This window comes from Eumetopias jubatus, unplaced genomic scaffold (assembly GCF_037043125.1).
Source record: "Eumetopias jubatus isolate StellerSeaLion01/CBP00866 unplaced genomic scaffold, mEumJub1_p1.0 scaffold_4, whole genome shotgun sequence".
Lineage (NCBI taxonomy): Eukaryota > Metazoa > Chordata > Mammalia > Carnivora > Otariidae > Eumetopias > Eumetopias jubatus.
In genome coordinates this window covers 78,619,430-78,905,213 of record NW_028274810.1, presented here as the reverse complement: position 1 = coordinate 78,905,213, position 285,784 = coordinate 78,619,430, and the positions used below count along the sequence as shown (strand labels likewise).

The 285,784-nt window shown below is 53.3% G+C and overlaps 1 protein-coding gene across 1 annotated transcript; it reads right to left on the bottom strand.

The window, feature by feature from the left end:
* Nucleotides 1-58,371: 58,371 nt before the first annotated feature.
* Nucleotides 58,372-271,939, bottom strand: GRIK3 (glutamate ionotropic receptor kainate type subunit 3). Its single transcript, XM_028113913.1, has 16 exons — nucleotides 271,825-271,939; nucleotides 142,485-142,661; nucleotides 131,999-132,256; nucleotides 125,021-125,202; nucleotides 122,408-122,461; nucleotides 113,275-113,448; nucleotides 112,531-112,674; nucleotides 107,261-107,368; nucleotides 103,947-104,060; nucleotides 95,913-96,116; nucleotides 80,643-80,866; nucleotides 75,082-75,200; nucleotides 72,396-72,613; nucleotides 62,153-62,375; nucleotides 61,392-61,642; nucleotides 58,372-58,566 (listed from the first exon to the last, which is right to left on the bottom strand). Exons 1-16 carry the CDS (start codon nucleotides 271,937-271,939, stop codon nucleotides 58,372-58,374), a joined length of 2,760 nt encoding a protein of 919 aa, XP_027969714.1.
* Between the last annotated feature and the right edge of the window lie 13,845 nt (nucleotides 271,940-285,784).

Genomic DNA, 285,784 nt, shown 5'->3' with positions numbered 1-285,784 from the left:
AGGGAGGGAGACAGGCAGAGGGGGGCCTTTCAGGACTCGTGACGCATAATGCAATCAGATGACATTTAAATATTCATAAAAAAGAATGCAGATGTGAGTGTGAGACGGGTGGGCCAGTGTGGGAGGGAGGGAAAGAAAGAGATTGGGAACCACAGGCCACATTTTCCAGAGTGAGAAAGGGCATTTGGGATCATTTAGTTTGACCTTTAACTGTGGCAGGAATTTCTTTCTGGCATCCTGACTGGTGAGGCGGGTGCCCTTAGCACCACGGACAGGGAGCTTACTCTGTCCTAAAGCAAGGTCCTCCATCTTGGGGCAACAATCCTTGCTGCAGGGAATTTGGCTGGAGAGTGGATGAGGTCTGGCTTCCTGAGGAGCCAGGGTGGGAGTGGGGTGGAAGGAAATCAACACCAGTTTGGGGATCAGGAGACCTGGGTTCTTGATCCAGCCTGGATGCTCCTGGCTGTGCGACCTGAAGGAAGTCACTCCACCTCTCTGAGCCTTAGTGCCTCATCTGTGAGGCATGGACACTTTCCTTACGAGGAGTCCAAGGGGGTTAATGAGCTGTTGCCTTGGCTGGCGGGGCCAGGACCCTCAGCCGGGTTGGGGGTTCTCTGGACTCCCTCTCGAGGAGGGGTGGGGAGAGACCGCCAAGGTCTGAGGTTCATTGGGCATCTGGGGTTCATCTTTGGAGGTGACCGGGTGGTGGCCAGCTTCAGTGATTGTTATGGAGGAGGCTCGGTGGGGGACAAGGTCAGGACTCAGTCATGTCCAGCTGCTTAAGGCTGGACCGGATGTCTTCGGGGTGGCAGGGTGGAGCAGACCCCGCCGCGCAGAGTGGAAGAGATGGGATAAAACCAGGAGCCAACGAATGTAGTTCTACTTCTCGTCTGGCTTTGTGGTCTTGGGCAAAAGTCCTAACTTTTCTGACCCTTAGTTTCTTTATCTGAAAATTGTAGAAAACAAATAGCCAGAGCCTCCTGGGGACGTTCTAAAGATTAGGGAGGCAGGGTCTCTCGAAATACCAGGTGGGTGGGGGTATAGGGGCTCCCAAGAGCCATGTGGGGCCATGAGAGTCTGAGGAGGAGGTCAGCAGGCCGTTGGCTTGACCAGACTCAGCCTTATGCCTCTGAACCTGGGGCAGCAGAACCTATCCCATGCCTTCACAACCCGGGGCGGGTTAGGACATGGAAGGCGTAGTCTCGCTTCCCGCCCGCTGTGGGCATGCCCACGACAGGCCCCCGCTGGGATTCTTGGCTTAGACTTCCTGACTGACAGGGAGCTCACTGCCTCCGGCTGTCGCCCAGGGCATTGCCAGAGGCTCTGCTGGGAATTCTCCCTCAGCTAGACTGAGTTTTTCTCTGCGGCCCCATCAGCCCCCTGGCCCCAGACAGGCTTGGGAAAGTCTAGGAGGCTTCTTACCCTTGGGGCTGCAGCAAGAGGAGGTCAGAGCCGCAAAGAGCTGGCTTGAAGGAAGGGTCGCGACGGGGCCGCGACTGGCCCTCCCCGCCCTGCTGGGGGGGGGGGCTTTCTCGTCTGTGTCCCGCCCCATCCTCGCCCCACCCCCACCTCAGACGTGGGACTCTTCCTCTTGCCATTCCGTCAACTTCCCCTGTGCCCTTGACTCTGTCCCTCCCACTCCTCCCCTGGGGCCTTTCCCAGTTGAGTGACTCCTCTCTCGGATGTCATAACCTCTGCCTCCACGCTGCCTTTCCCCCTGTAGCCTGTGACTCTCCAAACCTACGGAAGGCTCTTCCATTGTAAAAACAAGCCAATGAAGAGGCAAAGAGTGACAGCCCTCCTGAGCCCCAGTGGCTCCTGTGGCTTTGATCCGTCCTTTTTGCTTTGAAACCAAGTTTCCCCAGCAGCTTCTACTCCCCATCCTCACTTCCTCATCTCCCATGACTGCAGTCGGTCTTCTGCTCCCACAAAGACCTTTCCGAGGTCACCGGTGGCATCCATGATGCTAGGCCCTCTGGACACCCCTCAGTCCTTACCTTGGCTCCTGTCCTGCCTCTGTTGGCTCTGGTTTTCTGCCCCCACGTGGCCCCAGGAGGCTCTTTGGTATTCATGTCTGCCAGGGGTCGGCACCTGGCCTTCTTTTCTTTCTACTCCTACACGGTCGGGTCAGTCCACCCATTGGGTGACCATGCTTGCCATCTGCTTCCCAAGGACTCCTGAATCTCTACCACCAGCCTGGGCCTCCCTCCCAAGCACCAGACCTGCATATCCAACTGCCCGATGGCCAGCTCTATCTGGACGCCCTTCACGCTCACCACATCCAACATGGAGTTTGTCATCTTCCTCCCCAGGGCTCTCTGCATCAGGGAACGTCAACTCTACCAACCCAGGCGCCCAAGCCAGAAACCTGTGGCCCTTCCCCATTGACTCCTTACCTCTCCTACTCTCCTACTTCCATTCAATTGCTGGGTCCTGCCAGCTCTACTTCCCAAATATCTCTCTAACCTGCCTTCCTTTCTGTTTGGAAGGAATATCTCCTGCTTAGATCATTCACACAGCCCCCTACCGGTGTCCCAACCTCTAGTCCCCAGATGCCAGCAACACGGGCAGTGCTCTGCCCCAGGGAGGAGAGGAAGCGGGTGCAGACGTCACTGACGCAGGGCTCTTGAACCTGGGACAGATCAGGAGTTCTGTTTCCCTGTGACTCGGGGCCTGGCTTCGGGGAGAAGGGATATGTGCACACGTGGGCATGCGTGTGTGTATATCATGCGCCTGCCTGGGTGTGCGCTTGCATACGTGTGCATGTGCGCACTGTGTGTGCACTGCCTGTGTGTGTGTGCACGCTGGAGAGGGTGTGATCCAGGAAGGGCTCCCATCCCCACTGTCCCTAGAGATGTTTCCCAAGAGCCTGTCTCTTGCCAGTCACCCGCCCACACGGGAGAACAAAGCTCTTTCCAGCTGACTGCTGCCCATGTTTGCCGAGACAAGAGTTGTACATCTCAATTTTTATCACATGAAAATGAAATAAAGAACGCTGGACTAGCTCCCGAAGAAACAATACTGCAGGGAGAGACAACTCCTTTGCTGCCGAGTCCCCCGCTCCCCTCTGCACCTCCCGGAAGAGCTGTCCCTGCTGAGATGTCAATACTCTTCTCTCTTTGGGGCCTTCAAAGAGGGTGTCATGGCTCTTACATTTAAAAACACAAGGAGAGTTAACTGCACCACAGCGGCGAGAGATGCGGTTCCAGAACCTGCTGCATGGTTGCTGCCAGCTGGTGCAGCTCGCCTCCGCAGTCCCGCCTTGATGTGACTGCCTTCACTAGGCGAGATGCTTTCCTTCTCAATTAGGAAAAATCCACAGCTCCGTGCCCCACATGGTATGGGGGCAGTGCTGCAATTAGCCCTGGGGGAGCGGGAACAGAGGCCACACAAGAGATACCTCTCTTGGCCGGGGTTTCAGCCCCAGCCTGGCCTGGACCAACAGGCTGGCTTCCCTTCGGGTCCTTCCCTCCTGCTTTCCCTTCCTCTGTCCCTCCCCACTGGTTCACACAATAAACGTGAACTTGAGTCTCTTCATGCTCCATGCCAGGCCCCTGGGTAGATCTGAGGACACAGAGGAATAAGATGTGACTTATCGTCCCCCCACAATAAGACTACAGCCCATGAGTCAGGAGGAGCAGGAGAAGAGAAGGAAGAGAGGAATAAGATGTGTATGGTCCCCTCCCTGGGGGGCCCCAGAGCTACTCAAAGACACTGATGGGAAAATAGGTAAGCCCAGATGCCAGCTAGCCTCTTTCTGTTCCTTAAGATCAGATTGATTCAAACCCTCGTTCCACAGCCTGGATGTCCAAAGCCTCCCAAGATTCCTGCACGTTCCTGGAGGCTTTCTCCCGTGTAGTGTGGTCAGGAGCACAGACTGGGGGCAGACCACCCAGATTCAAGTCCAGCTCACCCCCTGCTAGAGCGATCCACAGTACTCAGCAGCTCTGTGCCTCGGTTTCCACATCCCTAGAAGGCAGCCCGCTGTGGTACCTACTTCATGTAGTCAGCAGTTAGGGCAGAGCCTGGCACATCGTGAGCCCCAGGAAAGATTAGCTCTTTAGTCTTATTGTCATTTCTAGCTCTGAGCTCCTGCTTGCATTGAATTAATTCAGTTTGTGCATCTTTTCACCCCCCCTGCTGGTTCTGTCAGTTCTACCCTAAGTCTGTGCTCAATTCTTTTCTTGATGGACCTCAATCCTTTTCTTTCTGTTCCGTTAAAAAAAAAAAATCAGCCTCACCCCTAAAACAAAGCATGGCTGGGCACACAAAGTCCCTGTGGGTAGCAGACATTTCCAAAGGAAAGCGAGAAGGGACTTACAGATTACAAGGCCAGCAGTGTAAAAGACCATCTTTGATATTTCCATTCCTATAAGCCCCTCAGTGTTTCCACCACCTGAGCGTCAGCCTCCTGCTACATTGTTTTATTATTTTCCCCTTTGCTCCCCTCCGTCTCTCTCCTACCTCCAAATTCCCACTTATTTCCCATGCAGAGCAGTTTAACTAGCTCTTTTGGCTCCTTGTCTCTTGTCAAATCATACCCTCAGGATGTTACCTCCCCCCAAGTGCCATATCAAGGTATTTTCTTATACAAAGACGCTCGCTTCCCTAAAAGGAATTCTGCTGTCGGATGTTGTATCACTCAGGATCTAGCCAGGAAAAGAGGAGCCCCGGTAAACCTGTAGGACAGGAAGGATTTAATGCAGGGCGTTGGTGCCACAGAGAATGGAAAGGTAGAGACGGCAAATAGCACCGGCGCATAATACGCTGAAAGACATTCATGCAGGAGAGAGCCCCTGTCCCAGTCCCCCGCGGGTCCAGAGTTTGGGCCCGCACCCCTGCATGAATGGGGTCTGGGGCGAGGGCAAGCTTCCGGGATCATCAAGCAAAAGAGTAACAAAAGCAGGGGTGCCATCATGGACATGGGAACAGCCCTGGGGAGGCTGGAGGCAGGCCGACCTTCAGGAGGCTGCGGTCGACAGTCCAGGCAAAGAAAACCATCAGCACACCCCAGTTTGCTTCCCGGCCTCTCTGCTGGCCGGCACACAGCAACACACCCATCCCACCAAGGATGAGATCTGCGTGAGGCACTGGCCCATCTTTTTACAGATGGGGAAATCGAGGCCAGTGGACAGAGGCTTGCCCCCAGTCACAGAGCAAGAGGGGACCAATGCTGGGGGTCCTGCAGCCCAGCCGAGGGTTCTCCCCTGCGTCCCTCCCCAGACCTGCGTGCTAACTACAGCACATGAGTCAGGAGGAGCAGGAGAAGAGAAGAGGACGCAAAGGTGAACAGAACCTTCAGATTCCGCTCCGAGGGAGACAGCAGAAACTAATGAGATCTCTGCAGGATGTGCTGGGAGAGGCCTTTGAATGGCTGCAAGGGAAGGGACCACTGAGCAGTCAAGGACACACACAGCCTACTTCTGGGAGGGAGGGGTGAGAGGCAATTAGCAGCGGTGGGGAAGCGGCCGCCAGCCCACTCTCCAAACAGACCTGACACAAGGCCCTTGCTCTCCGCCTTTTGACCTCAACCAATCTCATAAACGCACAGCTTGTGAGAATGAAAGGCTGTCGTTTGGAGAGGGAACGTCTGGTCCTTCTTGGGTCAGGTGGGACCAATCTGGTCTCATTTAAAAGAGACAGAGATGGACTCTGGGCAAGTTAAGCGGCAGGACCTTGAGGTTCTCTCAGACTCAAGTGGGGACCCAAGGCCTGGCCTCAGACACAGAGAGGAACTAGGGGGGTGGTGGGCCAGGCCGAAGGGAGTGTGTGCTCCAGCCCAGACAGGGTCGGGGTGGGCCGCCGGGGCCCAGGCCACCCTCCGACAGTCCCCTCTCCCATGGCGTCCCACACGGGAGGGTGGGCAGAAGTCTTATGCCTGTGGTCTGGCTGCACTGGGGTCAGAAGAAAGAAAAAGTCATCTTCATGGCTCAAGAGCCATTACCAGGAATTTTCTTCCTGAGAAAACAGTGTGGGAGAGGGGCCCTCGCCTTGCTCCCTGCACCCCAAATCCAGGTGATATTAGGAACTGGGTCTTAGGTAATCAACACCCCACAAATACTCATTGTGGCTCTTACTTAGAAGGCCCACAGAGGAGAGGCACCTGCCCACCACTACTACTGACCTAGTGTCGCAGCCCTGCTAATGGCTTAATGAGAAGTCTCCCTTCCAAGGGTCTGTGAGAGGGCAGGGGTTGGCTGAGGACCGGTTTTGGATGAGCTGCCTTCCGTCCTTGAGCACAGAGGGGCTGTCGTGTTCCACGGCAGGGCCTCCCTTCCCCCTCTTCTCCGGGTCTACCTGGAAGAAGTCCTTTCTGCATGGGGCTGGGTGGCATGACTTTGAAGTGGACCCTTGGGGGCCTCTGGCAGGCTAGGGCTTGTGGCAGCAGGGGCCCAGCTGTGGAAGGAGGTGGCCGACCCAATGTCTGGACCGGGCAGAGAGGAGAGGCGGGAGGGAGCTGGGGGGCGCTGCCTGGGGCTCCTTGGCCCTGCCCTGGTTCCCTGCCCCCCACCCCTCCCCCAGTGCCCTGGTCCCGTCCTGGAGCCGCCCTCCTCCCTCCCACCTTCCCGCTCTCTCTCTTCCCCCAGGGGCGCAGGGTTTCATTTAAGCTGCAGCAATATCGGCTCAGGCAATCATCTCTCCCCGTCCTCTTTCCTCCGGCAGCTTGTCGCTGTTCACTCTGTAGCCAGGACATATTTAAAAGAGAGAAACTTTAAATTAAGTTTGGGAGAGTTTAAATGAAAGAAAACAAACCCTCACTATTATCACAGGTAAGAAAAAAGCTTCTGGCTCCTGGTGGAGATTTGCAGGCTTTCCTTCATCTTGGAGCTAGGAAGAAAATCATGAAGTTTTTTTCCTTTACCTTCACCCCCTGCTACCCCCACCCCCTGCCACCCAAATGCCAGGTTAATTGAATAGGAAGCCCGTCTATCTCAAAGTGGCCGAAGACTGGCCCAGCTCAGGAGGACAGGGTTCAGAGGCTCTGCAGGGTGAGAGGGAGGGGGATTCTTTCATTTCAGCAGCCTAAGCCTCTCCTTGTGGGGAAGGGAGATGCTTGCAAGGAAGGAAGGAAAGAAGGAGGCAAGCCCAACAACCGCCTGTAGGCTACCTGGGCCTTGGAGAGGAGGGAGGGTCCTGACCGTGACCCCCTGGGTAACGATCTCCTGGGACTAGCCCAGCTCTAATGGGTCCCCACCCTGTGCTCAGCCCTGTCCAGGGTGCTGCAGAGGGAGCATGAAAGAAGGGGATAGGTTGTATGGATCAATCCACTTCTGCCTGTACCCACTGCCTTCCCCCTTCCCGGGGTGGGGGCAGGGGGCACTGGGATGGAGGGCAAAGGCATTTATCAGCTGGGGAATGGAGCTTGACCATGCCAAAAATAGAACTTCACGTCTTCCACTGAGCTACTCCTCTGTCCCTTCCTCCGTTGGTTCTAGGCTCTTGGGAGCACAGATCTCTTGGACTCATCTCGGACGGGCATCTGTAGAGCATCCAATGTGGTGAGGTGAGCCTGGGGCCACCTCCTACTCAGGTACCGCGTCTCCCGGGAGAGCATGAGGTGGGTGGCCAGGCTGGTTCTGCTCCAGGCATTGGGACAACTGCTTATTCTCCTCTTCTTTCCTTGTCTCTTTTCCTGTCTGTGGTGAGATTTAGGGGGCAGGAATTTGGGGTGTGAATGGGGCAAAACGTGCCAAACACGCTGTTGGACCTGCTCGCTGTTGTCAGCCTGGGAGGAGGACTGAGCCCCCTGAATTCCTTGTGGTCCACCTGGGCCTTCAGACAGCAGGCGGGGTTTGGGGCTAAAGCTTTAGTACTTAGGGAAGTGCCTCTGCACCCCCTCTTGCCTACCCTATGGCGGCAGCTGGCTGCTCGGGGTTTAGAGGTTGTGTCCCTGCAATCTGTCTGAAACATTAACTCCCCTAACGCAAGCACTTACAATGGGCCACCCTCAGGACTATGAGCTTCACTGACATTGTCTCTCTCTTTTTTATTGAGGTAAGATTTATGAAACATAAAACATGTGATGAGCATATCTTCCTATCCTTTTGTCTAATATTTGTCTGTTTTATTTTATTTTTAAGATTTTATTTATTTATTTGACAGAGAGAGAGACACAGCGAGAGAGGGAACACAAGCGGGGGGAGTGGGAGAGGGAGAAGCAGGCTTCCCACGGAGCAGGGAGCCCGACGCAGGGCTCGATCCCAGGACCCTGGGATCACGACCTGAGCCGAAGGCAGACACTTAACGACTGAGCCACCCAGGCACCCCTGTCTAGTTTTTTTAAAGATTGAGTTTTTAATTCATCTGAAATTTGGTTTTGTGCATGATATGAGGTAAGAATCTACATTTATTTATTTTCCGGATGGGGATCCAACGGACTCAACATCACTTACTTTTTCTTCACTTACTTAAATGACCACCTTTATCTTATACTAAATTCATATATGCATTTATTGAATTCCTACTCTTTGCCAGGCACTATTCTAGGCATTGAAGATACAGCAGTGGATGAGACAGACAAGAGAAAGCAGAAGAAAAGCATAAACAGTATGAAAATGCAAAATTCTATGATCAATTTTGACAACAAATACAACTGGATTAAATTTCCCTAATGTAAAACAAGAACTCTTGGTTTGGATCAAAAAATGTAAACTTATTTCTATTCTAGTCCAAGAATAGTCAAATAAACCAGAGAATTGAAGAGAAAGCCCAGACACAGATCCTAGCACTTAAAATTGGTGAAAAGGTGCCCTTTAGAATGTGCGGTAAAGAATGGATTAGTTACCACGTGACATTGGGGCAACTGGTTTACTATTTGGAAGGGAAAAATGTTAGATCCTCTGCCTCAGCGTCATCAAAATAAATTCTAGATGGACGAGTCGTTTAAACTATTAATTTTTAGAAGAATCAGAAGGAAATATGGGCGAATATCTATCTGATTTTGTAGTAGTGAGGAAGGTATTTCTGAGCACAGTATTTTGAAGAACACACAAAGGGAAAGAATGACAAATCTGAAAACATAAAAATCAAACCATAATGTAGATCAAAAGAAATCAAACAACAAACTAGGAAATAATATTTGTAACATATATGGTAGTTGAGATGAAGAACTCTTACAGATCAATAAGAAAATCCAAAACCCTATTAGAAAAACGAGCAAAGGACATAAAATCAGAAATCTACAATAGAAAACGACACATGGCCAGTAAATATATGAAAAATTTCAGCATCATTAACAATAAAAGAAACTCAAATTAAAACAATGAGACATATAGCTTGCTTGTCATCTTAGCCAAGCTTTTAAAAAATCGTAGTACTTCGGAATGGCAAAGGTTTGAAGGAAAGAAAATTCCTCTGTCCTATGGTGGAGTGTGAATTGTCACAACCCTTCGGTAAGGCAATTTATTTACATGGATCAAAGGCTTTAAAATGTCTAGACCCTTTGATAAAACAATTCCATTTATAACCATTTCTCCGAAGGAAATAATTAGTCATGTGCACAAAGATTTATTTCCAAGGAGGTTCCTGGCAGCATAGTACACAATAACAAAAGAATAAAAACAAACAGAAAATGGCAATAATTTACTTAGGATTCCCTACATTAGGGGATTTGTTGAATAAACTATGAGGGAATGTTATGAGGTCATCAAAAATCATGTTCCCAATCATATTTAGTTTTCAAGAAGGTGCCCAGGGTATAAAGTCAAGTGGAAATAAAGAGACTGCTGGACTGTATTGATTGTATGGGTGATAAATTTCTAAGTAAGTCGGCTCAATTACATGACCTGTCTCTGCTTCTACCCACCCCCTACTGTCTGCTGCTTCTGCTAGGTGCTCCTTGTCGCCCCAGCTCTGCCTTCCCTCTGGGGTCTCTGCCTTTCCCCAGGAGAACCTCAGCTTTCCTGGTCACGGTTCCTCTCGCAGGCACCCCTATCCTCCATGGGCTTCCAATATCTCCAGTCAGACCCACCATCAGTGCATTGGAATCACCCAGTACCAAAGCCTAGTCAAGACTGTCAAGTTCTAGAATCCCAACCAGAAAGAGTTAGATGAGAAGTTATTGGTTCACAAGCCATGGGAGGTTGAGAGATATATTCAGAATTCAGAAATGACCAGAGCCAGGAGTTTGACGTCCTCCAAAAGCTCCCACTCCATTTCTCACCTCTCCTTCTCTTGCTGCATTGGCTCTGTTGTCTCCTACTCAGACTGATCTCTCCCACAGGGTGGGAGAGGTTGTCACCAATAATTTTGAGGATCACATCTCATGGCTTTGCCTTCAGAGAAAGATTGACCCTTTTCCCTTAGTTCTGATTTGAAATTCTCAGAGAAGATGCCTGATTGGCAGGACCTGGGTCATGCCCTCTCCCATGTGGTGATAAGGTTCACTCCTGTGATTGACAGCTTCCCCTTGAACCACGTGGTTGGCGTAGGAGATGAAGCAGCTGCCCAGAAGAAGGGAAGGGAGCAGAGGGGTGGGCAGGCAGGTCAAACTCCTCTCTCTCAGTGGAATGCCAAAGGAGTATGTTAATGTCCCCAAGGTCTTAGGGGGGATTTTAGTCAAATTGCTCTTTTTATTTTTGCATAAGGTCCCTTTCTCCTTCCCAGGAACATAGACCAGAGGGTGGGGCCGTGGGAAAATCACTCTTCAGGCTGAGGCTCAGAACTCACACATTGTGACTTCCTCTCACCTACGTTGGCTGGAGCCACCCATTTTCCCAAGGCCAAAATCAACTGAGGGGAACATTATCAAATCACTTTTTATCACTTGTTTTAAACAGTCAACTTATAAAATGACAACCATATATTACTATACTCCTATTAGAATGACTAAAGCAAAAAAAAACAAAAAAAAAAAAACAACCAACCAAAACTGATGATACCAAGTGCTGGTGAGGATGCAGAGAAACTGGAACTCTCCTGTGTTGCCAATAGGAAAGCAAACTGATAGAGTACCTTTGGAAAACCATCCAACAGGTTTTTATAAAATTAAACATACACTGACCGTGTGGCCCAGCGAGCCTACCCACAGACATTCACCCAAGAGAAATGAAAACTTACCCTAAGCTAAAGAGGCCAGATTCAGAAGGCTACATACCATCTCGCTCCATTGTATAAGACACTCTACAAAAGGAAGGACTGTAGGGCCAGAGAACAGAGAATAGATTTTAAAAAATGATTGACAACAAAAGTGGTCCTTTCTAAAAACGTCTTTTGTTTCCTTTGCTGAATTGTTTTTGTAAGAAGCCTCTTCTCCTTAGCTTAGACCTGTCTGCCCACTGTTTTGAATTCAGGATATTGTTTAGCCTGTATTGCTTGGTGTTTCCCCTTTCTACTATTGAATGAAAAACATTTCTCTCTGAAGCTCGTGTTTAACCGTAATTAGGGAGGGTGGGTCCTCCTTGGTTCTACTCAGTCTACCTGGTAGCAATTCTTCTATCTGATTTCAAGCAAGGCCAGTCTGCATAACTGCTTTTCCAGGTAGTCAGGGCTGGGTTTGGCCCCGGCTGCACCTCTGCAGGCTTCTGGCACCAGGAACAGCGTCCAAGGGTACCTTGAGGTGCCAGGGCAACAGGCCCGAGACTCGGGGAATCCAGGTGTAAAAGATGACGGGTGGCATCTTTGGTGAGGCTTGAAAGAGAACACCAATGGGGAGAGGGACCCCAGGACAAAGGAGATTCAGGCTCCAGATGGCTAGGCTAGGCGACAACCAAGCCTGAAGAGGTTGCAGGCCTGAGTGGACTTGGCTGGGGATTTCAGACAGGGACAGTAAGTCTATCCCCTGGCCTTCCCCCAAAGAAAGACCAGGAATGTGGCAAAAGCAAGGCAAGAGGGTGTTATCCAGGCTTGCCAACACGTGGGCCCTCCACTCTGCCCAATTTCCTCTGTAACTGAAATCCTTCTTGCCTTCCCATGTGAGTCCCAGCCCAGATCCTCAGCAGGCAGAGGACGCACTCACAAGGAGCAGGTTGGTGGCTAAGAAGGCTGCATGATTCTGCAGAGATGTGCTCCCCAAGGCAGATGATGGGTTGGGCTGGGGCCCCTCCCTCCTTCCTCTTGTCCCTGAAATTACCTCTGGATAATCAGGGACTCTCTTCCACCCCACCTGCCCCCAGTCTGCTCTGCACGTGCAGGCAGCTTGCTGGTCTCCTTGGGCTGACCTTGGTTTGGAGGCTGCCATGGGGCAGTGGCAGCGTCAGGACCCAGGGCTAGAGTAGCACCTGCCACTCCAGTTATAGAGCTCCCCGCAACTTAGAGCCATGACACCCTTATCCCTGGACGCCTCTCACTTTCCTGGATCAAGCTTCCAGCTTGGCCTGGCTGGTGTGTGATCTTAGAAAAGTCCCTTCTCCTTGGCTCAGTGGTCCTCTGTCAACCATCCAGGATGGTGACTGGTCCTGGGAAGGGACATGAGAACTGGGGGTGGTGGGTCTCGAACCCGGGGAGGGTCACCTTTTTCTACTAGGTCTGGGCTGAGCTGAGCTGGCCTCTGCCTATGGAGGGAGGAGAAGCCAGGCAGAGAATGTTCACTGGGAGATTTTAGTCATGTATGTTGAGCCTGTGGATTCAGGGAAGCCACATCCAGTAGCGGCTGGTTGTAGGGGACTGCGTGTGGAGCTTCCCTTCTGTTATCCTTGGACCTTCTGCAGGACCTTGTTACACATCCCCGTCTGGTCTCAGATGTGTTGCCAGAAATGATGAAAGAGCCTCATCCCTGTTTGCGACAGAGTGGCAAGGGGAGGCTGGGCCCCTGTTTTCTCTGAAGCCCCCTTGGTGGTATGAGCCCGGGGGCAGGGGCGCAAGGGGGCTGGCACCCATAGCAGGGGTGACATGAGCGTGTGGCAGTTTGCAGAAGAGGCTTGAGGAAAGATGTTGGTGGGTGTGTGCTGGGGGACCATCCTGGGCAGCACGCTGGGGGCATTTTTGAGGTGGGGTAAGCTCTTGTGAGGGTAGGTGGTGGTGGTGGGCAGTCCAAGTATTGTCCTTTAAGAATTCCTGGGACTGTGACCTCCTTCTACAGTCCAGCTGAGGAGGTGGGGACATTCTGGCTGCAGGGGAAGGCAGTATGAAGTGGCTCCCTGAGTCTGGGGGTCAGGGGCACATTCAAGAGGGCTGCTGTCTGAGTGGATCTCAGAGGGCACATCAGTGAGCATCTTTGTTCAGAAACCTTTGTCTGTGTCTCAGACTATTTCTTCAGGACAAATTCCTAGAAGTGAAATTTCTGTGCCAAAACCCAGGGGCCCCAGTCAAAATTCTTTTGTCTGTAGTGACAGAAACCCCTTCAAGCTGATGTATCAAGACTGAACAAGTGTGGGCCAGGGGAGTAGTAACTCACCTGCAGTGGAGAAGCTCAGGGGCTAGACACGGCTTCCATCATGATGAGGCCTGGGACTCAGTCAGTGTCATCGGGGGCTCAGTCTCTCTCCCTTTGTCTCTAGCTCCGCTCTCTCCCAGCGCCCGCTCCTGGAATCCTGGGAACTCTAGCTCCGCTCTCTCCCAGCGCCCGCTCCTGGAATCCTGGGAACTCCTTCTCGTAACCCACCAGCTCAGCCATCGGCCCAAAAGAGAACATCTCTTTCCTCTTTGGTCCTCAAAAGTCCTGGGCTGAGTCTCACTGGACCGGCTGGTGTCCCTGAGTCAGACGCCAAAGGCGGGGAGATAACACAGGGCCTCCATTGGCCTTGGGTTACACAACTACTCCTGGAAGCTGGAGGTGTGGTTCACCCAAGCCAGTGGACCGAGAGTGAGGGCAGGGGGCTTCCCAAGGGAAGATCAGGATCCTAGTACCAAAAGATGCTGCATAGCAAGCCCCACGGATGTCCACTCCGAGCAGGGACATCCTGCTAGGATGTCCTATTTCTAACCCTCTCAGTGTTCCATCAAAACTTATTTTAAGCGATCACTTAGTAGCCGTGGAGACCTCACTGGAGCAGAGGACCAAGGAAGGCCAGAAACCCTCTAGAGAATCCTTTGTTACAGAAACCACTGCATGTCAGAGTGTGGCCAGGCTTTGTTCTAGGCCCAGGGGACCACTGCCTGCAGAGAGTGTCTATCTTGTGTGGGGGCAGATGGTCAGAGTCAGTGGGTCACAGTCCATGGGCACTTGGGCCTCGGGTGGCGGGGGGCAGGGTAAGATTGTGTACTGACTTCACGTGGACGTGCATGGCTGGAGGCTCCAGGGGCCGAAATAAAGGAAAAGAATGGGGAAGAATGGTCTTGCCAAGGGGCTTAGACTTGACCTTGGGCAATGGGAAGCCAGTCAGGACTCAGAGTGGGAGAGTGATTCGGGCAGATGTGTGTCTTTGTCTGCTCAGGCTGCCGGGACAAAAGCCACAGCCTGGCTATTTAAACAGCGAAGTATCTCACCGTTCTGGAGCCTAGGAAGTTCCAATTCAAGGTGTGGCTGATTTGGGTTCTGATGAGAGCCTTCTTCCGGGCCTGTGGACGGCTGACTTCTCACGGTGTCCTCACGTGGTCTCTCCTTGGTGTGTGCACACGGAGACAGAGTTTTCTCTCTCTCCCCCTTCTTGTGAGGCCCCTACTCCCATCACAAGGGCCCCACCCTCATCTACCCCTGGTTACATCCCAAGCACCCTGCCTCCAAACACCATCACAGTGGGGGGTGGGCTTTGACCTAGGAATTTTAGGGGGTGCAAGCATTCCGTCCCTAACAGGTGGTTTGGGCACGCATGGGGGGACTGATGACCTGTGGAAGGTGAAGAGTACTAGAGGGTCACCCCCCTGTCTTCTCCCATGTCTCCTCCTCCTGTGTCGGTCCAGTCCCCAACCCCCTCAATCTCCTACCCTCCCCCTTCTTCCCACTTCCATTTGTCTCCTTGGAGGATGGGGAGCTGCCTTCCCAGAAATCGAAGTTTATGGGGAAGTTTATCCTTGGCACGAGAGACATTCGCCTCACTCCAGAAAACCCCCGGTAAAATAAATCTAATTAAATCTGTTACTGTTCACAGAGACTAGTTTTGTGGGCAATTGACCTGTTTTATTTATTATGTAAACCATCACGAAACCCAAGCTCCATATTATTTATGCTAATGGAAGGGACTAGGTAATAAATCCCGCCTGAGGATGTGGGCAGACCAGATGGTGTGGTGGCACTTTGATGGCTCGTACCGGAGGAACCTGTGCCAGACGTCGCTCCCAACCCCGGGAGAAGGGCTGGGGGCTCTGGGAGGGGGCAGCATGGAGTCCTGGGGGCAGCCTCACTCTCAGCAAATTGCAAAGTGCTAATGAGAAGAGGGGGGCTTTCTGGGTCATCTCCCTCTCGGAGGAAACTCCAATCTGTGTTCTCTCCCTTGGGGAGACGGGAATAAAAATAGATGGTGCTCCTCCGGGGTGCCACATCCTAGGGCAGCCTCTGCCATCTCCACGGTCACGTTCGAGTTGCACAAGAACCCTGAGAAGTAGGTCTTATTTGTCCTATATCACAGGCAAGAAACGTGAAACTCAGTGTCGGAACCGAGGTTTGAACCCAATGTATTTGACTTGCAAGCCTCGGGTCTTACCAGGGAACGTGACCTTAGATAAAACAGATCCAGGAAGGAAGGAAAGGCATGAACCAAGAGGGACGAGAGGAAGAGAGGAGGAAGGCAAAGAGGGGAGGACCGGAGAAGGGGAGAAAGGAAAGATTGGAAAAGGGGCGGGGCAGATGGGAGGAGAGCAAAGGAAGGCAGGGAGATGGGGCTGAATCGGGGGGAGGAGAAGGACAAGGGACAAGGGGCAGGAGGATGGGGGAAGAGGCAGAGAGGTGTTTTCTTCTGCCTCAGAGTGCAAGCTGGCTCTAGATTTTCAGGGGAGATAGAGTTGGTTACATGAGGACAAGCGCAGGGACGGTGCACACGCAAGGGGGAACTGTTTCTCGTTGGGAGGGCAGCTGCCTTTTAGAGAAAAGAAAAGCAGGGAGCTTATTTACAGCTGAAGGCTGAGAGCATCAGCCCTTCAAAGAAAGGGAGAAGGGAACACAATTCAGGAGGCAGAGAGGAGAAGGAGCTGAGTTTCAAGGAGCCTTGCAAACAAGCAGAGCGGGCGACCGGCCCGTAGCTGCTCCTCCCCAACCTGCTGCAGGTTGCACCAGGCAGACGCATTGTTCCGTCTGCTGAAGGTCAGGTACAGATTCTTGTTTTCCTGGCTTGTTGCGGGTCAAGGGGCCAAAAGAGAGGAATTGAATCCGCAAAGTGGCTGGATTTATCTTCAAACAGTAAGGCACAATTAGAGCAATGCAGAGAGGAATAAAATCAGAGAAGGAAGACACTGGGGCTACCGTGGGGAGCGGTTTGGACTAGCCATGCGAACTTGAACAAGTTACTTCGTGTCTGTGAGCCTCCATTTTCTCAGGGTGCCCACCTCCAGTGTTGTTGGTGAGGACTGAACAGGGCGAGGTGCGTGCCAGCATGGTGCCCAGCACAGGGGAGGTGCCTCTGAGGTGGGGTCCAACTCTGCAGTGGGGCGTTGCACGCAGGGAGTTTAGTTGGGGCTCTGGGGAGGGCAGGGCACTGGACTGGGAGGAAGGAGCTGGGGAGTGATGCACTTGCACGCAAGGCCTTGGCTCACAGGGAGCTCTGCAGCTCGGATGGACCTGTGTCAAAGGGTGACCAACTGACCCAGTTTGCCCGGGATCTGCAGGGTTCCCAGGATACAGGACTCTCAGCGCTAAAACTGGAAAAGTCCTAGGTGAACTGGGACACAGTGGTCATCCTTTGGTGCCGAGTTGTCCTGCCTCTGTGGCACAGGGGCTGGACCTTTATATTTCAATGGACGTGGGTTGTCTCTAAGGAGGGGACTTAACCGTGGGCAAAGTGACTGTCTTTGACTGAGATCAATCCCTGGAGAGGCACTGGGCTGTGAGCCGTCAGTTCTCAAAACAGTCGGGGAATGAGTGTCTTGTCTGGGAGGATGGAATCTGAGCGGCTCACTGTAGTATCCACTGAGGTGGCTTGGTAAATGTGAATTTTCTCCTCGCTGCTCGTGATGGAGGTCAGAGTAGTTATAAAAAAAAAAAGGTTCTTAGGGCGCCTGGGTGGCTCAGTCAGTTAAGCATCTGCCTTCGGCTCAGGTCATGATCTCAGGGTGCTGGGATCAAGCCCCTCATCCGGCACCCTGCTTGGTGGAGAGCCTGCTTCTTCCTCTCCCTCTGTACCCCCCCTCAAGTAAATAAATACAAAATCTTTAAAAAAATTTATAAAAGGAATGTTCTCGAAGGCGTCACGACTGGTGTCAGCTGCTGCCATATTTTTTCTTTCTTTCTCTTTCTTTTAAAAGATCTATTTCTTCCAGATTGTCCAATTTGTTGGCATGTAATTTTTCATAATGTTCTTTTATAATCCTTTGTATTTCTCCTCCGTTTCTCATTTTATTTGACTTCCCTCTTTATCTCTCTCTTTCTCTCTGTCTTTTGATGACTCTAGCTAGAGGTTTATCATTTTGTTTCTCTTTTCAAAGAACCGGCTCCTGGTTTCATTGATCTGTTCTATTGTTTTTTAAGTCTCTATTTCATTGATTTCTGCTCTGATCATTATTATTTCCTTCCTTCTACTGGTTTTAGGCTTCCGTTGTTCTTCATTTTCCAGCTTCTTTAGGTGTACGATGGAGCTGTTTTAGATTTTTTGTTTGTTTGTTTCTTGAGGTAGGCCTATATGGCTATAATCTTCCCTCTTAGGACAGCTTTTGCTGCATCCCAAAGATTTTGGACGCTTGTGTTTTCATTTTCGTTTGTCTCCATGTATTTTACTTTTTTATTTCCTCTTTGATTTCTTGGTTGGCTCATTCACTGTTTAGTAGCATGTATTTAGCCTCCATGTATATGTGCTCTTTCAATGTTCTTCCCTTGTGACTGATTTCTAGTTTAATATTGCTGGGGTCACAGAAGACGCATGATAGGATTTCAGTCTTCTTGAATATATTGAGACTTGTTTTGTGGCCTAACGTGTGATCTACCGTGGAGAACGTTCCATGTGCACTTAAAGAATGAGTAGTCCACTGTTTGGGGATGGAATGTTCCGAATATATCTGTTATGTCTATCTGGTCCAATGTGTCATTCAAAGCCACTGTTTCCTTGTTAATTTTCTACCTGGACGATCTGTCCATCGATGTGGGTGGGGTAAGCCACTTCCATCTTTAAAAGCCCAGGAGGACTCCTCTAGACCTTGGTCTTGGCTTATTGGAAAGGCAGATCCTCTGGGGGTCTGCACCCCAGAGCCCCAGGGGGTTCCCATCACTGGGACATTCTCTTGGAAAGTCAACTTGGGGCAGTAGAATTAGCAGATTTCTGAGCAGGAGATCCTTTTGCTTTTCTCATGGTGATTATTTTTTCTATCCTCTAGTCTGGAGTCCCAGACCATCTTCAACTCAGCTCATTAAAAGAATTAAAAATAATAATAGTTGATATTAGTAGAGCCCTTTCTAGTGCCAGGCACTGTTCTAAGTGCTCTACATGTAGTAAATAATTTTATCCTCCCAGCCATCCCATGAGATAGATACAGTGATCCCTATTTACCAGTGCAGACCTTGTAGCCCAGAGAGGTTAAGAACTTGCTAAAGGTCACACAGCCAAGAGGCGGTAAAATGAGGATGCAGACGCAAGTAGTTTGCTTCCAGGATCTGTGCTCTTGTGCATCAAGCCATGACACCACTAGACTGAGGCTGCCAAATAAATTCAGACTGAGTCTGGTCCTGCTGGCAGCTCTATCCTGGCAACCTTTAATAAAATATTATTTTTAAAAATATAGGTGCAATTTGCCAGGTACTAATTCTGTATCAGACATCATGCTAATGGCTTCACCTTTATCCCCTCTTTAATTATATTCCCAAACCTATGATTCAGTTCTTATTATCCTCATTGTATACATGATTGTCACTCACCCAAGGTCACAAAACTGGTGGGGGCAGTTCTGGTTACTTACTTCTGGGTAAAAGACTCTCACAAAATTGGTGGCTTAAAGAACCACCTTCTTTTTGTTTTGTTCTATTTTTTTTTCTTTCTTTCTTTCTTTTTTTTTGTATCTGACCGTTTTGCGGGTGAGGCATTCAGCCAGCTGTCGGCTGGGTGATGCTTCGGCACCACCTGGCATTGTCTGGGTCCCTTGGTGGTATTCAGCTGATTGCTGGGCTAGGCTGGAGGGTCCACGGTGGTTTCTCATTCGTCTGGTATATCAGTGGGTTCTGCTGGACCCTACCCTAGGGAGTGAGTCTGTCCATCTCCAAAGCCCTGCACCCCCACATCTCTCCACCTTCCTTTATTTGCTTCTCTTTCCTTGGGATTCTCTCACTTCAGAATACTCAGCGACCAGCAAACGCTCCTCAGCCTCTAGGCCTGGGAGAGTGGCCTCCAGGAAAGTGTTGTTTGGCTGTCTGAGCCCGTCCCCATGACAGCCTCCTCTCCCTGCTGCCACGCCCCATGCGGGAAGAGCCAGCGTGGGTCAGCGTTGATGCTGGCTCGGGGAAACTCCACTCCAGTCAGGTCATGGTCAGCCCCCGGCTGCCTCAGGCTGAAGACCTGCAAGATCAGAGGGGCCTTCTCTGCAGCCTCGTCCCTCAGTACCCCTGCCTTGTCCTGTCTCTCTGGCTGCACTTATTTTTACCTGGGAGGCTGTAGGGTTTGGAGCTACTGTGACCATCTGGAAACCACGAGAGGCCTGGGAGGTGAGCTACTCAGGAGAAAGTCACGCTAAAGAGAGAGAGAGGTGTACAGAAAGGCAATGGAGAGGAAGAGAGAGGGGTGGAGAGGAAGACAGGGAGAGAGAAAACCTGGACAATTGTCTGAGACCTGGATCAAGTCATACCTCAAATTTTATCAGTCTTACCCCACTCCTCAGCCACACGAACCGATGTATTCTTTATATGTTTAAGCCAGTTTCTGCAGGGTCTCTGTCATTTGCAACGCAAGAGCCCCAGTGATGGTGGATTTGCAGAGACTCAGCCTAGATATTCAGGCCTGGGTAATGGTAATGCCTCTTTTGGGAAAGAGCATAGAACCCCACTATCTCGGCTGGAAAGCCCCAACTCTTCAGGGCCTAAATCAGGAACCTGAGGTCCAGAGAGGCAAGGTTGCACATAAAGGGAGTGAGGCCTCTGGACTTCAGTCCCGTGGTCCTTCTACCACTTGAGATGCCTCAGCAGGGAGGAGATTCCGGAGCTAGGGCTGTCTCTGAGGCCTCCAATGGTCAGCACAGAAGGCTGGAGGACCACAAGGCTGAGGTCCGATTAAGTGGGTGGACAGCACATTTTTCCTGTTTAGCCACACTGGCCCACTCAGTTTCTGGAATGTGCCATCGGATTTTGTACCAGAGCCTTTGCGCATGCTGTTCCATCTGCATGGAAACCTCTTTCTGCCCTCCCCCTCTTTGCTTTGCTATTCCTTTCTCATTTTTCAGACTTCAGTTTAAATATCACTTTCTCAGGGAAACCTTTTCTTATCTGCTTTTGTGGTTCAATAAATATTTATTGAGCCTCTAATAGATGCCAGCCACTTTTCTGGAGGCCAGTGGTGAATGAGACCAATTAGAGATGGGTGGGTGGGACACACAAAAACACACAGAGGCACACCACACACAGACACACAGACACACACACAAACAGATACACACAGACACACACACACACAAATTATGAAGGAAAATGAAACAAGATACAGGGTAATGAAAGTCTAGGGAAGGGGATGAGGAATTTCAGATTGCATGGTCAGAAAAACAACTCTCTGAGGTTACCTCTGGGCACAAACTTGAGTAAAATGAAGGAGCCATTCAGAAATCTAAGGGTGGAGTGTTCTAGGCAGAGCAAGGGGCCAGTGCGGGGTTGGGGATGCTGGCTTGAGGACCAGGGGGAGCCAGGGTGGGTGGAGTGGTAGGAGGTGAGGTCACAGGTATAGACAAGGGTGCAGGTCAGGGAGGGCCTTGGAGGTCTCAGTAGGGCCTTGGGATTCTATTTGGTTTTGCACTAAGAAGCCATTGAGGGCTTTTAAGCAGGGGGTGATATGATCTGATCCCCATCTTTGCAGGCTCCCTCTGGCTGCTGTGCGGATGATGGGCTGTGGGCGGCAGAGTGGGGGTGCAGGAGACTGGCAGGGGTCATGCCAGTGGTCTCGGCAGATAGGATGGCCTCTGGGGCTGGGATAATAGCTGTGTCAGCGGGGGCAGGGTTTGGATTCTGGATGCGATATCAAGGTAGAGCCAGCAGGATTTGCCAACAAACTGGATCGGGGCTGTGTGAAAAAAGCAGGCAATGGTTTTGGCCTGAGCAACTAGGTAGCTCTAACGGGATGTGGAAGACTTAGGGAGGCGGGTTTTTGGGGAAGCCCGAGAGTTGCAGTGAGGTTATATAAAACTCGGAATGCCTCTCGGGCCAATGGGGGGGTGCCCAGTAGGCAGCTGCATATATGAGTTTGCTGTTCAAGGACCAGGTTAGCTCTGGACATGAACATTGGGATGTCCTTGGTTTACAGAAGGCATCTAGGGCCATGTCCTTGGGTGAGGTGGCCAAGGGAGACAGGGTGGGGACAGGAGACGGAAGGTCCAAGGTCTGAGCCCCGGGACATACCAGCGCTGAAGTTCAGGACTAGCGGGGGGTGTATTAGTTTCTTGGGTGGCTTAAAACAATGGATACGTTCTCACAGGCACAAGTCTGAGGCCAGCGTGCCTGTAGAGCCGTGCTCCAGCCAGAGGGTCTCAGGAGAATTACTGCGTGCTGCCTCCGGCCTCTGGGGGCTCTGTCTTCATGCAGCCTTCCCTCCTTCTGCCCAGTGTGGCCTCTTCTGTCTCGCCTCAGGACACTTCCTGGATTTAGGGTCCACTGGATAATCCAGGACTATCTCATCTCGAGAACCTTAACTTCTTTCATCTATAAGGACCCTGTTTCCAAATAAGTTCACATTCACAGTTTCTGGGATGTGGACACATCTTTTTGGAGACCACCATTCGATCTATGCCAGGAGCACGGGCACGGGGCTGGGGGTGGCCAGATAGGGCAGATCAAGTGAGAGTGACTTCTGAGAAGCAAGCAGAGAAGACTCTGGGGGGGACAGGGGACTGACTACTGGGTCAGGATGAGGCCCCAGAACTGACCAGTAGATTTGGCCCCTGGAGGTCACCCAGGGCCCATCACATGCTTTCGAAGCGGCCTTCACTGTCCCTTCCTACCAGGCCTGAAACGACGGAGTTATTTGTAGATGCCTACCTCCCCTACGAGACCGAAACCCCCAAAGGGGCAGGAACCATGTGGATTCTCAGGGCCTAGTTCAGTGCCTGGCACAAGATAGAGGCTCTATAACATTTTTTAAAAAAGATTTTATTTATTGATTCATCAGAGAGAGAGAAGACAAGAAGGGAGAGTGGCAGGCTCCCCGCTGAGCAAGGAGCCCGATGCAGGTGTTGACCCCAGGACCCTGGGATCATGACCTGAGCTGAAAGCAGATGCTTAACCGACTGAGCCACGCAGGTGCCCCTCTATAGCATTTTTAATGGATTCCAGAGGAGGAGGCTGGGAAGGACTGCAGGCTGATATCCTGACTGAGAGCTGAATAGGCAAGGCCAGCCCACCATTTTGCACAACATCTGCCTGTTTTCATGTGATCTGACCTAAGGAACCTGCTCCCAGGGGGCCAAGAGTCAAGGATAACAGACCCTAAGGAATAGTCAAGGGACATCCAGGGTTCCCCAGGGACTCCAGACCTGGAGCAAGGCTAGGACCTCAAAGGTGTGAGCTGATGTGGAAACTACCCTGCCCTCCCTGCCTCCTCACAGGTGAGGGTATAGAGACAAACACAGTCTCACTGGGGCCCAGGGTGGGGGTGGGGTCCTGAGACAGAAGGGATGGAGGTGGGAGGAAGCTGGAGGGCTCCACAGAGGAAGATGTGCAAGCCAGGTCTGCGCTGGGAGCGGCGGGTGGGGGGGGGGGGGGCGTGGGTAGAAGCGCTCTGGGCTCTTCCTCTTTCTGGATGGAAATTCACCCTAAATCCTTCCCTCACACCTGGGGAGTGCTGCCCACCCTCTTCAGCCAGGGTGCCAAATGCTAATCCTGGTCTGGGCCTGGATAAGCTGCTGTTTAAATAGTCAGAGATTAGTTTTCAAATTGACAAATAAAGCCCATCTGGAGTGCTTGGAGCCGGCCCCTCCAGGGCCTGGCTGAGCAAACCCAGTTTAATTATCGTGCTGCTCAGCCGGCAGGGGCGGGGACAGATTGGGGCGGGGGTGGTAGCTTCTGCTACCTCAGCGGTCAGGCTAGTCCCTGTGCTGAGCCTGCGAGGGTCAAAGGGCAGGCACGGGGTGAGCAGAACTCCCTCTGCCCCTCCCGAGGAAGGATGGCCACGACATCCCTCTCCTGCGCATGGTGCATGGGCGGGTCGGACGCAGGGGGACCACCTGACCTGTCTTCCCTGCCTCCCACTTCTTTCCTTTTCATTTTAGTTAATTTTTTTATTAACATACAATGTATTATTTGTTTCAGGGGTACAGGTCTGTGATTCATCAGTCTTACACAATTCACAGCGCTCACCATAGCACCTACCCTCCCCAATGTCCATCACCCAGCCACCCCATCCCTCCCACCCCCCACCACTGCAGCAACCCTCAGTTTGTTTCCTGAGATTAAGAGTCTCTTATGGTTTGTCTCCCTCTCTGGTTTCGTCTTGTTTCATTTTTCCCTCCCTTCCCCTATGATCCTCTGTCTTGTTTCTCAAATTCCTCATATCAGTGAGATCATATAATACTTGTCTTTCTCTGATTGACTTATTTCACTTAGCATAATGCCCTCTAGTTCCATCCACATCGTTGCAAATGGCAAGATTTCATTTTTTTTGATGGCTGCATGATATTCCATTGTATATATACACCACATCTTCTTTATCCATTCATCTGTCGATGGACATCTCTGCCTCCCACATTCACCGGTACCCTAGCCGTGGCTCTCCACTCATCCGCTCACTCATCCCTGCATCTGTCAAAGGGGCACTGAGCACCTCCTGTTTGCCAGGCACCATTCTTGGCACAAAGGAGGCGAAGGCTCTGCAGTCTAGAGGTGGGCAACAGATACTGGCCAGATGATCACACAGACGAGTATTTAGTCACTGACGGTGAGATGCACTCCGAGAGAGGAGGTCGGTGTTGGGGCTTGATGTGGTTGGCAGGGGTGAGGGGAGGCTCCAGAGGAAATGGCACTTGAGCTGAAATTTGAAGGGCAACATGGAGTCAGCCAGGTGAGGGGGATGGGTGTGAGCTCACGCGTGTGTGCGTGCATGTGTGTGTGTGTGTGTGCGTGCATGTCAGTGGTACTCGGAGCAGAGGGAACGCCTAGCACCCAGGCCCTGAGGGAAGGGAGCGCAGCACCCTGGTATACCTGAAAGAAGGCCTCTGTGTCTGGGGATGGGGAGTGAGTCCAGCCAAGAGGTTGGGGGGCAGGCAGGAGGCAGGGCTGCCATCCCTGGCTCTGACCCAAAACACTGGGGAACGCTTGCAGGCTTCAGGCAGGTGCACGATGCTTAGATTTTAAAAAGATGGACGGGTGCCACGTGGCGATCACCCTTCCCTCTGCCAGGAACGCTGCCCCCAACCACTTGACTCCAGGTTGGGGAGAGCTCATTCAGAGGCAGCCGGGCTCTCCCCTGCCCTGGCCTCGCCCGCCCACCACCCACTGCCCACCGCCAACCGCAGAGGCTACTTGGCTGCTGCTTATTCCCACATCTACCGCTCCCTTTGCCCTTGGCCTGGCTTTGTAGGGCCCGCACCTGCACTACATAAATGAGGAACGAAGGAACGAACAGATGAAGTCTTGGGTCCTCAGGTTTGTCTGCTCTTGCTCTTTCCTTCCTTCCCTCACTGGCCCTGCACAGACATCTGTCCTCTCCCCCACCGTCTGCACACTGGGGGTGGCCTGGCAAACATTTACCAATGCTCTCTTCAGGGGAGGAAAAGAAGGCTGGGTCCGTGGCATTTGCTGATTTCCATCAACAGGCCTACCATGGCCAGCTTCACTGGAGGCAGGATCAGGAGGGATGCCCATATCCAAGCTCTGAAGCTGTCTGAGCCGCCTCCCTCCTGCTGCTGCCCCCGGCACAGGAGCCTGGCGCATGGTCTGCTCAGGGCTGAGCCTCAGGCTGATGTCTTCTGGGCCTAATGTTCACCTTGGCTCTTTTGACTCCCCCTGGTGAGACTAAGCCCTGTGCCCTGCTGTACCTCCTCCCTGCTCAGCTGGAGGTCGGGCTCCCCCCATTTCAGACCTGCATGTCCCCCAGGTGCAGGCTCATGCCCCTTTGACACCCTGAACTCGGACTCAGGGCTCTGTGTGGCTGGAAGGCTGGAATTTGGGGGACACAGGGGGCTGCCTTGTCCTCCTCCCAAGTTTGCTTCAAGTCCCACTGGGCAGGAAGGTGGTGGGGGCTGGCTGAGGGGCCTTTCCTCGGCAAACGGCCCCAGGCTGGGCCTGGATGCACACATGCCCAGGTGACCGGCGCGCTGACAGCCTGCAGGACACAGAGGGGAGGTGGCCCGTGAGCTGAGAAGGTGGCAGTTGGCACAACAAAAGTGGGGCCAGGCTGGGCGGAGGCCAGGGCTCCCTGACGGGTTTGCTTTCTGCCTGGTGATTACCCATTACCTCCCGTCAGTGCCTGATAAACCGTTATCATGGAATTATCCACCGCAGGCTCCGGCATCAGTATGAAATCCATTACTGTCCGTCAAGCCCTGTGGCTAATGGGAAAAACCCGGCAGCTGCCCGGTGCGCCAGGCGGGGCTTGGACAGATCCGTTATCTGTCTATTACTTCAGCAATCACACCTCGTAATGGAATCTTGGATGGGAAATGACAAGAAGTCCCAGGATGTGTCATTCTGAAGGGCGGCTGGTGGGTGGGGCTGCCTGGCTGGCTCTGGAGTGAGGAGTGTGACCGGGAGCTGACCCGAGGGGTCAGCCCTAAAGCCAGCCCCTGAGCTGGAAGGAAGCCCTTGAGACTGGGTGCACGTGCCCATTATGGAGATACAGAGCCAGCTAAACAGGGTGGATGGAAGGCTGGATGGACAGACGGACAGACAGATGGTGGGGTCCCAGGCTGAATCCCAATAGGCTGGAGTCTGCTTTGTTCTGTCCATACTAGCACCCTCTTCCTGGACTGGGGGCTGCCCTTGCCCATGCTCGAGGATCGACCTCTGTAGCAACTGGTGGGAGAGCGGCACTAGGGTAGCAGATGGTTTGAAGCCCAGCTCTGGCACTCTCCAGTAGCATGGCTTCAGGCAACTGACCACCGCTCTCTGCCTCAGTCTCCTAATCTATAAAATGGGGCCAATATTAAAGTAATAGCAGCTCACTGATATTCTGTGTCCCGGCTGGCCGGGGGTCATCCCTCCTCTTGTCCCTCCCTGTGTATGACAGCCAGTGATGGCAGCAGCATGTCCTTGTTAAGGGCACTGTCTTTGGAACCAGCCAGGGTTGAAGTCTGGCACCCTGCAACCTGACTGCGGGCCCAGCACTTCATTCGTCCACCCCTCCCGTGCCTCATCTGTGGAGTGGGGTTAATGGTAAGTACCTGGCAGCGTCGTAGAGGGGATTCCGAGAGACACCATCACTTCTGTGACCTCAGTTCCTCTTCTCCCCCTGGTCTCTTTGAGCCAGCCATCCTGGCCTCCCAAGTCTTCAAACACACCAAGTTCACTCCCACCTCAGGGCCTTTGCACTTGCTATTCCGTCTGCCTACAATGCCCTTCCCCAGTTCTCCTTCAGCCGATGCAGCTCTTCACGCTGTGTCACCATCTCTGTGAGGCTTTTCCCAGCCACCTGATCTAAAATAATCACCTCTCCCTGTGCCCATTCCCCATCCTGCCTCTCTACTTTGCTTTCCTTCCCAGCACCTGCCGCCACCTGACAGTCTATATATTTGTGCAAGCCGAACGTCTGCTCCCTCCCTCTAGAATGGAATCCACCCAGGGCAGGGAGTTTTGTCTCTGGTTTGTTGCTGTATCCGCAGCACCCGGGACAGCAGCTCCTTCCTAGGCACTCACTAAATGTAAATAGGAATGAATGAGGGATGGATACAAGCCCATAGCTCACAGGGAGATATTGGAACTGCCACCTTCTTGGTGACCCCTCTTTGTTCATGTATCTCCCCAATTTCCCCTCCCTCCTCCTGTCCCTTTTGTAGGCCACCAGCATCTCTCTCCTCCAGAATGGACTAGGACCTCCCTTCCTCTTCTTGCCCCCTAGGGTCCATCGTCTGCACAGCAGTTGGAGTGGATTTCTTAAAGTATGAATCAAGGTATATATTTTTCCCTGATTAAAAGCCTCCGGTGGATTCCCATTGTAACCAGAATCAATTCCAGTTCCTTCTAGGCTCTTCATGCTCCAGCCCTGGCAACCTCCCAAATCCTCTCTTTCCTTCTCGCTCAGGCACACTGTTCCATCTGTACCCTCTCCCTGGAATGCTCTTCCTCCAGATCCCTCCATGGCTGGCTTTTTCCCATCACCGGTTTCCTGTGCAGGGAGATATTCCCTGGACACGCAGTCCAATCCCTTTCTCATTTCCTTCAGGGACTTATGACTAATTGGACTTGTTTTTATTTATTTGCTTCTTAACATTGTCTCTCCCCCACCAAAATATAAGTGCCTCAGGAGGAGGGGCCAATTTATCTAGTTCTCTGCTGGAACCCCAGTGCTCAGTAAATATTGGGTTATGGGAAGAGAGAAAAAATGGAAGAAAGGAATTGAGGGAGGCAGGAAGAAAAGGGGGGGAATCTCCTGATGGCTTTGACATCTGACCCTCATGCTCCCGTCCTGCAAGTCCTGCTACCATCCTGGGGGCTCAGTGGCTGCACGGGCACACCCTCCTTGCTCAAAGTAGAGACAGTCATCACTGCTCCGCCCTGTCTCTGTCTACAACCTCCCAGTTTTTCAGTGTCCTTTGAAGTAACTCAGTGGAATTAGCTGTGTGATCCCAGAAAAGTCCCTCCCTCCCTCTGAGCCTCCTTTTCCTTACCTCTGAAATGGATTTACTGATCCCTGCCTTGCAGGGTCTCCGCAGCACTGAGATCCTGCCCCCAGCGAGGCTGCAGCCACGGGCTCTGCAGGTCCAAGGGGTGTGAGCCCGCAGGATGGCTCAGACCCCGCGGAGGAGGTCCAAAAGCACCTGAAGGAAAACGGAAGCCCAAGACTAGGCTGGGGCAGGGCCAGAAGTGCTATACGTGGATCGAGTGCCCACAGCAGTGGTTGGAGACTTGCACCGCGATTATCATCCCCACTTTACAGAGGAGGGAACCGAGACCCAGGAGGTTAAGGAACGGGGGTGTAGAGCTGTGGGGAGCTGAGATGGGAACCCAGGTGGCCCGGCCCCAGAGCCTGAATCCATAACCAGTTCCTGTTCATGTGGCACACGTGTGCACCCGGGGACACACACACGTGCACACCTAGACCCAAGCACTTGCTTGCACCTGCCCCAGTGGCAAGAATTCCTTTGGTCCTAACTCACCTTCCTTCTCCCTGTCCCCCGCAGCATCAGGCTGGGTGAATTCATAGCAGCAGAGCAGGCGCTGTGTGTAGGGAGAAATGGGGGAGCACCAAGCAGCCCACAGGCTCGGCCAGGCCCTGCGGAGACTCCCAAACCCAATTAGCAGTTTTATTAAGGACAATTGGATTAGACATGTCTGCAGCAAACGTTTGCTTGGCTTGAGCTGGGGGAGTTTATTCATTTTTCATTAATGTGTCTGCTCTCTGCTCCACTGTCAGTCCTTGAAGTGCTCGGCTGGCTGGCTGGACACCCGCCCCGGCGGCTGCCTCTCTCCTCTCACCTCACCTCACCCTCCTCTCCTGCTGCCTGCCCCTCCCTGCCCCTCTCCAGCTCCCCAGGACGGTGCCTCGCCTCTCTGTGCCCCTAACCAGCAGAGAGGGCCCCCGGCAGGTCTGGGGCTGGACCCAGGAGTGGGGGGCCTGAGGGACTGGACTCTGTCCACTGTCCCCAGCCCTCATCCCTTGAAGCAAAGAGGGGACTTCACATCCTTGGGCCCCTGCTCCCTGCAGGGACATAGGCTTTGCACATGACCACATCTCCTTTATTACTCCCTCTTCTGGGCTTTTGCACTTGCTGACCCTTCTACTTGGAAGCTTCTTCCCCAGCTCTTTGCACGGCCCCTTCTCACCTTCCAGGTCTAAGCTCCTATGTCCCCTCTTCAAAGAGACCCTCCCTGACAACCTGATCGCAAGTGACCTCCCTAAGTTATTCTCTAGACCATCACCCTGCTTTTTTTCCTTCACAGCTCTTATCCAAGTGGGGATTATGTTGTTTTGCATCTCTTGGGTAAGTAAATAATCCTCATGACGACCCTGCAATGTTCATTATTATCCCCACTTAACTGCTTGGGAAACAGAGGCACAGAGAGGTTAAGTAACTTTCCAAGGTCACAGAAAAGGTTGGTGGTGGAGCAGGGACTGAACCCAAGTTCAGTGAATGCAAAGATATTATTCCCGCCCTGCCATTCCTGGGAAGTCTCTTCTTAATGAATATAGGGTCCGGAGGAGACACTCCTGCATGCACAACCTCATTCCTGGGGTCCCTGATGGGTGACTGAGTAGGCAGCGGGTGAGTCTCCAGGCCCCCAGCCTGCCAACTGCAGGGGTCAGGCAGGCCATGGACCCTGGTCTGGGAGGGGCAGCCACGGGCCATGTGTCCTCTGAGCCCCAGCCCAGCAGGGCCAGAAGTCTTGACCACCTCTGGCAGCAGTATATTCCCTCCCGTTGCAGATATTAATTTGGGGGTTTATAGAAAAATCCATACAGTGTGAGTTATCCAGGGCAGCGGTCGCAGGGAGAGGCACAAAATCAATAGTGAGAGATTGTCTTATTTCACAGCTTCTGTAAACGGGGCTGGTGGGCCACTCAGGGGTAGGGGCAGGCGGGCGAAGGTCAGTGGGCTGCCCAGTCCCGCACCGCCGGAGCCTGTGGCTGCCAGCCCTGGGGGAGGCTCGTTTCAGCGCCTGCTGGGGCTGATTTGTATTCTCCCTCGGCACTGTCAAAGGGCTCGGTAAATATTTATTAACACTTCTCCACAGGCAAGAGCGCCTTCTTGGCTGCCAGCTCCTTGGGCACCAGACAGTGGCAGGGAAGCTCTGTACCACACCCGACAGCTTGCCTGTGTTAAACGGCAAGGGAGCCCCCAGGCGGGCCAGGAAATGAGGTCATCCCCCCGCCCAACCAGGGCTAAAGCAGAGACTTCGTCATTAGGGAAGGCTCATGAGGTATCCCAAAGGAGGGAACCTTGGGGCTGAGCCACCCCACCCTCCAGCTCCCTCCTCCTTGGCTCCCTCCCCTCTGTTGGCTGGGCCACTTGACTTCCTTTGAAGCTCAGTCCTGCTCTTGGCCACACCCTTCGCTGAGATCTGACGTTCTAGAGCAGCACTGTCCAATAGAAATAGAATATGAGCTACAAATGTCAGCCATGTATGTAGTTTAAAATCTTCTGGTAGCCCCATTACAAAAGGTAAAAAGAAACAGATAGAAATAAATTTAATAATATATTTTACTGAACTCCATGGATCCCGAATAGGAACATGTCACCAAATTAAAAATTATGAATGAGACATTTTAAATTCCCTTTGTCACAGGAGGTCTTTGAACGTAACCCCATTTCAAGTGCTCAAAAGTCACGTGTGGCCACCATGTTGGATGGCTCGGTTCTAGATAGCACTATCTGGGATTCATGTCTATGCCCAGCGCCAGCATAGAGCCAGGCCCAGAGTGGGTATCGGGGACTGACTGGATGGTGGTCATTAGTGTTGTCCATCAACTATTTCCAGTTCTGGGCATAGGACAGGACTATGCTTGGGTAGAGGTGATCACACAACTTGCTTTGGCCCATGAAGTTGGGCGGATATGGGAACTGTGATCTCCAGGCAGAAGCTTGAAGAGCGAACGTGCGATTCGCGATGCTCTCCTGTCCTCCACACAGTGACCACAATGCTCCAGATCGTGGCTGCTCTGCCACCCGGAACCTCAGAGTGAGAGGCCAAGGACCCAGATGACTTATAACCTACAGCATGAGCGAGAAGTAGACTTTTGTGGTGGGCCCCTGACACCCTGGGGTTGTTTGTTACTGCATCATGTCCTGGCCAATCCTCACTGGCATAGGTGGACGGTGGTACGGAAGACCTCATTCATCCATCGTCTAGCAACATTGCATGAGTGCTTCCTAAAGCCAACGGCCTGGGGAGGCCACAGAGGACGCAGCCAAGCGAGGACCCCGCCCTCCGCCCAGGGCCCCAGGCATTAAAGAAGAGCTTTCTCAGCTGTGTGTCTAACAAGACTTGAGAGGCATGATCTAAGAAGAATGTGAGGAGCGATGGGACACTTTACATGGGGAATCAGGGAGGCTCCTGGAGCTGGGCACTCGAGCGCGAGGGGGAAAGAAACAGATAAGGGGATCAGGGTGCAAGCACTTGGGTGGCTGTGGGAACAGCATGTGTGACCTGCCCCGAGGTCCCAGGGAGAACCCTACTCCCCTGCTAGGAAATGGAGAGGAAATGTCTACCCCAGGAAAGTAACCTTGTCCTTCCATCCGCCTGCCCCTCCCTCCCTGCTCGCCTCGAGCGAGCAGGAGGCACCCCTGTGTTTGGGAGCCTGAGCGTGCTCCCTTTGGCCCTTTCTCACAAAGGAATATAAGTCTGGACATGGAAAAAAGAGGATGTTATTTGTCCTTCCCTCAAACCTCGGTGGTGTGCTTGGCGAGGTGGCCCAGTGCTGGGGGGCGGGTCGTAGCGATGAAGGTAAAGGGGCAGACACGGCTGGGATTCTGCTAAGCCTCGTAACCATGGTGAGGGTCCTAAAACATGATCATATTTGTGCTTTCAAACGTCCTTTAGGAAGGAGAAGGGATTGGAGGCATCAGGAGTATAAGCCCAGAGAATAGCTGGGGGCCATGGCAGGTAGGCGTCCGGGCAAGAGAGCAGGGGAGGCCGCAGGGATGGGGAGGGGCAGCAGACCTGGGAGGGGTTTTAGGAGGCAGGATCAACAGGACTTGCTGATGGATGGGGTGTAAGGCGAGGGACAGAGAGGAGTCCCGAAAACACAGGTTCAATGCAGGGGCCTTGTCTCAATAGGCCACCCGGCTCTTCTATCTACACCGCCTTCTCTAAGTACTAAAGCTGGTGGTTTTGTCTCCATTTGTCTAATTCTGGTGGGAGGAGAAGGTTGTCATTTATCGGGCATTCTTAAGCCTCACTGGAGTCCAAAAAAGCATCCTGTTAAAAAATGTAAAAAGGAAATGGATATCTACGTTTTAACATCGGGGAGTTTTTGCAAAATACTTGGTTTCAGATCTAGTGCCCAGTGTCCCTGATGCTTCACATAAGATACCCCATGGAATGCCAAGGATACTTTATCACAATATGACAGGACACAATAAAGTGTCTGCGTGTGCTGAGGCCACACATGTCACACAGCTTGCCACTCACTCCCACACGACCTTGGACTAAGCATCTAAACGAAAGAGTGGGTTGTGGACTTGGAGTCACACAAACCTGGAGGTGGAGTGTGACTTCCCTATGTACTGTGTGATCTTAGAAAAATCACTCAATCTCTCTGAGCCTCAGTTTCCCTATCTATCAAATGAAAGTAACAAGAGTTCCTCCTCAGTGGGATCCCAGCATGCATCTCGTGGTGCTAGGCATGCCCCAGGATGGGTGGTGATCTTCACCGCTGGTACCAGGGGGGTCAGGTGGATGGAGGTAACCCAGAGACACGGGCTGAGGACAATTCTGGAAGCTCCAGAAATGGGCTTGTCTTCCCCTCCCCTATCCTTTCTCTTCCTTATCTGTTTAATATCCTTTCAAAAACCCACCCCACCACCCTTCACAGAAGCACGGAATATGTTCCAAAGAGAGTGATCAACCTCCAACTCAGTGTTCCGGGCTGATTTGGTCCCCACCTGTCTTGGCATTTTGACACCACCAGATCGAACCTCTATTTCATCGCGGAATTGTGGGTTTTTCTCATAAAGTGTTTACTGGGTATGTAAAATATAATCACAGCTTTATGAATATGAACTAGATTATTTTAATGATTGCAGGTAATTTAAAACTTAAGGGCAATCACATTTCCCAGCCATCTTCTGGTGCTTTAAAAGCGCGAGCGAGTGGTTCTGAGGAGCTGTGGTCTCGCACGCCTGCTCCTCGGCAGCATCCCTGCTCCAGCCCGGAGTTACAGTTATCTGATTATTGTAATTGATGACATTAGGAATAAGGAATGCACACGGAATAATACCGGCGCCTGTCATGCCAGAGTGGTTTTATTCATTGTCAGAGAAGTTCATAAAGTTGAAAGACGCATCCGCGTGGGGTAGGGCAGCACAAAGCAGGTTCCATCCTTTCTTAATTTGTAAATAAGATGATTAATTCCTGAAGCCCACTTCAACTGACAAGTGAAGTAAGCCCTGCACGGCCCCTCTCGCCTGCCTTGTAGCCCTCTGGGAGTTCCTGGCTGTCCCCCAGCATCTGCAGGAAGTCCGGGGCCCCTGCCTTTCCCTGTCCCAAGGCCCCCAGCTTCTGTATTCCTTGTCTTTGATGACCCTGTCACCCTCTCTCCCTTGGGGTTCCCCCTCCCCGGTTTGGCTGCAGTGCCAGCGCCTTTGGGGGCTGACTGCTAATAACAGACACAGGGATCTGGAAGCTCTAGAACCCCAGGCTGTCTTTTTTAGGGGGCAACCATAATCGCCATTGATATCTGCTGACCATTTTATAGTTAAATGAGTACCCATCCTTTATTGAATGTTGCACTGTGCTGGCCTGGTATTTAAGGGCACGTGGATCACTAGGTATAATGCTCCACCACCACCTCGTGTTGAAGATTTTATTGTTCCCATTGTACGGCCAAGGACACTGAGGCTCAGAGAGGCTAACTTACTCGCCTTAGAAAAGACACTTCAGTTGGTGGCAGTGACAAGATTCAAACCCAGCTTTCTCTGGCTCTTAGTTGCTCTAAGTAGCTTTTCCTTAGAGGGGTGAGGGAGGAGAGGAAGAGGGGGTGTGCATGCAGGAAGGTGGGGGTACAGGGCTATAGAAGAGTGGGGATTTGGAGGCACTCCTAACAGCTTATGGCTTTTCTGGGAACTGGGAGGCAGGTCCTTGGCTGAGCAAGAAAGGAGTTCGTTGAATGATGGATTAGAAATTTGCAGAGAGCCGAGGCATTTTAAAATAGGGGGTGGGGTGGGGGATGGTGGGAGAGTTTCTCGATCAGAAGCACGGAGAAGGAGTTAAGAGTGGAGGTGAGGGAGATGCCTAGGAAAGAGGGGAGAGGCCAGGCCACATGGCGGTGTGGTGGCCTGCAGCCATGTCAGGAGCTGAAGTGATGTAGAGGGGCTGGACTGCAGTGAGGAGACAAGGTGTCGGGCCATCTCGTGTTCCTCACCTTGAGAGTGGCAGGATCGAGAGTCACATGGGTCCAGCCCATTGACCCTAGGGGACCATAGCCAGGCTGCTCCCCACGCCTCCTCCATGATCCACTCCAAGCCACGTTCTGCAGGGTGACTGCAGACTCCCAGCTTGGGGGCACTGTTAAGGTGGGACGATTTTCCTCTCATTCCTGCTAATTTGCTGCTTCTGCTTAAGCTCGTAAAAAGTTTCCTAGCAAAACCATTCAGGCCTGAGTTCCTGCTGGAGCCTGCTGAGCTGCTGTAATTAAGCTTTGATTAGCCAGCTATAAATTCCCTTTCGGAAGCCAGCACTGCCCTTGGAGGGCCTCAGCCCAGCCATCAGTGCATGCATGCCCTAGAACTTGGGTCAAGTTGCCCAGCATCACTGGTCAGTGAGAAGGTGGCCGGGGATGGAGGCAGGGGGCGTTCTGCTGGGGCTGAGATGGGGACGTTCCGGGAAAAGACCCAGGCCTGCCGGGCGCCTCCCAGAAGTGGGACAGCGACACGCTGTGGGGTTCCAGGAGCCGAGGATGGCAACTCCAAACAAGAGGCCCCGGCCAAATATATTTTTCTACCATCACAAGCTTGTTGCAAAGTCGGTTTTATGGATGCACTAAACCTGCCTTTTAAATTATCATCAAGTGTAATAAAATGGCAGAAAATCGTCAATTTTCCTGAGAATGTGAGTAAAGTGAAAGTTAGTTACATGTCGGCGTGGGAGCCGTGGTCCAGCTGTGTCTATGATCGGAAATAAGCCCTGAAAGCTTTGTGGGAACAGCTGTTTTGGGAGAGAGCAGCCAGGCTTAGACTTTATTCTGCGAGGCGAGGAGGCGGAGAACCGAGATCCTGCGCGTCTGTACACTCACCGAGGCCAAAGAGGTGGGAATGGGGGAGGATCAGAATGTTCCTCCGCCAAGGTCCCCATTTCCCACCAACCCCAGCCCACCAACTTCCAGCTCAGAGCCAAGAAGGTCTAAGATAGTCTGTGTGATGGGGAACAGGCGGGGGTGGGGGGCTGCGTTCAGCAACTGGTTCCCAGACTCAACCAAACCAAACCAGACCAACCCCTGATGTGCAGCATTTGCCAAGTTCCACGGTATAAATACGCCCAATTTCAAAGCACCAATGTGACGCCACTGAACTCAGAATTGGGAAGAGACGCTCAGCCACACATCACTATATAGTATTTCTAGATTCGGTACATGCAAATAAGCTCAAGGTCATAGATAATGGTAAAGTAATGAAGATATGATGAGTTTTGAGCATTGATTACCTTTGTTCATAATATAGTTTATTTAGTTGTTAGTTTACATCGTTCAATTTTTAATAAGGGATGGGTTTAACAGCGGGCTTAAAAATTCATGCAAAATTATATATGTTAAGAAAAAAAAGAAGAAGAAGATAGCAGGAGGGGAAGAATGAAGGGGGGGAAATCGGAGGGGGAGACCAACCATGAGAGACGATGGACTCTGAAAAACAAACTGAGGGTTCTAGAGGGGAGGGGGGTGGGGGGATGGGTTAGCTTGGTGATGGGTATTAAAGAGGGCACGTTCTGCGTGGAGCACTGGGTGTTATGCACAAACAATGAATCATGGAACACTACATCCAAAACTAATGATGTAATGTATGGTGATTAACATAACAATAAAAAAATTTTAAAAATTCATGCAAAATTAAGTAGGAGCCCTCGGTGGCCTGAGCCCACTGCTGCATGCCGCAGGGGGCGGGTCTGGGAGCATCCTGCAGGATCACAAAGTCTCGAGACAGGGCCACTTCTGTCTTGGGTCTTGGTTTTGCTCACTGTTGGATCCCTGCCACCAAGCTCAGTGCTCAGCGCTCAATAAATGATTCTAGAATTTATGAATAACAGGTGGCAGGAAATGTTCCTTGCAATGCGTTTTGTGGTGGCAGGACTGATTCAAAGCCAAACAGCTCTTCTCTGCCGGGGACCCCACCAGCCATCCAATCTTCTACCCCTACATGCGCATCCTTGGCTGGGGTCGCCTCCCCTCAGGGCAGCTAATGCTGTGGCAAGAGAGTGGACTTTGGAGCCAGATCACCAGGGCTCAAGTCCTGGCCCCAGCTCCTCCCTGCTGTGTGACCTCGAGCAGGTTAACTTAATTTCCCCAAGGCACATCAGATAAACAGAAATAATCTCTTCTTCCTTCAACAAATATTTATGGAGCACCTACTAGGCATCAGACACTGCCATAAATGCTGCAGGCACCCAGAAGAACAGAGCAAAAGGAAAGACAGACACACATACGTAGCAACCATTCATGAAGCATCATAAATTGTGATCACCCTATGGAGAGAAAGGAAATGGTTTATGAGAGAATGATGGGGAGCATGATGTGGAGGTGGTCGGGGACCTCTAGTGAGGAAACACCACGCAGGATGCTAGGAGCTTGTCCAGTGACAAAGGAGTGGAAGAACATTCCAGGCAAGAGGGAGCCTCCAAGACGCAGGCGGGCCAGAGGGATTGGGAGGTCTACGTCCGTAATGCGGATGCCTGGCACAGAGTAGGAGCTCAGTAAGTGTGCCTTCCTTTCCCTCCTCCCCTCTTCTGATTCTCAGTGGGCCCGAGGGGACACGACGGCGATGGCCTGGGACGAGAGGCGCCAGGCCTGTGCGCTGGGCACCAGCTAGAAGGGCCAGGGAGGGAAGCTGAACCTCTGGGCACAGGACCCAGGGCCTGGATCTCCGCCACCTCTCCGGTGAGGGCGTCAGGCTTCGGACCCAGAGAGCACTGCCAGCTCACAGAGTCTGGGCAGGGATTTGAAGGTCGGATTTTGCAGTGGGCTGTTGTTGAGAGCATTCAGACGTCTGTGCAGTCTCCAGACCAAGAACACATTGTGCAACCTGTTTGCCTGTATTCTGTGGACCCCTCAAAACCAGCAACAGATCTCATTTCCTTCTGCTTTGGCCTGGAGCCAAGTTCCTTCTAGTAACTTATGGTTTGTATTTTCTATCCTGACTCTATGTTCTGAATTTGCCTGTTCTCATTTCTCCTTTCCTCAATGTTCATTTAATGTGTGTATTGTTTCAGGCTGTCTTGGATTCTTAACTTGAATGTGGTGGGAGAGATTGGGTAGGGAAGGAAGGACGGAAGGAAGGAAAGGAAGGAAGGAAGGAAGGAAGGAAGGAAGGAAGGAAGGAAGGAAGGAAGGAAGGAAGGAAGGAAGGGGAGGGAGAAGAGAAAGACAGAAAAAGACAGAGAGAGAGAGAGAGAGACAGAAAGAGGGAAAGATTGGACAGCGGAGACACACAGACCCTATATTGTGATGTTCAGGGGTCTTGAAGACACTGCGGGGTGTGGCAGTCAGTGCTGCCCCCATACCCACGGGACTGCCCCCGTGGCTGGCTCAGCATTCCTGGACCAGCAGCAGATTTTTTTTTTTTTTTAAGATTTTATTTATTTATTTGAGAGAGAGAGAGTGAGAGAGAGAGAGCACACAAGCAAGGAGAGGGGCAGAGGCAGAGAGAGAAGCAGGCTCCCCACTGAGCAGGGAGCCCGATGCGGGGCTCTATCCCAGGACCCTGGGATCATGACCTGAGCCGAAGGTGGACGCTTAACGACTGAGCCCCCCAGGTGCCCCCCAGCAGCAGACTCTTGAGCAGACGGGCCATTCCTGGTGCCAGGAGCGGGTGGGCAGCCTGGGCTGGGCGTGGGCGTGGAAACCTGTGGACCGAGCCCCTGCAGCCCCGTCCCCACCTGCCCTGTGCCCAGTGGCGTCCTTGAGACACCGTGGGCAGCAGCCAGCCCAGCAGCCTCGGCCCACTAAAGCAGTCGTTGGGCATAACAGGGCCCAGCCTGCTGTGGTGGCTGCCTGGTCCTGTTCTCACCTCCTAGGCTTCACCACCACCTCCTTGGGCCCTGTTCGAGCCCAAGTCCCGGCCTTGTGGTCCTGCACTGACCCCAACCCTGAGGACTGTGTCCTGGGCGCACCGTGCTCTCTCCTTCCTGAGGGATCTCATTTGCTAGAGATCGGTAAACCCTAAGGCTCTCAGCCAATCTCCTACCTCCTGTAGTAGGCGAATAATGGCTCCTCGGGGATGGCCATGTCCTAATCCCTGAACCTGTGGATGTTACCTTGTATGACCAAGCCAGCTCTGTAGATGCGATCGAGTTAAGGGTGTTGAGATAGGGACATTATCTTGGCTTATCTGGGTGGGCCCGAGGTACTCACGGTGGTCCTGGTAAGACAGAGGCCGGAGTCAGTCTCCGACAGAACGGGAGTGACGACAGAGCGAAGGGACACCAAGGAAGCATTGGAGGAAGCCCCGCTGCTAAAGACGGAGGAAGGGGACACAGGCTGAAGGACGTGAGTGGCCTCTGGAAGCTGGAGAAGACAAGGAAATGGCCTCCCCCCACAGAGCAACCAGAAGGAACCAGCCCTGCCGACACATTGACTTCAGCCCCGTGAAGCTCATGTCCGACTTCCGGCCTCCAGATCTATAAGAAAATGCAGTTGGTGTTTTAAAGACCCTAAGTTCGCTCTAGCAGGATTAGGAAACTCAGAGAACCCGAGACACACAACCCAGCGTCTCACCACTCCCTCTGGCCTTGAGCCCGACATGCCAAGCCTCACCTCCAACAGCCGGGCTCTAGGGGGCCCGTGTGAGCTCTCCCTTCTAGGTCCCTCCATCAGCTCTGCGGGCTCAAGAGTCACTTCTGACCTCTGATCCTCGAAGCTCCTCTCTGACGTTGTACCCCCCAAAACGCACCTCTGATCTCTACCTCCTGAGGTCCACTTCCAAACTCTGACTTGCCCCTACTCATGCCAACTTCTTCCCCCAATATCTGGTCCTCTCACATCCTGCGCTCAGCTGGGGCCTCCCAGCCTGACCTCCCCCAGGCGTCCCGTGGGCCAGCACTCGGCACAGCCTTATGGGTGAATGGCTCTCGACCCCTTCTCCAAGGGTAGAGCAAGAGGATGGGTGGCGCGGGTGGTGACTTCTGGTGACCTCTGCCTTCCCAGGCTCAGAATATGGCCCAGTACCTGCATCCACGTAACATGCAGCAAGTGGCCCGAGGGGGAAATGTTGGGCATTTTCACCCACCGGGAGAAAAGAAGTGGCTTATTTTGACTCTATAATGAATTCAACCAAGTGGTCAATAAGTATTGAACTGAATTGACCCGAATAATCTAATAATAACCAAAGCTACAGTATATTGAGGAACCAATAGGTCTGACGTGCCAGTTATAGTTTTCATCTAATTCCCATAGTAACCTCTGGGAGAAGTACTATTATTTCTCTCGTATTACAGGTGGGAAAATGAGGTTCAGAGAGGTCATGGGACTTGCCCAAGGACACACAGCTAGAAAATGGAAGAGCCAGGATTGGAACCACCCAGGGTGGTACAGTGCCCACGTTAACCCCACTCTTAACTATTTCCTCTCATCTGAGCCTCAGTTTCCGCAGCTGTAGAAAGGGGATAATGACAGTACCAACCTCATGGCCTGGCAAGGTGGTTCCTGGAATTCCTCTGGGCTCTTGAAGACAGGGGAGGAGGGTGATGCTCTCTTGGTCTTTGATGCCAGGCCCCAGCCTGGGCTGGGCACTGATGGTCTCTGGATCCCCAGGGACCACACTTGCCTTCCCCGGAACATGCCATTCCCGGGGGAGCAGCAACTCCTCTCCCACAGCCTCCTGTGGGTTCTCTTTCAAGATGGGCTCTGCCCCTGGACGATGTTCCTTGTGAAATGCTGTTGGTCTCAGAGCACGGAGAGCTGGGCTGCCTGCAGAATGCGAGTCGGCCCACTAATCCCCTAGCACTAACCGATCTCTCCGCACTCCCGCCACCTCTGCACTTCTCAGAAATGCTTTGTAAGTGGCACATCCGCGTATGTCTCCCCAGTGCCAACAGACACCGGGAGTACTCGCAGTCCACACATGTGGCCATCCTGAGATGCAGAGGCAGCCTCCTCGGGCCTGGGAGATGCAAATATTCATTTGCATGCCCTTTAGGGCAGAGGTCTTGAGGTGGGGAGTCAGGTACGAGATCAGATGGGGGTCCCTGCTGACAAGCTGACCTCTTTGGGTCCTGAAAGGCCCCACCTTGCCAAAATGCTCCCCCAGTCCCAGTCTTATCCAGGGCTTTTCATTCCCCTCCCCACCCCCACATTAGTGCCCTTACAGTAAAGGGCTTCAGTCCAGAAGGCAAGTCAGGATACGAACGGGGTATCTAAAATGGGTGAGATTAGCAAAGCAGGACCTGGCTCCTTTTGGGTCCTCCCAGGACTGGAAAGGCCCTGAGTCCCCCTGAGGGAGGCAGGCCACCTGCCTGAGGAGGCCCAGGAGTGCCCGACCACTGGTTTTCTTAGATGGAGTCCTTGAGCATCAGAGCAGGAGCGGACACCGCACCCCGAGATCTGCAGGCTCAACCCTCTCATTGTCAGAGGGGCACGCTAGGGACCTGGACAGGACAGGGACTCTCCCCAGGCCCTGCAAAGTGCTGGGACACAGCCCGGATCCTCTGCCTCCTCTGTTTACAGGCAGAAGGCGTGGTTCAGGGGTTAGGCAGGGAGGGTATCTGAGAGGGACCTGGAACTCCAGAGGAACTGCCTGGAGAATTAAGGGGTCTGGTGACTCTTTGCGGGCCCTGCCTCCAACGATGAGCTTTCCTGGCAATCTCAGTAAGAAGCTCTGCCTTCATTATTCCAGTTAGCCTCCAAGGAAATAAAAATATTTCACTCCTTTGACACGGTTTTTGTGCTATTTTGCTTTTACAACCATTCCTTTTTAAGTGCATTTAGTTTTAAGCTCCTCAAATCCTTTTTAAGGACATGGGGATAAGTCTGCAATGAATGAAGCAATAAATAGAGAATCTGAAGGGTTGTGAGTTTCCTTTTCTTCCCTGCTTTGCCCCCTTGCTCTCCCCAAAGCTGGACTGAGTGTCCCGACCCCCACCAGATCTGGGCCAATCCCCCCAGGCAGGGGATCAAGGTTGACCCCAGGAGACATAGCTGTGTCTGGGTACAGGGCAGCCTGGGACAGCCCCAGCTCCAGGCCACCCCAGGACTTCAGATCTCATTTCTTGCACCCCTGTTTTGTGTCTGTCTGCATCCGACTCTCTAGAAGCAGAGCATTCGATGGGGACCCGTGTGTGCATAATGGGTTGAGGGAATGCTCTCTGGACAAGGGGAGTGTGGACGTGGGAGTCTAGCTTCAGGCCAATCTTACTGCCAAGCTCCGGAGCGCAGAGAGCACCATGGCTTGCACCCATCTAAAGGGAACAGGGAGGCTTCTGCACGTGCACATTGTAGGTCACTGGCTGAGAGCTGCCCCGGGTGCTGGGAGATGGGAACCATAACCTTGTGGGTGAGGATGTGCCTGAGAAGAGAACGGTTGGAAGCCGAGGAACAAGAGCACCTTTCAGGTGAAGGCAATCTGGGTAGAGAAACTACAGTGGCCCAGCATCTCTGGAACGGGCCCATCTCCCTCTCATCAGGCTTCCACTTACCCCTGATTGAGGTCTTGCTGTGGGCCAAACCCCGTGCTGAACATTCCAGATCCATCTCACTGCATTTTTATCAGATGCTCACAAGGCACGGCTTCTGAGCACTTATTTACTGAGGAGGCTCAGAGAGGTTGAGCATTGAATCCAAGGTCACACAGCTGTTGGATGGCAGAACTAGGATTCCAGTTTAATTTCCCGAAACCATATTGGCAATGTGTTCTAGTCCCTGGGCTCATTAGCTCTGTGGGGTTCCAACTCTGGGGGACTTTCACAATTTCCTGCAGCCCAACTGCTTAGCCTCTTCTAAATAGCTTCCCCTCTGGGTTGCTGGCTCCATTTCATCCACCGTCCTCTTCCCCCAGAAGCCACTCATTTCTGGTTTCTGGTTCCCCCTCCTACAGCCTCGAATATCTGCCCCCCGGATCCTACCTCCACCATCTCCAGAGCCCCGCATTCTGCCAGTAGCCGGAGATACCTGACTTGCCCACAGATGACATCTCACTGGGGAGGGAACCAGTTCGGTCTCCACTGTCTTTGCTGTACCTCCATCCACGTAGATCTTCCTAAAGACAACAGACATTTATCCCTGCCAGTCAGAGGTGCCATTGTAATCAGATGCGGGAGGCCTGGATTTCTTGCTGTCAACAAACTGACGAGGGCTCTTCAGTCAGTGTGGAAAGGGGCCGGGGGAGAGGGCTGGGGAGTCAGTCAGAGATGGCCTGTGTGGGGCAGGAGCCATTTCCCCTCGGCCCAGGGCTGAGCTTTGGCCGCAAGGGCAGCAAGCTGGCTCACCGGACACATGACAGCAACGAAGGAGGGACTCTGGCATCTTGAGCGGAGTGTCGCTGCTGGGCCCTGGGTCTAGGAAAAGAAGCTGGACATGGGGGCCAGAAAAGGGACAGTAACAAGTATGCTGGAAGGCGTGATGAGTGCTCCCCAGGACTGTCCTTTCCTCCATCCGGGCTACGTGGGAGACACACCACGAGCCCCACTGGTGGTCAGGGACGGTTAGGCGTCGGGTCTCCGAGATGCCAGGGGAAGGAGTGTGCGTCCCTTCTAGGCTGAGGCAGTAAAAAGCACTTACTCTTCCATCCATTTCGCCCTCTGCTGAGCCAGTTAGAGAGAAGGGCGCCTTCTCCGTCGGTGATACGGTGGAACCACGCCATCGAGGCAGCCTGGCTCACCGATTTTCACGGTGGAGCACGGCTCTCAGAGGGCGGCCGGACCGCAGAGAAAGACGTTGTTGACCGACTCACCAAGACGCTGGGGCTGTTTGTCGTCACAGCAGGGTCTAGCCCAGCCTGACGGACGCAGTTGCAGTCTGACGATCACCCACTGCATGCCGAGTATGCAGGGAGTGCTTGACTCGGCTCCTCTCACTTCATCCTGCAGCACCCCCTCCAGGAAGGACCCGTTCTTTACTGCATCTGATGGATGGGGGAAGACTAAGGCATAGAGGGAGTAAGTGTTTCCCACAAGTTGTCACACAGCTGGTAGATGGCAAGCTGGGAGCCCAGCCCAGGTCTGTGGGGATTCCAGAACCGGAATTCTTAGCACAAAAGTTCCAGAGAGGCCACCCTAATTCTTCTGTCCTTCCTGGGTTCCAGGCACCAGGGCTTGGTAGGACCCAGGGAAACACGTGAAATCCATCTTCAGAGTGTCCCCAGCATTAGCGGAGTCCCCGACCAGCATCAGTCAAGGGCCACATGCACACCAGTCTCTGCTCTCATGGAGTTCAAGGTCTGGTAGAGGCACCAGGCATGCACAGTGTGGAGGCTGGAGTGAGTAGTGTGAGTGTGTGTGCGTGAACATGAGTGATGGTGGGACAGAATGTGCTCAGTGAGCAGACTGGCCTGGCTAGCCAGGTAGAGGAGGCAGTGTGGGATGGGGAGGGACCAGGGTGTGCCCCAGGCCAGAGGCTCCCCGGCCTCTACTGGGGATGTGGAGGTGTTGGGTGTACTGGGGGCTGTGGGTCTGTCCTCTATCCATCAGTCATTCCCAAGGGGACCCGGTCCCCCGACCTTGTGTTTAGGAGGCAGGGGACTGTATAAGTGTTGCTCTTCCTGTTTCTTGGACTGTAGAGTGGGGCTCATGACAAACCCATTTGTGGACCGTGGCTCTATCTACCCTCCTAGAAGCAGCGAATCATGGTGTGTGGCTCAGTTTCAGCTTTTGATGGATGGAGGGCTGAGCCCTGAGCTGGGGGGGAAGACAGCACATAGAATTGAAAGAGGCAGACAGATGTGGGTTTAAATCCAGCTTTGAATGCTTGCCCCTGAGTGACCTTGAACAAGTCTTATTTCCCATCATTAGTATCTTCATCTGATAAGTAGGAATGATCGCTTTTCCCTGGAAGGTTGGTCGCGAGGACTCACCGGCATGAGGTAAGTTTTTCTCCCTCCCTCCTTTCCTACCCTTTCCAGAATGTTCCCTCTAGCAGCCCCTGGATGACAGGGGCCAGGCCACCGTTCCTCTCTGGCTTGGAGGTCACCTGCGACCCTTTTCTGGACCGTGGAGGAGGCCTGCTCTAGAGGGCCGCCTGGGGCCCAGCTGCAGGTGGCCCCTGCCTTCATCCGGAAAAGAAAGATCAACCTGAACATAAAGAACCCCCAACATCTCCAAGCATTATGTCCCCGGAGGGAGTTTGCAGGCGAAGTAATGTATGGCTCCATTTTTAGATGTTGCTGAATTCCATTTGCCGGAGATCTGTGTTTTATTGCCGTATCAGTGTTTCTAAATTGCACTATATTTTCTTAGCTTGATGGGAATTTACAGCACCCGGATTGTAGCGAAATTGGGCTCTCCCCGAGGCTTGGAAATCACTGGGGTCGATTGCTATAGCTGCTGCCTCCCCCTTGGACTGTTTCTGCTAATTATTCATATTAAGAAGAATCGGAATCTGAGAAAGGACACCCAGGAGGTTTGCTCAGTGAGACAGTTTTGAAGGCTGGGAGGTCCGTGGCTGCTGCCTGTGGGGATCTGGGGTGTCTCGGATGAGGTGGGATGGCTGTGGCACAAGGTGCCGAGGCAGAGATGGCTGGGAGGCTGGGGAGCTGGGGAGGACCCGGGCCTGGCATTTCCCAGGGGGTGCTAGACATTAGGTCAGACAACCAAAATCACAGGAGCAATAAAGCTGCACATTGAACACCCCTTTGGTGGCCTCAAAGCACTTCCTTGTCTCTTTGATTCTCCTGTGAGGACAGGAGGACAGGGATTATCAGTCCCATACTACAGATGCAGAAACTGAGGGCTTAGGGGACCAAGGCACATAATAGAGCTGGAATTGGGACCCAGGACTGTCTGACCAAACGCATGGCGGGTTTGCCCCCTCTCTTCCCACTCTGCAGGCTTGGGAGGGGTGCTCTCATTTACTGAGCCTGCTGGGTGGCAGGCACTGCACTCAACATTCCTAGCCGCAGCTCGTTTGACCCTTCTAGAGGTGGGCATTACTCAGCCCACTTTGTAGAACAGCTTCGGGATGTGAAACCATGTCTGCAAGCTCACAGTGACTCGTAAATGGCAGAGCAGAGACTCAGCCCCAGAAATCTCTGATTCCAAAGCTCATTTTTAGCCATCTTGCCCCACTGCTTCCGGTGACACCAGCTAACACAGCTCCTGCTGATAGAGGAACAACTGCCCCGACTCCGGGGCGGGAATCCTGATGCATTCTGGGAGTCGGATGGTGCCTGTCTGGCGCTGCTGTTCCGCACACAGGCTGCAGGCTCGCGTGAGTGAGGCCAGGGTGCTCAGGATGCACCTGCATTCGCAAATCACAGCGTTCCCTGCCCCAGCCTCCCCGACTGATGCGGGACCACCCAGGGCCCTGGGGCGGGGAGAGGACGGAGTCCCGAGGACCCAGCTGGGGACTTCAAAAAGTTCTGGCGTGTTCCTCTGGCAGGTCCTGGCAGTTTGTCTCACTTGGCAGTGATCCTCTGTCTAAAAGCACGTCCGACGTTTTGTGCAATAAAGTTAATGGACTTCTCCATCTTAGAGCAGCTGAATTCTCTTGGAGCAGATGCTGAGGGTTATGGATGTTCTAATTAGGAAGCTGCCTTTGGCACTGAGGAAAGGAGGGGTGGCTCATGACGTTGCAAGTCCTGCAAAGACCCCCTGCCAAACTGCTTTTCCCGGAGCTTGCCAGGGCAGGCACACTGCGGCAGAGGAGAGAGATGATTCTCTCTGCTCCGGTCTCTCACTTCCCTTCCAGCACTAAAGGCCCTCCTCATTTCCAGAAGGGTCCAACTGATCCAGTCGGGGTGGCCACGGCCTCCCACGTCTGAGGAACCGAAAACAGGGTTTAGCGTTGCAATCAAATAAAACTTACAACCAAGTTAATCTGACACATTTATTGATGTGCATAATTGTTATTGGACTGCACTGCAATTAGGCATAAGTGGTGGGTCGTTCCTGTGAGCAACTGTAATTAGTAATTCTCATTTTTGGCCCAATCAAGTTTGGCGTGTTGTTTTTGGTTTTTTTTTTTTTTTTTTTCTACAAGTATAGAAGTTCCCCAGGGTCTGTAAACAGCATTGGCTAGCGACTGTTTTCTGATTCACTCGTTCATTTATTCACTTACCCATTTATCAAATCTATGAAACGGAGGTCCCAGCCTGGAGGCCTCATTCTGTTGCTTTCTGGGTGATTGTGGCTGAGTTGTTCTACTTTTCTTAGCCTCCGTTTCCACATCTGTAAAATGGGCATGGTATCCCCTTAGCTCATAGGGTCATGGTGAGATGCTGGGGGTTGAGGTCTGCACACTGCTCACACAGTGCTGGGTCTGGGGTCGTCCCTCAGCTGGCTGGAAGGTAGTATTATGATGATGATGGTTTTATTACCGACACCTTCTCCTTGAAGAGAAAGAGACCAGCGCTAAGAACTCTCAAGTTTTGGCCATCCGATCAGTGGGTGATTCTGAGTGCAGAGCAGGCCTGTCCCTCGGACTTTGCAGGCGGCTGGAGCAGGTTATGCAACAGTACCTGGAGCCAGCGATGTTTGGGTTATGGCACCTGCTGTGACCTCATGCTCACCATGAGTGAGCAGGGCTGGGAAACTTCTAGTTTTCCACATTTTTGGTCTCATCACTGCCCAGACCTTGGGAAATGTAGGACCGAGTCAGACCTCCCCGAGGAGGAAAGTACCCACAGAGGGCAGAAGGCTTTTACTAAATGCTGGAGCCTGAGGCTTGACAGGGGAGAAGCTAGTTCTTATGGCAGAAGAAAAGTAAAGGCTTTGGGCCAGAGGGGCTGGATGGAGGGGAGCATTCTCTTGGAGGAAAATCTGGGAGCTTGTGGACGCCTGGGGAGAGTGTGTACTTTGCCAACACACTTCACACTGGGAGAAACGGCCTGGGGGACAGGCTGGAGTGGGCTGGGACTGTGGAGCTCTCGGCCAGGTCAGAGCTGCAGTAAGGAGCACGGGGGGAGGCCAGGGCAGGGTGCCAGGAGGTGGCGAGGCACTGGTGGCTCCTTAAGCTGGCAAGGCAAACAGCCCTGGGTTAGCTCTGCCCTGCCACTTACTCCCTGGAGCTTGGGGAAGTTTCTTGGCCTCTCTGAGCCTTAGGCTGCTCATCTCTACGAGTGGGTCAGTGCTCTCCACATCTCCTGCCCATACCACTTGCCCACAAGGGCCCCATTTCCTACTACCACCACTTGCCTTGTTTTCCCTGAGGCCTCCCCCTGGCCCAGAAGCCGCCTTGCCACCAGTGGCATGCCAGAAATACCTGGGATTGACAACCTCAGGGGACTCACCTAGACCGAAGATTGGTGTATACATCCCTCTGCTCTCTCTCCCCTTGGATGAGAAACTGAGTTGCATCTTATAAGCTGCTCCCAGAGGCCCTTGGGAGGATGAAGTTTCTGGTGCTCTCCACTTTTCCCCTTACCTCCTGTTGGATACTGACAACTCAGTCTTCAAGGGGCTCCAGTGACTGAGGAATCGGAGACAGAGGCCTGAACCAGGCTGAGCTGACACTTGGATCTTTGGAAATAAAGAACCTGGGACAGAGGCAGGACGTGGGGGCTGGTCTGGTGGGCCCCGTGTGTTCCGGGGCAGGTCGGATGCTCTGGAAGTCATCTCCACGGGACCTCGTCATTCCAGATCTTGTCTGGAGGCCGAGGCAGGCAATAAATCCCCTCGATGGAGCTGGTCCCAGCATGGGCCACCCTGCAGAAAGGCTTCATCAGTGGCCTCATTTGCATAAGATAATGAAACCGCAGTAAAAATAGTAAAAAAAAAATGGCCTGGCAACTTTGTTTCCATAATGACAGATGCTTCTTAAACACTCGGCTTCTGTTTCCCAAGGAAGTGCCATCAAAGCCCCAGGGGAGCCGTGTGTCCCTGCCGCCTGATTCACGGCATGGAGACCTGCTGCCCCAGGAGCGCCCGGGCCCTGACCTCCTCCTGTTCCTTGCTCACCCCGGAGGGACCCGGAGGGGACAGACATGGAGAAGGGGAAGTGAATGAAAGGCTTGTAAATAGTAAGCCGGCTGCCTGACACTTGGCGTGTGCTTTCCTTCCCTCCTGCCAAGGGCTGCCTGAGGCACAGGATGGTGAACCAAGGCTGTGAGCGCACTGTGTCTGCTTAAACTAAGGGGTGCCTTGACGCTTGTCTCCAGTTCTGAGCCCCTGTCTCCTGCCACGAGTGACAGGAGGCCCGGGCCGCAGGAGATGGCAGGAGAGAGAGCGGGGCCATGACCTAGAGGGCAGTGGGGACTGGTGACTCAGATCCCTGTGCTTCACGTGGGGTGAGATAACCAAGGTCAAAGGAAAGGGACCCCTTGACATCAAGGGTATAGTTTTCCCCCTGAGCGAAGAGGCTAAAAGAACCCAACGAGAATCTGCTTCGGGACTGTCTGGGCCTGTCATCTCCAAGCCACCAGGGCTCTGCAGTGACTGAGTGGGAAACAGAAATAACAACCCCGACTGCGATGATGATGATGATGATGAATAAAATAAAGAAGGGGCTTGTTCCCCCAGCTCAGAGGGAACGCTCTAGTGTAGCCCCACTTGGCTAGGGGCGTGTAGAGGGATTTTTTTGCACGCCACCACCTTCCCTCTAAGTGTTCAGGACAGGGGCCTAGTCCTGATCCCGAGCCAGAGCATGTGGCCACAGAGCGTGGGGAGAACGGGGTCTGAGGGAGTTCAAAAGGTGCAGGGGTGCTTCGCTCAAGCAAGCCGGCTGCGGGAGTCACCTGGCTGCTGTGGAAGCTGTCCTTATGGAGGACGTGTGTCCTTACGGACTGTCCTTATGGAGGCACTGAGGAGGGTGTCTGGGGGCTGGGATCTGCTCTCTGGAGCTCTCCGGGGCAGAACCCGAGGGTCCCCCGGGACCTGACTCCGTTTCTCTCTGGCGATCTCCTTCAGGTTTCCTCCCCGTCTGTGGAGTCTTTGGCCAAATTTGGTTGTTCGTGGTGGGGGAACAGGATCATGCGTCCATCCAGATGTTTTGGGTCTTAGACTGGGACCCAGACCTTTGAGCTTAAAAGCTGAGTATTTGGCCATCTTTGTTTCCTCTGTGCCTAGGCTCCTGTGCCTGCAACGGGAGAGGGCTCCTCTCGTTCGTTACTTTCCTCCACAATAACAGCTGTCATCGGGGGACAGCTGGGTGGCTCAGTCGGTTAAACGTTTGCCTTCGGCTCAGGTCGTGATCCCAGGGTCCTGGGATCGAGTCCCACATCAGGCTCCCTGCTCCGCGGGGAGCCTGCTTCTCCCTCTGCCTCTGCCCCTCTCCTTGCTTGTGCTCTCTCTCTCTCTCTGACAAATCAATCAATAAATAAAATCTTAAATAAAAAAAAAGCTGTCACCTGTTGAGCTGTACGGGTGCCAGGTAATATGGACTCTACTTCCTTCCTTGGGGAGAGAGCAGTGAGAGCCCCCTCTGGAGGCAGAAAAAGAGCACTTCCTGCTCTTGGGGTTGAGTTGGGGAGGGAGAGGCAACGTCTAGGATCAACTTCCTTGCCTCCTTGAGACAGGGTTGTGGAGAGAGCTCAGTTCCCTGGGAAAGCCAGCCACGTAGAGATGGGCTCTGAGACGTAGAGTCAGGGGCTCTCAGAGAGGCTGGGGAACCGGGGAGTTTCTGTCGTTTCTCTGTCCAATCCAGAGACAATCAGAGCCACCCCACTGCTGTGAGAGGCTTGGCTGGTCCTCATCGAGAGCCCAGAGTGTCACGAATGGGTTTCTGGGCCAGGCTCTGAGCCCCAGCGGGAAGGAGGCTTGTCTCACTACTCACCAGACTATCCCCTGAGGAGGCTCGGCATATAGTAGACCCTAATTCTTTCCTCTCCTTCCTCCTTTTTCTTCATGAAAATTGCTGTCACTTCTTGTTGGCTTATGGTATGCCTAGCCGTGTGAAATGCTTACCATGTTTTTTCTCGTTTAGCCTGCGTGACCATTCCATGAGGTGGTTTTCATGACAATGCATTTTAGATGAGGAAACCAAGGCTCAAGGATGTGAAGTTGCTTGTTCAAGATTACACACCTAATAGGTGGTAGAGCTGGACTCACCTGCAAAATATTCAAGTCTATGAGTAGATGGATGGATGGATGGATGGATTCAGGGTGGGTGGACAGGTAAATGGATTGATGGATGGAGTGTTTGATCAATCGGTAGGTGGGTGGGAAAATGTTCAGGGGAAAGGGGACAGATGAGTGGACGGATGGATGGATAGATGGATGGATAGATGGACGGATGGATAGATGGACGGACAGATGGATGGATGGATGGATGGATGGATGGATGGATGGATGGATGGATGGATAGATGGATGGATGGATGGATGGATGGATGGATGGATGGATGGATGGACAGACAGATGGATGGATGGATGATGGACGGATGGATGAGTGAATGGATGGATGGATGAGTGGGTAATCTACCCGTTCCTTCACCCCTAATGTGGGCCTCATTCCTACCAGGTCCATTCCCTCTCTCTTCTCCACATTATCCTATTCCCTTCTGGACCTGGAGTCCATCCTGAACCCCAGTGTGTTCACTCCTAGGTGATGGGACTTTACCTCTGCCTCCTGACAGATGTCCTTCAACCCAGGGCCTCTACCTGCCTCTTCCCTGGCTTAGACCCAAAGCCTCTTCCCCGTTGTGGCTGCAGGCTAGACCAGAATTCTCAGATACTGTAGCCCACTGGGTCCTGGCCTCCTCTCCATTCTAGAGGGATTTCTGGGGCCTTGACTTGGCACTTGCACTGATGAAATAAGAGGGTGGATATTTTAGAAGGACTGCTCAACCCATATAGCTTTCTTCAGAATTTCGGATTTTCTCAATCCTCCTAAAGCAAAGAGCCTGGGTACTATGATTATATTATGTGACCCTTCACTCCTGCTAGCCACAGCTGATTGGATCACAGGTGACCAACTAACCAGAGCTGGTCCAATAATGGTCACTCTCCAGGGAATTAGAATGGGGACACTAAGATACTGAGTCAATGATGGTGGAGGTTTGGGATGAAAAGATCATAGAGAATCGGGTTTGAGCTGTGTCAGTTTCTGAGGCAAGCGGTAAAGGAGATAATGTACGTCAAGAGCTTAGCATAGCACCTGCCATGTAGGAAGTGCTTGATAAATATTATGACTTATTATGATTATGATTGTATCATAGGGGGGCCTGGAGGGTTCTGGATGCAAATTAGTCTCTACCAAGTTGATGTTTGCATGAGATATAGAAAGCAGAAGAGAGGCAGAGTCCATCTTCCTGCCCCCCCTTTTTGGGCTGTCTCCGTCATGGAAACATGAGGGTTTTCAGCAGGATTGCTTCCAGGGTGACGAGAAGCAACGTGATGGGGGCAATGATGGCAGCGCCTTCCTGACCCAGGCTTGCTGAGCCCCGGATGGCAGGCCTGGGGTGCACTCTCGTCTCATAGCTCTAGTCCCAGAGTCTCAGATGTGGCTACTCCCTGGGCGGGTCAGTTCTATGTTGTTCTGGGAGCCATTGGAGGCCCAGCTGGGCCTTGTCACCTCATCTCTTCCACTGGTTTTGTAAACACCCGTGTTCAATCCCTTCCTGCTTAAAGAGCCCTGGCCCGAGCCCTGGTTATGCGTACGGTATCCAGCTCCCAGGAGTAACCGACTTGGAGCTTCCTTATTTCCACCTTGAAAAAGCTATGGCAAGATCGCTGATCGGCCAAGCCTGGAGAAGAGGCCCACATGACACCCCCAGCTGTGGCCAGAGGGACAGGGTCACATAAGGACCTGACAACTAGCAGGGTAGCTCTGTGGATGGTGAGGCGTTGGGGACAGATGTGCCCACGAGAAGACAGAGGTTAAGACGATGTCAGGGATGGACGCCTCACCCTTGTCATCTGAAACGGGAACCAGGGGCCTGAGCTGGAGTCCCCCACCGGCCCATCCCCAGGGTCTCCCGCCCCGGACACGGTCAGCCCAGGGGTGAAGGTGGCTCAGCTGCCCGGCACCCTCTGGTTTGAAGGAGAAAGCAGAGAAGCAGAAAACACACCTCACGTGGACACTGTTTTCTAGAAACATTTCTTTATTTAAAATTTAAAACCATATTACTTCATACAGCAAACTGTGCACTTTGATATATCACAGTGTCTTAAAAAGGAAAATAATCAGATTTGTTCGGAAAGTTATTTACATCAGCCTAGAATGATTGGCAAGTAACACAGTTACTATGAAACCCAAATTGTTACAAAATGTTTACAAAAAACTATATTCATAGAAATTCTGCATGTCCACAAAGGGCATCCCCTGAATGGCCCAGAGACCAGTGTGTGGGAACCATGTCGAGTGGGAGTGGGGGGCATCCAGGCACTCTGGTCTGGGTGGTGGGGCAGGCCAAGGGTCTCGCATGGCACTGTCTGGGGGCTCAGCCCTGGGGCTGGGAACCCAAGTCCCCGACAAGGGAGGCCCAGGCAGAGATGGGGTGGGGGTTTGGAGCACAGTGGCATGTGGGCCCCTGGAGCCAGGACAGGCCCCTCTTAAGGGGGCTGGATTCAGATGTGCTCTGGCGGCGGGGGAGGGGGGGCCCAGAGGCAGATTAAGTGCACACCAGCCTGACAGATGGGGCCCAAGCAGAAGGCAGTCTGCCGACCACACGGAAGCTCACTCCGGGTGTCTTCTCCCTTGCAGATTCCAGAGGTGCTCTGGCCTGTGACAGGGGCAGGACCGCTAGCTAAAGGACTGGGATCGTGAGGCCCACGAGGAGCGGGGAGGGGCAGGGCCACGGTCGGCAGGTACGGTGGGGGGTGCTCCCTGCCCACTGCCCTGCTGGGGGAGATGGAGCGGGGGAGGGAAGGCAGACAGATGGCTTGGGCTGTGCTAGGGCAGGAGGGCCTTGCTGGCTTCTCTTTCCCCTGGCGTCACTGCACCCTTCACATCTCTGGCTCCTCGGTCATTTGCTAACAGCTAGCCTCTGGGTCAGATGGGCCTGGGGGGGTTGTCTGCAGTGGGACAAGCCTGCTGGCATTACTACAGCTGCTGCCCTGTAGCTGGAGGCCCCAGAGTTTTGATCTGTAAAATAGAGACGTGCTGCAGGGTGGTTGGAGGTCTTCTGTTCTAGAAGGCAGATGATGGGGACAGGGCCAGTGAGTCGGGCACAGGGACATTGCCCTGGCATGTGGACAATGCCTTTGGGGCCATTCTCTTTAAAAAGCATTTGCGCTAGCTGTGAACTGTGCCTTTGTGTGTGGGTGGGAATCTGAGGCAGAGGCCTCTGCCACCTAGAACGTTCCAGCCCTTTAGGATATTCCAGGTGGAGCCCGACACCTATCTGGCCACTGTGACAAGTACAGGTCTCTGGGCCAAGTGCCAGCATGACATGACTCCGCAGACACAGGCCTTGCTTGCTGCCCTGGCTCAGACACTCTCAGATGGAGACAAGGCCCCTGGGTCTCTCCTGCCCCTCTCCAGGAGGCACCGGCTGGGCAAGGCCCATCTGCCAGCCCCTGTGGTTCGGTCCAGAGCTCTGATGTATGCAGGGCCTTCCCCATCCCCAGGGGGCCCCTGCCCCCGGTGACCTCCATTCCAGACTTGGCTGCTGTCGCCCCATCCCTCACCTGGTCCCCACCCGTACTGGCTGGGTTATGTACACTCTGTGTGCGGACGTGCAGGGAGGGGTGTGTATACACATGGGCTACAGGTCATATATACACTGTGCATATATGTATATATATATATACAGTATATATATATCTTTTTACACTCATATATATATTGTACAGAACATTAACCCTCTACCAAAAACAGTTTTGTGACTTCACATATGGCCTTAGCTCTGAAATTCTAACTCCAGGGCAAATCCAGGATTGAAAAATGAGAGCTCGATTCAAACTGGCATGGGGACTCGGGGCAGGGCCCTTCTACCATGGCAAGCAGCGGGGACCCTTCCAGCTGGGTCAGTCCCGTCGGGGAGACTGTTCCAGATGTGTCTGCTCAAGATCTGTCGACAGAATTGGGCTCATTCCTTGCATCTGTCCACAGGGCGGGGCCCATCCCAGATGTTTAAGCCCAACCAGCTGTTTGTCCAGATCACAAGGCCCTTCCAGATGGCTGTCCACACCGGATCAGTCCAGACATGGGCCAGAGTTTGGCAAGTTTCGAGCTGTTTGTGCAGATAGCTGAGAATGGCTTGGGAAGGGCCCAGTGTCATGCCGAGGGATGAAGCAGCCGCTTACGGACGTCCGCAGCGCAGCCCTGGGAAAGGCAGGGAGGGAGCCTCTGTTCTCAGCGAGCGAGTGCTCGGCTCGGACTTCTGCTCCCCTCCACTTTAAGGAGGGGAGTGACTTCTCACCACATGGAACCTTCATCCAGCCCCGCCAGACCCCTCCCCTATCTTGGGCCATCACTTCTGTCTGCAAGTGCACTGGGGAGGGGGCCAGGATGTGCTCTTCTAGTTGGGGCAGTCTTGCTGGGCGGTGGTGGGGGGAGGCCCTCCAACCCTTCAGAGATTCAGAGTCAGTTCATTCGCCACGAGAGCATGATTCCTCTTGAGAGACACTCGCAGAGTGGGGCCACCTGAGTGGTGACCAAGCGGTCAGGGTTTTCTTATCTGTCCATGGCACAGAGACCAGTAAGAGGTCAAGGGGAGTGACAGGAGGAGGGTTCATCGTCCAAAAGCCCCAGGGCCCTGGTGACTGGCGGGGTGTGTGTGTGTGTGTGGGGTCTGCTCGCTGCTGCCCCTCAGTTTGGCCGGTCTGAGCTGGCTGAGAGGAGGCACTGGCATTTTGCGTGGGAGATGGGGGTGGGAGGTGGGGGCATTCTTGTTAAGGGCAGGCATGTGGGGCCCGACAAGGACAGTCCAGCACCTGCTGGGGCAAGTCCCGTCTTCTGTTCCATCGAAACCAGCTCTGACGCTTCTACAGCCAACCTCGGCGCCGCCGTGCGTGGGCGTGCCCCTCACACCCTCTGCAGCGCACGTGCGCACCTGCTGGCATGGTTGACGTCGCCTTTAATTCCTCTTGATCCGCCTTGATGCGAACACCTTCTCCCCTCCCCACCCCACGCGGTGTAGTAGTACCAGCTAGCACCTTCGGGACCTGGGGAGAGACATAGCTCCCACTTGGGCAGAAGCAGTCCCCACTGTGTTTTGAACACTGGGCTGGTCTCAAAGGCAAACCAAGGACACCAGCCAGAGTTTGAACATTAGCCACACACAGGGACATAAGGCTTGAGTGGGGGGCGGGGTTGGGCAGCATGTCACCCCACCTTCATTACAAGTCTAAAAATCATTTTAGTACCTTTTGGGGGATTTCCCTAAATGAATTGTGCCTCCAATAGCCACTATTCTTCATTCCGCTGATGAAATATCTTCCCAAACCCACGCCACTTCTTTCTTCCCCCATCAGCCTGTGTTCGTGTGCAGCCTCAGAAGAACATGACTCGCTCATGGAGCATCATACACAAAAGCACACTGTCTCGCCAAATCCTTGTGACAAATGATCTCTCCTTACCAACAGAAGTGCAAGCAGACCCTGATTCCCTGCCTTCCTGATTGTCCATTTCTGCTCCTGCTGTGAGCTGGAACACATGGGTGAGTCTGCACACCCATGTGGGAGCATGCCCCCCCAAGTAATTCCGATGCCACATGGCTCCTTGCACACATGCACTGATCTGTACCACAAAGCTCTCTGGTTCTGTCCTCTGTCCTGCTCTCCGCTGCAAACCCATGCCCACACACACAGATGCACACTTGCTCACATGTGGACCCCTCAACGACATGGCTTCTCCTTTTAAACATTTGGCAACGCTGCGGGTTTTATCCTGTCCTCCACCCTCTGCCAGGGGTGCAAAACGTACACCCAAGCGTGCATGCACACACAGGCCAGGCACACACAAGCATACACACTCGTGCATGCACATATACGTGTATGTACTCCCCAGGACCCCAGCAAGACATGGCTTCTCCCGTTTTTACATGTATGGGGCTCTGCTGCTTGTCCAGATTTGTCTCCCTCATCCCAGATTCACACATGTGTGCACACACACGTCAGAACCTAAAGGGTTCTATTATTGCATGTCCTGGACTCTGTTTGATGTCCAAATCCGTCCCTCACCCCCAGCCCCTAGAGCTCACACACACAGATACACATATATGCATGCACACACGCACTCCCACACACGAGCTCACGACAGCATGGCTTCTCCTGTCATTACGTGTGTTGGCGATGCTGCGCGTCCAGCTCTCTTCTCCCACCTCCCCGGCACACAGCCTGTTGGAGCTGCTGGGAGGGTGGGAACCAGCTGGTTTGGTCCTGCAGCTCACAGTTTGGAGGAGGAATGTTATTTATCACATGAGCCCACTGCGCTCTCCTGCTTTGGGAGTCCCTGGGGGGAGTTAGAGATTATTCTTCACCCCAGCTGAGAAGGTCCTTGAGATCTAAATGTAGCTCTTCCTTAACCAGACTCCCCAGGCAGAAACAGGAGAGAGGTGGGAGGGGGATAATAGTGTCTTCTGGGTCCCCATCCGGAATCTCCAGCCTTCCCTCCCCTGTTCCGAGACTGCCTTTCACCCTTAGCAATGGGAAGCTTTGCTGGCCCCGTCATAGTCTCTTTAAGGACACTTTGCTCCTAAACCTTCCATGTCTCATTCTTTTTCCAGAATCTTAAAGTCACAGACTTCTAGAACATCCATCCTACCTAGCTGGAACCCACAAGTCATCTGGTCCGGCCCTCACTGGTACCCCATCTGCTACTATTTCTTTGCTATACCCCCAAGCCCCACTAGGTCCAAGCTGCTCTGGACAAGAGATCGGGGCCTAGGTGGCCTGTGTCTCTATGTGGGGTCTTTGGTTAATTCTCCAGGAGACAGCTTTTCTTTCCCCACTCTTGGGGCCTCTATGAGCTCTGATACCCTGTCCCTGAAAACTTTCCTTTCTGGGGAGCATCTTTATGTTTGGCAAGTTCAGGAGGCCAAGAGTTCTTGAGGGCCCTCCCGGCCTTCCCCATCTACCCCAAAGTTAGCCTGTGCCGTAGGACCTGTATCCCTCTTTTAAGGGGGGGGGGGCGTCATGACTTTCACTTCAATCTAGGCTTCTCTTCTCCTTCCAAGGTGACAGAAGGAGGTCAAGGTCAACTGGCCAGGAATGGGGAGTTGCTGATGAGTAGATGGCAAAGAGCCCAAGCTCTCAAATGCCACTAGGGTTTAGAAAACAGCTCAGTGACCAGCCAAATAAGACCCAGTGGCTCAAGGGACTATGGGATTTCCATGGCATCCACTGTTCCTCTGGCTTCAAATATCGGCTGAATCTCTGGTCACCCTTTGTGAGAGATTCAGGGGGTCCTCTACCTTCTGGCCAGAAAGTAGAAAATTTGCTCTGACCACTCCTCCACTTTATACTCCACTTTTTACCTCCTTGAGGAATGGGAACAATTGGGACATCGTCCATAAGAATTCAAAATGGTGGCCTTTGTGCATTTTCTTCTCTCCCATACCCCAAACTCCTCTTTTCTTCTATGGGGCTCTCTGCCTTCAATTTTGCCAAGATGGGGGCTGCCATACATGCTGCCAAGTCCAAGAGACCAAGACTATGTGAGCAGCCCCTAAGGGATGAAGTCTTCCTTCTGCCCGAGACATGTAGGGTAGACATCCCCCATCTTCAGCTCCCATTGGTAGCCATACTACAATCCTTAAGGTGCCCAGGGTTTGTGTTTCTGGTCTCACGGTCATGGCCCAGGAGGTCTGGGCTCATGGAAGGAGAGGCAACATATGAGCTGTTTCCCATTTTCTTTGGCCTCAGCAAGGCCGTGGTAGGAACTTCTGACTGTCAAGGAGAGTCGAGGGGCAGGTGAGTTTGGCCTGAGAGAGGCATGTGCTTCCTTTGGCCTTGGCTGTCTCGGCTGGCAGCTTTAGAAACCCACAGAAGAAACGAGAGGCGAGTGAGGCCCAAGCAGCTGGCCTCGGGGCCTGCTGGTTTCCTGGGAGGTAAGGGCAGAGGGCTCCTGGCCCAGCAGGCAGGCAGCAGCTCTGGCCCCCAAGCCCAGTGTGGGCACAGGGGAGGTGCCTTCCAGTGTCCTTGCTTTCCTCTGCCCTGCCCCCAGGCCTTCGGTCCCCACCCCACCTGTGCCTAGGGGAATACGGGGGCCAATGATGTGCTGCAGGCCATGCTGTCCTTGCCTGGAAGCCGGCGGTCGTTGAACGTGTGCATGTTGATGACAGCGTCAGTCTTGACCATCATGGGAGGCTGCGGCTTGTGCTTGACCCGACGCTGGCAGGTAAGGGAGAAACGGATCTCATCGGCTACGGTGCTGCAGAAGGAACGCTGGGGTGGGGTGGGAGGGCAAGGGGCACATGGGTGAGGCCCGGGCTTGCAACCCCAGCCGGCTCCTCCCCTTCCTCCCAAGGCTGGTGCCAAGGTTGCCTGTCTCACTCTCACCTTTAGGCCACCCACCCTCTGCCCACTCAAGATGATCAGTTTGAGGCAGCCTGCAGAGCGTTACGTTCTTGTTTGGAGACTAAGGTAGCCAGGGCAGGTAGTATCATCCTATCCCCATTTCCCAGATGAGCAAACCGAGGTTCTGAAGGGTGTGCACGCTAAAGTTTGAGGAATTTGACCTGCCTGATTTTTCTCCACTAGATTCTGAGGGCAGGAACCAGCCAGTTTCATCCCTGTAAGCCCAGCTCCTAGCACTAGGCCTGGCCCAGGGTCAGGCTTAAGAAACACCTGATGAATGTATGGGTAACCTTTCCCCTGGGAGGGCTTCCCACCTAGGGCAAAATCACCACGCTTCCACAGGGACAGTCCAGCACGTTTCTCAAGGTGTGCAAGTGGGAGGCAGGTCCCTGCAAGGCAGCTGGGTGACAGTGGTTTCTGGCCTGGGTCCCTATGCTTTGCCTGCAGGTGTCTGACGGCGGGGGCTCCTAGGAGATCCATGGCCAGAGGCTGTCCTGTGGCTTGTCTGGAAGGCGGGGGGGGGGGGGGCTGTTGATGGCTCCATTTGCGTGGTGAGGTCCTCTCAGGAGCACTCAGGCAGCTGTGACAAGGCTGTGCAGGGGAGGGGAGGGCGCGGAGATTCTCAATTCTGGCTCTGCCTCTTACTCACTTCCCCTCTGAGCTTCCCCTTGTCTGCCCATTAAACACAGAATGGCAACTCTCCTCACCTGCCATTATTCATTCTGAAAATATTTACCGAGGCCCTACTATGTGCCACACGCTGTTCTAGATGTCAGGCAAACAGACATGAAAAAGGCAGGTCACAGCCCTCAGGGAGCTTCTGGTCTATGATGTGATAGAGACAGGTAATAAACGTGTGAACAAATAAATCACTTTAGAGCACGGTAAGTGTTGTTAAGAGAATAAAACAGTGGAATGAGATAGAGGGGCATCGGGCGTGGAGGCAAGTGGGGAAGGCTACTTGAGAGGTGGTGTTTCAGCTGAAACCTGAATGACCAGAACATGCCAATAATACGGTGCTCGGGGTGGGGGTGGGGGTGGGTGGGAAGAGCATTGCAGGTACATGGACCAGCATGTGCAAAAGGCCTGGGGCTGAAAGGTGTTTGGTGCGTTAAGGACTAAAGAGGAGGCCAGTGTGTGTGGAGGAGAGTGATGGAGGGGAACGTGGGAAGGAGAAAGTCAGACAAGTGGGATAGAACCAGATCTTGTTGTCGGCTTTTGGGTGGATTGTGGAGCTCATTCCAACCGTAATGGGAATTCCTAAAGAATTTGGTTGTTCTTTTTTAATGTATTATAATTTTTTTAGCCCTTCTGTATTATTGGACATTGAGGGGGATGTTCCCCTCCATTTTTCATGTGCTAATTAACACTTCAGTGAATATCCTTGTAAATAAAACTGACCTCTTCCATTGGGTGCATTTCTAAAAGTAGAAATTCACTGTCAAAATGTGTGGCCACTTTTAAGACTGTCCACACTGCAAAGCTGCCTTCCAGAAACGTACGCACGGACTGCTCCCAGCAAGACTGGAGCATGTCCCTTTCCTCATGCCCACAAGAACTATGACACCAAGGATGATCTTTCCCCTTCCTCATTGCTGACTCTGGCTTACCGATTATAAAGGACCCCATTTCATTTCTGATGGATGTAAAAAGTACCTGTTTTGAGTGGTCCCCTCCACATAGGACATACCTATAATCTCCTTCCACACTGGCCCTGTGTCCCTTTGAACTTCTCTGTGAAAGGCACCTCCCTCCAGCCCAGAGGCCCTCAACTCAGGTGCTCATTGATTTTTTTTTAAATTTTCATTTTTTAAATGGTTTTATTTATTCATTTGACAGAGAGAGAGAGCACAAGCAGGGGGAGTGGCAGGCAGAGGGAGAGGGAGAAGCAGGCTCCCCACTGAGCAGGGAACCCAACACAGGGCTAGATCCCAGGACCCCAGGATCATGATCTGAGCCGAAGGCAGACGCTTAACCAACTGAACCACCCAGGCGCCCTCATGTGCACATTTAAATCACCCTGTAAGTACACTTTCTTAAGACACCAATGCCAGGCTCTGCCACAGACCAATTAAAACAGTCTCTGGGAGTGAGGTCAGGGCATTAGCACTTAAAAAACTCTCTCCCTGTGATTCTAATTTGCTACCAGGACCCAGAACCACTGCTCAACCACACTTGAATTAATCAGATGGGTTGAGCAGAGTTCTACTGTCTGAATGCTTGGCCAGACTTCTTAACATTCCTTTCTTTTTTAAACTTTTGATTATGGAAATTTCCAACTATATGCAGCAGTAGAGAGAGAGAGAAGTATAATGAAGCCCCATGTAACCATCACCCAGCTTCAACAATTACCCTGAAGGATTTTCTGCAGGGGAATGACATGGTTTGAATGAAGTGTTAAACAGGGCCCTGGCTGTGTTTGGAGAGTGGATGGGAGAGAAGAGGCAGGAAGGCCAGAGTGGAGGCTGTTGCATGAGCCAGCTGGAGAGGAGGGGGCTTGGCCTGGCCTGGAGCCACAGTGGTGGGGATGTGTGCTCAGAGTCAGAGCAGAGGTGGGGCCGGCAAGCCTCCTGCTGGAGCCGAGGCAGGGCTGGCTCAGACACCACGCGTGCCTGGGAGGTGTGAACCCGGCTCACACCCTGTGCTCCCCACTCCCTCCTTTCCCCATGCGGGCCCCAGTTCTTGAGGCTTACCTGCTCTCGCTCTGCTGTTTTGCGGAGCTTGTACACAAACTCGCCCACAGCCACCAGCACGGACAAGACCAGCCCGGCGGCCAGGACGATGAAGATGCCCCCGATCTTCTGGATACCCAGGGCGCTGGCCTCTTTGTTCTCCTCCTCGGGACACCCACTGCCTCTCCACCACTTCTCCTTCATGATGTGCAGCTTGTCCTCCTCCTGCAGCTGCAGGATGGCGATGGTGATCTTGTCCCGGTACGGGGAGCCTGAGTGGGGGAGCGGGGAGCGGGCTGGCAGGGGCACTCAGTCCCTGTGCATGTGCCCCTGTCAGCACCCTGGACAGCGCCGGCCACCATCACTAGCCTCTCCATAAGCTCCTAAAGGCCCCTCTTTGAATCTTTCTATGGTGTCCGGTGGGAACAAGGTCCTGATTGGGGGTGGGAGTCTTGCCGAGGAGTCCCTGTCTCCGTCGGCCCCTGGAAGGCCCCATGTATTAGGGCTGCATCGACAGGGGTGAGGTCAGAGAGAGCAGGCATGACCTCTGAACTGACCCCCTACCTCTGTGTTGGCCCCAGCTCTTCTCTGCTTAGGCCCAGGCTGACCTCGCAAGGTTGTGACTCTACTGTTTGTCTCTGGGTTGAAGAGATGCCACCTTTTGAGGTTCAATGGGATGAGCTGGGAGATGGAGCAGGAGATGGGGTGCATGAGTAGCTGTGGGGGCCCCGGTCATCCTCTGTCCCCCCAGCCCCCCCAACCACCCGCAGCCCCTTGCTCACCCATGGGCGTGCCAATGCCGTAGCCCTTGGAGTCAATGAGGCCCCCAATCTGGGTAAGGTTGCAGTTCCTCTGGGTGACATACTCGATGGTCGTGGACTCCATGAGCAGTGCATAGTCTGCCGTTAGGGTCCTCTGGATGCCCTCCTCGTTGTTCTTCACCAGCGCTGATGGCTTGCTGCTCATGAAGGCCCACATTTTCTCAAAGGTGGAGATCTTGGATTTCTGGGCCACAATGGGAGGGGTGATGCACATAGTTACTGAGCACACCAGAGGCCAAGCACCCCACACCCCACTTAACAGGGCTCTGGTCACAGAACCCTGTCTAGAACCCTCTGATGGGAGGGAAGGCCACCCCTTGCTCAGCTGTGGAAACTGAGACCCTGGGAGGGGAGGTCCCAAAACACACAATTGGTAAGGGATGAAGCCAGGATTCAGACTCAGGCCCACTTACCTAGAAACCCCTAGCTCTTTGCCATGGCATGGTGGTTTTCAGACTGTTTTTTTTTTTTTTAAATGCATTTTCTTTCTCTAACCTTTATTCAAGGTTTCCATGTGCCAGCCCTGTTCTAAGAGCTTCATCTGCGTTAACTCACTGATTCTTCACAACAATCATAGGAGGTGGGCACTACCCTTAGCTCCATTTTACAGAAACTGAAGCCATGGCTAAGTCACTTGCCCAAGGTTACTCAGACACTAAGTAGCAAAGTTAGGCTTCCAACCCAGGCCATCTGGCTCTAGAGCCCATGTTCCCAACCACTTAGCTGCACTACCTCACAGAAAACTCTGTGAAGATAGAGAGGGAGAGGTGGATGCCAATGAAGGCAAAGCTTGGTGGGTTCTGGGCCCCTACTCCCACTTCAACCAAAGAGGGCCCCTCCTGTGTACTGTGTTCCAAGGGAAGACAAGGGTTTCTGCCTACTGGACTTCATTAAGGAGCGGGGTGAGAAGGGGGGCCTGTCAGAGCACGTGGTCGGCAGGGCCCTTATCTCCTTATTGTAATTGTCCCCAAAGCATCCCAGACTGGACGCTGATGGATGAGCAGAACTAGCATCCCTAAGATGAGGCCCAGGGGGTGAGCTGCTGGGCTTGTCTTGCTTGGCTGGGGAGATTCAGAGAAGGAGCTGGGCCCAGGAGAGGGGCCCAAGGTTGAATGTCCCCTGCTGCCTGAGGAGAATGGACAGATCAGGGTGCATGGCATTCATGAGACTTCTCGGGAGATGATAGCCAGCCAGGTACCTGCTCCCAGCAGGGAATGGCCCTGCCCCACAGATCCCAGGGGAGCAGGTGGCTCTGCAGGCCCCATTGTACCCGGCTGCTTCCAAGTCTAGCTGTGCCTGTCTGTGATGTCAGCCTGTCTGATTGGCACCCGGCCCAGCTCCGGTGTGTGTGACAGGCTGGTGCAGGGCTGGAGGATGGGTAGCGGATGGGGAAAGAAGCTATGTCTGCCAGGAGTCCAGGCGGTGGGGGCAGTGGCCGGGAGGAAAGTGTATCTACTATTCTCCAGGGGCTTCCCAGCTCTGGTGAGGGTTGTCCTCTCCAAAACTGGCTCCTGGAGACCCAAGCATGCCTGGGGGAGCAGGGAGCCCTGAAGCAGCAGGCAAGACCCCACCTGAATTTTATCAGAACCGAGAATCCATCAAGGACCAGTGATGCCGCCTCTGGGACTGGGGGCACCTTCACAGACAAGCAGCTACTGTCCCACCTGCAAATTTATCTGCCTCAAAGCCGAAGGCCTGGAAGGGCTCAGATGCTTCTAGCTCCTGTCCTCAGCCATCCTACTTTCTGCCAGGCCTGTGTGCAACTAGCTACTCCACCACCGGTTACTCTCGCCTCTTGAGCGCTTACCTTCAAACCTGTGCTCGCCAGCTACTCTCTCTTGCCAGCTACTCTTCCCTGCCCCAGCTCCTCCTCTGGCCCCAGACACACTTCCCTACTAGCTACTCCTGCCCTTAAAAACGTTCCTGATTTCCAGCTTTTCTGACTCCTCAGACATAATTTCGGATGTCCAGACTCTCCTTCTCTGGCTCCTTTTGTCCCTGAGGGCCTTTCTCACTCTGTGACTGTTCCTGCCCAGATGCACCGTGGTAGGAAGCTTCTATCCAAGCTCCTATGCCGCTGCAATGATCCCTGTCCTTGGTACTCCTGCCCTTGTGTAATCCCCTCCCCTTGCGTGTGGGCTGGACTAGCAACTTGGTTTTAACTGCCCCCTAGGAGTGATCGGATGTCACTTCTGAGATTAGGTTACGGAGTCTGACGCTCTTGCTTGCACTCTCTCTGGCTCCTCTCCCCAGCTGCTCTGATGACAGCCGGCTGCGTGCTGTGAGTCGCCCCATGGAGAGGCCCACGTGGCCAGGAACAGAGGGCAGCCTCCAGCCAACAGGGAGCAGAGAACTGAAGCCCTCAGTCCGACAACGCGGGAGGACCTGAACGCCGCCAACAACCATGTGCGCGAGCTTGGAAGCAGAGCCTTGAGATGGCTACAGCCTTAGCTAACACCTTGACTGCAGCCTGTCCCGGACCCCGTGCAGAGGACGCAGCTAAGCTGTGCTGCTTCCTGACCCAGTCAGGGAGATCATAACGCTGTTGCTTTAAGACACTAAGTTCCAGGTAATCTGCTGTGCAGCAAGAGGTAACCAGTACGCTCTCGGAACCACGTACACACACAAGCTACTGCTAGGCCCCAAATCATTGTTTTTTCAGATAATCAATTCCAATGATTCCTCTAATCAGATCATCCAAGTCCAGTCTTCCCTGGTGCCAGGGACACATGCTCCTCAGATACTCGGCCCCCATGGTCACTATAACTAAGTACTATTGCCCCATCAGTGGCTCCAGCACCTCAGCTCTTTTCCATCCCAGTCTCTCCTGCCTTCCCAGTTCTCCAGTGGGAATTGGGGGTTGATGAGATCATCAGGGCTCCCCTTAGGTCTCCTAATGCATGCATCTATAGCCATCCATCCATCCATCCATCCATCCATCCATCCATCCATCCAACCATTCATCCATCCATCTTCTCATTCGTTATGTTCATGTTCTCACCCACATACTACTTACACACTAATTCATTCAACTGACCACTCAACTGTCCACCTAGCCTTTTACTTATTTATTTATCTATCCATCCATCCATCCATCCATCCACCCATCCATCTGCCCATCCACCCATCCATCCATCTATCCTCTCATTCATCATGTTCATGTTCTCACCCACATACTACTTACACACTAATTCATTCAACTAACCACTCAACTATCCCCCTAGCCTTTTACTTATTCATCCATCCATCCATCCATCCATCCTCTCATTCATCATGTTCATGTTCTCACCCACATACTACCTACACACTATCTCACTCTCCCATGAAGCCAGTCATCCATCAGTAAATCTCAAACACTGGCAAAAGGAACTTGACAATGAACCACTCAGGAAGCCCTGCCCCACTCCTTCTGTCTCAGAAAGGGATGAGAACTCTTCTTTCTGCAAACTCCTCCCTATATCCTCCCCCAACACACCATTCCTCCTTCACACAGTCACGTCGAGTAGAAACAGGTTCCGACATTAAAACATAAGTTCTTTCCAGTAATACTCCACCGTAAATGGACACAGAAATTTCTTTTGGGGGTCGGAGGGCTGTTGAGGCCAATGGGCTTTGAGGAAGACACATAAAAGCCTCCAGTGGGTAAAGGAAGGCAGTGAGGGAGATGGAAGAACACCAGAGAGCTGGGGCCAGTTGAGAGAAGAGAGTGAAGCTGGCCGTGACGCTGATTTCAAGTGGTTCCGCTCTCCCAGCTCCAGTGCCGACAAATTCACACCTCCACCAACTTTAGGCAGGTGGCTCTGAAATCCGCATCCTGAGAATGGCCACCGACTGTGCTTACTCTGTGTCTGGGGTCTCCCATGCTCAACCACATCCACTCATGGTCTCTGCTTCCCTTTAAGTTCCCTCCTGTCTTCCAGATGCTGTGATTCCAGGACACGTCCCCAAAAAGTTCCCCTCTAGCAGCGCGGGGCTGAGGCAGGGAGGGACATAGCTGGGGCCCCTCCGGGAGCATCGGGTCCCTCTCCCGTCTCCTGGGCCTGGTCACCAGAGGCCAGAGCTCCTGTCACTGGCCCGAGCTATAATCACCACCCCAGGGAACGGAGTCCCACACAGCTACGACTCCCACATCATCCTGCCTGTCCCAGCTCCAGTGGGAACCTTAATAAGCATTGCTTCAGGGCCAGTCACACAAATCAATTAATGGAATTGTTTGGAGCAGCCAATATAGGGCGATGTGCCAGGACAGAGAAGCTTTTTTTATCAGTAAAATTGGCAAGAAAGTAAGTTTCAGGCTCACGACTTTCAATTCCAGCCTCCTCAAAGAAGTAAATTGATTTTTCCCCAACTGAAGATACTTAATCTTGAGAATTTAACATTTCTGTACAAGAAAAATGTATATAGGTATATATAAAAATATCTATCAATTTCAAAGGGAACTGAATCCCAGGGAACGTGTGCAGAGAGGCAGTGGCAATGTGATTCCATGCGAGACCTTGGGTATTTTCCATGGTGGAAAGGAGACCTTTCCTCAAACTAATTGGCTTGCTTATCCTGGGTGTGGAGGCTTTGGCCTTATCAGATCCACATGCTTGAGCAGTTAATCATGTCTGTGGGATTATTTCCGTGGGGACCAGGCAGCCTCCCTGAGTCTGCTGCCTCTGCCTGCCATCACAGTCCACCTTGCCAAGGACAGACTCACTGACCCTCCAGTCCTGCAGTAACCCCTGCTCTTGGTGCCTGCCCCGAGGCTTGTGTGTGTGTGTGCAGGCGCGGGGGCAGGGGGGCAGGCTGCAGGCTGGCCCATGCAGAGGAGTTTGGGCTTTCAGGAGGTGAGGGCTGCAGGCTGGGGATGGAGGCAGCCGGAGGGGGTCAGCTCTGCTGCTTGGACTCTGGTGTCACGCCAACCTGGGTTCAAAGGCCAGCTCCTTCTGCAACCACAGGCCAGTGATGTCCCATCTCTGAGCCTCATTTTCCACATCTGTAAAATGGGCGTTAGCTGAGCACAGAGCTTGGTCCCTACGAAGTGCTGGACGAGTGGCCGGCATCACATTATTTCTCTCGAAGCCTCTGTTCTCACATTTGGAAACTGGGGATAATCATTTCTACAGTGCAGAGTTTCTACAGAAATTAAATGACACAATGCCCGGGGTAGAAAACCCCAGTGCTGACAGGGGCAGGGGGGCAGGGGGAGCCGTAAATATGGAAGGAGGGAGCACTGAGTAGGATTCTGAGAGCCTGGGAAAGCTACTGCCTCTTGGCTCCCACAACTCTTGTTCTGCAGGCGAGCAGCTAAGTGATGCCAGATCCTTCACATTTTCAAGAAGCTGGAAATGTGAATATTTTAAATGCAAAAATCTCTCCATTTTAAAATGCTGGCAACTCACATAAGAAAATGTAAGCAGTGTATGGTCCCCAAAACCGTGTCTGGGGGCTGAGCAGGCCTGTGTACCACCACTTTCAACAAAACCATAAGAATGGTTAGCACTTCTTACAGCGTGTACTCTGGGTCAGGTGCTCAGCTGTGACTCTATTACGCTGTCTCTGTGAATGATCCCACTTTGTCATCTCGATAACTCTGTGAGGGGGGTTCTATTATCAGCCCCGTTCTATAGAAAGGCCCAGAGCGGTCCTCAGTCACTCGAGTGTTCAGTCACTTCCTCTCGCCACAGGCCCAGCCCCGCACCTGTCCCTGCTCCTCGGCCTGCCCTCTCGGGGTCTCTTCTATTCTGAGGGTCTTGGGGCTCCTCCCGAGTTCTTAGCTCTGTGCAGTGGCCAATGGCCATCCTGTGAGAGGCACCAAGGTCCTTCCCAAAGCCCATGGTCCTCCATCTGGAGGGACTTGGAGGAAGGGGGATTCTCCAGGTGTCCCTTGGCTGGTCCCTCTCCAAAGTGCCCCGCTTAAGTCCTCTGGGGCCTATGGGGCAAAAGGAGAAAAGGGTCCAGCCTGCTTCCTAGTCTTCTGGGTCTGCCAGCTGGAGGAGCATCTGACTCGAGTGCGCCTTGTGTGCCCGGTGCTGGGCTAACCACCGTACACAAAGGAGCGCACTGAGTCCTCTTGCTGACTGCTGCGTATGGGGAGCCCGTATCCGTGTCATACAGGGGAACAAATTGAGGCTGGGAGAAATAAAGGGACTTACCCCAGGTCACCCAGCAGAGCCAACACCCAGGACTCAAGTCCTGGTCTGACTTTTAACACCAGGGTGACCCAACCGCGCCAGGCTGCACGGCACTGAATCCTGCCTGGCCCCTGAGTTTTGGAGGCCCTGCTTCTGCTTGAAGGCAGGGCTCTGATTCTAGACCAGCCAGCAGATGGGCCAGGAGAACCTGGAGGCTGAGATGAGGTGAGCCTTCCAGCTCAGGGAAGAGTCGGCGGAGCAGCTGGAAGATGGGGCGTTGGATGGAAGGCCTCTCTAGGCTCCATCGCTAGGGCCAGACAAGGCTGTGCAAGGGGGTGGGGGGCTTGATAAAGCTGGAGCCCCGGGGAGCCTGGGATCCTTGGGCCCCAGCTCTGGTCTCTTCCCTGAGCAGGAGTCCGTCACGCACACCGCCGTGACGGGCCCCCCTCCCCCACCGCAACACGGAAGGGGGGCTAAATCCTTGCAGAAGCCATCTTCCGACAGCCTGGCTCCCTTCAAAGCTGCCCAGTGAACACGCTTCCCCAGTGTTCTCCTTTATATTTGCCTACATATTTTTACAGCCATACAGTGCTTTCAAAGACTTCCTTTTTCATCTCCTAATTAATTTTTATCTTCCCAGACGGAGGGAGGACAGCATGGGAGATGCTGTTTGTGATGTCTGCTGCTCCCCGACAACTCTTCAAGTGAAATTTCCTTCAGAGCGCCGGGCCTCCTGGAGCGTCTCCCAGGCTGCAGGGTGGGCGCAAGGGCTCCAGCCAGATCGCCAGGGTTCCAATCCCAGCTCAGCATTTCACCAGCTCTCCATCTTAGGCAAGTTCGTGCGAACTCAGGTCACTTTGGAGCCTACCTTCCTCAGGTGTCAGATGGAGATAAATTATAATAATGGTCTCTACGGTCTGGGGTTGCTGTGAGGATGACATGCGTGAATGCAGGTCAAGTGCCCAAATGTGGCCGGCACCGGGTAAGTGCTCGACAAATGTTACTACTACCGTTGACCTGGCCAATGTCTCCTAGACATCCTGTGGTTACACCTGAAGCTGCTCCCTGTTCAAGCCTAGTGCCACAGCCACTCATGGGCAGGGGGGAGGACTAGCCCTCTAGAAGACCCTAGAGTGGGTGTGGGGGAGGGCGCTGCATGTGCACACAGAATTATCTGACCTTGCATTGTGCTTCCACCACCGATCTGCTGTGTGATCATGGGCAAATCACCCACCCTCTGTTTGGAGAAACAGGTTCAACTCAGGTTTCCTTCCAGCTCTAACTCAAAAGTGATAATGAGGAGGCTACCACCTCCTGGGGGAGAGGAGTGGGGACTGGGAGGGGGATGTGTGACTGGAAAGCCCAGCTATGGAGGGTGGGGGCTGGTAGGGTGGGGAGGAAGGAAGCTTGTCTGGGGAACTTCTGGGTGGGTGTTGTGCTTCCAGCTCATGATCTGAGGTGGGGTTAATATCCCCACATTCAAGCTCCTCTCCGCCTGCAATGCGGTCCCATTGCTGCTGTCAGTGATAAGGGAGCCTGGGCTAGAAGAGCTTCCCTCAAATTCAAGCAGGAGACAATGTCGCCAGATGTCCAAGGGGATTAACTGGTGATCAGGAGAGCGGGAAAGCGGGGTTGATTCTGCAGGGCGATGTGGAGTTACTGTTTCTGGCCAGGAGCCCTTGTAAGCATGGGCCCCGGGGCCCCGGCATCCCAGCTGGGTGACAGCATAGGTGTCCCTCCTCTGCCCTTTGGGCTGCACTATATGCAGGGATGGTGCGTGAGGGCGGAGCAGGCTGCTGGAGGCGCTGCTTGATGCTGAGGACAGCAGCGCGGTGGGGGCTGGAACCAGGCTCTTGGAAGCCAATCTGAGCATCTTAGCGTGGAGGGAGGCAAGGGCATCCAATCTGCGGCAATGAGCCTGCAGCGGGCTTATTTATGCCGCTTCCCTTTGATCAGGAGCCCTGCTTCGAGATGGGCTCATGTGTAATGCATGAGAGATGCTCTGGCACAGTCAGAGGGCTGGGCCGCAGCCTGGGGACAGGCACAAGCAGGCACATTTGCACCAGCGTGCGCACCCCCCCCCCCACGAACCATTACACATGCAGACACATGCACGCAGGGGCCATCACACACACAAACAAGCTCTTACACATGACCTACGACACACACGGATGCCCATCCCCCCAGGCTCACTTGTCTAGATACACCCGTGGGGACATTCAGGCAGATAGACACACATATAATCTCCATGCACATATACATATAACCTGTATACACTCATAGGCACATATCCATACGCCCAGAGCACACACATGCTTGCCAGCACACATACAGATTTTTGCAACTACTCCTGTCCAAGCACAAAGACACACATACACCCGCACAGGTAGACTTTGTACATGGGCACCTGTGTGTCCACATACACACCTAAATGCATGTTTCTATGGATTATAAACTGTGACACACACACACACACACACACACAGGCATCCCCTGCACACACACTCACGAACACATACCCAGGGTCCCAGGGGGCTCCTACCATGCCTGTCACAATGCTTCTATCTGCCCCAAATGCATGACAGTGACCTCTCAGGAAGGCCACATTGGCCACTTCTTGGTGGTAACAGCAGTATCACAGGAGGGGAGATCTTTTCCTCTCTCTCTCCTCCTCGCTAAACATCTGCTTCCACCCTCAAGGAGGGTTCCAGGGAGGCCAGGGGGGCGGAGAGTGCTGGTAAGGCTCTGGTGCTCAGGAGGGAGAGGCTTTCCCTCCCAATCCTCTGCTGCCCTCCCCTCGCCTCCTTCAGGCCCGGCTGGAAGCTCAGTCCATCCCTCCGAGGCTTAGCCTGGAAGGAGACCAGAGCTGGGGGATGCGGAACCAGGGTCCAGGCTTCCAAGTGACTAATAAATAAATAAATGGATGAATGGACCTACGGCCCCCAAGTTCCTGATCCTGACCATTTTGGAGAAACCATGAGAGCAGAGGTTCTCATTGTGGCCCCGGGACCAGCAGCACCGGCACCTGGGAACTCACTAGAAACATGCATTCTTGGCCCTGCCCCAGACCTACTAACCCAGAGGGTGGGGCCCAGGAATCTGGGTTTTCCCAAGCCTCCCAGGTGATAGGGATGCACACTCAAATCTGAGTGTGGCCTAGAACATGGGCTTTTGGAGGAAGGCAGACCTGGGCCCTTCAGCTGTGAGTTCTTGGACAACCTGCTTCATCACTCTGAGCGCCTCAGTTTCCACATGTGTAAAGTGGAAATAATCGTAGTGCCTACCTCACAGGATTGGTCATGAAGATTCAGGGAGGCAAGCCATTAGTCTGGCCCACTGTGAGCTCTTGGCAGCGGTAGCTCTTGTGACTTTTATTTTCATTTCCAGAAGGACATTTACCAGTTCTCAGGGTCCGTCAGTGGGTTAGGAAAACCCTAGCTACTCTAGTAGGTGAAAACCTTGGGAAACTGAGCCAACACCCTACAAAGCAGGAGGAGCAGGAGAGCCCTGGCCAGATCCCCATCAGAACAGTTACCTGAGCAGGTGACGACGGCTTTATCTGGACACCAGTGGTCCAAGAGTGTAACGTGCAAAGAAATGTTCATAAACGCTTGTTCAAGTTTTAACCTCCTCCCTGCCTTGAAGGATGTGCTCCTTGCTACCCTCTCAGTACTGGAGAGCTCACGGCCAAGGGCAGGCCAGGCTCTTGGGACATGGATGCCACAGAGACCTTAAGCCAAGGGCAGGGAACCCCCTGGCCCCCACAACTGTTTGTGTGTCTGGGCCACGCTTCTCCTTCTCCCTTTTCCAGCCTCATTCTTCCACCTGCCATCCTCTGAGGATTGAAGAAAACAGCACATTTACCCTGCTTGTCCCAGGTATGAAGATGTGTAGGATCTGTGCTGGGACCAACTCAGGTGGCCACATCCTCATCAAAGCTCCCCAAAGCCAACTGGTCTCAAACAGGGAGGAATGGCCTGAGCCTTGGGGATTCCTGGCCCACTGATGCTGTGAAGTTAGGGATGGACAGCGAAGGGTGTGGGAGAGTCAGTTCGTGGTGCGGCAAGGGAAGGAGAGGGTCTCACCTTGAAGAAGGTCATAGTGGCCCCGTCCTTGACAGCCCCGTACTCGATTTTGGTTTGCTTGGCCAAGTCATCAGCAGAGTCGATGGGCGATTCCATGCGCTCCACGGTCAGAAAGGCAGCCAGGTTGGCCGTGTACGAGGAGATGATGATGAGCGTGAAGAACCACCAGATACCCCCGATGATGCGTGTGGACAGAGCTTTGGGCATCAGTTCAGACCCTGGGAGAATGGAGAAGGCAGGTGGTCCCTGACACGGTCCAGGGCTGCTCAGGCCCCTCTGGGTCACGGATTCCACTGATTATCTAGTAACAGCTCGGCAGAGGTTCTCACTGTGCCCCCCGGACCACCACCAGCAGCAGAAGAACACCCTGGGAACTTGTTAGCAATGCACATTCTCAGGCCCCTTCCCAGGCCCTACTGAATCCATCACTTGAGGGGTGGGGCCCAGCAATCTGGGTTTGGGAAGCCTTCCAGGCAGTTCTGATGCAGGCTAAAATTTAAGAACCACTGCTCTAGAATGACCCTCACTCGCACGTTTCACAGGCTCCTCAGCCCCTGCCGTCCCCGGTTCGGAACGGGTAGCAGTAGATTCAACCTCTGCAGTGAATCCTGCTCCCAACTCTGTGTGATTGTGCCAGACGCTTTCCCTCCCTGGGACCGTGCAAAGCCCGGAGACTGGTCCTTCCTCTGTCCCAGCCTCACACAAATACCGTGAGGCTGCAGCGATATAATTGCAGGAGAAAGTGTGTTGCAGATACAAGCGGGATACAAACGCAAGATTGCCTGCTGGTGCCTTGCTGGAGGAGAAAAATCAACATTTTTTGAAGCTCGTTGCCGAAATAGATCCCTCTTCCTCCCCAACCTTGGGTGTGGAGCACAATTTAGATGAAACCTTCTAACTGAAGTAATTAACTAGGCGGTTTTCAAGAGATTTAAATAGCAAGTGACTCCTGAACTTCCCAGAATATTTGGACCTGTAATCTGAAAAGTGTCTGCTTTGATACGGATGATTTTTTTTGTCTCAAAGAAATCACTCAAAGGAGAGTTTTTCAAATACATAACTATTTTTCTCCCTCCTAATCAAAACTTGGTGGGGGAATACATCAGGGGCCGGGGCTTTGAATAGCAGCCAGCGGAGGGCGAGGAGAAGCGATTATTGCAATGGGGGGCTTCCAGGTCTCTCCCAACTGTCACTGAGAAAGGATAATGGACAAGGAAGCAAGGTGAGGCTTCGGGACACTCATTAATAGTGGGGACAGAAAGAGGCACTTCCGCTGAAAGCTGCCTGTGGCTTCCCAGCTCTGGAGACCACTGAGGCTCCCCAGGCGCCCCTCCCCAACTGGCCACACGCAACCTCATATACCTGCTCCCCCCAACCCCACCAGATTGCTCCAACCTAGGGCAAGAGCTGCCCCTGCAAGGGGAGAATGACTTGTTTTCCTGGTGGACTGTGCCAGGCTCTGCTGGATCCCTACCCAGACCCCTGCACTGGCCTCTGTCGTGGCTGGGAGATTGCTGGAGTTGGGGAATTGGGGGCAGATTTCTCTCCCTTCTTTCTCCTTCATTTAAGCACCCAGCACAGGGCTTGGCATGTAGTGGTCACTCAGGACACGCTGGGATAATAGCATTCATTTGGCATTTGCTGACGGATGTCTACTGAGGGCCACGGTTTGGACTGGGCCTTGAGAACACACACAGGTGAGTGAGGGGTAGGGAATTCTTTGCCCCCTGGATCTCCTTCCCTTCCTTGCCTCCTTGTCACCCACTGCCCCTTAGTGGATCCTAACATAGGCAGAGACTTTGGTTCCATCCCCATCCCCCCATCCCATCCCCTGAGTTAAGAGGCTCTGGACATACGACTCGACAGGCAGAAACAACGAGCTCGTGGTTCCTGGCCAGCAAGGCTGGGGAGAGGGGTCCTCCTTGGGGGGGCTCCTCTCCCGCCACCTGTCCTTCAGCCCATGGTGTTTCTGCAGCCAGTGAGGGTGCTCTGCTTTCTGAGACATTTGAGCAGCTGCAGATCTGGCCACAGGGTGGGCCACCAGGCCAGGGTCAGGTGCAACATACCGGCCCTCCCTCTAGAGGATGTAAGAAAATGCTGTCCTTCTGTGCATACCCTCCCTGATGCACTCACCGCCTGGAACATGACCCTTCTCACTCCCAAGCTCCCCACGGCCAGATGGTCACCAAGTCCTGTCCCTGCTACATCCTGAAGTTCTCAGAGTCCATCTCTGTCCTCTACCCTCATGGCCATGACCCCAGTTCAGGTCTCATCCTCTCATTTCTGCAATGGCCTCCCACCCAGCCTCCCTGCCTCCAGTCTCCCCTGTCTTCCGCTCAACTTGACCCAGCCAGCGTCTAAGGTGATGGGGGGCCATCAGTGGGGTTGGCCCCAGCAAGCAGGAGGCCGTATGTTCACTGCAGCTGCAGCAGGAGAGGTTAGGGATGAGCCCTGCACGCGATAGGTGGGATGACTTCTCTGCTTTAGCCTCAGACCCTGAGCCAGTCCAGTCACAGGACTGGTGGAGGACAGGGACCTGGGACAAGGGTACGTGGCTGAGTCTCCAGGTGTCTCCAACCTGCTGGCAGCTCTGCAGGTCTGAAGCTGCCCTGGAGGCTCAGGAGAGGAGGCACCGCCCCACCCCCCCGCCCCTGAGAGGAGAGCCTTGGGGAGAGAGGGCACCTACCTTGCTGCATCAAGGACCCCATCCCGAACCAGAAGCTGTTTAGCAGAGTGAAGTTGTTTTCCACCACCTCGGAGCCCGGATTGCAAGGATGAGCGTCATACCACTCGTAAGGGCTGAACCTGCAGCAGGGAGAGGGGAGCGGTGGGCGGAGCTGCGGGGAGCCGGGAGGGAAGGGGCACCCATGCTTCAGGGAGCTGCCTGCTTAGCAAACATCGATGTGCTGCCACTTTAGCATCCATTTACTTAGCGTTCTGCTGGGGAGGCCGGGAATGGGAAATCAGGGCCATTTTGCTTCTTGTTCTTTATTGTTAGTGCCCTTTTCTGGTTGTAAAAGTAATTCAGCAGTATCTCTTAAAATTAAAAGCGCACATGCCCTTCAACCTAGCAATTTTGCGACTCATTATCCAGCCTAGAAAAAACGCCCATACATGAGCATAAAGAGAAGCATGTGAGGGTGTTTATCAAAGCATTGTTTGTAATAGCGAAAAACTGGAAACAGCCTCAATGTCCTTCAACAGAAAAATGATTAAGTAAACTCCGTCAGAAGTTTATTTATTATTATTGGTCCGCAATGTCACACGGCTCAGAGAAGAGAATGAGAGACGTCTAGATGTCCTGAGAGGGAAAGATCTTCCACCCCATACTGTTTGGTTTAAAAAAAAAGAAAAGTGATAAAAAATAAGAACAATATGATCACATTTATATAAATAGATTCCTAAAGATACAGCTCTATGCCTCTTTAGGGATGTGTGTATACAAACATGTTGGAAGAGTCTAGAAAGATTCCTACCTAAAAGATATCAGCATTTACCTCTGGGGAGGGGAGTTATCTCAGGGCAGCCTGTTGCTTTAGGTGGATTAGATGAATTTTTAGAAAATGAGAATGGGCTTTTCAATTACTTGTATACTTAAAATGGAAAAAAAGCAAAACATACACTTCATAAAATATTCAAACAATATAAAGAATACAATGAAAAAGTGAAAGTACTCCAGGATCCCACCCCCGGAGAGAACAATGTGTTACATAACTGTTTAGATTTTTCTCTCTGAATATACAAATACCTGCATGACAGGGAAAAATTGTTACTTAAAACCCCCCACTGCCTTCTAAGGAAGAGAAGTCCTGATAACTGGAGGGATCTTTGTTTGCTGCATGAATCCCAGGTGAGGCCATGTAAGCGGGAGGAAGCTAGCACGCTCTGGGGGAGATTGGGAGACCCTGGAAAGAGCCCCTGAGAGGCTGGCGTGGGGTAGGATGCTGAGATGAGAGAGGCCCAGAAGGAGAGGCATGTCCAGTGGAATTTTGTTCTGTTTTTTAAATGTATGATATGCTTTAAGTATGATGTTGTGACTTGTCCATCCCCCTTTTAAAAGCTTTAATAAATTATACATTGATCACCAAAGCTCGTGTGAGAAGAATTTTGCTTTCACAAAGTGGGAAGATCCTACACATATGAAATTTTAAAGTGAGGCTTCAAACCAAGATGGGGATATTCAAAGGGAATGACCATGAACTGGCTAGAGGCTCTACAAATCCACAAGGAAGAGATAAAGGCTGAAGGGAGGAGAGGCGGAGACTGCTCTGGGAAGCTTCTGGAGAAAGCCTCGGGAGAGCGATGCATTCAGTGGTCCCTGCGTGCCTCCTGGGAAGTCTTGGGAGAAGGGTGTCCACGGAACTGCTGAGGGAGCTGGCGGGCGGCTCTGTAAAGAGGTGGGCCCCGCCTGGGGATCTGGAGGGCAGGGGCCAGGCTGATGCATGCCTCCCAGGTGCACGAAGGAGGGGGAGTCCCTGCTGCAGGGTATTGGCCTGCACACCCAGACACAGCCAGGTATAAGGACACTGGGCCAAAAGTGTTTCCCTGGACCAGATGGGCCCAAGCAGAAAAGAGATCCAGGCCAACTCCACCTTGAGTCCTATCTGAGAAGGGCAACAGGACTGCGACGGGGAGAGTCCACGGGGCAGGGGCTGCTGGGGGGTCAGGTGCTGATCAGGGGAGCACGCCGACCCGGGGAGCAGGCCAACCAGTGGTCTGATGTGTCAACAAAGGTAGAAATGTCAAGGACTCTACTGGACTCAACCTTCTCATTTCTGAACTGAAACAGTGTTTGTGACTAGAGAGACACCCTCGGTTCCTGTGACCTGGAAATGAGCCAAAAAGTGAGACCCTGGCTGAGCCTTCACGGGGCAAGGAGAGCCTCAGCTCTGAGCACCTGGAAGAGGGAGGAGACACAGTAAAGATGATTCTGGATGAGACCTCACAAGTCCTGCGTGGCTTACACACATCCACGATACCTGTGGTCATTTTTAAACACAGGAAAATATCGTACCATAGTGCTACCCAGAACTTGGACTTTTCCCTTAATAAGCCACCGGCCTCTTTCCAGGTCGGTTCTTCCAGATCTGCCTTACTCTCTGCAACTACTTCAGAAGTGTTTTCAACCACTCCTCTGTTGCCGGTGCTTGGCCTGTCCCTGTCCCCCACTGTTGCACACTCTGCTGGAAGAAACAGCCCTGGGGACACCGCCATGGGCACCCATGCCGAAGGGCCGCCCTCCCTTCTGAGGTGAAGCTTTCTAGATTTGGGGGGACCGTAAAGTGGGGCTCAGTGGTGACTTTCAACAGGATAAACTCCCAGGGGTGGACTTGCTTCTCATGATCGGACTACTTGGTTCTAGAATGGGCCTCTTGGTCATCAAGTACTGTAAGGGGCCTGGCTCCTCGCTACCCCTTGAGGTGGACAGTGCAACGGGGGCCCATTTTACAGATGGGGAGGTGGTTTGGAGCAGGCAGGGGAGGGCGCCCCTGCAGTCAGGGAGCTGGAGGGTCCAGATGCTAACCCCCAGGCCACAGGAGAGAACAGGAGCAGGCTGGACGCTGAACAGTAAGGAAGGTGCCACCCAAGTTAGCGATGGATCTTGGATTAATGGCTCACAGCTGCAAAGGACTGTCATAGCCTCGCACTTAGGTAGGAGCTAGTGGAGGCTGACCTAGCGATACTCGGTCTCCATTCATGGGAGAAGCTGAGGTCCAGCCCCAGTGATGGAGGTGTAGAGGGAGCACCAGCTGGCCGGGACCATCTCTTCCCTGGGATGCTCATCGGCACCAGATGTGACCAGAAGGAGATTCCCAGGAGCTGGACTGGCTGGCAGCTCACCCTCAGTCCTGCCTCCGGGATCAGGCATTTAGGATTATCTTCTTGCCTCGAGTGCCCACTATCCTGCTCTCCATGGTGAGAGCGCACCCTCCCTTCCGCTCTCCTTGTACCTCTCCAGGCATAAAGCAAGACTATCCCGCTGGCAGAGAAAGGCCTTGGTCAATGCGTGGCCTCCTGGTGCTAGACAGACACAGGCCAGACCAGGCCAGTTTGCAAGATGGACAGCCCTGTAACATGCCACGGCTGCCCCGCAGGGGGGCCTGGGGCCCTGCCCATGCTTCGCCAACCCCATCTCTTGGGCAGCGGTGTCCAGCTCTCCAGCCGCCAGTCTGGAGTGGTCCAAAGGACACAGGCCGCATGGAAGGGGCACATAGGGCCACAGCCACCCTGGAGATGTGCCCTGCTTGACCCTGACAGTGTTGGAAAAAAATCGAGTTAGTGGCTACCTATAAAAGCCACGAGGTGTCACATAAAAAACCCGAGTCTCTCTCTTAACACCAGGAACGCAACAGCGCCGGCCCCGCATTCCTGCCTAGTGCAGTCTCCATCCAGCCATGCGGTCTCTCCCCCTCCCTGCTCCCCTCTCTCACGCTTCCTGTCTGGTCCCGCGGGCGCTGGGGTTTGCCACCCTGAATTAAAATGAACAGCTCTTGCTCAGGAGTCCGACTCCATAAGAGAACGCTTTCTGACATTGGGCACTGGCTGAGCCTCCCTGAGCCTCATCTGCTGCTTCTGCGAAGTGGGGAGAGTTATCCCCACCTCACAGGACCTTTGTAAGGATCAGGCAGGGTGCGTGTGAATTATGTGAGTGTTACATAATGTGGTAATTGTACTGTGATGCAGCTCATGGCCCTGTGGCCAGGTCCCTTGTCCCTCTCCTGTCCCCTCAGGTGTCCTGTGTCATTGCAGCAGCTGCAAAAGTCCCATCTCTCTTCCAGAAAGTCTCCCCAGCCTAACCTGGCAAAGGGGGTCCCCTACCTTCCCTGCCAGGAGGCAGGAGGCGAAAAGCAGGCTGAAAGGCCAGAGGTCGGAGGGGGACTGGGCACACATCGGAGCCATGCTGGAGAAGCTGGAGCTGTTTTCCAGGGGGCGGGGAGCCCAGAGCGAGCTGGATCTGCTAAAATTACGGCAAGAGCTCTGGAGAGTGGCTCCTGCTTTCAAAGGCTTGTTAGGCCATTAGAAGAAGAGGCTTAATGCAGGCCTCTCCTGCAGGCTGGGCTGCCGGCTGGGGCTGTGGGGGTGGGCAGGCGGCATCCGCCAGCTGGCAGCCGAGGGTTTCCGAGGCAGGACAATTTCCTCCCTCACATCCTTCCCTTTGGTCTCTCTCTGTGCGGGAGGAGGGAGCGAAAAGGAGCAGGGTGGGAGGAAGGCTTTCAAAGAAGACTCAGGAGGAAAAAAAGCCCAAACACGAAGTCCTTGGATCTCAAATCACCTCTCCAGAGAAGTCTCTCTTTGCACCTTGTTAGGATTTAGAGAAAAAGAACCAGGGCAGGGGATGGGACTGGAGCCTAGAAGGAGGGGGCGGAGGGCCTAGGGACCAGGAGCCACTCTCTTGGGGCTGGGGCAAAGGACAAATGTCCAGGTGGCCAGAGATGTGGATTACAGATAGAACCCCAGGTGATGGGAGTTCAAATGCCGGTCACTTGTTGCTAGGATGGCCTCGGTGAGCCTTAGATGTCTCCCCTTCGTGCGGGTGGGCGGCTGAGAGAATTAAGTCACATAATGCCTGTAAAGCACAGAGCACAGTGCTTGGCAAACACCAGGTGCTCAGCAAACACCGAGCTAAACCTGTGCCTTAGTGAGCTCCTCCCACCATCCACCAGCGAGTATGTGCTGTGTCTCCTTCGTGCGAACGACCGAACGTACAAGGGGGTTGCCAGCGTGTGTAATGGACAGGGATGTACGTGCCAAGTTTTCACACGTGCGCACGTGTGCGTTTAGTGTACGTGCCAAGTTTTCACACATGCACACGTGTGTGTTCACGTGGTACAATTCCTCCTGCTGTGTGGACCAGGCAGACGAAGTCTGTTTTCCAAATTTCAGTCCACTCGCTGGACCATCCAATGTACCTAAGTCTGTTGTCCTGGGTGCCTGGCCCAGGTGGTGCAGCTCTGGGCAATGACTTAACCTCTCCAAGCCTGCTCACAGGGCCTGGGATACGACCGCTGTCTTCCGGTCGTGGGCACAGACCAGGGGAAGGCCTGGGGGATTCAAGCTCGCAGGGTGGGGGGCTATGGAATGTTCCTTGAAGGATATAAAGGGATCTGAGCCTCAGTGAGGGAGAGAGGAGCAGGCACAGCAGTGGCCTGAACCTTGGCATGGCTAAGGACTGATGAGGTGGGGACCAGTCTGGCTCCCGGAAACCCCAACCATGGGCCAGAGCTCTGGCCAAGGCATGGCTCTTACCTGGCAATGACAAAGAGGACACAGCTGACCCCCAGGTAAGCGAGGAGTACGTACATCCAGATGTCTGGGGACAGGGGGTTGAGGAAGGAGAAGACACTGGGGTTGGTGCCATTGGGCTTTCGATACAGGATGCTCACACCGAGTGTCATGAAGGGCTTGGAGAAGTCGATGGCCTTCTCGCGGACATGGGTGATGGTCAGGGGGGCCACGGCCAGATCTGCCTTCTGCAATGAGAGAGATACACACAGACAGACATGAGTAAAGCCTCAGACTAGTAGGGGGAAAGCACCTCTTCTTGGAGGAAGGGAGGGAAGGGAGTGGCGTCCGTTTCCAGAGCCTTGAGGTCACTCGACCACAATGTTTACAAATCCTTCCCCTGTGCCAGGCCATGCCCAGAATGCTGCGGAGACAGCGATGAATTAGACGGAAGCCCTGTTCTCCAAGAGCTCATGGCTTTCAGAAGAGGACAGTGGTATCAACATCCAGAGAGTGGAATCCTATGAAAGTTATACCCATGCGGTTCATTCCCAAAATGGTGCTCTGTCAAATAGATACAGTTCAGCAATCTACAAACATTTAAAAATAACTCATGTTCTTTATTGGTGACTTTCAAACATCATGAAGAGGACACAGAATCCAGAACAAACCTTATTTGAATCTGCTTTCCTCTCCTAACCACTTCTTGACTGCTTTTCCTGTTCTGGATATTCTGTACATCCTAAAGGCCTCAAAATCCAATTGGGCAAAAATAATGCCCTCTTTGGAGGCAGAGGCGAGTCCAGAGCCCTCTTCAATAGGTGAGGGGAGGGGGGAGGGCAAAGAAGAGGAAGAAAGGAAGGGGGTGGGGAAGGCTAGGAACATTCCTATGCTGGTCAATTTTAGCTCATCACGATCTTAATGAGGGTCATAATTAAAGGTCTATTATTTCTATTATCTCCTTGGTCTGAGCTTTTCTTGATTAACAGTCTGTAAGCCCTCATTCCCATTTTCCCAGCCTCGTCCCTACTGCTCTCCTGTTCCATGAGGCCCCATTTAACTGCTTCCTGTTTCCCACATTCCCTTTTTCACCTCGTGCTTTGCACACCTTGCCCTATTGAGAATGCCCTCTCTCTGTTGGCTCTTACTAGCTTCTGTATTTCTTTGCACATGCTACCACCTCCAAGAAGCCCTCCCTGATAACCTCCAATGCTAAACCCCCATGAAGCTTGCTCTGCCCCATGGTAAGGTCCTAACCCACTCAGTGTGAATGCAGGATGTGTGACCATGTGACTTTTTGTCTTATCTGCCTATTTACCTGTGACTTCCTAAGTGCGGTCAGGCTGTAGCTGATACACTGCTTTGTACATTCCCAAACCCCATCTCAGCCTCTGTTAATATTTGTTTGTTAATAGTGTTTCCCTCTGGGAGGGCTCCTGTGGGTATTTACGTATCAGAATGTGAACCAAGTTATCGCTTCCCTGTCTCGGGGATGGGCAGGACCGAAAGAGATATCAGGTACTAAAGACTAGCAGTAAAGACCCTTTTGCAAAAGTGGGATGGCTGCTTCTGAGACCCTTCCAAGGCAAAAGTCTCTAGGCAGCCACCCAATGGCTTGGTCCAGTTTCCTTCCTTCCTTCCTTCCTTCCTTCCTTCCTTCATTCATTTTATGAGCTCTGCTAAGCACACTAACGATACAGAGCTGAGCCAAGCAGAAATGGTTTCTGCCCCAGGGCTTACAATCTATTTGGGGAGACGGACATTAATCAAACTGTTTACTGAATGGTAGCTGTTAACACCATCTCTGACTTCACCAATCCTAGAATAGGAACCAGCAGCCAAACTGAAGTCAGACTTTAAGGAAGGGAAGCCTGATCTGGGTAGACGGCAGGTGTCCCAGGCTGGGGGCGGGGGGTGCTGGCAAACACACGACCCTGATCTTACAACCCCAGTGTTTTTCCTTTTAATGGCAGGCCCCACAGCCGATTATTGACATTCAAAGCCCAAGGGTTCAGGGAACCTTAGGACCTGGGACAGAAGAGGGAGGAAGAGCCTATTACAAAGGACGCATCATACTGGCACCTTCCTTTTGTAAATTTCTGAATGTGTGCATTGGAACTTGCCTAGCTTTGAAGGCAGAGAAAGAAGAAATGCCCAGCTGCTGCCACCCTGGCCCCCTGGAGCCCTCAGGGTGTGTACAAATGAATGCAACAAGAGGAGAGAACGATCAGGGAAGGTACAGAGTGAGTAATGTGTCTCTGCTCAGTACCTACTATGCTCCAGTCTGGGACACAGGGCTGAGCAGGAGACCCAGCTCCTGTTTTTATGGAGCTTCGTGAAGTGAGCCCCTGCTGGGAGATGTCGATAGGACTCAGCGGGGTGGGGACTAGGGTGGGACATCCTGGAAGTTTCCTTTGATTCCTGAGTTCTAGGATCCTCTAGAATGTTGGCATAAGAGGGGTGTAGTGGGCTTTTGATTCTAGAACTTGGTCTCCCCTGGCCCTGTCCCTTCAAAGCACATTGCTCTGGGAGAACCTCAAAGTCAATTCAATGGTGTCAATCTTCCTCTGGCTTTGATGGCAAGTTGGATGAAAGGACTAGTGATGGGAGGGTAGGGGTGTCTGCAGCCATGCTTGTTTCATGAGAAGCAGTCCAGGACTGATGAGGAAGGGCTGGGGGCCCTTCTTCCCCAGCACCATCCTGGAGCCTTCAGAATCTTCCCAACAGCTTCCTGCTCTCCAGGTCTCACAGGTCAGAAGGCGGGCGTCTGTGGCCTTCTGTGTCTACCGCAGCGAGTCAGCTGGTCAACCTGCCCTTCTTCAGGGGGAGCTTTGAGGAGTATTCTCCCTTGGGCTTTAGGAAGGCTGGCGTTCTCCACTTTGATTTTGGTTTAGGCAGGAAACACTACATTTCACCATTGGTTATGATTTCTCTAAAAAAAGACATTATTTTGTCCAGCTTTCCTTGAAAGCATGGAACAGATGTCAAGTCTCTACTGTGTCAGTTCATTACTCAGAATGAAAGGCCCAACCTTGGCAGGCTCTTCCCACTTGTGCAAGTTTTCTTTGAGGACAATTCATAAAATCATAGGCTGTCAGAGCTGGATGGGAGGGAGACCTTTAGGAACATCTCTTCCAACCCTCTATTTCTTATGGAGGGAAACTGAGGCTCAGAGCTTATCCAAGGCCTTTGCTCTCATATTCAAAGTAATCATGTCCTTGAACAAACCAAACCTCTGACTTGTCCAACACATTCGTGAGTCTTATGGGTGATTTGTTGGTCCCATCTGCCTGAGGACCTTTCCATACTTTTTCTAAACCTTTAAACTGGGCAGGACAACCCTTCCAGGATCTTACTTCATCCCCATAAGCAGCTTTCCACTTCCCAAGAATCTGTCAGGACCCACCTGGTACCAGCCTCTCCTACTCTACTCCATACTTGCATGGGGCCACTTGGCTCCATTTGCTCTACCACGTCTCCAGCAACCAGAATGAAGGCAAGAATGACTTAAACAGCTGCAGCTCTATATTTTGGCTCAGAGATCCAGCCACCTTGGCTGCTGGCTGGATACTAGCCTTGTCCCAGAAAGCAAAACCAGGAAAACCTCCTCCCAGATTCTAAGAACAGACTTGTGACCATGGTCCCACTTTGGGCCACTTCCCACTGATCAGTCTCCTCTTAAGACCTGCCCCCTGAACCCCAGCTTGATACCTGTGTCTGGTGTCCCTGTAGGCCCCTGCATACTTGCATTCTAGGTATGGTCTCCACCAGATTCCCCATCTCTGTGCTCTGCCTCTTGGTTCGGATTCCCTGGGGTGTCCTGTTGCTCAGACTGGGACCTGCTACAGTTAAAATAGCAAGAACCACAATCATTCCTGGATGAGTCCCATATGCCAAGCACGGTTAAGTGTGTTACGTATACCACCGTATAGGATCCTCCCAGCAGCCCCACGTGGCAGGAAATGTTACCACCACATTCTAGATGAGGGTCCCATGGGTCCATCAGGCTAGGAAGCTTGTTCAAGCTCTACTGGTTTGGGTGACAAGTGTTGGTGGCATAGTAGTGAGTACAGCTGGTGAATGGCGGGTAAATGGCTGAGCCAATACTTGGACCCACTTCACCGTGAACTCAAACCCCCATACAAGCTGCATGTAGTGTGTTGAATTGTGCACCCCCTCCAAATATGTTTAAATCCTAATCCCTAGTACCTGTGAATGTGACCTTACTTGGAAATAGGCTCTTTTTCTCCCCCCACTAAAACAGTCTTTTATTCTTGCCACTGAGATTAAACAGCGTCAGATAGATTGCCAGGAGAGTATCTTGGGCTGTGCAAAGGGAGGACACACTCTTATCTTCAGTGGGTGTGTTCACCTCCCCAAAGATCGGGTTTCTCTGGCTCCTGCTGAGTGCCCCCAAATTCATCAGTGTGCTCACAGTCACTCTTGGGCTCGCAGCACCATGGGTTTTAATGGTGCAATGGCTCTCGGTGGGAGCCTGTGTTCATCTGGTCTCCGAGTGACAGTTCTCCCTCACATGTCCAGCAACACTCCCCAAGTGGTTTCAAATTCCCATATTACCACTGCATACCTATCCGAACAGCCAAAATAAAAAAAAGATACTGATAATACCCGGTGCTGATGAGGATGCAGAGCAACGCATCTCTCTTAGGCTGTGGGCAGGAGTGTAAAATGGTGCAGCCACTCAGGTCGCCAGTTATTAGAAAAGACTAGAACTCAGGAGCGGCTGCATGGAAGCGATTTATCAGGCAAGGTATGTGGGAAGGGACACGAAACTCCCATGTCCTCTCTCTCTCGGGGCACTCCATTCTCCTCGCATCTCCACGGGTTCACCGACCTGGAAGCTCCGCAAACAGGGTCTTTGCGGAAGTAATCAAGTTAAGATGGAAGCCATACTAGATTAGGCTGAACCCTACATCCTAGGCCTGGGGTCCTTATAAGCAGAGAAGAGGACATACAGGGACACACACAGAAGGCCTGTGGCACTAGAGACAGAGACCAGAGTGATGCAGGGTCAAGCCAAGGAACACCAAGGATGCTGGCCACACTGGAAGCCAGGAGAGAGGCATGGGACACAGTCTCCCTCAAAAGGGACCAACTCTGCCAACACCTTGACATCTGATTTCTGGCCTCCCGAACTGAGAGAGGAGACATTTCTATTGTTTTAAGCCACCTAGCTTGTGGTCATTTGCTGTGACAGCCCTGGGTCACTCCTACATCTGCTGCTTAGGGCCTGGGCAGGATGCTCCTTCTCCCGCCCCATTCAGATGAGCAGGCCTGGGCCCACCCTGAAGCTGGGCTGCATTCCCAGGGACATGAACCTGACTCCGGCTGCCGACCATGGCTGCCACAGCGTCTCCTCAGCATACACTTTGCATTGCCTGGCTGCGCTTCTTAGCCCTACGGCTGTGGAACATGCAAATTCATTCCCATTTCCCTCCAGATCCTTCTGCTTCTGCTTCCACAGTCCACCAAGAAAACCAGTCTCACTCCTGCCACCCATGCAGGACTTCTCCACAGGGCTCTGTCTGCTGGCTCTCTGCCCACGTATGTGGTATCCCTGGAATTCACCTTCCAGTCTTTTCTCAAAGTGGTGTTGCTCCAGCTAGAATTCCCCCACTCCCAATCCTGCTTCATTTACAGCAAGACTTCCCTCTGCCCTTAGGATAAAACATTCTTATTAGGGCTTCCTTAAGCCTTTCATGATCTAAGAGAACTTTTTGTCCAAGAGAACTTTCTACAATGACAGGAATGTTCTCTATTGGCATTGTCCTATATGGTAACCGCTAGCCACATGTGGCCAAGAGCTTAAAATGTGGCTTATGTAACTGAGGAACTGAGTTCATACTTTAAATTTCGCATGAAAGAATTTTAAAAATCATTTTTATTTAAGTTTAAATTTAAATAACCCCACAGGCCTGGTGGCTACCGAGCTGGAAAGTGCAGACCCAGCCCTGCCCGCCTCTCCAGCCTTTCCTTACCTCATGTCCCCTTGTTTGCTGTCTACTAGCTTCTTTCAGACCCCCCAACCCTGGCTCTCTCTCACCTCAGGACCTTTGCACATGTGAGTTCCTCTACCTGGGACTTCTTCCTCCACAAATGCTTTGTGTAGCTAATGCCTACTTCTCTTTCAGATCTCAGCTCAATTACGTCCACAAAATCCTCAGGTGCTGTCAGGTCTCCCTGGTGATTCCTCTCACAGCACAAGTATTTTTGCTCTTAGCACTGACCAGAGAGGCTTCGTGATTTCTCCCCCACTGGGCCGTAAGTTCATGGGAGCAGGGTCTGAGCCTGTGTCTTTCCACCATGGTGGGCCCCAGGCCTGGCACAGTGCCTGGCTCACAGTCCGCCGTCAGTAGACTCTGGGACTGGATGAATGGGGCTGTGTAGGAGAGACACTCAGCAAGCATGTCCACAGAGCCAGCTGGCTGAGCCCGTGGCAGTTTACAAGGGGGCAAAGCAAGTCATGCAAGGTGTCTGCTGATGACTCCCAGACTCCACCCTTAAGAAAACATGGTGCTCCCTGAAGCCCATGGACATTAACTTGACACCCAACAGCCTCAACAACCCACACATGAGAACAGAAAGGACTCCTGAGTATCAGCGGATGGGTCACCTCTTAACACCTGTGATTCACATGCTGGTTTCCTGACCGGTGGCTACCACTGCCTGCCAGTGAGGAAGGATGCCCACGCCCCTCCCTGGCCTGGGAGAGCCGCTGAGCCTCTCTCCTTCAGGAAGGAAGCGCGGGTCTTCCCCGCTTCAGGGCCCCAGGGGCCCCAGGATGGACACACCACAGCTCCATCTCCGATCACTTGTTCACTTGTTCCTTTCCTTACCTCTCGGGGCTCCGAAGGTGGCATCAGCCCAGCAAGTTGCTGGGGGCAGTGAGCCCCCTCTCCCTCCACATGCTGGGAGGTCCTAGTGATCTGCTCCCATAGCGCCCCCCCAACCCCCGCCGCACTGCTCCTCAGTGTCCTTATCACAACTAAATTCTTATTTATAAGTCACTGCTTAATACCTCGCTCCTCTGCTGGTGTATAAGCTCCAGGAGGGCAGGGACTGAACTGGATCGCACACTGATGTGTCCCACGGGTGAGCACAAAGCCTGGCCCAAAGAAGGGGCTCAGTAAAGTTCTTTTGCAAGATTGAGCAACAAAGTACCCCCCAAGGGTCCTGACCAGCCCTTACCACAGCCTAAGGGGGCTGAGCTCTGGCCTCTGTTTCCCTGCTCAGCAACCCCATTCTCCCTGAAGTCACGTGACCCATGCCAGTCTGCCCAGGTGCTGTCGCCCCACCCCTGCCTCTCACCAGCCTTCCTCCAGAGTTAGGTCTCCGCTCCCTGTACCCTGGCCTTTGATGGGCCCCTTACTTCTGGCCTGTTCGCTGGGAGCCCTCGCCTGTGCTCATGGCCCTCCTCAGGTAGGTCCTAGTGACATCTTCAGCTCCACAACCTCCCCAGTCATCACCCCGAGCTGCCCGGCCACCCCGGGGAGGGTCCACCCTTTGGGTTCATCTGTCCCCCACCCCCAGCCTGTCGTGCTCCATCAAGGACTCTGCCCCACCCCAGGTGAGCTCCCAGCAGGCCTAGCTTGCAAGTGCCCTGGCCCAGGCTTGGGGAGGGGGCCGGAGTTGGGCGCTGGGGCAGAGCCTTCCCTGGCCTTGGAAACAGGGGTCGGGACCAATGCATACAGGCCAGAGTCCAGGTCTGTTCCCTGGTTGGGAGAAAATGGGACACAGTGGGGTGGTGATGGCATGTCTGAGACCAGATCTTCCTGTCACATCTGCTGGGAGACCATAGTGCATGGGCGCACTGGCCATGTCGGGAGACATCTTCCCAAGTCTGTGTCCTCCTTCACTTACCCACATGCACCAGCTGGGCCGCTGCACACCAGGGAGCCAGAAATGACCCAGACCCCCTCCCTGGGTTCCCCTGCCTGCTGCTGGCCACGGGACAGGGAAGGCATTTCAGGAGCTACTCCCACCTCTCCCAAGTCTTTAGCACCTTCCTCCGGGGTTTCCTGGGATGGACCAGAGGCCACTCCCCACTGGTTGCTGAGCCAAGGGCTCCAGTCCAGGCACTGGTCTGCAAGCCTTTACCTGGACACACTACTCTCACAGGACACGTACCCAGGCTGAAGGGTCACACGGGTTCATCCATCCCTGCACTACTGTCTGCTTCCTCCACTAGAATGTGAGGCCCGCAGGCTCGGGGAAGGGATGCTGCCTGTTTTGTTCCCTGCCCTATCCTCAGTGCTGTCATGGGGCTTACCTTAATACATTTAATGAACAAAAGAATAGCTCGACCAAAGGAACACTGGATGGACCCACCTTCGGAGGTTTAGGAAAGGTCACCCGGTAAGCACCTCCCCAGGCCTGCCACACTGCAGTTCTCACAGGGTATACCAAGTCACAGGTAGTACCTGCGGATGTCCCACCAGACAGCTGCCACACTTCATCAGCACCATGGCCAAGAACAGCCTGGGAAAACCCCTATATATCTCAAGAGATGAGGCCAGGTGCTAGGAAATGCCTGTGTAGACTGAGGGATCATGTACCCATGCTTCACACACGGGCCCCCGAGCTGCCGGACGCCTGACGGTGAGAAATGAAGTCTGTGCCTTTCCCAAGCTTGCGACAAGGGTCTGATTCCTGAGTGCCAGCAAAGGCACAGCGGGGCGGGCGTCCCCTGCTTTGTGGCACACGATCGGGGACGCGCCGCACCGCCATTCCCACCTCTAAAGGAAGCCCCCTTCCCCACGCCCTGGGTGACCACCAGGCAGGGGTCCACCCAGGACCTGGCCCAGCGCTGCAGGCCTCCTGATGAGGGTGAAGACATGGCATCCTCAGCGCCCCACACAGGCAGGTACCCCAGCCGTGCCCCGGATAGCTCTTCCTTGGTTTCTCTTTCTCATTCTTCAGTCTCAGCTCAAGAGTCACTCTGGCCTGGAAGCCCTCATCATTTCTCCTCGTCCTACACTTCCCAAGTCCCTCGTACCCCTCTGGGGTGCCGACTGAAGTTTTAATAGAAGTTAGCTTGGCTGATTCATAGTTTGTTCCCATGGGTGGGGGCGGGGGCGAGGGCCACGGACGGCCACCTTGGCTGCTCCCATCTCTCTAGTCGCTGCCCCCGGGTCTGGCACATCGTGGGGGCCTGGTTCGGACCCCTGCCCTCGAGTACCAGGTCGGGTACTCTGGCTCTGACTGTCCTCATGTAGGCAAAAGCTGACACTCACCTCCTACCTGCCCGGCCCGCTGTGGGCACTGCGGCAGGGTCCCCATTGGTTCCCATGCCTGCTGCGCCAAACCCAGAAATGCATGGAAATCCGGAGCCCATGGACAAACCTGTCCCCCCTCCTCCCCTCATCCGAGACACACTCTCCAAATTTTTTCTAGGGTGTCGGCTCAGGGACTGGTCACACTCAGTGCGGACGGGCTCACTAATGAGGCCTCGTATTGGCTTTCTGCAGCCCCGCTCCGTGTCCCTGCCCCTCACTCGCTCCCTGGCACCACACCCCCACACTAGGTGGTGGCACCGAAGCCTCTGCCTCAGGCTCTGCTGTCCGGGAGCCAGGCTGAGACTGTTCCATAAAGTTCTGTAGAACGAATGGAGTAGGTGACCCTCAGCCGGGGGTCAGTGTGTTCCTCTCACTCCCTCTGACCTTTGGCTCCCTCCGATTCCCCTTCGCCCTAGAAGCCCCATTGTACCCGTGCCTTGACCGCTCTGGCCCCTGGCTGTCTGACCCCTGACCTCCAGCCAGGCTTCTTCCAGGTCTTTCCCAGGGTGGGCTCTGCTGGCTGGGTCCTGGCAGCTAACAGTTCTTTGGTGAATCTCAGTGTGGCCCCGGGTCCTTCCCACAGCCCTGGCCTGCTTCCCTGCTCCTTCTCAGGCAGCTCCTGAGCTTCCCTGGAGCTCCGCGGTCATGGCCCTGGCAACCCGGCTGCCCTACCACGAGTCCACCTTTGCGTGCCCTCGGGAGATCCCCTGCCCTCAACTGCCCTGTCCCACTCAGGTCTCTACCTGCCCCAGGTGAGCTCCCAGCATGCCTTGCTTCAAAGGGCCCTGGCCAGGCTGAAGGAGGTGGTTTGCCAGAGCCTTTCGTGGCCACACAAACAGGGGCTTGGGGTTCTTCCTGCCACGAATGCATGGAGACCAGAACTAAGGTCTGTTTACCGGTTGAATGACAGGGGACATAGTGCGTGATGGCCTTGACACCTGACCCTCCGCTTGCACAGGATGGGAAGCTCAATGTTTAGGAGCTCACAGCCGTGCCTCTGGGGAAGGTGTGTGAGTCCGTGTGTTCACTCACACACCCTCATTCACCAACGCCTGCTCCCTGTGCCCAGCCCACGCCCAGAGCGGTTCCTCAGGCGCTCACTATCTGGAAGAAGGGTTGGGCGGGGGGAATGGGCACCTGGAGCCGTGCCATTCTCTCTGCTCGGCACTCAACACGACGAGGAGGCAGAGGGGATGTCCGGGCCGTGCCAAGTCTCTCACGAGGGAAAGGATGACATACCGCGGCTACCCGTGACCGCTCCTCGTCTCCATCCTGTTCTATCCCCCATTTTGGTCCGGGCCCATCCACGCGCTAGCAAATCCTCCTCACCTGCTCTAAGTGAGGTATGAAAACTGAGAGAAAGGAGAACTAACGGCTGCCTGTGACCTGGGGGGCATTTATGCATTCGCTTGAGGCCAGGCTCCTGCTTCGTCTCTGCCCAACCCACTCCCCCTGATTCCAGGGCTTAGGAGAGGCAGCCAGGACCGGATTCCTGGGTCACAGAGAATAAAATTTGCAGGGAGCCAGGCCAGGAGCACTCAGGAAACCCAAGCCGGGGCTGACCCTGCTGCTCGCGCCAACACGTGGACGCTGTTCACGCCTCTCCTTTGACCTCCCTGTCTGTGACGAGTGACCCTGTGCCCGTGCCTCTCCAGGAGCCTCTCCTCCTTCGGCATCTGTCACTCATGCTCTCCTGGTTCTCCTCCTTCCACTCTGGCCTCGGCAGCTCTGGTGTCTTGTGGAGCCCTCCCTTTCCTCTCTCCCTATGTTTCCTCGTCGTTCGGGACCTCCCCAGGTTCCCATCTCCCCTCTGCCCAGCAGTCCGGCCTCTGACTGCCTCCCGAGGTTCCCCCACGAGGCTGGCCGGATGCCTCTCCAATCCCCACCTCCTGCCCTGCTCTCTCCTCTGACTGCCCAGCCATAGATTCAGCCACCTCCTGGCCCCTCAGTCCCAGCGTGAACTCCGTACCTCCCCCACTTCCCCGATTGGACCACGAGGCTTTTTATTTGGGGATGACACGGTCATCTGTCCAGCTGGAATTTCATACCTGTCCTGGTGCAAAAATCCTCCCTTTGCCCCACCTCCTTCATCCAACCCACCACTGATCTTTTCAATTCTACCTTCTCGTCTCCATCCTGAGCCATCTGCCTCCCTCCTTCCCCACCGCAGCACTCCCTTCTTTCTCTCCACTATGCTCTCCTTCACCCAGGCCCCAGCGATGGCCTCCAGACCGGCTCCCGTTTAGCCCAGAGGCACAGTGATTTTCCTCCACATGATTCTCATGTCCCTCCCTTCCCGCTGTGGTCCCCCCGCAGCTCTCAGGATGAAAACCAAATACCTCCGTTTAGCACCCAAGGCTCTTCAAGAACGTCTCTTGCCCCCTTCTCCAGCAGCAGCCTCTCTTCTTGGATTCAGACTCTCCACACTCTGAAAGCTCAGCCGCCACCCGCCCCCCACCCCCCAGCACGGTCCTGGGCACCAGGTGCCAGGACAGAAGCTCTGGATGGCAGGTGTCAGGAAAGGTCAATGCCCCCAAGTGAAGTTAAGGGCCTTGCAACGTGTCTCCGTTCCCTGTGAGTCTGATCAGTGTGAGTCAGTTTCCTGACGCTCCTATTTGGATTCAGAGGCGCAAGGTTGAGATCCCGGGTCGCTGTGGCCCACCAGGATGACCGTGGCTGAGGGACCAGCTCTGCTCCTGCCACCGCGTTCATCCACATGTGTACTTTAGACAGCAGGGCTGTCCCTGGAGGGAAGGCTAAGGGGCAGCTCCCAGGTGCTGCCCATTTACGGAGAGCCAGGCACTCTGCTAAGCTCTCCGGGCCGTATCTCATTAAATCATCCTACAAACCCTGTGAAGAAGGCTTTTTTTTTTTTTTTTTTATTACTCCCATCTCATAGATGTGAAAAGAGAGGCCAGAGAGATTGAGTATGTGCTAGACCTGGAATGTGAAGTCGTCTCTATTGGATTCCAGAGTCATTAAAACACCTGGGAGTAATTTAAGGCATGGACGTGGGCAGAAGAACTTCGGGAGAGGGGAAATGAGAGAGAGCAGACAGTAAGGCTGGAGAGAGCGACAGTCTGGGAGAGCCAGGCTGACGGATGGAGAAATCACTGCTCTGTCCGATCCGTCTGTTGCTAGCGCCATTGGAAGAGGCAGTGGGGTGAGGGGGGCAAGAGAAGTGTGTCCGCAGGAGGGGGTCGCACCCTGAGCCTGCCCCATCTTCCTCCATAAGCCTGGCTCCCTGGAAGGCCATGTGGCATGGGACAGAGGTGAGCAGAGTGTCCGAGAAGGACTTCTTAAGTCCTGCTGGTCAGAGGCTCCACCCAGAGCCGCCAAATGGGCCTCAGGGGGCAGATTCTTGCAAAGGCAGGCATTCATCACTTTTACGTCTGCGTTCAGATCCCTAATAAGGAAGTAATAATATTGCCAAGCCTTTACCACGCTACCTATGAGCTAGCGAGAAGACTAATTATCCGACGACACTAATAAATGGTTATGATGTTATTAAAAATGGCACCAAGCTAGGATTAATAGGCTCATCAATTGTAGGGAATCGGGTTTAACAAGGTCCTGGCATGTCCCGTCAGGGCCCGTGACTTGATGGATACGGCGCCGCATGGAGGCCGCAGATGAGGCTGCCTCCCCTCTTTTCCCCAGTGGAGGGTCAGCTTGGAGAGGCCTTAGAAGGGCTGGGTTTTTCTGATCTGCCCCCTTGTGAATGCTCTTCAAAGCTCTGGACGCTGGAGGTGCTGTGGCTGCCAGAACTGGCACCAGCCCTGCTCATTTCCACAGGTGGCCCCAGTGCTCCGTGGGACCCCCACCCCCTCCCCAGCCCAGCCTGCCTCTGCAAAGGACAGGCACTGACACCCACTGGGGCCCCGCATTCCAGAGCCCCCACACCAAGCTGCAGTGGGGGAGCTGAGAAATGGAGAGGCCTCTGGGGCCTGCTGACTAATTTCCATAATAATTATAGTTATTACTAATAATGGTGACAACACCACTCCCTTCCCTTTACACTGGATTCCACAATCTAGGAGTGCTTCCCCACCAGCTGTCTCCTCCCAGCCGCTCAACATGCTGGGAAGAACACAGGGCAGGTATTCCGTATTCGTATTCTCGATGTTGGGTTAGAAACTAGGAGCTCAGGGACTTCAGGGGACTTCCTGAAGCCCCCTCCTTGGCCTTGAAGGAGTAACCGTACGATACAAATAAAAATAAGAAGATCAAGCACTGACCTGGTGCAGATGGCCTAATGCACGGTTGTGAACTTAGTGCTCACAGCCTATGGGGCTGGCTCAGTTACTGCCATTCCCATTTTACAGATAGGGAAACACAGACATAGAGAGGCCTAGAGATTTGTCCAGGCCTGCACAGCTAGGTAATGGTGGAGTGGGAATGAAGCCCAGCCCAAGTTCGTGCTGGTGACCACGAGCCTCTCCCACCAGCCCTCCATGGGAGCCTGAGTTCCAGGGGGCCTAGGAAATAAAGGCTCTGCTTGAGCCTTCCCACCGCTCCCTCCCCTCCAAGGCTCCAGGGTCCCTGAAGGGCAGCTCCCCGCCTCGGTGACAATCCCATGGCTGGTACTTTCCATGCCAAGATCTACAGAGCGGGGCCCTACCTCTGCCCTGCCTCCTGGGGTCAAGAGGGCTCTTTGCAGGGGTTGGAGCACGGGGCTTCTGAAAGCAGAGAGCCTCCAAAGACTCCGCCGCTTTGAACCCCAGCTCCAGCACTTACGAGCCGTGGGTCCTCACCTCTCTCTGCCTCAGTTTCCTCATCTGTAAAATGGGTGGTAGGAACAGGCCCTACCTCACGGGGTCGTTGTGAGGATAACTGACAGGAGGGGAACATAAGGGGTCTAGCACAGATCAGGTCCTCGTATTCGTTAGCAGGTCTTTGCTAACAGATGCCTCTGGAAAGCTGAGGGCTCTGGGCTGGAAGGCAGGAAACGTTTGCTACGTGCCACCTGAGCCCCCACAAATGGCTCCTCCTTTCACTCCTGCAACAACTGCAGGAGCTCTGGTGGTTGTCACTTACTCCTATTTTAGAAGTGAAGAAACTGAGACTCAGGCAGGTTGATGAACATACCCGGTCGCACACCTACTAGGTGCTAACGTGGGGCCTGAGCCTCAGCTCCGGCGGACTGCATCTGGGCATCTGACAAGCCTTCATCTTACTGAGGGCCTCGCCATGGGCTGCGCCCCACACCTAGTACTTCCATCCCGGGTCACAGTAATCCTCTGAGGAAGGAAGGAATGATACCCATCCCACAGATGAGGAAATCGCTTAGAGGGGTTCCCCTGAAAGGCCCCTGTCACACAGATGGTGAGCAGGGTACCGGCACTCAAACCCAGGGCCCCTGCCTGCCCCCTGCTGTGGTGACCCCACACCGTGGCTTGTCTTCCCCCCAGGGTCCCACAAACCCCAGGCCCCTCCCACCAGCTGCCCCTTCTTCCTAAAGCCCCACCTGTCTGCCTCCCTTGTCCTCTCCCCACTCAGGCACAGTACGTCCCAGCTGACCCTTGCTTGTCCCCTCACCAAGCCCTCAGCTCCCTGCACCACCGGTCTCCCCACTGGGCCCAAAGTCACTCAAGGCAGGGACAGATCTAACTCTATGCCCTAGAGTCTGGTGCTGGCACCTTGCCCACGTGGCTGGGGCATCCTTTGGTTGCTCCTAAAGGAGCAAGAAGCAGTGAGGAGCTGAGGGAGTCCTCCAGAGTGAGCTCGCCAAAGACACCAGTGGGAAAGGCTCAGTCAGACGGGGTGGGGGCGGGGGGAGTTCATGTGTGCTTGTGTGGAGGGCAGTGTCTGGGAGCTGGGGAGCATGAGCAAGGCAGGACCCAGGGAGCTGGGTCCTTCCCCCCAAGGTCACAACCTTTGTCTCCATCTCCCCTGCCCCCAGGGTCCCCACCTGCTGGGATGCCCCACCCTAACGTGCACTGGACTTGGCCAAACCTCCCAGGGGTTCCCCAGCCCCTGGGGCTCCCTTCCCACTTACATGGTCGATGAGCTCCTTGATCATGCCGTTCCACTGGCCCTTGTCGTCCTGCGCCCCGTACTTGCCGTCCTCCACCAGCCGGATCTCGTAGGAGAAGCCTAGGATGTGGGCCAGCTCCTTGAGCAGATCGATGCAGTAGCCTTCAAAGCGGTCATTCCCAAACAGGGTCCTGTCGGACTTCCGGAACATGACAAAGGGCTCTTCCTGCAGGGAGAGATGGGAGAGGAGCTGACAAAGGCGGCATGGGTCGGGCGAGAGCTTGGGCTGGAACCTCTGCTCGTCTGCAACTTCTAGTGGCCCGAGGCGGGGGCTTGGTAGGTATTTACTAATGAACTGTCCGATGGTCACAGAGCTAGGAAGGGGTGGAACAGGCATCTGGACTCAAAACGATCGGATTTGAATCCCAAGCCCTCTGCTGCACCATCAGTGTAAGCAGTTCTCAAAGTGTGGTCCCCGACCAGCAGCCCCAGCACCACCCAGGAACTTGTGAGAAATGTACGCTCTCCGGCCCCACCCAGACCACTGGGCCAGTAACTCCGGGGTGGAGCCCAGCAATCTGTTTTAAGAAGCCCTCCAAGGGAGGGGTGCCCCGGTGGCTCAGTCGGTTGAGCATCCGACTCTTGATTTTGGCTCAGGTCATGATCTCAGGGTCATGGGATCGGGCCCCCGTTGGGCTCCACACTCAATGGGAAGTCTGCTTGGGATTCTCCCTCTCCTTCTGCCCCTCCCCTCACTCACAATCACACTCACTCTCTCCAAATTAATATATAAATCTTAAAAAAAAAAAAGAAGCCCTCCAGGGGATTCTGATGTCTGCTCATGTGTGAGCACCCCGCTGCACAAGACCCTCCATCCAGCATCCTCCCTGACTTCTCCCCGATACCCTTCTCTCCTTCCGAAGATCTCAGTCCCCAGCACGAGGATATGCTAGGTGAGTGAGGGCTGATTTGAGAGCCTGCACTCGTATGTGGACCCAGGAGGCACTAGGAAGTCAGCAATTGCCAAGTGCCTGTGGAGGGCCTAGCATGCAGCCCAGCAAGGGCGTGCTCGACAGACCCGGATGTCACCCTGCGGCGGGGGGGGGGGGGGGGGGGAGGGACCAATAGTCCCGCTTTACAGATGCAGACAGTGAACGCACAAGGACGCGTGACTGGTTGGTGTGAGCTCACCCTGCTGGCAAGGAGAGCCCCTGAACTCAGGCGGGTGTAGCCCCAGAGTGCAAGTTCTTAACCCCCTCACAGTGCCAGAGGCCCCGAGCTCCAGAGTGCCTCTCCCTGGTGGACAGGGGGTCCTCAGCAGGTAGCTCTCGGTAGCCAGAGCACAGGTCCCTCTGTCCCACCTCAGGCTCCCTCCCTTACAGGCAATGGGGACCCAGCGAGTGGCTGGGAAGAGGGCACACCTCGGCCTGATTTCTCATTTAGAAACAAGCCCCTCGCCGCCCTGCGGAGAACCGGGGGCAGAGGCAGGACAGACAGTGGTCCAGTCTGAGGTCTATGGGGTGAGAACTGTGGGCTCTGCTGTGGTAAAACCCAGGCCCACAGCAGGGGCCCAAAGTGCAGGTCGATGCACAAGTCCATGTTTCCCCGGGGTCCACCCACCCAGCCTCACTGACAAGTCCCTGTCCCCGGGCTGTGGTGGACGAGCCACCCCTGAGCCAACTCAGTGTTTCCTGAGCTCCTACTACGCACCGGACACCGATTCAGGCTCTCTCACAGGCTGCTTGATTCAGGCCTCATAGGCCTGCAGGACAGGTCGCCAGCAGCCTCTTGCTGGGCTCCCACTGTGGCAGGTGGGCTCAATTCTCTGGCCCTGATCCCCCAGTACTGCCACCTTTCAAAATCCCACCCCACCCCAGAACTCATTTATTCTAGATTTTCAACAATCCTTTGGGATGCTTCAGAGCAAGGACAGGGGCGTGTGTGAACCCCCAAGGGGTTCCTCCCTCTCCAGGGATTCTGAGAAATCACCTCTCGGTCTTATTGGGTAGAACAAACACTGGGGCCTCTGGCTGGAGTCCATGCCGAATCTCCCTGCCTCCCATCCCCACCCTGCAACCAAGTAGGCAGCTCACAGGGTTGGTGAGAAGAGCCCAGGTGGGGCCGGGGAAGTTGTGGGGGGCTACCTGGAGGGAAGGGGGCTGTGGTTGGTGCACACACTGCCATCGTGCAAATCCATCTCTGAGAAGGTGCTGCCACGAACCCTGGCATGGGGCCCGGTGAACAGGGCCTGGGGGCAGGAGCCTCAATCCCCCCAACCCCCATCCTTCTGGTCGGATATTCTTGTGCAGTGAACAAAGTATACCACTGTCCCTGTTGGCCCTGATGTGAGCTCAGGGAAAGAACTGGAGAGAAGGTACTAGCTCTCCCAGGGGAATCACCAACCACACACAGATTCCTGGACAAAATCTACCACCTTCTGTAAAATGGGGAGAATCCTAGAACCCACCAGACAGGGTTGCTGTGAGGAGTAAATGAGTCAATCTATATGAAAAGCACTTACAACAGAGCCTGGCAAATGTAAGTCGTCAATATGACTGATTGATTGATTTTTATTAATATCGTTACCTTCTTTCCGTCTGCCGGGTAGCCCGTGACTTCAGTGCCCTTTCCAGCCTAGAGACCATGTCCAAGGTCACCAAAGGTTGAAAACCATAGCTGGTGGCCAAAAACCTTTCAGGAAAGGCCCCTGAGATAGCTCACTTCCTGACCCTCCCTCCACGCCCCTCCCTGGGCCTATTCTCTAAAATTAGCACTTCATTTGTGAAGCCACCACAGCCCCAGAATCTATACATCTCCATATAAATACGCTGCCTTCGGAGCAGCTGTAAAATGCCATTAATTTCGGGAAGTGCTTTGCGGATGGCATACATATTTAACAGCCAAAGCCCAGAGCATTAAAATGGTGCTCGCCTTAGTAATGTGTCTCTAGACCTGCAACATTTCCTAGGGGGTAATTCTGAACTCTGCCAACTACTTATTCATGGACTATTTCACAATTTATTACTGGAAATGTCCAGACAGCCAATTCACAAGCTCTCTCGGCTGCTAATCGATTGCTCAGTGAAGGTGCCCTCAATTTCATAACTTCATGCTCTCCTATTGCTCTGGGAGAACAGCCATAGGAGTGCGGTAATATTTCTCTTCAACAAGCCACAGGAAACAGGGGTCCAGAAAAATAACCTTTTCCGACTTTTCGTGGCCAGCTCTCTCAGTCTGGTTTCTCTCTGATCACTTACACCAACGTGAGAGCTGGGCCTTGTGCTTAGCTTCTCCCGGCGGCTGGACCTGTGGGGTTGGAAAGGGGTCTTGGGGGGAAGGATGCAAGGGTGAGCTGCCCGATATCTGCATTCCCAAGCCCCCTTCGGACACAGGCAGCATCGATACACGTCCACCCAAGTGCACACCTGTATGAACCATATGCCACCGGCACTAAGTACCACATTCTTGGTGTTCTGTCAGCCCAGCCCTGCTTGGCCACAGGGGCGAAAGGCTCTGCACCCAGGACCTTGGCTTCTGCCTGTTAGAACCAGGACAGAGCACTGGGAGTCCTGCCCACCCCAGAGGTGGGGCCTACGGTGGTCCCTGGCCTGGGATGGTCCTCCCAGCCCACACCCTGGCCTTCTTTTGCTTCTCTGCCTCTCCTGTTGCCCCGTGCTAGGGGTCCTGCCTGGTGGTTGAGTCTTACGAGGTCACAACATGCACACGGCACAAATACACCCGTCAGTGTGTCTCCAGACACCCGAGTGTGGCTGGGCCAGTCCCACACCCACACACATAACCGCACGCATGTCAACACTGCTGCTTTCTTCAGCAGCCTGAAGAACTCGGAACCTTCAAAGGCAGGGCCCCCAGGAGTGAGGCAGGTGTGTTTTCTCAGTGTGTGAGCTGAGGTTGGAGTGGATGAATTTTTCATGAGCCTGTGGAAGAGCAGAGCCCGAACAGAAGCTGGGGCCAGGCAGAGAGGGGGCGGGAGAGGGCAGGCTTCCAGGCTCTCGACCTCAGGCATGGAGAAGGCCATCTGCAGCTCTGAGGGGCCAGAGTGAGTGGAGTTAGGGCTCCGTCCATCTGTGTGTCCATGGTAAAGCACCCTTTGCTCCTAACTCCAGGGTTCGGGATAGGGGAGGAGAGGAGGCAGGTTTAGGGCAGCCCAGTGGGAGCTGCGGCCCTCTGTCGTGCCCAGATTCCAGGGAAAAGAAAGAGCAGAAACCCCTCTGATTAGGGGTCCAGCCCTATTCTCTGGGGGCAAAGCAGTTGGATGTTCCTGAGCTGGGCTTTGGTACCTGCCTGTCACTCAAAGTGCCGTTGCCCGGACAACACACTTGCAGGCAGCCTGGGTCCTCAGTGCACTCACAGGACGTGCTGGCCCTGCTTTCACGCTGCCAAGTGCTGGGGCTGGGTTTTCAGCTAGAGCAGCTGGGCTGGGCCACTCTCCACAACTGGTACGGCTATCCCAAAGAGCCCCAGCCTGAGAACAGCACCCCCCCACCCCCAACCGGGCTCTGAGACAGGCGGACCACACTGAGATGTTCAGGAGCATCTGGACCAGCTTGAGGTTTTTGGGAAGGAGGCCCCAGGCCCGTCCTTGCGTGGGAGTGGGCCTCTCTCACTCAGGAGACTCTGAAGACATTTTTAGCTGGACACAGAGAGTTTCTCGGAGACCAGAGCAAAGGCTATGTGTCACACCCCCTGGCCCCATCAGGGATCCTCCAGACGTTTTCCTGGCCATTTCTCTTCCTCCAGGAAAGACTGGCCTTCTCTCATGGACCCACAGGGAGAAGCAGACCCTACCCTTCATGAGCTCTGGGCAGTGGGGATGCAGACAGCAATCATGGGCCGCCCCCAGTCCATGTGGGCATCTGATACTGCAGGATGGGGTTAAGACGGTGGGTGGGACATCTGCTTCAGGTGGGTCAGCAGCCATGTCAGAGGTCAAGGCCAACGGGGGCCAAGGGGAGGGAATTATCATGATGTCAGGCCCAGGAGCTCAGACTTTGGGCAAAGCAGACGATGAGGTCGTGGTTGGGTCTGGAGTCTGACGTATCAATAGGAGACTAGAGCTGTGAGGGACTCAGGAGGTCGAGGTCACAAACCCTAATGCCTTCAGGGACCAGTCAGGAAACAAGGAGGCAAGAGGCTGGGGAGTGTCCACCATGGGGAGTGTTGGGGTTCTGTTGAATGCAAGTTCGAAATCTCTGAGGTAGCCTGTGCTGGGGAGAACCTCTGTGGTTGTGGTCAGGGGTCAGTCTTCAGTGAAGTTCAGGGCTCATGGGTGGGCAGAAACCGAGGCTTTCTCTAGAACACTCTGCATACTGTACTAAACCTGAGCTCACCAGGGCCTGGATTTGTAATCAATAATAGTCATTAGTAACAACAGCAGCTATCATTTGGCACGCACTCTGTGCCATTGAGATTTATCAATCCATCAGACTCTCAACTCTATGAAGTAGATACAATTATTATCACCTCTCTTCTTCAGGTGGGGAAACAGAAGCATGGTGGTTAAGCAATTTTCTGGGGTCACACAGCTAATTAACAGTGAAGCCAGGGCTCAGACCCAAAGGTCTGTGTTCTTAACCATCACAGTCTTGCCCCTGCATCCTGGTCACACTGCATGTCCCCAGCAGCTGCTGAGCTAGTGTTCACCCAGATGAGGGGCAGTGGGACAGATGGAACTTTGTGCAGGCCATGCGCCAAGAGGGGTTTCTCTCCTCCCCTATCCCCAGGGTGGGGGTGGGGGCCTGAGAGCCAGCGGGAAGCTGCGAGTGGGACTTCCATCAAGGGACCGAGTGCATCAGGTCCGGACCTTTGCAAGAAGCTGTGAGTGTTGACCAAGAAGCTTCAAGAAGGGCGTAGGATGTCTGCCGGATCCTGCCTCTGCGGTGTAAGCAAATCCCGAGCACCTTTGCAGAAGGGTTTTATGCCCTTGAAATCAGGCTGCTGCCAATTTAATAAAATGCATACCCGTGGTCTTTAAAGGTGTGTGTATCTGGTATCCTGGCATATTACGTCTAGCTTGCCACTCACTTGAGGGCATTGTTTTGTGGCGGAATCATCTGGGCCCACGTCATTACCCTTCTTCTTAATCTCTCCGAGCGCACTAGTTTTACCTTTCTTAATCTCATCTTGTGCAAAGTGTTTTATTTATATCTCACATTTTATGCAGCTCTGTTTTTAATCTTTTACTACCTTTTTATTATTTTATTTTTACCCTTTTATATTTTAGCTTTGTCACACTTTTATCCTCTTGCTTTCTGACATTTTGGTTTTACATTTTTTACCTTGTCTAGCTGGAGCTGTTAATTATTTATTTTAATTTTTCGTCTTCCTTGATGATTTCCCTTTTCATCTTGTGCTTTATTTTCATTTTTCTCATTATTATTTTCCCTTTAACTTTTTTGTTTCCTTTCAACTCTCTTCTTTTCTATTTGCATCCACATCAATATCCCTTCAGTTGCTCATCAGTCTTTAATTCCTTTGCTCTTTTTTGTTTATTTCTTTTTAATCTTTTTTAGATCTTTTTTCTTTTTACAATTTTTCCCCTGTTCCCGATGAAATCTTTTGACTTACTCGTCTCAGTAGTCTGATTTCTCTATTTTTTTTAGTTAACAAAAATTTGATCAATAAAGGCAGGTAGGATGTATGGTGTTGGGGGAGGTGCTCGGGGGTGGGGGGGTTCATGCCTAAACCTGGAGGGACAGCTGTCTCCCCAGCCCTCCCATCCTGGCTCCATCGACAGTATGTCCAGAACCACTGTTAGGGCTCCCTTGACATGGATCCTCTCAGTGGTTACAACCCTGGACACTGGGGGTGAGACCCATGGGCTACAGCTGCTGGGGTTTAACTACCATGTCCCTTCCTGCTCTGGGGTGTCCACCACCCACCGCCAAGCATCCGTCTGGTGAGTCACACGAGAAGGAGGGCAAAGGACCATTCTGTGGGCCCCAGTTGAGCTGCCCCCAGTGGGAAGCAGGTGGGGAAACCATACCCCAGTACCGTGGAAAGGCCCATAGCCGGGTGCCCAGCCCTACTCTCTGATTCCATCCCAGGCAGCCTTACTTGGTTGGAACACTCCAAACTGGGCTGAGCCCTCTGCTCTGTACAGGATTTGTTTTATTTGTATTGTATTTATTATATTGTATGAGCTTAATTAGAAGGAGAAGCTGACCGAGTTGTCCTCCAAAGGTCTTTGGTCAGAAGTTATTGGGTGGTGATCAGGCTGCCTCTCCCCCGCATGGCCCAGCTTGGGTCCCCAAGAGCAGTGTTGTGTCTCTGAAAGGGTGGGTCCTGAGACCCTGGAGGCCTTCCAGGGAGGGCTGGTGCATGCGGAGGGGCCACAGCACTGGCCAGTTAAGAGGCCAGTGGTGTGGGTGCGTCTTTCTGCCCATCCTGAGCTCGAAGGTGCAGAGAGCCTGGGAGATGCCAAGAGCCACTCCTTGGCGCTATTCAGTCCTGGGGAATGGAGTGAGGGTGGCAGGTAGAGTGACCACGGAGGAGAGCTCTCGGGATGGGCATTGTGGACCGTGGCATGTGTGGGCTCCCCGCAGAACCTCTGGGCTCTCTGGGTGTGGCCAGAGCACCCATCACAGCTGGGGGTACTAGCGAGAAGCGCCTTTTCCCTGGGAGCTGAGGTGAAGAGGCAGGGCCTGAGTCCTGGGGCAAAGGGCAGGTTAACCTCCTTCCATCTACCCCATCGTGGTTTGTAGTTGGACTCAGGGGTAGGTGGGTGGGTGGGGGGAGATGCAAACACACAGGCCTCTGCAGATGGGCTTCCAAGCAGATCTCAGACAGGCATGAGGGCCAGCCCACTCTGTCTTTGGGAAGAGGCCGCTGACAGCCAGCCCCTGTGGTCTTTGGCCTGTGACCATGGGCAAGTTGCTCTGTTCCAGTGACTGAGGGCTTTCTGAGGGACACTCCATGTTTCCATGCCCACCCCCCATCTTCCAGTCTCGAAATAGCCCTGAGAGGTGCCCAGTCTGGGTCCTTTCAGCCCGTCTCCGGCTCATGCCATCCCTCTTGCGGGGCTGCAGGCTCTTACCAGCACAGTGGTGACGATGAGCGACCTGTTTGTCAGAGAGTCAGTGACATTAGGGCCTCGGCCTTTGGCGACCTCCGTGATGTTGAGCCCCTCCGCAGGACTCCACACGCCAACCTGGACGGACAGACACACAGAGAACAGGGGCTGAGCCCCCCGTCTTTCCATCCTTTCTCCACATCAACAAGACCATCCACTCATTCCCCTTCCTCGGGAGCATCGTCATCACAGCTAACGTGCTGCGAGCTAACCTTTCGGACAACCCTGTTGCCTCTCTTCTTGTGGGAGGAGGGCCCCAAGGTGTCGAGTCTCCAGAATTCTGCCACCTCCCCCTTGCTGGCAACCCCAGCACAACTGGTGGGGAAAACGCAGAGGAGAAGGTGAGCATAAAGACAGTCCAGGGACCTCAGCCCAGCCAGGGGTGGAGCAGGTGCACCAGGAAATCAGGGGTCCTGGGGCAGATGCACTCTGATCCCAGTGGGCACCCCCTCTTCCTGGGGAAGAGCCTGGGCACCCAGCTGCTCACTCACTGGGTCTCCGCTCTGGTGCCACCTCCCAGGGCCATGCACCCTCCACAGTCCGGGGCAGGGCTTGGAGCAAGGGAGACGTTCACTAAGCATTTGCAGAATGGGTCAACAGCGGAGGAGACATGGCACCTGTGGGAAGGCACTCTGGGCAGGAGCTGGCCTTTGTAACTGTTTTGGGGGTGGCAGACCAGAGACGAGGGCCCTCCCTGTGGGCCTGGTTGCCGCTGGGCTCAAAAGCAGCTAGCTTTGTGGTTTTACTTCTAAAGTTGGCAAATAGGGTGGCCAAGGTGGCATCATCTGTGTCCCCACAGTACGCTCGTTGCTATCAGGCCCAAAGCTGGAGGAGGCCAGGAAAGATCCAGTTTACCAATCCTCTAACACCCGGGGCCTCGTGAAGGTCCACCGCTGCCCGGCTCCACCCCCCTCTCGGGTCTTCTCCCTCAAGGAAGGTTTTGGCATGCCCACTCTGTCCTTGGCCTAGCTGGGGGGCACTCAGGAAACTTAATGAATTAAACAGAGAGGCCGAACACAAACATCCCACTCAGAGCGCTGCTCAAAGCTGGTAGCAGGAGCCATGTAATTATGCCTGGGTAGTTCTGCTCTAATCCTCCCAGAGCCCCGGCGGGAGCGGGCGGGATCAGTGTGACCCGGCTTAGCAAACAGAAGCCATGAGACAAGAGGCAGGGTGGCTGTGTTTGGGCTTAGCACCCTCTCCAGGCAGGATTTCTGTCTGTGCAGACCCCCGCAGAGCCCACAGGAGAGACAGGCAGATGGCGTCAGAGGTCCTTCTCTCAAGTGGGCCGAGCTCACGAGGGTCCCCAGCAGCCCACCTGGAGGGCCCACAGACATCTGTCCAGTGGTTCCCGAGCAGCTGAAACCCTCGCCCCCGCACGCATCTACGGACTTCCAGCTGCATGCGCCCTGTTAGGCCCCAGGTGCCCTGGGGATGCGAGCACAGTCAGGACCGAGGAGGCAAGAGCCCCACAGAGGCTGTCTGCCCACGCTCCAGGTGGCTGCGAGCAGGAGCCTCCAGATGGCACAGGTCAGCCTTCGTCCTGGGACAGTAGGAGGACTTTTCCCGGGTGTTGGCTCTAGGCACTCTGCCTTTGGTTGGGAGAAGGCTGCTGTGATGGGTTCAGATGGGGAGTGCTCTCGTGACCCACTCCTGAGGTCTGCTGCGGGCCCAGGAGTGCATCGCCGCCGCGGTGTATGTGCGGCTAATTGCCACCCTCGGAATTTTAGGCCAGCCCTAGAGACCGACAGCTGAGAGAACAAAAATGAAACGCCACTTGAGTGGATCCCACTGCAGCAATGCTGGGGACCAGGAAGGGCCCCCCTGCGCGGCCAGGTTTAAACAGGAGCCGGGAGACTGCTCCTCAAGGACTCCTAGCATGAGGAGGTTGGACCAGCTGGTCTCCCTGATCTTAGGAGCAGAAGCCACAACCCCTGTCCCTAAGGGGCTGATGCTGTATGTGGCACGAAAGAGTGGCAGAGGAAGGTGGGATTTCCCTGGACACCCCTGTCAAGGGCCCCCCGGGAGTCTGTGGGGAAACTCAGACGTGAATGGAGTCAACTTGGCCACAAGGTACAACCCAGCCAGAGCCAGGTGTGTGCCTGAGGGAGCGAACCCAGGAGCCAGAGGCCACTCCTACAACCAGGTGACCACGTGGGCAAAGGAGGGGCCCGAGGGAGTGGGCATGGCTGGGCCATGGGGAATGTTTTGGGGGCCATGGAAGCTGGGCCTGGAAAGGCAGGCTGGGTTATTTCTTGGAGGGCCATAAAGGCTCAGGTGAGAGGCCAGAGCTTCACTCAGTGCTGGGGGACCATGGGTACCAGCGGAGCCGGGCAGAGCTGTGCGTTGGGAAGCTTTGTGTGCATGCGTGCATGTGTGTGTGTGTGTGTGTGTGTGTGTGTGTGTGTATACACTCAGGATGGCCGGAGCCTCAGGAGTGGAGGTAGAGAAGCCAGGGCTGGGTGCTAAAATCATCCACGGGAGAGGCCTGACCCAGGGCAGACAGGGGTGGACAGGAGAGTAATCAGGGCATCCTGAAGGCCCAGAGACCTCAGAGCCAGCCCCTCCTTCTCCGGGCTTTTGCTCCCTGCACTTCATATACCCCATTCCCAGGGCTGGACAGATGCCCTGGTGCAAAAGGGGGTGGCCGAGCCCCTGGCCTAAAGGCCCCAAGGATGTGCAGAATTAGGGGCTAATGTTGAATCTCCTCAGCCCAGCAGCCTGACTCAACAGAATATGTGGACTGTTCCCAGAGAGCAGAACTGGCCTCATTACAGACATTTGCTGGTGGCCAGATGGAGGCCCCAGCCCCAAAAGGGCCTGCGATCCTCATCCAAACCCCCTGGAATCATTGAGGACTTAGAAACCAAGAGGGGGGAATTCAGAATCCATGCACTTCAACCTCTCTCCAAAGAACGAACGAACTCCAGTTCCCAGACAAGCAATCATGTTGCTTAATCTTTGCTTAAATGCCTCCAGGGACAGTGAGCTCATTACTTCCCAGGTAGGCACCCACTTGTTGTTGAAGTTTCTGTTACCCAAAGTCAGGTCTGTCTTTCTGCCCCCTGAGCCTTTCATTACTTTTCCCAGGTTAAGAATCTCCAGTGGCCCCTGCTCGCAGAGTGACAGCTTGGGTGTTGGCCACGGCCAGGCCACTGGGTTCTGCACCCGTCCAGCCCGACCACGCCTTCATGTTCTCCAAAGGACCAAGGCACAGGCCATGCCAGGGCATGTCAAGCCCCCGAGGTCTTGTCCCTCCCTCTCCTGAGCCCATGTACCTTCTCCAGGCCGTCCTCCTTCAGGCTGATGATGTCCAGATCGAAATCTGTCCGTAAGCCACTGGTTTTGTTGAAAACAATCCGTCCAGTTAATCCTTCCCATTGAGCCTGCCGGAAGGGAGAGGGCAGAGCGGCAATTCCTCGGGCTCATAAATCATCACTCGGTACAACTGTACAATGATTCATTTTAATTACTCTTTGCACTGATACTGTTCCCCCAAGACCATGATTAATTAATAATCACCTCCATCATTGCACGGGCTGTGGTGCAAGCCAGCGATTTCCATAAATTCTATTATGCTCTTTAGCCAGCATTACATTTGCACCTTCTCGTGTACAACATCGATCTCAGATGCACTCAACTGAGCCCCCGCGGAGCCTGTGGTGGGTCCGCAGAGAGGGGCAAGGAGGCAGGTGGGCGGCGTGGGGCAGGCGAGACCTGCATGGAAGCGGAAAAGCCAAGGGGCCAAGCCAATCCTGGCTGGAAGACCAGACGCTTGGAGGAGAGCTGGAGGAGACAGAGAAGCTACCCCCACTGCCGCCGCCGGCCCCGGCTCCACGGGGTCGCGGTTAAGAATGCAGGGGTCAGAAGGCCCGGGTCCAACCGCTGTTAGCTCTGCCACCTGGGGGATTCCACTTCACCTCTCTGTCTCAGGTTCCTCCTCTACAAAATGGAATTTGTAATAGTACCAAAATGCCAGGAGGGTGGAATGAGATAAATCCCATAAAATACTTAGGACGGTGCTCAGTACATACCAGAGCCCTGAACAAATGGCAGGTTTTGTCATCTTTTATTGCCATTAATATGGCTAGCACAGAGAGGCCGGGGTTCAGAGAACACCCCAGCCCCGAGCTGAGAAGAGCCCCACTCTTCTAGATCAGGGATGGGCAATCCACGGCTGGCAGCCCCAACTCCTCCGCGGCCTGTTTCTGTGAACAGTGGATCAGAACACGGTCACACCCATGTGTTTACTTAGTGTCTTTGGCTTCTCTGGCCCAGTGCCTGCAGGCCTGAATAGTTACAGAGAGACCAGCTGGCCCACAAAGCCTAAATAGGCACTCTCCCGCCTGTGGCAGAAAAGGTTTGCCGACTCCTTTCTAGAAGATACCCTTCCTGGAGGCCCAGCGGATACCTACGAAGTACTTCCCGCTGCTCAGAGCATGTAACCTGCCGCCCTGGCAGGTGGGCCAGGTGAGGTCACCATCCCCATTTCACAGACAAGGAAGCAGGCCCCCTGGGGCCAGCACATCCCCCAATCTCACCGAGTGGCTGAGAGCCCACCCTGCCGCTCGGGTCCCAGGGTCCCAGGGTTCCAGCACCCGGGCTGGAGCTATGCCCCTTCTCTCCCTCCTCCGTGGAGGTAGGAGGCCGCGGGCACCCAGGTGAACACCCCCATGCCACCGGCTTTCTGAGTCTGGGAGAACAAACTTGGAGTCCTTGGGAACCAGGGGGAGCTGCGGGCTGACGGGGTTGGGGAAGGAGGTGCCAGAGCATGTGGAAGGGGAAGGCCTGAAAATCGCAGTCCTTGCTTTGCCACACTGGGGTCAGGATGCCCTGGAGGTTCTGGAAAAGGTTCCAGGGCCTCTCCCTGGCCCAACGCTCCTGACACTCATGCTTACACTCACGGTGTGGCACCCAAGTTCATGGGATCATGGATCGCTGGAGGCCACAGTGACACCCGCAGGGCTCTCCAAACACTTGGGCAGCTCTAAGGCATCGTGGGAAGTGTGCAGGGGGGAGCAGCTAGGTAGACTAACTCAGGCAGAGGGGTGGGGCCTGGAAGGGGTCCGGGAGGCTGTTAAAAGGAGTTAGACAGAATGTGATCTAACCTCTCCGAGCTTCAGGAAGGGGAAAATGACCTGTTTCCTCAGTGTTAAAAAAGATGTATAAAGTGTTTAGCAAGTGCCTGGCCTATGCTGCCCCAACTAAGTGGTCTATATTATTAGTACTCTTTTGTTGCTTCCTTCCATGGAGCTTCCTTGGACTAGGGCTGGCGCTTGGCTGGGAGGAGGGCTGGTCACTTGGGCCAGGGCCCGAGGCCTCAGTAGAAATCCTGTCATAGAAGGCTAACCTCCTTCCCTGAATGCGCTGATTTTGTCTCATGACAATCCTGCCAGGTGGGTGTCACTGTCACCCCCATTTTATGGTCATAGACATTGAGGCTCAAAGAGGGGCTGAGCCATATACAAATCCCACATCATGGTGGTGCAGGGCAGAAGCCCGGTCTGCAGGAACAGAGCTGAAGAGCTTGGCCTCACTATGCCCAAGTTCTGTGGGAGAGGCTTCTAGAGCCCAGGGGGCCGGAAACGCGGTTTGGGGACAGAGATGAAAAGACCAGAGAAGGTGAAGACCACTGTTTATGGCTTCACAGAGAGGCTCAGCTCTGGCTGGCTCCCCCTCCTCTGTACCCTCAGGCTCTCTCCTGGCCCCCAGGGGAAATCACAGCAGGTGCCTTCAAACCTGCATTCGGAGCCAAGCCTTCCCCCTTGTCAGCTACAGAGGAAGGAAATGCCAGCAGGGGCCTGGACTGCCTGTGGGCCCCGGGTGGGGGGGTAGGGCCAGGGCAGGGCAGGGAGCCGGGGACAGCCCCTCCCCGTGACATTTCCCGGCCTGCCCGCCCCTTCCAGCCACCGCTCCAGACTCGCTAAATGAAAGATGCTTCACACGCTCTGAACTCCGGCCTGGTATTTTCCAGCTCCTCTCGGAAATGCCAAGTCTTTAAATGATTTACTGTCACGCAGTCAGATGGGGGAGACGAGCAACTTGGAAATGGTCTGAGGGAAGACGGTATGCTGGGCTCAAGCAGGGCACTCGGGGCCCAGGCTCGGGCAGCTGCGGCACTGCAGGCAAGCCACGTGGCTGCACTAGGCCTCCATGTCCACCGCCCTAAGGTGCAGGTGTCACAGAGATGTCCCTGAAGGGGCTCTGTAAGGAGCATGAGTGTTGAGGGCCACTCACTGGGCCGGCGGCCGGGAAACAGGAGGTACACCAAAGCGGGCCGGTCAGCCCCGGGAGGGAGAAGGGGGCCCCTTCCTCTAGTGTGGGCAGTGACGAACCTGCTCCCCTCAGGGCTGCAGACTGAGCCTCAAAAATTCCAAGGGGTCAGGGGTGAGCAGGGTGAGGGTCCCCAAAGCTATGTGGCCCAGGGACCCTCGTTAGCTGGAAACCCACCAGGGAACAAGAAGCCACAGGGATGGCAGTCGTGACGACAGAGACAACATAAGGGTAGCCCCTCTGTTGGGCGTTGGCTCTGTGCTAGGCTCTGGCCTAAGTGCTCCACACACACCCTAACTCGCTTCATCCTGCAACAACCCTAGGAAAATCTCCAGAGTACAGAGGCAGACTGGAGGCACAGAGAGGTTCAGCAGCTTGTCGAAGGTCACACAGCTAAAAAGTGGGTGAAGCTTCAAAGGCATTTTTGTGTGGCTCCTAAGGGGCCCAGGGTTGTGGCTTGGGTCACCGACCCCCTCAGAAGGGCCTCTGGCCCCTCTGTCAGAGGTCTGCCCAGGAAGGAGGCAGCCGGGGCTAGGAGTCAGGCCTCAGCACTCCCGGGAAACAAGCGGGTGATCTCCCAGGCTAACCAGGCCTGCTCAGGGCACTGGACAATCAGCCTTCTTCTGCAGTTTTGAGGGGCTGGATGAGAAGGGACCATCATGGTCCTCTTATGCCAATATCACTGATACCGGATGGAGCCCCTTCTGGGCGTGAGGGGAGCTGGTGCCAAGGACTTCATGCCTCCCTCACCACAATGGTGAGAGCGTGTTTGCCAGGTGAGGAAACGGATGCTCGTGGCCATCTAGGAACACGTGTGAAGCCACACAGCTGGGGGAGGCAGAGACGAGCTCCACGGGCATGAGCGTCAAACTCTACAGCCCATGTCCCATCCCCACTCCTTTTAGCGCCCTTCCCAAGCAGCAAGGGGGGATGTCAGCCCTTGGGGAAAGGCACCCTGTCTGCTGTGTGTAAGGTGGTGGGTCTCTTTGCTATATACCCCCTTGGAGCTGCCTTCCTTTGCACGTGGGATTACATTCCTGAATGCCAGGACTTGATTCATGTCGGCTCCCTCCCTGGGCTGTGAGCTTGGTGAATGCAGGGGCTCGTCCGTCTCAGCCCCACTGGATCCCAGGGTCTGGCACCCAGCAGGACCACAACAACTAGCTGCTGAATAACTGAATGAACGCTCAAAGTAGCCTGCCTCACCCTGGTCCAGTGTGGTTGCCACGGAGAGATCGTTCTACAACCCTCCTTGAGGGCTTCTCTCGACGGCACCTGGAGTCGCCTGGACATGGTCTCTCCCTCCAACCCAGGATAACCCTGCCCCGATCTTCTCCCCGAGCCTTCTTCATCCACCATTTACTGGGATTTGACTCTGCCCACGTCCTGGGCGAGATGCTCCGTGGACAGTTTGCACACCGTCTTCTCAACAACACCGAGGCAAGTACTCTTTATGCCCATTTTACAGTCAAGGAAACTGAGAATCAAAATGTTAATCCTCTCACCCAAAGTTGCATAACTCATTGCGATGCCGCCAGGATGCTTGGCCTTGGCCTTAGCTTCCTCAACCCGTAAAATGGGAACGGTGAAGAGCCGTCCACAGCTTACAAGGACAAGGATGATGGAGAGTCCTTCAGAATTATCGGTTGGCACTGTGAGTGTCAACGGCCGTCTTGCAGCAGGACAGAGTTCTGCTCCTGGTTCCTCTGAATCAGCCCCACGGATGGAACTTCACAACCACCTCGGAGCCAGCAGAGCCGGGGCCCGGAGGACCCGGAACATGAAGAGGAGTACGTAGGGCTGATTATCCGGCCAGCCTCCACTGCCCCGCCCATTGCCCTGAACTCTTTCCACCCAGGGGTTTCGTCTCAGCTGCCTGGCATCCCTCTGAGGGGGCATGCTTCGGACCCCATTTTGCAGATGAGGCAGCCAAGGCTCAGCAAGGTTCTCCAGCTTGCCCAAGGTCACACAGCCGGGGCAGAGACCCTCATCTGCTGCACTGGAAAGCCCAGGCAGGTCCTGCTGACAACGTGGACCGCCCACGGAGAACCTCCTAGGCTCCAGGGCCATAGCCCTCTCAATCGCCCTGTGAGATGGGTCCCGTCCAGCCCATTTTCACCCAAGGAAATGGAGGCTCGGAGATGTGAACCCACGTGCCCAGATTCGTGTGGGCTAGAAATCAATTCTGCCTGCCTCCCACACCTGCGCCTTTGCTCTGCAGCACCGAAGACCCCCAGGGAGGAGGCCCTGGGGGGGATGATGGGGGAGCACTCACCTCCTTGATGAAGTTCATGAAGCGGCCGCCAAAGCGCCAAGCCTTGTGCCGATGGCACTGCAGGGAATTCACGGTCATCTGCGGGGCCCTCTGGTAGCACACGGACACGATGTGGACGGCGTCGTACAGTAAGGCCGCGTCAGTCTGGAGGGGAGGGCACAGGGCCTGAGAGCAGCTCCCCAGCCCTGAGGGTCCTTGGCCCAAGTTGCTCAGCCCCTCCCCCACCAGGCATATGGGGTCCTGACAAGGGAAAGGCCCAGGGTGACCCTGTCCATGCCCTCCGTGAAGGCCGGGCTTGGGTGCCCCTGCTGTTCGGCAGACACCCAACTCCCACCCTCTCTGCAGTTCAGACCTTCTCATTCTAAGCCCTCCTTTCTCATCCCATCACTCCTGTTCTCCTAGGCCCTGTCCACACCTTCTCCTTTTCTGCCTCCCTAGGCTCCAGCTGGTTAGAGCTCAAAGTCCTCTGTGCCCAGGACACATGGGTCCTTACCCCCAGACTCTGTAACAACCTGTTTACAAGCCTCCCCTACCACCCTTGGGGTTGGGGGTGGCTGTGTCTGATTCCTTGTGTTCCCAGGGCCCAGCCTAAGGTCTGGCTGATCCAGAGCAGGTCTTAGGAAGGGAAGTGGTGGGAGGGAAGAAAGAGATAGGGAGGAAGTAGGGGAGAGAGGACAGAAGAGGGAACGGGGAGGGCTGCCAAGGAAGGGGTGCCCCTGGATTTGGCCCGCCTGGCTGGGATACCATCATCACGCCATCCAACAGGCCGGACTCTGCCCGGGGAGCCGCCTGCAGCCGCTCCATGGACCACTTCTCTACGATGGCTGACACATGCGGGTTGTCCACGTTGAGGATCCGGAACCCCGTCAGGTTCACCCCTGAGTAGCGGTAGGGCTCCAGGTCTAACGCATACAGATCCTTGACAGAAAGAGGCTCAAGTAAATAAAGGTGTGGCCTGCTGTAAACCCCAGCCACCCCTCACCTGGGCCACCACTGTCCCACACGCCCTTCTTGGAGCACCAGGAGCCCAAGGTGGCAACTCCCTGCAGAGCCCTGCCCTGCATGAGGTGAGGCTCGGCGGCGGCGGTGGAGTACCCGCAGGAGCACCGGAGGGGGGATCAGCTGGAATGCCTTCTGCCTGGTGGCTGACCTCATGGACTCGCTGCTGGACCCCCTGCATGTGGCTCAGCTGGATTCTTTGTCTACAAAATGGGGCTCTTGCCTCCTTTATAGGACTGGTGCAGCAGATCACATGAAAGGCCTGGCCCAGAACATCAGATGATTGTGATAATGGTCATGATGGTCACTTCCAACGACGGGGGTGCCCACTTCGGGGGGGACAAAGAGCACTGGGCCTGGGCATCTCCAAGGGAAGCTGAGGGGAGTTGTTGTATCCCCCACCCCCAAAAAGGCTATTTTAAAATATTTTTTTCTAGCTTTTGCACAGTGAAGGAAACCATCGACAAAATGAATAGGCTGAAAGGGAGAAGTACTTGAAAAGCTCAGCGTCCCTCATCATTAGGGAAATGCCAATCAAAACCACAAGAAGCAATCAACTCCCACCTGTCAGAATGGCTAAAATCAAAAAGACATCCACAAGTGTTGGCGAGGATGTGGAGAAGGAACCCTTGCGTGCTGGTGGTGGGAATGCAAACTGGTGTAGCCGCTCTGGAAGACGGTACGGAGACTCCTCAAAGAATTAAAAATAGAACTACCCTATGATCTCACAATTCCACTTTTGGGTATTTATTTGAAGAAAACAGAAAAACTAACTTGAAAACATAGGTGCACTCCTATGTTCACCACAGCGTTGTTTACAATAGCCAAGATATGGAAGCAGCCCAAGTGTCCGTCGCTAGATGAACGGATAAAGAAGATGTGGTGTGTACATACGGAGGAATGTAACTCAGCCATAAGAGAGAAGGACATCCTGACATCTTGTAACACTGTGGATAGACCCAGAAGACATTATGCTAAGTGAAGCCAGACAGAGAAAGACAAATACCATAGGATTTCACTTATATACAGAATCTAAAAAAACAAAACAAACTCATAAATACAGAGAACTGGTGGATGCCAGAAGGGAGAGGGGTGGGGGGATGGGCAAGGTAGGTGAAGGGGATTAAGAGGTACAAACTTCCAGTTATAAAATAAGTAAGTCATGGGGACGTAATGAGCATAGAGAACGCAGTCAACAACTTGGTAATCCCTTTGTATGGTGACAGATGATAACCAAAGCTTTTGTGGGGGTCATTTTGTAATGTATAAAAATACTGATTGGCTATCTTGTACCCCTGAAATCAACATAATACTGTAGGTCAATTATAATTCAATAAAAACAATAGTCTTTCTGCTTGGGACTCAAGGAATACCACCGCCTTCTTCTCTCCCCTCACCTCCGACATCATCAGCCAGACCTCCACACCCGCTGTGTCCTAGGAGCAACAGACCAGCAGTCAGCCCATCTGTCCACGGCCAGGTGGCATCCAGTCTGGTGTAAGGAGTAGGCCCCGGCCTAAGGACCAGGAATACTGGCCTTAACGTGTGGGGCAGACGAGCTTCAGGCCCTCTGCAGCTCCAGCTCTGGGGCAAGGGGAGCCGGTGGGGCAAGGAGGCAGAGAGGGATTGGGCAGGGTGTGTGTGCATGGAGGGAGAAGGCAGGTGCTAAACTAGGAAGAAGTGGCAGTGTCGAGGAGATAGGGGGTGGTAGCCTAGGAGGAGCAGACCCTTCCTACTGGTGGTTTGAGAAACTGAGTCCTAAGGTCCTCCTGGTCAACTGTCTATTCTTTTCTATGCTCTACTCTCATCAAGCTATCTTCTGTCCCAGCCTCCGGTCCCTCCTCTTTCGAGGGTCCCTCAACTCATATGCTCCATCCTGTGCTGGGAGAGAGGCAAGACAGCCCACAGGCTGTACTGTTCTCTGCATGGCTGCAGTCACTGGGACTAAAACCCAGCCCATCATAGTCCAGGCTTCCATGAACTCGACGGCAGCTCGAGGAATGATGAGCTCACGGAGCAGCCCTTCCGCATGGTGCTGGCTTCCTTTGGTCTCTCACATATTCCCGACTGATGCTAAATTCTTCCTGCTCCTGCTGCACCCTCAAAATGGGCTCCTTCTGGAATGCGTGGTGTTGGCTTCCTCTTTGAAAGTTTAGGGCATAGGATGTTGGGGAGAGATCTGGAGCAGACTTGAACCCCGGGTAAGAAAATTTAGTCCTAGCTTTGCCCAAACAACTAGGGCACTGATTCTAGGCCAGGACTTGGGATGGGGAAGGGGCCGGGTGGGAGCAGGAGGTGGGGTCGTCAGCAGATGAAGGGGTCTCACCGAGTGGGCCAGAGGGTGCCTGCCCCAGTCTCAGTGGGGAGTGGAGGGTGGGTACTGCCCTCAGCCCTGCACATGGAGGATACCACCCCATCCTGACACCCCTGCAGAGTAGCTGTTTAACAGTGTGTTCCTTCTACAGATGAGGAAACAGGGTCAGGGGCATGAGGTGACCTGCCTGAGGTCATAAAGCTCAAAAAAGGCAGAGCAGAATTTGTACCCAGGTCTGTTTCGGTGGGGTGTTGGAGCTGGCTCGCACTGGCCTGTGCGAGCTAACTGTTAGCACTTCTTCCTGCTTCCAGTCACCTCACACTGGTCACCTGATACCAGCTGTGGGGGGAGTATTTTCACCATGGAAATTAGAAGCACTCCAAATCCAGGGTTTCCCTCCCACACACTTGGACAGCGGGTGGTACACCACCGTCTGTCTTATTCAAGAAACGCCTGTGCTTTATGCCCCCGTGGTTGCCAAACACGCGATATGCACCCGAACTGTCTTTGGAGCTGTTTTGGGGAGTATAGGCCATGGAGAGTCTGGGGTGCGGCCTGGCAACTCTGGGATTTGAGAAGCCCCTCATCTAAGTCATGACTCCTGACAGGGCTGAGCTGGGGACACGTGTGGAATCAGAGGAGCGGAGGGGCATGGGGAAGGCATGCCCAGAAGAAAGCCTCTCTCCCCACGGCGCCTTCCCGAGCGCGGCGCATGGAGACAGCCCCGGCAAAGCTCGGGGGCACAGACTGCGAGGCCAGGCCGTCTGGGTTCCAGGTGCATCTACCCTCCTCACCTCAGGTGGGTTCAGCTGCCACACGTAGGCGATGATAACAGGACCTAGCAGGTGGGGTTGTCATGAGGAAGAAGTGGGTTCATGGATGTGCGCAGAGCACATCTGGTGCATGGTAGACGTAGTTAAGTGTTTGACCAATATTCTCTGGCAGCAGGTTGTGACAGTCATGGGATACGACCCCAGGGACATGCCCGGTTGTCAGAGGAGAGGAGCAGAGAGGGGTTGGGTCCTTCCTGCCTTACCCGTCTTGGCAATATAGGAACAATCACGATGAGCTAACAGCTATGAGCTCCTGCGAACCTCGGAACAGCAGGCCACGTTCTAAGTTCCTTTTGTGCATTAACTCACTGAATTCTCATTTCCACCTTATCCCGGGAGGGTGTTACTTTCACCCCATTTCGGAGGAAGGAACTGAGTCACAGAGAGGTTAGGCTTCACGGCTAACCTGTGGAGCAACAGAGTCCAACCCAGGCAGTCCAGCTCCCAAGCCCCCCCCGTCCCGTGACCAGCCTGCAGTCCACACAGCATTCAGAGGGGTTTCTCGGAAGGATCAATCCAACCCTGTGTTTATAAATCCTTACTACCTTCTCAGAATGAAGTCCAAGTTCCTTAGTTTAGTTTACAAAGCTCTCCACCGCCCTCCTGCCCCACTTTTCTTCCCACCCCTTCCCATGTTTGTTTCAGGAACCAAACCAGTTTCCCCTTCTCCCTTCCTCGCTGACGCCTGCCCCTGCCCCCATCACGTAGCTTCTCATCGCTATGCCGGCATTTGTGCATCTTCTAGCCTCTGGCTGGGCTGTCTCTCTTCCTCAACCCTCTTAGGTGGGCTATTCTCTGAGATTCAAATCAATTCAAGTGGCACCTCTTCCGGGAAGCCTCCCCTGACTACTCCTTTACACATGCACCACAGGGTGGGTCGAGGGGGCTTCCGCTTTCATCCTGGGACCTCTTGCCTTTCACCCCCACTGATAACAACTGTTAGTATCTGTGTCTGTCTCCTGAACCCCAGAGCCAAACACCCCTGTCACCCAAAGTGGAAAGAAGGGTCAGCCAGCCGAGTAGCTCTCTGGGGCACCTAAACAGCGCTGGGAAGGGCCTGGGATGGGAGACTAGTGTTTCACATCCTCCTCTCAGGGGGAGCTCTCAATGAAGCTGGAGGCTAGGAAGGGTTTGGTAAATTGCCTTGGGGGGTGGGAGAGTGAGACCCTTAAGGGGCCTGCTTTAGTATCAAGAGATCTTCCCCCAAATTGCCTTTGGAGAAGGCAGGTAAGGGGAGGTGGAACAGTTTTGTTTTGCAAGATGGAGAATGTGAATTTGGGGCCAGAGCTCACTGCCAGGGCCAAGGAAGAGAAGTTGACCTCTGCCCCCAGGGAACACCCTTCTCACTCCACCCCAGCACGGGGCCCAGCCTCCTCTCCAATGCAGTGCTGACCTACTACCTAAGGCCTGAAAGATGCCAAAGCATCAGCCTGCCCAGGGCGTCCGTGACTCGGTTCACCCTCCTCTAGGACCAGAGGCCACCCGGACTCAGTGAGAAGGGTGGCATCCCTGGCCCTGGTGGGAGGCTTGGGGGCTGGTGACATCAGCCCTTCCGGTCTCTGGACGTGGCATGTGTTCTGCTGACACTCACGGGGTGGCCGCAGCCATTCCAACCCGGGGGGGGTGATGGGGTGTCACTGCTGGGGTCACCTCCCTCCCTGTCACACCGAGCCTGGAGTGCAAAGTGTTGTAGGGCTTGCGGCACCAAGCGTCCCCACCCCCGTGACACGAGGGCAGGGATGACGGGAGCTGCTAAAGAGGGCTCTTTGTCCAGCTCCACTTCTGTGTCCGCGCTGCCCTGAGCGGAGACCCCAATCGCCGTACACAGTGAGCCACGGGCAACCTTGCCGCTTGGCAAAAAGTTGCTGTTCTTGATGCCAAATGTTGACACACTGAATTCAGTATCGACGAGGGACCTTTTAGAAACATTCAGCATAACATAATAGACTAATTCATTAGCACCCCATGGGTCTGACTGGGTAGAAGCCGAAGCTCAGAAAACATTGCCTTAAGGAATGACAGATGAAAATATCTTTCCCATGATATAACTGTTATTGCTGGGAAGTGGCATTAATTGTGATTGCTTATCTATTAATTTATTATAATTCTTTTTTCACCTCCAGGCTTTTACCTACACATGACATGCACCAGGGGCTCAGCTGGGGCTGAGTAACGCGGGTTATCTAGGAAGGGCTCGAAGCTGGCTGGAGCGGATTATGGCCGCTGGGGTAATTAAAATGTCTACTGCATGAAAGCAGCAAGTTCGGAGAATTTTTTTAGCAGCGACGCATTGGTGACGTGGGTTTCTGAAAGGGAAGCAAATAAATGCCAGATGCCACCGGCCTCCCAAAATACAGCCTTGACTGACCAACGGGCGTGAAGAGGCAGGATCATGAGGTAGACTCTGAAGCCCACGGGGGCTGGAAGGAGGATCGCGGAGTGGGAGCCAAGGCCGAAGGGGGACATGGGCCGGAGTGGAGTGCCCAAGGGACACGCAGCTGCTGCCCTGGCAGGCAGGCGGGCGGCAAGGCGGCAGCTGGGAGAGATGCTGGTAGACCCCTTCCCCGCCGACACATGCCGACACACCTACTCCCTTGCAGACTGCAGAGCTGTTCGTGTGTAAGGGTTGTGCCTCCCTGGGCAGATCCACTCTCCCTGACCCTCAGAGAGGCATGGGGAGGAGGAGAGGCAGGGGGCTGGGACAGCCATGCACAAGACTGGCAGTCAGGAGCCAAGGCCTCTACCCCGACCTGCTGGGAGCCTCTGGGCAAGTCACTCAACCTCTCTGGTTCCAGGTTTGCCCATCCATCAACGGGGAGCAAAACCCCTGCCCTGTGAAGAGGTAAAGCAGCGATGTGGAGAAAGGGCTTTGGAACCCGTGAAGAGTGGGCCCTGCTGAGATTTGTGGAGGCTCCATGCCCCCGATTCGTGTCAATCACCGCATCTGGACCACTGCTGCCGTGTGCAGCCAGAGGAGGCCAGCCACCGCCTCGTGCGGGCTTTCAGTGTGACAGCTCCTAGCAGAGGCCTCCGGAGCTGGACAGCTTCCAGCTGGTAAAAACCCTCCTTCTGCCCCTTTCTTGCTGGGTGACCTCTCGAGCCTCAGTTTCTACTTTCCTGTAAAGTTGGGAGATCATACCTCCCTTGGAGAGGCGTTCTGAATTTGTGGATGAGATGACGTATGCTGAATACACAGAAGACGTAAGCAGGAGGTACTTCATCCACTGAACTCTTACCTGCTGCTTCAATAAACATCAGGCACTCGACATAGTGCACACTCAGCCTAACAGTGCTATGAGGTAGCGCTGTTACTGTGGCCATTTTGTAGGTGGGAAAAGGTGGTCCAGAGAGGTTGAAGTAACTTGCCCAGGGAAGTGGAAGGATCTCGACTCTAACTCAGGCAGGCGGGCACCAGAGTCCCTGGTCTTAACTGTTGCCATGACAAGGGTGTTGATAACTTCACGGATTACCTTCTACTTTGTATGGTAGTCATTCACTCATCCAAGCATTAATGAGCACCTACTGCATGCCAGGCACTCTGTGGGCACCAGACAGGGGCAGTTGAATCGGGCACAGTCCTTGATCCTTATGTGCATGAAGGAAGACTGCCAACTGGTGAGCTTTGTATGGATCCAACTCTGCATACTGTCTCCCACCCAAGCACCTAGCTCAGAACCTGGGGCCTTGAGACCATCTGTACGTGGCTGCCAGAAGTGAATAAATGGATGCCTGAATAAGGAAATGAAAAAGTAAGAGAAGCGGATCCTGTCTAGGGCTGCAGGACAACCCACAACACATCCTGCCCTGAGCTTCCCTCCAAGACCTCTAACCTTGACCCCAAGAAGGCAATGGCATCAGTGAGAACAACATGGCATCACTAGGGAGGTGCCTTCTCTAGAGCTTTGCCTGAAAGGTCGAGCCAGGCCACAGGGCTAAGGGCCCAGAAGTCGGTCTCAGCACCCTAGATGCCCGGGATGGGATGGGTGGGCTGCCATGCCAGGGACAGGGCCTTGGGCCCATGAACGTGCCCCACCGCACCTTCCCGGCCTTCCTCCTCTGCCCTGCTCCCAGCTCCAAACAGAGGTGGAATGTGGGAGATCTGGTAGCCTCATCCTCCAGCCTCCAATGACTTTCCAAGATATAACACGACATGGAAAAGTCAGCTTGGGTATGTAGAAATCCAGAAGGGACTAGGGGAAGAAGGTGCCTGATCTCAGTCACCAGTTTCCAGAATTCCTTTCTCCCAACATGACTCCCGGCAGATGCCCAGATCTGAGCCCTGGAGCAGGAGCATGTGCAGGGGGAGCCCAGAGCTCTGCCAAGGGCAGAAAATACAGTGGGTGGGGAAGAAACAGTAGTGTGCTGGTAAATGCTTAGTAACCAGCTCTCAGTGGAGGGGAGGTTACAAACCCTAATTTGTAGTATTTTCCAACTTCTGTGGTATGAATATTCCTTCCCCCACGGCCAACTCCAAGCTATGTCTGCACTACCACTGAACGTGGATTTGGGAGCAGATGACTACAATGGGCTCTAGCAATCAGTCAGATTGAGCCAGCCCCAGCTCTCCAGTGAAGAGCTAACCTGCATCTTGGCCTTTGGTTATGCTGTTCCATCTGTGCAGAATATTCTTCCTCTCTCTCCTTGGTGAACTCCTACTGATGCTTCAAGGCCCTGTTTAAGCATCTCCCTTCCTGCCTCAAATTACCTTCCACCAACCCCTCCACACCGATGTCTCCTTCCACTGTGTGCCACGACCACGTGTCCGGGCCTGGGATGGCATACACCTGCGAAGGAGCTAGACCTGGAGGTGCGGACCACACAGGGCGGGAGCTCCTCGAGGGCGGGGCCTTTGTGCCAGTCATCATGAGACCCTCACCGGAGCCCTGGGTGCCAGATGGATGAGGGAACGCAGAAGCTTGTTGGGCTGGAGCAAGGCTGATGAGGAGGGCAGGAGCCTGTTTCAGCGCCAGGAAGTCAGTGCCCCAGAACTGGGCTGGGTGGAAGAGTCCACCCAGGGCCCCAGGGAAGTGCTAGAATGTCTGCTCCAGGGCAGGGTGGCTGTGTGTGGGTGCCCCTTTGGCACAGGGATCTCTTTATTCTGCTGATTTCAGGCCACAACTAATTATCCTAATGGGTTTAAATGGCCCTAAATGTTCTCTGAGTTTGGACAGGACCTGTCTGGAGCCTGCAGGTGGGCTGGCCCAGCTGACAGTGAGTGGGCAGACTTCAGCACGGATGCTGCAGGAATCCAAAGCAGCATTTCCTATTGTTGCGTGAGGACTGAGACATCCATGGGGAAGCGTGTGAGCTGGGAGCCGAGGGTCATCTTAATAAGAGCAGCTAATACTTGCATCGTTCTTCACACAATCAGGCACTGCTCTCAGCATTTTACTTTCTGAGCTCATAATTCTAGGAGGTAGAAGCTATTATCGCACCCATTTTGCAGACGAAGAGACTGAGGCAGGGAGGTTAATGACTGGCTAGTCATCAGAGGGGCTTGTGTCAACACAGGCAGGTCTAGACTCACTGCCCTGAGTCACAACTCGAGGGCATTTCTCAACATGGGCAGGCCACGAAGATGTCTCTGGGCCCTTGCCTGGGGCCATACCTAGAGCCTTAGGAAGCAAGGCCAGCCTGAGTCTCCTCTAGCTGCCACAATGGTCCCCACCTGGCTGACCTTGTTCTGAGGGGACCCCACCCTGACCTGTGCCAGGACCCAGAGGTACGTTACCAGCGTGGTGAAGATGAAGTGGTAGTATTCGGTCATCATGCCCATGGCCATGGCCTGCGGGAGAGCAGAGCATCAGCAGTCCGCAGGGGGTACCCGAGAAGCCCCCTCCCCATCCGCACCCCAGCGGGGAGGACCAGACTGGCAGGGGTTTGGAGGAGGTAGGCCACTTGGAGTTGGGATGTCCTCGAGACCACCTCCCCGAAGTAACAATGACTGGCTAGCAGACAGCAGTGTGTTTTGCACTGGAGTGTGCAGCCAAGTCACCCGGGACAGATTCAAATGCAGAATCTTGGGGCGCCTGGGTGGCTCAGTCAGTTAGGCACCTGCCTTTGGCTCAGATCGGGATCCTGGGGTCCTGGGATCGAGGCCCCGCATTGGGGTCCCCACTCAGCAGAGTCTGCTTGTCCCTCTCCCTCTGCCCCTCCCCCTGCTGTGCTCTCTCTCTCTCTCTCTCTCAAATAAATAAATAAATAAAATCTTCAAAAAAAATGCAGAATCTTGGGCCATACTCTGCATGCAAAGATTCCAAATTCCGCAGGCCCAGGCTGGGCCCAGTCGTCTGGCTTTTCCGTGAGCATCTCCGGGCCTGCCACACTTAGAGAAATGCTGTTGGAGTTAGCCCCAGACTACCTTCTGTCCTGGCTCCAGAGAGAGGTGTGCGGAAGCCCAGCCCTCCCCAGCCCAGCCAGGCCCGAGGAGGAGAGGCTTCGCTCGGGCTGAACCTCCCTGTAGGGTGGAGACATCCCAGCTTCCCTGGTCCAGCTGACCACCAGGCAGGCCGCTAGGCTGCTATGCGATTATTACTATGTAATTACTATGATGATACATTATGCTGTGTATCATCACGAAGCCTGCATTACCTTCATTTACGTATTTTATTAGAAACCTATAATCTATAATATTAACGACCATAACGCACTTTCTACAGAGTTCTTCAGAATGCCGGGGCCCCTAAGTGCTCTGGAGGAAAAATATCCCAGGGTCAGGTACACTTGGAAAGCGCCGTTCATTCTCTCGCCCTCTTAGAGATTCACAGCCCACATCAGCAAGTTCGAGGCTCAGACCAGGCCTCCGTCAGCAGCCGCGATCACCCTTCCGGAGTTCGGTGTTCAGTGGAGCATACCGTCTCCAGCTTTAAGTCTGTATGTTTTCAAGTCAGGCAGATGTGGGAGTAAATTCTCTCTTTCTGGCTGGATGACCTCGGGCCCCTTCCTTTCCCTGTGAGCCTGTTTCCTCACCTGTAAACTGGGCATGATAGCCATTGCCACCTGCCTGGGGGGGCGCTAAGTGAGGGGTTTCAGGTACCTGGCACACGGTCACTCCTCAGTGTGACCAGCCAGGGTTGTGGCCGTCTCTGTTACTCTGTTACCCGTGCCAGGAAGAAAAGGGAAGCACTAAGTGCTGGCCATCGCCGAGGGAGGAGGGGTGAGGGGTCTCTGGGGAGCGTAAGTCTCCTCCACAGTGACACCGCAGATGCCCCACACCCAGTGCCGGACACTGGGCTACACTCTCTCCTTGCCTCATCTCAACAGAATCCTCTGCCACCGGCTAAGGTAGGGATCACTGGCTGCAGCTACAGAGGAGGGGGTGACACGGGGGCTCCTTGATCTTGGGCGCACAACACCCAAGGGCAGAAGCGAGGGTCAAACCCCAAGCGAGCTCTTTAACCTCCTGGGGATGAGGGAGCCTGGGGAAAGACACTGGCTCCCAGGCCGCCTGGGCACCCCTTGCAGGGCCTGACTGGGGGGTGGGACTTGGGAACTCCCTAGCCCCCCCGGGACTTGAACACTCCTATCCCGGCTCGGCATCTAGCCCCCTGCACTGCCTGTGTCTCCTCCCCACCACCTGCATCTTGCAAGGCCATGACTTAGAGCTCCACAGAAGGCCTCGTTCAATCACCAGGGATGCTTTCTGGGACCATATAATTGCCTTTTACACAAAGCACTGGCTCAAATGTGAATGGTTTGGGTTTCAGCTGTGGCACCCTCCACGGAGGTTGTGGGCGATTTTGCTGTTTATTTCTTAGGTAGCTGGCAGAGACGGCTCTTGTCCCTAGCATGCCACACTGGGCTGTGTTTGGAAAGGAACAGAGGCCCATCCAGGACCGAGAGGCATTTCCCTCCCCCACAGTCGCTGCAGAGTCGAGCAGATGGTGTGGGGAACTTCAATAAACCTCCTAGTAGTCGGAGAGTAACAGCAAGTGCTGCGGGCTATGGGGAACGCATCACCGGAGAGGCAGTGAGGCCCCCCTGAGCCTGTTCCTGCCACCCCGAGGCCTCCCAGCACTTCCCGCAATGTTCTGTCCTGTGCGGCTTCGGGCCCCTCTCGGCAGCCCCTGCCTCCCACCCACAGCCTCAGCACTGATGCAACAGCCTCCCGGCGCCAGGCTCCGCTCAGTCCGGGCATCACCCCACCCTCGCGCTGGCTCAGACCTTGAAGACCACACTGGGTCCATTCTGCGGGGTGCCGAAACAGCCAGACCGAAGCAGAGCTGGGTTCCACCTGAGCTCTGGCCACCTCCTGGCCATGGGTGCGGGGCAGGGGGAGAGGGCAGGCAGATCCCGCCCATCCCTTCCATCGCCCCATCCCCTGGGCTGGCCACCACTCACGCACCTGCTTGAGGATCTGGGCGGCCATGGTGTGGCTACAGTCGAAGATGATGCGGAATTCCCGGCCCCGCTTCATCTCTTTGAGCAGGGGGCGTGAGTCGTCGGAGTCAAGGGGGAGCTGTCGGATCTTTAGGCGGATGTTGTACCTCGACGGGGCCATGATGAGCTCCTGCAGTCGGATGAGCCCTGGGAGGCCCCGGGGTACAAGAGACACACGTGTGCACACAGGTAAATACAGCTGTCGGCCTCCACGGGCTCGGGTGTGCACATAGGCCTGTGGCCGCAGGTCTGCGTGCACCCACAGACACAGATGCATGGCCCATGGAGCTCTGTGCAGGTGCGTGGACACAGCCACGTGGGTCCAGACACGGGCGCCAGGACGCTCGGGTACAGCCGTGTGCACCAGGCTGTACACACCTGCAACCACCCATGGATTTGTATGCCCATACAAACACATATTTATAGGGGCATGCATGCTGATGCGGACACAAGCCTGGGCTTCGTTCCACATGTAAACCAAGGCCTGTGCACGCAAAGACACATATACACACATACAGATTCAACAGTAGGCACAGACAGCAAATTCCCACTGACCACACACCTACGCACTCCCCTCTACACTAGAACGCATTTACAGATTTATGGAGCCCAAACCAGAGGGCACCCCTCTTCATCACCCCACCTGTGACATTGGGAAGCAGGGCACCTGCCTCCAGGATGTGGGCACAAGTGAAGGCTCCGAGGCTCAGCTGTACCAACTGCTGGACCGTGTAAGACAAAGTGGAACTGTGCCTCCAACCCAAGGGCAGGTTGCCTCAGTAAACCTGACTGATTTTTCCAGGCTCCGGGCAACCACCTCCTCCATGAAGCCTACCCCTACTGCTCTGTCTAAACAAGACACCCCTCCCCCCACCTAGAGTGGCCTCCTCCCTCAGCACTAGCCTCCTCTGGCCTTGTCTCACTCCCTCGTCCCGCCATGGGCTCCTTAACCTCATGGGCTGGATCCCCACAGCCCCTAGCACGGGGCCTGGCACTTAGGTGATGCACAACACAAATCTCCATAATTGAAATGACTTACTGTTTTTTTTTCTCCCCACACTGAAAAATCCATCCTCCACCTTGGCATTTTGCAAAACCACTTAATCTGGGGACTTCCAGGGAAAACTGAATGTCACTTCCTGGAGACAAATGGCTTACTTAGGTCTAATTAAGTTCATTTCCGTCGCTATTTCAAGGTCCATTCTTGCTGAGTCCCCTCTGTTTAGCCTGGGAGCAAGACTGCTTGCTGCCCTCGATACCCCTCCCCACTCAGGGAGGGGCTGAGCCAGCAGGGGCCAGGGTCCCCCTGGGCTGCCCACCCACACTCAGGGCTCAGGGTCTGTGTCCTCACTACACTGTCCACTCAGCCATGCTCCATTGCCCCACAAAGAGCACTCTGCTTCTCCTTTGGGGAGAAACTCCTCCCCCATACTCAAACCGTGTGACTTGGGAGGGGTCCATCCCCAGCTCTCGGGGCACAGCATGTGGCCCCAGCCTGGCCAATCAGCACCCACATTCCTCTAGGCATAGGGATAGGCTCAGAGCTGGGTAGGTGACGCCAGTTGGTCCTATAAGATGACTTCCAAAAATGGTGCCAGAGCATCGGGTAAGAGATACACCCTTTTCCACTTACCTCCAAATAGGGAGGGAGCAAATCTAGGCATCACCACCTAGAACCAGAGAAGGATTCCAACACGGCAGAAGTCAGGACAAATCAGTCCGAATGATACCCATTTGAGCCTCTGGATCAAACAGTACCTGAAGCTAAAATGACTCTTAAACTTGCCAGTAAAGGCAGCCAATCAAATCCACTCTCCCGCCCCCCTTTTTTGGTTAAGGCAGTTTGCTCTGGATCAAAGCTTGCAATCAACTACTGTCGTGTCCCCTATCTGGACAAAGTCCCCCCACACAGACCGCCTACTTTGAGTGCCTTCCAACAGAGCCTCTGGGCTTCCAAAGCCATTTCTAATACAAATGCCTGGATCTGTTCGACTTCTCCTTCCCATTCTGGGGGGCTGGACATCAGGAAAGCCATCTGGTGTACATCATTCCCCTCTGCTGAGGAGGACAGAGATATATCCCTGTGACCTAAGCCTCCCAAGGAGCTCCCAAACAGGCTTTGCCATGGCCACCGGCATCAGGATCCCCCAGCCCCCTGGAAGGTCTCAGACCCAGGTGTATGGGCTGGCAAAGGGCTCTGGAGTCCGGGAGTGGTCTGGATCTAACAGGGGCCGCAGTGCTTCCCCATACCAGACTTGACAGGGAGGAGGAAGGGGCCATCAGCTGACCAGCGCAGGGGAGAGAAGGGCCACAACTTCTTCTGGAACACACACCAGCCTTACCCTCCATCCCCAACTCACCCCAGAAATTCTTAGTTGGGCTGAGTGATGCTGCCCACTCACACTTGTTAGCCTGGGAGGCTCCCCGCCTTCACTTTGCTCCCACTTGCTCAGTGTTCAGAGTCTTGTGTGGCATCAGCAGGCACGTGAGCTTTGGGATCCAGGACGTGAGGACAGGGGGACAGCCTGCACACTGGAGCACAAGGCTATGAGTCTTCTTGTCAGCCAAGTGCATTGCCCCGTGTAATACACAGTGACCCACATTTTCCAGCAGGAAATGTCAGACCTCCTCCTCATCAGTGTACTCCCAAAGGAGACCAGAGGCTCGTCTCAGCCCACCCCAGCAGAGGACAAGGCTCTTGGCTTGCCCGAAATGAGCCTTCCTTCCTGGCTGCTTCCCTAATCAATCTCTCTCAAAATATCTGCAGTGAATCATGGTTTTTAGAATCACGCTTTTCACTTACAAAGCACTTCTGCATTCATCACCCTATTTAAAATCTCCCTGTCCTAGAAGGCATGTAGACTAGGGGCTTTTGTTCCAATGTACGGACAAAGAAACTGAGGCCCACAGAGGTTAAGTGACCACCTCAAGGTTCGGCGGCACGCTAGCTGTGGGATCAAGATTCGAGACCCAACCTGCTGGCTCTTAGGCTGCAACCCTTTTCTCCATCTCAGCTTTTTCTAAGACCTTTCCTTTCACTCTTGACATGAGTTGGCCTTTGTGTGCAGATTAGGTTACGAAGGTGACCACTTGTCAAAGGTCACAGGGCAAACACTGCTGGTTCCTAAAATATAATCCTTTGCAACATTCTCTAACTGATGATCCGGCATCCTGAAATCATGTGCCAAACTAATGGCCCAAGTTGTTTACGTTCCTATTATTCCTGTGTTTTGGTGGATACACAAAATCATAGTATAAGCCCTCCAACCAAACCTCCAATCAAACCGCAACATCTGTGATTTGCTTCCTGCCCCACAGAGGACAGCCCCACCTAACAAATCCCACCTACCCTCATCTGGGCCGTTTTATGGTCATGAAGTAACTGAAGGCTCTAGTACAAAAAAAGCTCTTGCCCATGCTTTCCTCGGGCTCCTGTCTCGTGACTAACCCTGGTGCTTCTCCATGAGGCTGTGGCCCCTCCTGATTCTAGGGCACTGTAACAACTCTCAATGGCACTGACCCCTCCGTGTCCTCATGCGGTCACCCTTGCCTGTGGGATCCCAAGAACACTTAAAAAGAGTTCTCTCTGCAGTCGATTGCAGGGATGACCTGAATTCTTCGCCCCACCCCGTAGCTCACCCTTTGCTATGTAACTTCGCAGTGACCTCCAGCTGTGGGCAGGTGACCTGCCCCACTCAGGACACTGGGCTCCAGCACGTAACCTGTGTTGGCCAATGGTGCATCAGCAGGTGTGTCACAATTAGACAGTGGAAACGGAAGTGCACCCTGGGTCTCTTCTTCTGCACCTCTGCCATTGTCACGACAACGTGCCTGGGCTAGCCTGCTGGTGCCAGTCATCTCCACCAACCGTCAAATGACCCCCGGGCAGGTGAGCGATCCAGCTGAGACCAGAACCACCGCCTGGCCAAGCTCAGCCAATCAGTGAAGCCCACAGACTTGTGAGCTAAACATATGCGTAGGATTTGAAGCCACTAAGTTTTGGGGGGTGGCCGGTGACACAGCATCAACGCAGAAGTATTATAGAGACCGGTGTGCCCCCTTCTAATGTGCTAAGAGAACCATGATTTTGTTCGAGTGGCCTGGTGCCAGTCCCCAGAGCTGACTGGTGATTGGTTAAGAGCCAGTCAGGGGCGCTCCCTTTCCTATCTGACTATGCTTGGGGTAGTAGGCACGGACTCAGTTTGCTGTCCAGGACGGTCTGCTGGAAGGTTTCTAGACAAATTTTCCTCCTTGCTAAGAGGCAGGAGTCACATCAGGAAAAATCTCTTTGGCTCCTGCCTCTTTCCTTCTATTTCCTAGGGTGTCGGCATGTGAGGATGGGCTGCTCGGAGCTGTAGCAGCTCTATTCTGACCGGGAGAGAGAAAACCAGGAGAACTGCAGGGGTACTGACCCAGTGCCCCGGCCTCTGTTGAGCTGCTAAGCCAGCCCTGGAAAGGCCCTTCTCCAGCCTTCTTGCCCATCAGAGAACGAAGTGCCTATTGCTCGAGTCAGTGGGAACTGGGTTGTCTTTGACCCCAGCCAGCACATCCAAATGCACGCAGCCCCTGAAGCCCACTATGAAGTGCTTCCCACTCGGGGGGGGGGGAGGTTTGAGGACTCACTAGTTGTCCCTTTGAACTAGCCTGCTTCTGGGAGTACACCTCTGACCACCCACCAGTCCTCATCAAAGTCATCTCACTATTTGGCTGACTCCAGCCCTGAATTCCCACTACCCAGTGTGTTCTTGACCAAACTGGCTCCATCCCGGACTCCCCTGTGTTTATAAATGTAATTGAACCGAATTGAAAATCAAGTTGAATTAAACTCTAATTAAATCCTGGAAGAAAGGGTGCTCTGGGCATGGTAAGGGTGAAGAAATGAAGACGGGATGCCCTCTCTTCTGAGAAGCTAATCATGCTGGGGGAGAGTGCGTGCCCACCCAGAGGCGACTGGGCATGCCAGGCCACCCGAGCCAATAATCGAGGGACTCGCTCGTATGGTTAGGGCGAAGGCACTGGAGAGCAGGGAGCTCCAGAAGGTAGCATCAGCTCTGAGCAGCCTCATGCACCCTCTGCAAAGCCTCTGCCCCGACCCCCTCCAGTCCGGAGGCCCCAGGACCGCGGAGCCATGGTCCGCACCAGAGTCTCTTCTGACTGTTCTGTGTCCAGCTACACACTCTCACATCCAGTTCTTCCCTTCCATCCTGGCCCCGAGTTCTCTTCCAGGCAGCCCCTCAAATCCCAGCCTCCTCTGTCCCTGCCTGCATCAAGGCAGCCGCCCCCGAGTGTCTCCTCTCCCTGCGCGATGCCGTCACCACCACCTTCGGCAACTCAGCTTTCATTATTCCACTTCTTTGCTCAACACTCCATGGGCCTTGGCTGCTTCCAAGATCAAGCGTGAACTCTGAAGCCAGACAGCGGAGCCCTCACGCAGCCTGATACGCTCTGTTCATCTGACCTTTTCCTCCCACCTTCCGAACTTGAATCTTCTCCCCCCACCAGGCCATGCTCTCGAGGAGGCCGCCACGCCAAGTCCCGCCTCCCCAGTTTTTGCTCACGCTGTCCCCGCGGCCGGTGCTGCCCTCAGGCTCGCTCTGTCTGTCCATCCTCGAGGCCCCGCTCACGTCTCTCTGCCTCTGTCAGTCAGCCCAGATTAGCCAAGCCCGCAGCAGGGCTTCCTCTTCCCGAGTGCCTTGGCCCTGACTGTATGTACCCGGCACTTGATCCTTAGCTCCGGTGGCCTGGAATGACCAGTGACCTCTGGGTGCCTGCTCACATCCCTACGCTAGGATTCACTCCCCAAAAACGAGGGGATCGCCACATCCTCCTACTCCCTTACCAGTGCCCAGCACTCTCTTCCTGCAATATTTAATTACAATTTATTTCATCTCGATTTTTAATTCAATTCAATTCAATTCAGTTCCACAAGCGTTTAAAAACATCCAGGTTGTACCAGGCCCTGTTCTAAATCCTGGAGGCCCACAGGGCTCATGGTCTGGGCAAGGAAGCGGGCTCAAAACCACACAGTCCTCCCCAGCAGTGTCCTAACACAGATCATCTAACAGGGCTGCCAAAACGCTGACCACGACCTGGAGCGGGGTACTCATGCCCCTCACTGGCAGACACCTCATGCTGGGGGCACTGAGCTGGGGTGGGGGCCTCTGCCCGCCACGATCTCCTGTCTGGTACTGTGGGCATAGCAGGAACGCAATAGATGCTTGTAGAATCTCAAGTTAAATAGACAACTTTTCTGAGGGATTGTCTCCCTAGGATTCCCACTCCCCATTAGGAGGTAATCAAGAGCTGACATAGAATCACAGGCTGCAGAGAGCTGAAGGGCTCTTTCCAGGCTGGATGCTATAGATCTTGACTTGACACGTGGGCAGAGAAGGGCCAGATGGGTTAAGAGACTTGCCAAGGTCACTCTCTCTTAAGAGGCCAGGCTAAGAAATGTCTTGGGACTTGAGTCTTTTGAAAGAAAGAGGAAGAAGGGAAACAGCTCTGTGCTATTCAGCTAGTAAGTGTCATAGCCAGCACAGTCCCCAGCCCATGTGTCCAGAGCCTGCGCCCGTAGCCGGCTCAGAGCTGCCCACGCTTGCTGCAGACGGGAATGTGAGTCTGAGGGAGTGGGGCAGGTGTGGGCACGGCTGTGCAGGGGTGAGTGCAGGGGCTGGGGGGTTGCTGAGTGCAGACATGAGCATGCTACAGGGGGGTGGAGGTGGGAGTGTGGGGAAGGTGTGAGGTGAGCCTGAGGCTGAGCGAGAGGTGAGTGGCTGGCGTGCCCAGGGCTGCGAGGGGGTGCAGGGGCGAGGGTCCGGGGGACCTGCTAGTCTCAGGTGTGAGTGTGCACCCTCCCCCAGGGGCAGCTGAGTTGGGCGAGCACATCCTGGGGCTCTACCTCCCTCACCCCCTGCCCTCAGCCCAGCCAGGCCTGGCTACCCACCTGTACTGTCGTCATAGACCACGGTGGCCGATCGCCACTTGAGGTACTGGACCAGGTCGAGGATGGCGTGACTGAGGGAGGCGTAGTCAGGGTAGAGGTTCACATAGAAGGTGTCCTTGTTGTCCAGTGGGTGGTGTTTCCAGCGCAGCTGGATGTGGGGCACCTCCAGGGCATTGCAGATGGACTGGACGGCATTGGTGCAGGAGCCCTGTGACGGCCCGAAGATCGCCACCACGCCCAGGGCCAGCTGGTCACAGGCTGCAACGGGGGGGGGGGAGGGGAGGTGCGGGGGTCAGTGCTGGGCCTCGTCAGGCAGGCGGGGGCAAACAGCAACTGGAACCTTCTGAGGGCAGACGAATGAGGCCCCTTCGGAATCTCGGCTTCCTCCTCTAGAAGCCAGGGTTGCAACCGCCCCACATCACGGATCATAGGAAGGTCGAGCGAGATCACGCGTATAAGACCCTCAGCACTGCCCGTGAAACAGAGATGGGGATTACTTTTGATGCTGTCATCACTGTGCTGAGCACCCCCAGTTCTGGACCCAACCCTGTTCTGGGCGGTGGGGGTGGGGGGTAAGGCTGAGAAACAGGTAGGATGAAACACCTCCCCCGTGGCGACTGTGAAACCTCCAGCCGCACCCTGTTCCCCAAAGTTCAAGGTGCTCATCTCCCCTCTCGATGGACACCACCACATGCATGCCCAAGATGCATCTCAGACCGAACGTGGCCCAAACACAACCCCCTCTCCTCCTCCAGCCTCCCCTCCTCAGTAAACCAGCTCCACCATCCCAGGGCTTAGGTCCCGAACCCTGGCTTCCCCTCGACTCCTCTCATTCTCTCCTATTCCACTTCCCAATCCTGCTGCGTCACCTTTGGAATGTGCCAGAATCAGAACTTCTCGCCACTGCCACCATCCTCCTCTGCTTGCATTACTGCAGGAGCGTCCTCGCCGGCCCCAGCTTCCTCAGGGACCCTCCCTACTTTTTACCTCTCCCAACCTCAGCTGGTGACATCACTCCTTTGCTCCAAAGGCTCCAGTTTTACTCGGTCTAAAAGCCAAAGCCCTTACGGTGACAGATGAGGCCCTGCTCACTGCAGTTCCTCCCCACCCCTGTCCCACTCCTGTCTCCATCACCACCACCACTTTCCTGACTTCATCTCCCATCCTTCTCTCCCTTCCTCACAGCACTCAAGCCCCACTGGTTTCCATGATGCTCCTCAAACACGCTAAGCACACTACTGCCTCAGGGCCTTTGCACTTGCTGTCCCTTCTAGCTGATGTGCTCTTTGCTCAGGTAGCTGCATGACTCCCTCCCTCCCTTTCCTCAGGTCTCTGCATCCACGTGGTCCTCCTAAAGAAGCATCCCTTGCCCAACCCGTAATAAGAATCCCTCTCCAGCCAGACCCCCGAAACCCCAAACCTTGCTTTTTTTCTTTATTTATTAAATGACCACCAGAAGTCTTGTTCATTTGTTGACTTTCTCCTCCCACTAGAATGCAAGTTCAAGGCAGCAAGGGCTTGATCTATGTTGCTTACGGCTGTATCAACAATAAACAGTACCCGAATAGTACCTAAACGTGCTTAAAGCAGTACTTGGTCTGAGCCTCTGCTGACTGAATGAGGACTGACTCCCTGCCTTCAAACAGTTTGCATTCTTATGGGAGGCCCAGGGGCTCAAGCAGGGGCAGATGCTTCTGGGGAGGGCAAACACCGGTGGGCACAGCAGAGCTTTGAACGAGCAGCCCCAGAGCAGCTGAGTCTCAAAGGACAGCCACAGGCTCACGTAAGGATTGTGCCTGAAAGATCCTTAAAGTGGGACCTTTCAGGGGCAGTCAAGGGAAAGGCTCCCCAGGAGCTCTCGCCCTTTCTTCTGGCAACTGTCTCTGATTTTCCTTCGGGCTCCTGTCTTTTCCACCCCCAGGCCATGAGGGCTAGAGCACGTGCTTTAGACACTGGCCTCTGTCAGGCCCCAGTCACTGGGTTGGAGGGTGGTTATGTGACCAGTCAGAGCCAATGGGATGCCACGAAACCTCACACTGCGAAGGTAGCACTCTCCCTCTGCAAGGAGACGTTGGGGGAGAGACGATCTGGAGGTGTGGTAGCCACCCTGTGCTCACAAACAAAGTGCAGTGCTTGTCCGGGAACGGAGTCACTATGCAGGTGAGCAGAGCCAAAGGAGAGGAAGAAATAAGATACAACCTTGGACCTTGGGTACATGAACCGAAACGTTCTCTTTTTGCTCAAGTCACTTAGGCTTTGGTGTTTTGTCACTTGCAGCCAGAGAAGCCCTAACCGATCTATCAATAAAGTGTCAGCAAACTCACCAGCCTGCGGCCACAAGAATGATGCTACGTGCACACTTCGGAACCTATGGTGCGTGTAGGAGGAGGCAAGACACAGTCCCTAAGCATCGATGGGCAGTGGATTCAGACATGTCCTGGCTGCCCCAACGGCCTCTGGGAATGACCTACTGGGCTCAGGCCACTCTTAAGATTTGCAGGGCCCCAGACCAGAGTATAAATGGAGGCCCACATACTATGTGGCTCATTATCAAATGTTGTAAGTCAAGCTAACAAACTGTTAGATAAAACGCACCCTTTCCTCCTACCCTGACAAATACCTTTCCTAACAACTGGAAAATCAGGTGGGCATGGAGACTTCCCATGCCCAGAGATGTGGGGAGGGGTGGTACCAGCTCCCACCTTGCCCCCTCTCTTTTACTGCTGGCTCTGCCCTGAACCATAAGGAGGACTGCACTCTCCATGTGGATACCCCACCCCTATGTCCGAGCTCTGTCCACACCCCTGCAAACAGCTGCCCTTTGCTCACCCCTGGAAAGGGTCTAGGAGTGTGACCCTGGCAGTCTGGCTCTCCCTCTGGAGAACAGTGCAGGGAAGAGGCTCATGCAGGCCTGGAGGTGGGCTAAGGGCCAACTGGGTAGGAAATTCAGGGTTCTAGATACTTGGAGCAAAGACTAGAAGGGCAGGGCACAGGCTTCTGCTAGGCAAGTGCCCTTAGTCCCACTGACCCTTTGTCCTGGGAGGAGACACTGACCAGAGGAGGGCAAGGGCAGCCCCCATAAAGCACAGACCCAGGGAAAGGGGCCCTCTTGCTTGGGCCAACAGTGGTACCAATGGATCCAGAGATGTAGGGTGGTTTTCAGTTGATCAGAATGGGTGGTCTTCAGGGTATTTTCTCTTCTTCATGGACATCCACCCTCTCCTCCCTTACTGCCTCCTGGGACAAGGAGGAATTATAGACAGTGTTGTCCCTGAACTTTGTACTTCCCTCAAGAACACGAGAGAATGCCATTTGTGGCCTGGGTGAAAGATACAGCACTCTGGGGTGGGGTGGGGGAGCTAGTTGTTGTCAGGAGTCTGCTGGAACCACCTGGAACATGGGACAGGGCAGCTGTGGATGGGAAGCAGCAGGGCCAACACAGGGGGCATTTCCTGGGTGACCGGGACTCCTCGTGGCCGATGTCAGGTGCAGGAGAAGATGCACAGTGAGGCAGTAGCACCTCCCTGGTGCTTCTACAGTCAGGGAAGTGCTGCTGTCCCTGCTCTTGTCACCCCACAGTCAACAAGCCTGGAGAAGCCCTCGGTGTGGGATCAACCCCAGCGATAATAAATGCTTCCAAAATAGAACACTGGGTTTGTTGATAAATTGTCCCATTTGGGGAAGTTCTCTTTTTAGGGCCCTCGCCCCAAGGAGGCCATTCCCTCTGACCTGTCCACTCACTGCTCGTTCATGCTGCTCCTCTGCATCCTGGGTGTGTTAAGTGTCTTTCTGGCCACTTCATCCCCCTAAGAGCAGGTGCTCCGAAAGGAAGAGACCATATGTGAGTCACTTTTAGCCATGGAGGCTGGATACACACAAAAGAGATAGTGACAGTGAGTGACAGCTGTCTAGGCCTGGTCGCTCCCACTCCCCTCAAGCTGTGGGCACTCTCTAAAATCTGTAAGTTTCTCTCAGGCTCTGTCTCCCAACCCTGTTTTGAACCTTCTAACTGTCCTATGATGTCCTTGGTTTCCATCCTATGCCTCCTATCTCTACCTTTTTCCTTTTGCCTCTAGGACCCTCTGACTGATAACTTGGTCAAATGACCAGTATGTTTCATTCCCTCCACTACCACCTCCAAGAATCTGCCTTTTGGATTTTCCCTTTGATATTTGCCTGGAAGCAGGCAGGCAACTACTTCCTACACCCTCACCCATCCCAACCTCTTAGATCATGGTCCCCTGTCCGGGCCCAAGGTCTAGGTATCTGGTTTGGCTGAGGCAAGGCAGAGTGGGCCAACCACAAGTTATGATTCTGCAGAGGATTGTAAGAGCAATCTTGAAGGAGGCAATTTTGATTTTGACATCAGTTGTGAAGACAATGATAAAGGTAACCACAGTGATGGCTGTGAAGGCAAAGACCAAGACCGTACTGTTGATGATCATGGCCGTGGCATGGACGAAGGTGGAACTGATGATAATGTTGATATTGTGGCATAATGATGGGATGAGGACGGGACTGATGATGATAAAAATGTCAATGCCATGACAGTCATGGTGGTGATGATGGTGGGAATAATGATGGCGATATAAGCATTGATGAGAGAGGAGGTGATAGCCGTTTGATGGTGATGACAGTAACTGTGGTGATGATGTTGGTGTTGATGAGGCTGGGGATGATGAAGATCCCAGCACTATGACAGTGATGAAGATAAGGGGGATGATAATCATAGGGGTGGTGACATTGGTAAGGGCGTGAATGGAGGTGATAACAGTTTTGATGGCACCAATGAGATTGGTGATGATGAAGATGTCAGTGTCATGACCGTGGTGATGGTGGTAGGAATGATGGCAATGATGTTGGCACTGAGACTGGTGATGATGAAGCTGTGGCCATCTGGCGGTGACGATGACCGTAGTGACCATGATGGGAGTGAGCATGATGTGAAGAGTGGGGGTGATGATAGTAATTGTGGGCATGGTGCACTGGCGTTGGCAGTGGTAACAGGGGGATGATGGCCATACTGCGGTTCATGCAGTCATTACATCTCACGGCCGGGGCACAGGAAGCATCCGTTCTGCCCGCCACCCATTTCTTCTCTTTGGCCTCTCTCTTCATCCCTTTCTCTGTCCCTTCTGTGCTCCTGTCACCTTCTGAGGATCTCCCAGGCTGGAAGAGTGCCGCTGCCCCCGAGGGACCGGGGCGGGGGTTACAGAGGCAGGAGCAGCTGCAGCTTTATCTCCAGATGTTTCCAGGGCAGCAGCCAACTCTTGCTCTGGTAGCCCTGAGCACACACTGCAGTAATTACATTATTTGTAGCTTCAATCTGGAATCCATTTTCTGGTCATTTTACAGTAACTCAGTGGTTCACAGCCATTGCAGGAGTCCACAGCCTGAAGGCAGCCCCCCTCACCCCCTTTCCATGGCAATTGTAGTTAGAGCAAAAATTATCCCAATCAATTTGTGTCTTAAAAGGAACTGAGCAGCCCAGAGAATAAGTGAAGGCAGAGGAGCTTGGGGAGTGCTGGGTCGATTCCAGGCCCACTCCGGTCAGGCTTGGAAGAAAACACAGGCGCTCTCTGGGTTGCTGGCTCAGGCACTGTTTGGCAGTCACTCATCTTTTAATTTTCCACAAAACATTTAAAAATAAAGACAATAAGTGAAAGTCCTTTTTAATGGGGAAAGGCCTCTTGGGCCTCCTGTGGAGGGAAGGCCTAATTTGCACGGAGCTGGCGGGGCATGTCATGCCGGGCTCCGTGCGCAGCGCCCGCTCCCCCCCCCCCACCATGGCCCAAGGTGGCTGGATCCGGCTGTGATGGCAGAATTGATCATTCTCATTGGGTTAATTAGAACGAACCCCAAGGTCATCCCCCGGAAGAGTCCTAATAATGCTTCAGAGGAATACATTTTCAAAAACCAAAGATCAAAAGAAAACATAAAGACCATGGGAACAAGGGATTCCCCGAAGGGATGGAGCGTACCTAAGGGGGAGCACGATCCAACCACAGAAATGACTCCGGGATCAGACAGCGGTGGTTCTAACCACAGCAGGGGTCTGTCTTGGGTATGGTATCTATCGGAGGGACATTAAGGGAAAGTGATGGCAGAGAGGAGCCTCTTAAACTTTTTTTATTGAGGTGTAACACAATATAGTAAAAGGCATCAATTTTAAGCACCGACTTCTATGAAATTTTACATATAACTGCATCCATGTAACTACTACTTGGATCAAAATATAAAACATTCCCAACACTTAAGAAGGTTATCTCTTCCCCTTTCCAGTTAATATCTGCTGCAAACTCCTCCCTCTCCCAGACGCGACCACTGTTCATTCACTCAACATTATGCCTGCAAGGCTCATCCATGTTTTGTGCAGGAAGAATTTTTTCTTTTTTTTTTATTGTTAACTCAAATTCCACTGTATAACTATACCCCAATCTATCCATTCCCCTGTCGATGGACCTTTAATTTATTTCCCGTAACATTTGGCTGTTATCAATAAGGTGGACAGGAACTCTCTTACAGGCATACGTTTAGCTTTAGTGGACACTTCCAAACTCCCCTGAGAAGTTCAACCGGTTTTCACTCTCACCAACGCTGCAGAAAAAAATAGACCTCAACCCCTACCTCCCACTATACAGAGAAAATCACTGTAAGACAGATCATAGAGCTAACCACGAAAGAAAAAAACAACAGAGCTTCTAGAACGTAGGAGAAAATCTCCATGACATGAGGATAGGTAAAAATAGAACACAGAGCCATTAACCATATGGAAAATATTGACAAATCAGACTTCTTTAAGTTAAGAACTTTGTTTCTCAAAAGATGTTGCTAAGACAGGGAAAAGGCAAGCTCATTTGCAGCAGATATAAGCAATGTGGAAGTCCCACTAAGGACTCCTACCCACCATATATAAAAGACTCCTACAAGTCAATACGAAAATGACAAGCAGCTCCATTTTAAAGGTGGTTGAAAGGCTCAAAAACCACTCAAGGAAAGAGAAGATCTGAACGATCTATGAGCAAATGAAAAGATGTTCAAGACCTCTGGTCACCAGGGAAATACAAAGTAAAACCGCAATGAGATATCCACCACACGAGCCACCAGAAACAAAACAGACTTTATCAAGTGGTCATGATGCTGTGGAGGGATTCCCACTGCTGTGCACCGCCCAAGAGGGCTGGTGCCAGGACTCTGGAAAGCCATCTGGCTGAACATATGACATCCCGTGACCTCATACTTCCACTCATGTGTGTCTACCCACCAAAAAACCATGCACGTTTGTGCACCAAAAGATATCTACAGGAATGTTCGTAACAGCTTTACTCTCTGGGCCCAAATGGAAACGACCTGAATGTCCAACAATACGTTTGAGTTTTAAAAATTGTAGTGTATTCATATAACAGACCACTACACAACAATGAATAGATTCCTGTTATATCCAACAACATAGATGAATCTCACGGGTATATTCCACACAAAGCCAAAATGTACGCACTGGTATTCTCTTTATGTGAAGTTCAGAAACAGGCAGAGCAGTGTATGTATGACACCGGCAGTCGGAACAATGGTTCTTTAGGACAGCAGTGAAGAGGCAAAAAGACGTGTAATCTAGCAGAAGATGTGGACAATAATCACATAAACACACACACACACACACACACACACCCATGGATCATGGTTGTGAAGGAGAAGTCCAGAGATTTATGAGGTGAAGACTTGACCTTCATCTGGGGACTTGGGGAGGGCTCCCCTGAGGACCTAGACAAATGGCAACGCAGAGGTGGGACAGGGAAGGGGCATCAAAGAGAAGAGCAGGTGCAAAAGCCCGGAGGTGGGAGGAAGCGTGGCATCTGGAGGATGGCAGGTGGGGCTAGAGCCCAGAAGCCAGGGGAGCAAATGGCACAGGTGTGGCTAGAAGGTCACATCTGGGCTAGACTGGACAGGCCCCCATGGGCTCTGATGATTTGGGAAAAGAATAGCAGGACACAGCAGCTGGGGTTTTAAGCAAACAAGTCAGGTGGTGGGGGATGAGGGGGCGTGGCTTTGGTCACGCGGCCCAGTCTGGCTGGACTTCCAGAGCTGGGTATTTCTGCCTCAGGTCTACTCACCCACTACCTGGCAGTTCCACATCGCGTGGAACTCTAAGTTCCCGCTAGAGAAAGTGCCTCAGAAGACTCTGGAGTTCTGCCCGGGGCTCACTGCTGGCTGGGGAAGGTCCCCGCGCTGACTCGCAAGTGTGCTACTAAAGAGTTGTCATATTATTTTAGTGACTTTTAGAAAAAATGGACAGAATACCCAGCCTAGCCCTTTGGGGTCATCATGCCCACGTAAACCTCTGTTCTGATTCCAGGCGTTTGTTCTGTGTCCTCACCTTTTCACTGAGCATTTTTGGTTGAGTTCAGTCACTTTCTAGCTGGACGAGGCCAGGCAGAGGATGCCAGCAGGGGACTCTCAGTGGGGAGGTGGATATCTAACTGTACAGCGTTGGCCACAGGCATGCAGAGAGAGAGCTGGGAGGACGCGGGTAGGGAGGACAGCAGGCCAGTCCAAGGAGAAGGGTGATGGGCAAAGGACCACTCTCCGAGGCTAACAGGGTGGGGTTTCTCTGGTCTGTCTGCAGGCCGGCTCTGAGACTCAGGGCAGGGGTATCAAAAGTGTCAGGGGTATTGTGCTCAAGGTCAGGAACCCTGTGCCCTTTAGCTTACAAGGCATGAAGGAGCAGGGCAGATGAGACAGGGGCCAGCAGTGGAGAAAGTGCCTGTAGGTGAGGCCCTTAACCTGATGGCTCAGTGGGTAGAGAGCAAACCAACAAATGTAATAAGAGCTAAGTCCAATATGGTACCTTGTATGTGCCAAACACCGGTCCAGGCACTTCACAGAAATGTGTCCATTTTGTAGGTGAAAAAAAACTGAAGCACAAGGTATTTTGTTCAAGGTTACAACTAATACCAGAATGGACAAGGTGCAAGGCTAAGCAATCTGGCTCCAAGCTCATGCTACACTGCTTTTCTACGCTAAGATGTTTACCCACAATGGGGCTTTGGAAAACAGAGCCAGCCCCAGGGAGAACCTTGGCAGGTCCTATACCTGGGAGCCCAGGAGACCTTGATTAGCTACTGGGAACCCCTTAGAAAGACCAAGGGGATCTTTTGGATGAGCCTCAGTCTACCCGAGATGCATGAATGACACTGTCTCTAAGCTCAGCAGACAAGGGTCCTGAGCAATGATGCTCAGGCTCCCAAGCCCCATTCTCACATCATTCATTCATTGATTCATTCAATAATTATTTCAATGAGTAGTTACTATACACCAGTCTTTTAGGTGCTAGGGCTGTATCAATTAACAAGAAAGAGTCTTCCTTCCAGTAGTATTGGAGAAAAGGTGAAACACAACAAGCACACACCATTATTTAACTACAGATTGTGATAAGCGCCTTGAAGAAGAAAAGCAAGGGGCTATGATGGCAAATTATAGGAAGGATGATCCTGTCTTCCCTGGGAGTGAGATTCCTTAGGCCTGAGATTTTTAAATGGAGTTCTGTGGAAATCTAGGGATATATGGAAGCTATTTCTAGAGTTAGCTGAGGCTCTAAGTTAATTTCAATTAAGTGTGTGTGTGTGTGTGTGTGTGTGTGTGTGTGTGTAAATTATATTTTTAAAAACAGCAACAAAGGAGCATATGAGTATACTCAAATGTGCTATAAGCCACCCTGGAAACTGCTAGCTCATTCAGGTATTGACAAGTTGCTTTTTTTTCTCCCTGAGGATTTTGGAATAAAGTTCTCCAGTCCTTTCTGTGCAGTCATTGGAGCTTATTGTAAATGTGTCACTAATAAAGAAGGATGCAACCCAATGTATGTTTTGTTTTATTTTTTAAAATCCAGGTGTGGAGAAAACTGACTGGATTTACTAAAGCTGATTTTTATGACTTGTAATTTTCCCGTTATTGTGAAGCTAAAACAAAATATGGAAATGTATTGAATGCTGAGGCTAATGTCAAGCTTCAAGTGTCATCCATAGCCTCTGGGGTCAAATTATGTTAGCCATAGAAGCAGCTTCATTGTTTAAGTTTTTTTATGGCAACTAAATGTTGCGTATTTTAATTATTGATACTCTGGGTAGGATTTCAATGAAAGAAAAACAAGTTTGAAAGTGCCAGCTTCAGTTCAAAGGTATTGGGGATATGAGCCGACCTCTACATTGCTACCTCCCCAACCCCATCTCAGGCCTCATTGTCCACCTCCTCCCATGGCCTCTCATTCCCTCACGGTACCTGCCAGTGGCCTAGAAATTCCTGATGGACAACCTGGGGGATGACACAGCCTACCCTGAACTGAAAATGTAGCAGGTCCCCAAACCAGGCGGCATAGGCTCTAAGCCTCGAGCCCACCAAGAGCTGGGGCCCGTTTTCAGGACCCTGGACAGCAAACGCAGCTCCCTCTGTCCCCACCCCTGGAAGATATCAGTCAAGGCTGCATACTCACCCTTCTTGGTGGCCTCGAAGCTGTCATGAAAGTGAATCCTCTGGATGTCATAGGTCAAGGTTGTGTTGGGCAGCAGAGTCCTGTTCCTGTTGATGATGTTGGCAGAAAATCGAAAAGCATGTTCCTCAGCATTCATGACCTGGGCGTTGGGGCCATCTGCATACTCAAAGATTCCTCCTGCAACAGATGGGTAAAATCGTGTGTGCTGGGGAAGGGGGGAGGGCATGCTAACAAAGGTTCCTGGCTCAGAACGATTTATGGATAAGATTTTTCTCCCCAAAATGTTCAATACTCTCTTAGATAATTCCATGCATGGAAATTGTGCTAGAGCATAAGAAATACAAAGATCCTCCTAGTTCATTTCACTCAGCCAGCAACAGACTGACAAACAGAGCCAAATAAAATGACCAACTTATTAATATTGCTATGAAAATTCTCAATAGAGTGCTGGAAGTAGAATCTATTAGACTATTACAAGGATAACATACCATGACCAGGTACAGTTATATTCAATATAAAGAAAGGGTGGTTCAACATAAATCTATGGGTATCGTTCCATTACCTCAATGATTCAAAGGAAAAAAAGAACATATGATCAACTCACAAGATGTAAAAAGGCATTTGATAAAATCCAGTATCTACTGCTGTTAAGAACGCTTAATAAACTTAATAAACTAGTACCAGAAAAGTTACTGCCTTGAAGCATCTTTAGCTCAAATCTGCCTTCAATATCACTCTAATGGTGAGAATGTCTCTAGTGACATTCTCATTAAAGAGATAAAGGAGGGGTAAAGATTTACACCACACCATTAACCAACAAAATAAGAAAGAAAAAGAATTTAGAGACACACCTCTTGGAAAGAAAAAATAATTCTTGCAAATGATATAAATGTTTTCCTGCAAACCCTTAATCTCCAGGCACAAAAACTAGTTAAGAAGAAGCAGGAGCAGGAGGGTTGAATTAAATGACCAGTTAGCACAAATTAATACCATTTCTTTATATCAGCAACAACCAGTAAGAAAACTTAATGGTAAAAGATCTCCTTTCTATGATCAACAAAAATATTACATAAAGAATAAGGAAACAAATAAGAAGTATGCAATTTCAGCATTAAAAATGACAAAAACACTACAAGGGAAAGATGTAACAGCAGACTACAATGAGGAGACATGGCATGTTCCACGACAGTTAGGCTCAAGAATAAGAGCTGTCAGTTTATTCTGAATTAGTTTTTCAGTTTAATGCAATTTCAATCAGAATCACAGAAGGGTTTTTCTTTTACTGGATGAGATGACTCTAAAATGCATCAGGAAGACTAACCAGGAGATAGCAGCCTAAAGAGATGACAGGTGATCTGCATTGCTGGATTTAAAACATATCATAAAAGCCAAAATAATTAAAAACATGTCCTAATGGCATATGAAAATACAGACAGATCAATGGGATGAGGTAAAAAGCCCCCAGAAAGAGATTCAAGTAGAGATAAGTATTTAAGACATGACAAAGGCGGCTGTTTCCAATCAGTAGGTAAAATATGAATTATTCATTAATTGTGCTGAGACAATTATTCAATCATTTGGAAAAAATTTAAGTTAGATTCCAATCTTTAGCCATATATCAAAATAAGTTCCAAATGTATTAAAGATTAAATGGCAAGAGAGTAAGGGAAGGAAGGAAGAAAGAAAACAGTATAAAAGTACCAAAAAAGAAGATGTAGGTGAATATTACAAAATATTGAGGTAGAGGAGGAGGTCTCTCCAGGCATTATAACAAAGTCAGAAACCATAGGAGAGATGCTGATAACTCCACAGAAATAATGTATCAAAACTACCATGAACAATTAAATGGCAAACATCAAACTTGGAAAAATATTTGTAACATATTTGGCAGTATAACAGTTGATGTTCTTATTTTATAAAAATAAACACTTAGAAGTCTACAAAAAAGACAAATATTCCAAAAGAAAAATGTGCAAAGGGCAAGCATGGGCATTTCGCTAAAGAAAAAATACAAAGGAGCTATTAACATGTGAAGATATGTTACATAACATATGAAGATATGTTACATAACATATGAAAAAATGTGTGTCTTCCCTAAAAATCAAATAAACTCCATTTCAACCAACAGTGATTTACTATGTCTTGCCCATCCCATTGGCAAACATAAAATAACTTATAACACTCAGCTTTGCTGAGGGTGTTTGGAAGGCAGCTATGTTCACCACTATACCACCAACACATGCTAAGGGCGTTTGGAAACAGACACTTGCTTAACTGTTGGTGGAAGTGGCAACTGGTATACCTCGCCTTCCTGGTGGCCATCAGAAAATACCAAAAGCCTTAAAAATGCTTGGGTCTTTGACTCAATACTTCTCCTTGACTCAATACTTCAGTTTCTGGGAATTGACTCTGACAGCAACGGTGGACATACCAATCACTTATGGGGAAGAGGATCTAGGGATGTCCAACACCAGAGAAAGAGTCAATAAACTGTAATAACCTGTATATTTCCATGCAATAGCAAAAATTTAGGGATTTGGGAAATACCCAAGACATATTTTTAAGTGAAAAGCAAAGGTTATAAAGTTGTAGTTGCAGTGCGATTCCACGTTAGAAGAGGGAGAACAGAAGGAAGATAAGGAGGAATCTTTAACATTGACAGAAAAATAGGAGGTGTTTCAAGACAGCACAAGCGAACAGTCCTATGTGGTAGATTTCTTATTTTGTTCTTTGTGCTTTTCTTTATTTTCCAAATGAAGCTTTATGTTTACTTTCTTTACTCTTTTCAAAAACCAACTTCATAGAGGTATTATTTACATTAAGAAACTCCACAAAATACATCTTAAGTGTACAATGATTTGGGGGTAAATTTATGGAATTGTGTGAGCATCATCACAATTTTGAACATTCCCATCACCTCAGTGAGATCCCATGAGCCTGTTTACAGTCAGTCACTATTTGCAGCCCCAGCCCCAGGCAACTACTAATTTACTTTCTGTCTCTAGAGATTTATCTTTTTTGGACATCTCATATAAACAGAATCATGCAGTAGGTGGTCTTCTGCATTTGGCTCCCTTCGCTTAGCATGTTTTTGAGCCGTATCCACATTGTAGCGTATAGCAGTGCTTCATTCCATTTTACTGTTAAATAATAATACTTTCTATGGATGTGCCACATTTTATTTACCCATTCATCACCAAGTTAATGGGTATTTGGGTTGTTTCCACCATTTTGAAAAAATTTTTTTTTCCAAGTGAGTATTTTAAAAAGTGAACTAATCAATCTGCCCCCCACCCCAGTCCTCCAGCAGGTTTACAATCTGTAACACGTAGTGTGTAAACATGTGAGTCGGTGTGGGGGTGCATACACATGCTGGGTGCACACATAAAACAAGACGAGAAGAATGCATCCCAAAATGTCAAGAGGGCTTCTCTCTGAGTGGCAGGATTATGGGTGATTTTAATTTCCTTCTTTGTGTTTTTCTGTATTTTCTAAAAGTTCTGAAGTGAACATGTGTTATATTTCTAATCAGAAAAGCCATCATGTGATGGTGTGTATGTGTTTAAAGGAAAATAAATGATCAAAATACCATATGATCCAGTAATTCTAGGGATTTTAATTTAATGCTAGGGATTTAGCATTTCTAAGGATATAAATTAAGAATAAGTTAGAGATACATAAACACATTTATGTAGAAGGATATTCTTGACATAATATTGAAAAAATAGAAACAACTTAATGTCCCAAAGTAGGAGATTATTTGATATATTAAAAGCCACCCATATGGCAAAACAACTTGCAGGCATTAATAGTCAGGGTATAGGATGGCAGGACATGGTATCTGGGATTTGCTTCAAAATCATAGGGGAGAGGTGGGTGTGAAGTGGGTACGGATAGGGCAGGAAAGGTCATGGGTTACTGGTTGCTGGGGCCAAGTGGTGGGTACACAGGGCTCCATTATACCGTTCTCCCTAAGTGGATGTGGCAGATATCCTCTGTAATAAAATATTCTTTAAAATCATTGTATAAATAAGACAAAATGAACAAATCATGGTAGTGCAATCAGAAAGGAGATGCAATATTATTTGCAGACGCTTATTACTGTTTTCTTAACAACTCAAGAGAATCAGATGGAAACCTAGCAGAATCCAGACAGCTCATCAAGGAGCCAGCATACAAATACAGAAAAACGTACAGCATTCCTAAAAAGTGAGGAATTATAAGGAAAAAGAGAGACCATATTCATAAAGACAACAACAAAAACACAAAATACTTTACAATAAATGTGCAATTCTTATACCAAGGAAACTACAAAACTTTACTGGAGGACATAAAAGAAGCCTTGAATAAATGGAGAGACATAACTTTCTCCTGGAAGAGAAGGCTCAATATTGTAAAGATGTCAGTTCTACTCAAATTAATTTATAAATTTAATGCAATTCCAATTAAAATCAAAAAGGACATACCAGAAGGGCATACACCAAAATGTTAACAGAGGTTCTTTCTAGAAAGTAAAATGATAATGGATTGCTTTGCTTAGCGCTTTTTTCCTGAAGTCCTCTACACTGAGCAAGAGCTTTGGTAATAAGGAAAAAGCTTAAAAAAAAATGCTCTTAAGGAATACTTAATGTTATAGAAAATGCTCGTTCTCCACCCCACCAAAGCAACAAAATTATATTACAGTTTGAAATCTATTTATCAAACTAAAAGTACATTATCTATATTTATAGAAAAAAGACTGGAAAGATTTCTACCAACATTTGACCAATGAGTATCTCTGGATAGAAGGGGTTTATGGATACTTTTAGCTTGCTCCTTGTATTATCTTGATTTTTCCAGGTTATTTACAATAAATACACATTCTTTTTATTATTATAAAATGTAAAAATGAAAAAAATTATCTAAGGGAGCCTGGGAAGAAGTCGTCATTACAGATCCCCAGCTTAAATGAGGGTCAAATGTCAGGGGACAAGGAGCTCTTTTCTTTAGGGCTTCACTCCTTCCCCGCCTTTCACATCTTGGCAGGTGGGGCAGAAAGGAGAGAGGCTGATTGCTCACGAGGGTGGTGACACATCTCAGGCACTGAGATCCCAGCCCAGGGGATATGCCATTCAGTTCCACAGACACTGACCGATCTCTGCCACACGCCAACCTGCCACTGAGTTCTAGCCCATCAAGAGAAGTTAGCACCAGGCTTCTGCCCTACAGGAAAGCTCAGGCAACAATAAGCAGACAATAACCTGCCAATGTGTGGGGTTCAGCTTTTGGATGCAAAAGCGGAAAGGTTCCTAACTCAGACTCTGCGGATGGTTATGCCTCAGTCTGAACCCTAGCTTGGACTTTCCACTGGGGGAAGTTACTTGATCTCTCTGAGACTCAATTTCTCCATCTGCAAAATGGGGCACATACTTCCAAGGGTTGACCATTGCGAGGAAGAAAGAAAATGTAATGAAACACATATCATGTGGTGAGAGCTTAATTCATGGCAATTCTTTTTTTTTTTTTAAGATTTTATTTATTTATTTGACAGAGAGAGACAAAGCGAGAAAGGGAAAACAAGCAGGGGGAGTGGGAGAGGGAGAAGCAGGCTTCCCGCTGAGCAGGGAGCCCAATGCGGGGCTCAATCCCAGGATCCTGGGATCATGACCTGAGCCGAAGGCAAGACACTTTAACGACTGAGTCACCCAGGCGCCCCAGTTCATGGCAATTCTTAAAAGAATGCCAGTTAGAAGCACAAAATGAATTTTAAACTTCTATGTTCTAGGGCAGGGGTCAACAAACTTTCTGTAAAGGATCAGATAGTAAATATTTTTGGCTTTGTGGACCAGATGGGTTTACTCAACTCTTCCATCGTAACGTGAAAGTGATAGACAGTAGGTATGCAAACAGGTACAGCTGTGTTTCAATAAAACTTTACTTACTAAAACAGGGGGCTGGCTGGACTGGGTCAGTGGGCTGTAGTTCATCCCCTCTTCTAGGGGAAGGGCAGCCTTTCTCTTAAAGGGAAAAGTCCCATAGGCCAGGATGGAGAAGATAAGACTATGATAGTACTAACCTGCTGTGCAAAGGATACAAGGATGTGATGTTGAATTTTGAATGAGGAGGATGGGAGAAGGGCCTAAGAGGAAGGCAAGAGGTAGGACATAAACCCAAAAAGGGAGAAAGGAGGAGACTATGACTCATGGCCAAAGGTGGATGAGGCCGGTACGAAATCCTCCATGGCAGGAAGGGGCCGGGTTAGCACAGTGGCGCCGCGTGCTTACTTTCCAGTGAGCCTGCACGGTGCTGTCACCTCCCTTCCTTACAGGAGACCTGACGCTGAGTAAAGTCAGCCACAGAAAATGGACACCAGCTTGTGCTCTTTGGGGAAAGTGAATGCAGGCAGGCAGTGCTCAGCACAGGGTGAACTGGGGCAGAAAGAAGACAAGTTGGAATAAGCAGAGATTCAGAGAAACTGGAAACCCAGGAGCATTCTTAGAGACACTGCCGGGAAAAGGCTGCCCCTCCCCTACCCCCAAACCCGGTGCAAGGATGGGCATCATTCTACTTGAACATGTCAAGGACCAGGTGACCCCAAACGTTTGAATCTCTTGGGACACCCCAGCAACAAATATTTGGGTACAACACAGAGGTTCAGAGAGTGGGTTCTGGATGCAGCAGAACTGGGTTTGAATCTTCCATACATAGGCTGCCCTTTTCTCTAGATAATTGTTCTCAGTTGGAGGGAGCCACCTTTCCCAGAAGGTTACCCCACTCACCTTGACCCTGGGAGCAGTCTGCAGCCACTGATAATTCATGCACACTGGGGCTCAAAACGGTGGTCCCCTGGCATCAGGGTGGGGATAACTCTGTGGTGCATGCGTGCTTCAGAGCCCCCCAGCACCTCCATGTTGTTATCCAAGGTGGCATCTTTGCCTACCCTATCCCCATCTCTACCCTGTTTTGCTTATTCCCTGACAGTGCTTTCCTAAAGAACTCTCTTCCCCTCTAGCAACTTCATGCATCTCAATCCCTGCCTCAGGCTCTGCATCTGGGAGATCTGACCTAAGATGGGGGTGGCATTACTCTAGGGGAAATATCAATCACACTCTACCTTTTCATGCTTTTGAAGGAAGGGAAAGGGGGCACTGAACCTCATCAATTGATAAACTGTCAAGGGTTCTTCTCCCTTCTCCCTGCTGGGTCCTCTTGACCCCTTTCCCTTTTGTGTTGGAGGCCTGTACAGATCAAGGAGCTTTGGAAGCTCAGGTTCTGATGGGCTAGGGTACTGATTCATGGAAGAAAGGCTGCTTTGGGTCTTGGCTTCTGGAGAGAGCATCCTGCCCCACTTAGAGGAAATTCCCCCACTCAATTGGCTCCTCTCCATTTTCTCCCTTCCCATACATTCCTCATGATCGTTATTTAAAGAGGCTAATAAGTAGGTTGGCACCATTGATTAATGCATAATCTTAATCATGATTGCATAGTGTAATTGGCATTAATTTGAAGAGCCAGTTCATTATGAAAATAATTGTCACTGCTTTCTGCTTTAATAAAATGGAGCAGAGACACCAGGGCTGCGGAGGAACTGGGGTGGGGTGTGTGTGTGTGTGTGTGTGTGTGTGTGTGTGTGTGTGTGTGTGTGTGTGTGTGTGAGAGAGAGAGAGAGAGAGAGAGAGAGAGGGAGAGAGAGTTAGGTCCCAAAAGATGTAAGCAGGGGTGGAACACAGCTGGAACTGGAACATTTTCTTCAAACAAAATCTTGAGTGGAAACCCAGTGGGTAAAACTAATAATAATAATAATAATAATAAATAATTCATGTGTCAGGGATGATGATGAGCGTTTTCCACACTTTTCATTGAATACTCAAAGAACCTCTACAACCCCATTAGGTAGAAAGTATTATTGTCCCATTTCACGTAAGAGAAAAATGAGGCCCAGGGAGGTTCAGGATGCTGTTATAACTACTATGTAGTAGATTCCCTTCTGCAACCAAAGCCAGCTCGTTAGAGCCAATTGTGAAATTTTAAGGAATTTTCAAAGTGAGCTGGCAGCTTGAAATCAGCCACGGTGAGAATATTTACACCACGGAAATAAGCAGATGCTACAAATTAAGGCTTTTTTTCCCTGGAAAGTATGTTTAACTACCACACCACTGCCCAAGGCTATTTCCACCATCTGGGCACTTAAAGACTTGGTCACTGAGAAGGCTCTGGTAGCCCCCAGGGTTCTACCAAGCACAGCGCAAAAATCACTAGCTCAAACATCCCCTGATCCACAAAGTGAAACTGAGGGCCAGGGGTTGGGGAAGGAGGGAGTGAATTAGTTGTGCCAGCCAGAACCAGTTCTCCTTCTGGCAGCCTCTACGATGATGTGCTATTGTATGTTTTGAGAAACATTCTGAATACCCTAAGCAAAAATGTCCATTTTTTTTTTTTTTAGATTTTATTTATTTAACAGAGAGAGACACAGCAAGAGAGGGAACACAAGCAGGGGCAGTGGGAGAGGAAGAAGTAGGCTTCCCATGGTGCAGGGAGCACAATGCGGGACTCGATCCCAGGACCCTGGGATCATGACCCAAGCCGAAGGCAGACGATTAACAACTGAGCCACCCAGGCGCCCCCCAAATGCTCATTTTGTTAAAGTAGGTTCCATGCTCAGTGTGGAGCCCAGCACGGGGCCCGAACTCACGACTCTGAGAATTAGATCTAAGCCGAGATCAAGAAGAATCAGACACCTAACCGACTGAGCCACCCAGGTGCCCCCTAAATGCCCATATTTTAAAAATTGCTTTTTCTGTCTCTGGAAATGTGCCCCAATGGTGGAATTTCCCTGCCTCTTGGGTGAACCTGCTACGGCAGCCTGTGTGTGACCTCAAAAACAGGAGGCAGGATGGTCACGGCTGCCCTGCCAGGCCTCATCCCTACAACATTAAGGGCAAGGACCCTGGCGGCACCCCCTCCCCCCAGCACATATTCCCTCTGGTCAGGTGGCCCTAGAGACACCGAGAGGCACAGGTCTTAGGGCAGATGACAGTAGAAAGCTGAGTCCCTTTGCTTAAGCCCACGGCCTCATGACTTTCTAGGGCTGCTCTAGAGTCTGTTGAGATTTCCCTTTCTCTTGACCAACTTTGTCCTCCTGAATTTGGTCCTGGCAGAAGCAGCTCAGTTCTGAGCGCAGGGAGCCCGGGAGACTCGGCAGGGCCTGGGCTTGCCTCCCCGCTCTGTCTGGTGGCGGAGTCCCAGGAGACACACACGTTCCCAGCACCAGGCCCAGGCACTGTCTCTCCTCCGGGGCTTGAGTCTGCTCTTTCTTTTCTGGTCCGCTTTGTTCTTTTTCTGAAGTTTCCAAGGTGTCATGGAGATTAATTGAGACGCTGATCAGTGTGATTGTTGCTAACAGCCTCTTCCCGGGCCCGCCTCCCTGTCTGTTCTGATTAGGTTCTCTCGTCTCCCTGCCAGGGCCCCTGCGGCTCTGTGCAGCCTGTGGGTTGGAAGAACCAGGCTCTGCTCTCTACTGTACCTTAGCCAGCCCTTGGGGGACCCTGACGGTGCCTCCGAACTTGCTTTTGGGCCTCTGTATGCTGTTGTCTCAGCAGGAGGAGGAGTCGGGGGACAAGTTGGCTGGCTTTCCCCGCTGGGCATAATATGTGGTTTGTAGAAGGCAAGCAGTGCCTAGCAGAAAAGACCCAAGGATGGGCTTTCTGAGGTTGTGGGCAAGGAGAGGGGGCAAGAAGTAGGTTTGTCTCCCTCGTGTTCGTTCGTTCATTCATTCATTCATTCATTCATTCATTCCCCAAGCAGTTTATTGGCTACAACTGGGAACACAGTTCTGTGCTGGTCACTGCATGAGTGAGCCAGCACTTGGGCATTCTCCCAGCCCTTCAGGAGCTCACAGCTTTAAAAAGGAGATGATAGGAGGGGCACAAATAGAAACACCACATGGCTAAAAATTCTCCATGTGGTAAGAATGGTCAGAAAGCTGGTGCGACTCAGAAGATTGCCATGGAGGTCTTCATGGAGGAGGCAGCATCTGACCTGCTCGAGATCTGAGCTGTGAAGGGAGTGCAGCAGCTAGTGGCGAGTGGGGAGACTGGCCCTGGGCGGGCATCCTGGGCAGGACTGGAGGGCGGGCAAGTGGGATCCAGGCAGAAAGGGAGGACTTGTCAATAAGGAGGGGCTGAAGGGACGTGGGGTCTGGGACAGGGTGTGGGACAGGGTCTGGATGAGGCCAGAAGTATAGTCAGGCATGTGGGCGCTATAGCCAGATGGCTGGTTTCAGTGGACCCCACCGCTTCCCAGCTGTGTGACTTTGGACAGGTCGCCTCCCTCCTCTGTGTCTCTGTTTCATCTTCTAAAAATGGGGATATTAACAGCACTTATAACACAGAGTTATTGCGAGGCCTAAATGGTAAAAATCATCTAAGGCCCACTGTAAGCCCTCGAAAGGGGTAAGAGGTGCCAAGGAAGCTGGGGAGCACTTCCCGGAGACAGGGCATCCAGAGAAGCAGCAGATCCCGTGGGGCCCCAGGGGAGGGGCTCCTGATTGAGTTCTGGGGCCTGGTGGCAGTTGTTTTAATTGATCTGGTGATATGTGGAGCTTTGTCTGTACAACTCAGGGACATGCAAGTCAAATATTGCAGAATCGACCGTGTCGGGAGGATAGCTGGAGGCTCCAGTGCTGCCCAGAGAGCCTGATGACCGATGAGCTGTCAGTAGGCAGAGGAGCAGGATCTAGGGCTGCTGGGGACAGGGCTGGCAAGGGGGCTGCTGCAGAGGGGTGCAACCAGCAGCGAGTGTCCTTGCCGGAGGGGCCGAAGGAATGAAGATCTAGAATCTTTGAGACACCGGCGGGGCTGGCCCACCTCCTGGAGGGGCAGAGCCATGACGCAGCCCACTGTCATGCACCCATGCCCACTGCAGAAGGACCAGCCCCAAGCTGGCCTCTGAGACCCTTCCTGGTCCAGTCCGGCCTCCCCCAGCCTCCACTCCTCTACACAACACGTCCCCCACCCACACGGCAGTGCTCGCTGGCCCATCCGCACCTGTCCCTTCAAGCATGCTTTTCCTCCACCTGCATCCACTTTCCTTCTTCCTCTGTTCCATCCCTCCAAACCCGGCTCCCACACTTCTCTTCTCAGCCTGTGTCACAGACACCATCCTTATGCGACAGTCCCACCCAGGGCCCACCCTTAGACACGTCCTCTGCATGGCCTGGGCTTTCTGTATCTAGAACATTCTCTGGCAATGGTGCAGGCATGGCCAGCACAGGCCACAAGAGCCAGGGAGTTAGGGACTCTGCAGAACCTCTGCCCAGGAGGAAGGGAGTAGATGGGTGAACTCATTTCCTTGCCCCTGGAGGCACAATTCTGAGGTACGATTTACAGTTCCTCAAAGGGCCCAGTGGGGCTGAGCCCCAGGCATCCGCAGTGTAGCCCACTGGCAGGCACACCTTCACTGCCTTTCCTCCGTCCCTGACTCACTTCCCTGTCCAGCACCACCTGCCTGGGATCCCACTCCCAGAACCAGAACCCTTGTCGGGTCTGCTTTTGGGGTCCCCGACTAAGACATCTTCCCTGAACTCTGAATTCATCTTCTGTAGGCTCACACGTGTTATGATGCATCGGGTGCCCCCCCCTCCCCCATTAGGCTGTGGTCATCTGGAAGGTGGGGACACACCTTAGCCATCCTGGCATCTCTTTCCCTCCCCCAGTGCCCAACACACTATCTAGCACAGAGAGGATGTCGAGACTCATTTGTTAAATAAATGCATTTATCAATGCACATCACACACACACACACACACACACACACACACACACACACACACACACACAGTTTGTTCTAAAAAGCTAATTCCAGTTCAGGATGTTAATTCCAGTGACAAAGCAAAAAGCACACAAATATCCTCAGACCACCTGCCAAAAGATGCTCAGCCAGGAGGACACTGGCTCCCTCAGTTCCCAAGCTGCCCCCACCCCAGCCTGGCAGTGGCTGGCTCTTACTAGACGAAGCTTCCGCTGAGGTGTTCTCAGGAAGCACGCTTGCAGCCCCCTGCCCCCAGCCTGGAGGGCGAGTTGCCCTGTGCCTGGCAGCATGGCTGGTGGCAGGAGAGAGAGGACCCGGCTCTCCCCCGCGCTGGGGGCGGGCCAGCCCTAACTGGGGCTCATCTCCTCACCACCGGGCCACCTGCTCCACAGTGTCAGCATGTGAACGACAGCCCTGCCTCCAGCAGCCCCTCAGTGCCAGCCTGCCCACCCACAGCCCAGCCCTGAGAAGGCCAAGAGGCCCCACTGACGGCCACACCAGATGTGGAGTGGGCAGAGGTGAGGGGCCGGAGGTGCGGAAGCCGGGAAATTAGTGGAGGAGACAGGAGTAGCCCGTTCTCCATTATTACTCCCATCCTCATCTGTTTTAAATATCAATTGCTATGCAGGTTAAATACTTATTCAGATGCCTTTTAGCTTAAAAGCAAGCTAATTGATCTCTGGAGATCCTGAATGAACAGTGAAGAAACTGCACTAATTATAGAATCAACTTCCACTTCTTTGTTTTGTTTTGTTTCTTCTGTGACAGCACGGGCGGAGTGACATGGGCCGGGTGCAGCAAGAGCGCATGCTGTTTTCATTAGCACACACACACACACACACACACACACACACACACACACACACACGTGCCAGGCCCCAGACTCTGGGAGGAGCTCTCCCAGCTGGGCCTCCTGGGCCCAGGTAGGAGCTCTCAAAGGGAGGACCCACAGATGCTGAAAATACCAGTACACTTCATCATTGGTCTGAATCCACTGAAGTTGTCCGCCCTCAGCCCACCTACCCCATAGCGCCCCCTACCCCAAACTCTACCTAAATGCTGCCAGAGCAATTCCAGGTCCACTTCTTGCTCAAAGACCCTGACCTCCTCTGCGCTCTTGGCTGGTGACTTTCCTCTGGCCTCCCGGAAGTAGATGGTACAGCACCGCTTTGCCCTGTGGTATCCCTCCGATCCCTCCAATAGCTCCCTGCTCACGGCAGGTGTGTGTGTGGGGGAGAGGCAGGCTACAGCCCCAGGATGACTGGACCGCATGAGAGCCTGGCTTCCTTTCATCCTCTCTCTCTCCCCCTGCCCAGGTTCTGACTGCAGCTACTGTGCGCACCGGGTGGAGGACGGGCACATCGGGCCTGGTTGGAAGGCAAATTTTATCCCTGCTATTTCAGTGATATCAGGAAACTGCCGTCAGCGTGCAAGGAAGCTAGAGTGTCCCGTATGTTTGGGAAACTAGAAGTTCAATGAGGTCAAGTAGATTCCTTCTCTGCAGGACTTTTCTGGGCATTTATTCTGCTCATGTGCAGGCTCGGAGATGGGGGTAGCGTAAGCAACATTCCCCAAACTTACTTGACAGCCGTGGAAACCTTTTTTGGCAGAGCATCTCACTGAAAACACGCTTTGGGAATCGCTGTGTTACAGGGCTTTGGGCAAAAGTGGTCTTTTTTTCCCCCTTCTGAGGTGTGAGCTATTTGAGGCCCAAAGCCCGAGCCTTCACATCTCAGTCTGCCCCACATACCTGGTCCCCAGCCGCGAGCCCCACAGACACACAGAAAGAATGAAGAAAGCATGACAAAGTATGACACTGAAGGTGTTCGATCTACTTAGCACCAGGGCCCCCGTGTGACACATTTTGTTTCTTCCTGGATTGATTCTGGGACACTAGTGACTGGTTGTTTTAACAGAGCTTCGAGGTGCGACTACCCCGCCAGGCGCCATCAGCATGTGGCTGTGTGCGAGCGCACCTGGGCAGGTGTGGGCACACATCTCACCTGGGCGGGGACACAGCAGGGAGAGAAGCACAGGGAGCCAACTCATCAGCCCCATGCTTTGTGCCTCTCTCCCCGAGGGGTTGGAATAAGAGATTCTGGCTTAATTATGATCATTAGCAAATGAGGCTGCTTGCATCTTTCACAAGCTCTAGGCTTGTACAAAGAAATCCCAGGCTCGCACAAAGAAAATCCAAGTGACCTTGCTCCCCACCAACTCTGCTGATAGAGACGTTCAGCTACTCTTCCCTTCCTTTCATCCAACACTCAGGGAGAACCTCCCGTGTGTCAGGCACCTGCTATACAGCACCGCAAGGGTAAGGGGACCTCTACCTTGCTTATTTTCCCAAAGCTCTTAATGCAAGTTGAAATGGTCTCCAGAATTTTTCATCTAGTTGATAGTCAGCTACCACAAGAACATCAGCTCTTTGAGCCTAGGTAGCTGGTTTCTCACATTCTCTCCGGTACCTGCCACAGAGTAGGCACTCTGTAAATATCAGCTATAACTGAATGTGTGTGAAACTTACAAGTGCAAGCAAGCATCACATGACTGACCAACAAAACCCCAGGGAGGTAACATGTGGACAGAGGCTTTCAATGAGAGCTGCTGCCTCAGGTGGCAGAAGGGGACACGACACAAAGTCAGACTGTAATCTGGGGCTTTGAAGTGGTGGGGGAGATGGCAGATAGGAGCGTCCGGATCAGAAAGCCAGGCACTTCCTGCCAAAAGCCAGAAAGATGCATCATCCCCTTTGGTCACAGCCACTCCGAAAGCCCAAGGCAGTTTAGAACAGGCAGGACAGCAGGTGCCTTCGAGAATAGGAGCAAAGTTGCAAACTTGAAATCTGCATGGACCGTTTGCAGTCTTGGAGAAAGTGGCTTGAATTTTTAAAATAAAGGTTTAAAGACACCATCGACGAAACCCTGCCCTTTGAACAACTGCAGAGACAGAACTTTCTGCATAATCATCTGGTATGGATTAGCTGGGGGACCAAAAGCACTTCAGGAGCTGTACTAACTGGAAGGAGAATCACTAACGGCTCCTGAGCCTATGTTCTCTGCCTTCCCCACTCACTAGCTCACTTAATCCTCACAACAACCCCATGACAGGGATTCTTTTCTTATTCTCACTTTGTTTTTTTCAGAGGAGGAAATGGATGCTCAGAGAAGTCCACAATTTGTCCAAAATCATACAGCTGCTGCAGATCCAGAACTTAATGCTCTGCTCTGGTTTGAGTCAGGAGCCTCAGATGGCAAACAGTGCACAGGTGATAAAATAGAGCATCTAGCTCAGAGCCAAGCTGGAATCTCCTCCCCAAGCCTCATCTGAGAAAGGTTAACACCATCGCCCACAGGGTGCTTAAGTCTGTAGCTTCGTGGTGCTAGATGGATGTTTAACTATTGAGGAAATGGTGTGTGGTTCTCATTCTACGCTATGGGTTCAGTCATTTCCCATTCATTCTTTCATTGCCTTATAAGGTTATAATTAACAGCAATAACAGACTTCAAGTATTTCCTAGCAGAGGGAATTAGGCCACGAGAATAAAACGGTGGACTCGTTTGCCAAAAATGATCAAGTAAATGCCCCCTTCCATGTTCATGCCAGGGTGGGCTGCCTATCATCCTCACCCAGGAGAGGGGTGTTCCACACTGATCCCAACCACGTGTCACATTTGCTGAGAGGCTGGTAGCCTCTGGGCTGTGGATGAGGAGCAGGCTTCTGTCGGGGTAAGGCTCTCCATCCTGTGATGTACCTTCAAGCCCTCCACGACAGCACTAACCCAACATCGCTGAAATCTAATATAGCATTTTCTCCCCAACCCTGCTCTTCCACTGGGCTTCCCATCTCAGGGAAGGGCATCAGTGTCCTTCAGGGGCGTCTTCACCTCTCACCCCAAGCCCCTCCTCACCCTGCAGCCCCCAGATGACTCTGGGGTCTGTCACGGCTATGTCTGGTGCCACCTGCCACCTCAAGCCCTACACCAGGGCACCAGCCTCCCCAGGTCTCCCTCCCCTCCCCCTCTCTCTTCCCAGTCCACCCTCCTTGCATCTGGCCCATGGACCCCAAAGCCTGAACTCAATGGTGCTGGGTGCTCTGCCTAACGCCCTTCGTAGCTTCCACCTGCCCCAGGCTCAGGGCCCTGGTTTTTGTTTTGATTTTCAAATGTTCCCATAAACCTGGCCCCATCTATCGTTGCACCCACTTTAACTCCCGCTAAACCTCTCTCCGCAACGTGTGGTTTAGCCCCATCAGACGCCTTCTCAGCCAGGCCCACATCTTTATGCCTATGCCTCTTATTAATGGTGACAAAGTACTCGATCCTTCTCGTGCGCCATGTCCTGGGCCAAAGGCTTTATGAGCATCCTCCTGTTTAGTCAACATCCCTAAATATTAGATTCTCATTATGTTACTAAGGAGGAAAGGAAGGTTCAGAGGGAGTGGGACTTCCCTGCAGTTCACACCTGCAGCCAGGTAGACCCTCCCCATACACCACATTGACTGGTTCGACCTTCATCACTGCTTCCATCTTGGTCCCCCGACTGGACGGCATGGCCTTCAGGGGATGTGTTGTCCAGGGCCCAGTGCTGGGCCCAGATACTGAGTGGGTGGGAAGAAAGCCCCCATCTTTGGCAGTCACTGCATACTTGCTACGTTGTAAAGGGCCATTCTAAGCACTGGGGAGACAGCGCTGGTCTAAGCAAACAAGCTCCCTGCCTTTGAGGTGCCAACTTTGTCATAAGAGCTGGGAAAGGAGTAAACAGGGTGCCTCCAGGGGACTGACTTTTCTGGCTCTCCTAGGGAGGTTTACTGCTATCTTAATGTGGAGGGAACCTAAGAATGGGTAAGTTCGTTGTCTCCTTGTGTTGCTCACAGACTAAAGGGAGAAAGGATCAAATAAATAAATCAATAACCAGAAGGGTGATGACTGCTGTGTTGTGGGAAGCACACAGTGCATAAGAATGAAAACTACCAGGAGCACTCCCAGTAGGCTTCTTGGAGGAGGTGATGTTTAAGCTGGGCCTTGAAGAGTAAGTAGAGGCAGATGGACCAGGCAGAACAACAGCAGGAGCAGAGCAAGCATGAAAGAGCCTGGTGATTTCACCAAGGGGGCAGAGGCCGGTGTGGTCCTGCCCAGGCCTCTGCCTGCCAGGCCATCTCCTCCCTGGAATGTTTTTCTCAGTCCCTGTCTCAGAAAGGCCTGCCGCTCCTCTCTCCAGCACTGCTGTGCTCAGCTCACAGCTGACACACCATGATGATGGATCTGCACAGCATCTCCCCGCTGGCACTGGGCCGGCCAGGGAGCCCAACAGTGGAGGACTGGAGAGTCTTGTGGGCAGACTGCTGCTGGGGAGCATCCTCATCTTCAGGAGGGAGGAAAAAGACTGAGAGTCCCTTCTAGCCAGACAGCCAGCTCAAGCATCAGCAGCAGCAGGCAAGCCGAAGAGGGACACCCAGGGGAAGCTGCTTGGCTCCCAGTTCTCAAAGGCAAGGCCTATGTCCCCACCCCCTGCACTGCCGCCCACTGCACCCTGCTGAACCCTGCCACAGGCCTAGGAGCATGACTGAACGGTGCTGGGAGGGAATTAAGGAGTTGTAGCACCCTAGCCCCCGAAGCTCATCTGTGCTGATGTGCCCCCCAGCTCTGGGAGCTCATCTTGCCCTGCTCTCCCTTACTGAAGGCCTCAATGTCCCTAGAAGGACAAGACCACGGTGGTCTGGAGTCAGATTATTGGGCGCAGTTACATCCCAGCTCAGCCACTCACTAGTGGTTCCTCTGCCTATCAGTTTTTACATCTGTGAAATGGGAATCTTGCCTCCTAGTGCTACAGGGCAGGTTAGAGAAGATAATGTACATGAAGCCCTTGGCCCCGTGCCCGGCGCGCAGTGGATGCCCCTTGCGGCCTCTGGTGCTCCCTCCCTGCTGCTCTCTGCCTGAGCCTTGGAATAAGCCCCGCTCCTGAACTTGCCATCCCTAAGCCAGCCACTGTCTGCCCATGCCGGCTCCTCAGGAGCTGCCGTCTGCTCTTGGGACAGATTTTGGGCCCCTCAGCACCTGGGTCTATCCATGTAGCACCTGCCCCTTCTCCTTGTGCCAGGTGGGTCTGGGCCCTCCCATTCACCCGAGGTTACCTGGGGTCAAGTGTCCCCAGCTCCAGGCCAGTTCCCTGAGGAGGATGAGCCCAGGCTGGCCCTCGGAGTCTCTGTGGCCTTCTGAAAGGGAGTCCCGGCTGCCCCGAAGCCATTCCCCACACCCACGCCTGAGTTTTGCTCCAACCAAGGCCCTCATGCTGCTTGCCTGGTAATGGTTGGGGAAGGGAGCTGATGGGCAGAAAAGAGGCTCCATTTCTCTCTGGGACCAATTTGAGTTTTCAACAGCAGCTCTTGCTCTCCCCGTTTCTGCCTCATCTCCGCCTGTCGGCTGCCCCCCACTCACTCTGGATTCTGAGGGAGGCCGGAGAGCTGGGACTCTCCCTCTGGCCAGCCGGGTGGGGGAGCGGGGGAGCAAATGCCCATTCTGGGGTGGGGCGGGGGGAGCAGCCTCCAGGGCACTGGGAGGCCAGAGAGAGGCTGAGTCCTGGGGAGGTGGACGCCGACTCAGAACCACCCCCTCTGGCACCCTCTGCTCCTGAAAAGAGGCAGTTAAGTCTAGTGGTTAGGAGCACAGCCTGGAGGCCGCGGGAGCAGGGTCGGAGCTCCGCCCCTGCCAGCTGATAACAGGACGGTGGAGCTGTCAGTCAAACCCAGAGGCTCTGCTACCTACAGGCCCAGACTGCAGGCAAGCCTGTGGAGCTGTGTGTGTCTCCCAAGTCCTTCCTACAGATTCCCAGGGGGATCTTACCGGTACATAAGCATAGTCAAATATTCTTCATTATTAGGACCGTCTGTGACCTTGTAACATTGCTTAACCTCTCTGAATGCTAGCTAGTGCAGGTCCCAGGGTCTGTGAGGTTGGAGCAAGGTGCTGCTGGTCTCCCCTAGACAGAGAAGCTACTGCCTGGAAAACCCCGGATAAACAGCAATGGGTGTTGATTTTATTACCGTATTTCATTCATTCCCACTTACACATTTTATTCCTCCACGTTTTAACATCCATGAAATGGAGATGGGTTTGCAATAGATGATAAGAAAGCACTGTGTCATAGCTTAATTGGTGGCGATTTTTTCTTTCTTAGGGAAGTACATAAAATTATGCATCTTTCAGTCAGTGGTGTTTTAGAATTGATGAAATCAAAGCAGATGGAGGCAAGAGGGAAAGTTCTGGAGACCTGGCTCTGCTGCTCCTGAGGGTATCCCACCTGCTCTGGCCCCTCCAGACCCCCAGGGACAAATCTCTCTGGTCACCTGGGACCAGTGTCCCCCCCCAACCCACCCCTCTTCTGCTTCTCCCTGACATCTGCCCACTCTTGCCTCTTGGAGTGAGGTGAGGGTCCTTCTAGAGCCCTTAGGTAGAGACAGACATGCTTCGCTTTTCTGTTGCTCACCAGGGCCCTGTAGAGGGTGAGGCCTGTGTTCACGGCACCAGGCTGAGGGTGAGTGCTGGATGCTCAGGCAGTGGGTATGCACTGGGACCCCACCAGCGGGGAACACGGTGGCTCTGCCACCGTCGGGATCCCCATGACTGTAGGAAGACAGGACACAGACCTGAGCTGGCTGAGTGTCCGTCCCTGAGAAGCAGGTTCAGAAGTGGGGCAATGCACCCAGAGTTCTGGCTGCTTCATGGTTTCTGAGGAAGGAGGAGAAAGCGGTGAACCCAGGAAAGCCACGATTTCAGGGAGGTCAGGCGGCGGGTCTGTCCTATGGTTGGCACCCCCTGACCTCAGCCAAGCAGCATCCCCAAGCATCTAAGGTTGCACTGCTGCCTCAATTGCTCCAGCCCCCTCCTGGAACGTCCCAAGACCCGGTACCTAAGTGCTTAACAGCGGGCCCCACGGGGGCTCTGACTGGCTCCTCTCCTTCCCTCCCAGCCAGGAGGGTACTTGATCTGAAGAGCACCTTGGACTCCCTCAAGGTAATTCAGACTTTCAACCTCCTTGGGATTGGCCCTGATGATATGGGGCCCTGGGCTTATTTAGCCTCAAAGGAGGAAACCTTCTTATAAGGAGCACCCACTCGAAGCCTGGCCCTGTGCCTGATCTTCATGCAGACTTCCCCACTGACTCCTTCCAACAGATCCAAGACGGGGACGAGAAAACAGAGGTTTGGGAGGTGCAGCTGCTTGCCCAGGGAGCAGCTAAGCTGCACTCAGAAGCTCAGATCTGTCTGCTGGTGTCTCCCAGCACACACTCCCCAACAGTAAGCTGGGATCCAACCTCTCCTGTAGCCCAGAATCTCCCAACAAAGCAATGACCAAAGGCAGAGAGATGGCGTTGGTCTGGAGCCTGGGGGAGAGGAAGGCCATGCTGCCACCGCAGCCTGGGAGCTCATGGCAGGCAGGGAGCAGCAACCCTGGCCCTCACCCTTGGTCTGCAAAGCCATGAAATATGCAGAATCTCATCTTGTTCCTGGGCAGGCGAGGGCTCTGAGTCACGGGAGGTGACATTGCTCTCCAACAGGTAAGTTGTTCAACAGATGGGCAGTCGAGTGGCAAAGAAATACATTATTAATGTTTCTGGTTAAATTAACTGATTAAAACCACCCCAGGTAAAAATGTACGTATCAGCGCTTTGCCCACAGCAAATGAGGAATTAATGGAATATGGCTGCGTCTTTGTAATGAAACACAGACAGGGGCTGTCTGGAAAGGTTCTCTCTCTTCAGCAGCAGCAGCAGGGGGTGTTGCGGGGGGAGAGGCCTGATCCATCTGTTAAAGGAACCTCCACTGATTGGCACAGGGGCGGTGGAGAGGGGAGAGATCCATGAGGCCTTCCTCCGACCTGACAGGAGACCCAAGCAATCTGGACTCTCTGACCCCTGATATGCTGGAGCCTCAGAGAGGGCTCAAGTCAGAAGCAGTGGGCCACGCCCATGGTGGGGTGGGGGGGTGGGGGGGTGGCAAAAAGAGGGAGAACACTGCCCAGGAAGCAGGACCACAGGATGTGGCTCCAGCTCTGCCCCTGCAGACTTCCCAGAAGCCAACTTCTTGGCAGGGCCTCAGTTTCCTCATCTGTTAATTGGTGAGGAGAATGAAAGTCTTCAGTGTTCTCTCCCAGCTTGGCTTCTCTCGCATCACAGTTTTCTAGAATGAATCTCAATATTCACCTTGTCCTCACCCTCAGCAGATAACCTAGTGGGGAGCTGAGCCCCTTGCGGTGTGTCTGGATAGCCCGGCCCTTGAATGGCTTTTGGAAAACTCCTTTTTTGACACAAGCACAAAAAGGCACTCTTGTGTCTGTGCCGCTGGTGACATGCACATACATATCCATACAGGTACACACATGCACTGGCGGCCCCATTTGGGCACCTGTCTGCATCCAGTACCCACACATATAAGCAAGTGTGCACAAAGACACATACATACTCAGAGCTCCCTGAGTGGGTGCACACACAGCCAAATAAAAGGTGAAGCCCTATCATAGTCATGCACGGACAGGAGGGTGGGTACTGGGCACAGGCAGCTTGGGTACATTTCAGAAATAGCACTGGGGATGAGGGGCAGGGAGGGCACTGCTGGGGTGGAGGATCAAGGGCCACTTTTCTCATCAATGAAATAGGTTTCATGCCAGGGTTTCAGGAGTTCTCAGAGGCTATGACCCAATTCAGACAAGAGTGAGGTTTTGTATAAATTAACCAGGCAGTCACATCCCTATGAGGGCTTCCCTGATCATCCGGAGACCTGGAGCGACTAGAGTCCCACAGCCCCAGTCCTGACTGCACCGGAACTAAGGCAGGGGCTGGTTCTGTGCCTCTCCCGCCCCTCCTCCCCAGACGCGCCAGGAGCTCTCCAAGGTGCTGATGGCTGAATGGGGGAGATTGGCTAAGAGAAGTTGTTTTTCTCCTCCATTGCTAGCCTGCCTGCTGTGGGGAGGGTGGGTGGTGGTGAGGGTGTGGGTTGGGTCCTGAGCCCCACTATTGTATCACTCACCCAGCCGCCAGGTGCTATGCTGGGGGAGCGGGAGGGAGGTGCCAGCCAGCAGCCTCCTAATGACTCCCAGCATGCAAGGAGGCCCGCCAGGGGGGGTCAGCCCTGGCATCGCGGTATCATTAGCTGTTTACCCTGAGAAAGTTCACACTTCTTGGAGGCCATGCTCGAGCTGTCAGAAACACTGCACGCAGCGCTGGCAGCTCTGCCAACTGCACTCCCCAGGGCCCGGCAAAACAAATATTTAGTAGGCGCCTGGCTCTGGAGCACACATGCACACACCTCACACGGGGCACAGCATGCCAACACACAGATACAAACGTCCACACAGACATCCCCCAGACACATACAGAGACCTAGAGGCACACGTACCGCCAATCCACAGAGAGATACATACATGTAGACATGCACACAAAAACCCACATTCTCAGGTAACACCATAGGTACTGAGCACCTCCTCTGAACGTTGCTTGCAAGCAATGAATATGCATTATCCTCTTTGGCTCTCCTGACAACCCCTCAGTTATAAACATGATCACACACTTATTTTTCAGATGATAAAATTAAGGCTCCAGCACGCCAACTCCAGAGCTAGTGTTCTTACCATTCACTACACTGATACACACGTGCCTGTTCAAAGGCAGACACGTAGACATAGACACGGATACAGAAGCACACAGAGGTGAACTTGGACTCACACGTGTGCATCCAAAACATACTTGCGTGCACACATGCACACGCACACACACACACAGCACAACCCTCTGCCTCAATGCTCCCCAGGGGCCTGGACACACTGCTCTAGAGAGCCAGTTCATGCCCTCTGAGCCCTTCACCCACAAGCTATCCAGCTTCTGGCTGGGAGACCTGGCTGATGTCGGGAACAGCACTGGCAGCTAGCAAGAAGGAGTGGGCTTTGATTGGGAGCAAGTCCAGATGGTGGCAGTAAGCCCCAGATGTTGTATGGAAACAAACAAGCCTGCTGAAATTGGGAGCTCAGCTTCAGCCTGGCCTTGCAGAGTGGAGGCTGGGGCTCTGCTGAGGGTGTAGCCAGTGTGGTCACTACCACAAGCCGAGCCTGGCACAAGAGCCTGGTGACAGATGGGCAAGGCTCAGTTTTGGGCTCTGGATGTCTCCAGAGCTCTGGGAAGCTTAGCAAAAGGTTATTGGAGTTCTAGTAGCCCAGGGGAGGAAAAGGGTGTTCAGTGCTGGTGTGGCCAGAGCCTGGCTAAGGAACCCCAAGCATCATCCACAGTCTCAGCCCCTCATTGGCCTGGCCCACTTAGGCACCAGGGCCTGACCTGCTGCCTCCAGGCTCTTGAACACCCTCCCTGGGAGCCATCAGGCTCTGATTCACCAGATCTCTACTCCGATTTCCAAGGTCACTGCACAATGATTTGGGTAGTCATTGGACAGAGATCTTTAAGACCATTTCTTTTTTTTTTTTAAGATTTTATTTATTTATTTGACAGAGAGAGACAGTGAGAGAGAGAGAGAACACAAGCGTGGGGGGTGGGGGAGGGAGAAGCAGGCTCCGATATGGGGCTCGATCCCAGGTTGCCAGGATGCCGGGATCATGACCTGAGCCGAAGGCAGACGCTTAACGACTGAGCCACCCAGATGCCCCTTTAAGACCATTTTTTGTGGATTCCTGAGATCACAGTGATTCCTAGGGCCAGCCCCAAACATTCCTGGGGCCCTACTTTTACTTTAGGAAGATCCAACTCTCGCCTCTGCCCTGGCCCTTTGGGCTCCTGACAGAAAGGCAAGCCCCATGAGTAGGACAAACTCCCCAACTGGACAGTTAGCACCACAGAGCGGGAGTGGGGGTGGTCGTGGTATGCTCTTCAGGTGAACTTGGTAATATACACGCAATGTACATACTTGGGGGCTCCTCCTTCCTTCCCTCTCTCATTGCCATCTTCTCGCTACCCACTTCTATTTAACAGGATCTCCCAGGCCTGTCAAGAAGGAATCTACTATTATTTCCCAGGCCAGAGCCAGGGACTCCCCACCTCTCAGACTCCCCAAGTTCTTATATTCATGCCTATTTTTTGTTCTCAAGAAAAGATCTTATTAACCCTCCCTCTGATGAGGTAAGGAACTGAGTCTGTATGGGTTCTCCTGGGGAATCTGTGTGAAAAGAGGTCATAAGCCAAAGAAGCAAACCTGTAAGAGCAGACTCCCAGACGCAGAGCTGCAAGGAGGAGCTGGCTAGAGCTGAGCCGACACATCTCCCTTCCCCAGGTACCGCCTGAATTGCTAAGCAAGGAAAACATACACAAATAAAGTGTCATGTCCTGACATCTGATAATTTAAGTCGAACGCCAAAGAGCATCTGCTAATTACACACAGAGCTGTGTGTGAGCACCAATAGACAGGCTCCGGGGAGGCAAAGACCCCCTTTCAAGAGTGCTAACAGCCATGCAGCCCAGGACCAGCAGACAGAGAGATTTATCTTCTGAGGTTAAATTAAAACCCACGTTTCGTTTTTGACACGACCCAATTCTTCTGGTTTTCTCCTTCTACCTCCCCAAACTGGGGCCTTGAGTGGAAAGGATGCATTGAATAGCAAATGCAATTCAACAAATATTATGACATGCTGTTCATCACGAGCCCTAAATATTTAACGGTTCGACTTTATGGGCTTTTCATTTTGTTTTATTTTCTTTTTTGCCAGACGCAATGAATTTAGCACTAACAGGCCCCGTGCCGTGGAGCTGCTGGTGCCCTAGTTGCAAGACGAACAAGGCGAATTTCGTGCAGGTGTTTGTGACCTCAGTCCATTTGGGCCCTGTCACCTTGTCTTGGCTTTGCCCAGCTGGCTTTCTGTAAAAAAGAGATTGAGAAAGAGAGAGAGAAGGGGGAAAACGAGAGGCGAGAACGGAGAGGGTAGTAAAGCTTCCATCGGCCAATTCATTTCTGTTTAATCCACCCCCGCACTGCAGAAAGCGCATTTGTGGTGATGAGACCAAAGGTCAGTAATAGATTTCAACAGGTTCCGAGAGGCTGTTGACTGCTTGGAGCCGAGTGGGAGAGTATGAGGCTCCCTGAGAGGCAGGGGGAGAGAGATAATTGGAGACCCGGAGCCCCAGTTTGCCCTCTGGTTCCTGATTTCACGGATTTGAGAAGAAAAAGATTGTCTAGCATTCTGCCTCTGGAATCGTGTGTGCGCGAGAGAGAGCAGAGGTGGGGGCGCTGGGCCCCGTCTGGAACCCCTGAAGCTGCCGGCACATGGCCACCATACTGCTCAGAGCCAGCGGGCTGGAAGAGGGGTTCGGGCACTTCCGAGGCCAGCTGCTGGTTGGAAACTGCCTCTGGAGACCAGGAAGGCCTCGGAGTCACCCTGAGACTCTGTCAGAGCCGTGGCTCAGTGGAGAGACAGCCACCCGCTTTGGGGGGTGGGGGGGAAGGGAAGAGGTGAGTGGAGGCAAGGGCTGGGGAAAGCAGACACTGAGGTGAATTTACCAGCTGTCCTCGGCAAAACCCCTCTGAGTGGGCAATGCCGCTGGAACAGATGAGAAACTCCAACATCATGGTCTAGCTCACAGCTCCCTCCATCCCAGGGATGCAGGCCCCAGGGGTCGAAGCAGATTCCCTCTCATCACTCAGACTTTTCACTGTGGCTCCCCAGGTGAACAAAGAAGGGCGTTCCTTGGTATTCCAGATGTGTCTGAACAGCAGTGGCAGAGCCATGGGGTGGCGGGCGCAATGAGGTCACCTCCTGCCAGGCAAAACCACAGTACCAACCCAGGGCTCAGTCTAACATTCTGCTCATGTGAGTGTAGGGGCAGCCTTGCGAGACATCATTCCAATGGCAGGCTGAGCCAGGCCTGGGGATGGAGGACCAACTGGCCACACCCTTTTCCCCAACACCCACTGTTTTCCCATCACCCAGGGAATCCAGCCTAGACTTCACCCTGGGGGAAAAATACCCCAAACCACGCCCTCTTCAGCCTCATTCCCTTATACCCTCTGCTTTGGCCATAACAGACCCCTCACTGTCCCCAGCTATGCAAGAAGAAAATGCTCTGATGCAAGTAAGGGCAGGATCTTCTCAAGGAAGGAGACATGAGAGCACCTTGGTCAGCTTGGCAGGTACGGGTGTCAGAGAATGCTCCCCAGAGGAGATGCACCTGTGCTGAACTTTAGAGAATGAATAATAAGCATAATGAAAACAGTTCAAGTTTATTCAACACATACCATATGCCAGGCACCAAATCCGTGCTGCACCTATGTTAGGTCACTTAATCCTTAGAAGTCTTCCCTACGGGATAGATACAATTTTTATTAGTTTCAACTTACAGATAAAGAAACCTGAATCAGAGAGGTGAAGAAACTTGCCCAAGGTCATCCAGCTTATAAGGGACAGAACCGGGCTTCAGAATCAGGGAGTATGATATCTGAACCCTCACTCTAACCACTGGCCTGTGAGTCTTTGAAGGCAGGAGCTGAAGGATGCATTTCTGTACTCCTGGTACCCCGTCTGGGTTCCAGCAGAGATGAGGCATCCGTGAATGTTGCTGGATGGATGCGTGAATGGATGGATGAAATGATGGAGAAGTGAATGAAGTCAGATGTAGTCAGAAGCTAAATAGACCCTGAGGTAACAAGTACATAAGATTACAGTACATTAGTACTTTAGTACGTTAGTGCATCCAGTCTTCCATTTGTCCTAGAACAGCAGTTCCCAGAACACATTCCATCGGCCGTGAATTCCTGGAAATGTAGGCACAAAAGGGTATTCACAGTCAGGTGAGTTTGGAGAACCCCGGGTTAAGCAAAACTCAACAGTCTTCTTTACATTAGGCCTTTTTAAGTTCTTTTGGTTGGTGAGCATCTCCTGGGACAAGAGCCCCAGCAAACAGAATTTGGGAAGCTCCATCTCTGAGGCACATTTTGTGGACTACGAGGGACAGCACAGTCCTTACGGCTGTGGAAGAAATGCTCCCCAAACTTGGCAACTTAAAACAATCAATCAATATTATCTCACACAGTTTCTCTAAATCAGAAATTCAGAAGCAACTTCGTTGGCTAAGGTTCTTGCATGAGCCGTAGTCAGGATGTCCGTCAAATCACGTGAAGGGTTCACTGACGCTGGAAGACCCAAAATGGCGCACTCATGCGGCAGGCAACTTGGTGCTGGCTGCTGGCATGAGACCTGAGTTCTACACCACAGGGATCGTCTGCAGGGCTGCTCAAGTGTCCCCATGATATGGCTTCCCAAGAATGAGTGACCCAAGAGAGCAAAGAGGAAATGGCAATGTCTTCTATGACCTAGCAGTAGGAGTCCCAGACTATCAGGACCGTCACGTTTTATCGGTCACACCAGGCAATCCTGATACAATGTGGGAGGAATCCTAAATCCTAAGTGTCAAAGCGGAAAGCCAGTCAGTCCAAATTCATTGCACAGGTAAGGAAATGGAAGCCAATGAAAGCAAAGACACTGTCCAGGGTCACAGGGAAAGTCAGTGGCAAACCATGGCTTACAGGCTCTGTGCCCCTTGTCCATCACACATGCCTGACCATATGTGAAGGTACATCCACTGGCCTGAAATTCCAGGCATGCTCCCCATCCTTACTGAAAGCCCCGAGCTTTCCACAGACCTGATCACATGGGCCAAGGGTTCAGTGGGCTCCACACCAGGGATGGTGTAAGTACAGACTTTATGGAGGTGGGGGTAGGAGAGAAACATTATGGGGTGGGCCCCAGGTAGCCCATGCATATTTGTCTTGATCTCCGAGTAGACTCTGCAACTGCTATCTAAGGAACGGCAGGAACTCGGACCTTTCTCTTCAAAACCTACAGCTTGAGACCCACCCCCACCCCCCCGTCTCCGAACCCAAGCTCAACCAACCACATGGGCAGTAGAGCCAGCTACCTGTGTAGGTGGGAGAGCTGAGCGCAGACACCTGAGATGCTTGCTGAGCCTGTATCTCTGGCCTGGCTTGGATTTGCACAGCACGTTCCCAGGGATGATGGCTTTCCAGGCATGGAGCCCACCCCTCTGGTCAGTCACAAGTGGCAGGTGGAGCCAGTTATGAAGGGTCTCCCCTCCACTCAGCTGTTGGGACTCCAGTATTTGCCCCGAGTTTCCATAAGCATGTTCTTTCTCTATAAAGTCTATTTGTCAGATTATTATAGTAGACCTGAGATGCCTCAATAAAAGGATAAACAGAGAAACTCCACGAGAAGCAAGACTGAATAGAAACAGAAACCCTTGACTGTTCCTCACTGGTGAAATAAGCTCCTTCTCTGCACCCGTCCCCGCTAGAAAGAGGCATGAGCAGGTCCTCATCCCTCTGCCGGCCTCAGCTCAAACCTCACCCTCCTCAGAGAGACTTCTTTGACCCCTTCTCTAAGGTCTCATCACCTCTTCTTCCTCATTGTGAATCCTGTCCCGTTCCTTCAGAGTGCGTAATACCTGCTGTACTCATCCGGATATTTATTTACTTATTTATCGTCTAGCTCCCTCGCGGCAAGGTTCATGGGGATACGACAATGACCCCTGACAGGACCGTTTGGTTCTCCACTCTGTCTTCAGCATCCAGCATGGGCTGGCACTCCACAGATGATTGTTCTTGACTTGGGAGGAGAGCGTTTTCCTTTGCCATATGCCGGATCGCTGAAGACATCTGGAAGAGAGGCCATCTTCCTAATCTGGCACTGGGACCAGACGAGAGCTTCTCCAACTCACTCCCATAGAGAGACTTGTGCATCCCCTTCTGTCTGGGTCTCAGAGGCCATGTTTCTGGCATCTGGCAAGAAGCCCTGCCTGTTCGCCAGCTGACTGGCTGGGGCTGACTTGCTGACCCTGCTCGTCAGCCCCCACATCTCAGGAGTAGACTGTCCATCGGATCTTCATCCTGTCCAGTCCCAGTTGGATCTTCCAGAGGCTCTGCGTCAACTCTTCTGCCAGCCTGCTCTTCCTTCTCTAGCCCCGAGACAAGACCCATCTCTGACATCGACGCTTGCTGGGACAGCCTGGATTCATCACTCTCTCCCTTTCCCGGAAGAACCTGTTCTATGCTTGGGGCTTCCTTGGGGGCCAACATCCCACACACCAACTGGCCTCTCAGTCGGCTCCTCTCTCCTTCTCCAGGGCACAAAGGGCCCACGGACCATAAATCTTAATGCTGACAATTTCCCATGATCGACTTTCACTCTAATTTGAGAATAGTTTCTACATGACAATCTGATTCTTGTTTTTTTAGCATGCATTAGAACTTCCAGGCATAGAAAGCAGACCCTGGGGTTTTGGGTGGTGCCCAATCTCTAGAAATTCGGTGAGTATCACTCCTAGACAAATGAAGCATGTGGTCTGCTCTGGCTCACGGGACTTGGATGTATCACAGTCCTCTCCTCCACCAGGGGAGGAGATTTAGGAGACACCTCGGCACTCCTAAGGCCTGCCGTGCCTTTCTTTATCCATTGGTACCAGAGTCACTTGGAGTTCATGTCCCTTCCCTTCTGGGGTCAGAAGTCAGGGGACACAGAGGCAACGTTCCCAGCCCCTTTCTTTCCAACAAAGGGTCAGCACCCATGATGCTCATGTCATAACCAGAGGCACCTCCTCCATTAAGAAGTTTCTTGGCTCAAATGAGATTCCTATTGTTTTCTAAACCGCCACTTCGCGCCTATCCACTCCACTTCCTAAAGGCACTCTCCTCTTCTTTCATTCTGAACATTTGTGAAGACAAGTAGAGAGGCAGGTCCACCTGGCCACTCTTGCAGGTACATCCATAGTGGGCTCTTGCCTGGGAACGCCCGAGGCCAGCTCCCATGTCTGTTTGCTCCCCGTGTCATCGTGAGCCCAGTGCCTGGCACATAACTCTACTTGGAATGAATGTATTGGGATAACGGAGGGGGAAAGAGGTCATGGCAATCCCCAAATCACTGCTAACACTAATCACCAAAACATGTCAAACGACACACTTAGTGTCAGCTGATTCGGTTACATTCACATCCAATATGTAGAAACACATTTACCATTCATTCTGCAGTCTGTTACATTGTCTGTTTCTGTCTGAGCGATCCTTTTTGTGTGTGGATAGAGAACAAAGCCTACACTAACATGGTTTGTCACTGAGCAGGCTGAGCTATTTGCTTTCTAAACAGCCTGGCAGCCTGCAGAGGCTGCGGCCACCTAGCCCAGCAGCTTTTGGGGCTTGAGGTTGCAAGTGGCCCCTCCCCCACTCGTGCCGTGCCCCCCACCTCTCTGCCAGGTGCCCTCACTCTGCTCAAGGTGTCAGGCCTCAGTGCAGAGGTGTCCCAGCGACTCGCTCAGGATTGCCTTTGCATCAGCGTGCTCCCTGCTCCTCTTCCGTCCACGCACTGCCTGAATGGGTGCTGATGGGGGCATGTTGCCATGTTGCCAAGAACACAATGTGGGCCTAAAGATAACTACACAGCTCCGAACATCTGGCACCTTCTGAAAGAATGCTATTATTGATACTTGACTCTTTTTCACATCTGCCCTCCCCTCCATTATTTTCCATATTCTTCTGCGTTTCTCCATGGTTCTGCTGCCAGCCTGTGAGTCCACCCACAGATAACGAAGTGACTCTGTCGTAATCAAAGGTAGAATATCTCCGTGTGCTTTGGCTGTCCTGCGGCAGCAGAAGTCCTTCCCATGGCTTACACTTTTCTCCAACATGACTGCCAAGTTCACAGGCAACAAAGCAAAGTAGAAGGGGCACAGGGCTGAGAGTCAGAACTCCCTAGCTAGCCCTTCTCCTCCCTTTCCTCGACTGGGTAGAGCAGGGGAGTCCTGAGTGTGGGGGATGAGAAATTGTCAACCTGAGAATTCCAAGTCCACTGAGCTGTATTTCCTAAGGGGCAGGGATATGTGCCTTAGAGGTCAAGCCCTGAGCAGTCAAGGCCCAGGGCTGCTCTCCAGCTCTAATTTCCAGGGTCTCCGTCTACAACCGGGTGGGTAGGTGGGGGCGGGTCCTCCTTGAGGGCCTGGCCATGCTCGGGGAATGTGGAATGAGGGGGAGGTCTCACTCATTCCTCAGATATTTACCGAGCCCCTACCCTGCACCAGACAAAGCACCAGTCCTCACGGAGCTTCCAGTCCAGTGGGAGGAGAAGGCAAAAACAAGAGCAGGGATGTGTGTCCGGGTGGGAGAGGGGAGGTGTGGCCGAGGGGCGGGGCTATTTCTATCGAGCCACCAGGAGAGCATTCATCAACAAAGGCGCCCCTGCTGCAAAGATCTAGTTCATGGTGAGCCCATGCTGGCTCCAACTGATCCCTGGCTCCAACTGGTCGTTACTTACTTCCTAAGATCTCTGTAGGTGTAACTCTGTAACGTTTTATGAACTGAACCTGAGATTCTCCTATGATCCCATCAAATACCTTGGAATGTAGAGACTCTATCTTTGGAAAGCACGATGCCACCTCCTATGCTTTAACCCCTTCCTAGTGACTCCTCAGTCTTGCGGGGGCGGGGGGGCTCATTTGCGATCTTCTGTGCCCTGGGGTGCAATTCAGCCAGGACAGTTGAGTTGTTCTAGTCTGGACAAGGACGGTATGTTCTTTCATTTTCTTCACCCATCCCAAGCTTTAGTTCCCTCTGATCGAGGCTTGCTTTCCGCTCTTCAGTCTGAGGATGATTCCCTTTGACAAAGAAGAGTTGAGAGGTTTCTCTTTGCATTATTTATCTCTCCCTGTGGCCAAAATAGCCCTATTCCCGTGTCTGGGATCTGTTTGTAGTTTTTTTCTTCTTCTTCTTTTTTTTCCCTGCGACTCAAGTTTCCAGGAGAGCACATTTAGGAAGTGAAAACAAGAAAAGTGCCTGGCAACAGCATTTTCTTTTAAATTTTCAGAAAGCAATCCGAGGGAGTTGGGGGTGGCGGGTCTCCGAGCACACCATCAATTTGCGGTTAATTGGTTTAGAATTCATTAACCACATTTTCCTGCTTGCCTCTGCCTGTCTCTGGAACGCTTCTCCGATTCTTGAGTTGCCAAACTAATAATTCACCTACTTTATTTCCTGACTCGCAGTTAGTTTGTTTTAGTCTAAATAATGCATATTCAGCTTCATTAGCATATATTTGGATCATTTCCGACTTGAATGTATTCAATCCCATCAATTTACCATTAGCGTGATCATTCAGGAGGGAAGTTTCCATATCGTTCACGCTTGTTCAGTCACTCTCATCTTCACTGGGTGTGGGGGCAGGGCAGGGGAGAGCGGATGGGGGAGGGGCGGAGGAGAGGTGGTCTTCCCTAGACACAGAGCTGCCACAGGTACCCCAGATGATCCCAGATTCAGAGGCCCCCCTGATTAAATGGAATGAGTGTAATCCACATGTGGTTGGGAGTTCTGGATGCTAATGTTTGCACCAGGAGATTAAGACCCCAAAATGTGCACATGGTCTAACAGTGACTCTGAAGGGTTTTTTTTCTCTACCCATCCCATTCTCTGATTCTCCGATACCAACAGGGTGTCCCAACAATTCAATGCTGTTCTGGCGCTAACTAACCAGAGTTAGACTCCACACGTTAAGGGCTCAGTCCCACGAGGCTGTCCCCACTTTAGATGACAATTCCAAGTCCTGGGCCACCTGATCTTTTAACACAGTGGCTATAAAATACACTCAGGTTCCATAATTTGCTAGAAGGGCTCCAAGAACTCAGGAAGAGAGTTTACTGACATTTACTGGCTTATTAAAAAGGATACAACTCAAGAGCAGCCAAATGGAAGAAAGGCATCAGACAAGGTATAGCTGAGGGGCAGGGAGCTGCCATGCTCTTCCTGGGCATACCATTCTCCCAGCACCCAATGTGTTCACCAACCTGGAATTTCTTGTAAACTTCATCACTAGGGGTTTTCTGGAGGTTTCATTATGTAAGCATGATTAATGGAATCACTGGCCATTGATGACTGAACTCAATCTCCAGCCCCTCTCCTTTCCCAGGAGCTTAGGAGGTGGGACTGAAAGTTCCAAGCTTCCAATCAAGGCTTGATCTTTCTGGCCACCAGTGCCCACCCTGAAGCTATCTATAAGGCCCAACAAGAGTCACCTTATTAGACCAAAAGATTCTCCTATCTCACCCTTATCACTCAGGAGATTTTAAGAGTTTGTGGGAGCTCTCTGCCAGGAACTGGGGACAAAGACCAAATATCCCTCTTATTAAACCACAGTGACAGTCTGATGGGTCTATGAGCACCCAGGATTCGATACCCAAGCACTCCAGACATTCAAATTGAAATCAGTATGAGTTTCTTTAGAGAAACAAGATACTCATTCATTCCGTCAATATTTACTGATCCCCCTACTCTGTGCCAGGCACCACGTTAGGCACTGGGTGTGCAGCGGTGAATAAAGCATCCGTGAAGCCACGTAAGTGTACGGAATTTGCACAAAGCTCCTGTGACGGTCATCAAACAAATATACCTACGTGCGTGGAACAGAATTCAAACTGATCATTAGATACTCTCTTGCTCTTTTTTATACCCTTCGTTTGGCTGGTGGGCAATGGATTGAAAGGAAGGGATTGAAGAACCAAGGAAAGGCCAAGTTACTCTAATTAAGATAGGGAAATCAAAACCTGGGAGGGAAGGTTCCAGATAGGGGAGAGAAGTAAAGGAGGCACAGGAGCCAGGAAGGGGAAGCAAGATAGCAGCAGCTCAAGAGGAGAGAGAAGGAAGAAGAGAGAGTGGTGGCTGCCAAAGGGTTAGAGCTTTGGGGACAGAGTGATGCAGGTTTGTGCTCGGTGACAGACACAGATCTCCCGCTCCGCTCCCCACATTCAGTGTGTGGTGGGAGCGTGCGGCTTAGCACAAGGCTAGGAGAGGCTGCATTGCATCAGGTGGCCCTGGGTGAGGTCTGTTACCTTTGCAGCTTTCACATATAATTATGACTTGTAATAAATTCTCCAGAGGAAAAGAACAAGGGACAGAGGTGGAGGAAGGCTCATCCGAAGACATGATATCTACGTTGAGACCTGAAGGACAAGAGTGAGTTGAGATGGATGCATGCAAGAGCATTCCATCGAGGGAAGAGCACTGTGAAAGTCCCGAGGCAGGCCACGGACCAGCTTGCTCCGCAACTGAAACAGTCATCGCGGCAGAGGCAGGAGAAAAACGGCGGGCTGAGTCAGGAAGAAGGTGAGTGAGATTCTACAAGGTGTTCAGGAAAAAAGCGCCATGTCCTGGCAGTCTGCAAGGACAGCAGAGGCGCTGAGGCAGGGCGGGCACAGAGGCTTCAGGGGCATCTGTCCGGCTGCGCACAAGGAAGGGAAGGCTTCCCCAAGCCCAGGGCAGCCCCGGGGAGGGGCAGGGGAGTGGAGGGGCAGCGGGACTGGCTGGATACAGACTCTCGCCCAGGGTCAGAGTCCTGCTTCCACACTACCTTGTGTGCTTGCAAGAGAGAAGTGTGCAGGTGTGCAGGGCAGGGGGAAGCCAGATCTGCACACGCGCTGAGAGAGGGATTGGGGCCTTGGGCTTGGGGTGTGAGAATCGGCAGGACTCCCAGTGGAGGGGGTGTGTGCGCAAGCAGGGAAGTCAAACGAGAGGAAATACCACTTTGTCAGGAAGTAGCTGTGCAACCCCATTCCTTCCCCTTTCTAGATTTTCCCTGGCAGTGTTATTATTTTAGATTTTATTTATTTATTTGACAGAGAGAGACACAGCGAGAGAGGGAACACAAGCAGGGGGAGTGGGAGAGGGAGAAGCAGGCTTCCCGCGGAGCAGGGAGCCAGATGTGGGGCTCGATCCCAGGACCCCAGGATCATGACCTGAGCCGAAGGCAGACGCCCAACGACTGAGCCACCCAGGTGCTCCTCCCTGGCAGTGTTATATTGGAAACTGTAACTACGCTGAGAGACGTACGGGGGTGCTTCCTGTTTCCCCCGCAGCCTGTTATGGAAGGAGAGGCATGTCACCAAGCCAGAGGGATGGCAGTGGGAATAGGATGGAGAATCTGAGCGAGCTCCAACCATGGACTAACTCTAAAAGAGTCCACTGAAGCCACATCCCTGGAGCAGAGGACAGAACAGGGACATAGCTTAGCGACCCACTCTCAAGTGCTCACCGAGCCCAGGACCAATCAGCTCCCCAGGAAGCTCGGGACATCGGTGGCCACGTTAATGGAAGTGGAGAATCTAGGAGGCAAGAGGTGATATCTTGCTCCACTCCGTGTGCATGGACTGAACTGGGGCTCAGTTTTGAGGTCCAAAAGTTCAAGCCAGAAGATACAGATGTTATCAGACCTCGTGAGCTATGCCTTATCATGAGATGACTCTCTCAGGCCTCACAGATAAACACACTCAGTCTGAATTTATTGTGATTCGCTGAAACAGAAATCCTGGGAGAGAAAAATGACCCGGAGACATGCCCTGCCCCTCACTTCCCTGTAAGATTAGAGTCGGGGTAGAGGTGGCGAGCAGAGGCGATCAAGGACCGGTTCCTGCCCTTGCAGAGGTGACAGTCCTGCTGAGGAGACAAGTCAGACTCCAAGGAAGGAAGGAAGAGAAGGTGAGAGTGGGGGGGGGGGGAGGTGAGTGGGAGGGGAGGGGAGAAGGAGGGAGGGAGAGACAGCTATAAAAGAAAAAAAGAAAAAAGAAGGAAAGAGGGAGGGAGGGAGGAACGGGAGGAGAGGAAAGAAGGGAGGGAGGGAGGGAGGGAGGGAGGAAGGGAGGGAGGGAGGAAGGGAGGAAGGGAGGAAGGAAGGAAGGAAGGAAGGAAGGAAGGAAGGAAGGAAGGAAAGGGTTCTAGGAAGCAGGTCTTCCAACTGCTATCACTTCAAGTTTATAACGCACAGTCAAGTTGCACAGCTAATTCATAATACCCCAAGGACCACTCCATGAACTAAGCTAGCTGGAGGACAATGCTCTTACGCAGTCAATTGGGAGGGCCCTCAGATAAAGGCTGGCCGAGCTGCATGGAGTGGTCTCTGCAAGACACCTCAGCCCTCTGCTAACCTAATGTTCCAGCATGCCTTCCAAGCGTGTACACATCCTTTTACTAATACATAATAAATGAGCATTCCTGTAAGGATAGACTGGGTGCCCAGCCCTGTGTCATGTGTTAGGGACAAACCAATGAGCAAGACCTAGTCTGTGCCCTGCAGACACTCGTGGACGGGAGGAGAAGACAAGCACCAGTCCAAGGCAGTCCACACCTGCAGGACAGGCAGTGCCGAGGCAGAGTCCGGAGGACAGGGCAGGAAGCAGAGGGTGGCCCCTCTCGAGTGGAAACGGATGGGCACCTCCTCCTGAGTCCTCCGCGGCTGGCTCTAGCCCAAGACCAGGAGGAGGGAGAGGACGGGGAGACAGGACCCATTCTGTGCCAGACAGTGGGGTTATACACTGTTTTCCTTCCCCAGAAAGAGCACTGGGGGTGTTTTTTGCCCTGTCCAGCCCCTCCGGAGCCCTGAACTGAATCACTGGCCACAAAGCAAGGGTTGGAAGTGATTAAACAGTAAAACCCGGCCTTGCTGCTGCCAGGGAAGGAATCGATAATGTCAGTCAGGAATTCCTTGGTGCCTGCGTTTCTGTTCATTGGAGACATGTGTTTTCAGCCTGGACTGACACTCAAAGTTCTTCTCCTGCTGAAAGACCAGGAGATGAAAAGTGGCCTGCCTGTATCCGTCATAAACTAGTATAATTCTGCCCAGCTCACCCCATTCTCCTGCCAGCCAGGTCTCCTTTACCCCCACTTGCCACTTCTCTTAGGACAATGATCCTCCACTGTACCGGGCCCCCTGCTCGTGGCCTGTTTCTGACTGGGAACTGCTGTCCTCTGACCTGAGCCAACGGCCTGACCGCAGAAATTGGTGGCAAGGTCAGCAGCCAACCCAAGCGTGGTCAATGGAGTCCTTTCCTGGGGACGTTCAAACAGGAGGTGGGAGAGAAAAGACATCTCTCTCTTGACGTAACACTTGAATGAAGGACAGCCTAGAGTTCCCAGAGGCTATGGTTCTTGACATGATGGAGAAGCCAACCTGAGAAAAGAAAGTTGACTCAGGGAAATGCAGGACTCACGAGCCAGTGCAAGACGGTGGGGGGCGGGGGAGGGCAGAGAGATGGACTTGTCCCTAAGGCTGAGCCCACCCTGCCTCCCCGCATGTGGCTACATGAGCCGGTAAATGCCTCTACGGACGTGCCAGATGCTCCAGGTGTTTCCCCTGCTTGCAATCAAGACCCACGTCCCTCTAACACACGGCACGCACGGCGGAACATGCAAGTGGACCGTGCACCCATGGGGGAGCTGGTGGGAGAGGCCCAGTCCCTGAGGGGCGACGAAGGAAGGGACCCAACTGCAGCCTCTCTCCTGGAGGGCTGCCGCAAAGGAAGGAAGTCTCCCAAACAAAACGACAGAAAAGGTCGTGCACTTGGCTTTGTGCGTTTGCCGGCAGAGGACAGACCCCTTCTGCTACTAGCGACAGGGACTGCTCCATCCCAGCTGAGAGGAGGCGGAACTGGAGCCCAGTGGAGCACAGAGAAGAGAGTCCGCACAGGAAGGAAGACTCAGGAAAAGGAGCGGTTCAGATGGCAGGATGGAGGCTCAGGCAGGAGTTCTCACCCACCCCTCAAGGAAGAAAAGACACAGGGATGAGTATTGGGAGCTCCCCCCACCCCAACCCTGCTGGGTGAGCCACCATGGCTGCTCATAATGCTTTTTGAGTTAACCATTGCCACCTTCAGAAAGCCCCCTCCCCACCCAAACCTGCCTTAATAATTGCAACCAGGATTATGCACCCAGAATGTTGCTGCTTCTTACAGAAGGGGGGCGGGGGTAGAAGAATTCCATGTGAATCAGAAAAGGGACAAAACGACCCAACAGCAGAGACCAGGAAGGAGCTCGAGGAGGAGCTGTTGTACCACCTGCATGTACTACAGCTGTCCTGGGCCCTCCTGACATGCTCATTCTTGCCCTACCTGGATGGGTGTGCAAGTGAGAGCCCTCGCAGACCCCCCGAGTCCACAAGCCACTTCCCAAGCGTCCACCCGTACTAGGTGCTGTCCTAGGAGCTGGGGACCCAGCAGTGACTGAGACAGGCAGGGCCTCTGTCCTCAGAGACTCCTGGGACGGGGGAGCACTCTCATAGGACTAAACAAAGGAGCAAAGCAATTACAGACACGATGCATCCCTTGCACCTTCAGTAACTCAGGGAGAGGGGACGGAGGCCAGAACAGGGCGAGTGGCTTGCCCTGAGCTTCAGCCCCGGGGGGATGGAACCCACCCCCCACTGCTGTCCCCAGCTGCTTCCCCACCTCCATTCTATGGCCCTGGCCGCCCCAGGGAGGCCCTCTGGTTCTATCCAGAAATATCTGATGCTCTTTTTGGTAGCTGTTCGGAGGGTGCCCCAGCAGCCTAAGTCCCCACTGCCTCTGGCACATGGTTGACTTGAACCCATACGTTTGCTTTGCCAGAGACAGTCCTGGAGTGATTATGAACACAACCCACGTTCACATGCAAAAGTGTCTGGGTTTAGACAATAACTTATACGCACACTCCACCCCACTCCCCATCCATGGAATACCTAAGCTTCTGAATCCCTGGAGATCTCTTCAGTGGACTTCTCTGCCTGGCCCCAGTCCTACCCCCCAGCTATGGCTCTGCCTTGTCCATGGACCCTCGCCCCTGCCAAGAATTTCTCCTGAAGACAGAGCTCCTGCTCACTACCACAGAAGCTTCTGGAGAGAATCAGCCATGCCCTGGGCACATGGGAGCACCACCAAGTCTTCACTGAACTGGAGAGGAAACAACAGCCTCAGGTGAGCTGCATCTCAGAGAGGAACCTGGGGTTCCTGACTGGACCCAAACATATATGCAATTGAAATACCCCTTTCTCCCGAGAAAACTTAATGACCTCGGCCATGGGCATCAGACTTGGCTTGATCGAGCCCCTGATCTCCCGAGTTTTGCCCTCAGGAGTGTCTGGGTTCTTGGCCTTCAGCTTTCTGAGAGCTAGAAGCCCCGTCCTGTGCCCGAAATGATAGGTGTGGGGCAGGTGCCGGTCTCCTGGGCTAGAATGATTTCAGCCCAGTGTGGACACTGAAGATCGGCTCTCTGGGGCCAGGACCTGCGCACCCTGGGAGGGAGACCCCGAGCTGGAGAAAAGCCGCACCCACCTATACACATCCATGCAGCCAGGCGTCCTCCTTGCAGCCCAGCCGGCACAGCTGGGTGGCAGCAGGCGGCCTCTTCATGCAAATTAAATAAAACAACCTTTTTATCTGTTGGCTGATTCCCTCTTTTGAAGAAATCAACTACAAATTCATTTTTCGGGAGAAGCAATTATGATGATGGATGGAACGTCAGAGAAAGGGAATCAAGCAGCAGCCTAGAGGCCCAGGCTGGGGGCTGTCTCTCGGGGCAGGAGAGTGAGGCCAGGATCCCTTTTCAGCTCCCATCCTGGTGGGCTCTGCCCACCTCCCTCCCCCGCACCCCTGTTCTGTGTGGTAGGGATGATGCAGAAAGGGCCCTTTCTGCCGCAGCTAACAGTTGTCCATTTTGGCTCTGTGGCAACAGGTCAGAAGAGGCGTAGTAAGAGCCTATAGCCAATCAGTCACGAGCACTTATTTTGCCAAGCACTTTCCAGGTAGGACTTTGTTTCCTCTGCATACCTGCTCTGCAAGGTAGAGATTAGCATACCCATTTCACAGATGGAGAACCCGAGATGCACTGGCAGCCCTGCTCAAGATCATGCAGCTAATAGGGGAGCAGAGTCAGGACACAGTCTTCACTCCACTGCAATATGAGCCCTTCCAAGGAAAGTAGATTTAGCTCAGAGCCCTACAGACCAGAAAGCCCACTCCTCTCCCACCCACCCTGTCTCCAGTTTGCCCATGGAAATGGAGCCTGGCTTAAGATGGCAGGGCCAATCCTTGGAGGAATCCACATATTTATTCGACTAATAATCACATACATAGTTTAAGGCACCATTCAAGGATGCACGAGCTCCAAGTTCACAATCAAGGGCTTCAGTTGCCCTAGCGGGTGGATTGGGAGATTCGGGACAGAAAAATCCCACAGACTAGACACAGGCCCCCCCCACCCCCTAGGGGGAGCCCAGCTCCACTGCACCACCTATGGTAGCCCCAGCCCTCGGTGCTGGAGCTGCTCTAATGGAGGGACGCATGGGAGCCCCAGGATGCCAGCCCGGAGCCAGGAGCCCCTGGGACTCAGGGAAAGGCTGAGCAGTGGCGTCTGCCAGCCTGTCAGTTCTGGGGAAATCTTCCACAGAGATGGGTCTGGGCTCCTACTTCAAAGGCTCCTCCGGTAAAGACCTGCTAATTGTTCAAAACACATTTTCAGTGAAGTGTGAATTCTCTCCCTCCAAAGCTCCTGTGAGTTCTGGAGACCGGCAAGCTGAAGGAGGCAGGGAGGCTGCTCCCTTGCTGAGAGCTAGAGGGCAACTGGGGTGTCAGGGACCAATCCCCATCCCCCTCATCCTAGGTCCCAGGAGCGTTGAGGTGACAGCCTGGGAACTGTCAGCCCTGAAGAGGGGAGGACCAGCTCTCCTGAGAGGGAGCTGGGGACTGAACCCCGAGGGCTCAGTGGGCCGAGGGCCTGGGGCTCACCGCAGACTCCACCCACCATCAGGTGACAACAGGTTACCCAGCTATTAAATATAATAGCCAATGGGGGCACCTGGATGGCTCAGTTGGTCGGGCATCTGACTCTTATTTCGGCTCAGGTCATGACCTCAGGGTCTTGAGATGGAGCCCCGCATCGGGTTCCCCGCTGGGCATGGAGTCTGCTTCAGATAGTCTCTCTCGTACTCCCTCTGCCCCTCCCTGCTCATGTGCTCTCTCTCACTCTCAAATTAATTAATTAATTTAAAAAATAGCTAACAATTTCATGGAGCTTGCTGGGTGGCAGGCACTGTTCTAAGTGCTGTGTGTATTACACATCCCTCCACATCAGCATCCTCACCGCAACTCACGAAAAAGGGACTATTATTTTGTCCCTGTTTAGGGATGAGGACATGGACGCACCGCGAGTTTAAGTAACTTGCGCAAGTTCACTGTCCTCTGCTGAGCAGAGGAGAGAGGACCAGCCCCTAGGTGGTCAGTCTGTGCTTGGGGCGCAGGAGAGCTGAGCGGGCAGGACACACAGGACGTGAGTGGGCGGCAACTCACCCCCCTTCCCGTGTGCCAGGGCCCTGCTCAGAGGTCGGGCAAGGCAGGGAAACTGAGGACCATTCTGAGGAAGAACAAAGGCACTGGAGTCACACAGATCTGGGAATAAATATTTCCCAGACAGGTGACCAGGGGAAGTAAATTAGCCCCTTTCTGACTTCATTTCCTCATCTCTGAAATGGAAATTACAATACCTGACAGCAAAGTTATTTTCAGGAGCGGAGATAAGCAGGCACTCCCATGACCTCCTGAGCGAGTGTCTCCTTAAATTTTGTGCCCGAGGCACCTCATTAGTATCTCCCTAGTCCTGGCCCTGGAGATAATTACATGTTAAGAATCTGGACCAGAAAATTCCTGGCAAGAGCAAACAATGAACGAGCAAATGAATAAAGAGAAAACTGAATAGCAGTCAAGTTAACAATAGCTGCTGTTCACTCACTCATGGTTTGCTCTCACCGGGCAGGGCAGGAGTCACGGGGCGCCGGGATGAAAAGGCATGGGCCCTGTCCTCGAGGAGCTTCCCATCCTGGGGGGAAGCCCTGTGAAGCCAGAGAGGCCCATCTCGGCTGGGTGCTGCCCAACCAGGGGCTGGTCTGCTTCGGGCATTGGACCCACCCAGTGTGATTGGCCCGGCAGGTACGTGCTGGGAACCTGGCTGCAGGTGAAGGCTTCGTTCCCAATAACCCCAGCTGGGCCGGTAGCAGTAACAGTTCTGAGACTCTAGGCCAGCTCAGGACCCGCATCTCCCCCAGGACATCAGAGCAAACCTGAGTACTGCCCCCCGGGGCGTAGGACCCTATTCCATTCTACCTGGGACACACACAGCTGGCCCAGACGAGGGGCTCCTCAAAGGGCTGCAACCATGACTTATAAATCCCACCCCATAGGAGGAAGGCCTGGAATAAAGATGGAAGGACAGAAAGGAGAGAGGAGAACAGCTTTCCCAGAGCTAGCCACGCTAGTGAATGGAACCTCTGGAAGGCACGGGGGAATCCGAGCATCTGAGAATCATCTGGAGATCAACGTTAGAGATGGCAGAAGGGCCTCCTTGCTGGAAGGCCCTATAGGCTGACAGGATCACAGGCCTCCCATGGATCTCTACAGCCCCCCACATAGAGGAATCTGGGGGCAAAGCAGAAAACTGAGGGTTGCAGGATGTCAGAGCAGGGGGAGGAAAGGGGGGGGCAGGCAGAAGAAAAGAGGAAGGAGGCAGGAGGGGAAGAGGAGATAGCAGTGGTCTCAGGCTGCAGAGACCCCGCTCCCAAGATGCAGGACGGAGGCCACGAGACAAAAGGGAAGAGGAGTGGGGCCCCCAAGACCTGGCATTTCTGGCAGGGAGTCTCTGCTGCAGCCCCCTTCCTTCTGCCCTCTTCCCCTGACCTCCACGGGCTTCTGAGCCAGAGCGATGCGGCCCTCATCAGTCTCCTGATCTGTAAAATGGGAGAGCAACGGCCTTGACCTCTTGCAGTTGCTCCCGTTTTCAGTGAGGCAGTGTCTGCCGAGCGCTCGGCCCGTGCTTGGCAGGGGACACAGGCAGAGCCTCGTGATCTGTGGCCAGCGCCACCTTTCTCTTCCACCCAGTAGCAGCAGCTAAGCTGCCCCTGTGCTCTCTCCAACCAGAAGGCAGGCTGCCGAGCCCAGGGCCAAGACAAAGGCACGGTGAGGCCACCCCGGCTCACGGCCTGTGGGCAGGTGTGCCGGGCTGCTCCCACGCCCTCCCCCCCGCCCCTGGCTGCTGGCCACACTGTTCATTAAGCAAATGGCCCACAATGGCCAATGATCAGTGGAGCTCGTGGGCGGACGCCGCTCCCAAGCCAGCCTCATCAAAGGCAGGCGCCGAGCTAATTTAAAGATCTAAGTGGAACATATTTCTCCTGATGCGGCAGTTTCAATTGACTTGTATTGTCTCCAAATAAACACTGAAGTCGCAGCAGTTAGTTTTCTGGACAAGGTTCCAGGTGAGGGGAGCAGGGGCAGCACATGGGGAGGGATGGGCGGGAGCCGACTGGGACCGGGCAGCTGGAGGGGTGGTCTGAGCCCTCGGCCTGGGCAGGGCTGGGCTCTCTGGCCTCGAGGTTCCCACTAGGGAAAGGAAAAGTCCAGGTGTCTGTCACAGGTTTTCAGGGCTGGCAGGGCCTTGCAATAGCATTAAAACTGATCCTGCAACATCATTCAGACTGATCCTTTATGCAGTAGAGAGAGCAGGACCCCGGGGACCCAAGAGAGAGTGCAGCTGGCTCACAGTTGTCCATCAATTTAAGAGTCAGGGCCTAGGCTCCTGACTCAGATATTAATACATAACCCATATTCCCCAGAATGCTGGGGCTTCAAAGGTGCTTCCGGTGTTTAAAATCTCATTTAATCAACACACTGGCCCTGAAGGATGGAATGACTATTCTCACTTCAGAGGTGAGGAAACAGAAGCTCAGAGAAGTTAAGGGGCTTGCCCAACGTCACACAGCTGAGCGTCAGCTTTGGACGTTCTGCTCTTCTTAGCGCCCCATGCTGGGTGAGGATGTGTCCTTCATTCCTCTGGGCCCCTGTGGAGGAGGACTTGTGTCCCACAGAGTCTCACTTTATGGAGTACCCTTGTTTCCCCAGGGTGACAAAGCCCCAGCCCCCAGGAAGTGCCTGTCTGATGGCAGAGGCAGAGAGAATCTGCCCAGAGTGAAAAGACAGGGCTAGATATGGAAAGACCAGAAAGTGACAGAGGAGGACAGAACTTGGGGAGGCAGGCTGGGGCCTGCGTTCTGTGGGAAGCCAAAATCCCCATCATCAAAGCTATAGCCCAGGCCCCAGCCGAGGGCAGGCCCGGCCAGGGACAGGAGCCGGATCTGCACCAGAGCCTCCCAGGAAAGCGCTGACACCTGCGGCCTGGGGCTAAGAGGCAGGGCTGCACCCTGAGAGGAAAGATGGGACACCAATCCTTTGCCTGAGGGGCCAGGGGCCCTGGGGCAACACACTGCAGGCAGGGGGACATGGCCTTGGGATAACAGAGGGCCTGCAGCTCCAGCAAGCAGCAAGGAGTCTCCAGGCACCTGCTGGATCTGCTGCAGGGAGCCTGGGGGTCCAGGGCCTACTGGACAGAAGGCCTTTCCTGCAGAAAGGACAGTGGCTACTTTCTCCCCTGCCAGGTGGCCTGAAAGGACACTGGGGTGAGCACCTCATCAGGAGTCATTTGAGCAGATTGGCCTGATTCCAAACTACACATACTTCCCTGAAGGCGGCTCTGGGACCCGAAGGACCTATTGGGGTGACCGGCCTCACATGTGGATAATAAATCACAACAATAAGAGCAACATCCACCGCCCTCTGAAGCCTTCCTCTGGGCCAGGCTCTGGGCCAGCACCTCCATCCTCACACAGAGGACACATTGGAGGATCACCCCACGTCACACTGCTTGTAAATAGCAGAAAAGAGACTGAAAACCCGACTCTGTCTGGCACAAAACCCAGAGTACTTAGCTACTTCTGATATTGTCCACATCCCATCGGGCTGTCAGGGGCCCCACGGAGACCCGGGCTAGTTGATTTTCACGATCTCCTCTAAGAAGGTTGGCTCAGGAGGGTTAAGGACAGAGAAGAAAGAGAAAGAGACACATGGAAGGTAAAGGCAAGACACCTCTTGGGATTTGGATTGTGGAGTCTGCAGGCAGTAGGGGAAGGCACTGGAGGAGGAGAGAAGAGGATGCGGGGGGGTTGCTGGGGAGTAAGTGGGGGGAGAGAGAAGCAGGGGCAACCACCATTCCAGAAGGAAGGGACCATCGGCTCCCCAGCCCACTCTGGGGCCTGGTGTTTCCCGTTCTCATCGCGAGGGTCCCACTCACCCTCATCTGCCCTGCTTCCGCTTCTCCTCCTCCAACCTCAGGCCACCAGACAGTTCCACTGTTGAAGGCCTATGGCATCCGCCCCCCTTGCCCGCCACCGCCGGCCTCCGGGCTCCGTCCTTCCCCGCCTGGGGCTGGCAGCCACCACCCCGCTGCCCTCCGCGTCCAGTTCTGCCACGGCCCTCAGCTCTGCCAGGCTCTGCCTCTGGAGGCTCTGATCATGTCCCTCCCCCGCTCAAAAGCCTTCAAAGGCAGGCCACTGCTTAGAGAGTCAAGTCCAAGTTCCTCATGCTGGTGTTCGAGGCTCTTCCCTGTCTGGCTCCCACCCCCGGCCCTCCCTCGCTTCTGTCTACCGACAGGGTTCTCGCCCTAACGCCACATGTGCTCTCCCCTCCTGGATTCAGGTTTGGCTCAAATGTCAACATATCATCGTATCGAGGGACCGTCCAAAGGAGCCCACCCCCCCGGGCTTTCACCTCCTTACCCGGTTTTAGGTTTTCCTCAAAGCAGTACCAACAGTTAACATCCAATAGACCAGATTTTCGATCTTCCTGCCCCCCTGAAAGCAGGGATGGTTTTATTCGTGGCCATATCATCATACCCTGTCATAGGCATTTGGTGCTTGTTGAACAAATGAATGACAGCCCTGACACCCCACACTTCAAACTCTGTCACAGCGATTCATGACACTGCAGCTGTCCTGATGGGCCCTCCCCACTCTCTGTCACTTGCCTTTGTACCGAAGCTGAAGTGGGACCCGTGATCCATTTTCAGTGCCTCCTCTTCCAAGCAGCACCCCCTCCTTTCACCTACCCCGATCAGCCACGTGGTAGAGTCTTTATAAAGGGCTAATATTTCATCATTTGGCTATAGGTTCCCTAAATAAGAATTAAAGTCTGTGTCTTACCCACCCTGTTCCCCCCACGGAACATCTGGTACCAAACCAGGTACGTACTAGGCATTCAGTAATTACCTCTTGCGTGTAGCACAGAGATAAAAGACTTGATGCAGCAAGCATTTTTCTGAAACTTACCTACTCTGGGTTGGCTGAGGTCCTACTATGTGCCAGACACCATGCTGGAAGACTTCTGTGTGCCAGGTCCTATACTGGCAGAGACCTATTGTGTGCCAGGCTCCACGCCAAGACAGCACCCCTGCGGGCCAGTCTGAGTTGGCTGAAAGCCTACTGTGTATAGATCTGGTTTGGATGAACTCCTCTGATGGCCGATAGAGGCTTCTATGTGCCTGGTTTCATGCTGAGAGTGTATCTACTCTGTGCTAGGCCCTGAACCAGGCACTGGGGCAGCAAGATAAGGAAAACCCAGCCCCTGCCTTCAAGCACCTCACCATCAGCCCGAGGCGAGCAGTAAATGGGAGAGGAAGGGGAAGAAGGAAAGCACAGGGGAGATTAACAATAACTATTTATTCTGGCAGATTATGAGCACACGTAGGGCCATCTGTGCACACAGCTCCATGCCTGCTCATCAGCAGCGGGGCCCAGCGCAGGAGCCCAGCTCGGCTCTGGGGAGCAGCTTGGCCTTCCATCAACTTGAACCTGCAGAGGGGAAGAGACTCCTAGCCTCCTTGTCTCCAGCCCTCCAGCCCACTGTCCACCGGGTGGACAGGCAAGAGCGATGCTAAAATACAGCCAAGGCCTGGCACAGCTGTGACAAGGGTGCTCCTCCCTCCTGCCACAGCTGACTTGGCCTCTCCCGGAGCTGGAAGACAGGGGTCCAGGACACAAAGGGTCGCTCCTGAGGACTGCCTGAGGAGGATGGAAGTCACTGCACCCAGCAGAGCGTCTCCAACTGTTTAGGAAGGAAGGTAACGTACAGTCTCTGGGGAAGCTGAAATGGGCCCGAGGATGAATTCACTGAGGGGTGAGCTTAGGACCCAGGGAAAGGCCCTTCCAGAATGTCCAGCCAGCAGCAGGGAGCAGGCCCCAGACCCTGCCTGCTTCCACTGGAAAGCGAGAGATGAAGCTGGGCCCCTGCCCCAGAGACCTAAATCTTTCTGCAAATTAGTCTTGATTCTGACACCAGACTGAACCTTGACTTTAACCTCTTCCTGACCTTGGACCCCAGCCATATATTGAGCCCCAATTTTACTTGACTGAAGCTTCTGGAAGGTCTCTGTCTCCCTTGACTCTGAAACAGACAGGCAGAAAGAATCCTCTTGGAGAAAAGCAATCCCATGAGCCACACAGGGCTCTGGATCCTGATGGTCTAGAAAGAACATAAAAGAACAGGTATTCAATAATAAAATACTAAGAAGAAGAATAGCATTTATTGAGCCCTTGCTGTGTCCAGGTACCACTTTAAGTGCTTTGCATGGATTAATGCTCTTATTCCTAATGACAACCCCATTTCACAGACAAGAGGGGCAGAGAGTAGTTAAGCAACTTCCCCAAAGACACAGAGCTGGCATGTATCAGAGTCAGGATTCGAATCCAGGCCACCTGGCACTAGAGGGCCCGTGTGTGCCCATGATACTGGATTGTTCTAAACACACACCAGCTCCTGCTTCAGTGCATGCATGTGTGCGCGCACACACGCACGCACACACACACAAAATCTCATTTTCCTTTTTGGAACAATGATATGAAATGGTTCTTATAACCCCAGTCCTAGAGGTGTAGAAATTGAAACTCTGAAAGGAGAACTGGCTTGCCAAAGATAGCACAGCTGAGACTCGATCAAGTTGGCATTCAAATTTGGATTTTTAAATATACTCATTCCTGCTTACAAAATACACGCACACCCCATAATATAAAGGAGAAAAAATTAGCGATACTTATAATTGCACTATCCAGAAAAATCACTGTTTATATTTTGGTACAGGTCCTTCCAGTCTTTTTCCCATTTATAAAATAATATTTTTTAAGTAAAATACAATACTTTTCCATAAAATTGTGGGTGCTGCATAATTTCCTTGACCAATCCTAACAGTTGGGCAGCTAAGTATTTAAGCCCATCTTCCCCCACTCCCAGATGGATCAGATTTCCAGCAGACCAGACTAGAATGGGCTTGGCTCTGTGGCCGGCAGACAGAACAGGGCAGAGGCATGCCACGCAGAAGCAGCTCGGCCCAGCTGGTACCCTTCATCTCACTGCACGATATGCTCTCGTAAAACAAGGGCCTCCCTGAGATTTGTCTGTTGATTCTAGGGACTATCTTGATAAACACTTGATGTGAACCCTGCTGCAAAACAGAACTGGGCTGGGACTTTGGGGTCACAATTTGTGGGAGCAGATTCTCATGAATGACTGCGTGCTCTCACCTACCAATTACACACTTAGCGCCCTGGGATATCGGGGGCCCATCATGCTACAGCGACTGCATAAGGTCTGAAGTGGGGCATGGCAGAGCCTCAGCTACAGGCTGGGGTCAGAGGTTTTCCCTAACATTAACCAAGGCAGAGCAGAACAGATGTACTCAGACCCAGAAGGAAAATGTCCCGGAGCAGGGCCCAGGAAAGGAGGAGGCTGGAGCCTGCAGCTGGGAAGAGGTGGCTTTGTGGAGGAAGCTGGCTGGCCCGGGAGGCCACAGTGCTCGGGGTCGCCCAGCACTCCTGCTGTGGGGCTGCCGAGGCTCACAGCTGTGGGGCCGGACCCAGGAGCCCTCTGAGGGTCAGTGCATGTGAGCAGAGGCTGGGGCAGGTGACTCAGAGCCCCTGCAGCTCCCTCTGAAGGGAGGGAGCCACGCAGCCCTGCATTCAGGGTAAGGAAGAGTGGACCACAGTCAAGAACACATGTAAGAAAGGGACAGCAAAACCCCGGGGGTCCTTGGGCCAGGAGCAAGGACACAGGGAGGAAGGGACAGCAGATATCCTGGGGTCTTTGTTTCTCCTTCCCTCTCCTTTGTCTTCTTCCCACCGCACACCTGGGGGTGACCACGTGACTGCTGGGGACCAAGTGGCCAGAGCCCAAGGCCCCTCTCCACAGCAGCAGGCTTCTGTCCTACTTACTTCCGTCGGCACCGCCAATGCTGGTCTCGCGCAGATTAATGAGGCCACGGCTGAGGCCCTGCACCAGGGGACCGGCCTTGTTTCTAGGTGACCAGGCACTTGAGCCTAAATTAACTTTGACTACCCTTTGTGCTCTCCCCCTTGGCAGGGCAGGAGGAGGAGAAAGAGGGAGGAGACAGAGAAGGGGAGGAAGAAGAAGAGGAGGAAGGGGTGCACGGAAGGGGCCAAGGAGGAGCAGAGGAGGGGGCACAAAGCAGGGGAAGACGCGCGACCGAAGGGAGGAGAAACAGGAAGAGAATGAGGAGAGCGGAGAGGGCAGTAAGAGGGCAGGAGGCAGTGTCCGGGGGGCAGGAAGCATGTGGCTGCGCCCTGCTTACCCTACCCCACCAAACTGCGCGGCCAGGATCTCCGGGAGGTGGTCTCTCTTGTGAGGAGCAAAGGGAAGTGAATGTCCTGCCGGTCAGCCACTTTGCTTCGCAGGTGTGGAAGCCAGTTTTGGGGGGGGGGACTTGCCCAAAGTCAGGGGTGGTGGGCGGTGGTACGTGATTGCAGCCAAGGCTGCTGAGCTCCCCACCTGTGCAGGCTGTGTGCCTCCCTACCGAGGCCACGGTTGGGGGGCGACCCCTGACCCCGCCGTGGCCTTGCAGCCCCCGTGGTAGGGAGGGGCTGCCAGACACCCGGGAAAGAAATAATCCAACCTAAGCATGGCGCTCGGGTTCTGGAAGTGCTGAGGGGTGCGCCCAGCGTGATCAGAGCGGGTGGCAGGAGGACCCCACCAGGCGCGACCAGGGTGGGGGCAGGGGAGGGAGCACAGGAGGACGGGCTGCAGACAGGAAGTCAAGCTGACATCTGCGGAGGAAGGGAAGTCTGTGGGTTGAGGGGCCTGGTGGACTGAGCAGAGAACTCGGGGCTTGTTCTCAGGGTGATGGCGAGCTGTGGACGGCTTTTGGGGGTGAGGCTCCAAGACAGACTCTGTAGATACCGCACATGGAGCGGATGGAGGGGTGGGGGCCAGGGCAGATGCAAGAACAGCTTCGGTGGCAATCACCGTGGCCCAGGGGGACGGCCGTAGACCGGATGGAGAGGAGGAAACGGACCTAGGCATGCTTAGAAGGGGAAACCTGCAAGAGAGTGATGGACGGGGCCAGGGCAGGCGAGGCGGGTGGGAGTCCCCCGCGATCCTGTGGGTTCCCAGCCTGTGGAACTAGATACCTGAAGGCGCCATCCACTGCGAGTTGGGTGCTTTTGAGGCACCCAAGTGGAAACGCAGAGCAAGGACTGGGGCACACAGGACTTGGCGCTCAGGGGAGACACTCACTCGGGCTTTATTAGCTTAACATCCAAGTGTGGCCCGGGAAGCGCTGCCCTAGCGGGAAGGGCAAAGAGGGATCCCAAGAGAACAGCGTGAATAAGAAACACCGCCTGCGGTGGGAGGGGCACAGCCAAGGGTTGGAGGACCCCCAGGACGGTGCTGAGGACAGGGAACCACAGCCGGGCCTCTCTCTCTGCGGTCAGACAGCCACTGGCCTCCCTCCTCTGTGTAGGCTGTTGGGCCCAGCCCCGGTTCAGGAAACCTACTGTCCCGAGGAGCCAAAGGATGTCCCAGAGCGTGAGGTCAGATGCCGCTGGGTGGGCACGAGGGGAGCAAAGCGTGCACCTTCCACCGGGGAATCAGCAGAGAACCCGCGAAGAGGGGCTGTGAAGGGACTCTCAAAAACAGAGGGCTTTTCCGGGGCCGAGATGGAGGGAGGGAGTTCCTGCTGGGAAGACCTAGGCGTCTGGCATGACTTACATCCTTACATCCCAGCTCTGGCCTTATCACTGCACCAGCCCGACAGGTCCTGGGGTGCTAGGCGGGGCTTGCTCCTGCCCGCATCTCCCAGGGCCTAGCACATACCCAAGGACCTGCCCAAGTAAGTTCACAGATGCCCTTCTGTGCAGGAAGTCCCAAGCGAAGGCAGAGCCCCGAGAGCTCATCCGAGGGGGCGGGGGAGGGAGCTCGGAGCAGCCTTGCCTGAAAGGCGGGTGGTCTGTACTGAGTAGGTAGTGGGGAGCCACGAGGGTTCTGAGCGGGGCAGTGCTGAGTGGTATGCAGGGATCTCCCTGATGTGCAGGGGTGGGGAGAGGGCCTGAGGCTGGAGGGCAGGAAAACAGGGAGGAGAACACGTCTGTGTTCCAAAAGACAGGTCCCCCGGGCTTACCCTGATTAGTGTAAGGAAGCAGGAGTGTACACGCCTCACCTCCACTCACAGGTCCGCGCGCACACACGAGGACATGCCCGTGCACATACACAGCACAGATAAAACCAGACACACGGGGACACCCAAGTTCAGGCCACACAAAGACACTTCAACACACAAGCACAGAATGGACAAGTGCTTGCCGGTATGCAGAGAGGGACATACTCCTGTGTGAGCCTGCAGGTGCACACACACACTCACACACACTCACACATACATGGGCCCACAGGAGCGAAGGCCTGTTCCTTCGAGAGCAAGCAGGAAGGCCAAGCTGGCGGCATAGGGTGCTGGCATTCTCAGCAGGGGTGGGCACAGGCTTCACCCACTTGGGCCCCCAGCCCCAGGCAGCCCTAAACAGCCCTCAGCAGAGTGAGGGGGTGCCCAGACTGGGCTGCGAGCTCACCCGGTCACTGAGGCTGGGGCGGACACATAAGTCCACGCATCAGCAGCTTCCCTTCCTGCGACAGCCACAGCAGGTAAGTGACAGCCCACCTGGCCAACGGCGGGGCCTGGCGTGGCTGGCGTCAATGCTGCCGGGAGGGGAGGAACGGGCGAATATGGGACACGCGGGCTGGGCCTGACCCAGCACTGCCTGATGGTGATTCCTCAGCCCCGAGAAGCACACGTCACACGTGCACATGCGGGCAAGCACGCAAACACGTGGACAGACGCATGGCGCCTGACAGAGGCGTGTAACGTACACATGGCACTGGTACCCACAGAGACACAAGTCCTGAGTCATTAGAGACCTCAGGTCACCCAAACACAGAGGCACGGACACAGAGCACACACACACATGCACGTGTACGCACACTCCTGGCCCAGGTACGTGGAAACACGGGCCACTGGCACATGCATTCCCACACAAGCACATCGGTATAGACTCACAGACAGCAGTCCCAGGGCTACACATAGGGTCAGACATACCCACGTGTACACAGAACACACCAAACATACACACACTGAAGCACACGTGTACGTGGATGCCAAGGCAGAAGGTTCAGGAACATCCTGGCTTGTGCCGTATGGATTCAGATACATCAAATACACCAAGGCATTCAGGACCCCCCACACACACACGCACACATCACACACATACACGCAGGCACTCATATGTGCATCCAGAGTGTTCGCTGACCTTCCACATGAGGGTCCTCTCTTCTCCCTGCCTCCTGGGAAGGGCCAGGGGCCAGTGTTTTGGCTGGTCGCCCATGTGGGGTAAACAAGGCCAAGGCCACGGCCCCCAGGATGAAGGCTCAGCATCCAGACTGACTTCTCAGAACTGGTAGGTGACGGGGCAAAGCGGCAGAGCCTGGGGGCCCAACTCCTCTCCCAAGCAGCCTGTCTCCCTTGGCTGCCAGGGGGCACGTGGAGGGCCTCCGGGCAGGAGTCGAGCCCTGGCACCCTGCTCACCGTGTTCACCCTCAGCCTGGGGAGCAGGGCCCCCAGGGAGCTCTGACATGTGCCCCTTCCACCACCCACCTCCTCCCTCTCCAGGCAAGCCCACACATGACCAAGCCAGGGCGGCAGAGCTGGGGAGAAGCCCCAGGAGGAGACGGGCCGGGGCTGGGGCTGGGGCAGGCAGACGTGATCCATGGAGCCAGCAGCTGCCTTGGCTCAACGCTGGGCAGAGGTGCTACGTAAGCACAAGCGCAGAGGAGCAAAGTTACTTAGGAAGATTAAATGAGTCAGTGTAGCATCTCACCACCAGCCATTTAAATGACTCAAAGCCTCGACTGTGAAATGGCCACAATTTCCCGGACGGCGACATTCCAAGCGCACACCAGAGAGAGGGGAAACGCCGCTAACTCCTTCCACGCCGCACGCAGACAGGCTCTGTCTTTGGGGAAAGGGCTGCCCGAGGCCATGTCCACTCCCACACCACGCCCTCAGCTGGCATGCTGCCTCACCATCTCTGCAAGGTTCCGAAAGACTCCTAACGGAGCCTGGCCCTGAGCACCACCCTCCTTGGGCAGGTAGAGTAGGCACAGAGCGAAGCTGGCCCCCAGAGGGGGGCAGGGACACACGAAACCACACTGGCCACCAGCTGACAACTGATGACAACTGGCCGATGAGCGCATGACTTCCAGTCTCTCTACTTTGGTATATTCTGAAATTTTCTAAAATACAAAATTTGTTGTTGTTGTTGTTGTTTTAAGCTTTGGATCTCCTCTCTTAGAGATAATATTCATTCATCATTGGTTCACTTAATCACACATTCATTCAATCGGTCGGCTGCTGGGGGGCCCTGCCCTCAGAGAGCTTCCCTGTCCAGTCGGGGAACTGGCCTGTGAGTGGACTCATCTGCATCACACTGGCTGAGGCCCAGCACCCACAGGATTCAAGAAGCGAGAGGCCCTGCGCTGGAGCTGGAGGCCTTGAGCTGGTCTGGGGTGCTGAGCAGGCCATGCCTGCAGAGGGAGGGTGTGGCAGCAGCTTCTCCCCTAGGGCAGCCAAGCTGGCTCCTCTGGGGACCTGATGCCGTTTGCTAGCCTGGAGGGGAGTGGGGCTGAGTGGGCAGGGGGCCGGCCAATGCAGCGGAGGCTGGGCTTAAAGGTAAATTGCTAGATGGGTCCTTTGTAAGATCTGGGCGCCTGGCACAGGGCAGGGGGAAGGATGGTGGAGGGGGGGGGGCTTGCTGGTGGCAGGGGGAAGAGAGCAGGTTTCTGCCACATTTTGAGTCCCGCAGTGTACCAGGCACCATCCCCTCCCCCACCCCATTTACATTCCTGGAGGCAGGGCATGATGTCCAGGGATAGGTGTAGAAACAGAGGCTCTGACACAGGGGCCCCAGAAAAAAGCTGGATTGGGTCCTGAGCCTCATGGGACTGATCAGGGCCTGCACTCTGACTAAAGAGGAGATGTTGACACTGCAGGGAACTGGGCAGGGCAGAGGTGGGGAGAGGTGTAATTCTGCGCGCTACTCAAAGGTGGGGATCTGTCACCCCAGGGCTTGGCACCTGCTCGATGCTGGACAAATATTGTTGAGAGCATGCAAGTGAAAGGCAGGTGAGGGATTGGGGGCCCCTGGAGAAGAAGGGGACATCAACAACAGGCGGGAGGTATGCGAAGGGGCCTGGCTGGCTGGACGGCAGCCTCAGGGACTCTGGATCCACTCCTGGGCTGAAGCCCATGCTCCTCCGGATCACTGCAAAATCTGAGAAGCAGGAAAACAGGCAGGGTGGCCCAGAACCTCACATCAGCCCCCATCCCCTCCCCATCAGCACCTCCAGGATTCCCGCTGCTAAACCTGGGCTCCTTAGGGGATCACTCCCCCCAGGACCCCCAGGACACAGAACCGCCCCTCTGGCCCTGCTGCCTGGCACAGCAGCACCCCTCGGCCCCCACCCAGTGATGACCCACGGTGCGCAGGGAGTGAGCACCCTGAGGCCCCTTCCAGCCAGGACTGGCTGGGGAGCTGCGGTGGGGGTGGGGTACAGTCCCCAAAGAAGAAAGGGAGCTGATTTGGCCTTTACCAGGGAACTGCCATGCACATGTCACTACCACTGTTTCTTTGGGGTGTGTCAGGGGTCCCCCCAGAGCTGGAGCCAGACACATGGAGATGACCTGCCCTCAGCAATCACATGCCAGGGATAGCAGCTCTCTGATTAGCTTCTCCATGTTCTGCTGGTTTCTGCAGACATCCAGGGCGACGCGTGCCCGTACACAGAGGTGGGTCCTGTGCAGTGCAGGTGTGAGTGCATGTGTGTGCACACCCACACACTCATCCACACCCTCATCCTACCACTGCCCCCAGGAGCCCCCCCCCAGCGCTCCCGCGGCAGACCTGCCTGGCTCGAGCCCTGCGCTGGGGGTTAAAGGGCATGCAGAGGCAAGCAGGAAAGGGGCCTCAGCCTGAATTCCAAAGTCTGAAATAGTCCACCACGATTATCTTTGTTCTGACAGGCTGATTAGCATAATTATCCCATCAGAGGGAAGAAAAACAGGAGAGAGAGGGTGAGGACAGTGGCAGACCGTGAGACAGCCCGGGGCAGAGGAAGACAGCAACAGGCATGAGCATCAAGAGACAGGGCATCTCAGTGGGAACAGAGGGAGCAGAGCCCGGCTGAGTGTGGGCTTCAGGGCCCGGCTGTAAGCGGGAAGGGCTGGACAGAGCCGTCTCTAAGGTCCTGGCAGCCCTGACATGAGTGCCTTGAGATGGCAGAGTAGGGACATGTGAGACAACCATTTCGCCACAGGAGGCAAAGACCCTTGCAGCAAGATTGTCCTGCTTTAATTCCAGTCACACCTCCTTACTTCCCAACCCCTCCTAAGAAGAGCCCAGAATGTGCCCCTCCTCTGTGCCAGGCCCAGCTAGGCGCTGGGGACTCAGCAAGGACCAGGACAGCCAACCGCCTGATGATTTCAATACCCAGTGACGGCCGGTCTGAGAGTCTAAGCACAGGTGCCTGGGACTGCAGACAAAGGACATGGGGTCCAGCTTGTCGGGGGAAGGCACGGAAAGGCGTCTAAAGAAGGGAGGCCCAAGGAAGGACTGAGTGAGGGGCAGGGTGGCAGGTGGTGGTGGGACAAGGCCGGCCCTGACAAGTCCGGGCATCGTGGTAGATAACCGTTGGCTCTCTAACCACCCATAGCCCACCTGTGAGCCAGTTCACACACATTAGCTTCTCCTTGGCAACCAGATGGAAGGATCCTTGCGAGCAGGCCCTCTCCCCTTTCTCCTACACCTCCCACAGCCCTGGGCGCGCAGCGGGCTTAATAAATCCTCACTGCCTGGAAGCTCTGGCCACGCTAGAGAAGGGCCGCAGGTGGGGGGTCCTAGGCGGAGGCCTCTGGTGCCTCCCACTCTCTCTCCTCCAAGTACACACTGCAGGAGGTCAGTCCCAGCCCCAAGGCCGCCTTCCAAGAAAGAATCAAAGTAATGCTTTGGCTTCTGGGGGAAGGGGCAGGGAAGGAGAAAGAGAGCCAAGCAAACCAGCTGGTCTAGGAGAAGAGCTGGGGAGTACTGAGCAGAGCCTTGCCCTCCCCTGCAGTAGAGGCTGATTAACCCTGGAGTGGGGGGCATTGGAGAGGGAGGTGGTGCAGAGGGGTGGAGGGGTGGGGAAGGAGGAAACAGGAATATATATATAAGAGAAAGAGATAGAGAAAGGAAAAGAAGGAGCATGACAACCAAAGGCGCGTGCGCGCGCGGAAGCAGAGAGGTCAAGAGACAGAGAGGTCAAGAGACAGAGAGACAGAAGCCAATAAAAGGTCAGAGAGAGGGGGAGATACGGAGAGGCAAAGAAAAGGACCAAGCCAGATGGAGAGAGGGATAAAAAAGGAAGGAAGGAAGGAAAGAAAGAAGCCAGAGAGGCAGAGAATTGGAAAAAGAAAGGGAGACAAACGAGCAGCCCAAAATGATCTGGGGTGGTTGGAGGCGGGGAGGGGAAACAGCAAGGAGAAAGGGATGGCGGGCACAGGACCAGCAAGCGTCAGGGAGGAGAAACAACCAGCAAAGGGGCAGAGGAGGAGGAGCGTCCCTATCCAGGCCAGGCCACGCCTGGGGTCAGGGTCCCAGGCAGGGAGGACACGTGCCCAGTGTCCTCTACTCCGTCTGTCCACAGGAGCCAGACCAGTCTTCCACTCCATCAGGCTGGCAGGTCTTCCTCGTGCCTCCTGCCCACTTGGCTCCTCGAGTGTGTCTGGGGGAGGCGGGCAGTGAAGAAAACAGCTCCGGGAATAAACAATCTTGCTCAGCCTCCTGAGACCAGGACGCTCAGGACGCCAGGCTGAACATGAAAGTCACACCCGTCACGCTTCCTGATGGTCTCCCGCGGGCCGGGAAGGAGGCTGAGGAGTTGTATTAATAACCACAGTGCTGAGGAACGCTTTCCATGTGGCAGGCACTGTGCTAAGCTCCGTCCGTGCGGGATTTCACGGAGTCCCCTAACAACTGTCTGAGCTGTGTGCCCTTATCTGCTCCTTTGAACATCAGAGGCCCAGAGAGGTTTGGGAACTTGTTCAAAGTTGCACAGCCTTGAAGTGGTGCAGCAGGATCTGAACCCCTGCTTTGAATTCCTGTTTCTTGTGATCTACACAGACGAGTGAGAGGGTGCTGGCCTCTGAGGGGCGCCCCACCTACTGAGGCCCAGAGTCCTTTAGGAAGCAATCCTTGGCAAGAGGCCCCTGTAGCCCCCTTCCGACTCTTCAGATTGGCATGCCCCCGGAAGCACCTTGGCATTGAACAGCTGTCACTGACAAGGGCATCCCAAAACATTCTGTGTCAAACTGGTCCCAGACTGCCTGTCAGCCCCCATCAACCCCGGGGACAAGGAATTAGCTGGTGAGAGTGAAGAGACATTGTGTAGAGCCAGAAGGCTTCTCCTCCCAAGCAGAAGCCCATCACCCTTCTCTCTTCACACCCTTGACCATGGAGGCCCCATGGGACAAAGCATGGGGATGGGGGAGGTGCTGAGAAGCTGCGGGCTCAGCCTGGGCAGGAGGAGAGCTACCCGCGAGTCTGCTCTCGCAGTCAAGCGAGGCCTGGGACAGATGGGAGTGTGTCGGGCTGCTGTACCTCAGCCCTCTAGACAGCACCGGAGTCCCTCCGCAGGCAGTATCCCCTACCCCAGAGAGGTGCTGGGTGAGGGTTCAGGATTTGTCAGAGCTCAGGTGACCTCTCCTGGAGGGTGCCTGTGGGCTCTGGCCCGGCAGCCTCAGCACAGCTGATGAAGACCCCCTCAAGGACAGGAAATCAGACCACAGGCTCCATGTGACCCAGGGGTGTCCCCACACCGTAATCCCTTCCCCCTTCTTTATACACAGAGCATCCACAGATAAGGTCAGGTCACTGAACACCAAGAGCCCCACATGTCTGCCTTTGGATACAGCTAGCATGGACGGGGGGGATCCCCATGTGCAGGCCCTGGCCTGGGTGCTTTCCTCACGCCTCATCTTTATGGTGTCCACAGAAACCCTGTGAGGGAAATCTCCCGATGCCCATTTGACAGATGAGGAAACAGAGGCTCAGTGAAGTGACTTCACCAAGACCACACCCACGAGTAGCAGGGCTGGGATCCAAGACTATTCGTGTCTTTTTTACTGTGCCCCGCAACTACCCCACACAACAGGACCAGCACAGATCCAACCAACAGCATCAAACTCAAGCCTCAAGTGCTACTCTGAAAAGCAGAGTCCTGAAGGGATCTAACAGAAGTCCTATGCTCGAGCCCATAAGGAAGGTCCCGTAGCTGCCGGAGCCACCATCTTAGCCCCAGCCCATGGGTTGCCTGGGTTTCCTAGGGAAGGAAATTTCGCCGGTTATAAGACACATGCTTGTTGATCCCATTAAGATTTATCACACAGCAAGTGACAGCTAAATCCGAGGGCCTGCACAGTGGAAGGAAAGTGCGCAGCACCCAAGAAAGAAGACTCTACTCTTATGCCAGAGCTGCCCTCACTCAGAGTGTGACCTTGGGCAAGTCACTTAACCACACCAGACTTCTATGTCCTCGTCCGTCAAATGAAGGAGCTGAATTATGTGGTCCCCAAGGTCCCCTGAAGGCTGAACCTTCTAGGAGCCTGTGATTCGTGATTCAATTAAAGTTTACCAGGCTGCCTATCAGTGAATTTAATGACTCTTCAAAGTTGACCAAGGCAGGCAAAAAGATTATAAATGTAATTTCACTGAAATGGGAAAAAATGAGAAAAAGCCAGCAAATAGCTTCTTAACACAGAGACCATGCTTACCAGCATCCAGTGAGTCACTGCCTTTGCGTGGGGGACAAGGAGGAATGAAATTGGATTCTCTGGAGCTCACGTGGGCTTGTCTTCCTAGAGCCTTGGAGAGGACTGGCCATAGCCAGGGGCCAGATGGGACCCTTGGGGTTAATTCAAAATGGAGGCGGGGGCGGTCCCAGGAGAATGTGGATTAAGTCTGCCTGAAAGAGGAATTTATGACAACCGCAGTCAATTCTTCTCCATTTGACCTAAAGGCCTCCAGATTTGCTGGGGTGGCTCTGAGAAACTCTGAGATGGTTTATATATTGAGTCCCAGAGGGAATTTTGGCCCCAGAGAGGTTAAAGGTCCTCTGTGGAACGGCAATTCCCTAAGAAACATTGCAAAGAGGGTAATTTAAGCAAAAATACTATTTGTTTCCCGATTTACAAGCAATTACACATGATTTACAGCCCAGCCTGCCTCTTGCACAAGCAGCTCTGTAATTTACAAGACCATAAAGTCGGGGGCTCCCATGCTCCCGCCACCATAAATCTGGCCAGGATGGTGATTCTGAGCAGAAATGATTAATCTGCCCTTCCAGAGATGAGGCTTCACACTGCTATATTAACCGGGAAGCATCATGCTGAGATGGCACTTCTCAGCCCCACCCACAACACAAGTTTTGCTGTGGAAAAGAAATATGGCCCATGGTCCCAAGAGACTGGGCCATAGGGCATGCTGGCCAGTGAGAGGTACCAGCTACAGGTACAGATCTGGCCAGCTGTACACTGATGCATCCTATCTTTTGTCCTCAGGCATCACCTGTGACATAATAAGAAATAAAACACTTGGTCTCTGCCTCCAGTTCCTGCTAATATTTGGCCTTTGAGTCCGGTTCCTGACAGAGTTCCTAAAATCTAACTTCCTCAGTGATGAGCTGATAGGAGCGTCTTACACAGAGCCCCTAAATCCTTTGGAATTTTTGGCATCTGGATTCCTGAATCTCAGGCATCTGGAATTTCCAGAAAGATTAAGCCAGGATTAGAAGCTTGGAGCTTTCAGCCCCACTTCAGGGGCTAAAGACTGAGTTAATAATTGATCGGGCCAGGGCCCTGAGTGGCTCAGTGGATTAAGTGTCCGACTCTTGATCTCAGCTCAGGTCTTGATCTCAGGATTGTGAGTTCAAGCCCTGTGTTGGGCTCCCCGCTGGGAGTGGAGCCTACTTAAGAAAAAATAATGCTTGATCATGTCTACATGATTAAGCCTTCATAAAAATTCCTGAAGTGTAATGTTCACAGAACTTCTGGGTTGATGAACACATCCATGTGCTGGGAGGGTGGTGCAAGCCAACTCCATAGGGATAGAAGCTCCTGCATGGGGGATCCTTCCAGACCTTGCCCCATGTACCTCTTTATCTGGCTATTCATCTACATCCCTTACCATATCCTTTATGTTATGCTAAGCCAGTAAACATAGGTGTTTCTTTGAGTTCTATGAACTGTTATAACAAATTACTGAACCTGAGGAGGGGTTTTTGGGAACCTCAACTTACAGCCAAGTCAGACAAAACCGTGGGTAACATGGGGACCCATTACTTGAGACTGGCATCTGCGATGGGGGTAGTTTTGTGGGACTGAGCCCTTAATCTGTGGGAGACGATGATATCCCCAGCAAGACAGTATCAGAATCAAATGAAATGGTAGCACACTCAGTTGGTATCTGCAGAGAACAGGAGAATGGATTGGTGCAGGGGGAAAGTTTCCAAATCTGATGTCAGAGTCAAGCACTGAGGATAGAGCACAGAGGAAAACCAGTGAATTTTCCCATCATTTTCCCAATCTGCTCTCCACAGACTCAGTCTGCATCAGCTGAGGCAGCTCATTTGGGATGTCTGAAGCAGGAGATGAGATCAGACAGGCTACCAGACAAGTGTCAGACAGGCCAGCATTTGGCCTGGACTGAGCCTAAAGACTTTGCCAAGCCAACAGGGGCCTTGGAAGGTTCAGCAGAACAGTCCAGCTTGGGCTGGGTCAGTCTGGACCACAGCCTCTTTGCCAGAACCAGGGTGGGGCTGGTAGGTCAGCACCAGGGACAGCTCCCAACAAGGCTCTGCTTGGCTGAGGCTGAGGAGGACTACAGCCTTCGACTTTCCACGCAATTCAGGGTCAGCCCCACTTGGCGGGGCAGGTGAGAGAAATTCCTAGTTGAAAGGCCAAGACTGGTAAGGCAGATCCCGATCGATCTTTGTGGAAAGGGTTCATCCTCATCCACACCAAGAGCCCTCTCTCCCCCTCATGAAGCTGGTTGTCTCTGAACACTCCTGGACCACTCTGGACACCACTGGTCCATCACGGTTTCAGTGGCAGCTTATTTCCCAGGATCCTCATCATCAGAACCTTCTTCCTGGGTAGAGACCACCCCACCCTGCTCCCCCTGGCACTTACCTTCATGGGGATTCCAACCTTTAGACTTGGACCCAGGGAAGGAAGGATTAATAGAGTGCTGAGTCTCTCATTCATTCATTCATTCCACAACCATGTACTAAGACTCACTGCTTGTCAGGCAACATGCTCCTTTCTGAGGATACAACTATTTAAAAACGTATAGAATATTTGTCTTCTTAAGAGATAAAAAGAATAAGTTAGAGAAAATTATCACAAATATTTGATGAATTCTAAGTAGCAAGATTTGTGTTGAGACCCGCTATAGACAGTATCTCATTTAATTTTTCTAAGAAGCCCTATGAAGGAGGTGTCATTATCATCTGGGTCACAGCTAGCAAGAGGAGGAGCTAGGGTTTGAACTCAGGCATCCTGACTCCAGGGCCTACCCTTTTAACCTCTAGACAATGACAATATAGTTTAGTTTGTGCTGTGATAGAGTGGAAGAGGCCCATAGGTGCATAGACGAGTCCTTCTGGTCCACAATTCTCTTTCCCAGCCTCCTGTCCCCCCGATCCACTGACAGCTGAGAGGCCAGGGGCTCAGGCCTGAGTACCTTCTGCTAGGCACCACAAAATCCTGAGAAGTGCTTCTGACTCTTGCTTTCCTCTGGCTTGTCCTGGCTTTCTACTCCCATCTCCATGCCCAGCAGGACCTGACTACCCCCTGCCAGGAATCACTCCACAATGCAGAGCTCAGACCCCTTGAAAATGTAATTAGAAATGAGGGAGCAAAGACTCCTGGATCATCTGTCGCTAGCTGGAAAAGCCGACACCAGGACATCTAGCCACTGGCTATGGTCTGGGAATGTGGAGGTGACAGAACAGGAAGTAAAGAGGAAGCAGGATGGAAAACCAAGAAAAAAAATCCAACATGACAGACACAGAGTGGTGGGGGCAAGGGTCGGATTCCTTAGGAAGTGCCCATAGAAGGTATGCGATGAGCAGTAGAGGACAGAAGGGTAACGAAGATTCACTTTGGTGCCAGATGGGCCTGGGTTAGATGCTCAACTTTGCCACCTAGAGGCAGGTTACTTAAACTCTGCAAGACAGTTTTTCTCATCTATAAAATATGGCTAATTCTAGCAAAAATACACCCTTCTTGTGAGAATTAAGATCACAGATCTATGACCCATAGTGAACACTCAATAAAAGACAGTAAAGCCATTGATAAAAATGACATACTTGTCCACTGAGCTTGTTCTGAAGGACCTTGCTCCCAGGCACCTGGGAACAGATGCCCAGATTCACCTCCAGTCTCTCTATTGCACTGAAAAGCTGAGCTCGCGGAGTGTAGGCATTCTATGATGGTACAGATACCCCCCCCCCCGCCCCGCCCTAGCCACCCCATCTATATCTGTCTCTTGTAGTTCAGAGTATCCTTAGAAACTTCCACTGCGAGCCATGGGAGCTCTATTATTCACTTCCCCACAGTTTCACCTGCTCTTATGTCTTTCTCTCTGTGACCCTGTGTTTTCTGTTTTGTCTCTCTCTGTTCATGCTCTCTCTCCAGTTTTATTTTTCTCCCTCTTTCTTTATTTCTCTTCTCCCCTACCCCCATCATTACCATTGTCCTGCAGGGCAGGATAATTGGTGGCCACTGAGATTGACACGTTTCTGTAAGGCAAGTCAGAAGCTCTTTGTTAAGGGTGGTGATTGGGTATTCTTCCCCCGGGTATTGATACTCCCCCAAAAGCAAAGAACATTTTAACCTGTTTCCAGTCAAGCTTTGGACAGCTTGGAAGATATCTTAAGCTGCCTTTTTAAAGGCCTTGGATTTATAGACCTTCCCCCCTCTTATATACACATCAACATCCCACCAGTCTAGTAGTATTGGGACATGGTCACAGTAGCTGCATCCTCCTCTCAGCTTGGAACCCCATCCCTCCCCATCCCCCAACCATAGCTCCATATGGCACTGGCCAGGCCCTCATGGGGCCCTTGCCAAGACATTTGGGCCAGTAACTCGGTAGTAACATGGCCCCCATTTCTCAAAAGTGGGTGTCTCAGGAACAGGACAGGACCAACACCTCTACCCAGGATGCACTCTTGACTGTAGTTTGACAGTTGACAATTTGAACAAGCACAGTGACTCATCCTGAAGACAAAACCAAGGCAGAAAGCCTTTCCAACCCTCTCCCAAGGGAAGCAAACTAATTAAATAGCCTCATCAGAGTGCCCACTGTGGAACCAGCCCCCACTCTCCACTCCCTCTGTTCCCCACAAGGAGGCCAGATTAATGGAATTGACTGCAAATGCCATCCTCCCTTCCCCCAAATTACTCTGGCTCCCAAAACAAAGCATCCTTTCCAGAAAAACAGAAAAGCATCCTCTGGCTCATCTTCTCAATCAGCCCTTGCTGATTCCCTCGCCAAGAATCTCCTTGGGGGGCTGAGTCGATGGGTATCCACCAGTGGCAGGAGCCTGTCAGGACACAGCCAGGGAGAAAGGGGAGGAGTGAATCCAAACAACTCACAGAGATCAACCCTGTCTCTAGCAACCAGCACAGGGGGTTGTGTCTGGTCATCTTCACCCCATTATATCCCTGGGGAGATCAGTGGCAAGCGTTAACAAGGAGTGTGGGACCTGTGTTTGAATCTGTCACCTGGGAACAGACCTGGCTTTTGTTTTGTTGGGCTTTTTTGGGAAGAGTTTGCAGACTTTTGATCTCAACAGCTTAACCTCCTCACATACAATTATGAAGATAGCTTTGTTCATTCATCCATTCAACATTTTTTGGCACCAACCATGTGCCAGGCCTGTGGCGAGGCCTTGGAGGTACTGAAATGAAAAGCCTAATGATGGAATTAGTCAGGAATTAGGATGAAGCTATGAGCAAGGTGCCCTGGGAGCCTCTGGAGGGGAAAGATTCACTATTTCTTGAGGGTATTAGAAAGGACTTCATAGCTGAGGGACACAGGCACAGGCACTAGAAGGATAAATGAGAATTCATCAAGGGGAGACATGAAGCTCACAGAGTTCAATAAAAATCATGGGTCCTGGCTTCAGGCTGCAACACAAGTCTTAAACCCATCTAGGGCATGGCACACCCAGGAATCATGGTGCTTTCCTGGGAACACCATAAAAATGTGGATGAACAGTACTCTGTTGCATGAGCTAAGAACAATTCAGCTAACAGGCATGATCATATCGAAACTAATAATAGGAAGTACTTAAATCCCAGCTTGGCAGGGGGAAAACATAGAACACCAACATCACCAACAGCAGTGTGATGGGTGAGGTCAACAGGCTGAGTAAGGTGTGGATACCTCAGAACTGAACAGCTCCTGTCACGTCATCTGGTACCGCTCACTGGGGACCCGTGTTAGCAGGCAGCAAGGGTTTAACTTTTAAAAATATGTAAGGGTTGGGGCTCCTGGGTGGCTCAGTTGGTTAAGCGTCTGCCTTCAGCTCAGGTCATGATCTCAGGGTCCTGAGATCAAGCCCCACATTGGGCTCCCTGCTCAGTGGGGAGTTTGCTTCTCTCCCTCCCTCAGCCTGTCTACCCCCCACCCACCCCTGCTTGTGTACTCTCTCTCTGAAATAAATAAAATCTTTAAAAATTTTTAAAAAATGTGTAAGAGTTGTGGTGATTGAGAATATCTTATCAACTAACTGCACAGTTTCTGTGATTTGGGAAAAGAACACTATGTTTAGAGCAATGGAAGGTCTCTCTGCTCATGAAACCCTTATCCCGACCTAAGAGAATGTCCCCAGGGTGTCCATGGGTGGTGAGTGGGATCAACTCCCCATATCAGGAGTGGCTTCTCTCAGGGAAATCCTTACACCCCTGAGTCTGGTATTTGAGGTCCCCATACTCTGACCCAAACTACATTTCCTGCCTTTTCTTCTATCAGATTACTCTCTAACCTGGCTGGAATGTTCTACTCATTGTCCCCTTTGCATATTGTATGTTCTGATCACCACTATTAACTCAATTTCTGGCACATAAATTGTACCCAATAGGAATCTTGTAGAATGAATAAAAGGGTGGATGGATGATGAATGGTTGGGTAGGTCCTACCACCATGTCATTGGCTCTGCCTGGAACTCTTTATCTAAATCCAGCCTATCCTTGAACTCTTGACTCATAAGACCTCTTCCCTCCCCCAGCTCATCCCATCACACAGTGGTTATTCGTCACTCTTAACTCCTGGGAATGGGCCTACCATGCTCCCTGGGATATGACTCATGCCTTGATTCTGCAGACCGGCCCTGCAATGTCTTACATCCCTCTTGGTCTTGCAATCATTTCTCACATATGTTCTCCAAGTAGCCTACTACTGTCACAAAGGAAATACCCTGTGTGTTATCCCAGGACAGTCTCAGACCATTGAGCAAGTCCCAGTAGGAACATGGTAGGTGGACGAGGATCATAACAAGCCCTCACTGGGGAGCCATGCTGAGGCCTGAGAAGCCACTAGTCAAGCAAAGTATAACTTCCTAATCCCAGCTCTGCTGCTGCATGATCTGGGCTGGCCACCTCCAGGCCATGCTTGGTCTAGCTCTTCTGCAGCTCTTCCTTTGAAGAACCACCTACTCCTTGTGGTTCTGGTGGAACTGTCGATCACAGGGCTCTCTCTCAAGCATAGAGAAATGATTAGTGTCCAAACTGGCCATCAGCATTCCCACTGCCACAGAGATCAAATCCAGGATGGACACATGACCGAGTCCAGGCCAATCTGGAGGGTTTATGCTAGCGTGAGCAAAGCAACATCTTTCCCGCACAAAGGGAGGGAAGCCTATGCTATAGAAGAGAATGAGGCCACTGCTGGGCCTCACAGAAGCAAAGTCAAGAAATGGCATGGCCTGATTCCCTAGGTTTACTCCTATCTGAAGTCAGTTTATCCTGAGATTATCTAATTCGGAGGGCCTGCCAATTCTCTTTTTACCTAAGATACTTTGATTTGGGGCTTCTAAAATCAAGAGAGTCCAAGGTCTAAGTTCTCAATCTGTACCAGGAGGGAGATAGAGGATGAGCCAATTGCTCTGCTTTCAGAGAGGGCCCAGGGGAAAAGTTTATGCTGGGATATCAAAGGCCTCTTAGGGGCTCTTGGAGGCTCCTGGCCCGTTCACTCTGTCTTGTCCCAATCCCACACAGGCTCTTGGGTGGGCTCTCGTGACTCCTGGCAGCTCTGATCTTCTATCTTTGAAGACCTCCAGATGGGTAGCAGAGTGAAGGAGACCATTGCCTGGTGTCGCCTCTCTAGCAGAGTCACCAGCACCCCTGTGTCCCTAGTGGACATCCTCCCTTCCTTCTGTTCTTCTTGCAGCCTCATTATGCAAATAGACCCACTAGTCACAGTGCCCCCGACACACCCGTTTGGAGGGAGCAGGAGAACACCTCCAGCTTACCTCTCTGCAAAGTACGTCTGCGGCAGAACCACTCCCCAGGGCCAGGCACCATCTGTTGTTAGAAAATCCCCTTTGCTAATTATTAAACTTCTCTGAACGGAAATGAATCACAGAGCCAGGCAGGAGGGGGCTTGAGGAGGCACTGGCAATTTACTTAGCAGCAGTAATCATCCCAGCCGGGCCACACGCAGAGGCTCCTGATCCATCTTTGGCACGGGCTCTACCACGTGCTCAGCATCCCAACGAGGCCATTTCTGAAGGGGAATTCACAGGGCTTGGGAGCCCTGGGAATTGCCGTGAGAACCTCACTGGGGCTGGAGCCACTCTTTCTAGGTCCAAAGAGCCTGTCCAAGCTGGAAGTAGACAGATCCTGTTGGAGTGGCCGAGACTTTCCTGACTTTAGCTCCTTGGGAGAAAAGTACCCAGCCCATCCAACCTCAGCCAGCCCCTGGACGAGGAAACAGTGCCCACTAACAGGGAGGATGGAGGGGGTAGCAGCAGACTCTTGAGCAATGGGAGGTGGACCCTATCTTAATAAGGGCTGTCCCTACCTCCAGGGGTTCCTTCTGCCGCTGTTATGTGACCTTTCCCTCAGGCAGGTTGGGCCGGGTTATGTTCACAAAACCAAGATGAGTGTAGGTTACTAGGAAAGGAAACCCCCCTGTCTTGAATACTTATTATGCTTCCAAACACTCTGCTGTGCTCTTGATAAAGTTTTCTCATGGAATCTGCCCAACAGCCATGCAAGACAGGCATTATTACTCCCACTTAACAGACTAGGAAACTGAGGATATGGGTGAAAAAAAAAGTGATTTTTTTCAAGGTCCTTCAGCTAGCTAGAAGCAGAGGTAGGACCCAGTTCCATGGAACTCTTTCCTCTCTATTACACTGGAGGGCAAAAGATGGGGTTGAACACATGTGTCCAGCAAAATATCTGCTAATACTAAGGGAACTGCATGGGGGGGCGGGGTCTGGCCTGCCCAGGGGGTCTCAAGCCCAGGGCCTCCACCATCGTCACCATCAACTCTGAGCAGGTACCAGGTGCCAATTGGGCCCTGTGAGTGAAGAAACCTGAGAGGCTCCCACAGTAGTCCCCTGGAGAGGCAGTCGGGTCTGGTGAGTGAGTGACCCATGGCAGTCTAGTCTCTGCCCCAGGAAAATGGAACAAAGACAAAGCACCAGGCAGTACTGGTACCCTAACCTTATTGAAATCCTTCGTAGGCTTCCCATGGCTCTTAGGAAAGCATACAAACATCACTGGGGCCCTCAGGACCCTCCACACTCCATCCCTTGCCCACCTCCCCTGTTCCTCTTCCCTGTTCTAGCAGCTCTGGCCTTCTGGAAACATGCCCAGCTCTGTCTGTACCCCAGGCCTTTGTCTGAGCTGTTCCTTCCACCAAGAACACCCTTTCCATACTGTTTGCCTGACTAGCTCCTAATCACAGTGTAGGTGACAGTGTAGACATCATTTCCTTTAGGGGCCAACACTCCCAAAGCATCAACTGAAGTATGAGGAATGTTTTTAGATAATGCAGCAGACGTTTACAATGAGTCCGTCAGCTGATTTCAGCACAGCTGTAGTGGACAGTTCCCTGCCCATGTCCCACTTCAAGCATGGGTCCTGGAGTCTCCCTCTTTTATTGAACTTTGGAAAGGTTGCTGAGCCCCTCAGGAGCCACCAGGAAGTGCGGGGGGTAGATAAAGCAATGGGTGTTGGAGTTGCAGGTATGTGCCTCGCTTTCCTGTCCTCCAGCTGGATAATTCTGAGGGGTGTTCTCCTTGGTTCATCAGAAGGCTGTAATGGGACTGAGCCCCAAGTGCCCACAATAACCAGTTCATTATTTCATTGGCTTCTATCCCGTCCCTGTTTCATTTTCTCCACTCCTTCACTCCTGTTTCCTAGAACTACTTCCCAAATAAACTGCCTACACCCAAGTCCTTATCTTAGACTGTTCTCAAGACAAACAATCACAGAAAACTATCTCTTTACTACTTATGTATATGTTTTAACATAAATTAAAATACAAAAAGGCACACATCATATAGCCCAAAGGTGAGAACAAGTCGAATGTCCATCACAGATGAATGCATAAACAATATGCTATATACACTCAATGGAATATTATCCGGCCTTAAAAAGGAAGGAAATTCTGGCACAGGCTACAAAATGCATGAACCCTGAGGACGTTATGCTCAATGAAAGAAGCCAGGCACAGAAGGACAATATCATATTATTCCATCTATATGAGCTATATAGAATAGGCAAATTATCATAGAGATAGGAAGCAGAACAGAGGTTACCAGGGGCTGGGAGGGGTGACAAAGCAGAGTTTTGTTTTGTTTTTTATAATGGAGAATTACTGTTTCACAGGTACAGAGTTTCTGTATGGGATGATGAAAAAGTTGAAATGAACAGTGGTGATACTTGCAAGATATTGTGAGCGTACTTAATGCCACGGAACCATATGTTCAAAGACGGTGAAAATGGGGGTGCCTGGGTGGCTTAGATGGTTAAGCATTTGCCTTTGGCGCAGTCATGATCCTGGGGTCCCAGGATCGAGCCTCGCATCAGGCTCCCTGCTCAGCGGGGAGTCTGCTTCTCCCTCTGCCCCTCACCCTGCTTGTATTCTCTCTCTCTCCCAAATAAATAAAATCTTCAAAAAATGGCAAAAACAATAAACTTGGTTATGTGTATTTTACCGCAATAGGAAAAACTTTAAAAATATATAAATAACACATTAAGACCCATGATTTCACAGATAATATTGCTTAGGACAAGGCTAGGAGGGTCAGTAAACCTTTTAATGTTTATTTTCCAAAATGAGAAATAAGTAATAGCACAGATGGTATGCTGATATGGCAAAAAATGTAAAGGTGGAATTTCAGTGATGGAAGTTTGGAAACTCCACCCTAGATGAAATGAAATCCCCACTGCTACATGGGCCCAGAGCACTCTCCACTTTCTCCTTTTTATGACACCCATTACATCTGTAAATGCTTATTTCCTTGTCTGATCCCCCACTGGCCTGTAGGTCACATGAGAACAGTGACCCATCCCTCTTGCCCTTTTCTGTATCCCAGCATGTAGCACGTGGGAAGTGTTCAATAAATAAACACTCGATTGAATGAGACCGAGTTAGAAGTTATCACAAGGGACTCCCAGAAGAGGAGAGACTCCAAAAGTGGGCAAGATTCACCCCTAGCAGCAGAGGCAGAAGAGCATGGCAAGCAGAAGCCCCAAGCAGGGAGACCTGCACTGCGCTCTATGGACAACGAGCTGTCAGGCTGAGCTGGCAGAGGACAGGTGGCTGGGGTGTGGGAGGGAGTGTGTGCTGGGGTGGTTGGCTGGAGGATGGAAGGCCACATGAGCCCTCGAATGCCAACCTGGGGCAATTGGATGAGTCCTCACAAACCCATGGGAGGGCTCCCCTCCTCTTCCCTTTTGCCAGAGTCTCAAGTCTCAACTACTTTCTCCCCAAGACAGGAGGCCATACCAGGGGATGGTCTTCAGGGCATCTGTGACCCTTTATTTTGTATGCAACTCATTATATGAATGTGCATTTCTCTGGGGAAAGGGTCCATGGCTTCCATCAGATTCTAAAAGGACTCTGTGATCCCTCAAAGAGAAGTTCCTAGCTCTGGGGAAAAGCCATTTTGGCAGAGTCCCAAACCACTTGTCCCCCACCCCCACCACTTGGCCCCGGACTTTGGAGGCAAGGGTAGAGGGCTCACACAATGAGCTCAACCACTCTCCAGACCTCAGAGCCATCCAGATTGAGGACTGGGACTTAGGAAGTGTGAAATCAAGTGCATCTCAAAGGGACATGGCTGGTCCTGCTCCCCCCTCCCCATGGCTCCTGGATCTCCTGGCTCCTCCCTCTTTCTTGGGGCTCTGAATCACCCCCACTTCCTTCATTCCATACCACCCAGTCCCAAAGCACCAAGACACTAAGTGTTCTCCTCTGTGAACCCCACTTCAGGAGTCAGGGAGGGCCAACTGACTTCCTCCCTGGTTACTCACATTTCTGAATTGCATGCCTTTTGCCAGAAGGACCCCTGGCCACAGGACACACGACAGACATCTCTCTGTCCTGACCTCAGCCCCGCCTCTCCAGAATGAACTCCCTCAGACAGTCAGGGTCCTAAGAGACTGAGTGGGTGTGACCAGCAGCAATTGTAATCATCCTCAGTGTGGTCTGTCCCTCCAAAGGCTTGCTGTCAGTCCCCTCCTTTCCCTTCAGGAAACCAGTCCACATCATCCCTCTGGTGTGGGAGGGATGTGGATTAAAATCCCACCTGGGTCATTTGCCAGCTCTGTGCAAATTACTTCCTTGTGAAGCCTCCATTTCCTTAGCTTTGAGACGGGGTTAACAATCCTTATGTCACGGAATCCCTATAAAGCAACAAATGAAACCATGTCTTCCTCTTTCAAACCAGGTTCCATTGTTTTAAAAGGTTTGACACCATCTCTCTCTTGGAGATACTTAAGATTCATTATTATACTAAAGGTTCTGAGAAGTTCTGCCAAAAAAAAAAAAAAAAAGGAAAGAAATCTGTCTCACTCTGTTTAACCCAGGGCTTGGACCATGAGACCCAGCATCAGGGCACAGCTGGTGGAGAAGCTCTGAGCTAATAAAGACAGTTCACTGGCAGGCAGTAGATGCTCAATTAGCAGGCTCTCTCTTCTCCAAACACCACCCCCCCAAAAGAGCCAGATATGCAGAAAATGAAGAAAATTAAGGTAATGGAGCCATCCTCCTTGTGAGGTTTTCTGTGACCTCTCTGAAGGCCCTTTGAGGGAAGGGAGCTAGAGAGATCAAGGGCCCAAGGCCCAGCTTTCTGGGACCAGCTGGCTGATTCTGGGGAGGCCACCCTGCCCTGCTGAGGGGGGCGGGTGAATCCTGTCAAATTTGAACGCTTACTAATTCTTCCGAGGATTTCTCTTCTGACAGCCAAGACCCACCCACCCATTAGCAGGACTCCGTGGCCAGCACAGTGAGAAGAGAAATCAGTGAAAAGGAAACAAGCCAATAAACAGAGTCCACCCACTGCCAGAGCCCCAGGGCCCCTGGAGGCAAGTCTGAGGGGTGGGACTTGCATGAGCAGTACCTCCCTTGCCTGGCCACAGGGACCCAATGGGACTGCTCTTGGAAGCTCCCAGGCTACTCTCTGCACATCCGGTGCGCCACCCCCCGCCCCCGCCATGATGTCCGCTGATTAAGGCAGTGTTCCCTACTACAGCATAAACGAATGCATTATGTCTTTGTTATGCTAATGTCATAGCACGACGCAATTTAAATAGCACTTCCAGAAAAATTAAGTATGTTCATTGACACAGTGAAATGTTTTCACCCTCGATGTAACCTTCACAGATTCTGTACAAAATCCATCAGTCAGTGAGCTATTCATTTGCGAATGCTTAGCAATTATTATGCTAATGCATCACAATGCATTACAGCAAATTCTCTGTAAGTGGCAGGAAGTGCAGCTGCCTGGCACACCGCGCCCAGATTACGGGGCATCTATCAATATACAGAGTCATCGCTGCAACTTGAGTCCAACCATGGTTTACGTCCTGCCTTCAAGGAGTGAACCTCCCAGGCTCAGAGGCTGAGCTAGACAGCACTTAGCAACACATCCTCGGAGGTGTCCCAGCAAGAAGATGTATCAGTTAGCCATGGCTGCCTAACAAAGCACCAAGAAACTCAGTGGCTGTAAGCAATAAGCACTTGCTACTGCTCAGGAGTCTGGATCATGGGGATGGTTCTACTGATGTGGGCCAAGCTAGGCTGGGCTTGCTTATGTGTCTGTGGTAGGCAGGGGCCAGCAGGGGCTGCCTCATTTAATGACTGACAAGTGGCCAGCTGTGTCAACTGCAGCAGTGGGGTGACTTGGCCACCCATCTCTCATCATCCAGTGGACATGCCGGCCCTGTTCACATCACAGTAGCAGAATTCCAGTGGAGAGAAACTAAAAGCATGCAAAGAGTCTTGAAGCCCCAGTGTCCCTTCTGCCAAATTCTACTGGCCGAAAATAGACCAGTTCTTGATGGGAGATGTTGCAGTCATCTTAGGTAGATCAGAAATACAGAGAGGAATGAAAATTTATAGCCATTTGCCATCAACCTACTACTGGAGATGCACGGACAACACATATTTGAAGACCAAGAGAGGCTGGCATTGACCATGCTCAGACACCGCCTCATGATATTGGAGCAGTACAGCCTGCTGGATGGGTCAGGGACCGATGAATGGTTATTGGTCATGGTGACTTCTATAAACTGAATTTCCCCTCTAAGAGTGATATCCAGTCTTAGTCTAATGGGCCCATCACTGAGACAGAAAAGGACTCTAGATCCACTAGCCCTCACTACAAGAGGTACTCTAACCCTGAGGTTGGCCTGCAAGGAACCAGTCATACTCCCTTGCTGGAACCAATGGCATGGGCTAGAGAGCCAATAGGCCAAATTTTAGTCTTACTATGGCTGGGGATCCCAGTTCAGTTCTGGTCACTCAGCTTCCCAGCACGACTGATTAAGCGGTCAGACCCAGACGGCCTGGAGTTTAGAACTCCGGTGCAGGAAGTGTCTACTTCTGGAATAAGCCGGTTATGTGCCTGCCCTATCTGCACCCTCCTCAAGGGGAGGCGCCCCATTCATAGTGCTTGCTGCCTTGGAGGCCGTGCTCTGGATCCACATCCTCCTTGGACACAACCGATCAGACAAAGGGGCAGACACTCGACCCAAAGACAAACCATCTATGACTGGGCTCATAAAGAAGAGTTGATCCAATCAGATTTCTTCTCTTGGGAATCTGAACTAAGAAACACAGAAAAGATTTGCTGGTCAGCGGCAGGAACTGCCGATGAAAGATGAGGAGGTGTGGTCAGGCCAGAGAGGGTATGATGGGCCATGGAGGCCGAGGGCTCCACGGGGAGCAGAAACTTTGGACTGCAGAGGGTAGAGGTGGCAGGAGGAGAACAAAGAGGGCTCCTACATCACAGGGCTGAAGCCACAGTGCCTGAGATGGAGTCGGGGAGGGGGAGGGAGGGAGAGGGACCCAGATCGAAAGACAGGCTGCTTCCAGAGGCCTCTGGATTCCCAAGGCTGCCCAGTTACAGTTCCAATCCACATGCATCCTGACAGTAAGTCCTTTTAAGTGGCTTTTATTTCTTGCAATGCGCATCTAAGCACACACTCCACAGATACACGTTCCCGTGTGTTGGGGTCTCCTCGTGTCCTTCTCCATTTCCTAGCAAAACCCCCTTTGGAAGAGCCCGATGTCCCTGTGGCAGAACCAGCAGGACAAAATCATGGACCCCAACCATTCTCCACATTCAAATTGGATCAGGCCATAGCCCTGCTTAATTCCTCATCCACTTCCCATTGCTCTTAAGATAAACCCCAAATCCTCCCAAGGCCTACGGAGCTTGGTGTGGGTTTGCCTCTGCCCAGCCCTCCAGCACACCTCCCACCACAATGCCTGTCCCCTGCGAGGTGGGTCCCACGCAGGTGCCCAGCTTCCCTGGCTTAAATGTGCCATGCTTCTTCTCACACAGGGTCTTTGCCCCTGCTGCTCCCTCTGCCTGGGGCCCTCTCCCTCCTCTTGGCGTGCCATCTGCTCCCCTGACTACTGGGATCAGCTTGTCTGGTTTGGACACTAGACATGCCTGAGGACACCTGAACCCTGCCATGCAGACCCGGGAACCAGCCTCCCGCAGTTGGCAGGTGCTAGTAACAGGCCAAGGGCGCTCAGGCCCCGCCTACCTGGAGTCAGCATCGCCCACCCTGAGTCCCAGGAAGGTCTGGCTTCTCTCAGCAGGGCTGGCTCTTCCACCCCAGGGAAGAGGGGATAGAACACAGCAACAGATAAAAAAGGCTAAGTTTAGGGTCCACAACAGCAGGAAATCATACGAAGGACCATCCTGCTCTTTTACTTATGGAAGAGGAAACAGAAGCTCCTACCATCCATCTATCCCTCCTCCCCGTTCCTGGCTCATTGGCTGGGCTGTGTGAACAATGAGCTATGGCCAAAGGGAATAATGCCACAGCTGCAAGGGACTCAATGTTGACCATATACCAAGCACTGAGCTAAGTGACCTGCCATCACCACAGGGCTCTGAACTGGGTTGCTCATCACCACGTCCCCTTAGCTGGTTGCCTAGTGACCAGGGAGGTGGGGTGGTGAGGCAGCCAGACAGGTCAGGGGTGACAGAAGGGAAGGTAAAGGGAACCCCCCATCGAAGTTCCCTTTAAACGACGCCTTGAGACCCCTCACAGCCACAATGACTGGGGATCATTGCTCCCATTCCACATTTGAGAAAACTGAGTCATTGAGAGAATTTGCCGAACAGCAGCACCCAGCTTGTAAGTGGCCACGCTAGGGAGTGCTGCCAGGCTCGTCTGATCAGAGTCGGCTTACCATCTGCTCCATTTTACCTCCCAGAAGCCAGCCCGGTCTTTCCTCTGGGAGGTAATGGGGGGTGAGGGGCAAGTCAGCCTTGAATTGATGACTCTCGTTTATTCTTTCTAGGAGCGTATACAGGCTGCCTAGGACATTCACGCGGTAAATGTTTTCGAGCACCTACTCTGTACCAGGCACTGTTCTAGGCAGTGAAGATGTGACATTGAACAAAGTCCCTCTTGGAGCCTAGAGTCTTGTTGAGGGGTCAGACAATAAACCAATAAATACAGAACGTAATGTCAAGGAGCCAATGACACCACGCCCAGCTGCAAGGGAACAGCATGTCTGTGTCCCCCTGGGGGTGTGCCTGCAAACAGCAGCGGCAGGGGGGCCTGCAGGTGCTGGAAGAGGCACTGTGGGTGGCCGGGAAGGAGTCCTCCCCGCCACCCCAGGCTCCCTGCCCTGCTCCCAAGTCCTCCCACTGCCCCCAGCGCGTGGAGCCCACTCTTGTTGTCACCGCCTCAGCCAGCTCAGCCGGCACAGCTTAGAATGCCTCAGAAGGCGGGTTTCCTACAGACCCTGAGGACAGCATCCCGCTCTGTCCAGCTGAACTGGGTGGGGCAAGTGGGGCGGGTATGTGGTGCTCCCCAGGAGAGGACTCCCGTGGTGGGTTCCCAGGCTGGACAGCCAGAAGCACACATGTGCTGTTCCCCAGTTACCCCAGTTGGTAACCACCAGTTACCCCCAGGGTCTCCAGTGCAGCTACTTCTCCTACAGCTTCCAGAGGAGGCGGCCTGGCTCGGCCAGCCACCCAGAGAGGAGGAGTGGGGAGGATGTGGAGTCCTTGAGAAAGGCCACTTGGTGCACAGTTGGCCCCTGCAGGCCTCTGGTCCTCCTCAGTCACCATGTGGACCTCAGGCCAGCCCAGCACCACCCTAAAGGTTTGTTAGAAACGCCGGGTCTCAGGCTCTGCTCCAGGCCACAGAATCAGATGTGCATTAGAACAATCCACGTGTGGAGTTGGAGAAGAACTGCCTGAGGTCATTTTCTGAAGAAAAGGGTCTTCAGGGAGCAGTGCCCTGTTCCCAGGCCGATGCGAGTCCCTAGAGGGAGAACGGAAGGGGCAGCCCCAGGGCCAAGGGTCTCTAAGCAGTAAGGAAGGTGAGGGGAAGGGGGAGAAGCGGTGGAGAGGGGGTCATACACAGAGCTCCGAGGAGGAGGAGGAGGAGGCCGGGAGGACGGAGCTGGGAAGTGAGCGGGAAGTGGGGGAGGAGGGGAAGGAGGAAGGAGAGGAGTGGCTGCCCGCTGAGCTGAAGGATGTTGGCCTACAAGTAGGGCAAGGAGCCCAACGGCGGCTCTCAGAGGGCTGCTGACAACTCCCCAGAGCCCCATCCTCTCCACGGACAATTAAAACCCGGCTGTCGCACGCGGAGTGAGCCCTGGCGGCCCTGGGCCCACCTGCTGCTGCAGCGGCACTCAGTTCTGGCTCCAGCCCTCCCTTGGTCCTGCTCCATCCTGCTCTCACACGCGCGTGCACACACGCACACACACACACGCCCCGGCCATATCATACCTACACTGTCCCATACACACAACAGTTCCTACAAATACACGCATCTGGGACGTATGCAGCCACAAGCACATCTGCTCGGTCACATACACTGTCTCCTGTGCGTATTCCTGCTCATACCCACACATACACATGACACACGCACCCAGCCCTTCCAGCACCGAGGATGGGGGAGACAGTAATCCTAGGGAACCCTGAGAGCTTCCTAGAGGCCAGGCCCCATCCTAAGTGCTGCCCACGGCTTTAGTCCTCGCCGTGACCCTAGGAGGCAGGAGCCATGATCATTCTCATTTCACAGATGTGGAGGCACAGAGAGGTCAAGGCATTTACTCCCATCACACAGCTGGTAACACGGCAGAGCTGGGCCTCAAATCCGAGCTCTTGACCAGGACTCTATCCTGCTCCATCCCATGATGCTCATGGCAAGAAATCTTCAAAACTGAGGCCCTCCTTGACCCCCAGTTCAAATTAGATTGCTCTAACATATGGTCTTGGTGAGCTCTGGGCTTTTCCTCAGAGTCAATGATCACAGTTAATGATGTATTTATGGGATTGTTTAACTGTTACTTGTTCATTCCACAAACCCAGGCCCTGTTCTGGGAGGGTTTCTATCTCTCCCACCACTGCCCACCCCAAGGGGATGCGGATTCCATCCAGACTGCTTTGCAGGCGCCTTTGACACAGAGCAGATGCTCTGTAGGAACCCAGAGGGAACGGAACGAGGAAGACAGACAACACTGCAGACACACATTCTTGTGTCTGCACAGACACACAGACACACACACACACACACACACACACACACACACACACACTCTCAGGCGAAGAGCTGGGGTTCCAGGCCTCATACACTGGTCACGTCATGCTCAGCCTCAGCACCCACACGCCAGCACTCCACTCACATCCCCACAGGTGCCCTGTCACACACACAGACACGCCCAGGCACCCTCACTCACACCCACCCACCCCCACACTGGTGGGGACAGGGGGATGACTCCAGGAGCTTCACCAGCTGACAGAGAGCAAAGTCATAGCTCAGGGCACCTGGCCCCAGGAAGTGACCCTCTCGGGCAGCCAGAGATCTTGCCCCCAGCTCTCTAAATGGCTACTCCTGGCTTGCCCAAACTCCAGGACATAAGGGCTCTGGGAATCATGAAGATGAGCCAGTGTGGGTACTGAGGTGCTTTGTGGGTGAAAGGGTGGGTGTGGGGCAGGAAGAAGCAGAGGGGGTGGCAGCCAGGAGGGAAGAGAAAAGGCAGTGGGTGCCTGCTGGGGTCTGCCCAGGGGTAAGGGCCAAACCCTTCCTTTCCACGGTGCCCCCGCTTCAGCCTGGCCAAAGGGTCAGCGTCTCCACGCCGGAATCATCAGGCCATGTGTGCGGCTAGGGTGTGGGGCCCAGGCCAGGACGGCTGCGGCAAACACGGGGAGCGGGCCAAGGATTAATCAGGGCACTCCAGGCCTCAGGGACATCTCGAACATGCTGGGCATTGTCGTTCAGAGCACCCCCTCCCCACAAACAGGGTCACCCCCACAGTGGATGTTCAGCATCCACAGAGGGCAGGGGAGGCTTCACGCTCCGGAAACCATGCGGATGGCCAGAGGGATAAGAGAAAAGACTGGAATCAACAAGGACAAGATGGGAGGAAGGAACAGAGGGCCAGGTGACAGCAAGCAGGACCTCCTCTTCAGAACTCTGGGGAAGAGAATGGGGGGTTGTTGGGGTGCTGTTCTTTCTCTGCCTTGTCCCCTCCTCAGGCTCCAAGGCAGGCCAGGATTTCCTGCCCATCCCTAATAAAGCTGCCCGAAGCGCTGAAAACCTGGTGTGCCCCTGCAGTTGAGGCTCCCCACCATCCACAAGCCCCTCATGTCTGCCTGCCTCCCAGGCGTTGCCATCAGCCTGGGGCGGGGCTTGAGAGCAGTCTTCATGGAAAGCACCTTGAGGTCTGGGGCGGAGGCAGCAGGGGCAGGCATGGTGAATTTCAGACCCGCATGCACGGTGCCGCGCACGGGCGCATGCACCTCACACCTTCTCTGGCCTCCTTTGTCACTGCTAGCCAGAGGTGTGGGTGTGGCCCATTCCCGAGGTGGCACGGATGGGTCTCAGGTGTGGCGGAGGGATGACCTTTCCTGCTGGAACATCTCAGGGCCAAAGGAAGGCCTTGGGATCTTGGCCAACTTCCCACATGGTGCAACCATCAAATGGCAAAAGGTGGCTTTTCAGAGGCTGCACCCTAGGTCCCCAGCTACTGTCATTAAACCTCAAAGGCACTCTTGCCTCCGGCCCTCTAGGCTGTTGCTCTGCCACCCCACCCCAACCCCCTGACCTCCTGCCACAGCGCTGGAGCTGTGTGTGGGCTCCCTCTCCACCTGCTGAGCATGCCACACTTGGGGCTCTTCTCTGTCTGGATTCCCCCCAAGTAGGACCTCAGTAAAGGGTGCAGGCAGCCCCCTCCCAGCTGAGTTTCCTCCCAGCTCCTCCCTGTGGTGTCTTTGCAAAGAGGTAGGGGGCAGGAATGGTGGAGAAAAAGGCAGGCTCCAGGTGAAGGTGGGGGAGGGTCTCCAAACCACAGCTCCCAGCCCAGCTACCTCACCCAGAGGAAAGGCCCCCTTCCCAAGGACCCACACTCACTACCTTCTCCTCTCTGAGCTTCCAGTGAAAATCCTGAGGAGCCTACTGCCCAAAGAATACACTCATTGGAGAAAGTGGTTGTTTCTTGGCTCTGAAACTCAACTTGAACACAGCATGCCACAATTCCTCAACATCCACCCAACAATCTGCCCACCTTCCCATCCACTCACTCACCCACCAGCCCATCCCTCCCATTCTCCCTCCGTCAGTCCGTCCATTCATCCATTCATCTCTCAGTCTGTCTGTATCCAACCAGCCATTTGTCCCTCCCTCAGTCCATCCATCCATCCATTCGATCATCCTTCCATCCATCCACCGACCCATCCACATCCATCCATTAATTCAGATCATATTTCTTGAGCTATGGCTGTGCCAGGCCCTGGGCTCTGTGGACAAAAAAGATGAATCAACAGTCTCTGCCCTCAAGAAGCTCACAGCCTGGTCAGGGACCAGATGTGGAGACAGATAAATGGCAAGACAGTGTGGTAAGTACAATTAGCAAGCCCTGAACAAAGAGCTGTGGAAACACATCAGCCAGAGCCTGGAGGAGTTGGGGAAGGCTTGGCAGAGGAGGTGACATTTCAGCTGAGTCCTGAAGAATGAGTGGCAGTCTCTTAGCAGGAGATGTGGGGAGAGCTCATTCCGACATCCCTCACAGGTACCTTGTGACAGTTTCAGCTCCACAACTAATAACTCTGGGGTTCAAACTAAATCCTCCCCAGCCACTGAGCTCGGACCTGATGCACTCATTTTAGACCTTGAACTAGGAATTGGAGCCTCACAGAAAACAGTCACTCACCCTTCCCAAGGACATAATCTTCCTCTGAAAATCCCAGCACCTTCATTTAGGGAGCTGTGCTAGTTGAACTCGGGCTAGCTGAGCACTCCATCCCTCTCACAGAAATCCTGATCAAGGTTGAACTGTCACGAGCAGAGCCCAAAGCAATGGGCATGCCACGTCCCAACTCCAAGTCAAGCCAGTGGGTTGGGGAAGCAGAGTTCAAGCATCAGCACCCCCAGTCTAACAAGTGGGCAATGGTAGGGCTCGGCTGCATATGTGTCTAGTAAAGCTTCTAAAATCTGTCCCTGAGACATGGATCTGAGTTCAAGTAGTTTCTTTGGGGGGTGAGGCCAGGAAATACTGGTGAGGGGCAGTGAGGGAGGGAAGAGAAGGAAGCCAAAAAAGGGGGTGTTGATGAGTAGACTATGGCCAAGAGCAGTTTGGGCTCAATCTCACTGGGTCATGCTGGGAGACAGAACATTCTATGCCCCAGTATTATCCCAACAGAGGAGCAAAGAAGCCAGGGGATTTATCTTCCTATTCCTATCCATTGCTGTCTGAGGGCTGCTCCTGAGGCATCTGCACCCTGGAACCCTGGCCTAGGGAAGGAGTCTCGGGTGCTTGCCGCCAAACCCTGCCAGCATCCCCGGAAGGGTGAGTGCGTGGGTTCCAATACCCAAGCCAGGATTCCCTCTGCTCACAGCTGGGAGAGATGGGCTATCTTCCAGCATGAGTTAAATTTCAGATGCTCAAAAGAAATCTAAGTAATTAGAAGGTTCAACTCTGAACAATGATCAGTGATAGCTCAAGCACATCAGTGACATCGAGATGACCAGGGCCTGCCCTACTGGAACTCGGGCAGGTACGAAAGGCACCAGGACAGCGATGCCTAAGAGCAAATGAAAACCCAAGCCTGGGTGCCATCCTCCCAGAGCCCGGTCCTCCTGCCTGCACCCCTCTCCCCTGCATCACCGAAGCCCGATGGGGGATGACGGCAGAGCAATGCTGTAATTGGCAGAGCCGCCGTCCCCCCCCCCCCCCCAGGGCAGCAGGAAGCAGTTGGGCTGGTCTGGTGGCGAGAGGCACCCTGAAGCTTTGCCGAGCACCCAAGCCTGCCCAGAAACCCTGATGGCAGGGCCAGAAGAAGCTGTGGCCAGATGGGCAAAGATCAGAGAGCGCCTTCTGTGAGAGGACTAGCAATGTGCCCAGATCTCACGTAAGTAAGTGTGGAGTAACTTCACTCCTGAGCGTTGCAAAGAGAAACTCCACAAAGTGCAGAGTCACAGAAAACACCAAGATTCTTCACACATTGAATAATGAGGCAATAAAACTCAACTATAAAGTTAAATAATTTACCATAAATATCTAAAGCTCTCAAATTATTCTCTACATTAACTGCCTATGTTTAAAATGATCTTTGCATTCACTATGTCACAGATGGCAAAAGCAGACAAGAGAGTCCTTGACAACTCTAACTGCAATTAGCCCTTCCCAGCTGCGGTGATTTAAAGGCCTTTTCAGTTAAGCTGAATGAAACACCCGCGCTTTATAAATAAAGGCTTTACCAGGACTGACAATGAAGTATTTGAAACGTACAGGCCCGAGCTGGTGGAGAGGGGGTGGCGGGAGTGTACTGTCACTACATCCTAAAACCAAAGCTCCGCACACCCCTCCAGCCACCTCCCCCTCCAGAGCTTCAACTCCCGTGATGCTCAGACTCACTGCCCCCGCCTCTCCAGAGCAGCTCCCCCGTCCCTTCAACGCACGTCTCCCACTCCCACCCACCCCGCCCCGCAGACACATCCCCCACCGCCCCCTTCACATTCCTACACACTTCGTCCATGCTCCTGAAGCCGAGCACCCACAGCCTCTCCCTTCACGCAGATGCATACAGGTGTCTCCACCCCTGCACTCGTGGGCACATCCTCCATCCCTTCTCCCCTTCGTGTGCACACACACACACACACACACACACACACAGACATACACACAGCTGAGGATGTTGTGCATCTCCAAGAAAGGCACCCAGGGCTAAAGCCCAATGAGGCCCGCTGTCTCGGTGGGAGAACCAAGAGCCAGTGTTGGTGGCCCGGGAGCCCCCGCCCCCTTCTCTGCCAGCAGAGGGGGACCAGTGCTCCCTGAGCGGGAGAGGAGCTGCCCTTCAAAAGCACCAGAGCACCTTGGAGATGGGAGGTAGGAGGCGGCTTCAGCAGTGTGCAAAGGAGGTCAAGGTTACCCTCTGATTGCTGCCGAGCGCTCCTCCCGGGGGCCTGGCTGGTTAATTGCTTGGAGTCTGGTGCGGCAGAGGGAGCTGTCAGCGAACTGGCCCCTCTGAATCACATGCTCTGATCTCTGGGACCCTCCTGGGGAGCCCGAGCCTGGGCCCCCACCCCTTTCCAGCCCAGACTCACCCATCTTGCAGTGGACACCAGCCAGGTCCCCACCTGGCCCAGGAAAGCTTGGCTGCCCTCATGCTGACCCACTTTGGGGCCCACAGGGTCCTCTTCCTGCATGTCCTGTGGGACCACAGCATGTCCCAACCACAATCTTGGCCTGAGGTAGTCCTAATTCACAGCCTCTCTGGCATGGCACCCACAACACAATGACAATGACACCCCCCACCCCGACTTCATCCCAGGCACCATGCTAAGCCTCATCCTGCTACCATACCCCACTGAGCCTCACGAAGTTCTGTGAAGCAGATACTTACCCTCATCTGCAATTTTCAGAGGGGGGAGCTGGCATCCAGGTAGGCTCTGTAACTTGTCTAAGATCTCAGACCAAGTACAGAAAGTAAGGATTTGACCCCAACAGCCCTGCTTCAGAACACACATGCTGGGGAACCAGCACACTTAAACAAGGCCCTCAAGGCTCTCCCCGCTGGTCTGCCAGGTCCCTTTCGCGACTGCAGCCCTCCCAAGCCCAGACCTGGGGGCTCGAGCCCTGAGCCCCGCCAGCCCTTGCAACCACCTCCCCTCTTAGGCTTCAGCTCAGGTTTCTGAAATACGCGCCGACCCCGCCCATCAGGATGCCCCACCTGCCTGGACACCACCTGCCCCCCCCAATCCTGCTGCGTCCTCTGGGCTGGTCCTCCACACAGTCACAGCTACACCGCCCGGCTCTTCCATCACGAGATCCCGCCTGGCTCCCCAGCTGGGAAGGGCCAGTCCCCTAGCACCAGGGCCAGCAATGGGCCCCCATCCCTGGGGGCTGGGAGAAGTCCAGGCATTGTTAGCTCCAGACAGAGGCCACCGGGAGGGCTAGCGAGAAGTCCCAGAGAACCCTTTGGACCCGTGAAGGGCTCCACCCAGACAAGTTCCCATTAATTTGCTGGTTTTAGTAACTGAGTTCCAAGGAATGGCCTGGGCTGGGGTCCAACTTAAAAAGGGGGAAAACGGGGGTGCCTGGGTGGTTCCATCAGTTGAGCATGTAACTCTTGGTTTCGGCTTAGATCATGATCTCAGGGTCATGAGATCGAAGCCTGGTGTTGGGTTCCATGTTCAGCAGGGAGTCTGCTTAAGATTCTCTCTCTCTCTCTCTCTCCCTCTGCCCCTCCCCCAGCTCACACTCTCCTTTTCTCCCTCTTTCTCTCTCTCTCTTTAAAATAAATACATAAATCTTCAGGGGCACCTGGGTGGCTCAGTTGGTTAAGCATCTGCCTTCGGCTCAGGTCATGATCCTTGAGTCCCGGGATTGAGCCCCGCATCGGGCTCCCTGCTCAGAGGGGAGTCTGCTTCTCCCTCTGCCTCTCACCCCACTCGTGCTCTCTAATAAATAAATAAATAAACAAAATCTTAAAAAAAAATACGAAAAACTTTAAAAAGGGGGGAACAAAACGAAATTCATTTTCTCTAATGGCAAATAAAGGCGTTCACAGGATCTTCAGGTCTGTTAAGGGAATGGATGGCACCATTCCTCTGTGAGCATGGATGTAGCATAAAGGACTGCTGGGAGGTCTCCAGCAGCTGGGTAGCTGCAAACCTCTGAGCCTGGGGCTCTGGCTCTCCATGGAAGCCAGAGTTCCAGGGAGTGGGGAAGGATGATCCCAAGGGCCACTGGGAGCAGAGGAGAAGGCAAGGTGTTTAGCTGCAGACTCAAGTCTGAGCCTTGCTGGGGCCATGAGCTTCCTGAGAAGGGACAATGCTTTGACCTCCGTAGTCCAGGTGAGTATAGAGACTGGGTCCTGGGTCCTAACCCACCTGTCCGTTCCCCTGCTCCCCAGCTGCCCCTTCCTGGGTGTGTGTGGGAAAAGGGGGCTGTAGATTACCCCGAGCTACCTGAGGGAAGCACAAGAGCTCCAGAATCAGCACCTTCACTTCCGTGCTTTGTGACCTTAGGCAAGTTACTGTATCTCTCTGAGCCTGTCTTCTCATCTGTAAACTAGGAATAACAGCCCTCACCTCATTGGATGCTCAGGCACATAGGGCACTCAGCACAGTGTTGGTACCTCACTGGCGCTTCACCTGATCTTAGCCAAAAGGCCGAGAAGCGATTCTTCGGTGCTTCACAAATGTCAGTTCCTCGACTCTTCCTCCCCCTCTCCCAGACTCCCCTTCGCAGGAGTCCTAGACCATCACAGGTCAGGGTTTGAAGCGGCCACAGAAACCATCATATTCAGTGCTGCATTCGGAAGGCCCAGAGAAAGGCAGTGAGCAGCCTTAAACACAGAGTAGTGAGTGGCGGAGACCAGACTCAAACCCAGGTCCCAGTCTTCTGTTAGCACCCCGGCTGCCCCCCTGGGCTCACCTCCATGAGAGGCTGCCTTATGAACCTCCTGGCAACAGCCCCCATTTTACAGACGACAAAACCAGGCTTTGGAGAAGCGCTGTGCCTCACCCTGGCCGCACCCCCAGCAAGGGGAAGGGCTGGGATTCGAACCTGTCTTGCGAGTTCCAAACAGAGCTCTTCCCAGGAATCTGCCTTTTCCCAACTGAACCTGAAGATCCTGGAGGGCTGTAGCTTCAGGCCATCTGCTTCTCCTCAGCTGAAGTCTCAGCCCAGGCCCAGGAAACAAAAGGCTGAGTGTAACAGCAAAGGTTATCAACCGCGTGGCAGAGAGGGCCGGGACCAGGGGCCGCCCCCGTGCAGAGGCCTGCTGTCCGTATCCCAGTGTGATGGAAGAGGCTTGGCCCGTGTGGCCAATCCTCAGCTGCTTCTAGCAGCAGATAGTGTGTGGCTTGCCAGGGAGACAGACGGGACTGGAATGGAGCCTGAGGATCTGGAAAAGATGGGACTTGATGGGGATGGCGCCCAGAAGACAGCCTCACTCTTGCTCTCCATTGGGACTGGAACCCCTTCCATTGTTCGCTCTTCCGATGCTCAAATTTACCAAACTAAAACAAGTGGACCCCGAGACAGAGAGAAGAACAATATACCATTGTTTGCCTTTCCTGGAGTTTGGGGACGAAAAGGAGACCGAACTCAAAGAAGAGCATCCAAGTGAGAGAGGTCATAAGGCAGGAATAGATGCCAGGCACTTAGGGAGGCAGGATCGGGGGGCCTTTGTGGGCAGGAAGAGGCTGTGGGTGGGATGGCAGAGAGCCACAAACACCCACTTCAGGAGGCTGGACCTTACCCTGAGAGCGATAGGGAGTCATGGAAGGACTGGAAGCTAAAGAGAGCCATGAGCAAATATTCACATCGGAAAAGCCAAATTCTGGTACCTGAATAGCAGAGAATGGATTCGGTGGGCCTCCTAGGAAATACTGAGTCCAGGTGGAGGATGAAGCTGGACACTGCTGAGGCAGTGCTGATGGTCGGGGTGGGGGGGCGAAGAGGGACATGTGCCCAAGACAGGGAGGCAGAGATCAATCAGTGTGCAGGGTGAGGCAGCACCTGCCCCTACCTGGGCCTCGGGGGACGGTCGCACTCGTAAGCACCCTCAGGAGCAACAGTCCAAATGGCTCTCACATTTGCAGACCGCTGACCACGTGCCAAGCCCTGTTGTCAGCACTTTATGTGCATTAGCTCAGCTGACCCTCACACATTCATGAGGCCGGTGTACGCCACATTCATCCCCATTTTACAGATGGGAAGGCTGAGGCACAAAGAGGCCAAGAAGCCTCCCAAGGCCATGGCGAGTAGGTGGTGAGCCAGGATGAGAACACAGTCTAATCCCAGGCCCTGAGCTCATGCCACCTCCCTGCCCTGCAGCCTTGAGGTCAGATGATAGGTCAGTGCTGGATATGGCAAGTCCAAGGTGTCTCTGGGACATCTGGGTCGCTTAAGAGGGAGAAAGCCTGAATCTCAGCGGGGGAAGGGGAGTTCTGGAAGCACAGATAGGAGAAATGAAGCCTTGGGGATGGGGGGTATAGGGGACCTTCAACAGACCAGCCATAGAGGAAAGTCAGCAAAGTGACCAAGTGTGGCACATCCAAGGCGCCATCAGCACATGTGCCACGGGGGAGCACCCAGGGCCTGGTGCAAGGAGCACTCCAGCCAGGGGCAGGAGGCCCCCTCTTGCTGGATGTGCATCCTTGAGCCAGTATCTTAACTCTGAGCATTCGAGCCCATCTTCTTTTTTTTAAATTATTTTTTTAAAGATTTTATTTATTTATTTGACAGAGAGAGACACAGCGAGAGAGGGAACACAAGCAGGGGGAGTGGGAGAGGGAGAAGCAGGCTTCCCACGGAGTGGGGAGCCCGATGCGGGGCTCGATCCCAGGACCCTGGGATCATGACCTGAGCCAAAGGCAGACGCTTAACGACTGAGCCACCCAGGTGCCCTTGAGTCCATCTTCTATCAAGTGCGGGCGTTAATCATAATCCGTTCATGGGGCATTTGGGAGGATAAGAGGCAAAAGAACATCGAAGAGCCTTTTGTTAGCAGGAAATCTGATGGATATTAATAAGCACCCTCACGGTAATGGTGAGATGACAGGAGTCTGGGCAAGGTGTATGCAAGACAAGGAGGGGGTGTGATGGCTGCTGGGATTAGAAATAAGAAAGATTATCCCCCACTGCTGGAGTGGCCCCCAGCCAGCAGCCCGCTTTGGGGATCGCCTCTCCTGTAGAAAACGGCCTTACCCAAGGTCATGCCTCCGGTGGTGGCCCGTGCAGAATACCTGATCAGCACAAGGGTGTATGGGCCGTGGAAGGGGCACCCCAGCTCCGAAGCACCTCGTGGGGCTCAAGGCACCCGGGCTGCCAATGCACCACAGCAACACTTCTCTCCGCAGAGCCCTGCTTCCCTCCTTCCCTTCACAGCTGTGGGTCCCAAGTGTCCTCCCTGGTAAATACCCTGCCAGGAGCTCACCAAGCCCATGCTTGCACACCATCACTGCCGGAGGCTCTACCTTTCTGGGTGGCCTAGCCCATCAGTGGCCCAGGCCAGCCATTATCGGGTTCTTCCAAAAGGCAGCTGCTTTGACCGCTCTGAGGGTCCCACACATCATCCAGCCAGGTGGTCAACACCAATCAGGGTCACCCCCTTTCTCATTTCTTAGCTCTGGGACCTTGGACATGTTAGTTCACCTCGGTGAGCCTTGGCCTTCTCCTCCATCAAATGGGCACAGTAACCCCTACTGTGCACAAGTGTTAAGTGTTCTTAAGATATTCCTGCGCTGCCTAGTATGTACCGCGGGCTCTGCCTTCAAACCACTTGGCCGTTCCATTTTCTCACTTCCAGTTTCTCAGATAATTTATACAAATGCCCAGGTTTCAAGCTATTTTAAGCTGAACAACCTTAAGCAAGTTACATAATCTCTCCGCTCCTCAGTTTTATGAGTTGCAAAATGGCATCAATCTCATAGAGAACACCCGAACAGTGTCTTGCACGCAATAGGTTCTCAATAAATGCTGGCGATTATCTTCAGAACTTCAACGTTCGTCAGTTGGTACCCAGAACCAAATGCAGTACTATGGGCTGTGGTCTCCCCCGTGCCGAGTGGCGTGGCCCCATCACCTCCCTGTCAGATCCTTTACTTTGAATAATGCTGCCCAGAATTTTTGGAGAATGGGGCTTTTGAGCCATCACATACACTGGGCATCCTTCCGAGATTCCTGGCATAAAACAGAAACAAAAACCAAAGCCGCCTGTAACACTCACATACTTTCACAGTCTTTGCCTCTGGACTCAGGTTGGATTCTGCACCTGCGTGCAAGGCACCACCTTTCACTCCGTCCAAGTTAGGCTCCTTCCATTTGGTTCCGCCTGTGAAGCCCTTCACGAACGCAATGGTGGACAGAACCCACAAATGCAATGGACCGACACTGTCAGTGACCTCAGCAGAGGGGACAGAGAACGTGCTGCCGGAGACGGGCGCTGCAGATGCCCACCAGAGCGAGGCGTGGTTACAAAAATGACAGAGCCATCAAGGGAGTCCTGCATGTTGCTGCTGTCACCCGACGTAATTGCAATTTCCCACGATTTCATGTTACATGAAATTAACATCCTTGTACCTGCCACACCATCAGTAATAACTGATCATTATTGTTCATGGTGGTTTCATTCAATCCACTACACCTGCCAAAAGGGCAGCCTTCAGGCCCCTCTCTTTTGTATACTGTGACCTCTCCAGCCCTCATCCCCCGGGGCTTCAAACACTTGACTAAGGCTGGAGGCCCATCCATAGCTGGGCCAAGGCCCACGACAAGGGCCCTGTGTGAACAGTTGATGGTCTCATCAGATTCCTTCTGATAGGAGAGTCAATGAGACAATGCTGAGCACGAAGCTTTACCTGTGGAAGCTAAAAGGCCACCAGGTTGGACAGGAGGGAGAGGTCATGACAAACCATGGGCAAGTGACAGGCACAGGGGACCAGGAACAATGTGTGAGCACAAGCTCCGAGCCAGAGAATAGGGTGAGGATGCAACGGGAAGTCAGGAAGACAGGGCAGAAGCCGGGGAACCCGAGTCCTGTAGCTGAGGTCCCCAGACCTTGGTCGGAGATCTGAACCACTCCTCAGCTTCTCCCTGCCTGAGCGAGCCCTGATTCTTTCACTGTTACTGGGTCCTACGCACAGGAACCAAGCAGCCCATACTCTATACCTGTGAGCCAAGGACAGAGCCCTGTGGCACTCCAGCAGGTCCCCCTTACTTGTGGACAGAACCATTAACAAGCAAGCACCCTTGGAATGCAATCATCAGGCCAGTTACCCACACACCTAGCTGTCCTTGGTATTTGAGCCTCTCCACCTTGTCCACAAGGACAGTTGAGAAGCGTATCTGAAGGCCTGCGGGATTCAGGCAAATGCCTGCCCCTGGTCTAAAGTTTAATGACTCTGTCCAGGAGAGCAAGATGGGTCTGGCAGAACTTGGCCCCACACCTAACATGACGTGTGCCCCATGAGAGGTCTTCAAGAAAGCTTCATTTTGGTTTATGAGTGTTCACAAACCTCAGCCTCAAGCAAGCTCCCTGATCTGTGATTTCTGGAAACCACTCTCCTTTCTTGGATCCACCATTCCTGGTCTCCCAGGGCTCTCCTGTCCTCCATTCTTCAGTAGGCAGTGGTTCAGGGATGTATGCGGCAGGTTGTCTCAGTGCCCGGGCCACCCTGGGGCTCTCTCTCCCTGAGGTCTGGGCGGCCCCTTTCAGGCTGACCATCCTTCCCCTCAGTGGTGTGAAGTGTCACCTGTAAGTCCCTTGTCACCCATGAACATGAAATCCTTCTCTTGTTCTCCATAGAAACTGGAAAGACTTGCACTCTCCACCTGCCTTACTTCTGCTCCCTTCTTCTTCCTCCCCATAGCCCATTCAAGGGCTCCCGCTCGACGGTGTTATGACATTCCCATGGCAGGGCCCTTAGGCGGAAGGGACTTCCTGTTTCCTGTACACAGGCTACAGACCCATCTCTGTGTTCACATGTCACATGGATGAACAAACAAGCTTTGATCTAGAAAAGAGACACTGATAACTGAGTCAAGACCACACAGCATGTAAGGAAGTGGTCAGACCGTAACTTGAACCCAGGTCTGTGGGTTCGCAATCCTGCCTCCCCCAAGGACTATGCGTGTGCCTTTGGGCGGGTGCCGCTATTTGCCTCCGTTTCCTCATCTCAACAACCAGGGTGGCTGACCCTTCCTACCTCCTGTGCTGTTGTGAGGACGGTTCTGGCCATGACATGGAAGCTGTTTAGCATCCGATCTGGCCCACAGTAAGCACTCAATGAAGAACGGCCGTTATTATGACTTACAGCTACATGTCTCTAAGTATATTCTATACGCTGCCTTAAGTCTTAGCATTTGACACTCCTCCTGGGGACGATGTGTTCCAGGAAGCACATCACTTCTGATGTGCCTTTTCAATTAACCTCCCTTCTTTCCATCCTTGGGATACAACCACTGTAAGTCCAGCCTATCCAGAATGCTCCTTTGTGGATCATTCCACAAAGGAGCATTCCCATCACGCCACTTCACCAGCCATCTCGTTGGTGAGAATTTGGTCCTGAGTGGCTCTTCTGGTCACATTCTTTTGTTCTGGGAGCTGGAACGATCAGCAGGCAGGTCCAGAACTGACTGGGGGCTCTGTGCAGGACCACGGGTATGCCTAGCTGATGTTGGGAGGTCTGGCTCTCCTGCCCCCACACCCCTGCCTCTGCATCAGGGGGTAGTAGCCTCAGGAAAGAGGCTCCACTTCCTCCAAGGCCAAGGCCAAGGAGAGAGGCTTTGTGTATCGGAACCCAGAGTGTCCAAGTCCTCCCTTTCCAGGATCTTATGGAAAAGGTACATGAGAGTGGCGTGGGTAAGACAAGCCTGGTTCAAATCCTGGCTCTCCGTTGCTTACCGTGTCGCTGTGGGCAAGTCTCTCTGGGCCTTGGTTTCTTCACGCAGAAGATGAAGGTCATAGCCCACCAGCTTGTGGAATGAAGGGAAATGATGCCCGTAGGGCCCATGGACTCTCAGGAACAACTCCTCCTTCCAGAGCAGTTCTCTTAGCCTGTGAGGGACCCTGCGGTGGGATGAGCAATGGACAGGCCTTCCCCACCATCCCACCGGGCTCCATGGAGTCTCCGGGACCTGGGACTTTAAGGGCTAAAACTGGAGAAGTCACAGCAAACCAGGGCAAGTTGGTTGCCCTACCTCGAGGGTCTACTCCACAAGATCTGTTCCATTTGGTCCTAAGCTGAGCACGGCATGGGAGAAAAGAGGCAGACCAAGAAGTTGTGAAGACATACGGGTTCTCCAGGCAGAGATGTGTGTCTGTGGGCTCCGAGGCAGGGCCCTCCTCCTCTTTCAGCTTCCCCACGAGACATTTTCCCAGTGTCCTGGAGTGGAACAGATGCACCTCTATGGCCTGTAGCTCCCCATTCTGTTAGCACTTGGTGTGGCGGGAAGGGTGAAAATGAACTTCCAGCGGCTGCCGAGCTGTGCCCTGCCTGGCTCCTGGGGATCAGTGGTGTTAGGAAGGCACCTCCCTTTAAGACAGTGGTTCTCAATAGGGGGCGTTGTCCTCAATGGGAGGGGGGGGTTATTTTGCCCCCCAGGGGACACTGGGCAATGTCTGGAGACATTTTTGGTTGTCACAACTTGGGGGGAGGGTGCCACTGGCATCTCGTGGGTAGAGGCCAGGGAGGCCGCGGAACACGGTACAACGCGTAGACAGCAACCCACAATGGAGGATCTGGCCTGAAATGCAAATATTTCCGAGGCTGAAAACCCCTGCCCCGGAGAAGAGGCTGCTTCTGGGTGGGGAACTGGGAACCAAGAGTTCAAGGAGAAGCCCATCCCTGTGTCTCTAGGTCAGGAGCTCGGCAATCGGAGCCCACCCCACACCCCCTCCCTGCCCCCGGGCAGGAAACTGGATGCCCCCCCTCCACCAAGTCAAAACCGGAAGTTGCAAACACCAGCAGCAGGAAAGGGGTGGGGGTGGGGGCAGGGATAGGCACTTTTGGCATGAGGCTGGCAAGGAGCAAGCTTTATGGCTTGTTCCGTTCACAGTTTTAATTAAGCGTCTCAAATAAGGATTTAATTGGGCTGTAACAAGCCAGGCTATTGTATGCGAGAGAAACACCTGGGGATTATTAGAAAACATTTTTAAGGCAGTAAAGCCACAGCAAACACTTGCAGTTGTTAAATCAGGAAATATAATTCCAGAGCTCAATGCCACACACAGCGAGGGGGAGCCAGCCCCCCAGCTCCGCGGCACTGGCCAGGAGGGGCAGGCTGCCACCATCCCGGGAGCACTGGAGGTGCCCCTGGGCAGAGACTTAGTCCAAAGCCATTGGAAAAGAAGAGCGGACAGAGCAGCCCAGGAAGGGCCGGGGGTGACTGTGCCCACTTACTGGCTCTCTCTCCCCCAACTGGAACAAACCTAATCCAAGGACCAGGATCCGCTTTGCTCCCTGCTGTAACTTCAGAGCATGAAGCAATGCCTGGCACCCAGTAGGCATAAGCTGAACAAATCCAGGGGAGGAGGCAGCGGTGTGCAGGTCCATCTTAGAGGGACCAGAACCGGCCGGGCCCCTCCCTTCTGCCCAGGTTTCGGACTGGAGGAGCCAAGGGCACAAGTGAAAGAGGCAGCTGTTAGCTTGATCCGTATTTGGGGATGGAGAGCCCTGGCTGGAATGTTGGCCTAAAGCCCCACCATGAGGGACACTCCCTATCAGGTTAAAACAGGAACCCTTCCCCAACCTCACCCTATTGCCAGTCTCCCCAGCACTTCTCCATCTCACTCCGGGTACAGCCTGACCACACAACCTTGGAACTTAACACTGCCTCCCCAGTAAGACCGTGGTCTCCCAGAAAAACAGCCCGCGTCTACTTTATTCTCCCGTATCAGCAAGGACCTAGATGCTTAGTGCGGGTGAGGGAGATCTATAAAGGACCCGATGGCGGAGGTGCACGAACCAGCAGCATCTTCGCTGCACCTGTCGCTGGCTGGCCTCTCCCTCACGGGCCAAGCGCTGGGCACAGAGCTTCCCTTGCTCATCTCACCCGGCTCTCCTGACGGCTTTGTGATGTCTGCTTATCCATTTTATGTTCTTATAGAGATTTGTTTATTTTAGAGGGGGAGAGAGAGAGAAAGAGAGAGGCAGGGAGGGGCAGAGGGAGAGAGAAACTTTAACAGACTCTGTGCTCAGCATGGAACCTGACGCAGGGCTCGATCCCACAACCCTGAGATCACGACCTGAGCCGAAACCGTGCGTTGGACGCTTCACCAACTGTGCCACCCAGGAGCTCCCAACTCCATTTTATTGAGAAACTCCCTTTCCCCCTCCACTGCTCTTCCCAAATCTCCCCATCGAGCTGGTGGTGAAGGGAGCCCCTCTCCTAGCCTGGGAAAGACAGCTTGAATGTCAGTTCGAGGCAGGAAGCAGGGCAGGGCAAGTCCCTAGGCCCCCAGAACCAGTGAAGGCCCCCTCCTGATAAAGCCCTAGGGGCTTCTGAGCCTCCTACGTGTCCCTGGATGTCCGCCTGCAGGGTCTGCAGTTCCCATCACACCCCCTTGAACCCTCCCCGCCCTGCTCTGCTGAACTTCAGAAGTGGGGTGCGTGTGGATGTGTGTGTGCTGGGGGGATGGGGAGGGAAGGAGCAGGGATGAGGGCCACTCGGGGGAAGAGGTGGGACATGGGATACAGAGCAGAAGGCTCAGGTGCCTGAGGTTGGGAGCCTGAACACATAAGGTGAGTCCGTTACATGTTGGAGGGACCCCAAATTGCAGAGGGAGGCTTGGGAACACAGAGCTGGGGGTGAGGTGCACGGTCTGGGGAAAGGGTCCAGGTGCACCAAAGCAGAGAGGCAGCTGCAGGGGAAAATGGAGGAGCAGGTCACTCTCCCAGACCAGGACCAAAGCTCCTGCCTCAGAAGGAAGGAAACTGCAAGTCAGGAGCCAGGTGTGAGGAGCCAGGTGAACACAAGGGCAGGCGGAGAGCACAGCACTTGGCATCTGACCTTCAGGGTTGCTTTCTGAAAAGGTCCTTTCTGGCAAGGATCCTGAGGGCCCACATAGAAGACAGTTTCCAAAGAGGCCTGAGGCTGCAGGAGAGGGGCTTTAGGGAGTGCTCCCTTCACCTGCCCCACCCAGCCTAGATTTTCCAGCTCCCTCCCCCAGAAGCAATGGGCCTACGGCCATTCCAAGGCAGGGGCCTCTGGCTGGGCCTCTTGTTTTCTTTATTTTATTATGTTAATCACCATACATTACATCATTAGTTTTTGATGTAGTATTCCATGATTCATTGTTTGCGTACAACACCCAGTGCTCCATGCAGAGCGTGCCCTCTTTACTACCCATCACCAGGCTAACCCATCCCCCCACCCTTGGCCAACGGCCCCCGCAGAAGGCATCTGCAGGGAGGGGCCAGCGCCGGCCCCTCCACCTTCTCCACTTCGAGGCACTGAGTTTCAGGTCTTTGTTCAAACAGACTTCTCACCTAGGTCCTGGGGGGCCCGGATCTTGATTTCACATGACCCTCCCCTTCTACCTCCTAAGTCCTCAACCCTGTATTATTTTGTCTCCTAAACACTTGATATGATGAAGCACTCTCTATATTTTACTGTAATCATTACGCTTGTGGTTAATGTCCCTGCTGGAACATCAGCTCTCTGAGGGCAAGGATCTTGGCTGTTTTGCTCTTTGCTCACTCCCCCGTGCTCAGGACAGGACCTGGCTCCCAGTAAGCACTCAAGAGATACCCGCTGAATGAATGACCTTCAGAGATCGCCGTCTTACGTGGTCTTTCAGCCTTCCTACTGTTAAGGTTGGACAAGACAGGTGTTCCTTTTATTACTGCTATCACATATGTGAGTGAGTAATAATTACATATATATGACTGAATAATAATTACGGTGCTAACAGCTGACTTTATTGAGCACTTCCTAGGTGCCAGGTCCGGTGATCATTGTTGCACACACATAAATCTCGTCAAGGCCATCTTCCCAACAACCCTAGGAGGTTAAGTGCTATTAACCCAATTTGACAGATGGGGAAAGTGGACTTCAGAGAAGTAAGGTCACTTGCCCAAGGTCCCCACAGCCACGTGCTGGGCACCACGCTGAGTTCTTCACCTGGATTACATCATTTAATGCTTACCACTATTTTACACGGCAATAATTCTATTTTATGGAAAAGGAAATGGAGGCCCAGAGAGTTGCAGTTACCTGTCAAAAGTCACCCAGGTAGCAAGGTACAGAGCCAAGATTCAACTGCACATCTCTCTGAATCCAAATTCACCTCCTTTCCCCTATGTCTACCCGGGCAGGAAGCTTTCCATCAGAAGTGGGCATCCAGAGGGACTTGACATCAGAGTGGGCAAGGGTAAGCTTTGAAAACGATGGCCTCGATCCCAATTCCTTTCTTGGGTTAAAATGCCTGTTGGGAGTTCTTCCACCTCTAAAATCCACATTCCACAAACATCCACGGGCACCCACCAAAGCACTGTGCAGGGGACCCTGATTTCACAGAATCCCCAGCGAGGGAAGCTGGCAGCAGTCCCTGGCTGCAGAGGTGAACGAGTAAAATGCATTTGGCTGCAACAGCTCCTGCCTCGATTCTGTCCATAACCATGCAAGGGTCTTCCTGAGATGACCAACCAGTAATTTTCATTCCTAACTTCAAGAGTCAAAATACCTTTAGGTGCTGCAAATGTATGTTTCATGTCTCCCGGGGACCCCCGCTGCCCAGAGTACTCAGAACAATGAGCTCCCATGGACAAATGGCTCCACTGTATTGTCACAAACCAGGAGTGGCCGTGGACAAGGGGTCCTTCATCTGCCTGTTGTCAGAAGGAATTGCCTGAGATCAATGGTTCTAAAGCAAAAATCAATTGCATTTGGCAGTTGTCCTCTCAAACTTAATGAGTTTATATTCAATAACTCTGTAGGGCTGGGTACTTAACTTACTCACTCGGGGGGGACGTTCTGTATCTGATTCCCTGGCAGGAAGGCACAGGGCTCCAGCGCTGGCCCGCCTCGGGAGCGTTACAGAATTTCTCCCTGCTCACGGAGGGGGCCTGGAATGGCTGGTCAGGAAATCTCCCAGGCTGGAACCATCACGCCAGGTTTAGGACTGTCCGATTGGGGGAAGAGATACAGGACTGGTTTTGAAGAAAAAAAAAAAAAAACCAGGGCCCCTCTTCGGGCCAAAGTAAGAAGACGAGAATCTGGATAGGTTCCTCAATCCCTCAAAAGAAAGCTTGGAGGGAATCTGAATTTCTCCAGAGGCAGAATCCAAGACAAAGAGCTGTGTGCCAGTGGTTTACTTGGGAGGTGATCTCGGGCTGCACTACTAGGAGACGGAAGTGACAGGGCTAGAGGCGGCTAACAGCAGATGCTTTCTCAGGTGAATTACCACTGTGGGCAGCTGGGTGCCACCCAGCCACCATGGGGGACATCTGGGAGATGCTATCCCCGCGGAGGGGAGAGGAGGCAGGGGTAGTGATGGGAAGCCCTCGCCTGCCAGTGGGGGAGAGTTCATTCCACCCTCCGGCTCCCAGTCGCAGTCACAGGTATGGGTAAGCAGTCTGGGCTTGCAGAGGAACCAAAGGAGAAGGCGCCAGCCTGGGAGGGCATCAGACAAGCCACTGGGAAGACAAACAAAATATTAGCTTCTAGGAGTGCTTCAGTCGGTTAAGCGTCAGACTCTTGATTTCAGCTCAGGTCATGATCTCAGGGTCGTGAGATTGAGCCCTGCTCTTCAAAATATATATGTATTACACACACACACATACATATATATACATTAGCTTCTACCTACATTGATCTGAATCTCATCCATTTTAATTACTTATTTCCACAGATGAGGTATAAGGTACATAGTATATGGACCTGGGTGTACCTGTATACAATACATAAACAACAGAATAAACATTTATCTGGGTGCACGCTAAAGTCTGTTAGTGGGGGGTCATCATGATCAATCAAAGAATCCTGGTGATCACTGCTTGCAATGAAATGGAGCAGCCCTTAACCAACTACCACGGGGCTGTCAGATCTTGCCAGAGATGGTGGCATCAGCCATCTCTTGCCCAACACAAACCCAAAGAAAAATAGCATTTTGGAGAATGGGCCAAGCAGGCCAGCTACCTATTCCTCCAGCCGATCTAGCATTTCTCCTTGATCAAGCTGTGTACTTGGAGTGTACGTAGGCTCCTGGCTTTGTTTTGTCATTGTGAGTTTTGTCATGTGGCTTCAGCTGACGTGGAGAATAGACAATACCCAGCCTCAGTCTTAGGAAATCTGTTATTGTCATTTGCTAGAAGGATTTTGCAACTCTCAGCACCTTCCATATAAAGCCTTAGATGAAGAAATTACCTTAAAATGAAGGGTTAATAAAAAGCTTTATTTTGTCCCAGAGATACCAGGGTGATCTTTCTATAAAGAAAAGGTAAAATTTTAATAACCAGTAGTATTGGCCACTAGGAAGCAGAGTCTAACATTTGGCCCCATTACGGCAACTGTCACGGACATTACGACTTAACAACAGTATTTTATCATTATTCCCAGGAAACATTTTATTTCTAATTTATATTTTTCCTGGTCCTGGATTCTTTGAAAAATAAGTTAGCTACCTTATTAAATGTAATTCTTGTAAACAACCTCAAGTTATTTCCGTGGAATGAGATGGAGTAGTTCCTAATTCATTAATTAAAAATTAATCTCAGCTGATAGCCCAAATTGCACTTTTGGACACAAACATAAAACATCAACAATGCCCTCCTGGGTCAGTGCCATGAAATTTCAGATGCTGAGTCTGCCTTGTACAGGAGAAAGAGAAAGATGTTTGCTTAATGTCCAAGATCTCAGCCTCGACAGGTGAAAAGTGCTGAGCTTCAGGATCTGGAGTGGGGCAGGGGTCTGGGTCTGGCCAAGAGGTGCCCAGCCCCCACCTCACTGCCCCTCCCCTAAATAGAATCACCACTCACTTTGTTTTCATTTGTACCCTGAATCCATTCTTGGCCTTTCTGAGCAACTGACCGAACCCACATGTCTCTCCGAAAGCCTTTTAACGTCTTCTTTGAACTTCTCCTGGAACTCGTCCTTTGGGTTCCAAGATAGATCCCTTCAGTGGCTCCTAGAGAGCCAGGCTGTTTCTACTTCTCTGCTCCCTCCAAACTGACAAAGTCCGAGTCCCGTTCCACCCGCTGCCACCCTTCTGGGCTGAGAGGGCCATCTCATGTTTCCCCTCCCACCCTGTCACCTCACTTGTTCCCACTCTCTTCTTTCCAGTGCGGCCCCCAGTGGGCAGGGGAGGGGGGAAGCGAGGGTGGGGGGATGGGCACCTATTGCCATCAGGACCCCCAAAGCCAACTTGAAGGAAGGTGGGGGGGATGGAATACTTGAGGGAGCCCTTGGCCCCACCGCAGCCCTCAGCACCCCACCCCCTCGGACACACACACACGCCCCAGGAAACATCAGCAGGGATGCCTGCAGGCCCGAGGAGGCTGCTCTCCAATGCAAGCACGCATCAGAGGGCGGAGGCGAGCTCGACAGGGCAGAAAGGCACACGCTCCCGGTTCTAATCCCCGCTGCACAGCCCACCCTCTGAGGGGCTTGGTCAAGCCAGGCACCTTCTCTGAGGTTCGATTTCCTTATCTATAAAGCAGAGATAAGAATACCTGCCTACCTCACCGGGGGGGTATCAAATTGAAAACTGTGCACAAAAGGGCTTTGAAAAGGATAAAGAATCACACAAAGAAACAGAGAATTGTTCCCTCTGAGAGCTAAGTGACCCCAGAACCAGGGAAATATTGAGTTTCAGGATCTGGAGTGGAGTGGGGGGTGGGGGGGCGGGGGCTGGCCAGGAGGCTCTCAGGCCCTACCTCCCTGCCCCTCCCCCACATAAAATCACCACTCCCTTTGTTCTCACTTGTACCCCGGAATCAACAAGCTTGGTCTTCAGAGAAGGCGCCTCCAGAGGCATCGGAGGTTGGTCGTCTGGTCCCTCTCCACGCTCCATGCGTGGCGTCTCTTTGTTGTCATGAGCTGTGGAGGGGGTTCTGTGTGCATTTCTGTGTGTCTCTCTGCGTATGTGCATGTGTATCTGTGTGTACGCACGCACACATGTGTGCACCCGTGTGTCCTCGAAAGCCTTCCAACAGAGACTTCCCACGTGTGATTTGGGCGTGGTGACAGCAGGAGCGACAACCATTATCTGCAGTGGCCAAAGCCCACGTTTACCAAACACCTACTGTGTTTACCTGGAGCCTCTTCCTTCCCGTTCCCCAGTGAGACCCCTGGATCCCCTCCCCACCCCCGTCTCAGCTCTCCGGATCTCTGGGCCCCTCCCCAGCCAGCCCAGCACGGCAGAGGAAGTCCACCGTGGAGCCGGCCCTTCAGCCAGCTGGAACCCTAACCTCAGTCAATGGGTGTGACACGGGGTTGCTGCCTTAGATCTTGGGCTTCAGTGCCAGTCTGGGACACCTGCCTGACAGTCCCTTCCCCCTAAGGACAGTTTCTCCAATGACAGCACCCCCCAATCCTGGCCCACTTCTGCCTGCTGCCTTGAAGCGCTGGACCTCCCCTGCTTCTGGGACTCCTCCTCTGAGCTCTGCCACTTTCCGGCCACTCCTCTGGCGGCTCTCCTTGTCTGGGCCCCCATCTGATGTCTGCTGCCAGCCCCTCTGGACATCACGCTCTGCCCAGAAAGGACCAGGCCCCATCCCCCACCTGTGGCAGCATCTCTGCCCCTACCCTCCACCCTGCCAGGACGGGTTCTGCCCTCCTGGACAGACCAGGTCCCATCCTATCGGACCAACCTTCCCTCTCACATCCGCTAAAAGCCACGCGGGAACTCTGGGAAGCACTGAGTGTGGAGGCAAGGTGTGGACACTCACCCGTCCTAGACCTCAGGGGTGTGCAGCTGAGGATAAGGGCAGATGAGGCCTCTAGAAAGCCAGATAACAAGGAAGACACCGTGTGTCTAACAGATGGTGACAAAGCTACCAGGAGGGGTCACCAGGGCCGGGCTACCAGGGAAGGGGTCTCGGAGGAGGCAGGACCTGATCTGGGCTTTAAAGTGTAGAACACAGGTGGGCAAAGAGGTGGGAAGGTTTGCCTGGCAGCACATGGCTGGCAGAGCAAAACCATGAGGGTAGGGAAACTACAGATCATGGCATCGTTCATTCATTCATTTAGTCGTTCATTCATTCATTCAGCAAATATTTATCAAGCACTTCCAGTGTCCTAGGCAATCCTCAAGGCACCAAGCATAAAAAGCCCCTATGCCTGTGGAATTTACTCCCAAGGGGGTTTATGCTTGCTGGTGAGGATGAAGAGGTAGGTGGAGGCCAGATCATGGAAGGCCTTGAATGCTAAGCTGAGGAGGTTGGGCTTTATCATGCAGGCACTGGGGAGCCCTTACGGGTTTCTGGGTGAGGATAAGCTGACCTGCAGAGACATATCAGAGACTGAGAATCTCTGACACAGAAGACAACCTGCGTCGAGGTAGGGATGAAGATGTAGCAACAGAAGGGCGTGGGTGTGAGTCAATGGGGAGTGAAAGGGGGACTCAGGAGGCCCGTGCTTGGGAGAACCTCCTCTGGAAGGCCGTCTGTTTCTTTGGGGTCTGTGGCCCTCTCTCCCTGTCTCTAAATACACACCTGTCAGAGCCAAGCATGAATCCCAGACCTTGCAGGGCAAACTCCTGCTCCGTTCACTGGGGTGGGGCTCCCCCCACCCCCGTCCCTGCCCTGTGAGCCTTAGCTCAGAGCCACTTTAATATTGCAGTGGGGAAGAACTCAAAGGCCTGGCAAGACCTAAATATAACCAGCCAGGCCACGTGCAGAAATGCTCCCCTGAATTTACTTAAGAGCAGAGCTTGGCATGTTCCACTGGGGACTGCACTTTGTTTCAGGATCAGGCCAGCCAGGCTGAGCCTGATGGGTCCTCGGAGCTTTCTTTAAACACAGAGAAAACATTAAATGATTTTTCTGCAAAAGCCTCAGCGTGAAAGGAAGAGGCAGCTAATGGAGGTTCAAGTCAAAGACCTTCCTGGTCAATGCCCCGTAGGACTCAGGTGAACTTATTTGTGAAAAATCTAAAAATCGAAATCCCTCTGGATAAAGGGCAGTCTCCATGCAAACCAGGCACGTGGGTCACACATCAGCGCTCTGCTCCCAGTCACCGGCAGAGCCCCTGGTGAGAGAGGCAGACAGGACAGGTCTGAGCCGAACCGTGCGAAGCCGTGGAAAGTGCCAGAAGCGCTGCGGCTTTTGCTGTGCCGAACACCCTCGGCTGACTGCTTCTACCCTTCACAGGAGAGGAAACTGAGGCCTGGGAGGGGCCACAGAACGAGCCCAAGGCCACACAGCGAACCAGCGGTGCAGGCAGGATTTGAACTCAGGCCTAGCCGGCATCCCCTGGCACTGCACCCTGGGAAGCCTACGTCTTCACGGAGAGGACCCTGTGCCGGACAGAGGCCCCTGCCTCAGCCCCGCTGTAGGCCCGCTCCCCGCCCCCGTCTACCGGCTGCCCTGAGTTTTGCCTTCTGGAGGAGCATCCTGTCCACCCGCAGGGCTTCCTCCTCACCGATTCTCCCACGTGGGGGCCGAACGCGGAGTCAGCTCAAGCTCAGCAGAGAAGCACGGGAGGCCCCCCGGGGTACAGGCTCTGACATGCTGGGAGCAGGCACCAGGCAAATGTTCTTTCACGTCATTAGCTAGGGCAGGTCTCATGAGGAGGGAGGGACTATCAGCGTACCCATTTTGCAGATGAGGAAACTGAGGCAGAGAGCAGACAGGTAACTTACCCAAGGTCAGGCAACCACCAAGTGGCAGAGCTGCGAGTCAAGCCATGCAGCCCCTGCACCAGACTGTGCTTATGGTCACGGGGCTCAGGGGCCAGGGAGAAGGTGAGGAGAGAAGTCCTTTGTGCCGGGGGGGGGGACACTGGAGAACCTTCTGGAGGAGATGAGATCTGACCTTGGTGGATGTTGGGCAAGGCATTCCAGGCAGAGAGGACCAAAGGAGCAAGGCAAGGAGGCCTGAGTGTGTGGTGGCATTGGGGAGCCGTCGGGCCTGGCTGGGGACAGGAGCACAAATCTCGCTGGGAAGCTCCAGCTGGCTGAAAGAACAGTTCCCGTACTGCGTACACGCTGCGTGCCAGGCCCGGGCCACTTTCCACACATTTCCTCAACATGCTCAACCACGTGTGGTTGGTTCAACAATTATTTCTCATCACGGTTGAAGAGTGGCTGGTCCAGGTAGGGGACTGAGCATAGTGGGAGTCAGGGAAGGCTTCTGACGAGGGCATCGAGGGGTCACAACCTTCATCCTGAGCTAAGCAGGCAGCCATGGGAAGGGGGGAGGACCCTGGAGCCCGGGAGCTGCCCAGCCATCTGAGGGGTCAACTGCTCTTCAGAGCTCTGGGTCCCGCATGGGCCAAGAGTCTCCGAAGAGGGAACGCCTGTCATTGAGGATGATGTGCCCAGCACAAGCCTGCCGAAGAGGAACACCCAGTACCTTACCTCCACTTCCTTTCTGCCCTCTGGCCACCACACGTATCTCCCTCCTGGCACCCAGGGGGGCCTGGGTGAGAATGGCTTTGCCTGCCATTAGAAAGGGGACTCTTTGTGGGGATAACAGACAGAAGAGTGAAAAAGAGCAGCCTTGGGGGTCAGAGAGCTCTGGGTGCAACTCCTGGCTCTCTACTTGCTGGGCTGGGTGGCACTCGACAGGTAACCTCGTCTGTCTGAGCCTCAGGATCCTCATCTGTAAAATGGGTGTGAGAAGCCCCACTCCCCTGATCCTGCTTGAGGGCTGAAATGACTGTGGACCCTGCCAGGCTCAGCCAGAGCACAAGGCAGACGGTGACTAAAGAAATACCGTGTGAGTGTCTGGGTATTCACTGTAAAATTCTTGCAACTTTTCTGTACATTTATATTTTTTCATCATTAAAAGGTGGGGGAAGATAAATACCCTATTTTCCTCCCCCGACACTGCAAACCTAGGGTCAACCCCAGACAAAGCCACCCACCTAGATGCATCTTTCTGGCTCTTCCACACGTGGGAAGGTCACAGTGAGAGCCTGGGCATGGCACAGGGTCAGCGTCCCCCTTTCCTGGGGACCTCTGTGCTCTCATGGCGTCCATCCCAGACAAGGGTGGGCTCAGCTTACTCAGGTGGGGTCTGCACACTAACACCTTGAGCCCTCCAGTGTGTGGTCAGAAAACTCGCTGACCTGCTGATTTCTGAGAAACGTCAGGGAGACAGACGGTGACCAATCATTTGCTCTTGAGACAGGCAAGAATTAAGTCATTATTACCACAGAACTGAACCATGAAGCAATTCCAGCCCATCTCCTTGATTCTTTCCTTGGTGAAAAGGAGGAGGCAGCTGTGTTATAGTTAAGACCACAGACTCTGAAGGTGGACCATCTGGGAATAAATCCCATTTCCACCATTTGCTCACTGTGTGACCTTGGGCAAGCTATGTATCCCTCTGAGTCTCAGTTTCCTCATCTGCCCAGTGGGGATGTCATAATTATAATACTGACCTCAATAATTCCCTTGTTGCCACGAGAATTAATTAGTTAATGCATGTGAAATGCTTAACATAGGGTGAGCATTCAATAAATATTGAGGTAGGGGCACCTGGGTGGCTTAGTGTCGGTTAAGGGTCCAACTCTTGGTTTCGGCTCAGGTCATGATCTCAGGGTCGTGGGATCAAGCTTGGTGTCGGGCTCATGCTCAGTGGAGAGTCTGCTTGGGATTCCCTCCCTTCCTCTCCCTCTGCCCCTCCCCCCACTCTCTCTCTCTAGAATAAATAAATAAATCTTAAAAAAGGAAATACCGAGCTATTTGTTGTTTTTTTAAAAAACTTGTTTTTTAAGGAAGTTTTAGGTTCATAGAAAAAAATGAGCAGAAAGTAGAGAGTGTTTCCATCTACCCCTCCCCCGTGTGTCCAGCCTCCACTCTATCAACAACCCCAGCCAGAGCGGTAGATTTATTATAATCCATGAACCTACACTGACATCACTCTTGGTGGTGTACATCCTATGGTTTTTGACAAATGTGTAATGACCCAGATCTACCATCGTAGTATCATACAGAAGAGAGTCACTGCCCTAAAAAATCCCCTGTGCACCACCTATTCATCTCTCCCTCTCCATCCCTCGCCCCCCACCCCGCTATTTCATTTTCATTTGATTAAGGAAAAAGATTTCCACATACTTCATTTCAGATTGCCTGAGTATGAACGGGTGGAAGATAATGGCATGATGTGGACTTGAAATTTTTATCTTGCAATGATCTCAAGGAGGAGGGGAAACTGAGGCACAGGTAGGCTCAGTGACTCCCCGGGGAGGCAGGTCGAGGCTGAGCTGGAGCCTAGACCCCCTCACTCCCCCAGCCCCAGATTCTCCGTGGAGCCCAGCTTTGGCAACCTCTCCAGACACAAGCCCCAGGGGGCTCACAGAGATAAGTCTGCATACAAATCAACTTGGAGGAGAGAGAATTTTTTTCATTTTTCCCTTTTCATTTAAAAAAAGAATCCATGAAACGGGGGCTGAAATGGCAGTATGTGTCTATGACTGGAGGGGTGTGTGTGTGTCGGGGGGGTCCATTTGTGCAGAACCCATGTTACCAGAGTTCGGGGAAATGTCAGGTTCTTGGAGAAGGAGATTTTAATTAGGTTAGAGTTGCCTCCAAAAAGTACTAAAATTAAATATGAATCCATAATGCATGGCATCATAGCTAATGGTATGCAAATGGGGCTGGGCCGGGCCAGGCTGAATCAGGAACTTGGGTGAAAGCAGTAATTGGGAAAAATGTCCCCTGGCCTGCAGCCATAGTCCCCAGGATGCAGATGGGTGAGGGCAAGGGACGGGTAGCAGGGGAGAGACAGAGCTTGGAGGGGGCAGCCAATGTCCCCATAATGAAGAAGAGGAGGAAAGAGCAGGGCCACCCCCAGTGACGGGGCGGCGCTGTGCTTGCAGAGAGCGCACCCACACTGGGGAAGGGGGAGAAGCGGCCTGGGAGGCCAGCTCTGCTGTATACCAGCTTCCACGGGGGGTGGCTGGGTCCCCTGCTCCGTAAAGGGGGCAGCTGCAGCACAGGGCGGAAGGCTTCTCTGCAGGCCTGCGGATCCTTTGAGTCTGGCCTCCCTCACCCACCAGCTGTGTGACCTGGACCTGTCCCCTAAACCGGACCGCTCTTTGCTCAGCTACAAATTAGCAAGGACCCAACACTACCCGTTCTATCTTCCAGAGCTGTCCGAGGGTCAGAAGGAGCTGTAAATGTTTAGAGCTGTATAAAGAGACGTTTATTCTTGTTATTTCAGTGTTTATTCTGGAGATGGATAAATATGAGATAACATCTACTGAGTGCTTGCTATGCACCAGGCATCTTCTCCCGCCTGGTCCTTTCTATAAGCAAGGGAAACTGAGGTACGGAAAACATGACTGCTGGGCAGTGGCCAATCCAGGCCAACAAGTCTGACTCAAGAACCTACCCGCTTACCAGCTATGCTGGGAGCTCTCAAGATGTTCCTGGAGGGAAGGGAGCATGTGTGGCCACGACAGCCCTGCCCACATCCGGACACATGATTCCTGCCTACAGTGCATGCAGGAAGCACCCAGGAGTCACCCACCCAACTGTGTACTCTCAGGCAAGTCACTTTACCCCTCCGGGCAGCAGACTCCCCCCTCTGTACCACGTGTACTCTGCTGGCCCAAGCATCTCCAGGGGCCTTCCAACCCTACAACAGGACCCGATTGCGCCACGCACTCCAGCACCACAGAAAAATGCCTGAGGCTGCAGTCAGACCAGCCATGGCCAGATTTCTGCTCCAAAATCCTGGATGATCTACCTGGCCTCAGTTTCCTCATCTGTGACACGGGGAGGCTAAACGTTCCTGCCTCAGCTTTGCTGTGTCGATCGGGACAGACAATGACATTAGCTTACATGCTTCAAGCTCTGTGTGGCAGACACCGCTGTAAGCACTTTAGCTATATTAGCTCACTGAATCCTCACCAGCTGAAAGCAGCCAACACTTACATGGTGCTTGAAAGTTCTAGACACGGGGTGCTTACCCACAGTTAACTCAATCTGTTCTACAACCCTATGAGGCAAATGCTTCTTCATCCTCATTTTACAGATGGAAAAACTGAAGCACGGAGAAGTTCAGAACTTGCCCAAGGTGAAGAGCCAGGATTTGAACCCAGGCATCAAAGCCCCATGCCTGGACTCATAACTGCCGGCCCTGCTGCTTCACCCAAGGTAGGCACACTTAGCACAGCACCTGCCTTCCCTAAGCATGCAATAAAGGATGTTGTTATAAAGGACTGTTATGCCTAAAGGAGGGGGGTGAAAGGTCAATTTCCAAAACCTGCCTTTTGGTAAGGATTCAGTAAGATGACACACAGAAAGTTCCCAGCACAGAGCAGAGGCCCCAAAAAAAGTCACATGAATGGATGAATGAGTGAATTGAAGGAAAGGCCATGGGTCTGCTCTGGCTTCCTGGTTCTTCCAAGCAAGGAGGCTGATGCTGTAACTGGCTGTCATTCCCCGGCAGGGCTGCTAATGAGGAGTCTCTCACAGATAGGAGGACACCTAGCAGCAGGTGGCTGTGGGTACAAGGTGCCCTGGAAAGCAAGTCTGTTCTTGCAGGCCTAGGTGGATGCAGCAACTAACTTTCCTGCTAGTGAGCCTCTATGCCATGGACCAGAAGCCCTGCCAGTAGTCCCAGAAAGCTCCCCATCCTGTCCGGGTGGGTCCTGGCTCGGGCCGTGGCCAGGGGAGCCGTACGCAGAGAAGAAAAATGGGACAGAAAATGGCACCAAGGTTTTTGAGAAGTGAAAAGTGTAGAGCCCTGTGTGGGAATGACTGCCAAAGGGACACTGCTTCCTCAGTTTTCATCAAAGTAATTTATTGATCAATACAGCTAACATGGCTAGTTCAGCGATTTCGTAAAAAATAACCATGTGTTGGATGCAAGGAGCACTTTACTGGATTGCAGGGAGCGGGGCCAGGCAGAATTGCCCGTGTTTTATGGCCTTCTGGGAACCAGGCCCTGGCAGTTCTGTCTCCGTGGCTTTATCTTCATGACACCAAAACACTGGGATGGAGAGGAAAATCTTCCAGATGTTTTGTCTACCTGGCAGCAAATATCAAGACATTTCTGTGCAAGGTCACAACAATGAACCTGAAAGCCTCGAAGCAGGGAAGAAGGGATGGGCTAGGAGAGGCCCAGGTCCAGAGCCAGGTCACAAGGCCAGAGGGAAATGGAGCTGCACATTTCCTAAGCACCAACTCTACCAGAGCCCCAACTAAGTGCTATGAAGCTTAGCATGTCTCTTGCATTTATAGATGAGGAAAAATGAGGCCGGGCTTGTGCCCCCGAGGTCGCAGAGCCCCTAAACGGTGAAGGAGTGGTTCACATTTGGGCCTAAACCAGGGTTTTCTTGATCCTACTCGTGTGACTTTGAACTAGTGAGCTGGTCTCACGGAACATCAGTCTCTTCAGTGCAGACTGAGGGGCCTCCGTCCGCCCCGGCCTGCTGAGCTCACCAGTGGGAGCACTGAAGGGGACACAGACACACATGCACTTGGCAAACCGGAGAAAATTCTGCTACCTTAAATGATGGACTCTCTTCTTAGGGTTCCCCAAAGCACCCAGCCTGGACCCAGACACTGATATGTGTTGAATCATTTATCAGGGGATTGAACCAGATGGCCTGGTGTCCCATCCTCAAAATTCCAGATGCCTCGAAGAGTGCGTGTGCTCTTCCCCCCAAGACGTGGGCCGTGCATGGGTACACACTCTGGCACACGCTGCACGGAAGGAGCCAATCAGAGCCAATCAGAGCTGTTTAGCTCCCACCTGCCCCAAGAATGATGAAGCCCCTGGAGACCTCCACCAGAAGTCCACTTACCTGGAGGCTGGGGATTTGGCAGAAGACATCAATCACCCTGGAAGCGATACCCGTCCCCTGCAGAAAGCCTGGTCCTCCGTGGGCTAGTGCTATGGCCCCCCACTGCTCTACCAAGCAAGTGTATGCTTGGGACACACCTGAGTGAGCCCCCGCACTGGGAAGAAGGGTCACTCGCCGAGAGCAGCTCCATGGAAGAATGTACCAAAGAAGAGAATGAGGCTGAGCCCCAAAGCCTAAACTGGCCAGAGGAACCAACGGTCTATAGTATGAGGCTGGCCTGTACCTTGGTCCAGAATCTGTGCCATCTTGATTCTTGGGCACAGGACCTTGGAAACCACCTCCTGGCTTCATCTTATGCCCACCCTCTTGTTCACCACGTGGGCCTTCTCTCTGTTCTTTGGCCACACTCTTTCCCGCTCCCAAGGCCCTCACCTATGCTGTTCCCTTTGCCTGGAACAGGCAAATTTTGATTGTGAGGTCGTTCTGACCCCACCGGGAATCTGCGAGCTTGTTCATCTCAGTACCAAACACGCTTAGTCTCCCTTTCCCTTCTCTGTCTCTGTCTCTCTCCCATCTCTTTGTCTCTCCCTGTCTCCTCCATTCTGAGTGTCTCTGTCTCAATCACCAGCTTCCTCTTCCTGACTCACTCTTTGTCTCTTGCTCAGAATTCATCCACATTGGTTCATTCAGGGATGAAAACAGTGGGCTCAAAATAGAGTCTAAACATCCTGTTCCTGTCTTAGCATCAAGGGATCCTGAAGCCCAGGAAGCTCCTGCCCGGATTTTATCAGGACTCTAGGTTCAGGAATCTGGAAAAATCCATACTCCACAGTACCCTGCGTGTTCTCTAAGGAGGTAGCCACGTCCTAGTGTGAATGGCTAAGGGCCAGGGCTCTGAGGCTGACATCCACGGCGCACCCAGTCTCTGCCACCTACCGGCTGAGTCCTACGGGCCAGTCCTTTCATCTCCCTGAGCCACAAGCTCTTCACCCGCAACATGGGGATACCTGGGCCATCTCACAGGGTCATGATGAGGACTAAAGAATGAGCACCCAGAATTGCTCTATATTACCCGGCACCATAAGTGGCCGGTAAGCCTTGGTGGTCCTTTTTTCCTGGTCTTGGTCTATTAGTTATTTTTTTGCTTCTTTGTTTTAAGTGTGAGCCTGTCTGCAGAGATGGGGCGATGAGAGAGGCGGTGCTGTCCACCCCGAGAGCAGGGAAGCCTGTTTCCCTGGAAAGGGTGTGCTAAAGCACAGGGAGGCTGGGGGGCTCTGGGGGGCCCCTGCTTGGACTCTTCTCAAGCCCCCCGAGGGGCTGGCACCTGCCCCAGCAAGGGGGCTGTGCCTCACCTTTAACAATGTTGCAAAGTCACTTCCAGCTGGCACAGGAAGCGCTGAGCCTCAGGGAGGTGGAACGTTCCACGGTTTTCTCCTCCTCTTACAGGTCTAAGCCCCCAGGAGGTGGAGACACGGGATCTGCTGACGTGTGGATGGGGCTGACAACCCCGCATGACCTCCTTAGCGCTGGGAAGAACGAAGGTTACTCAAACAGACTTCCACAATCTGACCTTGAGGGTCATCGCAATTTCCAGAAGTGGAGACCTTCAGGTCCCACAGTGGGGCGGAGCTGAGCTCAGCCCCCGGGGAAGCGGCCCTGAACTGTGTACCCAGGAGACTATGCGCCAGGGACAGTAAGGCAGCCACGCTTCGTCCCTGCCACGATATCCAACACCATCAGCTACGGCTATTCTCCCTGGGAAGGGACCCGCTGCCAGACCCAGAAAGGCCAGATATCTAGAATCTCAAGCTGGATGTGTCTGGGCAAGGCGGGATTCACAGACACGACCCCAGGCAGAGCTGGCCCTTCATGCCTTGCTAAAGCTTCCCTCTGCAGCCACCTCCCGACCCTTGACACCAGACAGCCCACCCTCTCACTATAGATGCCCCTACCAAGCTGTGGGCACAGCCTCTGCCCGCTCTCCCCCACACCCTGGCCAAGCAGAAGTGGAGGCTGTGCAGGGCCTCCTACTCTGCATGCCTGCTCAGAGCCCGGAGGCGGGTGGGAAAGGGCGTGTCTGTGTGGCCTATTATCCATGCCTGATTAGTGGTTGGGGCTGTGTCGGCACAATGGGACAGGGTGGGGGCAAGGACAGTGGTTGTTAAAATGCTCCTGCAGCGCTCTGATGCCCCACCACATCCTGGTGCCTCAAAGGCACGGTAATGCGAAGGGACTCCCAGCACATTTTCGGCCCGGAATGTGTTCACTTAACTCTGGGTAATGCTGCCAACGAGATACACAGCACCACTCACAGCCATCCAGACACCCAAAAAAGAAGAGCCGGGAACATCCCAAACATGCCACTTGCCACCGTCCACTGCTGGGAGGCCCCATCCCAGCCTCCAGCCCATCCGTGACTCGGGGATTCAGTGTGATCTGTCCGGCACTTAACTGTCTACTGTGGGCCTTGCTTGGTGCAGCTGCTGGGAATACGCAGGGGAATCAAGTTGGAGCCAGGCAGACCGGCATAAAAATCTGTCAACCACCCCTTCCCAAACAGGTCCTTCCCCATGCTCGGGCTCAGATCCTGCCTCTGGAAAGAAGGCAAAATAACTGCACCGACCTTAGGGATGTTGTAAGGGTTAAATGAGATGCGGGGGGGAGTCTCAGTGAACATCAGCTCTTAATAGCATGATAAAGAGGAACGAGTTAACATCCTTGCCTTTGAGAAACTCCTGATCCATGCGGGGATCAGGGACCCCGTGCCTTGCGGGAGCCAAAAGGAACCCCACGGGGAGGCAGGATGGGGTGAGACACAGACATTTGAAATAAATGGCCCTCTTGCTCTGCCTCTTCTTCGCTCCCGATAATAAAACCACAGCTGCACAAAATGTTTCACCTTTCCCCCTCGATGCCACTGCAAGCAGAGCGCATGCATGACTGTGAACGGCCAGTCTCAGGGGATGCACTGTAAGGACAGGTGGGAGCTATGGCATGTGCAAACGGGGGAAAGGAAGCTAGAAACCTAAAATTTTATATAAAACATCCCAATTTTGGAATGTTGGCTAACTCAACTTAAAAAACTAATTCAAGTTAAAATTAAATTGATGGGGGTGGGGGAGGGAGAGAGCAGAACCTAGAAAAGGAGTTCAGGAGGGGAATTCCTTAAATTCGAGGCTAAGAAGTTTGTCTTCAAGAGAGCAAACCATCAACAAGATTAAAAACAACAACAACAACAACACAGAAGCAAACACAAGAGGTCCACAAGCTTCCACTTGAGCTTTGGGGTGAGTCAAGGGGAAGGAGATCATCTCTGCACCCATGAAAAGTGCTATAAAAAGGGGGCTGGAGCAACGCTCTGGGAGGCTCAGGGAAGGTCATGCCACTGCCTGGGTGCATCAGAGGAGGCTTCCCGGAGGAGATGAGCCTATGACAGAAGAGGAAGTATGAGAAAGAAGAAATTCAGCAGGAGGCCAGGGGGGAGGGCATTCATGTGGGAAGCACAGAACGCAGACGCAAGGAGTCAAGAAACAGCCCTACCTGCCTTGAGCTGACAATGGTTCTGGATGTGGAGAGTTTATGTGGAGTCCTGGCTGGACTGGCTACGGGCAGCATCTGCCAGTGGTGGAGGACTGGGCAGAGCCCACTGAACAGTGACGTCCTGAAGGATGGGGGTCTTCCAACCCACCCACTCCCCCAAGACAGGGGCACTGGGGGCTGTCCCTGCATTTCCTGCAGCTCCCAAGAAATGGAATCCAGGTGCTCTTGCTCGAAGAATGGGGACAGGTAAGGAGCAAGAGACACGGGAGGGACCAGGCTAAGAAAGGCCTGGCCGGGGGGTCGGGGGAATGGGAGCAAAAGATCCTTGGGGATCCAGGAGGAAGCTGGGAAGACACCTTTCCCAAGCTTTTCCCTTTTCCTGACCCAAGCCACTCACCCCATTTTCTGCCCCAATCTGTATAAGCAGATTCAACAAAAATTCCCTGAGTACCCACTTTATGCCAGGAACTGTGACAGGTCTAGGTAGCCGTTATTTAAAATAATAGCAGCCATGATGATGGGTGACCATAATGGTATCAAGGAATATTTCTGAATGCTTTCTCTGTGTGCACTCCACCAGGCACTGTTTCGTCTCTAAAGTGGGGATAAAGTCCCTACCTCTTAGATCTGCTGTGTTAAGTGAATGAATGTCGGAAAGATGCTTAGGACAGTGTCTGGTACATCGTGAGCCTTTAACAGATCACTCGTGTTATGTCTAGGAGCACAGCAACATTGTGTTAGCACGGGGGGCTGGAGATGGAAACCATAGGGCAAGCACAGCCCGGCCAGATCCGTGCGCCCCTGTCCCTCCCGCCCCTGATGCGGCAGTCCTCAGTGGCACTGACCCAGGTATCTGTCCTGCAAGTTGAGGTCAATGCGAGAAGGGTTTCAGCTCAGCCACAGAGAAGCTCCTGGCCCCTTACAGGTTTCAAAGAGGAAAGTAGAGACAGACAGAGTCCCCTTCTCAAGCCTCCTGGCCAGGCTGCCACAAAGACCTAGGACTTGCAGAAGGCCTGGCCAGGTGACCAGACTTCCAAGCCCCATCCGCCTGCTGGAGGAGACTGTGAGCAGCCCACCACCCACGGAGTGCTCATCACCTTGCACACCATGAGACGGAACACACTGAGGGTTTTATGGTCAAACCAGGGAACCATGCAATGGGGCTGGAGGCCCAGCTGAGCTCTCAGACAACTGATGTGGCATCCAACAACAGAGGGCTCAGAAAACAGGTGCATGGCTCTGGGGAGGGTCCAATCATGTACCATGGCCTGACTTCCAGTGCTCAGGCCTGGGGCCAAGGGAACAGCAGCTTCTCGGGAGAGCCCTGGACCAGGATTGAGGGCAACTGGTCTCTTAACCAACCCTCCATCCGCCCCCACACATCTCCCTGTCCTTTCTCACCTGAACTACTTAAACAGCTTCCTGATGGCCCCTCAGCTTCCACTTTCACCCCCATGTAATCACACCACACAGCCACCAGGATGACTTTTCAAAGACACAAATCTGGCTGTGTTGCTCCCTTCCTACAGTCCTCAATGGTTCCCCAATGCCCTTAGGATAAAGTCCAGCCTCCTCACAAGGCTTACAGAGCTTTACATGAAGCCCCCTACTCAGGCCTTACTTTTCCACATCCCCCTCCCTTTACTCTATTCACACTGGACTTCCTTGAGTTTTTTATTTTTATTTATTTATTTATTTTTCAAGATTTTATTTATTTGACAGAGACAGCGAGAGAGGGAACACAAGCAGGGGGAGTGGGAGAGGGAGAAGCAGGCTTCCCGCCGAGCAGGGAGCCCGATGCGGGGCTCGACCCCAGGACCCTGGGAACAGGACCTGAGCCAAAGGCAGATGCTTAACAACTGAGCCCCACAGACCTCCTTGAGTTTTTTAAATGTAATTCTGAAACACATGAAATTGCTGATATTTGGCCACGTTTGACCTACGAAGCTGACAGTTTCCTGCAGTTCAACTTAACACAACTGTCTGTCCCTTGGGCATTTACATGCTATCGCCTCTACCTAGAACACATCCCTCCCTCCTCCCCATCATCCTGATATCACTGTGCCTTCCTCCTCCCTCAGGTCTCAACCCAAATGTCACTTCTTCCAGAAAGCCTTTCCCGATGTTCCCCTGGGCAGCCTGCGCCTCCCTTCTGTAACAGGCATTGAACCCGTAGTGACTCTCTGATGTCTGTCTTTCCTGCCAGATTGCAAGCTCCATGAGGGCAAGGACCACGTCTGTCTTGCTCATCCTGAGGGTCCCAGCACCTGGCCCAGGGCTGGCACATAGTATGTGCTCAGTAAAGGCTCGCTGAGGAACAGTGGCTCGTGTGCTTGTGAACGGGACAGAGCCCTGCCCCCGGCCAGCTGTACGACCTTGGACCACCCATGTCCTGTAGACATCGGTTCCTACCTCTGCAAAAGAAGGTAATCATACCTACAGCAGAGAGACGGGCAAACGACATGGCATGAGGCGTGCCAAGTGTATGTGGCATTATATTGCTCAAAAACGTTGACAGGTCCTTCCTGGGGCTGGCTGCAGCCACCAGTCTCCTTCCTGACCCCTGGGCACTGCCAAGGGACGAACTGCTGCAGGAGACAGGACAGAAAGAGTCTGACCCTTAAGACGACTTCTCACAACCACCACTCTGAGCTCAGAGTTGGTGAGTTGGTGGAGTCTGTGTCAACAGAGCAGGCATGTTCCTTTCAGGCAACTTAGAAAGCCCGGGTTTTTATAGCCTCTCTAGCTGCACAGCTGGGGATGCCTAGAATTTACCGTGAAAGGAACCCAGAGCCCCTCGGTAACATCCCTGGCCAATCTGTTCTTGATTACCTCCCCTAAAAGGAAGCTTGCTACCCCCGAGGTATTTTACTTAAATCTTCAAATAGCCCCAACTATGAGATGGCTGGTGTTGAACCAAATTCTGCCTTCTTGGGCCATCCTCCCACTGGCTCCAATTCTCTCTGCTGGGACTTCTAAGACCATGTTTGCTCACCCTCCTACACAACAGCCTTCAGAGATTAAGAGATGACAACCCTTGCCTTCACATCTCCAAGCTTTGGGTTCTGACCTTCCTCTCGGACTCTGTACCTGTACTACGGGGCTGGCGAGTGCTGGACCTTACTCCTCTCCAGGTGGGGCTGACACGGAGGAGGAGAAAGCACTAGCATCTGTGCTCAAAGAGTGGGGCTGCAGGAGCCCCAGACCTTCCTTACTGCAGGCCTCAGATCCAGACTCTGGGATCAAACTAGCACACAGAAAAAGCCACCTTCTGCCGGGTGAGTCAGGCTCAAAGTCTGCCGGCCCTCTCCAGCCTCTGGGGGAGATGGATGCCTGCACTGACGGATCACTCCAATGTATTAGGTAGATAAAGAAATTGATTATTCCATAAATCATTGTCTCCGTGAAAAAAAAATCCCCATTTTTTAAAAAAGAAAATATTATAAATCTGCCCAAGCCCATGTGAGGGCAGGTGTAGCCATTTCAGCTTCAGTGTTTGAGAGCTTCTTTGCTACAGCCCTAGGAAAAAAAAAGTCCCCGAAGCTACTAGCTCCCAATCGAGATGTTCCCTCCCAAACTCCACAAATGGCCATGTCATGTCATGGACGAGACGGATTTACATTGCTGCAGGAAGAATCTGAATCAGCCAGAAAGAAAAACTTTCCCACCAAAGGAGACAGAACCTTTTGAGACAAAAATGGGATGCTAACCTCTACCCTTACCTTTCCTCCCTACTTACACACGCAACCTGCCCCATCTAGAAAAGTTGAAGGTTCCATTCTGACAAGAGACAGGGAACTGGCCAAAATGAGCCTTGGGGGCGGGGCAAGGATGGGGTGTGACAGCTCAGGAGTGAAGGAATCCTCAGAACAATGGAAGGGATGATACGTTTTAGAAGGAGCAAGGCAAGCAGGAGCACGGACGTGAAAGGTGCAAGGGAACAGATGTGGCTTCCCAGCTGGCTCTGCTGTGTGATTTTTACCGTGTTCCTTCCCCTCTCTGAGCCTTAGTGCTCCTCCTTAGAGCACCCAGGAGAGTGAGGAAGATCTCTCAGTGTGGGGCTCTGGTCTGCACTGCATGTATCTGCATGTTCAAAGAACGAGGCCCATCACTGAAGGTCACCTACACGGATCTAGCAGGAGGCCACCGAGTTACCACCAGGTCCAGGGAGGCAGCTCCGTGCCTCCAGATCCTCCACAACCCCCTTCCTGGTGCACTCCGCAACCCACGGAGTGGGCGCTCCATAAATATTTGGTGAATCAATGAGTCAGCCCAGAGTCCATGTGAAAACAGCAGGAAATAAACACTAAATTACAAACAGCATAAAAATAGCCACATTTCCAAAGCAGATTTTTCTGATTCTGTGAATCCAAGCAGAAGGAGCAAAAAAAAAAAGAAAAACCCATCCCCTCTCACTGAGATCTCTCAAGCCAGGGCCCTGAAGTAGCCCTGCTCTGCAGGCACAGAGCCCATGTTCCCTCTGCCCGATCCACATCAATCTGCTGTATGACTGGAAGGTGCCATCTTGCCTCCTCGGAGCCCGTTGACTTAAACATCACTCCTTGTTCAAAGGCACATGCCAATTCCTCTGACTCTGTCATTCAGATACTCTCAGACTCCTTTGCCCTTGGGCTTCTAGGCCAGGTGTTCCAGCCAGCTCCCAGCACCTCAGTGACAGACAAAAGGTCCTCCTTTCTCTGAGCATGCTGAGGCCACTCAGCAAATGCCTTTCCTGTCTAGGAGAGACCTTTGTCGATATCCAGCCCCATCACAAGGCTTCTCAGACACATCCAGGTGGTGGAGCACCTGGTACTGCTGGGGTTCTTTGGGGAAAACCACGAAGCTGTGACACATTTAATTCCCATCACCTGAATGATGAGTAATTTTATTTACTGGCAGAAAATATGGCTCTATTATAGGTATGCAGGGTTCCACAACTCAGGAAATAATAACACACAAAATACTTTTAAGAAATCACATTTAGCAGGATAAAAATACCTAACACAAGCCTACTTACCAAATGCAATGTGAAAGATGATGCTGACAAGCTGAGCAAAGATGCTTGGTATCAGGTGTGATCTTTGACAATAGAATGTTCGTTCACTCGTTTTGTCATCTGCTACTGCTCCCTAGCAGACGAGCTGTACAAAGCACCAAAGGCTTAGGAACAATTTGTGTGTGTGTGTGTGTGGTGGTGGTGGTGGGGGGAGAAAATTCTATCTGTTCTCTTCATTTTCTTTTACTGTGAATTACTTGATTTGAATGACCACAATAATCGTTCTTACTAGCCTACTGTGTGCCTGCTAAACACCTCAGTCCAGTTTATGAACACCAGAGTCCTAGAGGAATAGCATTCGGAAAAAGAACGCCTGTTTAGCAAGACCTTACACTAACATCACCCCTGGGGCGCCTGGGTGGCTCAGTCGTTAAGCGTCTGCCTTCGGCTCAGGTCCAGGATCCCAGGGTCCTGGGATCGAGCCCCGCATCGGGGTCCCTGCTCAGCGGGAAGCCTGCTTCTCCCTCTCCCACTCCCCCTACTTGTGTTCCCTCTCTCACTGTCTCTCTCTGTCAAATAAATAAATAAAATCTTTAAAAAAAAATAAAATAACATCACCCTTCCTAGAAGAGTCAGGGAGCAGATGGCGCCCACTCACTACCCCAGGGCTTGACTGCTCTCCGTGGTGCTGAACACAGAGGTTGGGGTGAACCTTAATCTCCCAGCCTCTTGGGGAATTACATAGGATATATCAATTATCTATGAGCCTTTCTAAACACACATGAATCTGGTTTAGTATTTTTCCCTCAATGTGGAAAAAATGTTTTATAGGTCTGTTTTTCAGCACTGGAAAAATTTAGTCTACCTCAAGACTGCAAATTTAAAGCTTCAAATGTATGTGTGTGTGTGTTGTGTGTGAGAGAGAAAGAGAGAGAGAGAGAGATAGGAACAAGGATGGAGTTTTCTTAATAAACTGGGGGGTCAGAGACCCATGTTTTCATCTGATTTTCCTATGGCTCACCAAGGGGTGTCCCCCTTTTGGTCCTCAATATCCCAATCTGTGATAGGAAAGAGGAAAGAGAGGTACTGTATTCCTCTAGCTCCAACATTTTGGGGGCCCCTCCTTGTGTTCTGGCTCTTCCATGAACTCAGAGACTGTCAACAGGATGACCTTGCCTGGCCTTCTTCAGCACTGAAAGATTTCCTGGAGCTAGAGGTGGACACAAGCCTCGGTCTCTCTTGCAACAAGCCAGGGATTCAATCTCTGCTCAGCTCTCCCCGAGCCCTCCGTCCCCATGGACCAGCCATAATTCAGCTAAACCTGAGAGTTCACCCATATTTTATTTACTGATTCGATGTTATGAGACAAGTAAAATAGACGGCTGTCACCTCTATTAAACTGGGCAGGAAAAATGGCCATGTAGGCAACAGGCTCTTTCTGCTCATAATGTGTCATCTGTTTCCTTGGGGAAGGAAGCAAGAAAGAGGGGGCATGGCCTCAGGGGAGAGCTCGGTGCTGTCGAGCGCAAGAGGGGAAGCCCAGGGCTTCACTGCGAACCTGGCCCAACCTCACTCTCAGCTACACAGATACGGCAGACCCATCGGCCCAGTCCGCCAGGAATTGGGAGCACCACTGAAGTCTTCAGCTCCCCACTGACCCAAAGGAAAGTCACTACAGTCACTCATCAGGCTTTGGGATAAAGAATGGCTGTTGCGCCCCACCTTGGGAAGTGTGTGCTAGAGAAGCAAACCTCCAAGTGGTCATCATTTCTTCGAAGTACACAAACACATACACGTGTACACACTCACACTCCCAAGAACCCAGAAGATGCACATGCCCCCAGGGTTAAATGGCCCAAGCTGACAAGACAGCCTGAACCTGCAGGTCAACTGTCAACACCTCTGCTTTACACGAAGCCAGCAAGGAGACCTGTTGTCTACACATCCTAACAGAAGGAAGTGATGTGGTGAAAGCGGAAAGCAGAGAGGCCCGACCGAGGACCCGCCGCAGAGCATGTGGAACAGCAGCAGCCCTGTCTGCCAGTTGTCCAGAGTGGCCTGCCTGGTAAGGACGAATGGCAGAAGTTCTCTTTCTTGGCTCGGCTCCAGAGGTTAGGCGCAGAGATGCTGAGGGGCAGGTGGGGAGGAGGGACAGGTGAGGTCGGGAGCTCTTCTTCAGTTTCTCCTTGAAGTAGACATCTCATGTCTCTCTCTCGAGAAGAATCATCATGATATGAACCAGACAATGGATGTAAAGACCAATCTAGGCCTGGGGAAAAGAAGGACCCACTCCTCTAAATATTCCAGTTTTGCCCAAGCTAGCTACATGGAAAAAGTCTTAGCATCGAAGGTGCTGAATTAAGGTGTCAGAACACCACAGACTTTGCTAGAACTTAGACTTGGTAGAAGACTCGAACAATGTCTTTCGCAAAATCCAGCTGACCAGATGGAAAAGGTGTGGAGCTGAGTTACAGGGCAGGTAGGTGAACTTCTCCTCAAATGACTGTATCCATCAGTGCATTCATCTGTTCAACAAATAGTTGTTAGTCCCTTACTACGTGCCATGCACTGTGCTAGAGGCACTGGATGAAGTGGTGAATAAGCCATCTGGAGTCCCCGCTTGTACATAAGTGCTATGACAAGGGAAGTGTGGGGGGTTTGAGGGCCCATCAAAGTGGGCAGGCATCAAGAAAGGCTGAAACCTCAAGGATGACTAGAAGTTGTCTGGGAAGAACAGCAAGAGCAGAGGCCCAGGGTGTGAAGGAAGGCACAGTGGCCCCTGGGGACTTGGGTGTTCGGTACAGTGGAACAGAGAGTGTGTGTCAGGCAAAGAGGGACAGAGTCTAAGTCAGCTAGTGGGGTTTTGAAGTTGGTTAAAGTATAGGACAGTGGACCCAAGGTCACTGAATTAAGCCAACGGACTCTGACACTGGTCATTTCCTGACTAACGTGTTGATGGCGGAAGGGAGGGCAGGCGGGTTCATCCCAGGCTCACATGGCACTAAGCGTGCCAGACCGCAGAAAGGGAAGCCACAAAAGCTGCACCATCGAGAACAGAGGCTTCCAGCCCCCATCATAGTGTAGGCCCACAACCACTTAACCTCTCCACCACAGACCCCAGGAGTGGGAAGACGAAGAGAGTGAAATTCACGTCTACCTCCTGAGGATGGAGGGACAGGAACAGGATTTGGTGGTCCAGAAACAATGAGCGAGAATAACCGCCTGAAGGTTCAATGATACAGGATTTACCGAGGATAAATGACAGGTCCTGCTTTTCGGCTTGAGAGATCAACTGCCAAAGGGAAGATGAGAGTAGTTATAGATCAGCAGCGATGCCTGTGCAAAAGACCAGGTGATCTCAAGAGACCACCAGCTCCGCATAACTCAGCAAAGCAGATGGCTGCTGAGAAGGCAGAGATAGTGGTCTGGGTTATACAAGGAGACATGGAAGCTGAGGAGCTGCGCTTACTGGGTGCAACTCACAAGCAGCACTGTGGAGAGCTCTCAACACCATGCAGGAAGAACAGAGCATCTTTGTTGGGGGAAGAACTGAGCATCTTTTTTTTTTTTTTTTTTTTTTTAGAACTGAGCATTTTAATTTGGAAAAATTTAATTTGGAGAAATGCCTTTGCATTTCCATAGGGTTGCATGGTGGGACAGGGAGCAAACCCGGACCAGAATCAGTGGGCATGGTGATTGTAACATAAGAGTAATGGACACCATTTGTTGAGTGCTTATCACCGCCGTGGTCTAAATGCTTTATAAACATTAACTTATTTAATCCTTATAACAGCCCTGTGAGGCAGGTACTATCATTATCATTATTATTATTATTATTATTACTATGAGAGATTAATTTGCCCAAGATCACATGGATGGGAAATGATGGAGGCAGGCTTCAGAGTCAGGCCAGCAGATTCCAGAACCTGCTAACTAATCCATGATGCTAGATTGTGAAAGTGCATGGACAACTTCTCTCGTGCCAGGCAGATTCATTCTCACAACGATCCCATGAGGTCAAATCTATTTGCTATCCCCATGTGACAGGTGAGGAAAGCTAAGGCCAAGAAGTTAAGTGACTTACCCAAAGTGTCAGAGACTGGAGGGGGAAGAGGGTTTAAACTCAGACAGGTGGATCTCAGAACTTCTACTCTCAACATCCAAGCTCTGTGGCCCTTTCCAGAACTGTGGGGAGATGAATTTTAGGGGAAAACTTGCAACAAAGATTGGAATCAGCCAAAACATTTGCAGTAAGGAACAAAACAGGGTCCAAACTAGTGAGCTTCCTGTCTCAGGTGGTATTCAATAGAGACCAGAGATCCACCTGTAAGGCGGGGCCCTGCAGTGACTTAGAACAGTGGTCCTCACAGGTGTAGGCCCCAGATGAGCAGCATCAACATTATCTGGGGCCCTATTAAAATTCCAGGCCTCCCCCCAGACCTACTGAATCAGAAGCTCTGCAGGTGGGGCCCAGCAATCTGGATTTTAACGAGCACTCCAGGTGATTTTGATGCATGCTGATGTTTGAGAACCAGAGGCCTAGAATGACCCCTGGGGTCCTTTTCAGCCTAGATTCTGTGATTCTCCACCACAGACAGGAAATGTGATGCCGTGAAGCCCTGGGAAGTCCTTGGCTCCCTGCTCCTGCTTTTCCACCCAATTGGGCAGGCTTTTTGGAATAGCATATTTCAGTTCTGCAAAGCTGATGCAGGAAAGCTTTGCACAAGTCTCCCTCATTCCCATATTTAAAGAGCTCATCTCTGCAGTTGTTCTGAGAACTCTATAAACCCCTTCCATCATCAGCCTGTCTGCATCAGTCCCTTTAATAGTGCAAGACTTAATTGTCTCCTATGGATTGGAACCCCCTTCACACAAACTAGCATCTCAGCTCCTTTTTGCTCCCTTTTTTCTCCTGCCTTCCTTAACCACCGTTCAGCATGGCACCAAAGGATTTGGAGTCGAAGCTGTCACTCCCCCCAGATCTCACTCCATCTCATTATCTCCGAACTGTATGATCACCATGGGGACTCTCTCCTCCCTAGCTCTTGCCGTGGCCTCATTACCTGACGTCTCCCCACAGAGCCAGGAGTGTCTATCCCCTGGAGCCCAGCCTCCAGCCACAGACCCTCTCTGGGCTGCACGGGCCTGCCCAAGAAGCAAGCTTCAACTCCACATCCAAGAAGGACAGATCAGGACTCCCCGGATCAATTCCTAAAGAACATCCCACAACCAGGGTCTTCTTGGCTCTGAACACAGGCAAAATGCATTTCAACCCTGCAAATATAGGGAAGAACCAGCACCCTCATGGGCTACAGGTATGTGATAAATAGCAGGCCAGGAGGAGTCTGGGAGCTAAGACACAGAAGCATCCTGAAGGGCACCTCTCTCTCTCCCTAACTTGGTGGATAACGGTCACAGGCAGCCAGACCCTACCATTTCCGCTATGGGGCACATGGGTGTGCGGGCAATGGGTAAATGCCATGTACTAAGCTGCATGGAGTACTGAGCACAAGGGCTGGTACAAGGCAAAGGGTAAATAAACAGCAGAGAGCCTCAGAGCTCAAACACTGATGGCAAAGACACGGCCCCCACCCTTGGGGGATCCTTTCTCTCCTAACATTTATTAAACATCAGGCACCATGCAAAGAGCTTTATACACTTTATCTTCTTTAATCCTCACACTAACGCTGTGAAGATGATACTGTAAGTTTCAGCCATATGAAATTTTTGCAGGTCAAAAACATCTGCATATGGTTCTGCCTAATAGTAATATTTCTACCTTGTAGATGAGGAAACGGAGGCTCCGGGGTAACGTGACTTGCCCAATGTCACAAGGCACAGACATGCAGACTCAGAGTCTAACTCAGATCCACCATATTTTCCCAAACCCCATATGCGCCATGATGTTTTGAGGTGCCAAGAAAGAAAAAGATCCTGTAGATAACTCCAGTTAACAACATGTGAGACACACTGATTTCAGAGAAGTGGGAAGATAGAGGCGGGAAGTCCATCTTAGAACCAGTAAAATACATTATCTGACTCCAAAACAACTCATTCTGCCGCCTGGTAGTGATGGTGGGGAAGGCACCCTTCTACACTCTGGGGCAGCTACTTATCTAACGGGGGAGGCAGGACACGCATGCACCGGAGAAAACCCTAGACACAGCCACAAGCCTAACTCCAGCCAAGATCAGTTCGCACTGGTAAACAAGGCAGAGATGTCCAAGGAAGCAAGGGGGGTAATGTAGCAGAGTGACCTTTGGGGAGAGGGGCGTGCCAGGCTTGGACTTAGAAGCAGGGGGACCCTGTACATAACTCCAAGGGAAATAAAACAAGGCAAGGGGTGGGGCCCAGTTGCTCTGTGCCACGGCTGCTATAGAATGGGGCCAAAGGTTAACAAAAGCAAAATCAGAACGACCTGTGGTCCTCAAACCCAACCCCTTGGGCCTCACCCCAGTGTCCCCACTCCCACTCGGGTAGGATTTTGTCTCTGGGGCACAAAGAGAAGCAGAAGAAAGCAGGGACTCCATGAGCAAGCACAGGGGTTGGTCCAGGCCCACGAGGCACTTCGGGATGCAACATGTCAGCAAGCACCTGCTCTCTCAGTCAGAGGCACCCCACAGGGTCACCACGGAGAGCCTGCTTAAATCCTGCCCCCTAGCCGCCTCACTCACCTCCCCCTCGTCCTGGCCCTGTGCTGGTGTCACAATCCCCGAACACCAGCAATAAGAAATGCTGATCTTTGGACAGCATTTAAGCTTTTCTGCAAAGAAGCCCTACCTCTCTGACTCTGTGAGTCAGACAGTCATCCCCATTTTACAGATGGGGAAACCGAGGCCCTGGAAAATAACATGACCCCTCCGATTGTGCCTGTCCCAAACCTGTCACCTCTCTAGGGGCTCTCAGCAGTGCAGTTCCCAGGACAGTTCTGTCCCTGGCAGCCACCATCAGGCCAGTCTCCCTGCATCCCCCGGAAGAAGGAACATGGTGAACAGGAAGGGTCAACTTGAATTTGCCTTTGCTCGGGGCACCTGGGTGGCTCAGTCAGTTGGGCGGCTGCCTTCAGCTTAGGTCGTGATCCCAGGGCCCTGGGATTGAGCCCCACATCAGGCTCCCTGCTCCGCGGGAAGCCTGCTTCTCCCTCTCCCACTCCCCCTGCTTGTGTTCCCTCTCTCGCTGTGTCTCTCTCTGTCAAATAAATAAAATATTAAAAAAAAAAAAAAGAATTTGCCTTTGCTCTCGTAGAGGTAGCCTGGCAGAAGGGCTGCAGCCAGGTCCCCACACCAGACCCAGAGCATCTGAGAGAGAGCATGGGTTCCAAAGCCCAGCGTCTGTGGGCCTGTCCCTCATACTGTCCACCGGTCTCAATTCCTGGCAAGGCAGGCTCTATCTAGAAGGTCGGAATGTGACTCTTGCTTAAAAATCAAATGACCATAAAACCTATTAGCCTGGAAAGGATGTTGGAAGGGAGAGGGGATGGGATTGGGGAGGGAAAAGGGAGGTGAGGGGGAAAAGGAAGAACAAAGAGCAATTCACCGACCACCTGCTCTTGCCAGCTCACTGACAGATGAAGATGGAGGTGAGGAGGGACGCAGGGATGGGGCCCTTTCCTGAAGACTGTGACGAGGGCTTTGAGGACCACCTGGTGGCTGCCCGGGGGGACACGGAGGCAGGAGTCCCCAGAGCAGAGGGATTCCTATGGGGGGAGACAAGCCATCCCACAGGGAAAGTCCATCCTTTTTTTCAGGCTTGGATTGGAGTGTTGGGCAGAGTCCAGAAGCCCGAACAAAGTGGGATGGAGTCTGTGTAAGTATGTGTGTTGGTGGGAGGGGTGGGAAAGACCACCCGTCCTTTCCTCTGGAGGAAGCCTATCTGCCCCGAGGCCCATCAGCAAGGACAGTGTGACTCTGCAAACTAGAACTGGCAGGGTTAAGCGCCTCAGAACCTACAGAGCCCTCTCCGACACCAGGCCAGACAGAGCCCAGCCCTACGAGGCCACGCGCAGCACCCAGAACCATGGGGCTGGGGGTGCTCTGCTCAGCGCCTCTGCAACCCGGTGCTGTCACACCTTCCAACCACACAGACGGTCAACCACACAGGACCTGGAGTCGGGCTGATGGGAGTTCCCATCCTGCATCTACCACTCTCTGGCCCTGCGATCTTGGGCAAGTAAGTGACTTTGCCAAGCTTAGTTTCCCCATCTGCAAAATGGAAACAATGACTGTAGGGTGGCAAAGGCTAAATAAGATTGGGGTGGGGGGAAGCAGCAGCTGCCTTTATTGAGCACTTACTATTCCCCCGCAGGACTGGTCAGTGTTTGGAACCTCACGGTACCTGGCACCTGGTAGTGCTCCATAAACTGTGGCCCTTTGTTTTGTCCCTGTTGTTGCGCAGTGATTTGATGTCGCTCCAGACCCAGGTGGGGTCCCAGGCAGGAGACACACACGGATACCTCAACACAGGCACACTGCCCCCTGGTGCTACTGTTGGGGAATCAGCACCTGGGAGAAGGGCCATTCCAGCGAATGAGACCGGACCTCTGTGTGCACCAGGCCCCTCTGGGCCCATCCATCCATCCACCCAAAGCTCCAGCCCCATCACCTCAGCATCAGGAGGACAAACCCTGCTCCTGGAACTTTGGTCCTCATTGTTGCTGGGCAGGGCCTGGAGCGCTCCAGGCTCTTCTCTGCTGCCGTTGCTGCCCAGCCAAACGGAGCATTGGCTCTCGCCTCTCTGCAGTCCCTCAGGAGGGTCCGGGGCAAACAAGGTGGGGCTCGGGCTGAAGCCACAGGGGGCAGGGGCAGCTGTCTGTAACAGGATGGAGGAAGCATGGCCTCAGCAGATCAGAAACAAAGTCAGCTGCTGAGCACAACCGAGTCTCCTCCTAAAAGGGCACCCCAAGTAGCCTCTGCCACCTTCCCTGTATATGGCCTTGTAGCCCACCCCCAAGACGAGGAAGAGTCCTAATATCCACAGGGGACATTAGAAGGAATCTCTGCTTTCTTCCACGCCCCCCCAACCCCTGAGGGGGCTCTGTTTCCTAAAGCAGGGACACAGAGTGCCTGTGGGAACACGGGGGACTTGGGGAGGCTCACAGGCCCCAGAAAGGATCCTAAAAGCAGCTAAGCAGCCTTGCATTCCTGAAGGGGTGGGAGATGAAGAGCTGCCCCTCAAAGCCCTTTCAAAATAGCACAGCGGGCTGGACTTCTGAAGTCAGCTGTCATGCCAGCAACAGTGGGATACAAGTGACCTTGGAAGAGCCCAGTCAGGACACAATACCTGGCTCACCCTGCATAAGCCACCTCTAAAAACCCCAGATCATCCCGATGTCGAAAGACTGTTTAGCGCAGTGCGAGGCAAGCATCAAGAAGAAATTAAACTCCAGCTTTGAGGAGGAGGGAAGCTCGGGTTGACAGGAGCGGCTGGGCTAGAAAGTGGAGGCTGAAATTCCTCAAGTTAATGCTTTCCAAGGCCCCTCGGGCCACTCCCAGGTCTTGTCTGAAGCTATTTACTTCCAGGGGGGGAAACCCTATTGATCTTCATTCAGCTCCTGTCTGCTCCCACAAGGCGGAAATGTCTCAGCGCATCACCAGTCACGGTAAGAAATTCCTCATTGTTTTACATGAGGCTCCCAAACTCAGGAGATGAATGTTCAGGACCATTTGGGTGAACCGATCACAGGAGATGTGGACGGACGGGGCTGGCTGGGAGACCTCTGGGGGAGGGGATCTCATTCCCCAGGGACAGACTGCTGCGCATGCCCACTGGGCCCCCCAGCCCAGGCTCGGGGCCGAGGGCTCATCTGTTCTGCTCCATCTGTGGATACTCGGAGAGTCCCAGACTGAATCAGCCCTTCCCTGCCACCCCCACCCCCACCACATACACCTGCTTTATGTCTCCGCAGTCATTTGGCTCTGAACCTCCCCCTGGCTGGCTAGAGATCATCACCTCCACTAGAGCTCCCCAGCTGCTGCCACCACTGTCTGGTTCCCTTTTCAAGTTCCAAGCTGGCCCTCGATCCTACAGTATGCATGTAACAGGAGGGAGCCTCAGGGAACCATGAAACGTACAATGTCACGGACAGGGCAGTCCCCATCAGTCTCCACTCACAGGTACTTCGAAGCCACAGAAGATCCCACACTGTCACAGCCAACCCAAAGGGTTACAGATGGGGAAACTGAGGCTCGAGGTTGGGGGGACAGTGTGATTTGACCAAAATGGCTCAGTAAACGGGCAGAAGACAGAGCAGAAAACCCAGGCCTCCTAACTCCCAGCCTAGGGCCCCTCCACTTCAGCTTCTAGGTCACATAACCAGGAAATTCAGGTTCCCCCGTGAGGTCAATGAAGCCCATCTGACTGAGAGGACCCATGCAGTAAACTGCTTTCCATGAGTTAAGACCAGAATCCATCTCAACAATAACGATGATAACAGTAATAATAAAACGCCAAACAATATGCCTTGAAAACCTTCAATGAGCAACACTTGATAATCATACACAGATACATCTTCCATATATTCATATAAAATAATCAATGATCATTTTTTCCCGCAGACTACAATCCAATTACTCTCTCTCCCTCGCTCTCTCCCTCGCTCTCCTTTGTTACTTGCAAACCATCCAAGCAATCAATGCCTTGACCTCTCCCTCTGATAGACACAATTACAAAAAGACAGAGCAAAGCAATTCATCTATTCAAGATGGATTGTTTGAACACTCTGTCACACTGCTGAGCTATCCATCTCCTTGTCTAAGAGGAAATTTCAGTCCCCAAAAAAGACACAAAGAGAGGGGCGGGTATGCTGCTCCCCGGCCCAGAGAGCCCCTCAGACACCCTCAGGAAAACCCTCTCCCAGGCTGGTGCTTGGGGATGCCTGCCTGCTGGAGGACTCGGCTCCAGGCACAGCGGGCTCAGGCACCCGTCTGGGGAACCAGAAGCACCCAGCACACTCCGGAGCCCAATTTCCAGGACCTCAATTCCTGCAGCCCCAGCCAGAGCCCTGGACTCCTACGGGTGGATCAGAAAAGGGAGAGAGTGTCAGACCCAGCCAAGGCAGTGTGTTTGGGTTTCGGCATAGGATTTTGTGTGCGTGTGTGTGTGTGTACGCACGCGCGCACCATGTCCACTGTGCTTCCCTGGCTCCAGCTAAGGCTTCAGCCTGGGCTCAGAACGATGGAAATTCAGCTCCCCAGGAAGCTCCAGAGAAGCCCGGAGGCTTCAGAGCCTTCCCATCCTCGGTCCAAGCTAGCACAGCTCCGGCGGTCACGTTTGGCATCCGCGCAGCACCCCAGTCCTCGGGCTGGGAATCAAATGGGGCAGGGCTCTCAGATATAAATGGCTTGGGCTGACACGCTAATTAATCCTGGGGCTTAATACGAAGAAGATTAGAAGAGAGGAGGGCTTTGCCATTCTTAATTGCATTATTACAAGCTGAACCCAAGAAAGGGCAGACAGGCTGAGGCTTCCCCTCAGAGCAGTGAAGAGCCCCCAGTGCAAGTCAATTTCACAGTAAGAGGGGGCAGGTAAGGATACATCATCCTGCCCCTCTTTGGCTCATCCTTCTGGGCCTGTCCTCATCTGCTCCTGACTTCCTGGGCCCCCAAAGACCTCCATCCCTGAGGCAGGGCTAGAGCATACCCAGCTTCCCCCCACCCCCTGCAGAGGGAAGAACCACGCAAGAGGAACCTGCAATGCGTGGGATGGACACACAGCACCTTTGGGTCTCCCCTTCTTTCTCCCAAGGGCACCCTAAAGGAAGGATGGAATAAAGGGAGTGCTGGCGCACTACTAAGGGACAACCTGCCCCTGGAATGGTGACCAAACTGGGAGCTGGGGCAGGCAAAAGAGCTGAGATAGAAGACGTTTTGTGGTTTTTTTTGTTTTGTTTTGATTTGGTTTTTTGGCTTGCCAAGAACAGCCCTGGCTGCAGAGGGTTAAGCCCGACCGTGAGAGATGTCCCCAGAGACCCGAGCCTGGACTCCTCTGCCTCCGGGTTGGGTTTGAGTCTGCGAGGGTCCCGGAATGGATTGAAAGACCCCAGCGTGGGCAGTGCTTGGGACTGCGCTCTACCCCCATCCCGATAGATATTAAGTTCAAGAGATTGTGGGAACCAAGAGCGAGCCACGAAGACAGACCCCCCACCCCCAGCTTCCAAACCGCCTCCTAGGAAAACCTCAAGTACGGAAACCAAGCCCGATCTCGGTTCCCTGTACCCCATCACGCCTCTAGCAGTCCGCGCCCGCTCCTGGGGAAGTGCCACAAAGGAGGAAGGTGGCCCTGGCTCAGCAGAGCTCTGCCCGCCTGGTGCCAGATGCTGGTGGTGGCGCCTCAAGAACCCAGGCGGCCCAGGTCTCCGGCTTGTCAGCAGGCGCAGGCCCTGCGTGGCCGAGGCTCCCGCGTGGCCAGGCCGGACCCAGCCCTGGCCGGGCGCGGACCTCACACCCGGAGAGCCCCCGCACTGCCCAGAGTGCTGCCCACAAGGCGCCTGGGGCGACCACAACAAAGTTAAAAGCCCGGAGTGAGAGAAGAGAGCGGAGACGCGGAAGCCCCAGAAAGCCGCGCGCAGCCCCGCCAGACGCCGCCAGCTGCGGAGGGATTTCGGCTAACTTTAAAAGCCGCTCGGATCGCTCCCGCCGCCTTCCCCGCCGCCGTGGGCAGGCTCGGTCGCTCCCTTCCCCCCAGCCGCGGGCGACCGCAGGAGCGACCGGCGGGGGGCTGCCCCTCTTCTGCCCTAAGCCGCCCGGCCGCATGGGGCCCCCCCGAGGCCGTGGGCGGCCGCCGGGAGAGGAGACCCAATGCCCCCGTCCTGCGAAGCCGTCGCCCGCGTCCCCGCCGCGGCCGCTGGAGCCGTGCCCCCGATGGGGCCGAGGGGCCTGCCGGGAGCCAGGAGGGGAGAGAAGTTGGCGTCTTCCCCAGGGTTCCCGCTCCGGGTAGAAGCCGGGTCCAGAACTCGGTCTGAGGCCGGTCATGCTGGCAGTAGCCGGGAAATGCGCCCGCCACTCGGGTTGGGGCTGGAACGCTTCGCTACTCTCAGCCAGATCTGGCCTCTCTCGAGCGCGCCAAGGGCCCCTCGCCCGCCGCGGCCCGGCCGCCTCCTCCCCACTAAGTAAGGCCTCGTGACCCCGGCTTTGGAACTTTGTCCTCACCGGGACGAGGTCCCGGTGGTCACCCGGCCCCGGCAGCCCGGAGAGGTCGGGAAAATCTCTGGGGATCGCGTTCATTCCCCCCCCATTCCCGCCCCCGCCCGGGGCGCACAGAGACCCCCGGCTCCGGGGAGCCCTTACCGATCCGGATGACGTGAGGCATCCCGCGCGAGTCCGGGATCCAGAAGGCGCACACGAGGAGCCCGGCCCAGTATTCCCAAACCAGACTCCGGAGGCGCCGCCAGGGAGCGGTCATCGTTGGGCGCCGCCGAGCGTGCCCGGGGCGCGGCCGTGGCGGGCTCCCTGGGGCGGCAGCTCTAGGCGCGGGCGCGCAGCAGCCCCCGAGGCGCCGCCTGGCCCAGCTGCCCGGCTCCCAAGCGCCGCTGTGAGTGGGGGGCGCCCCGCGGCGCCGCGCACATCTTACTGGGGGGCCGCCCCGCCGGCGCCCGCCCCGCCCGGCTGCCGCCCACGGGCCGCCCGCGAGCGAGGCTCCGGGGCTCCGCTCGGACTCCGCTCCGGCTAGCGTCGGCTAGGCTCCCGCGCGGGCTCCCACCTGCCCTGGCTGCCGGGCGCTGGCGGGCGGGCTGCACGCTTCTCCGGCCGCTCCTCCTCCAGCCGCCGCCAATGCTATCGCCCGGGCTCGCACAAAGCCCCGGAGTGGAGTTGCACGCGCGCACACACTCCCTCCCAGCCCCCTCCCCGCGCCCTGCCTCCCGCCTCCCGCGCCGCCCGCCGCCCGCGCTCCCTCCGCGCACTCCCCCGCGCACACACACTTCACACTCACGCCCGCCGAGGCGTACACTCGCGCGCTCACACCTGCGCAGGGGGCGGGGAAGGGGACCCTGGACCCGGTTTAGGGGGACGCCCGGAGAACGAGGACTCTCCTCGCTTCCCAGATGTCCCCATCCGCCCTGCCGCCCCCAGTCCCTTCAACGGCGAGGGCACGGAGCCTGGGAGCCGGGCGTGGAGCAAGAGAGCTGGCACCGCGAGCTGGGCGACGGCGGCAGCCTAGCGGCCCGACCAGCTGGAGGAGACGCGCCCGCGGGAGCAGAGGGACGCGGAGTCCGCCGTCTGCGGAGTCTCGCCTTTCAGATCCCACGCCGCGGGCGCAGGCTGGACGGCGGCGGCCAGAGACCGACCCAGAAACCGGTTGCCCTCCCGAAGCCCAGCCCTCGGGGAGGCAGAGTTGGGGCTGGGGCTCCTCCGGGGAGACAGATTTCAAAGAGACTTGTGCACGCTGGGCTCGGGGAGCTGCAGGATCTGGTAGGGGTGGGACAGCCCGGGCCAGACCCTCTGCCGTGGAAGGCAACACTTGACGGCGCCCTGCAGCCACAGGGCTTTCCAAGGAAAACGGTTAAATCCTTAGACTCCGAGGGCATCTGAAATGCACCCTGGTACTTCCCATCCCTTGTCTTCCCCCAGCTGTGCAGGAGGAGCTACCTTCTTTCCCTTTCCCCCTGAGAAAGAATGAAGAGAAACTGTCATTTCCGTGGGATGGAGCAAGACCCACGGGGGAGCAAGCTAGAAAGGGTTAAAAAGAAAAAAAAAAACCTTGTTTATTAGCAATAATAAATTTTTTTTCAAGTGGCGCTGGGTGTCGAGGGAAAGGAAAGGCTGTGGAGCGAGTCTGGAGCAGGAGGCTGGGAACTCGCAGTTAGGCGAGTTTAATGACCTTTTTGACAGAGACAAAGCGGTGCCGATACAGTAGATAAATAAACGGATCTGTCACCGGGCAGCGGCTAGGCTGTGTGTGAATTTATTTTTCTCATTTAAATAGTTTGATCTATTCCATCATTCCCAATCTCTCCCATTTGCCAGCTGTCTGGTAAGAGCATGGTCCCTAACATCTGAAAAGCATATCTTTAATTTTCTTGCAAATAGACTATCGGTCCAGCTCTATCCCGGCTGTTAATTTCCCCATCTTTTCTTTCCCTTCCTTTCTGGAAGTAAGGGACTTGCAGCGTGGCCAATCCTGCCAATTGCAAGGGGACTCCCTCCCACCTGACAGGGAAGGGGGGGCGGAGGATTCCTGGGGCTCTTCTGAGAAGGCCAAAGAGGTGTGCGGGTCTTGAGGCCATCCTCAAAGACCCGACAGCAAAGAGAGGATACCGAGCCACCTTCTTTGCCAGACTTGGGCCTTCCTCACCCGGGAGCCAGAGCCTCTGGTTTCCTAAGCAGCCACTGGAAAATGTTGCCCGAGAGACCAGAGGGAAGGGCATGCAAACCAGAGCCAGAGAGGCAGCTGCCACCTCTTGATAGAGAGTTCTGGGCCCCAGTGGGCACCAGCAAGGAGGAAGCACAGCAGAGGAGAGCAGAAGGCCCCACCCTCCAGGATAAAGCTGGGGGCATGGGGCGGGGCCGGGAGGGGAGCCTCTTCATTGAAGACAGGACACCCCATCCCCATCACCTGGTTTAGTTGCTCCAAGGAACCAAAAAGTCCTGGCTCTTCTCTAACGAAGGGGATCCCGGTGTCCTGATGGGGGAAGGGAAAGGGGATTGCAGGACCTGAACTCAAGGCAAAGGACGCAAGGCTCACAAGGCACCACCAAGGGTGCCCAAGGATGGTTAGGGGTTGGGGTGGAGGGGAGAGCCTGGATGCTGATTCTGTCTGGTGGTCCTGCAAGCAGCCTCTTGCCAGGAGAGGGGTAGGGTGCAGTGAAGAAGTGGCCTGGCAGGGAAACTGCAGAAGCAGAAGGGGAGAGGGGTGACTCCGGGGAAGGGGCAGATCTGCACCCTACGTGAAAGCCTGTGAAAGGTCAGTGGGAGGGAGGGAGGGATGAAAGCTGGGGAGCAGCAGAAGGAGCGGCCTCCAGGAAAGCCAGCACCAGAGAGGTACTAGAGAAGTGAATGGATGAAGGCAGAGGGGGAATCAGAGGCCCCCAGGCCCTGATGCTACCCTGGCCCCTGCAGGCCCCTGGCCAGGTCCAGGGAACAGCAGGAGCTGGGCCTGGCTCCTGCCGCATCCCAGAGTGGGCGGGTGTTCGCTGGCGCTGCGGAAGGAGGCTTCCCTCTGCTGCCTTTGGCTGCGGTGGGAAACAGCCTCCAGCCGCGGAGGCTGCGGGGGCTCTGTCACTGGGGCCCGCCACCCAGGGGGAGCCCTGGGGTCAGAGGGAAGCTGGCTGTCCCTGGTCCAGACCTGGGCCTTATTGTGGACATGGCGGCAAGCCCTTTTGTACCACACAGCAGTCTTCCCAAATTGACAGCAGCCTGCTGCTCCCTTCCAGTCTGGGAAAGGGTGGGATGCGAGACAACAAAAACAACAGCAATGATAATAATGACCACCAGTATTTATCACAGGTCTTCTGTATTCCAGATGGTGTGTCACTCCCTCTAACCCCCTGCACAGCCCGCTAGGTTAGGGTCCCTGCGATCTTCACATTTTACAGTGAAGACTCTGAGCCTCAGGGAGGTTGGGACGGCCAAAGTCACACAGCTACTATGTGACCTTCCTCCTTCGCCCTTCCCTTCCTCCCTCCTCCCATCCTCACCCCTCCCTCCTTCCCTTCCTCCTTCCCCTCCCTCCCTTTCTCCCTCCCCTCCCTCCTCCCTCCATTCCTCCCTCCTCTCCCTCTTCCCTCCCTCCCTCCCTTCTTTCCTCCCACCCTCCCTCCTCCTTCCCTCCCTTCCCTCCTCCCTCCCTCCCTCCCTTCTTCCTTCCTTCCTCTCTTCCTTCCCCCTCCCTCCTCCCTCCCTCCCTTCTTTCTTGCCCCCTTCTTCCTTCCTTCCTACAATACTTACTGGCTATCGCTGCCAGGTGCTGTGGGTGAGGAGCCAGGATCTGCATGTGGCCCTGTCTGCCTCGTAAGCTGGCAGGCTTGACCCTTGTCCCGTCCTGCCTGGACTGACCAGGAGACAGGCTCTAGCAGAGGATCCCCTCAGCTCTGCTAGAGGCCCACTGGGGCTTCTGGCTGCTCATACATAGAAAGGCTAAGAGTAGAATAGGATTTGGGCCCTTTCCTAGAGCAAACTGGAGCACCCCCAAGCTCAGGAGGAGAAGCCCAAAGCCCCCTCTCCCTGGTGCAGTGCACCTCTCCAGGCTATCTTGCCACCCGCAGGGACCCAGGCTGGCAGGCCCTCAAGCTGCATCCCCTGGGATGGAGGGAGCCACCAATCCTGGCTTTTCGAATTGTTGGTAAACAAGTCTACCCACCAGCCAGGCCTCGGCTCCTCACTCCCCCACGAGGCAGCCAACGCTGGATTTATGAGGCCTCCGAACCTCATTCAGACTAATGCAGCTTTTCATTCCAAAATAAAAGGGGCCGCTGTCTGAAAGGACAAGTGCTCCCGCATTTCATTAACATCCCCGAAAATGGCTGAGCTGGCCCAAGTCGCTGCCAGCGAGATTCATGTCTCCCACTGGCTCACAGGTGGGGGTAGGGAAGAAGAAGCCCTAGACGCTGGCCCCTCCCGGCCCCTTGGCTTCTGCTGGGGTGGGAGGAGACTCCCAGTGGTGGTCAGGCGGCCTCATTTGGACGAGTCCCCTGTGTGTGCGTTTTGTTTAGACCCATACACTCCAGCCCTCAATCCCCCCACAATCACGGTGAGTGATGAGGCCCTGGGCTCGAGTTACCGAGATTCATGGTCTCCGCTTCCCAGGGAAACCACGGAGCACCGGCTTGCGGTTGCTGAGTGCAGATTCCTAGCGCTTGAGTGCCCTCTGCTGAAGCCTGCCTACTGTCATCTCCCTTCAGGCTGCCCGGTGGGCTGGCTGCTGGTGGCAGCTGGACGCTGAAGCCAGGGTTCCAGCCCCTCCTCCAAGTGTCCCAGTGCCCGCAGGCAACGCCATGGCTATGCAGACCTGCCCTCCGGGTGCCTCGGGGAGAGTGAGGGGACGGGCTGCCTCGCCCCCTCTCACCCCAGAGGGGGCCTGGACCAGAAGGAGGCCACTGCCAGCCCTGACCGGATCTTTGCCACCTGCCCGAGCAGGGAGGAGGAGGGAGGTGCCTTTCTCAGAGCCGCTCTTCATTTGCCGGCATTCTCTCCACGGCAAAGTTGGTGCAACCACAAAAGCCAAGCCTCTGCCCTTTCCAGGACACCGAGACTTGCCTCTGGGCCCAGGGACAGAAGACCCTTTCAGCAGCCCGGGGCCTTCGTCCTTCGTCCCCGTCCCAGGAAGGAAGAAACACGGCAGCGGGGGGCTGCCAGCCAAGCAAGCAACAAGCCCCGCAAAGGTTGTAGCGCCTTAGATTTTTGTCAACAGTCAAGCAAGTTCATTCCCACTGAAGTCAATTCCTGTGTTTATTGTCAGCTTAACCCGCTGCTGCGAGTTATTTCTCAGCAGTGAGGGAGACAGGTAGACAAGCCACCAGAGATATGTTATTTTACTGACATGTGTGTTTCAGTAATGCGGGCACCATTGGTGGAGGGGTAAACGACATGTGGCGATCCTGTTTGTATCTGTACATAAGGACGCAGCCGCTGATGGGCCGGACATGGGGCTCTGCTGTCATAGGGGGAGGGGAGGAGGGGACAATGCCCACAGGAAACAGTCACCTCCCTGTCCTGTGGGCCAGGTTCCAGGTGTGCGGATGAGAGTCACTCACTCACTCACTCACTGAAGTCACTCAGTCATTCCCTAATTAATTTATTCATGCTCTCAGTCGTTCACTCATTCATTAATTTACTTATTCAGTTCCTTACCCATTCCTCCACTCATCCATCCATCCATCCACCCATCCATTCATTCAATCACTTAATGTCTTGCTCAGACATTCACTCATTCATCCAATTATCCAGTCTTCTGCTTAATTACTTGCTCACTTATTCGCTCACTCCTTCACTCATTCATTTGTTTACTCATCCACTCTTCTCTTCAATCACTCAGTTGTCCACGCATTCATTCATGTATTCAGTCCTTTGCTCCATCGCCTCCTGGCTCAGTTACTCACACACACACACCCACTCCTTCCCTCCCTCGCTCAGTCATTCATGCACTGCCTGCCCACCAGCCCTGGCAGACACCTACCTGCTGCTCCTGTCCCCAGCCACTTTTCAGACCGAGTCTCAGACACCATCCAACCTCTTGGGACAACCCAGGGTGCCCCAACGGTGTCCTGAGCTCCCCAGTCAGCCACCCGGGCTTCTTGGCACCTGCACAGCTCCCAGCTCTCCTTTCTTCCACTGGATCACGAAATTCAGCAACCTTCAGAATTCAGCTCACACCTCTGACTGTGGTGTTGGTCCAGGCATTGGCCCTGCTAGCAAATCCAAGGCCCACAAAAACCCAGAGCCCAGGTCTGATGATGGATGTAATATTAGAGGTGCCACAAAATGCCACCACCCTGGGCTAGAGGAACCCCACTGGCTTCCATTCACGTGATTGCTTCGTCCTTAAAACAACCCAGGGTTGAAGGAATGGGCTCAGAGGAGTCAAATAGCTTTCCCACAGATAACTTGCTGGGGGCGGGTGTGGCAGAAGCAAGTATGTACCTTGGCCCCATGTGGTCAGGAAAAAGGGATGAATGAGCAAATAAATGATGTGTAAGGGAGTGGATGAATGCATGAATGAGCAAATAAATGAATGAATGCACACGCATGAACGATCCATACACAACATGGATGAACAAGCGGCAAAATGGAGCTTCTGACCCAAGTTTCTGGACTCCAAGCCCAGTGCTCTCTCGGTTGTGCAACAATTGCTCCCCTCTACCCCACCTTGACCTTGCAGGGTAATAGCAAGAGGCAGGGGTTGGAGGGAGAGGCGAGGCAAAACTAGAGCATGAGTGGGCCAGCAGTAGAGTTTTCTGGAGGAGTGCCTCCCTCGGAGGCTGCACGGAGCCTTTCTTTTCTGCACCTGTCCCCCCGTGGGCAGGAGGCTGCCATCATCCTTTCTTAGAGAGAAACAGCCTTGAAAATCCAATCACTGAGCGATAAGAAAATAAACAAGTGAACTTCTCCAAGTTTGCCAGACTTCCCTGCCCGAGGCCAGCGTAATTAAAGTTGATGTAGAATTTTAAAGTGGGAAAATAATTAGAGCAAGTGGTAGAAAAGAGAGAGGAAGGAAAACATTGTTTTGTTTTGTGTTTTGCTCCCTCTTAATTATGCCACAGACTGTCTCTCCCGTGGATCCCATCCCAAGTCCACCCTCTGCCAAGATTCCAGCAGGTGGTACGCTGTGTGAGTGGCAAAGGCACACCTGTGTCTCTCTGGCACGCAGGTATGGCACTTCTCTGCCTGCAAGACAGACAAGGTGGCAGGCAGCCAGGCTGGGAGTGGAGAGGAGCACATGACCTCAACACTCAGGAGGAGGACCCAGAGGGAGATGGGGACAACAGGCTGCTGGGGAGAGATACTGCCTCCCTGCTCCAGGTCCAGAGGGGAGTGGTCCTCAACTCCGCATGATGCCAGTCCTGGGCTCTGATCTGGACAGTCCCAGCCCCCACTTCCTGGTACGGCAGCCCCCACCTCCTGGTGCGGCACCCCCCCAGATATGGCCCCTATTCCACCTTGTTCCGGCGAGAGATTTTCCGCTAGCAACCGCCCAATGTGGAAGAAAGTGTTGGTGTTTGTGCCCGGAATAGGGCTGGGGGTGGCCAAAATTCCAGCTGTAGCAGGTGCTAGAAAGCAAGCTCACCCCACATCCAAGCACTCCGAGCTCAGACATGTCTTTGCTTTGTTGCTCTTCCTGATCCCTCGTCCATGGGCAGCAAGGACGCAGTGACGTTGAGTACCAGCCTCAGGGCACTGGTCAGAGGCAGGGGCAGCCTGGGCAGAGGAAAGCTATAGGCTCCTCTGGGGGAAGGAAAAGGGACAGATTCCTCAAGATTTCATTGAACGGAGCAGGGCAGGCCTACTTCTCTGGAAAGCATGAACTCTGGAGCCAGGCAGACTGGCCTCCCATCTGCCCTGTCTTTTCCCAGCTGAGTGCCTCTGGGCAATTTACCAAATTCAGTGCCTCTGTTGCCTGCCTGTAGAATGGGCAGGAATCCTTCCTGCAGATTTGTTGTGAGCATTAAATGAGTTAACACACGTGATGTGCTTAGACTAGTACCCAACACCTGGTCAGAGTGTGTTGTACTTAGTGATTAACTCGCTCTGCTGCATGGCCATGGTGGGCCTTGAATAGGCCCTGGGAGAAACCCTCTCTCTTATAAGTGTCCAGGACGAAGGACTATGTGTACACACACACACACACACACACACACACTCTCTCTCTCTCTCTCTCTCTCTCTCTCTCACCCACTCCAGGCCTTCCAGGGTTCCCAGGGGATGGGGAAGGGCTCGGAAGGAATGCTGTGTGTCAAGCAGACCCTCTATTCCCCTCCCCCACCCACCAACACTGCATGGAATGCCCACAGAAGCTGGGGTTGCTGGGGTTGGGGGTTTCTTTGTTCTTCTGCCATCGGGAGGAGGAGGGAAGCCTAAGGCTTGTACCCCAAACCTGCTGCCAGGCTTGGACATTTCTCCAGACACCTTTCTTGCCACCAAGTCCCCACCCCTACCAGCCTGGGCTGCCTCTCGGTCCTGACATTGGCCCTGACAATGGTGATTCGCTCTCCCTGCATCTCAGTCCAGGACCTTCTCATCCCCAGGGACATTCCGCAGGCCTCTGGCCTGAGAAACAATTCAGGAGATCCTATTTAGAAAGAGAACACCTACCTCTCCCTCCCTATCTGGAGCTGGGAGCCTTCAGAAGACTCAGGGGGGCTGGGGTCCCCAGGCTGGCTCTGAGGCCTAGGAGGCCTAGCGGCCTCACTGCTAAATGCTGAGGGTGAAGGGATGCAGCTGGGGGAGGCAGCAGGGAGAGGAAGTCTGGGGGTAGCCTGGACCTGGGATGGAAGGGGCCTCACCGCAGAAGCCCCAGCTCTGTGTTATCTCTGAGGCACCAGGAGATCTGGGTTCTGCCCATCAATTAATCCCAGGCTCCCACCCCCCACCTGGGTTTGGTTGGGTTGAGGTGATGGGGCCGGGCAGGGACATGTGTCAGTGGCCACAGCCTCATTTCTCTGATTTGGCTTTGTCATTCTGTTGACTCTGCCAATTGAGTCCCTTTGCTCTCCAGCATGCACATGCATCCCTTCCAAGAACCAGGATGCTCAGAGACACCCAGAGAAGCCCAGAGAAGCTCTGAGCAGCTTCAGGAGAGATGGGAACCAGAGAACAAGATTCTGATGCCCATTCTGGGATATGAGGGAATCTGACACGGCCCACAGGCTCTCTGTGTCGAGTGCAAGAGGGACCCTACGTGTTGGGTCAGGGGACTTGAGTCTTTAATGGTGTCCTTAATGCCCCAGGGAAGAGAGGAGCATGACAGAGTAGCTAAAATGGGACCCCAGATGGCTTTTTACATGACTCCTCCTCCTTGGATGCCCTAGGAAAGAGCTGATGTGTGGGATGTGCCCCAGGGAGTCGGGAGCCCTTAGCTAGATGGTTATTATCTTGCTGACTCTTGTCCTGTGACCAGAGGCCAGGACAGAAGGGCAAGGGTATGGATAAGAATTCCACAGGGCATGGTGTGGAGTTGAGGCCCATGCCTGCATCTGCACACATACCACTGAGCAAAAAATAGAAACAATTTTCCAGATAATTCAAGGGAAAACACTTTATACCAACCACACTTGCAGCTAGTTCCAAATATCTGCCCAGCTGCTCCCCTCATCCATGCATTTATTCCTTTTTGCTGGCAACCCTCTGTCCCAGGGAGGCCAGAAAGGGCTGAGGTGACGTGGGGAGGGCTATAGGGTCACAGGTGGCATCCATGGCAATAAATGGCAGAGGCCAAGGGGCACAGATAGGGACGGGGAGATGCAGGTGGGGGTCGTGGGGTCACAGAAGGGTAACATGTGGAGAGTTTGAGGGGACAGATGAGAACTTGAGAACCCAAAGCGGGGACAAAGGGGCAAACGAGAGGTCATATCCAAAGCAGGAGCTCTTGGAACCCAAGCAAGAGTTGGAGAAAGACAACTAGGAATGGTGGTGACCCAGGAAAGAGCAGAGGGGACAAAGTGGGGAACCCAAGAGGGGAATTGTACCCTATAAAAGCAGCTCCGGCCTTGAAGAAGAGGCTTTTTGCCATAGATAAAGCTGATGGCCAGAAGAGAGTGGCTTCTGAGCAACGAGAATGTGGAGGCCAAGTTTAGTACCTTCTCCATCTAGGCTCTGAAGCGCTATCCACACCGCGCATGGAGGGAGCCTGGGGTGGTGAGACCCACTGTGTGCTAGAAGACCACCTCATCTGTGCCCCTGTGCACCTGCCCTTGAGGAGCTCCCGGGACTGGTGGGGGGGACCAGGCCTGGAAGCAGAGCAGCCCGCTGGTGGGGCCACACGCTCATGACAGGTGGGCAGATGCCGGTGCTGGAGGAGCCCTGAAGAGGGAGAGCCCTCAGCAAAATCCAATGGCTTCCTTGAAAAGATGAGAGAGCAGTTTAAGCCCAGCAAAGCGGCCTCAAATCCAGGCGAGCGCGGCACAAGCCGCCGGCAGGATTTCCGTGACCTCTCTGTCCCTTTCCTCCGCCTCGCCCATCGACCCTGCGGTCAGGCTCTGAGTTCCCGCCCCGGCCTGCCCCCACCTCCAAGGCAGAGCTGCTTACAGAATCACCTGCGGAATTGGTTTTTAATGGCTTTATTAAGGCATCATTTACATACCATAAACTTCATCCATTTTAAGTATACAATTCAACGGTGTTTAGTGAAATTTACAGAGTCGTGCAACCATCATGGCAATCTAGTTTTAGAACATTTCCATCGTCCCCGAAATATCCCTAGTTGCCCATTTATCTGAGGGGCTTTGACTCAGTCATTCTGGGGTGGGGTCTGGGAATAAGGATTTGAGCAAGTTTCCTAGGGGATTCTGGGACAGGGGTGTTTGGGGACATACCGTATCTAAACCACTGCTGGACCAACCTCTCTGAAATGCAAAACCCTGGGATGTCTGCTAGACAAGCATGCCAGGGCAGGGTGTTGATAATGAAGTTGATAGTAATCATAGGCATTATCCGTGCAGGCAAGGTTCTAGGCACTTGGCAGGTGTCAACTCCTTTACTCCGCACAATTGCCCTACGAGGTGGGTGCCATTATCCTTTCCAGTCTGCTGATGAGGAAACTGGGACACAGTTAGGAAGTGGTAGAACCAGGGTTTTTTTTTTTAATTTTTTATTGTTATGTTAATCACCATATATTACATAATTTGTTTTGGTGTAGTGTTCCATGATTCATTGTTTGTTCATAACACCCAGTGCTCCATGCAGAACGTGCCCTCTTTAATACCCATCACCAGGCTAACCCATCCCCCCACCCTCCTCCCCTCTAGAAACCTCAGTTTGTTTTTCAGAGTCCATCATCTCTCCTGGTTCGTCTCCCCCTCTGACTTACTCCCCTTCATTCTTCCTCTCCTGCTATCTTCTTCTTTTTCTTTCTTTTTTTTTCTTAAAATATGTTGCGTTATTTGTTTCAGAAGTACAGATCTGTGATTCAACAGTCTTACACAATTCACAGTGCTCACCGTAGCACATACCCTCCCCAATGTCTATCACCCAGCCACCCCATCCCTCCCACCCCCCACCACTCCAGCAACCCTCAGTTTGTTTCCTGAGATTAAGAATTCCTCATATCAGTGAGGTCATATGATACATGTCTTTCTCTGATTGACTTATTTCACTCAGCATAACACCCTCCAGTTCCATCCACGTCGTTGCAAATGGCAAGATCTTAGAACCAGGTTTTGAATCCAGGCAGCCCAACCCTCAGACGGTATCCTGCTTCTCTTCGTAGGAGAGAGTACCTTCCTCCCTCTTACCTCCATGCCTTCCCTCTCCCCGATTACCTCCATGCCTTCCCGCTCCCCGATTACCTCCATGCCTTCCTGCTCCCGGACCCGTCCCCACCCCTCTCAACTTCAGCCCAAGCAGGTCACCTCACCTTTCATGCCTTCGAGTCTTTGTACCAGCTTCTCCTCATATCTAGCTCTTCCCCGACCCTTTTCACCTGCTGGGAATTCCTAGTTACGCTTCAAAATCCACCTTCAATGTCAGCCCCTTTGTGATCTTTCCTAGGGCTCCCCCCAGACAAAGTGGACGCTCCCGCCCCTCTGTTTTCCCAGCCCTTGGCACGTCTCAATTAAGGGTTGGCCCTCTTAATGCTGCAATTCATGTCGAGTCCTTGGCCCTCTCCCCAACTTGACTGTGAGCTTCTCTAGGTCAGGGGCAGCGGCTGCTTCATCTCTGGACCCCCCACAGCGCCTGCGTATATGATAGGCTTGGTGAACAGCAATGGCCCAGCCGGGAAGAAGGGGCTGCCCCGTCATCTCCTTTTAACCCCCCTCCCCAAGAGGGTCCCCTCCCCTCATCACTGGCTCAGAACTGCCACTTTTAAAGCTGCAGAAGGCAACATGTGTCAAATTGCAGGGACGATGCTGGTTCATTCTCTGTGTCCCAAGCACTACCAAATGCTCTGTTACCCAGTGGGCACTCAAACTCTTGTACGAATGAGTGCGTGACAGAGTGAGTGAGGCATCATCCTCTGGGGTCCCAGATGAGGACTCTGTCTGGCTCACGTCCTCTTTCCACTTAAAGATGCCTGGATCTTTCCTAACTCCACTTATGCAGTAGGTTAATTCAAGTGCTTTCCAGCTTAGCAAGCAATAAACAATTTAGTGTTGCAGGGAGTTGTTCTGCGTGTCATATTTATGGATTGAAAGTGGGGAGGGGTGGGGGTGTTATTAAGTTTAGTGTTACAGGGAATGTTACATGCCCTTCCTTAATTACTTTCCTCCCTTTAATTAGATGTTGCAGGGAGGGGTGTCCCAGGGAGGGCGACTGAAAGTCATCGCAGACAAGAAAGGTGTTGTCGGCATCCTGCCACCTGATAAGACAGCAGTCATCTTTGGGGGTCAGATGGAGGAGAGGGGCATCCCCTCTCCAGAAGGGACCCTGCCACACAGAATTCGGAGAGCATTGTTCATGCTTTGCTGTCTCTCCGTTGTCCTTCTCTGCAGGAGCTCTGTTTTCCCAACCCCTTCTTTCCCTTCCAGTTTCTCTCTGTCCACCTGCTGGGAGCTGCTCCAGTCTCCTGCCCTTCTCCTTCCTGACTCCACTCAAAGGTCACCAGATGAGCTGTTGTCTGTGACACACACACCCCTTTGCTGTGGTGCAGCGTGGGGACCTGGACACCTTTTCCCTTGGCCTGCACGTTAAGCTCGAGGGTGAGGCCTCCTCCCCGGCAGAGGTCTATGGTGATGCCCCCATCCTCTCTGGAGCATCCCTAAATCTCCTGCCCAGGGCCATCCAAACCAAGTAATAATGTGTGCGGACACAGTGTGAGGTGTTGCCCCGGGCCTCATGGAGCCTCTCAGTGACTCTGGGAGGCACTGACTACGATCCCTGGAAAGGGACTGGCCCATACTACGCAGCTAAGAAGCAGTACCAGCCAGCGTCTGAGCCCCTCAAATCTCTCCCTGGCACCACCGCAGCCTGAGCTGCCGCGGAGATCCTGCAAACTGCGAGCATGAGCCACTGCTTCCCAGAATGGACCAGAAGCCACAGGGGCAGCCAACGCAGCTGCTCTGGCGGCATCAGGCATCTGACAGTGGGGAGGGTTCCTCCAGGACCCAGTTGATGGGGGCCCGGCGGGGCCCACCATTCCTCACGCAGGCTGGTTGCCTGTGCCAAGCCTCTTCCTCCTCTCCCCACTGCCTGTGGGGAGAGGAGCTCCAAACCCAGCCCATCTGCCGCATTTTCCCGAGACTCCCGAGACGATCCAATTCCGCACACCAGATGGGAAATAGCATGTACATTTCGGATGGTGATTAGTGTTTTTGTTTTTTTTCCCCAAACGCTGGCGTTAATGGAGCTCCTTCCTGAAAGTAAATTGGAGAGCCTTCCATTTGATGGAGTCTGGCCGACCTCCACCTCCCTGCCCCCCACAAAGGCAAGCATGGCTTTCCTAGGAAGGGTGTGCAGGGCCCTCACCCGCCCTCTGCCCCTCTACGCCGGCCACCGTCTGCACGGACCATGGCCGCTTGCTAGGCAGAACAAAGCGGGGCAGAAGCTAGGCCTACCAGGCTGCCGAAGGGCTCTGTGGAGCCTGGTGATTTCTAAGACAAATAATTCCAGGTGAGAGGCCCTCAGTGATGGAGGAGGGACAGGGCCAGCCTGCCCTCTCTGA

Bases quoted from the DNA above. Each gene is read 5' to 3' on its own strand.
- GRIK3 (XM_028113913.1), bottom strand. From the start codon at position 271,939: ATGACCGCTCCCTGGCGGCGCCTCCGGAGTCTGGTTTGGGAATACTGG. The intron at 112,675-113,274 runs GTATCCCAGCCA...CCTCCCCTCCAG, and splicing joins TGTTGGATGGCGTGATGATG to ACTGACGCGGCCTTACTGTA. The intron at 62,376-72,395 runs GTGAGACCCTCT...ATTGTGGCCCAG, and splicing joins CCACTATGACCTTCTTCAAG to AAATCCAAGATCTCCACCTT.